This window comes from Furipterus horrens, unplaced genomic scaffold (assembly GCF_987537825.1).
Source record: "Furipterus horrens unplaced genomic scaffold, mFurHor1.1.pri manual_scaffold_7, whole genome shotgun sequence".
Classification (NCBI taxonomy): domain Eukaryota; kingdom Metazoa; phylum Chordata; class Mammalia; order Chiroptera; family Furipteridae; genus Furipterus; species Furipterus horrens.
This window is the reverse complement of record NW_028327177.1, coordinates 2,049,949-2,288,460: the sequence shown is the minus strand read 5'-3', so window position 1 is coordinate 2,288,460 and position 238,512 is coordinate 2,049,949. Positions and strand designations below refer to the sequence as shown.

The window sequence follows — 238,512 nt, the reverse complement described above, 5'->3', positions numbered from 1 at the left end:
TGGCTGCGCATGACGAAGGCGTATTTCTCACTCCCATGAGTTGACAAGTAGCCCTGCCGACCGAGGCCCCTCGCAGGCTGGGGCTGCCGGATGCTCCCTACCGCCGGCTTCCGTGACCCCTGATGTGGCCCCGAGAGTCTCTGCCCAGAAAGGTCCTACATCTCTCCTGAATACACTTTGTTGATCAAAAGCCGGCTACATAGCCACGCCTGGGGAGTCCAGTCCAACTGCGTGCAGCAGAGACCTTCCCCCAGGAATCCCGCCCCCGGCCAGTGGTCACCGACTGTGAGGCAAAAGGGAGGCGTTGGAGAGTACACTTCCTGAGTCCTTGTCTGTCCCCTGCACCCCTCGTCTGAGGGAACAACTCCAGAGAAGGCTCAAACCCGAGACTGAATGGGATAGAACAGAGCCCACGAAACGAAGACCGGGGAAAGGGGAAAGATGGCGGGCGAGCAGGGGACTTTGACATGTGGGTAAAATTAAGTCAAAATGAATAAGGACAGACCTGCCTTCGACCGCAACCTAAACGCTAAGCAAGATTCCAGAAATAGAAGGTTTGTACTGGAGGGAAAAGTTCTAATGACAGTCTGTTTATAAAAGTCATGGCTCAGCAACCTCCACGGTCCTGAGCAGGGAGAATGGCAAACTTTCTGAGGATCTCATCCTTGAGAAGGAAGAACAAAGAATTCTAGAAATGTCACACTGGACTGAGGAGGAAGAACAAGGGCGAAGATGAAGCACCTTGTGCGAAATGGTGGGTACCCTGCTTCCAACCCGGAGCAGAGAAACCTGTGTCTGGCTGTGGAAACGGGACAGGGGCTGCCGTCACATGATGGAGGGTGTCTGCATGTCCGCTCGGGCACCGAACAAGATTCTACAGGCTGCGGCACTTCCACAAGCCCAGCACTTGCTTCTCACGGCTCTGGAGGCTGTAAGTCCAAGATCAAGGTCTCATTCTGAAGTCACGTCTCCTGGTTGCAGATGTCCGTCACATTGCTGTGGGCTCACATGACCTCTTCTTCTCTGCTGGGGGTGGGGGGAGCTCTAGTGTCTGTTCTTATAAGGACACTAACCCCATCAGATCAGGGCCCCACCATTATGACCTTGTTTAACCTTGATCACTTCCTTAGAGGCCCCTTCTCCAAGTACAGCTGCACTGAGGGCCCAGGCTTCAGCATATGCATTTTGGGGGAGACACAAACAATCAGTCCATACAGAAGAGCATATATAGGGACTTCCAAATTAACAAAGGAAAAGACAGATGGAACTGTCATTTGATTAAACCATCCAAAATGAGGAAGAAACAAGGACGCAAAGCAAATCATCTACAGTAGACTACTGTAGGAACTACATTAAATATATGAGTGAATGTCTTAAATGGATACAACTCTCCTATTGAAAGACAGACACTCTCATATTGCATTCAAAGAAACAAAGTCAATTATAAGCTGTTTATTAGAAATAACCTTGAAACAAAATATTTTAGGTATTTAAAGTAAATGGCTAGGAAAGTATCTGCAAGGATAAAGCAGATATCAATCTCAAAAAAGATCAAGACTACTAATCTGTGACAAATCAGAACATTACACAACGAAGTGATATACTATCATAAGCCTGTATTTTAAAATAAGAAGAGCTACATGGATACACACAAGCAGAGCAACGCCTGTGCGGAAAGAGAGCCTCTGGCAGAACTGAAAGGCCCGCGCGAGGCCGCCGCCCGTCTCTGTCAGAAGCGACGACGCGCTGGACGTCAGGAAGCACATGGAAACTAGGAAGCAGTCCCGTGTGTGGCACAACCATTGATCAGATCCTGGGGCGGACAAATCAGATTGTTTGCAGGGATGTTGGGGACAATTAGGGGGTGTGCACACGGATGGGGTTTCAGGAGACCCCAGAAGAGCAGTGTAATTTCTCGTGGCAGCGATGGTGGCGTGGCTACGGCGGGAAGCACCCTCCTTATCAAAGAGGGAAACTGAGGAGTCTAGGGGTGAGACGCCCTGAGGCTGAAGACTTAATCTTAAACACCTCAGTAAAAACAAACGACAAAAACGAGCGTGGAAAAAGGCCCAGTTACCGAGTCTTGTCAGTGTATATACTGGGTACACTACACCCACCTCTCTGCTTTTCTGTACCTCTGAAATTTTACAATGAAGTAATGATGCCAGAATTACATAAAGCGGCCCATAAATGTGCACGTATGTGATACAGAATTTTATATGTTCTCAGACAGTGACCATTATATATGTCCAAAGGCAGCTGATGAAGATCAGCATACAGTAGGCTGGCAGGAAAATGTCACCCAAGTCAGCACCACAGGAAGGAGGCTTTTCCCAGGCCCTCACGCTCTGGTCACATCCCATACAAGTAGAAATAAAGAACAAAAAGGGAGTCAAACCCCTTTACTTACAAATTTGAAATATTCCTACATAACTCTCGGATCACAGAGAAAAATCAAGGAGACATTGCAGACTGGCTGGAAGATGCAGAGAAATAAGATGCCTCACGTTAGAACATACGGAGCCGAGTTGGCACGCGCAGAAGCACAGCCCGAACTGCCTTCGTTAGAGACAGGGAGACGGCAGACCGCATCGGCTCTCGTCCTTGTCTCAGGAAGTTCGGGAAAGAAGCAACAAAAGAAATCATCTGAATTCTTTAATTCATAAAGAAGTGAAATTGATGAAATATAAAAAATTTTAAAACAGTGGAAAGAATGGAAACGCAAAAGCTTGTTCCTTGAAATGGCTAATAAAATAGGAAAAAAAAAACCCGTGAGTCCAATTACAGAGAATGGAGAGAGGGTAAAATTAGACAACATTAGGATGAAGGAGGTAGACATACCAATATAACTACAGATACAGAGGAGATAAAAATAATTATGAGAGAATATTATATGCAGCTCTATGAAAACCTCAGGGAAACAGACAATTTCCTAGTTACAGTAAATTACCAAAATCAGTCCAAGAAAAAAATGGAAAATCTTAATAGACCAATTATCATAAAAGAGATTAGAAGGTGATTGGAGATCTGTCAGTGAACAGGCGCCAGAATCAGGCTCACAGCTGAGTTTTATCTAATTTCTAAAGAACTAATCATTTCAGTGCTATTTACACTATTTTGGGTCATAGAATAAGATAGAAGAGAAACTCCCTTAGTTATTCTGTGTATTTCAAATAACTCAAATAACAATAATATGAGGGGAACTACAGACCAATGGCATTTACGAATATAAGTAGAGACACCTAAATAAAATACTAGCCAATAGAATCCAGCAACCAGTTTTATAAAATACATTACCCTTCAGACTTATGGCGGGACTGCGAGGTGCGGATGAGGATCCTTGGCCCTAGGGGCGTTCTGTAGGCATGTTGTCCCCCCTCTTCTCTGAGCACCTTCGGGTGTCAGAGTCAGGACAGGTTAGGCAACAATCGGGGGTCTCAAATGAGCAGGACTGGACAGACGGGAGACAGCCGAGGGCGCCTGCCTGTTAGCAAATGCCGAGTCTACATGGAAACCGTACGGGGGTTACGGACAAAGGAGGCTCTAAAGGTAATATTGTTTCAACCTCTTATAACCGTTCCACGGAGCCCACTGCCTTGTGATCGGAAGGGCACGGAGGGAAAGGCTGAGCGTCGGCTTGTCCCCGCTGTGCACCAGGGCCTCCGACGTGGCGCTGAGGGCGGGACAGGGACCATCACCGACCTGCTGCAGCCACTCTGCAGGAGCTGACGTGCGGCCTGGAGAGGTGCGGGGGCTCCCGAGAGCGGCCAAGGGCGCTCCGAGGGCCAGGGCGGGGCGGGGACCTGAGCCCCGCGGAGCCTGGCCACAGAGCCCCAGGGGGCAGGCGCGGAGGCCGGTCTCCCAGGGCCGCGGCGGGCACTGTCCGAGGTGCTGACGGCGCTCTGCCCCAGGGCTCCCGCCCGTCTCCGGGGGAGCTGGCCTGGGAGGCTGCCAGGAACATTCTGTGATTAATCAGCAGGTTTGAAATGGCAAACTAAATTCTAAAGGTGGAAGAGCGGAGGAATTCTTTATTGGTTTGCTGAGTCGGTGCCAAAGCATTTTTTCCTTTTTTTACCAAAAGCCGTGTCTTTGATAATTCGCATCACCGGGGCCTGGACCAAACATCTCGATGTTCGGAAGGAGGCACAGAGCTAAGTCCCCACTGCCCAGCAGATTATGTGGAACGTTACCTAATTCCCCGCCCCGCTCCCTCCTCTCAAGACCCACCCGCCTCCCGCACCCAGGAGTCAGTGCTGAGTTTTGAGTCAACTGCTGACTGCGTTGCCTCGGCTGTATTTTTTTTAACCAACTTGTGCATGTGTCCTTAATAAACACACGGACTTGCTTCTGGGCTCCGTGTCATTAAAGGCATGTTGCAGGTACTCTCTGTCGCCTGCTCTGTTCCATCGACGTTCCGTTTTGATGGGTATCCATGCTGCTGCACACCACTGCATTCTGCTAAACAAATCAGCGGAGTTACCTGGTCCATTCTTTTTTTTAAAGATTTTATTTATTTACTTATTTTTAGAGAGTGGGGAAAAGAGGGAGAAAGAGAGGGAGAGAAACATCAGCATGTGGTTGCCTCTCGCGCGCCCCCAACTGGGGACCTGGCCTGCAACCCAGGCCTGTGCCCTGACTGGGAACTGAAATGGCGACGCTTTGGTTCACAGGCCGGCGCTCAGTCCACTGAGCCACACCAGCCAGGGCTTACGTTCCATTCTTCATACTGCACCCAGACTACGTCCTTCTTTCCTAGTATGCACAATTCTGCCATGAACATCCCGGCATGTGGCTCCACTGCACCCACCGCTGCGTACTCACTGAGATACGGACCGGCAGTGGCGTCGCCGGCTGCGGCGCAGGGCCAGCCCAGCCTTCCTTGGAGGGGCAGGGACTGCGGGTGCTCGGTGTATGCCGTCCCCCCTCCGCCCCAGAGGAACGGGCCCCACTGCGGTCAGGCGGGGCGCGTCGGTCGCTCTTCTCTGTGGATTGTGAGCAACGAACGGTGACTTCGCTCAGTTCCAGGCTGAATAACCTCGTTAGAGGGGCCACGCCCCTCGTTTTTCTCCCAGTTCACGACTTGTCTTTCCACCTTCTGTATGGTATCTTTTGATGAAGAGACGTCCTTAATTTTGGTAAAATTTATCATTTTTATGGCATGTGTTTTCTTTGTGTGCGTCTCGCTTAGGAAATCCGTGTCGGGCCCAAGATCATACAGATATCTGTGATGTCTTCTCAGTTTTACAGCGTGCCTTTCACACTTGGGTCTTAACCTAGACTTTTGTACACGGTGTGTAAGGGGTCCCGTGTCTTTCTTGCCCTGTGGCTCCTCGCCTGTGTTCCCAGCTCTGCCCTCTGGCACGTGGCAACAGCACCTCATACCTCACGCATCCACCTCTGCCTGGGGCCCTTCTGGGTTCTCCATTGGTCCTTTTCCTATTCCAGTGTCTGTTTGCTATCATTGCAATACACCTCGACTTACTCTTCAAGACTATATCCATTACTGTTGGGTCTTTGAATTTCTACATAAAATTTAGAATCACCTTGCCAAGTTTCAGCAGAAGAAATTAAGGTTTTTATTACTGTTGGCCTGAATCTATAAGTCAAGTTAGGGAAAATGTACATCTTTGGGGAAGTCTCCCAACCATTTACTTAGATCTTCTTTAATGTCCTCCAATAAATTTTTATGCCTTGCTCCATACTGGTCTTGCACATGAAAAACTTACTCTGGGGTTATGTATTAGCTTCGTACTGCCACTGTAACAAGGGACTACAAACTTAGCTGCTTTTACAACACAAATGTACTACCTAACAGTTCTGGAAGCCAGACGTCACACACGAGTCTCTCTGGGCAAGAGTCACGGTGTCAGCAGAGCTTTGCTCTCTCTGGGGATCGTAGCATCTGTCTTCTTGCCCTTTCCAGCTTCCGGAGGTGCAGGCATCCCTTGGCTCATGGTAGCCTCCTTCATCCTCAAAGCCAGCAGCATCGGGCTCAGTTCTCACGCTGCCAGCCCTTTGGGTCCCACCAGGGTCATCTGGGACAGTCTCCCTCTTTCTAAAGTCAGGTGGCAGGCCACTTTAATTTTATCTGTACCTGTAATTCCTCGGGCATATTAACAGTCACAGGTTCTGAGAATTAGGATGTGGGCATCTTTGGGATGCCATTATTCTGCCCACCACAGATTCTTTATATCTATTTTTTGTAGTTCTAGAAATGGTAACTTTGATCATTTTATTTTGTAGCCATTTGCGGCTGTGGTATAAAAACGCTGTGGCTTTTTTGGTATTGATTTTGTACCCGACAACTTTTCTAAGCACTGATTAATTCTAAGAAATCTGAAGATTCCTTAGGACTTTCATGTAAGATGACATAATATACAAATAATTAGGTGTGGTTTTCTTTTTCCTCCCTCTCTAGCCTGTGTGCCTTTTTGTCTATCCTCCCTTTGCATTTCTGTGCTGGCATGGACCACTTACACAACGTGGAATAAAACTTCCTGATCTTAGAGCGCTGACAGCATTTTAACCTTAACAAGGAGGTCTGACACGTGTATTTTTAATAATAGGTATCCTTTTATCAGGTTAGGAAAGCTCTTCTTACACCTGGATTTCCAGTTGTGTTTTGGGCAGGGAGGATGTCGACTTTTATCACAGACTCTTCCACATCTGTAAGGATGATCACGATTGTTCCTCTTCAGCTCGGTAACGGGGTGGGTTCGTTACTATCCTTCCCAGTGGGAAAGCAGTCTCGCGTTCCCTTTCACAGCGTGGCCGTGATATGCTCTCTTTTTCACAGATAGTTGAATCTGTTTGCTAACATTTAGATTCTAATTTTTGCAACTACATTTAATGCATGAGTTAGCCTGAAATCTTCTTTTCTTATGCTGTCTTTATAATTTTTGGTATCAAGGTCACATTGGCCTCATAAAAAAACAACTAAATGTTTTCCCTTCTTTCCTACCTTTAGAAATATTCTGTGTCTGATTGGAATTTCTTTCGTTTCTTGAATTATAACTTACTGGTAAAAACCATCTGGGACTAGAATTTTCTTTTCGAAAAGATTTTTAACTACTGACTTGATTTCTTTAATGGCATCAGCATTATTCTGTTTTTCTATTATTACCACCAATTTTAGAGTTTGTGTTATCTAGAAAATTGTATTTTGTTTCCAAGTTTATTGTTATAAAATTCTTCATAATTTCCTCTTATAATACCCTCTCATTATTGTCTGTGGTATCTGATGCCCCTCTTTATTGGTCATGTGGATATCTGTGTCTTTTCTGTGTTATTAATCTAGTCCGAGGTTTCTCAATTTCATCAGCCTTTTCAAAAAACAACCTTTAGCTTTTTGCTGTTGTGGGTTTTTCTTATTTTATTAATCCATGATCTTATCTCCATTATGTCCTTTTATTTTCAGTGACTCTCTTGCCATCTTTTTCAGCCCCTGGGGATGACGCTCAGTTCATTAAATTTCATACTTTCCCCTTTTGAATACAAGCATTTAAGTTTATAAAATATCCCCCTAAACACTGATTCATCTGCATCTCACGAGCTTTGATATATACTTCTGTTATCGCTCACTTTCAATACTTCCTACTTTCCTTTCAAGCTTTCCTCTTCCAGCTCCCGGTTACCCGCAAGTACCCCCTCATTGCCAAACACAGGGGACTGCTATCACTGCCTTGTCGTGACCAACTTCCAGGTCAGGCACACCGGGTTCAGAGAACGTGTCTGTATGGGAACGGTCCTTCAGCTACGCCCGGGGCCACAACGCAAACCTCAGCCTATGCGCTCGATAAAACCTTCAGCAGCCGCTGGGTACCCCACGCAAGTCCACTGGATTACGTTTATTGATTCTCATCTTCTCTATCTTTAATGCTTTTCGCCCTCGGGCTCTTTCAGACTCTGAGAGAAGCCTGTCTGCCATTTCTCCTCGGGCTGCGGTCGGGTTTTGCTTTATGTGTTTGCGGCCATGTTCCTGGTTGCTACACATCTGGAGTCGTGGCAGCGTCCTGGGGAGTCACTGCTCTCGTCATCATGATGCTCCTGTCGTGATTCCTAGAAGTAATTCGCTTTTGGCATGAGACGTTCTTTTCATTAGGGTTTTTTCTGATGCACCTTTTCCTACCATTTTACTTCCACCTTCAACATCCTTACGTTTTAGTGTCTCTTGTAAACACCGTAAGTCTGACTTCGTGGTTGGTGTGTAGTCTTTTCTCTGGACATTTAGTCTTTTAATTTACAGTGAGTACTGGGGTACTTTATTTCTACAACTTACTTAACATCTTTAGGCTGTTGGTTCACTACCCTGTGCCTCATTTTTCTCAACTACAATAAAAGGATATTATTGGGGAGTGGTTTTATTTGTTCTGCCATTTCCACTTATTTCTTTGGTCCATTTTTCTTTCCTTTTCTGGTCTTCATTTGGACGAAATAACTATTTTTCCTTATTTAATTTTTCGGAGCATCTAGTTTAGAAGTTGTGTGTGCAATTTCTCATTTTCTTAATGGTTACCCCCAAAATGGAAATTTCCATAATACAGCAGGAAAGCTTACGTCTCAGTTAATCAATATCTTTATCCTCCTCCCGAGCCTTTCAAATTAAAATTAAAGCCCCTCGGAGCTCACTGACGCCCCTCGTCACCCTAACATCTCCGTGCTGTTCTGCTGTACAACTGAGTCCGCAATGCTTCCCTCTGTAATCCATGACGATGGTTACTCACACCGTGAGCGTCCGTTCAGATTTACCCATGTTACTTGTTGCTCCTCCTTCCCTGCGCCTCCGACTGGCTGGGATCGATTTCCTTCTGCCTGGAGTTGATTCTCTAGAATTCCCTTTACTGACACTTTGGTGGTGGAAGCCCTGTTTTTGTTCCCATAGAAATGTTGCTATTTCACCTACTAAAAAGCATCCGTGTCACTCAGTGCATCCTCAGACATGACCCCCTGACTTCTGGGCTGTGGGATGGCAGAGGAAAAGCCACCTGTCAATCAAACCGCCACTTCTTCGCAGGTAATTTGTCTTGTTCGTCTGGCTCCTTTTAAATCGTCCCTTCCCATCTGGTGTCGAGACTATTCTGCTGGGCCTGTCGTGGGTTTCAAACGTGATGCTACTGGGAGTTGGCGGGGCCTCTGAAATGCGTGGTTTGTGCCTTGATCGTTTCTGAGAAGTGTTCAGTCCCTCTCTCTTTAAATCCTGCCTCCTCTCCGTTCTCCTCGTCTCTCCGCCAGGAACTTGGGTTAGATGTGCAGCTTCTCACCCTGTCCCCGTGGGGCTTTTTTTTGTTTGTTTTTGTTTTTTATGTCTCTTTCGTATTTCCTGGTCTTTCTGGGCTACATTTTTTATAACAGTGTCAGCTCCATCTTCCAGGCCCTCTTTCTCGCTCCGCTGGGCTTAGTCTGCTCCCCAACCTACTCATGAGGTGCTTAATTTCAATTCTGCCCTACAGTTATAGAAGTTCCATTTGATTAGTTTGTGATGTTCTAGATCCTTCTCCATTTTAATCTTCTTTTCATCTTTTGTGACATATTACACACACTTATTTTACAGTCTGTCTGCCAAAGCCCAAGGTGGCGTCTTCTGTTTGCTCTGGCCCTCACACGTGGTGCATTGTTCCCTGGGTGTTTGATGACTTTCTTTTAAAACTCTGAATTATTCATTCTCCTTGTAGAAACCCTCGGGGACTGGGGATGGAAGTGGCTTCCTGCAGAAAGGGCGTGCTTACTTCTGTAAGACGTCTGGTATGCGGTGGTGGGGCGGGGCTTCATGTCTAGGAGCACGTTCACCTGGAGGCCTGACTCCAGGGCTGGGAGGCATTGGCGAGTGTGACAGGGGCTGCAGGCTCACGGGAGGGCCAGCCTGGGTCGGAACCAAAGCGCTGAAACAAGACAGTTTCATTTCCACTCTGAGTAGGGGAGGGGGTCATTCCAGGTCACCCTTTACTCAAGGTATAATCCTTTGGGCTCTCAAATTAATGGGGTGCAGTCCCCTCTAAGCTCCCCCACAAGGTGGGCCCTGGGGTTGGCCCCCACCTCTCTCCAGTCCTGTAAGAACGGGAGCCATGCCCCCGCTTCAGCAAGTGCGAGCTGGCCGCGGGGTGCCTGTCGCCTCTGGATTTTGCCCCCAAGGGCCGGGCGGAGTGTTTCTGACTCCCGTGCACGCACAACATGTTTTTAATATAATTACCATCGTCTTTAGTGCGTTTCAGTAGGAGGCTTAGTCTGCGCCGTCCTTCATGTTGACACTTCCTCTGGATCTCTGGTGTTCCTCTCAATCTCTAAGGGTTCAGAGGCCCAGGAGCCTGGCGACCCCAAGCACGTCACCTCTTCTCTGCCTGCGGGGACCCAGCTGGCCTGGAGACGTCGCAAGGACAGTGGCTTCTGGGCTGGTGGGCGCAGGGGCTCCGTCTGACGCCCGTGTCTTTTGAAACCACCTCCAAGCCCGGCCTTGCTTGAACACAAAGCTCAGAACGACCTCGGAGCTCACTCGCTCCTTAGGCAGTCCCCGCCATCAGGGCCGCCGTGCAGAAGGGCCTGCCTCACGCCATTCCACGGCCCCCGGTGCATTAACCCACGCAGGTCTACGGCAAACAGCGATGCGCGTGGTAAGCTTCCCAGGGAGGGCAGAGTGCCAGGCACGCGGCCGGGAGGACGGCGAGGCCCGAGGAGGGGAGGGGAGGAGCCAGGTACCCACGGACCTGCTGTCATGTGTGGGATCACTGAGGAGATCGAACCAAACTGCTGACGTAAAAGCGCCCTTGAGATAAGCATTTTTATCTCCATCTCCTCTGACGGACAGAACGAGGCTCCGACACGTGACTGGTCTGGGGTCACAGAGCTGGCAGGCGGCTGGGCTGGGGCTCCGCTCTGCAGACACCTTTCCGGATCCTTGCTCTGCTGCGTGGGTTTCAGATGACAGAGCGTGACGGCTGGGTGACTGCGGGGCCACTGCAGGACTGTCCTGCCCAAAGGGAATGACTGTTAGGGGGGCCAAGCCGCCCGGCCCAGCTGGGGAAGTGACAAGGACACCGTCTATTTCTGGCTTCGCCTCCACTGGCCCCTGGCGGGGGTGGGGGGCAGGACGCACCAGCGGGAGGACTGCGGAGCCCAGGGCTGGCAGCACGGGATCCTGGACGCAGCCGGCCGTGAGGAGCAGGTGTTGGAAGTGACCCTGGCCCCGAACGAGGCGCCGGAGGTGTGCAGGGGGGCGCCCACAGGCACCAGGGGACCAGCAACCCAGGGTGCTGCCCGCTGCATCCGTGCCAGGCATGGAGCCCGGCTGGGGGGCAGCGGCCGAGGCAGAGGGCCCAGGAGCAGGTATCTCAGCAAAGGCACCAGCTACCACACACAGCACCATGGGGCCGGAAGGCCCTTGGAGAAGGCCCGCCTCTCCTGCCCCTGCGGTGGAGGACTTGGAGGCTGACATGGGGTAGATCCTGCTTTACAGAGCAGGACGCTGAGGCCCGGGAAGGCACAGTGATGTTGCCAAGGTCCCATGTCTCCTAGGTAGCAGTCCAGGACCGCCTCAGGGCCAGGGCGTGGCCACATCTGTCCTTGCACTTGACAGACGTGTGCTGGGCACCCAGACATGCCAGCAACAAGCCCTCCCGGCAGGCCCTTTTCTCTCCACTTACGGATGAGAATCGAGGCTCAGAGAGGTCAAGTGACCACCCGTGGTCACACAGCATGGCGGAGCTCAAAGACTCGCGTTCCACGCAGTCCGCAAGGCCCGCTCCCCGGGAACCCCCAGGCTGAGGACAGCCCTCAGCCAGTCCCACCCAGCGCCCTCCTGCCAGCCACCTTCCCAGGGGCTCGCACTGCAACTGAGGACACACCACGCACGAACACGCACAGATCATCCCGGACTGGGCTGCCTGCCCGGGAGGGCTGTGCGGCAAAGGGCCCACGGGTAGCGACGTGGAGGTGACACTGAATCCAAGAAGCCACGTGAGGTCTGCGGGCGGAGACAGCAGTGGACGCCCCGAGGTGGCACCGGCTTGGTGATAAGAGAAGAACATGTCACTGCAGGCTGGGTGCCAGGATGCCAGGTGGCAGGTGGGCAGCAGCCACACCCCTGCCCAGGATCCCCCTTCTTTCCATCTGCAGGTGTCTGCTTCCAAGTTGTACCTCCTGGCCCATCCGCACCTCAGCGACCTGGGCTCCTTCTGGGGAGCACTCCCCCTGCCCCAGGGCCCCACGCCAACCTCCTGTGCAGCCTCTTCCCTCTGGGCCGGGACCACGCACTTCCTGTCACAGTAAGTATCCACAACTATCCCCCCTTTACAGTGCCCCATGCCCCCAGGCCTTTGCACATGCTGGACACCCTTCCTCCAGCTTGTCCCCTGGTGAATTCTAGGAAGGCCCAGTCCCATCATGCCCTCTGGGAAACTTTCTGTGACCCCAAACAGAGCCAGAGCCCCTCCTCTGTGCCCTCTCAAGATCATCACCTCCTTAGTGGTCCCACCCCAGCAGAACACAGGCCCTGGGGGGGCCACTGGTGTCCCCTCAGGCTCACAAGCCCACTGTCCTGTCTCCAGATCTTTGCTCAGCCCTCCCACACGTGGGAGATCCCTTCCTCCTCCTCTCACCACTGAGCCACCTCTTCCAGGAAGACCTCTCTAATCCTCCTGCCCACCTGCTTCCATTGTTCCTGGCTGGCGGGGCAGGCACCAGGCCACCTGCTTGCACCATGGCATTCAGTCTGGCCTAGTTGAACCTGACAGGCTCCTCCCTCCGGCCAGGCTGGAGGATAAGCAGGCCCCTCCAGTGTTCTCCACCACTCACTCTTGGCCTGCCCTGGGCAGGGGCCCCCAGAACTCAGCCACAATGGCTGGGGGACTGTTCAGTTCCCTTCTGAAGGTGTCTCTGGACATGAACCAGCGGTGAGCAGGCTTTCATGGGCCCCAACCCATCAGGGAGACTCACCTATAACAGGTGTGCAGAATGGGCAAGTGAGACCTCCCCGCACAGGTCCTGGGCTGGCGGGGGACACGCAGGTGCCTTTCCTAGGTCCCCACCCCACCACCTCCTGGTGCTGCTTTCCCTGCAGAGCCTCCAGCCACGGGCAGCTGACAACGTGCTCTGGCCACGGCGAGGCAGCCGGGCCCCCACACAGGGCACACAGCACCCAGCCCCTCCCGACACCGGCTGGGTGTCCTGCCGCTCAGCTCAGTTCTCACACAACTTCCCTGGTGGGCACAGACCCTGCAGACCAAGGGCTCAGTCCCACCAGACGAATGCCCGTCCCCAGTCTGGGCCGCCCGCCCCTCTGACCAGCCAGCTGTATGTCGGGGCCCCCAGGACCGCCTCCCCGATTTAACAACTTGCTACAGCCGCTCAGAGAACTCAGGACTCAGAAACGCTTACTCACATGTCCCCGTGGGCTACAGGGCTGTGACGAAGGGCGCAGGAGGCCAACGGTGGACACAGGGCGAGGCCTGGAAGGGTCCTGGGTGCGGCGGCTCCTGTCCCCGAGCAGCTGGGGTGCTCACTGCCCGCGTGTGTGCACTCAGCAGCCTGGGAGCTCCGGGCGGCCCACAGCCGGGGCGTTCGCAGAAGGGCCCCCGTGTGGACCGACCCTTAACTCCGTGCTTGGAGAACGGGACGGAGCTGGCAGTTCCCAGCCTCTAGTCACACTGGGTCTGTCTCTGGAGACCAGTCCCCACCCTGACGCCCCCCAGGAGCCCACCCAGAGTCACCTCATGGCCACAGGAGGTGTTCCTGATAGCAGGAAACCCCAAGGAGGTAGCAGCGCTGCCCAGGAACCAGGGCAGGGACAGACACTGTCTTACTTGTCACACGCGGCCCGCCTCAGCAAATGCCCCCAGGAGTCCTCCGAACGTCAGTGTCCCGGGGCCCCCCAGGCTGGGCTCTGGTCACCTGACGTGCAGGAATGAGCTCTGGACTGCAGGACTCACAGGCCAGCTCACTCGCCCCTGGGCTCCCCCTGGGCGGGGGAGTCTCCCTCTTGCCTAAGTTCCCCCGAGGATTTCGGGCCGGGGTCCCTGTGGCAGCTGCCCATCGCGGCTCCCTCACTGCCCCAGGGCCCCCACTTCCCAGGCTGGCTGCTTGGCTGCAAGGTGTCTGTAGGACCCTCAAACCGAGACCCTCCCTGGGCCAGGCTCTGGCAGGGAGCCAGGTGTGGCCGAGGACGAGGGGGGTGGCCTGCTAGGAAGGGCCGCGGGGAGGTGCAGCCCACCAAGGCGGGGGCTGAGGGAGCAGAGGGAGTGAGGGGTGGCCACCAGGGCCCGACTGGCAGCTCTGGGCTGTTCCAATAAGGCCCCCCACTGGGTGCCTCTGGGGAGCAGGCACCCGCCCAGCCGCCGTGAGCGCCGCCACCGAGGCCCGGGCCCCACAGGGGTCGGGCCGCTGTCGTGAGGGTGAAGGGAAAGCCAGAGGCAGAGGCGGTCAGAGCCGCCGTGGCTGAGGACTGAGGCGGGGCGGGGGGCCAGGCCTAAGGAGCGCACGCACGGGAGGGCGGCCAGGGGTCCCCGGACAGACCGACACAGGCCCAGCCCTGCTGGCCACCAGCCGTGTGTGCCGTGGGGATCTCTGTCCAGAGCCCTGTGGGCCGGAACCCTCCCCTGAGTGGGGCGGTCTCTGACCCCCCGGCGAGCAGGTGAACGGAGGCAGGCGGACCAGGCAGGGAGCCAGGCAGGCCCTTTATTGGAGACTCATCACAGACACACAGACGGCCCGGGGTCTGGGACGGGGCCCCTGTGGTGCCCAGCGTGGCGCTGTTTCTCCTGCCTGGGCAGCCTCAGGGGACCCGCAGGCCCACCCGGGCGGGCCGTCACAGGAGCAGGGGCAGGGACCCTGCGCTGGGTGGGAGCCACCCGCTGGGGTCTGGTCAGCATCTGCCTCAGGGTCAGGCCCCAGAGGAGGGGCCCCAGTGGGCAGTGTGGGCCAGGGTGCGGCTGCCACATCTGGGCACTCCGCAGAGCCCAGAAAGGATGCTGCAGGAGAAGCGTGGAGAGGCGGGGCGCTGGGGGCGGGGCAGCAGCTACAGCGAAGCTCCGCCCCCGCTGGGTGGGGCCAGGCCAGGCCCCTCCCCGCAGGCACAGGGCCCGGTCCGAGGGACGCTCAGGCCTGCCCCTCCAGGGCTCGCACGTGCACGCTGGGCAGGCAGACCCAGGAGGGCGGCAGCTCCTTGCTCGTGCCGTCCTCGTGGAAGCGGATGTGGAGGAAGAAGTCACCCGTGTAGAGGAAGAGGAGGGCCCCGAGGCAGGCAGACTGGCCCGAAGGCTGCACCTGCGGGGCAGGAGGAAGAGGTGTGAGCTCAGCGCAGCGTGGCCCCAAAGCCACCAGCAGACCCTGAACCTGCCTGGACTCGGGGCCACAGAGCAGGGGCGGGCGCTCAGGCTTCGCCAGCGGTGCTGTCCCAGGCAGGTGGCCGCACCTCTCTGAGCCTCAGCTGCTGTCTTTGGAAGAAGCTCTGTGACTCATCAGTCCCTCTGGGCCCTGCAGGGGCCGCTAAGCGGGGGATGGGGAGGTGAGGGCGCAGGGCCGGGCAGCAGCGAGGGCGGGACCTCAGCCATCCTGGGCCCCTGCGCCCGCCACGTCCCCTGAACACCCTTCAGGGCCGGCCCCACCCTCCTTTCACTCCCAGGACTCCGGATGCAGAGAAGAGAGCAGCCGGGGGTCAGCACAGAGGGCGGGGGATGGGGGGCGCGCCCACGGCCACAGGGGCCTCCCAGCCCGCCACGCACCGCGTCCAGGTAGAAGGTGCTGGAGCCCACGAAGGAGACTGCGCGGTGCAGGTCCTGGCTGCGCACCCCGTTCTGCTGGTCCTGGTAGGGCACCACGGTCAGGGCGAAGGGCCCCACGCTGCGCGGGCTGCGGTTGGTCAGCCGCACCTCCAGGCGGATGGGGTCGCCCACCCGGCAGGCGGCCGCCGCGCAGTCACACGGCTGTCCGTCCACCAGCACGTCTGCAAAGCACACAGGACACGTGCCGGTCAGGCGCTCTGCCCCGCGGCCTCCCCCGCCGTCCGTCTGCTCCTTCATCCACTGACCATTCATTCGTTTGTTTGCTCCCTCACCCCTGCATCCACCGAGGCCACCGCCCCAGTGTGCCAGGCTGGGTGCTGCGGCCCAGATGGGTGGTGCAGTCCCAGGCTGGCAGGGACAGGCGCCTCGGCGGAGGGGCTGAGAGGGCCCCAGGGGTGCTTGGGGGTCCTGGAGGGCCTCCATGCTCCCGCCTGCAAGGGCTGAGCTCAGGCCCGTCCCCTAAGACGATGAGTGGCAGACACCTGGCTGGGCCTCTGCCACACATACTCCTGGTGACGGTGACAGTGACAGTGGGGTGTTTATCTGCAGGTTAACGAACCCCCAACCAAATTCCCCTCCAAGCCCACTTTTCTGGGAAAGCCTTTAAGATCAAGCCTCTCCCCATATCTTTAAAGTCCTAAGCTTTCATAGCACACTAAAAACACTTTGAGGGGTTTGCACAAGTAACACTTGTTTTTTAAAATCCCTCCTAACCCCCGCCCTGCCCCCACAGCCACCCCCAGCGACTCTCCCTGTGTCTCTCCGGCCTTAGCTGTCCCCACAGCCGTGGTGGCTGAGCTGCGGTTCTGAGCTCTGCCCCGTGACCGTGAACCTGTGCCTGTCCCACGCGCTGACATCCTTGTGAGAATGTTTGCAGAGGCTGCATGAGCCCCCACTGAAGACACAGACCCTGACCTGCCCGCCCCGACCACTCGGGGCCGCGTCCACATCCGCAGGGCTGCCGGTCTGCAGGGCAGCAGCCCCCTGACGCCCACGTTTCTAGGGAGGCCTTGTCTGAATCCTGGGCTTACGTGCCTAGGGTACAGCCTCTGGGACGAACTACTGGGACAAAGTAAAAGCACGTCTGGCATGGCTGACCCCAAGGCAGACAGCCCTCCAGGGAGGCTCCAGGGCCCGACCTGGCAGCACCCCACCTCCTCCAGGAGCGAGGCCCACCCTGTGCTCCACCTCCCGGCACGCAGCTCACAGAACCTGCTCCCACCCCCATCCTGGGTGGCGTGGGGGCTGGGGGAGGCTGCCAAGGCCCGTGGGCAGCGCTTGTTCAGTCGGCGTTCGCTGCCACGCCCCCTCACCCCTGCGGCCCTCATGGCCAAGGTGAAGAGGAGCTCAGAAGTGCACGAGTCCCCGCGCTGGGAAACTCCACAAGCCAGCAAGAGGAATGGAGGAAGGCCCAGAGTCCAGTCAGGCAAAACCGCAAGGACAGCGCAAGGCGTGTGTGTGCTGGGGCGCTCCCCTGCGTGCCATCAGGGCGGGCTTCCCGGGCAGGAGACCTTGCTCTTTATCAACATATGTTTTTGAAGCTACGATGTGCCCTCAAAGCCCTGTTTTTGCTGCATCCTGCACTCTGGGATGTGCAGGGACACCAGAGCTGAGCCTGGGCAGATTGAGGTGAACTTGGGGTACTGGCAGGGGTCGGTCCACAGTGCACATAGAGCATGCTCTTTCTAATCTTTATTGTAGTTTTCCCATGACCACTTAGTCCCCTTATACGCACCCCCCAGCAGTCATCACCCTGGTGTCTGTGTCCATGAGCCCTTTTTCCTGCTCAGTCCCTCCACCCCTCACCCCCCCCACTAGCTGTCATCTGCTCTCCATCTGTGAGTCTGTCCCCATTGTCCTCATTCGTTCGGTTAGTTCATTAGAGTCCTCACATGAGTGAAATCATGCGGCACCTGTCTTTCTCCGGCTGGCTTATCTCACTTAGCGTCATGTTCCCCCGGTCCCCTTAAGATCAGGAACAAGACAGGGACGCACACTTTCCCCTTACTCAGCACGGCACCCAGGAGTCCTGGCCACAGCGACTAGACACAGGAAGACGTCAAAGGTACCCAAAATGGAAAGGAAGCAGTGAGCCTGTCCTTATTTGCAGATGACGTGATTCTGTACATAGAGAGCTCCAAAGATTCCACCAAGAAACCACCAGAACCGATCGGCGAATTCAGCAAAATAGCAGGATACAACTAATATCCAGAAGCCCGCTGCATTTTTATATGCCATACCGAACTAACGGAGAGGGAAACTAAGAAAACAATCCCAGTCACAACTGCTTCAGAAAGAATAAAACACCTAGGAATGAACGAAGCAAAGGCGTAGAAGACCTGTAATCGAAAACTCGTAGGCCACTGAAGAAACGGAAGAAGATACCAGTAAGTGGAAGCACACGCCATGTCCATGGATGGGAAGAATTAGCATCATCAAATGTGCATGCTACCCAGAGCGATCTATAGATTCACTGCAATTCCTATCAAGATTCCAGCGACGCCTTTCACAGGACGCTGGCTCGTGAGCTGCAGAAGCCCCTTCCCGGACGGGCTCCTGGAGGCGTGGGCAGGGGCCGCTTCCACGGCCGTCTGGGCCCACAGCACAGGCTGCCCTCCTCAGTGTCTGCTGTCCGACCACGCATGATCCACTCGGAGGTCTCCGTGACGCGGGCGAGCAGAGCCAGGGGAAGGTGGAGAGCCAGCGCAGGGGAAGGGGCCGTCCTGACTCGTCCCTGCGCCCCCAGCACGCTCAGGCACACCCCACTGCCCCCACTCCCACTGCACCAGGCCGGCACTGCCGCCCCCACCCACAGGTGAGCAAGCGGAGGTGCCGGGAAGGAGGGAAGCCAGGGCGCGACCTCCCGGCTCCCGAGGTGGTGGAAGCAGGCCCCAAGGTCACATGTAAATCGCTTTTCCATGACGAAGGGGAATGAGCCCTGGGTTTCCTGCTCGGCTGACTTACCTGACAATCTGTTCATTTGTTCCTTAGCACAGGTGCCCAAGGTCCGGCGGGAAGGTTTCTTGCCCCCCAAGCTCCAGCCCCCAGTGAGGACACCCTCCCTGCCTCGCTCTACCGACTCCCTTTCCCGGCCTTTGGTGATGGGAAGGCTAAGCAGATTTAGGTGCAAATGTCTAATTTTGGCTAAAACGTTGTTAAGCCTTAAGAACAACGCAGGAAGGAATTGTGAGGGGAGGCCCAGGAACAGCCGAGGTGAGTGCGGCCTCGGCTGGAGCACATTTACGTTTTACGTTTCTGAAGGCATTTTCCCAGTCCACACAAATCTGGGGTGAGCCTAAACTTTACAGTCAAATGTGATTCCGGCAAGGCTTGGCCTGGGAATTAATCACGGAGCTCTGTCACGCCGTAGATGAAGCCAAAGACGTTCAAGTGCAACGAACACGGCCAGGACTGCGGATGCGAGAGGACAGCGAAGGCCGGGGGACCCCGCCCCCCGACAGCAGCCGGCCAGCGGGCCTCTGGGAGAAGGCACAGGCAGATGTAGAGGGAAACCCTGTGACTTCCCACACCCAGTAAGCAGGGGTGAACTTTCTCTAACGCCGAGGCAGCCAGCTACCAGGTATCCAACCGAGGCGGCAGCTTTTCCCTCCTTACCAGTGGGCGTCACGTAACTGGCCTCTTCCTCCTGGCTGTTAGGAAGCTCAGAGCCAAGAGGACAGCGATCTAGAATCCTCGGCAGCCATATTTAGTCCCCCACCCCCAATGTTAACACACACAACACACACGGCGGCTCCTGCACCCCCGTCCCACAGGTCCTGATCAATTACACTGGTGTGGCGCCCCTGAGTTCAGGGGTTTTACATTTTATTGGCTACTTGATTGTCTATTGAGAGAGCGTGTGACCAGGAGGCGGGGTGACGGTGTTCTGAGCAAGGGTCTTAAGGCAGAGGCAGTGCAGGAGCACAGCCTGGGCGGGGGCCTCTCTGCCAGGGGAGCCGGCTCAGGCAGAGGGGTGTCTGGAGATGGAGAGGGACAGGCAGGGAGAAGGCTGGTCCTGCCGCCCAGAACCAGGGTGCTGCCTGCAGGGCTCAGCGCCGCCCCGCCCCCCGGCTCCCCGGGGCACAGGGCCAGCCCGTTCGGCAGCTGTCGGGGGTGCCCCCTGCCGGGCCCCACGCAGGAGCCTGCAGCAGTGATGAGGTGGCTAACTGGTCCCTGAACCAGAAGGCCTCGTCCTCAGCCTCTGGGGAGGGAGGCTGCCCCAGAGCCACATGTGTAATCACCCTCCAGTCAGAGGCAGAGCCTGAGGGGCTCTCTTGGGTGAATAATTTACTTTTACGACTTTTCATTAAAGATTAAAGGGAATTAAATTAAAATTACGGTGAGGGGGAAAGGAGCTCCGTTACGGAGAGTCTCTGGCTTACCCAGTGTGGCCCCTGCGGCTGGCCCTGGCACAGGGCCCGCAGGGGGGTGCCCGGGCGAGCTCGTGGGGCGGAGGGCGGCCCCAGCACGGGAGCCTCCGGGCTGTGCCTCGGCCTGGCCTGTGGCTGCGTGGGAACCGCGGCGAGCCACTGCCTTCAGCAGGGGAAGAGTGCACGGCGCGCCCACCACACACCTGCCCACGGCCGCGCTCCGCCTTCTCCAGGCCAGGGCGCTCAGGCCGCAGAGGTGAGCCCGGGACGGGCAGGGGAGCCCCTTCAGGAGCCAGGGCTGCTGCTCCCCTGTTTGCCAACGGGACGGCGCGTGGAGGGAAGGCGACGTGCCTGCGCGAGGGCTGAGGTCCGAGCCCGGGCCGAGGAGACGGCCGCACACGCCGGCCACAGACGGCGGCCAGGGGCACCCTGACGGGGCCGCTGCAGCGTGGAGGCCACATGCGGGGCAGAGCCAGCACTGAAGCCCCCGAGGGTGCTGTCTGCTGCCACTTGCACCCGCTGCGCCCTCCGTGCTGGGCTCCCGCTGTCTCCTCTCTGGCGCCCGCCCCCAGCTCAGTGGCTCTGTTTCTCAAAGCCCTGCTCACACTTGAACTTGAGAAGGTTCTGGCAACCGAGGCTGGCTGGGTGCTCACCAAACCATTCCCTTTTCTCCCGGGCTGCACACAGCCAGCCTGCAGCCTCCCCAGCACTGAGGTGTGACATGAACTGAGCCCCGGCCGGTCATAAGCGGGGGGGGGTCAATGATACCCCAAAGCTGGGCCACAGATGCATCCCCCCATGTCCTGGCTGACAGAGCTGAGGGAACTGAGGAGCAGAGGAGGGAGGAGCCACAAGGTGGGTGGGGCCACAATGGGCGGGGCCAGGAGGCGGGTGGGGTCATGCGATGGGCAGGGCATCCTAATTCCAGGGGCTCTTTGTCGCAGCAATTAGCGGAGACACTGATGGGTCTCCGCACTCACCTAACCCAGCTCTCGCCTCTCTGAGGCAGCCGGGCTGGCGCGCCCGGGGCCACGCTGTGCACTACAGCTGGTGTGGGAACCGCTCTCCTTTCCTTCCCAACGGGGACACCGTTGTCTGCACAGGGAACACCTTGCTCGCTGGAGACAATGCCTCTATTAAGTCCTCAGCCTTCCACATTCTCTTTCTGGACAAGCACTTCAGACAACTGATGATAAACCAGGAAAAAAGCAGGAGGGAAAAATGGAAAATATGCCTGCTGGCTGGTGGCATTATGCAAAGACAGCCTTCTGAGAACAGCAGAGAATTTAAAATGACACGTCTGTCCCCAAGCAACGTCTCCACCTTTTCAAGCTCTCATTTTTCATCTTCTCTCAAGCCTTTCTAAATAAAGCGAAGAGTCCTGATGCCCAGGCAGGACTCTCCACTGTCCCCGTGGCTCTGTGCTAGCCTTGTCCTTGCTACACAGTGTCATCAGCCTCAGACCTCCTCACCTGCAGGCTCGGCTCACATGTGTGGGAGGAGCACAGGGAGGGTCCAGCAGGTGTGGGAGGAGGCTGTGTGGTTGTTTCATACCACTGGGCCTTTGCACAAGCTGTGCAGTGCCTCTGCCTGGGAGCCCGCCAGCCTGCCTCCCTGGGAAGCCTTCCCTCCCCAATGCCTTGGTCTCTGAACTCAGCAGTCTGTATTTTCCTGAAGTGGGGGGACGTTCTGCCTCCATCAGCAGAATCCTGAGGACCAGTACTTGGGCATTCCTTCCTCCATTCCCTGGTACCTAGCAGGGCTGGTGCACAAAGGCTCTGCCAGGACTTGCATACTTTCCACCACCCACCCACCCACCACCCACCCACCCACCACCCACCCACCCACCACCTATGCATAGCAAGGACTCAATTCAGAACAAAGCCTGGCCGAATGCTCCAGACCACAAGCCCAGCCTGGTGACCCAGTGGAGCACACAGGCCGGGGCAGAGGGCGGGGGTGAGCACAGTGAGGGGGACGTGCAGGGCTGTGCAGCTCTGGCAGAGGGCGGGCGCTGAGCACACTGGTCCTCTAGGAAGCACAGAGGCGGTGACCGTCAGCTCAGTGATCGCTCGGGAAGGAAAACATCTGAGGACCCTGACTGCTTGGGGTGATGGGAAACGGACGGGGTGGGCGTCCTGCCCCCAGGACCCCCCAGTTTGGCCATTCAACCTCTTTCTATCAAAGCAGCAGCAGCGCCGCTTCTAGGAGCGAAAACGGGACATTCAGAAGCAGCCTGGAAGTGACTGTCTGCCGCGCTGTCTGCTTCACAGCAGGAGAGCACTTCCGGCCTCAGAGCAGCGCCCTGGGCAGGGGCCGAGGCTCCAGACACAGGGTGGGCGGCTGTGGCCTCCGCTGTGGCGGCGACATGGGCCAGCTGGGCGCCCTCACCACTCACGGGGCTCAGGGCAAGGGCACAGGCGGAGACCGCCTACCTCGCGTCTGCACATCAGAGCTGGGAGCCAGGCTAACGAGCGTGACCCACGCACGTGTGCCTCCTGGCCTGACACATGCAGCCTCACCGTGGCCAGGAAGGCCACACGAAACTGGAAATGCTCGGGCCCCTCAGGTGTTCTGGGCTGGAACGTGGCGGCGGCGCGGGCGCACGGGTCCCTGCTGGCTCTCCCCACGCAGCTGCCAGAGATTTCACTCCCTCCCGTGGGGCCCACCACCTCCGGGAGGAGACCCCATCTGGACCCCAGCCCCAAGAGTCCATGCCTCCAAGCTCCTGCGGCGGGTGACAGGCGAGTGCAGAGAGCCCTCTCAACGCAGAGAACCGGCCCCCCGCCCCTGCTCCCCAGGCCGGGTCACCCCATGGCCCCACACAGACGGCCCTGACCCCAGAGCCTCCGGGCACGGCCACTCTCCGGAGCCTGGTGCCGTCACCCCGGTTTCCAGCTGCAAAGCCTGGAGCTGTTCGTCCCACCTGGGCCCACAGGGCACGGCCCCTCCTTTGCGAACGCTCAGGCACGGGCTTCAGCGAGACCCCGAGGGGAGAGAGAGGGTTCTGAAGGGGGAGCAGGCAAAGCTGTGCCCCCCGCCCACACGGACACCCCCTCCTGGCGGGGTCTGCGAGCCAAGGAAGAGCTCTGCGTGCCCCTGCGCGAAGGAGCAGCCCACAGAGGGGTCTGCTGGCAGCAGCGCCCTAGAGACGGGAGGAAAGGTCCGTGATGACCACACCCAGAGCCGGTGTGCAGATCAGGGTGCCTGCGAACAGTCTGTTCTCCTACATCACCCGACCCTCTCCGCAGCACCCTCTCTGAGCGGCACGTGCTTTCTCAGCACCCGGGGCCCGGCTGCCCTCTTAGCTGTGGGACTTGGCTTCTCCCCAAAGCCCTGCGGCCCCTGGGGTGCTGGGGACACGGGACAGCCAGAAGCCCTGCACCCCCGCAGCCTGCCTGGAGGGCGGGGCAGCTGGAGCTGGGAGGGAACCGGCAGCCCCCGACAGGCACACTCCCTGAGAGCAGGGACGGGCTCCGGGACTGCATGGGCCGGTCCTGCTGATCCAACAGGAGAGGAAAGAATACGCGCGGAGGGCCTTGGTTCAACAGGAAGGAGGGACTAGAGACAGCGACAGGCATGTCTCAGCAGCTCAGTTCTGTGTGAGTGGGTCAAAGCTCTCCCCCATCCTCACAAGACTCTGGGCCCCATGGGATGACTAGCCGGCCTCTTAAAGGAGGTTTGGTCCACACGCAGCAGGAGAGGCGAGGGCAAGAGAAGGTGGCTTTAGGAGGAGAAGGAGAGGAAAATGGAGGGCTTGAGACTCTCAGGTCAGAGGGTGAGACCGGGCAACAAGAGCGAGCAGAAGGAACTCGCAGGTCCGAGGGCTGTGAGCAGGGCGAGGAAGGAGCTGGGGCCGTGGGGGACCCTGGAGGCCGGAAGCAAGGAACCGTCTTGAAACGCAAAGCCCACATCGGGGCTTCTGAACTACTCCCGAGACAGCTCTTCCCCACACGTGAACTTGCCCACCGCCTGGGTCACGTGTGTCCCTGTGCCGCTCCCATCGGGGCCTTGGCAGGCCAGAGGGCACTGCAGGCTCACGAGGCTTCCCCAGCCTCTGACAGCACGCAGAGCCCAGCCCCGCCCCGCAAGGATGGAACCCGGGCTGAGGGCTTCACCCCAGGCGGCAGGCGCGCATGTAATCACGAGCAATCGCCATGGACACAACATCTAAGGCAAAGCCGTTCAACGGCAGGATGTCTGGGGCATTTTTCTTCTTCATGAGTCCCCGGGGAGCCTGTCAAATCCCTTTGGCCCCAAACAATGAGGAACAGAGATGCGAGGAGGAGGAGTTTCAGAGACCAGGCTTGTCCCGCCCACCCTCTCAGGAAGGACGCATGTCCTGGGGCGGGTCACCCACTTGGGGTCTGCGCCCCCCCCCCCGGTCCCCTGCTGCGGCCCAGCGGCCCTGCCCGGAGTGCCCTTCCACAGAGGGAGCTGAGGGCTGCCTTCTCCGCTCCGGGGACCCCACGGGGTCACCGCTGACTGTGCAAACAGCGCCTGGTGCTCCATATGGCTCCTTCTTCCACCAAACTCACACTGACTTCGGACCCAGGTCTCTGGAGTCGGAGCAACACTCAGATCAGGGCTCGGATGCTCGCCCGACGGGACCCTGGAGAGCTCACACCTTATTGGTGACGTGTGCCCCCAGAACCGTGTGGAGGCTCCACACAGGGCCCCCGAGAGGAGCCCAGTTCTCCTGCCGACGCCAGCAGAGGGGCTGGTCCGGCGGCGCCTCGTCCTCAGCAGGGCTGGAGGCGGCAGGACGCAAATGGCCTCGAAGGTGGTCAGAGGGTCCCAGGAGGGAACGCGGGCAGGTACGGTCGGGGAAGTGGGGAGGGTTCCAGGGGGCGGAGGCTGGAGGAGGTGTGTGCTGGCCGGCCCAGACCCCACACCGAGACGAGGGCACAGCGGACATGACGGGCACCTGGTCCAAGAAGAAACGCAGCGGCCACTACACACGCAGCCAAGAGCCCCACTCGCCGGTGAGCAGAGCGCCGCCGGGTAGACAAACACAGGCTTTTAGGGAGAAGAGAAGCTGCTGGTGGTGTGCGTTGGGGACCCAGCTGACCAGCGCCCGGAAGCTGTAACACTCACGGGGGCAGCCCTGCACTGCGCAGCCTGCAGCCCCGAACAGCCCAACCCCGCAGCCAGCAGCCTCACGGCAGAGCCTCATCGGCGTGGGAGAGCCTGGACTGGAGCGGGAGCGACCGGCCACGGACTCTAGGCCGACAGGAGGCGGGCGCTTCGCGGACTGGGGTGCAGGACAGCTACACAGCCCTTGAAAATCGTGCCTCAGATGCACGCACTTGGTACGAAGAGGCAGCGGTTACGCACACGGAGAAAGCACAGCTGCACCCCTGGCCCTGCAGTCACGTCTCACTGGTTGGAGCCGCACGGGCCACGCGTGCACGTATTTCTGCGCTTCGTGAGCAGGCGATGTGAACTTAGTGTCCACAGTCCCGGGCTGTAAGCGCTCGCTTCAGGGGAGGCTAACTGCTGATCTGCAGGCCCCAGCGGCGCGGGAAGGCCGTGTGTGAGGCACATGACAGGAAGGCGGGCAGCAGGCGACTCGCGGCTGAGCCACGGGGGAGAGGCTGTTGTGTTTGCGCTTTCCACAGATGCGGGTGTCTGACTGTGCAGAGGCGGTGCCCAGGCTCTGGTGTTCAAGGGTCAACTACACACACACGCTAATCCAGACAAGTGCAAACCCACCTGTTAATGGTTAACGTCTCTGATGATGGGCTTACTGCTAATATTTAACTACTTTATATTTACCTATAATTATTTTTTAAACGAGCATGAATTTTTAGGACTTTGCCGAGGTTCATCTGAACAGAGAGCCTGAGGCCCGCTTTAGCGGTTGTCCTTGTCACCATCTGTGTGCCAAGTACACCGCCGCGTGTCAAGTCCAATGTTTCCCCGAACTCACACACGGGAGCTCTGACACCCGTCCCTCAGATGATGGCTCTGCCTAACTGAAGGGGGGTCCTTTGAAGAGGTGATGAAGCTAAAATGGGGTGGCTGGGAGGGGCCGGGTCCAGCACGACCGGTGGACGTACATGTGCCAGCGTAGCAGACAGCTGAAGCCGGGGGCCAAGTGCACCCAGGCACCTCAGGGCCCCCCCCCACCCGAGCAGCAGCTGAACAACCAGGTGCGGTGCAGGCAGGTGAGCTCTCCTTACACACCCACTCTTGCAAATCGGAGTCTGTGGCTTCTGCTTTCAAGGAAAAGCGCAGGAGGGAGGAAGAGCACGGTCTGCACAGGCCACTGAGGCTGGCGGGCAGAGCTGCAGCCTCGCACTGGCCATGTGGGCGCCAGACCCCACCCGAGTGGCAGATGAGGAGGCTCAGGTCCCAGGCCAGCTGGAGGACCACACGACACTGGTGACGGGAACAGACATGGTCTGCAACCCATGACCCACACACACACACATCACGCAGCCGCCACCCGCGTCAGTTGTGTGCAGGAGCACGGCCCCGGGCCTGCCGGGGGCTGGAGCCGGAGGTCTGGTCAGGCCTGGGTCCTGCCGGCTTCCTAGGCTGGCGGGGCAGGAAGGTAACAGAGCCACCAGTGACAGCCCCCTCCAGGGCCACCGTGATGATGCTGCAGCCTGGCTCAGGGGGATGGCAGGGGAACTGGCCTCCACGTGTGTGGACATGTGTGAGCAGGTGCAGGAGCACAGGTGAGCCATCCAGGCACACATCTGCACAAGCAGGTGAGGGGAGACCCCGAGGGGGCATCCTCGTGGCACCAGCCTCCCCTACCCCTCACAGGCACCAGCAAGGTAAGGGGGTTACTTCCCCCCATTTTGTAGGTGAGGAATGGAGCCTCAGGGTCCCAGCCGGCTGGGAGTCCCGGGACTCAGAGGGGACAGCCCCTGTCTGGGAGGTGGCAGAGCCCCGCTGCTCCTGGTTCTAGAAGAGAGCCCAGAGGCCCACAGTGGCCTTGGTGTCTTCCTGGTGGGGTCGGGCACCCAGAGAGGGCTCAGGAACTCAAGAGCCTGGGGGAGCCCTTGCTCCCAGGAGCTTCCAAGTGGGAGGCTGACTGTCGGAAAAGACGCTGAGGCAGCCCAGGCCGAGCCTCGTGAGGTACCCATGCGACAGTCCCCAAACCTCGTCCTGTGGCTGTCTCCACGGCTACCCCATCTCGGTGCCACAAGCTGCCCCGCAGCCCAGCCTCAGGGCTCGCCCCTCAGGCTGCAGCATGACCACCCCACCACCCTGCTCATCTCCATCTCCCGGTGACTCTCAGGGTTCCTAGCACCACTGCTGAGCCAGAGGGGTCTGCAGAGCATCTTCATGGAGGAGGGGCTGGGGCCGAGGCCCAGGTGGCCCTGCCTCCTCCAGCCTAAGGCCTGCTTGCCCAACGCAGCGCCTTCCAGAAGCCCGCGCTGGGCTCACAACCAGGCCACCTCCCGTGGCCATGGGCCAGGGCCTCAGTCCCGATGGGAGCGTCCCCAGCACCCTCGGCTGAGCCCACCTGGCGAGTGGCGCTGGGTGAGGCTGGCTGCGCCAGGCCAGAGCCCACATACCTCGGTCTCTGTGTCTGTCTCTCCACAGCCTGGCAGCTCAAATGGGCCTTCACTGAAATCCAAAGTAAATGCTACACAGTGCGATACTTGGTGCTGACTGGGACCATCACAATGAAAGCAGATGAAGATTAGTCTCCCCACGTGTGACGGCTGCGGAGGACCTGAGGTCTCCCGGGGAGTCTGCCCTGTGGCCCCGCTGGGAGAGCAGCAGACAGCGGTTCACAGGAATCAGGGCCCTGAAGGGCAGGCAGGGCTGAGGCAGGGGTGGCAAGGGACCCGGGGGTCCCCTCCAGGTCACAGGGCAGCAGCTGCCGGCCTGCACTCCCTGCCCTCCCACGGCTGCTGGGCTCCACCTTCCGTCACTGCAGGGCCGTCCGCCCGCACCGTGCGGTGTCACCACCACTCAGCTCAAGCGAGCAGACCCTCTGTGGGCGTCTGGGCTGGGTGGCCCCGCTGCCTGAAACAATCGATACCTCCCGCAGCCAGGCACTCCGTGATCCTGGGCCCGGCCCCTCCTGTGAGCCGGGCGCTGTCCTGGAGGGAACAGAAGTGCTCCCAGAAAGAAATCAGCTGGAAGGCCAGCGCAGCGCCTGCTCTCAGGAGGCTCACAGCCCAGGGCGGAGGCAGCAAAGACCAGGGCAGGGCCTCATCCTGAGAAGGAGGGCTGGCAGCTGCAGGCAGGCCGGAGGGACGGCGCGGGAAGGCCTGCCTGGGCGGCACAGGGCAGGGAGCGAGGCCTCTGAGGCCAGGGCCGGGGGCGGAGGGAGCCCGCGGCGGGCCTGAGACGGGAGGTCCCTGGGGTGTAAGCAGAAGAGTGGCCGGCAGCCTGGTCCACGCATTCAGAGGGCCCCTCGGGCTGCCAGGTGGAGAGACCGCGGCAGTGAGGCGGAGAGAGCAGCGGGGGGAAGGCCTTCGCGGCGTCCAGCAGCGAGCCAGGAACATGGGGTGGGGGCTGGCCAGCCTTGGGCCATGTGTGCCCCAACGCGTGTGCACGCCCTCTTGCCTGCATGCGGCCTCAGCCTGACTTCCAATGTCCGTCCACTTAAACGTGTCACCGTCCAGCCAGGCCACCTCCTCTGGGGGCCGTCGGCGAGGGCGGTGCTCCCGGACTCGGCCCCCAGAACCGGCTCGTGCTCCCCCGCCCCGGCCTCCCCAGGCGCGCTGTGCTTCCTGACAGTTACCCGAGGGCGGTGCGTGTCTTCCTGTCAGCCCGAGAGCGACGCGTACCGCTAATGACGGAGACGGTTATTTCCCGACAGGGACAGGGAGGCTCCATACGGGGAGGGCACTCGCCAGACTGACAAGTGAGAGACGGAGCTGGGACAGACCTCAGCTGCCTGGGCCCCAAACCCAACCCCGTCAGGGCACACGCTCTGGGAGCCCTGGGAGCAACTGAGACATGGCCGTCGACACCAACGCCTGCCGGTCAGGAGGGATGGCCCGATGGCGTCGTGTGACCCCAGGGTAACGCCCGACAGCGAAGCAGAGTGAACGCTGCGATTCAAAGGCCGACAGGGGCTTTGGTCTCCCAAGCCCCCACGGGGCCAGGATGGGCTCCCAGGAGGGCAAGCGTCTCCCTGCACCCGCCCCGCAGTGGCCCAGGGGTCCCTGGCAGGAGGCCCATTCCCCGTCCCCTGGAAAGCTCTTTCTTTGGCTCACTTTCCCAATAAAAGCAAGAGACCAAAATATTGGTCTCTGGGGACCAAGAGCCCAGCTGCAATTATCATTCACTTTGCGCCTTCTTTGCTTGTAAACACCTCCCCTTCGCACGAGCTGATAAATGTGCTTTTCCCAGAAACGGAGAAGAGGGCCTCCGGCGCCGGCGGAGCACACGGCGGGCCGCTTGGGGCTAGAAGTCGGCTGCGCCCGGGGCCTGGGAAGGCGAGGGCTGCGGCGCGTCCGGAGGAAGGGGTCACGGCCGGTGTGGGCACAATGCTTGGGCTGGGAGTTCGACGGGCCACATGCCCCGCCCTCTACGGGCTACGAAGTGTTCTCTCTGTCCCCACAGCCCCGCAGAGGGAGCCCCAAACTCAGGGGTCGGCGAAGGCCCGCCCGGCCCAGCCAGGACCAGGTGCTCGGTCCTGCCTTCCAGCCCCAGTGCCGGGCCTCGGTGTGGCGGAACACACGTGGAACGGCCTCCTCTCTGCTTCTGTCCCTCTCAGAGGTGCCGAGGGTTAGTCAGCTGCCATGCAGACCAGGACGGTGCTGGGCACACGCAGCCAGGACCACAGCTCCCACGGGAGCCCTCTCTCCCCACAAGGCTACCCGCCCGCTCACGAAGGCCAGGCCGGCCCGCCGCCTGGGTGTGCAGAGGGGCTCAGCAGGCGGACGGGGCAGGACGGGGCGTGACGTCACCCCACTTTCCGCAACACAGCGTTGACCAGTCTGTCCTCTGTGGCCCAGAGAGCGGCCAGCCTAACTGGAAGGAGCAGCCGGAGGCTGCCTGTCTGCTCACAGAAGGGGGCGCGGAACAGCCCCCTTAGGAAACGGGATCTTAGTGACGGGGCCGATCGCCCGCCTGGGGCAGCACAGTCGCCCCTGGCAGCACCCCGAGCCGGCCTCCAGGTGGCTTCCGTCGGGGGTATGTGCACACGCGTGTACACATAGAAAGCACACATCTGTGTCATGGCGAGGCACCTATGTGTGCTGGCTTCAAGGGCTCTGTGCAGAACAGACTCCCAAGCCCACAACAGTAACCATAACTTTTACTTGAGAACGACCATAAAGCTCCTTCGGAGAAACCGAGAATGACATTCAGGACATAGAAGCAGAAGTCCATCACGGCCCTGGAGTCATAGACAATTAGCACCTGATCACTGTTGTCGTGACCACGCCCTGTGCAGCCCTCGGCTCAGACTCGGCTGACACCCAGGCTCCCACGGCCGAGACCTCCTCCTCTCCTTCCCTGCCCCCGTGCCGATCAGCTGTCCAAGTCCAGGGCCAGGCCCCCACCCTGGCCAGTGTGCTCTCGGCCTCGGGTCGGCCCGCGCCCGCCGCCTTGCCTGAGGGGCCGTCGCAGCGTCCTGGACATCTGCCTGCTCAGACTGGGCGCTCCGAGGGGCACTGCCCAGCAGCGCTGGCAGACAGGCCCGTGCTCAAGAAACGTCTGCTCAGCGGATGATGGAAGGCTTCACGTCCCTCGGGATTTCCCTGGAGAGTTGTTCGAATTCCCTGGGCCTGATTCCGGAGCAGCCCCAGAGGGAACGGAGTGTGCCTGCCGGGTCACTGTGTTCCCTCCGGGCCTGGCAGGTGGGCATCTCCAGAACAAGCCAACGAGCGCGTGCACCTCTCCCCTGGGCACGGACGAGGGCGTCCCCGTCCCGGCCGTGATACCCAGCAGCACGCACTTTGTGGGGACAAAAACCGTGTCAAATCAGCCACAGGGGAAAGGACTCAGAGGGGAACAGGGGCCGCTTTACCTTCTCCCAGTACAGAAACCAAACCAGAACCACAACAGACAAAATACACAGCACAGTGGCTTTCACGACGCTGGTCACAGGCAGTAAAGACCCTGAGCAAAGAGGCACCAATGAGGGGAGCACCGTGAGTACCTCCCTTGACTCCCTGCCGTGAGGGAGTGTGGGGTCTGGCCCCAAGGGAACGGCGACCGTGGGGGACCCCGAGGGCTCTGTGAGCTGAGGAGGGGAAGCTGGGAGGCCGGGGGGAGGAAGGCAGCTGGAGTTTGGAGGACAGAACGCCGGAAGGAAGAGCCCAAGACCGTGGAGGCCATCCCACAGCCGCCGCAGCCCCAGAACGCACAGCGCCCAGAGCGAGCCCTGATGCCCGCAGCAGACTCCGCTGGCTGGGACTGATGAGCTGCCGTGGTCACTGATTACAGCAGGTGCACTGCCTGGGTGGGGAGGCTGTCCCTGGGGGGATATTGGGTCTGCAGAGCTCTGTGCTTTCCACTCAGTGTTGCTGTGAACCTAAACCTGTTGTGTAAAATAGTCTGTTTAAAAATGGAATCATAAAAATCCCCACTGGGCTGGAGAGAAGGCGGTGAAAGAGGAGAACAGAAGGAAGACCAGTGGGCACAGACGGAAAACAAACAGCAGGTCACAGACTTAGACCTGAACACGTTAACGATCGCAGGGGATGTTGCTAATCTAAATGCAAACGGGCCCAAATGAAAACAAAGCAAAGCAACAGTCAGCTCTGCGCCGCTTACAAGAAAGGTACCTTAAATATAAAGAAACAAGCAGGTTAAAATTAAAAGTATACAGTAAGGCATATCATGCCAATGCCAGTGTCGGGAAGCTGGGGCAGCCGTATCAATAGCAGGGAAATTGCTATTAGGCAGTTATGAAGGTCATTTCATAACTGCAAAGGCGGCAACTTACCCAACGGACGTAAGAGTCCTAAACGTCTATGGACCTAATAGGAGAACTTCGAAATCTGTCAAGTACAATCTCATGGCGCTGCCAGTACAAACAGAGAAGCCCCCAACTGCAGTTGGGTAAGTCGAGTGGTACAATATCTGCCTCTCAATAGCAGACACAAGCAACGGAAAGTCAGCCAGGGCGTAAAAGACTCGGAAGACAGCGTCCAACAGCCTGACCCCTCACCCTCTGTGGGCCTGCTCCCCGACATCAGGAGGGGCACCGTTTTCCAGGGCACGTACAATGTTCATCAGGACAGACCACATCCTCGGCGGTGGGTTGAGGAGGACTCACGTCACATGAAGCATAATCTCTGACCACAGTGACATGTTAGCAATCAGTGACAGAGGTCTGCAAAACCCCCCAACAGGAAGTGAACAACACGTTCTCGAATCAGCCTCAAGTCACAGAAGAGATGAAGTGGGGACTAAACATTATTGCGAACCCAATGAAAATGAAATCACAAGATACCAAAATTGTCAAGATGCCAATAGCAGTGGCTGTTGGAAATTTTATAGCACTAAACACATCTCAGGGAAGCAAAGAAAGAAAAATCGCAAATTTAAGATTTTAGCTTCTGCTTTAAGAAATTACAAAGAGACGATCAAATTAAATCCAAAGTAAGAAAAAGAGAGGAAATAATAAACAGCCAAGTGGAAATCAATGAAATAGAAAACAGGAACATCAATAGAGAAAAATCAATGAAACGAAAAGCCGGTTCTGCGAGATGCTCCGCAGAGTTAGCAAGCCGCCGGCCACACTGGTCAGGAGAAGAGAGAAGACGCCGGGGACCGGGGTCAGGACGAGACGGGGGATGTCACTGCAGGGCCCAGAGAGTATTAAAAGGAAAATGGGAACGTTGCAAAGAAATTAATTCCAATAAATTTAACAAATTAGGTGAAATGCATAAGTTCTTTGAAAGATACACCAGTTTAGTCTCACTGAAGAAGAGATACTCAGAATATTTTTATCTGTTAAAGAAACTGAGCTGCAGCCAACCTGCTTCTCACAGAGACTCCAGGCCCAGACTACCTCCCTAGGAAATTCTACCCAACACGTAAGAAAGAAGGAACATCAGTTCTACAGAAAGCCTTCCCGAAAGACCGCCCGGAGCGCCGGGGAGCAAGGCAGCGCCACGCAGGCGTTCCTTGCCAACACAGGGGAAACGGCTCTAACAGGATTTTTTAGAAAACTGAATCCAACACGTGCCGAAAGGATAACGTGCCATTACCGACGGAAGTTTACCCCAGGGACACAACGCAGGATCACCACAACAGATGCACAGGAAAGCACGTGACCCCAGATGACACTCACTGCTGACGACACCCGGCCGCCCGGCAGGCGTCCTCGGCAGGCAGGCGGGCGGCACCGGCCCCGCTCTCCTGCCCCCGGGGCACGGGGGTCATCGCCTCCCCACTCCTGTTCCCTGGGCACCGCGGTGAGTGAACAGAAGGCATCCAGGTTGGAGAAGAGGTAAAGCCGTCTCCATTCTCGAGCGCAGGACCCAGCACACGCAGCGGACCCGCAGACGCAGCGACGGCGCGAGGAACCAGTGGACGCGCCCGAGCCGGCTGCGTTTCTACACGGCGGCAACAGACAGGTGGACGTCAAACCTGGAAACACCACTGCCCACGGCCCAGGACTACGGCGCACTCAGGGGCAAGTCCCACAGAACACGTGTGAGGCCAGCTCACGGGAAACTGGAACTTCCTCTCACGTCAACACAGACAGGTGGGAATCGGGGACGTGCTAAATCTCAGATCCGTCTGTACAGTCGGCATAAGCCCAGCCGAAGTCCCAAAGGGCTGTGTGTGCGCGCGCATGTGTGTGTGTGCGTGTGCATGTGTGCATGCCGACGCACACACGTGTGCAGCGTGACAGGCTGACTCTAAGATTCCCATGGAGATTCACTACCAGAGACCTGGCACGGGCAAAACACCATCAGACTGCAACCCCTCCCCGACAACAGCAGTCCACTCGGGGGTCACGGCTTCAAAACCTGCCCCTTCCCACATGGGCTGGCCTCTGCCCAGGGCCGCGCCCCAGCGGGACCTGGGACACCCCGTGCTTTCGTGGCTGGGCCTCCAGGTGCGCCCAGCAACACGGGGCGAACACCCCGATGCTGCCTCTCGCCCAGGGCTTTCGGCAGCACGCAGTAAGCTGGGGTGCGGAAGGCCTTCGGGGGGCGTAGTGGTGAGAGGGCGCTGTGGGTGCTCGGCCCTCCTTTGCTGCCACCCCCTTCCCAGCTCCCACGGCCGGGCCACAACCCCCACCCCGGAACCTCGTTTCTGCCGAGCACTAGGGCGGTGAGGGTGACGTGGGCTGCACACAGGCCTGGGCCCCAGAGCATGGCCGCACGTGCCCTCCCGCTGACACCTGCCCGCCCCCGGCCCCACGCTCACCTCACCCCGCGTGGCCACCTGTGCTGGCGTGTGCAGGAGGAGGACGGGCGGGGGGTTCATTTAAAATTTAACTTGCTTTCCTTTTCCACAGGGAAAAGGAGTGGGAACACATTTCTAAAAATAGCCTAGCCTGTCAAAACTGTTGACTGTCAGGCAGGGTGAGGACCGGCTGCTTGGGAAGCAGAAGCAGGCAGGAGCCCCAGCTCGGGACCTTCCAGCCACCAACACCCACTGGGCTCAGCCCCCAGCAGGCAGCCCACGGTCAGGGCACCTGTCGGGCAATGCCATCAGCACCCAGTTAGCACTTCCATGACCGCCTGGTCCTGGGCACGTGCCTTACACACTGAGGCTCACAGAGGGTGGGTGGCCAGCTGGACTGAGACTGAGAGCCAAAACCCCAGGCCATCTGTGAGGACAGGAGCCGCTGGTGCTGACCCGCCCCACGCACCTTCACCCCCAACCACCACCACACACGGGTCCTGGGGCGGCCACCCACACAGAGTGGCAGGGGCTGCGGACGCTGCATCCGGGCCCGGGCGCGGCCTGGGCTCCACCCCTTACAGGTCTTCCTTTCCAGGGAAAGAACGGATGAGCACCAGTGGGTGGGACGAGAGGCAGAGGCCCAGGACAGTCCCACACCCCCGACCCCGAGGGTGCAGAGCCCGCAGCCCACGGCTCATGCTCACCCGGGCCAGACGCAAGGTCCGCCCACCACATGTCTCGCAGCGTGACCCACTGTGTGCCTGCCTTCGGGGGGCCTCCAGCTGCGTCTGGTCCCCGGGCTCCCCCAATGCGCTGCTGGTCAGACCAGAGGGCTTTGGAAGAAATCCAAACACAGAGTGCCCAGCTTTAAAAAGGTCAAACACACCCCACCTGGTCCTCTCTAAGGTGAGACACACGGAAGTCACGGGAGGTACAAACACTGGTGGCTGAGGTCAGCACACGCTCTTGAACATCCCAAACTGAGAAGCACGTGCCAGCCATGTCGGGTCTGCAGCGCATCTGGGGTGCAGGGCTCTCCTAGGACTGGCTCCCCATGCACTCGCTCCAGGGTGTCCGTGCCTTTGGGGAGCCATGCGGCCACGGGCCAGGTCACACGGCGGCCCTGCACACCCCCATGCGCCCTGGGAGCCCCGAGGAGGCAGCTGAGCTGTACACGCTGCCCAGTCCACATGCCACGCTCCTCACACGGCCTCGCCGGAGCCGCCTCCCCGGGCTTGTGCAGACTTGGCCCCGGGGCCCTAGGCCACTCACATCTTAGCCCCGCCGGGCCACACTCTAGGATGGGGAGGCCCCAGGTCTCCTTCAGGGCTTCCTAGAGGTCCTGTGCTTTATGGCCATTGTCTCATGGAACCTGGAAACACGCCTGCACACTCGTTTGCCATGGCCGGAGACGCAGGTGGGGGTGTGGTGTGCGTCAGGATGAAGCCACAGCTCACCCAGCCGGGGCGGGGGGCGAGGGCACCCAGACCTCCCTCTCCCGACCATCCACAGGCCTCCCAGCCCGGCGGTTTGCTCACCAGCCTCCAGAGCCGAGACGAAAGGGAAGCGCACCTCTGGCCCTACCAGCGGGAGGCCAGTGGCGGCAGGTGGGGAGGAAAGCCCAGCTGGAGGGCCCTAGTGGACAGAGGACAGCGGGTGGCTTCCCTCGTGAGGCCTGACGGGGGCCCAGCACATCCATGTTGTCAGTGGCCGGCCAGGCAATAGGAGGCCGGTGATGTACGTGAAGAAGGCCCTGCTGGACGCCTCCCTCGCCCTCCCCGGAGTCCCGCCCGGCTACAGGCACGACACCCGGCGGGGGGCTGGGGGGGGAACATCCTATCTGGGGCCTGGCCCACCGGGAACATGGCGGCGGCTGCTGTCACATGGGGACAGCAGGTGTTTACGGTGCATCTGCGGACAGTGCTCACAGTGCAATCTCTACATCGGGACACGCAGGCAAGGACATCGGGAAATTGAATCCTGTTACTCATTAATGGTTTTAATGCCTGTGATTAGGCCTCAAACACAGTCTATTTTCCCAAAGATAAGTTTAGCCCCATGTGAACCAGAACCCAAGGGCTCTGCTCGCCGGCGCCACAAGCTCATCCCTGCTAATCAAGTTCAGGGGCCTGGACCGACTGCCTCGGCTTCCCGAGTTGTGACCTGCGAGTCAGCACCACCAGGGGGCTGCTCTGATCTCCAGCGCAGGGTGCCACGTGGGGCGTGGGGTGCGTGACGGGCTTCCCAACGTCCTGTCTGTGCCCGGCTCTCTGTGCGTGAGCTCCCGGAGCTCAGAGACGAGGTGTGGAACCCCACCTGGCCCCTGGCACCGCCCACGACCACCCATGCTCGGGTGCCCTCAGCGCCTCCCGCTCTCCCTGGCCACCTGCCACGCAGCCGGCACAGCTGCCACGGGGCGTCCCTGCCCAGAGAGGCCCCAAACTACTGCAGGAGTCAGGCACGGTGACGCCAGGTGGCTGTCCACAGATGGGGTCCCAGGAAAGGAGGGGGGCACATGGTGACACTCTCATCTCGTAGGCGCCTCTGGTCTCCGTGCTGAGGGGCAGTGCACACCCAGGGGCTCAGGGGCCTGCAGCCTCGCGAGCACGGCTCGTCCCGCCAGGCCCGCCTCGGGGATGCCCAGGTGCCCCCAGGAGCAGGGCGATGACCTGGCCACCCTCCCCAGCCTGCTCCTGTGCAGGGCCTGCCACCGGGCGCCCCGTGCCCCGCAGACCGTGCCTTCCCCTCGGGACCCCGTTGGGTCCGGGCCAGCACAGACAGGCGGCGCCGCGGGGGACGCTGCCCCTCCTGGGAGCACCGGGTGGCTCAGCCCCAGAGGGTCTGGGGGTCTCTACTGAGTTGGCCTCTTTACACCCAGGGAGGGAAGTGGCCTGGTCGAGGTCCTCACAGGCCCTGGTGGGACAAGGATGGGGGCCGGAAGGTCCTGGCTCCAACACAGGTCCTGCCATGCGCCCGTGCACACACCGCAGCAGGAGGAAGGCCACCGCCCTGCCTGCAGTGGCCGCTCTGGGGCCCTTCAGCAAGACACCATGCTTCTCCTGCACACAGAGTTCTCAAAACACTGCCTCTCAGATGGGGGAGTTGGCCAGATAATACCCGGGGAGCCCCCTGGGACCGCCCACCCCCCAGTCAGGACTCAAACACAGCTCTCCCGGGGGCCTCACCAGGCTTCATTTCCAGGCAGCACAGCTGCCAGGATCCTGATGAAAGCTGGTAGGGGGGATGGCGGCGGGGGAGGGGGGGTTCAGTCCTTGGTCAGTGGACTCTCGGATGAGCACTTACAGCCACCATTAGCATTTGAAAGCACCCTTTTCAATGATCTCAGAAACAGCCCAGCGCTAACCTGACACCCAGAGCACACAATTAAAGTGCTGGGAAGTGAGCGGAGATCCTGAAGCTCACCAGCGCCCGGGCGAGAGGAGGGAGGCAGACCTTTCGAACTGAAAACCAGCCAAGCACGAGCCAATTACCACCCTGAGATCGATCCTCCAAATGGCACGGGGAGGGAACAGGGCCCAGAGCACAAGCGCTCAGGGTCACTGGCCCGTGGGGAAGTCACTGAGCAGACCCAGCAGGGGAGAAGGTGGCTGGGCTCAGGGCCTGGCCTCCTCAGGACAAGCACAGGGATGCCACCTGGGGGTGGCGTGCTCAGTCTCCTGGGTGTCAGCAGGGAGGAAGGCCCGTGCTCCTTCTCTGAAGGGGGGGGCCACCAAGTCGTGCCTTGCAGAGGCCACGTCCTGCGCTCCCTACAAGGCTGTGGCTTCCCAGAGAAGGGCCGGCGGCCTCGGGAACGCGTGGGCCCCGTGTAGGGAGCCGGGCTCTCTGCGCAGGGTCTCGGGAGTCAGGAAGCACATCCAACATGCAGAGAAGCCATTGCTGCTGAGGCCACAGCAGTGCCGGGGAGCTGAAAGGGTCAGAGACCCCACCCCTCAGTCGAGCCCCGACCCTCCCCAAGCCGGCGCTGACAGCCCTTCCCCACCAGCACAGATGTGTCTTTCACAAGTAAGAGTGCGGAGGGGCAGGTGCTCGCTTTCCTGAGTCCCTTCTTACAAAGCAGTCACCGCGCCTGCCAGGTGCTTCACACACGTGTCCTTACTTAACATCAGTAAAAACCTGCGAGGACACCTGGTGCGCAGCACACAACCTGACCCACACCTGGTGACAGGTGCTGCAGGTGGAGCGCTAGGGGAGCGGATGTGCAGAGACCCCGGCGGCGCCACGAAGGCTGGGTGAGGAGTACGTCAGGCCCCGTCCCACAGGTCCCGTGTGACGTCCAGAACGGCTCTGTCTAATCCCAAGCGCAGCCGGTACCAGCCACAGAGGAGACGGATGTGGGAGACAAGAGGCACCTGCCCTGCGGTGGCTGCCAGGTCGCCGGAGTCAGCGACCTGCGCCCTCCTCCCGTTTGTGGAAGCACAGGGTTGGGCCTGGCCTTCCGGGGTCCCCGCTCAGCGGGTTGGAAGACGGAACCACACACAGCCTCGGTGCCAGCGGGTGCCGGAGCCGTTGGCGGGGTGGCGGAGCAGGACCGTCGCGGAAGGGTGCAGCGGTCAGCGCCTCTGGGAGAAGCCACGCCTGCGCTCGTGAGCAAGGAACGTGGGTTGCTGGCCTCCAGAAGCACCGGCAGCGCCGGCGTGAGGGGACACGGGGAGATGGGTGTGCTGTCACTCAGGGCCATGGTGCAGAGGCCTCCCAGGAGGTGCTGGCTGCATGCCTGCGGCCACCAGGCAGAGCCGCAGACCCAAGAATCTATGTCCTCCCTCCCTGTGGGATCAATTAACATTCCCAATAACAATGGAAATTTGATTTCCACAATCGCTCCTCAGGAAAAGGTCACTTGCACCCCCAGGAAATTGAGTTTCTTGGCTGGTTGGTTTTCATCCAGATGTTCTGAGGGACAGGGCTGGTGGCAGGTCCTTGTCTCTCCAGGTCCGCCCCCTCCCCCATGGGGGCCACCCTGACGTCTTCCCTTCAGGCTGTCACGGGCATCCCCTGCCAGTGCCCCGTCAGGAGTCGGCTGAGGGCAAGGCGCCTCCAGGGGCCCGTCCTGGGGCCCCTTGGCTCCGTCAGGGAACCGCCCTCCTACCCGGCAGGCAAGGAGGGCTCCTGGGCAGGCTTCCTGCGGCTCTCCCGGCTCAGGCCTCCTCCCCAGAGAGCAGAGACCCCCGACAGGCATCGTGCCTGTCCTGGCGGACCATGGCTACGGAGGCAGGCGTTTCAGACCACTCCGCAGCCGCAAACTCATCCTGGGTAAGCCCCGCGCCGTTTTAGGGACAACCAGGCTTCAGCTCCTGCCGCCTGGACAGTCACAGGTGCGGTCACTACACGCTGCACCTACAGAGAAGAGCAGCTGCTTCATGCAGACGCGGGGCAGGGGCCGCAGCGCACATGGGGAACCACTCGCCAATGAGACGGAGAGGATGCCTGTCTGGTCAGCGCCAGGGAAGCTGTCCCCCGCGGCACGGAGCCCTGGGACCACCTGGGGCCATAGGCACTCACCACCCAGCCTCTGGGCGGCAGTGGAAGCGCAGAAACATGCTTGTCCGGCACCAGGCCGTCGGCGGGCCCGCTTCCTCAGTCTGTGTGGCACAGGCTGAGCCGGGTCCCCCTGAGAGGGACAGGCTTGGCCCTCAGTGCCCTGTTCAAGGGGCAGCACTGCAGCTCAGACGACTAAGTCAGAGCCACAGCAGGGGTGCGGCCCGGGGGCCAGCTGCCAGGGTCAGGCCCAATGACGGCCCACCGCCCCCAGCAGCCGTCAAACCGGGACATTTCATCCACGTGCTGTGGGTTCGTTTCTGACGCATTTGCACAGGGTGACTGACCGAGGCAAAGATCCCCAACATGCAGGTGCCCGGGAAAGCGCGTGGGGCTGGTGGGGAGGAGTCTTTGGCGTCCTGGTCTGTAGTACCGGGCAGTTCTGCAGGTGGGTTGGTGGCCGTGGCTGTGAGCGGTCACCTCCCGCCCCTGAGCCGTAGCCTAGAGCGCTGGCGTTGACCTGGGGGGCATCTTCGCCAGCCTGACCAGCCCCTCTGGCCTGCGCACCCCTACAATGAAGCGGAGCTGCTTTCTACCTGGTGGTGGGTTGCGAACACACTGCATTTGAGTAATAAATTCTGAAATCCGCTGGGCTGAAGACTCCTGAAGGTCCTTCCTGGCTCTGCCACTCCATGGCTTTGTGACAAGTGTCTTATCATCATCTGTCTCCTGCAGGCCCGATGGCATTAATGTTCATGCTTCCTCTCTCTCTCCCCCCACACCTCCCCCCCATTCATTTATCTCCTCTATGTCTACGGAACACCCTAACTAATAACCCTGGGGCTCGGCAAGGACAGCAGGGAAGACCAGCCCTTCGCGGCTGGACTCTGACGGCGCCCAGCAGGCAGCAGACCTGAGAGGCGCTGCCGCCAAGGCCACTTCCTTTAATTAAGGGGAGACTGATGAGCGCTGTCAGAGAGCAATGAAGAGGCTCCGAGCCTCCCAGGTTCGGGAAAGACGTGAGAGGGGAAACTGACGACTGAAAAGAAAAGTTTCCCTAAGAGCCCACAGAAGTGATGACAGAAAGGACAGCGGGCAACAGAAAAAGCCTAGTGACACTGAAGAACTGGCCCCACCCCGAGTCTCTGGCAGGGGCTGCGGCCCAGCCTTGCCAGTTGCTTGGACAGACTGTGTCTTCTGTTCGGGTGAACAGGACTTTCCACCAAGGACAGCGCTCCCAGAGAAAGAGTCCCGCCCCCTGCGCCAGTGTCGGAGGGGCCGGTTCTGGTTCGCACGCGTCCTGAAACCCTCCCCGGACCGGAGGCCACGGGTCCCCTTCCACAGGTGGCCTTGTCGGAGCCGGGCCCCAGGCCACCTGGGCCCCGAGCTGCTCTGTTCGCCTGCTCATCAGGACGCTGCAGCCACAGACCCACGGCTCAGCTGAGGACTGACACGGGAGCTTCTCTGGGTGTGGGGGAGGAGCGCGCTTGGCTCCCGGAAGTCACCGGGGGCGCTCTGCTGAAGTCCCCTGGGCAAGGACCAGGCTCTGAGGGGAAACAGGGGCTCTTTCAGGAGGACACTTCCAATCAGAGATGCTTTACTGGGTCAACTCAAGAACAGGCGCTTTTAAAACACTGCACGTTTGCTATTGTTGCTGGAAACAGAGGTTGGGACTGGCCCCACTGCCCCCAGGGAGCTGGAAGGGTTGATATGAACGGCAGCTTCTGCCCTTTTTTTTTTTCCTTAACAAGAAAGACAAGTCCGAGGCTTGGGGCCCAAGACCTGGGTGCGAGACTGCGCACAGCAGTGAGATGGGAACGAGGAGCAAAGGCTCGCGCGGCCGCTTCCCTGCAGGGCCTGCGAGTCTGCCTGGCGTGGGTCGGGACACAGACCAGTGAGGAAGTGGACAGAACACTGTGTAAACCCGCGAGCCTGAGGTGACACATCTGTAGGGACTGGAGCGCTGTTCAAGGTCACCGGCCCCATCACGGTCCTCATCCCCACCACCACGACGCACGTGTGAGAATCCGCTGGCAGTGACCCTGCCGGCGGGCAGGGCTGTCTCTCACTCTGCCCTCAGGGAGCCCCCAGGCAGGCAAGGGGAGGAACGAGGTGCTTTCACCATTTAAAGGTGGGGTCACTGCGGCCAGCGCACTGGACGGGGTGCCGCTTCTGGGCGTGAACTACCCGACAGCAGCCTTCACTCCCAACCGGGACCCCACGGGGCCAGGGAATCCCCGCAGCCCCCAGGCCCTCGCGTCTGCCTTTGCGTCTGCCTGCTCTCCCGTGTCCTATACTTGGCTGAGTGTCGGCGACTCCCCAGGGCCATGTCTGACACTTCCTGCGGGAGCCCCGAAGCACTCACTCAGCAAACGCCAATGAATGAAGAGTAACACACAAGTGAGGACACCGTGGACATACGGGGCACATGGGATGGCGCTGGGCCCCGGCACGGGGCCTGAACCGTGGAAGGGTCCTCTGGGCTGAGCCAGTCTGTCTGCTGCCCGGAGCCACTGGAGGAAGAGCCCTGCACACCCTCCCACTGCCTCAGAAGACAGCCTGCTTCCTTTGGGGGGCCAGGGCTCCCCGGACCAGGGTGCTGGCTGTGATGGTCACCTAGGCAGGGACAGCTATCTCCGCCTGGTGGCTGCTGCCCACTGGAGCCCGGGGCACATCCTCAACCCCATCCAAGGCATCTTTATGGCTGCCTGGGACAGAGGGTCCCTTTAAGTAAGACTGCTGCGCAGGGTTGCCTGGGCACACGAGCAGGCCCTGCCATGGGGGGGTCGGGGCCTCTCTGCAGCGGGGGGCAGGGGCGGGCAGTGGCGGCCCCAGGTCAGGCTGCGCCCCACCCAGCTGATGAGAACACACTCAGCCGCCTGTGGGCAGCCCCCCTCCGCCCCCCCATCCACACAGGAGGCCTGTTCGGTAGGAATACGGACCCAGTAACACCACATGCATCGCAAGGCAGGTGAGCCGGCGGCTGCCCACCGGCCTCGGTGGCTGCTGCTGCTGCTGCGCACGAGTACGCGCCGCGGGCCAGGCCTGGGCCCCACCTGCGTGCAGTCCACACACGGGCGCCGCCACGTGCGTGACACTGTGCTCAGTGCTAGGGACGTCACCAGGGGCCTGAGCATACCCGTCCTGCCCACACGGATCCCCGCCGGGCCGTGAGTGCAGCAAGGGCAGGGCTGTGTCGCGGGCACTCAGGGGACTGCGGACAGCTTTCAAGATGTCACATCCCTTCCGAGAGAGGGAACAAGACAGGCCATCTGCAGGCTCAGAGGGGCTGGAAGCCGGGGGACAGTGAGATCAATACAGGGACTGAGGCCTGCGTCGAAGGACCCGGGCTCTGTCCATTTCAAAGCGACTCTGGAGGGGAGTGGGGACTGCCTGTGGCAGTTGTCATGCTCCCCAGTTGCCATCGGGCTGTACACAGGCTTTGTGTGCCCGGGGATTCTTTCCACACCTCGTCCCCTTCCTGCAGGCCTCCCAGAACGCCACTTGGCCCAGGGAGCCTCCAGTGCTGTGGTGTCTCCTCCTCCGTTCGGTAACAGATAAAGAGGGAAGGGGGACGGTCCCAGGACAGCAAATGCCGTGCGTCACGCAGTGGACACGGTCCATCCCGGACAGGGAGAGCGCCAACCCCACACCAGGCCTTGGGGCACAAGACTCTCCCCTCCAGGACCCAGAGTCTTCATGGCAGAGTTCTACACTGTCCCTGGGGGATATTAACAGTCCCTTCGCCTTGGCAGTGACCACCACAAAGAACATAAAAACAAGGTGGACGCAGCTTGCCACTGGTTGGGGCCCCTGAGCCCAGAGGGAGACCCACCCAAGGCGCCACCCTCAGCTGGAGGGCCTCAGGCCGGGCGCCAGGGGCAGACCACACCGCTGTCCCCAGGCTCAGCAAACAGCCCCAGGTCAGCATCTGTGGGGTGACTAACGGGACCCCAGCAGAGGTGGTCGTCATGCACCGGGAGAGCCTGGGAGCAGACTCTCGGCAGTGCTGTCACTGCGCCCCGGGGCCGAGGGGCCTGGTCCTGCCCGCGCAGGGGCCGCAGGGGCCACGAGGGCTGCAGGGGCCACGGTCCGCTGGCCGACTGCGGATGCCCAGGGCTGCAGGCTCCTGACGTCAACACAGAGCCCGAAGGAAACCACAGCGACCCTCACTGGCCGGTGGCCCCAGGCCAGCAGTCCCCTTGGGGCAGGAGTTCTCAGCCACCTGGGCTCCTGGATGGCCTGCGCCAGGTGGGGGTCCTCAAGACCCTCCTGACCTGCTTCCTGCAGAAGACCCCCACCATCTCCTGCCTCGGACGGCCCTGCCCACCAGCACAGCACCCCACGGAGACCACACGCGCTCAGAGAAGCCACTCTGTGCTCACGAGCACGTGCCTCCGGCCAGCGGGGACTGCGCCCCCGGGGCGGCTGTGGCCCGCCCTCTGGGAGCTGAGGTGCCTTTGACAGAGGTGGCCACTGCTTGATTTCTGGAAACTGTCCAGGACCTGGGGGGACACAAGCTTACGAAGCACTGACAAGACAGGGGACCTTGGGAGCGGTCTGTAAAATGGGGGGGTGAGGAGGGGCAGCCAAGCCCGTGGAGCCCCCAGCCTCGCCCTCAGGGCTGTCCTCTGATGCCCGTGGGGCGCCAGGCCCTTGCTCCCAAGGCCTCTGCCCCAAGCGCGTGGCTGAAGCACCAGGACCCTCACCCAGGGCGGGCGCCTGGGCCTCGGGCAGCAGGGGCCAGGGAGAGGCACACACACTCCGCCCGGGGCACAGCAGGCCGTGCCCTGGTATCTTCTGACTGTCCCCTGACCACTCATAACCGACCGTGCACGGCCCTCACCCCGAGCCATGAGGATGACGCAATCAGCGGTCCACTCCTCAGACACCACAGGCGGTGCAGGGGCTGCTGGGACCCGCGGCCTTCCCAGGGGACACAGCTGACAAGTAGCCCAGCCTGGACGCAACCAGAGCCGCCTGAGCACTCCTGGCTCTGACACGCGTGATGCGGGAGCTGAAGGCGTCTGTGGAGGGGCTTGTGACGTGCAGAAGCACGACCGTTGGGGGAGGGGCAAGACTGGCTGGGAGTGCCTTCCAGGGCGTCCCCCTCATTTACGTCCACCCAGAACCTCAAAACGTGACTCTTTTGGGAACAGGGTCTTGGCAGGTATAATGCAGGATCTCTGGGCTCAGGGTGGCCCGAAATCCAGTGAGTGGTGTCCTTCTAAGACGAGGAGACGGAGGAAGACAGACACTGAGAAAAAGGCCACGTGAAGGCAGATGGCACAACACAGTCACAAGCCGGGGACCTGCAGGGGTTGCTGGGAGCCGGTGGGGGCTGGCGCGGCAGAAAGGACCGGCCCCTGGAGCCTGGGAGGGAGCAGGGCCCTGCGCCGCCCCACTCTGGACCTCCAGCCGCCAGCGCTGTGGGAACACTGTTCCGTTTCTCCGAGCCCCGCGGCCGTCTGTGGTGGTGGTGACGCAGTCACCCCCGGCCGGGCACAAGCGGCACCCAGCAGATGGGACGTGCAACGTGGGGCTTGTGGCCGCCGCATCCTCAGAGTTCGTTCATGGCGACGAAACAGTGCTCCTGGCTGGCTTGGGGCATCCTGACCGAGCAACTTGCGTTCAAGCCTCTGCTGCCCTCCCCACTCGTCCGGGAGGAGCCCCCCAGCCAGGCCTCCACGCACTGCTCCGAGGGGCGGGCAGGACTTTGAGGACAACGACCTGCTTCCATCTCTGCCAGAGCGGAGAGAGCTCGATTACAAACACCCCACCCACCGCGCCTCCCAGCGGCCCGGCAAACACGCGCGCAGCAGGGGCCCCGGCACATCTGTAAACTGAACCACCGTCTTGTCTTCGGGGCCATGATCACAGCTCGCCCCACACAGGAGGCCAGCAGCAGGCCTCTCAGGATGCAGGGATGGGGGAGGGGGGTGGCAAGGGGGAGATCTGCGTAGCTGCCCTGACCACCCCTTGATTTTAGCCCAGGGAGACCCCTCCGCCTCTTCTGAGCTCCACAAGGCGAGAGGAGTCTGTGCTGCTTTAAGCCGCCCGCTTACGGTCGTTTGTCACAGCAGCTCCAGGGCGCAGACACAGCCGGCAAGCCGGGGCTCAGCCGGGGGCCTGCTCGCTCCTTAACCTCAGCCACCACGGCCACTCTGTCCTGCGCTCCGCACGGGGCACTGCCTGGGGGTTCTCTAGGCTTCAACAGCACCCCCTTCCCGGGGGTCTTCCAACCTGGGTGTTTCCCGAAAGACCAGCCCCACTGCCAAGGCCACGGAGCGGCCTGCCCCCCAGGACACCCCGTCACCAGGAGGAGGGGCTCCAGGGCACCTGTGGAGTCACAGACTCCCGCAGCCTCACTGTCCCGGCCTGGATAACAGTGCCCCCAGCGTCACACCTGGCTTTGGTAAAGACTGCAAGACCCCTGCTTCTGTCACGGAGGGGGCTGCCCGTCTGCCCCTCTCCTCCTCACGTGGGGTAACCGGGCTCCGAACGCGCCCACGGCTGAGACAGAGCAGGCGGCGCTCCCGCCTGGCCAGGACTTGCCTCAGCATTCTCGCCGTGAGAAACGGAGGCCGTGCGTTTTCCAGAAAAGCCTCCGTCCTCCATGGCCACGTCACAGAGACAGACTCCCGTCCACATCGGGGCCTCCCCAGCTGGACAACTCCCTGTTGGCACACAACCCCAGACCCCACAATCCCCACAGTAATTGAAGAAAGGGGAGAGGGAGAGACAAAGGCAGCAGGAGGAGGGGGGCCCACCCCCCAGACCATCCTCGTCTGAGTGTGAGCTGGGATGACCATTCCCTCAGGCTCGAGGTTCCCCGGGCTGCCAGGGGCTCTGGTCTGCAGGTGGGTTTCTGACTGATGAAATGAAAAACGAGTTCATCCTCCTCCGCTGAGCAGAGGGGGACGCAACCTTCCCAGATACAGGTGGCCTTCGGAGACCGAGCCGGCGCAAAGGGCTCCTCGGAGGTGGGCGGAGCGGAGCGGACCGCCGTGCTCAGGCCCCTCCCCCGGCACCTGAGCACCGGGCACCGGCTGCCGGGCCGTGCGCTCTTCCTAGTGCAGACGGTGCGCTCCATCCGCGTGCCAGGAATGGTTCTGAGTCCAGGCTTCTCGTGAAATGCCAAGTGACATGGGGGCCGGCGGCGAACGGCTCCTGTCCCGTCAGCACGGGAGGAACCCCCGTAATCGAGGAAAGGCCCTGCCCGTACGCCTGCCCATCACAGCCCGTGCCAGCCAGCGCTCCCCAAGCCGGGCCCCCGCCAACACCATCACGACGGCAGGGAGGGTGTGCAGGACAAGCCACCAGTTTCCCACTCGCAGCCTGGTCCCCGTGGGGTAAGTAGCAGAGGAAGGCGGAGGGAGCAGAGCGCGGTCACTTGGAGGCCCCTTCCTGACCTCTCCTCCGCTTTGGAAAGGGCCAGAGAACGCACCCGAGCCATGGGGTCCCATGATCTTACCGAGTGAGTCCGAGCCTGCCTGCCCAGCAGCCGTGGCAAATGCAGGACAGGCCCAGGCCCAGCTCACCCGCGGCCCCTGCGCTCCCTGGATGCCTGCTGAGTGCGGGAGCCCAGACGGGTGGCAGGGAGCAGGGGAGCAGGCCTCCAGCCACCGACCGCGGAGGGGTGGTGCAGTTCTGTGCTGCGGGAGGCGGCAGGCGGGTCACCCGTGGGGCTGTGACTGCCCCTTCTGGGTCAGCAACGGTCTAGACCCAGGACAAGGTGGGTCCAGCCCAGGGGTCAGGGGCAGAAGGCAGGACACAGCGTGAGGGGTCACTCTGGTTCCCAGGGCAGAAACCCCTCAGGGATGGCAGAGCCGCGGGCCAGTGCAGAGGAACTTGAAAGACGGGACCAAGGGCTCTTGTTTTGGTTTTGTCACTTTTCTTTGTAAGTGAATATGCAAATATTGAAGATTTTTATATGACACGTAGCACATGCAATTATTGTAATCATAGATAATTACATATACACATATGCATGTGACAAATGCATAATTACCTAGTAAGTATGCAAATGTAAGTATTATTTGGGTTTCTGTCCTTTATTTAATTTAGTTTTGTCTTAATCCTCAGGGCAAATGGTCTCACTACAAGAGTCGTCTGAATAGAACGACAAAAAGCAGGACGAGGGACACAGCCGCTCCCGCTCTATCCTCGCGCGTGCTGGCGCGGAAGGTCCCTCCTCTTCTGCCAGCTTGTTAGGCCTTGCGGGGTTTCTGAGGGCTCACTGTGCTCAGAACTCTGCAGGCTGAGTTATTCTAACACATGAAAACTGTCTCCACTCCCCCCATGACTCTGGAACATCAAGAACCGAAATCACTGTATCCTCTTTGAGCCAAAAGCGACAGGGCCGGCTTTGTTCCCTGGAGCCTCCGGTCACAGATGTCGCGTTAGCGATGCTTTTAGTTCTGGGAAGGAGTTCAGAGGTCCGCGTGCAGTCAGGTCTCGGTCGGGGTCCTTCCTGCTTCCCCTAGGCAGGGACCCAGCCCTCAGGGGCCTTATCTGCCCTGAGGGTTGGGTGCTCACATGGCCTTTGCCCTCCGTGGGGATGAGGAGGATGTGTGGGTGCAGCCTAGACAAGCACCCAGACTCGAATGTGCCCCTCTACTTCACGGCTGTGCGGCTCTGGAGAGGGAAACAAACCGCTCTGAGCTCTGGAGGGACGATGGGCCCCCGCGATCAGAGCAGCTGCCTCTGAGGGCACACCCAGCACCCAGCTGGGTTCACGGGGCCATGCTGGCGAGCGCTGCTCCAATGGGCTCCTCTCTCCTGGTCAAGGCGCTCAGGAGACTCGGCAAAGGCAGAGTGCCAGCTGGAGCACCTGGGATCCGCCCTAGGGAGCACACTGGCCTCCACCTGCCCCTCAGACCACAGCGGCCTGGGGACAGCCCGGCTTCTGGAAGAGGCTCCGGCTCCTTCCGGCGTGCAATCAGTCCCCTTCACACTCCCTGGCACGGTGCTCCTGGGGCAGACATGTCAATTATTAAACCATTATTTGTTCAGGTCTCCGAGAGGCGGGTGTTCTGCCTCCTCCACAAACAAACCTGGTTACCCTGTAACCAGGAGCTGGGCCCCAGACTCAAAGACAAAACCAACAGATAAAACAGGCCCAAGGATTCCGGACGTGGGAACGAAGGCGGCAGGTGGGGACAGCAGCTCAGTGTGTGCTCTCCCCAGAGTTCAGAAATAGGCTCCTGCTCGGACTTCCCAGCTGCAACCCAGCGGCGGCGAGTGCAGGGCCTGAAGCCTGGTGTCGCTTCGCTTCTCTGGGCCTCAGTCGGACCCCTCGCGATGACGATGGCATCACCGGCGCTGCAGGTCCATGTGGGGATCCAACGCGCTCACCAAACACAGAGTTCTGCACTCCTTCCTGACCTTCTGAGTGAGGACCCTGGGCAGCCAGGGCAGGTCCGCGCTCACCCTCCTCAGGTCATTCTCACACGGCCACCCCAGCACCGACCCCAAGCGTCTCGCTCATGGGCAACCCCACCTTCTCCAAGATCTGCCGTGCACTTTGCAATTGGTTCATGTTTTCTCTGCCCACTGCTGTCAGGCGTTTATAGACGTGGCACCTCCACGGGCGGGGATGAGCGCTAGTGTATGACACCCCACTTTCACGGGGTCAGCGCCTGTAGGTGCGCTGCACACGTGAGAAGCCCAGACCAGAGCCGGCCTGCGAAGGCCAGGCGGGCACACCGTGGGCACCAGCACCGCTTCCGCACTCAGCCCGCGCACACACCGCACGCAGGCCCGACTCTGGGCCTGGCTCACACGCCCCCGCCACCGAGAGCCTTGCCCTCTGTCTACACAGCAAAGCTCTGGCCTTGCTCTCGGCCTCTCACGCACGCTGTTTCGTCCCCGAGTCCTCCCGGTCAGCCCCAGGCACGACACTCGGGCATTCCCCACCGCCACCACCATCTGAGAGACGGGCCTGGAGCTTCTCTGCAGCCAGAGCCCGGGATCCCTCGGGCCCCCACCCCTCCCCCGATGCCTGGCCCAGAACCCAGCTGCCGGGGCCTGCAGCCCAGATGCCCCCACGTGCCCGGGTAACCCAAAGGCTTCCTCGAGGCCCTCACGTTGCTCCTTTCCCCATCACCAGCCCGACCTGTTTCCATTTTTAGAAGCAGCAATCAGCACCGTTCACTGTCCTAATGACCCACAGAGACATTCAGTTAAAGCCGGCTTTCTACTGCTTACTAAGCAAAGCAAGTTTCTGCATAATAAAGTTCATGCTTCCAGAAATAGAAAAGGCGTGTGGGTGATAACATGCCACAGCTTCAGAATCAGGGAAGTGAATGCTTCCTGCTAACGACAGCCGGCAGGTTCTGCATCCAAGGGAGGCAGTGACCGCGGGCGCCGCTGCTCCCAGGCAGGGACAGTCCTGCCTGCAGTCTTCTCCCTGTACACACATAGCGGGCGCGGGCGTCAGCGCTGTCCTACGCAGCCAGCCAGCTGCCGGGGACAGAGAACAGCCCGGCCAGGGCCTAGACCCCACAGAACATGGGGCGACCCACACGTGGGAAGAGCCACAAGCAGAGATCTGGGAGCGTGGTGGTGGACACAGAGGTCAGTGACCAAGCAGGGGTGACAGCTGAGCTGTGCCTTGAAGGATGAATGAAGTGTTTGCCCAGATGGAGCAAAGGGGAGGAGGAGAGGCCTGGGGGTGCCTCCAGGAGGGTGAGCCGCACACAAACCCTCTGAAGACCTGATGGACACGACGGCCCCCATCCCCAGGAAAATGAGCCCCACACAGGTGCACACACTTGCACGCTGACGGAGGGATCTCATCCCGGCGGCTGTGGAGTGAGTTGGGGGTCTCCATCTCCAGCCCTCGGCCGGGCCCGGCACACACAGCACGCAGAGCCGACGCCGGCTGAGCGAGCAGACAGCCGAGTGCACGGGCCTCCCGACCACCATGCTGCGAGCGAGCAGTGACCGGGCTCACACGGGCTTCTAGAGAACAAGCCACGTCCTCCTCGAGTTTAGGACAAGCTCAGGAAAGCCAGCTGGGTACTGACAGCGCAGACCCTGGTCCTCGTGTGACGGTCGCAGGGCTCCTGGGGGCAGAGGGAGGCAACGTGCCCTGGGAGCCGATGGCCGCTCCCGTGGCTCTGTGGCTTTCCCCTCAGGCCTCTGGGCTGAATGCAGCACCTCCACACAAACACCCGCGTGAGGCATATGCTGGCCACCAGGCGTTTGTCTCAGCAGATGCCAAGGGAACTTGATGCCATTCAACTTCCCCAGTCACTTAAATTGGAACCGTGGTCCATGTGCAGATGCAGAGACTGAGCTCTTGCTCAGCAAGCGCTGTGCCCACCCGCTCAGCCTGCACTCTCCTCATCTGCTGTGGCATCAGAAGGGGGGACATCCAGCATGTGCCACCCCACCCGGACTATCCGCTTTCCACCATCAGGGGAGGCCTGGTGACCTTGCTTCCAGCTGAGCCGCCTGTCCTTGGCTGAGGCTGACGTGTCTAAGCGGGATGGTGCCACGGCTGGTTTTTTCCAGCTGCCGGACGAGGCTGAGCATCCAGTGACGAGGCACCAGCAAAGGGCCTTGGGGAAAAGGATGCTGTTGGCAGCTGCCTGAAAAGGTCAGGCGGTGGAGTCTTTGAAGCGGCCCTGTCCAGCTCAAGGTCTGGCTTCAAAGTGGCAGCGGCTGGGCCTAGTCAAGGGTCGCTTCCTTTGCCGGCTCCTCACATGGGCAGGAGCTCTCCCTCCGCCCCCCAAGTGCTGGGGCCCCGGCTGACCCGCGTGCTTCCACCCCACTCTCCCTCCCTCGGCCACGGAGCAGCTCGGCTTCAAACGCTTTCCCTTCACATCGGCTCTGTGCTTACACAGCACGTGACCAGCAAAGTGGGTAAGACACCAAAGGGAGCGTGAGGCTCCACGGGGCCAACAGCCTCTCCGGGATGAAGGGTGAGTCCCAACACACAACCTGCGTGTGACAAGGGGACCTCAGCGGTCCCGTCACACCCACATGCCCACGACCTCTTGGCCTTGAGTGTGTCTCACGGTCACGCCCCCTGCACATGCCACCTTGCTGCACGCTTGGCCCAGCTGTGGAAGGACGGTCACTGGAGGAGAAGCGAGGAGCACTCGGAGGGAGAATGACTTCCCCAAAGTCACCCAGACCCGCGGCTGGGAGCCAGAGCTTCCGCGTCCAGACCTGTGAGCTTTTTACCGCCCCCGGCTCCCGGCTGGGGTGTGGACGGCTCGGACTCAGGGGCCCGTGAGCGACGGCAGCTGGAAGGGGACCACCAGGCCTGTCCGGTGCCAGCCTGCTCAGCTGCACAGCGGGGCCGGGGCCGGCACTGGGGGGAACCCTGCCTGGAACCAGGGGCCCCGAGGCCTGGCCTCGCCCCCCTCTCAGCAGATGCCTCCCAAGACACCGACAGAGGGTCCCGGGCTCGTGTGCTCTGTGGGAAGAGGGCTGAACTGACGCTAAGTGGAGGAGCCACTGAGGAGGTGGGCTGGCTGTGGACGTGGTCAGCGGGCTCATCCCGCCCCGGGAGGGGGGTCCCCTGCCAGAGGCCCTAAGTGCCCGGCTTGTCCAAGGCTCCACTTGCTCAGCTGGCGTCCGAGAATGTCCTCTGTGCGGCCCTCGGACGAGGCGCACAGGGAGACAAGCACTGTCATCGCTGCACAGACGTCCCCGCTGACCCACGTCCAGACCCCTCATGCCAGCGACCGCACGTGCTGGCCCCTCCAGCCCTGCCACGGGGCGCCTCGGAGAGGCTGCCGAGCCCGAGAGAGGATCCCCGCGGGGAGGGAGCGCTGGGGCTGAGCCTTTGCATCTTGTGAAGACGCAGCGGGAGGAACCCCATCGCTTATTCTTTAACACCCCGTATACCTTGAAACTCACTTTCTTATGTGAAGGACAGAAAACACGTAGGACAACATGGCATAAGCCAGACAGACGCTGACTCCAACGCGGACCCCGTGACTTCCAGCTGGGTGAGCCGGAGCCCCGGTGCCGCCTCCGTGGGTGGCAGCGCCCCAGCTGCCCCGGGACCTGCGGGCCGCGGGCGCTGGGACTGCAGGCGCTCACAGACGGCGCGCCGGAGACCCGCAGAGCTGCGCGCGCCTGCCGCTCCCCGGCCAAAGCAGCCCTTGCAGTCTCTGACCGGCACGGTTGCCCACGGGGCCGGCCCATCTGCCAGGGACACGGGCATGGCTGCCGGCAGCTACTCCCCTGCACCGATGCAAGCCGGGGAAAGCACGCGGGCCCAGCGGGGCGGCAGAAGCTCTCCAGGCAACGGCACGTGCGCTCGGCCTGGAAACGCGCACCGGAGCCCACAGGGATCCGGGCTGGACTCACACCTCCTACAGCAGCACCCAGTCGCCCCCCCCCCAACCCCCGCAGTCTGAAGGCTCCTGCCTGTGCTGTGATGAGAGAAGCCCACCCGAGGCCTGCATGGAGGGAGCAGCGCGCACACTGACAGCCGCCCTGGGCCGGACGGAGGAGGCTGAGGAGCTGCCCCCACCTGCCCAGGTCGGGGAGTCGTCTGGCCGCAGCTGTTTCTGTGTGCTGGGGTCACAGCCATCCCCCCCCAGCAGGCCTGCAAACTCCTTGAGGAGACAGACCATTCCCCATTCACGTGTGCCATTCCATTCACAAAACGAACACTGGCGGAATATTTACGACTGAATAAACAAACTGCTTGAATGCTCACTAGGACCCATCACTCCACAAGCGTCTGCCTCGTGCCCGCTCTGCGCCAGGCCAGGAATAGGCCCCGGGACAGGGAGGCAAGCCACCTGGCACCCGACCCCCTCGAGCTCAGAGCGGGCGGCAGGCGTGCACCCCCACGGGAGCCGGGGACGCGTGAACAGGCGCCTCGCTCTGCGGCTGCAGCCCTGCGTCCCGGCCGCTCATTGTGAGCGTCCCTCACACGTGGAGAACTCTGTGGACCGAAGAACCTCCGTGGAGCCTTAGGCGACGTAAACCCCTACATCTGTTTCCTACCTTGTAAAAAAGGGAGCAGCAACGATGACCTCACAGACACCTGCGGGCCGGACAACCACATGGGGATGTGTGCTGTGTGCTCCCCAGGGGGCCTGCTCTCCTGACTGGCGTGATACCTTAATAGAAGTTGTTCATTTTGTTTCATGGGGCCTGCTCCCTGGGGCCCGTCCCAGCCCCGGGGCCGGGGGCTCTGGGGGGTCTGACCCTCCGGGGCTGCCCACGTCTCGGGGAGTGGCCGGCTGTGCTCAGGTGCCCCTGAGCTCCGACAGCCCCACGAGCCCTGCCAGCACCTCAGGGACAGCCTCTGCAGAAGCAGGAGTGCCCTCCCCCTCCTTGCACTGGGGCCGGTGGCAGGCAGGGAAGGGGTTCAGGGAGGAGCCGCCTGCTGAGAAGGGGCCCGCTCACAGCGCGAGGGAGCGAGCGGGGGCGCGGAGAGGGCCCCGAGGGAAGCTCTGGGAGGGCCTGCTTTCCCCTCCGAGCCCCGGGGACAGCCGTCACACGTCTGTGTGGGGCAGCCAGCTCACCCCGGCACCAGAGGCAAGGCCGGACGCTAGCCCACAATGACTCTGGAGGGAAGAAAACAGAGATATATGTGCGCTGACAACTGACTGTTCCTGCCTGTCCCCAAATAGATCACACGATGAGATAAAGCCTCTCGCTTCAACAGAAACACTACATTTAGCCTGTTTCTCAGTGAAACATTTCTGACCACCACTAGGGAGGCGTGCTGGGAAGGCCGCGGCCAGCACCCCGTGCTGAGTGCGGAGCCACGGGGCTGTCGTGGGTGGAGCGCCGCACGGCCAGGCCGCCACGGGGAACGCTGTCAGAGCTCAGCCCTGAGTGGAATAAGAGGACAGAGGGGACCATACCCTTGTTCCCATTCCCACCCCAATCACTTCAAGTCCAGAAACACCTACAGAAGACACGCCCACCAGGGCATGGCCGAGTGCCACTGAGGAGGATGGCAGCCTGCAGCACCGGGGACCGAGGGCGCTGGCGCCCCCCCCCCCACCTGTGTTTGGAGGCCCCGGACCCTCCACAGGTGCACGCGGAGGTGCGGCGCACACGGGAGGCGCAGGCGCCGCTGTGGGGTGGTGAGCTCTGCCCCCGCAAGGTGCCCACGGCGACCTCCACACGCAGGGCGCAGGCGGGTGGGCACACGGGGAGACGGGGCCGTACTCACCCCACTGCAGAGGCGCCAGCTGCAGCTGCTCCAGGACGAGCTGGTTCAGGAGCCCCTCCACGCTCGCCTCGCCCGTGCGCTTCAGGGAGGGGTGAGCCTCAGTCAAGGAAAACGCAGCTGGAGCAGGAGGCCCAGAAGGTTCTAGACAGACTCCCGGAAGGAAGCCACCCACAGCAAAGAGGAGCCCCCTCTGCTCAGTGAAACATCACCCAAGGGGAAACGGTGCCCTCTCCCCCCGCCCCAGGTCTGCTCAGTGAGCCCACTGTTACGTATGGAAGCCCCTTATTAAACACGTCACGCCAGGCCTCTGAGGCGGGCCGCCCCGCGGTGCGTGCAGAGCAGGAACGGTGGCCGACGCACGCCAGCACGAGGAGCTTTCCGGAGCGTTCCGACGGGGAGTTAGAGCGCAAGTCAGTGCGCGAGCCACGGCCACGGTGCCGTTGGGCTTTGGGAGCCGTTCCAGCAGCATATTCCCGTATTAATGTGCTCTCGGGCGTGAGCTGTAGTTGTACAACCGAGCTAATAAAGCTCATTCCCTGCACCTGCAGCGCACGCCTGCCCCGGCGCGGCCCCAGAAGCCGCCAAAGCTGGGGTGCCTGCACCCGAGCACGCAGAGGCACAGCCAGCCGGGCGGGCGGCGAGGCGGCTGCTTACCCAGCCGCCGTCACGGCCAGCAGTGCAGCCCCACAGCGACGGTGGCCGGGGCGGCCGCCGCCAGCTTCCTGCCCACACAGACCCTGGCACTGGGGCAAGAGGTCGACAACTAATGGTGGTGGGGGCAATAATTCCTGTCCATCTTCCCTCTGGGAAGAGCGTTTCCGCAGGGCTTCCCGTGAGAGAGCCCCTGTGGTACCTGTTTAACATGTGTCAACACAGTACTCACAGTTTTCATGTTAGACGTGAGCACATGGAGGGGGTAAGGCGGGGACGCTCGTTTCCATTTCCCAGGGGTGCTGCAGCTCGGGCCGTGCAGAGACTGAGAAAGCTGACGCAGCCAGGAAGTCGCAGGTTCAAGGCCGTGTCAGACCATGGAGCCCGCCTTCAGACCCAGCACCCCTGGAGGCCAGGACAAAGGCGGGCCCCCTGCACCTGCACCCAGCAGGAGGTGGCAGCCTCCTTCCGCTGGCCGGGAGCTCTCCGTGGTGCTGAAGAGCCTGCCTCCCCTGAAGCCCTGTCTGGTCGCCTGGGATGAGCAATCACGTTTCCAACTGAGTCACAGGTTCCCGCCCCGCAGTTCTGCCCGTCCTCTAGGAGGGCAGGGACAGAGACCCTGCAGCAGCAGGAGGGCTGTGCTCCCCGGTGACGCCAACCCAGGCTTTGCACACCCCTGGGGCACGCCCACGATTGTGATCACCGAGCCCTGTGTACCTGACCGGAAGCAGGCTCCCAGCCCAGGCTGGGCCACCTCACGCTCTGCCCCTGGAGCCCACAGGCCACTTCTGGGGCACCAGGAGCCCCACACTCACTTCGCAGTGCCCTCCACCCCTGCCACGCCCAGCCCCAAGGACACCGCTGCGTGACCTGCAGTCACTACAGTTCGCTCGCACCTCCTGCCTGTCACCAACCCCAGGAGGCGGTGAGCCGTGCCCCCAGCGTCCGGGTCCAGTCCGCGCTCAGCTTCCATTTCCTCCAGCATCCCCGGCTCACATCAGCCAGGCCAAGGGGCGGGCAGCCCCACCTTCCCAGCTGCTATGTCTGCAGGCCACCAAGGACGGGGCTCAGAGGGCTGCGTGTGCTGCAAGCCCTGGGAGGGGATGGAGCAGCGTTCCTGGCCCTGCCACTGTGCCTGGCACCCGGGAGGTGCCCCACACACGCCTGCTGCCCTTCACAGAGCACACAGGTGCTAGTTACCTGCAGCCCACATCAGAGTCCCCACAGCAGTTTCAGGTGGACAAGACCCCTCGGGGGTGTGGAGGGACTTCCCAGCACCACACAGCTGGAAGGGCTGGCGTGAGGGCGCAGTGCGGCACTCCGTCCCTGTCCTGACCGCCTCCCCGTGCGCCACGCCTCTCCCGTGAGATGGGTCCCGAGTCCCATGTGTAGCCCGTGGATCCAGATCTCACCTCCCAGGCCCCTCTGAGGGCTCAGACCCTTGGGACGCCACAGGCCTTCGGATGGCGCCTTGCGGAGGGCAAGCGTCCCTTGGACCCTACCTCTGTGGCTCACTTTCCCTCCGGGAGGCGACCTGCGTGGTTCCAGGGTCAGAGCTGCGGGCGCTGGAGGCACAGATCTCTGCGGCACGCTGGCCTGAGCCCGTGAAGGGCCTGGGCCTGTCCCTGCAGGTGAGATGGCAGTGTTCGTGTCCAGGGCTGCGGAGCCCGTGTAAGTGGGGCACCCTCCTGGACAGGCCAAAGCGACCTCCGGCGACCCAGGGCGTGTCACCTCTGTGAGGACAGTAGGGAGGGGCTGGCTGGGGGCAGACTGGGAGAGGGAGACGCAGGGCGGCAGCGTTCAGCTCAGCTGTCCCACTCCCGGTCGACCAAGCTGAGGACACGGGGCTATGAAGACGCCTGGGAAGCCCAGATAAAAACCAACAAGGGTCGCAGCCACTTTGAGCTTCTTGGGTTTAGGTGCCCCTCAGCAGTGCACAGCCAAGACACAGCTGTGCCCAAGCAGCCCCCGGAGAGGCAGTTCCCCTGGGACGCAGGGCCCTGCGCTCGAAGAGAACACCGCGCTGCTCCACATCGCCCTGCCCCATCATCCACGTGCCTTGACCTCTGCATCCCGCAAAGATGCTCCATCTGCCACGCCAGTCCTTGGGCAGCGAAGGCCTGGTTCGGCGCTAGGCTCCTCTGGCTCTCTCTGCCTTGCTCGCAAAGCAGCCAGATGGTTACAAACGGTCTCCAGACAGCACAGGAGCAGTGTGCCGGTCAGGCCACCTGGCAGAGACTGCTCAGAGGCCCGGCCCGTGGCCGCGCAGGGGTCAGCTGAGCTGTGCACCAGCTCTTGTCAGGAAGCCCACAGGGGGCTGGACTCCGGCACGTCAGCAAGTATCTCACCAACCCCTGAAATGCTCATTGGAGGGAGGTTTGCAATGAAAACAAGGAAAGGAGAGGGGGGCTGGCAGCAAGCTTGCTCCAAGCTCCCTGCTGCTTGCACCGCGGATGGGGACAGGGCTGCCCTCGGGACAAGGCGCAGGGGTCCCTTCCATGCACACACTTGTCACAGCGCTCAGCAAACAGCAACGGAGCCGGTAACCATCGTCTGCCGCACCTGTGGAAGGAGCGTCCATTCACCAGACGGTCTCATCCCAGTGTCCCGGCGGGTCCCAGCACTAGAGCTAGGGCCCCACCTGATTTTGCTCATCACACCCCCCAGCACGTAGCAGGTCACCAATAAACCACTGCCGAGTGACCTCAAGAGCAGCAGCGTGGCGAGGGAGACCGTGCCCGGGGAAAGCAGGCCACCGCCCCTCCTTTGTAAGTGCTCCAGCAGGAGGCTGGCACCCAGGGCCGCGGGGCCAAGGTGACAGAGGGCTCCTAGGAAGAGTGGGTGTGTCAAGTGAACCATACAGGACGAGTGACACTTGGTGAAACCTCCAAACCAGCTCCTCGGGGGATGTGAGGATCACCATTCTGACCCTTTAGGGTCCCATTGGAGGTGGGGAGGTGGACAGCCGGGCAAGGCCTGGCCCGCCGTCCTCTGGACAGAGGCGGCCAGCTGCCCCAGGCAGCACAGCGCTGATGCCTGCAGCGTCGGGAGCTGGGACCTCGCTGCTGGTCAGCAGGAAAGGAACCCTATTTTGGCATCCTGGCTCTCCTGTCAGCTAGGCAATCCCACGTGAACTGCTTAATGTCCAACATTTACTTTAAAAAAAAGGAGCAGGTACTACCTGTTTTGCAGATTTGAGGTAAAAAAATGCTGATGTCCTGCTTGGCACCTGGTAGGTGACATGGGAGTGACCAGGGTGTCTGCGGGGACCTGCGGAGCTGGGCTCCCGCCGACGGGCATTCCTTCCTCAGCCTCTCTGGGGCAGTGTGACCCGCTCAGTAACCATAATTGTGTATCACACAGAAGCCGCGTGAGAACCGGCCTTCACGGTGGTATAATAACAGAACCGACAAAGAGGGTTGAGAGAGAGAGAGGGGTTTCTTAAATTTAGAGGAAAAAAAGGAGTAGCTGAAACGTGAGCTCCCTTGGTTGGCCCAGCGCCAGGGTGTCACCTCCCTCCCAGAACTAGAGAACCTGAGGGTGCTCGCCCACCACCCCGATGGCCCGCAGCCCTCTACTGCCTCCCGCAAAGGAGATCACCCTGTCCCCACGGGGCCTGCCGCCGGCCTGGGGCTGCACTGGCTCTCGGCCACTCAGCAGGGATGTGACCTAACTGCCTCCACCGTCCCCCTCTGGTGCTGGCTCCTGTAACAGAGCCCGCCCGCCTGTCACAGAGCAGGGCGAGGCCGTACGGAGAAGGGGCCAGCCTCAAACCCATGTTAGGGGCACAAAGGAACTGGCCTCGGCTCCTGGAACCTGTGCCACCTGCACACTGCAGATCTCCCCAGAGTCCAGGAGAGTCTGGAATGAGCTGAGGTGATGCAACAGAGCGGTGTGTGAATAAGGTAAGTAACGGACACCCACGTCAGTCGCCTCTTCCTGGAGACATGCTCTGGGCAGCCATCCTCTCACCCCTCACGAGCTGCAGGCATCTCCCACCCTTGTGTCCTTATTCAACTCCTATTCACCCATCAAAAGCCCATTCTAATGTCACCCCCTCTGGGAAGGCTTCCCTGATTGCCCCACACCCAGCAGCTTCTCCTCTGAGCCTCACAGCACCGGCACAGCACTCTGCCCCTGCACCCTGCAGAGCCCTGAACTCTCAGACGACAGTCAGACCCCCCTCGATGGTGCAGGTACACGGAGGCCACATCTCTGCACCCCAGCCTCTCACAACACCCGACCCAGGAGTGGTGCTCTGTAAAGACTGCTGAGCATGCACAGAGAAACAAGCGGGCCTGGGCTTTCCCCAGAGGGCTCACTCACCAGAGGCAGGAGTGGCTCTGCAGTCCGGGGCAAAGCTGGTTATTTCGCAAACACGCCTACACCAGTCCTTCTGAAAACCCTCTCAGTCCCTAAAGACAGCATCTTCCCGCTGCTGAGATGTACAATATGCAATTTCAGTTTCCCAGACAACTGCGTCCCGTGCGCAGCCGTCTGCAGAACTCGTCCAGTCTAGCACTGAGAGGCGGCCATCAACCCTGTCACTACTGCGGGCAGCAACACTGGGAAGAGAGCCGTGACCCGAGGCTGGCGCCCAGCGGCCTGCGGCCTTTCCTAGGCAGGAAGCAGTGCGCCGCTACTAGGCCGCGCAGGTGGCGAGAGGCTCAGCAGAAGGCCAGCTCTCCAGCCTGAGTCTCCGAGCTGTGGCACCTCTGAGCTATTTGTGGCTAAAAGGCAACAGCTCACACCCCTCTTGGGCCCCCTCCATGGTCAGAAAGCCCAAGCGGCGTGCACAGGCTCGCAGGGCGCCCATGAGAAGGATATGCTTCGCCAACGGATGCCCAGCTTGCTGTTGATCTCCAGGCCTCGCGCTTCCTGCCGCTCTTCTTCCAGCTGCTTTGAATTTGCAAATTGCCCCTTCTCCCGGGGGGACTCCGGGGAACTCTCAAAGTTGAACTTGTCCACTTGAATAGCCATTCTAAGAGAAGGGGGAAACACAGGAAAGAATTAATCAGCAGGGCAAGTTCTTCGGCTGGTGGTGGGAGAATCGGCACATGCCAGCGTGAGACAGGATAATGAATCATTATCGTCATTCATAGCGGATTCATTCCAAGGAAATGAAATAACACACTCCCAAGGTAGCTCCCGCTGCAGAGCTGGCTCAACACACAGGGCACAACGCAGACTCAGTCACGGGCTCTGGCCGCGGAGAGGGCGCAGGGGCCCCGGGGAAATTCTGGAACAGGGCAGGGCAGACAGGACCCAACACGGGAAACCTCAGACAGATTAGCACTTACTTAACCCCGGGGACCACAAAAGCCGCCTTGGAACTTCAGCCTCATCCTCAGAGCACTGCCTGTCTCCTCACTCCTCATCCTCAGCCAAACAGACTGGCTCACACACACCGCGACCCCCGGCCCCCCCCGCTCCCGCCGGCCGACCCCCGGCCCCCCGCTCCCAAGGCCCACTTGTCCAGCTCTCTGCTCAAGTACCATGTCCCCTACGAAGACTCCCACGTGGCTGGCGGCACCCAGCCCTCCCGAGCTCCGGCGTGCCTAGAGCTCACCGGCCCGTGCGCTCCCTGCCCCCGCACCGGGAGCCTCATCCACACACCCACGCCCTGTCCCATCTCCTGCCTTTCTCTCCATGGCAGGGTTTGACTTGGCTCTGTCACGGCACCTACCACGAGCTGTAAATACTTATTTTTGGACTTAACTGTCTATCAGTTCCACTGGGCATAGCTCTCGGGGGGCACCGGTCCCCCAGGCCCGGGGTACTGCCCGTACGCTGCAGTCACGCACAAACCATTCACTGACACGTGAAGGGGTGAATCCAGAGCCAGGGTTCACTGGTTCCCCTCACCGCTGCCCAGCCTCTGTGCCGGCACCTGCGTCCAGCTGCGTCCCCGGGTCCTACAGGCCCTGGTCTGTAGGTGACACGCAACACACGTGTCTGGCACCCCAATTAGTTGCTTCCAGCCTGCCCCCACTCCCACAGCAGGGGCCGTGTCTACTGACGCTCACAACTGCCCCAGCTAGCACACAGCAGCGTTCACGAAGGGGGGGTTGCACGGATGGGTGACGGGAGCGAGGAGGGAGGGTCTCCATGCCGGGCCCCAAGCTCTGGTTCTGGGTGAAAGCTGACTGAGAGCCAGCGGGTCAAGGGTGAAAGCGGGGCGAGACCACCGCACAGACCGCACGAGGCCAAGCCGTGCAGCCAGACCCAGCGGCCAGCACTGGCCTCTGCCGCTCTGCCCTTTAACCACCTGGACAGAGCCTGGGGTTTGGGGCGTGGACACACAGTAGGGCCTCAGAGCCATCCTGAGAGCGCGGACAGGGGTGTGGAGCGCGCTAACGCTGCGGCGCCGGGCCGGGCAGGGCTCGGTCCCCGGGAGGGAGGAGGCTCCCGTGTGAGCGCAGGAGGCAAGCGCTCTGTGGCAGGGGCTCCGCTCTGAAACGGCACTGACTGCTCTGCTCTGGTTATGGAAACAGATACTGGAAAACCTGGGAGAGAGAGAGAAAGGCAGAAAGGAAACAAAGCACGCAGAGCCTCCCACTCCAATTTCAATATCCTAGTTTGATAGTTTCTCCTTCTGCTGTATTGTAGTGTTGTTAAACAATTACATATGCAAATGTATAAGTCATTATCTAATTATTATTTATACATGTACGCATACAATTTAAAGACTTGTTTTGTTCCCTTAACATACTATGAACACTTTCACATCATTAAAAATTAGTCCGGCCCTGGCTGGTGTGGCTCATGGGCTGAGCGCCAGCCAGCAAACCGAAGGGTCACCGATTCAGTTCCCAGTCGGGGCACATGCACAGGGTGCCGGCCAGGTCCCCAGCTGGGGGCGCATGAGAGGCAACCGATCAATGTATCTCTCTCCTTCTCTTCCTCCCTTCCCTCCTCGCTTTAAAAATAAATAAAATGTTTTTTTAATTAGTCTGCAAAATATTCTATCGACACCCTGTAACACAATTTACGTACCTCCCGTACTTTCGGCCCCTCAGTTCCCATTTTTAAAAGCACTACTGGGAACACTCCCGCCCACCGCAGTGCCCGGGCGTCTCGTCTGCAGCCGTGCGTGAGGCCAGCCCCGTGCCTGGGACGCCCTGTACCTATCTCCCCCACCAGCGAGCAGTTCTCCGTAAGGACGACGGAGCCAGCCGACCTCCGCACTGAGCGAAGCGGCAGGCTCCGCGCTGCCCGGCGCAGCCTCTAAGGGAGGTGGCCGTGTGCCTGGCGACGGTAACGTCATAGCGGGCCCTGCCCTCCCATGTACTCACACTCACAAGCCCTTCACCGGGGGTCAGAGGACAGTCCTAAGGACGTAAGTGCAGTTCCTCACCAGAAAGCATCCAAAAAGTAATTCAGAAATGCGACGGGGCCTCCGGCAAACCACAGCAACACTGGCAAACATTTTCCTCGGCAATAACACGGACGGGAAGGAGAGCAAGGCGTAGGGCCCAGGGCGCCGGCACCTGCCCTCTGCGGGCGGCAGCGCTGGAGGCAGCGGCCGTCCCTCCCGGCGGCTGCGGGGGACCGGAGCGCGCCTCTGCCCAGCGCACGGGCGGCGCTCCTGTGAAAGGCCACGCGCCGGCACGCTCCGCCGTCCTTGTTTGCTTGTACTTAGCTCTTCGTCAGGGAAGGGCGCCGTGCCGAGCATGAGCCCCTACGACCTACTCAAGGTGGCTGGCCCAGGGCAAGAACGGGTCTCCGGGACCCTTGTCCAGGCCTCAGAAACGGGAGGATGTCTGTGAGGAAGGTCAGGGTGAGGCCAGCTCCCCCGAGGACGGGCAGAAGCTGCCAGAGCCACGGCTGACGGGGCGGCAGTGCCCAGGGCGAGGCTGGGGGCGCCCCGAGCAAGGGCCTCCTGAGTCGCCTGCGTCTTCCACACGCTCCTTAACGTCTCGACAGCCTGGCCTCGTCTGTACCCGGGTCACCGGTCACTCGTATACAAGGGGCAGTGTGTGCAAGCACACTTGGCATGTGAGAGGGTCGTCCAGGTGAGCTGAAGGAACCAGTCCTGAACCCCAGACGGAGGAAAGGCCCAGGCTCCCCACACGCCTCCTGGGACAGGACTTCCTCGATCTTACAAACACGCCATCGATGACAGCTCCCCCAGGAGCTGCAGCCGCCCCTCCCACCCCCCAACCGCCCGGCATGTCCCCTCTGGGACGGGGGCGTCGCTGCATGGAGGGAAAGGCCCTCACAGGGCGCGAAGCTCGGCGGCCCAGTTTCCCCACCTACAATTAAGGCTGAAAAAGGCCATTTTGTAAGATTTTGTGCAGATTACAGAAGACGGCAGACACCAGCGGCGGGACAGCGCCCCGCACATGGAGAACACGCTCTGAATGGCGGCTGCCGCCGTGACTGTCTGCGCCGTCACGGGTGGACAGGCCAGAGCTGTGCGGGGAAGGAAGCGCTACAGGCTTCTCAGGCACCTCCGAGCTCACGTGCAGCCCCGGGGTCCCCGCCCCGCCCGACGGCCCCAGCACTAGCGGTCCTGCCCATCTTTGATGAGTCAGAGTTGAATAAAAATTAACGCCACTACTGAATGCCAATTTTCATGTTTAATTTTATGGCCAAATGTGACAATAATAGCCAAGAGCTGGCACTAAAAAAGGTACTGTGTTTTTTGAAGAGTCTATTTAAAAAAGCGCTGGTTTTTAAAATACCATATCAGATGATTCAGTCTTTGCACAGCTGATGACCTCGCCAGGGAAGCCGTAATGATGGCATTTAAATACAAATCGAGGAGCCGGATTTGGAAGGACTATCCGCGTATAATTAAATTGAACTTTCATTGGGAGGTAATTGATAGTTACAAGACGGGGATTCTGCCTGTGTGTGGCGCACCCCCCGGGAGTCTGCACGAGTAGGCAGAACACCAGCCCAGTCTCTGTTTCGCAACGACGCACAAGCCCCACGAGAGGGAAGCGGTCCCACGCCCGAGCCACCGCCCGGCCAAGACGGCCTTTCAGCAGCCAGGGAAATGGCAGAAACACGACATCTGGATCACGCCCCAGAAGAAGATGATTTTCTCCTTAAGCCTCATAGATCAATTACGGTTTAAAAAGTCCTTCCTTATTATTATTTTTAATTGAAGGGAAGAAAACAGAGCGCATTCTACAAACCCGGACCCTGCGCGACCCCCTCGCAGCGCCACCAGCCGGAACGCCACCAGCGCGAGAGCAGCAGCGCCCCACAGGACCCCGCGCGGGCACGCGGGGCAGCCGTCGCCTGCACCCTCACAGCCGCTGACGGGAGCCTCACGTCCACGAGCAACAGAAAGGGAAGCCGCCTGCCAAGGCCACGAGGTGGCCGACGGCAGATGCAGACCCCCTGGCCGGGCCTGGAGAGCGGACGCATGCGGCCGTCTCCCTGCCCACGTGACTGCACACGGCCGAGCGCCCCCAGCTCCCCGCAGAGGGTCGTGCTCCGCACAGAAGACGCCACTGCAGCACCCGCCTGGGGAAGGACTCAGAGGAGGGGCAGCAGACACGTCAAGGCTCCCAGATTTCCTTCAGCGAGAGCCCAGTACAGGAACAAGGTCGCAGGCTCTCTCCAGCCCCTTCTGACCCTTCCAGAGCAACCTGCAGGGTCCGGGGGGACCTACAGCAACAACGTCACGCTCACGGCGCCTGCTCCACTGCCACCGTCCTTGCAGCGGACGCGGCCCACTGCCGGGCCTGCCTCTCACACGGGGGCCCCGCAGCAGGGTCCCCAGCCCAGCGGCAGCTCCGTGACACTGACGGAGGCGGCACCTTGCACAAGACTGGCAGGGAGAGCTTCTGGAGGTTCTGCAAGCTCTCACCGCCCGGCAACCCGCCGGCCAAGGCCTGCAGGCAGAGTGCAGCGCGGTGCTGCCCCAGGCCAGACTGAGGGGCGCGGACCGGAACCAGCCCGCTGCAGGCCCTCGGCTCGGCACACAGGGCTCCGCGCTGGGAGCTTCCGCATCCCGGGGTGAGACAGAGCCCGGCGAGGCGGACCGTGGGCTGTGTGGAAGGGGCCACGGCCCGGGGAGGCTCAGGACGCTGTGCAAGCGCCGAACAGGGACGACCAGGGCTGCCGGGGCATCCGGGCACGCTCAGGGCAGCGGGCAAGCCGTGCTGGCTGAGCCGAGCTGAGCCGGGCAGGACGGGCGGGGGCCATCCTGGGACGGGCGCGTCACTGCCGAGAGCTGAGCGTGGTGGGGCGGGACGGCGACCGCAGATCCTGGATGTCGCTCAGACCTGACAGGACACTGGGAAGGGACAGAGCTGGGGCCTCACTGCGCACGTGCACCTCTCCCTCCTCATTGCTGCCCGTCGATGGTCACAGGCTGGGCAGTGGGGCCCAGGCTGGAAGGACTGTCAGAGCCAGTCTTTAGAAGAGCAACCAAAAGGCAGCCCAGAAAAGGAGGAAATGAAGACAGCGGAGGAGAAGGACTTCGCTGGGCCTGGGCGGGGTGGCTCAGTGGGCTGGAGCGCTGTCCCGACATGCCCTGGCTGCGGGCTGGGTCCTCAGTCAGGGTGCGAATGACAATCAGCACCCGACGCGTCAGTGAGGACAACGCGTTGAAGTTTCTCTCCCCCGCCCCCCCACTTCCACTCTCTCTAAAATCAATAAATTAAAAAAAAAATTTTAAGGAAATTAAGTAGAGGGGACAACATGTACTGAGTACTTGCAACCGTCACACCGGTGACCCCTGAAGTCAGTCTGACTGTCCCCACGAAGCAGGTGAGGAAACCGAGGTGCAGGCAATGACATGAGCACCCAGGCTCAGGACGACGCGGATGCGACATCCCTCCGAGAGCCTGCAGGGGCCGGGGGACAGAGCCAGGACGCTCCGGCCAGGCTGACTGCAGGCCCGGGGAGAGGAAAACAACTGGAGCATCTCTGGCAGTTTTTCCCAGTTGCTGGCTACAGAAAGAACGCAGGAGAAACAGAGGAAGTTCTGACGTCTGGATCTGAGACAGAGCACAGCAGCTTCCCTCGGCAAGCGCATCAGAAGCAGCAGCGACAGTGGCGCTGAGACAGCCGGGAACAGCTGCAGACGGGCACGGCAGGCGGGCGGCGGGCGGCGTGCGGGGCCCAGGGCATAGCCAGTTCCCGGGGCAGGTGAAAGCACGCGGGTTACGTGGAAGATAGATGTCAGGCTGCCAGGATCCGCCACGGAGGAAGTGCTCTTGTCTGGAAATGTGTCCTCAAGTGTGGCTGGACGCGGTCCCCCCACCCCCGAGCACTTCCGCGCAGGCCAGGCTCTCTCCATCTCACTCCATCCTCGCCACCACCGGGCCATAAACAGCATCCCTGCTGACACCTGAATCCTACAAAGGAGGAAATGGGGCTCAAGCCAGAGTGGCGAGTGGCCCTCCAGGGCAGAGGCGCAGGGGCGCGCTCGGGAGGCAGATGTGGCCCTGTGTCCAGCGGCACGACGCCCCTCACATCACACTGATGTGCAGCAAGGGCCACAGCGGGCCTGGGCCCAGCTGCCAGGCTCTGTGACCGCCGACGGGGCAGCAGTGAGGGGCAAGGCACAGCAGGTGCCTGCGTCACCACAGCCGGGCCCCGCTCTCTGACCAGAAGACCTAGTCATACTTGTAGCTCTCACGCTGTGACCCCGGGAGCGTGCTGAACACTATGACCCCCCAGATTGTCACCTGTGAAGTGAGCATCTACCCACCTGAGATGAGGTGACCTGTAATTCATTAGGAGAGTGTATTCTTAATAAGAAGAAAACTTCCAGGAAAACTTTTAGGAATTCTAGTTCTTTTATTACTATCACTATTATAGCTCTACTATGACAGCCCATGGGCACCTCAAAAACCAGATCCCCCAATGCGGACGCATGCTGCCTCCAGCGTGCCTCTCCCATCCCTGACCCCGGGCCCATCACCCTGCACGGCCTGTGAGTTCTTCTTCCCTCTGCCCTGCAGGTCCAGGCAACTGCGGGACGAGGGGACCTGCCCGTCCCATCCCCGTGCCCCAGGCCAGGCCTCCTGCCCCCTCTGACAGGAGTGGCCGGGACAACAATGTCATTCTGGCTGGATCAGCCCCAGCCTCCGCCCTGCCTGCCCCTTCCCCTTGCGCCCAGGAACCCATCACGCCACATGAACTGCCTGGTTCCTAAGGGTGCTGCTTGCCTAGAGAACAGAGCCAGGTGGGGTGACGTTGCGGGCTAAGCGGTTTTCTGCGGGAGCTCCAACTGCTTACTGTGGTCAGAGGGCCCACGGAGGGTTAGGGGAAGGCAGGCAGCAGCGTCCCTGCACTTGAGGAGGAGGAGGCAGCAGGGGGACGGGCGCAGAGGGAGAGGCTGGTGGCAGGGCCGGTTTTCAGGCTGCTGCAGTGGCCCCAAGCCAAGCCAAAGTCGCCAGCAGGAAGGCAAAATCCCCAAGGTATGACTTCTCCAAGGGATTTACAATCAGAAATTGCCTGATTATCCTCTGTGTGCACATTTACAACCATAAAACCTTCAACAAATAGCGCTGTCAAGAAAAAGAGGATCTGTTATAGAACAGCTTGAGAATTAAAGGAGATTCCTTTAGAAAGTAAAAATTAGAATGCATATCCGGAAAGCCAAAATTCTTCCAAAGAGGCCTAAGCACCAGGAGGAATTACAGTGCTTCAGTGGAAACCCCTAACACCATGCAGCCTTCCTCCGGGCCAGTGCCCGGCTAAGCGCCTTCCCCGCCAACACCCACGCAGGGGTCCACTGTGCTAAGCACCATGGGAGCTTGTCCTCGCTTTGTCCCCGGGGAACCCCCGAGCGGGGGCATGGTGACCGCTGGTCTCACAGATGGGCGCTCCTGGGCTACTGAGGGTAGCCAAGACCCCCCCAGGAGGAGTCAGCGGGGTGCGGGGCACGCGGGGAGGATGCCGGGAGGAAGGGTGGCCTGGGCCCGGCTGAACGGGGCCAGAGCTGACCGCGTGCTTGGCCCGCTCCCCATCCTGGGCACAGGAGCTACACATCAGCAGGCTATGAGCAGGAGGGGCGGGGAGGGGGCAGGGACAAGGACACGGTGGGGCGGGACAGTCTGAGCAGGGGAGTGGGTGGCACCTCGGAGTCCAGAGCTCAGGCTGGGAGGGCTGCGCTGGCCAAGGTGCTGAATTAATGGAGCCGGCCGGGGCCAGCGAGGAGCACGCAGCAGCGACCCCGACCCCGGAGAGATCCTGGAGATCTGAACTCGACGTGACCACACTGCCGTTAAGACAGCAGCAATATACCAACCCCCACGCACAGCCTGACACCAGTGACGTGGGTCAGAGCGGGCTTCTCTTCGCCCTGTCTGAGCACCGCTGACCTGCACATGCCTCTGTGACCCAGACTCTGCCTCCTGCCACCGGCACCGCTAAGGCGTTGCAGTGGGTCAGCCACACCTGCTCATCCTGGACACGGACACTCAGCACCCCGCCCGTCCCATCCCACGGCCCACCCGCCGTCAGCTGGCCACGCGCCCCTCCTGACCGCCCGCTTCTCACCAGCCTATGCCAAGGTCAGCCCCAAAGGCGTGCTGCTGCCCCACAGACCGCGTGTGCCGGCGGCCAGCACGGGACCATCTGCTTCCCCTCCCCAACACCCGGCACGCTGTCTGGCACACAGTAGGTGCGACAGAAAAAACACTGCTTGAACCGAGAGGCCCCCGAAAGCCGTTCATGTGGCTGAAGCATTACCCTCCCAGGCGGAGCTACTCAGCACAGAGCCGACTGGTTCTAAGGCAGTGAAATGCCCCGTTTTGTTAACAAAACGCCTCAATCATACTAAACCAGTTGCCATTAGTAAAAAAGCGCTATTACCTCTAATTACACATTTCATCGATTCTGAATTAAACCTCGTATTCCCTAAATTAAATGAGAAAAGCAAATGAGCACGGGGAACCGCTGATTCCCCTTGCAAACAACTGACAGGCGCGTGCCAACTGGGGAGGGGGCACCGTGTGTCCTCTCGGCCCACCCCCAGCCCGGAGGCTCAGGGCTGTGAAGACGTGAAAGCCCGGCTGTGCTTCCATGCCCGTGTCGTCCGGGTCATCGACTGAGCCCCTGGAGCTTTTCCTGCCGTGGAAATAAGGACGACCTCAGAGTGTGGTCGTGAGGCTGAAGGGGCCACGGGCCTCAGGCTGAGCGCTGAGTGCTGTGCCGACAGCGGGGGCAGCTGGCCTCACTGCCCACCCACTACGGCACACACCCTGGCACTTGACCCAGCCACAGGGGGCAGAGGGCACGCAGAAGACACGGGAAATACAAACTCCCTAGGAACGTGCCCAAAGCCCCCCACTGCCTGGGCCCCATCACCTCCGGGCCCCATCTGTGGGGCTCACCCACATGCCCGGCACCCCAAGTCAACCTGCACAGCACAGACTGGGAGAGCTGGCCAGAGGCTCAGACCCCACGCACAAGCCCCTTGGCCAGGCCTGAGTGGCACACGGTGGGGCAGACCGAGGGTGTGCGGGGACCAGCCCGCACCAGCTCCCCAGAGCCCACTGCAGGCGTCTCCTCTCCATGCTGCGCTCCGCGCTGCCGTGCTGGGAGCTGAGACTAGCTACAGAGGAAGCACTGCACCATGGGAACCGGCAATGCTGCCGCCCAGGGTCAAGGGTTAACGGTTTACCAAGTCACTACCGGACACACCGAAGCCAGGGCAGCGGAGGCTGGGAACCTGAGCTAGAGGAACCCAGACCTTGACTTCCGCGCAAGGAAGGAGGCAGAATTTATGATCAGGGCCGAACCGGACAGGCTGCCTGCCAAGACAAACCATCGGCGATCTCTAGGGGCTCGTAAAAATGACACTCGGAGTCAGCGTCTACAGAAAGTAACATTGCCGCTGTCCCCACACGACGTAAAACACCACTCGTGTAAAAAAAAAAAAGAAATGGGGGGGTGGACTGAGAACAAGTCTCAGAAACCAGTACTGCCAGCCCCAACGGGGTCCAAATGCCGGGGCTACTGGGCAAAGGCTTTAAGGTAGCTGTTGTAACCAGGCTCCTACGAGTCAAAAAAAAAAAAAGTGAAAAGAACAAAAAAATAAGAATATGCAACGGAAAGTATTTTAAAAGGCCAAAGGAAAATCTGTAACTTAAAAATACAATGGACTTCGGAGCAGAACCCCGCCCTGGATGAGGGCTGCAGCAGAACGGCGATGACCGAGACACCTGAATGAACGTGAAGATGGGCAAAAAATGAAGAAATACTGACACACTGGACTCCATCAAAATCACAAGCCTGCGATGTTCAGGAGCAGATCACAGAGGAAGCCTTCACGATGCACATGCCAGACACAGGACTTGCATCCAGAAAGAGTGAGGGCGTCACGACCCAGCACCCTCACGGGAGAAGACGCACAACTGGGCAGCGAGGGCAGGACGCGATGGCCAGCATCAGCGGTCACCTAGGAAACTCAAGCCCCCATGAGCAACGCGCCCAGCAGGACGCCTACAGTGACAACACGCCTGACCGTTCCGAGTGCCACCGGTGAGGGAGGACCTGGAACTTCCTCGCGGTGCTGCCGGGAACAGGGGGTGGCACGGCCACCGGAAGACGGCCTGGTGGCCTCTCGGGCAGGCACACACAGACCTTTCCCACGCGCCAGCAACGCCATTGCTGGGTGCTCGCCACCAGAAGGGGAAACACGTGTCCACACACAGACTCGCGCGTGAATGGCCAGAGCAGCTTCATTGTGTCAGTCGGAAAGCAAGAACCGCCCGGAAGTCCCTCAGAGGCAAACGCATGGACAGACCGCACTCCGACCTTACAGTGAGCACCAGCCCGTGACAAAAAGGCAGAAGCGGCTGCCACGTGTCCGCAACGCGGGTGGACCTCGAAGCCGCTGGGTGGGAAGGAGCGGCAGAGGCAGGTGCCCACAGTGTCGGAGGGGGTGGCTGCTGGCCCAGAGGCCCGGGTCTGAGTCCCCATCCGGCCGGTGCCTGAGCTCCCGGACCCGCCTCCCTCCTGCGACAGAGGGAAAAGCCCCGCCCCCACGGTCCACGCCTCAGGGCGCGCGGTGCGCCCTCCAGTCCAGGCCCAGCTGCCCCTCACACCTTCTGAGGCTCGTCCACGTTCCCCGCGGATCCCCCTCCGCCATCTGCACGGACGCAGCAGACCCCGCTCCACGCACGAACGCCAGTGCTTCCCGTCCCTGCGCGACGCACCGAGCCTCCCTCGGAGCCCGGCCTGCTCGTGGGGCCCCTGTGGTTGTGCCTCATGCCCGGTGGGCACGCTGACACCCCCGGGACACCAGACGCTCCCTGCGGGGAGGACCGCGCCACATCCGGCGCACCTCTTCCACGGCTCCTAAGGCGACACCCGCGAAGTGTAAGCACCGGAGGAGCCTGCGGGGCGGGACTGTGCCCCACGCTCTGACGGCGGCTCTGCTATTCTGTGTGAGTCTGTGACTGGCAAGTTCTTCATGAAATCGACAGTTACCATTAGCTCTATTTGTTTAAAGCAAAGTGTCTTAAAAAGATAAGGATTAATAAACAACACTGTAAAGGTACAACGTGCTCTTTTGTGGCTTTCCCTAACAAAGTGGCACCGGCAGGGGCAGTGCCTGCCACATTCTGGACAGTGATGTCTCTAAAGCTGCGCACAGCACAGGACAGAGGAGAAGACCAGTAAATGAACGTGTGTAAAACTCAGGGTCGCCACAGTACGACGCAATCTGGTAAGCTTTGGTTGAGACAGATGCCTTTAAAGAACTTCAAAACACAGCCATTCTCGAACCCAGTGCTGGCCTTGGGTTCGCGCGCACGCACACACATGCACATACATGCATGCACACACACACACACACACACACACACACACGAGCCCAGAACAAGCCCGACGGCTCCCGGCTGCCTGCCTCTCCCCTGACCTGCAGGTTCCCACAGCCCCCAGGCCAAGGCGGGGCCTCTTCGGAAAGCGTGGCTGCGGGTACCCTGCCCCTCTGGCCTGACGTAGGGTGGGAGGGACGGGGTCCGAGGAGCCTGGCCTGGAACCGCGGCCCCGGGGACGCTGCACGGGGTCAGAGCTGTTGTCCAAAAGCTGAGGAGGGGATGCCGGGACCCCCTGTCGCTGTCCTTCCAGCCCCGCCTTCTCTGCTTCACAAACTCCAGTGCCCACAAGGGTCCGAGACACAGCAGGCCCCCCTGTGAGGTGGGGTGCGGCCGGGGGGTCTGCAGCCCTGAGAGCTGTGGGAAAACAGACGAACGCTCTGCGTGGATCCCGCTGCTTCTCTAAACCTCTGCTCTGCACAGGTGATGTACAGAAAACACTTTGCGTTGCAGGTGGCGCAGAGTAAGTGCTGGACAAGCATGACGGCGCATCCCCTATTTCTGGGGTCACCTGGACATCGCAGATGGGATGGGCAGGGGGCAGAGGGCCACGCCGCATGGGGCCTTGGGCCCCATCTCCACGTGCGTTTACCTCCCTCTGACCCCTGCGCGGGACCGGCTGCAGGGCCAGGGCAGGAGCCGCCGCGGCTTGCGGCTTGCGGCTGGCGTGCAGCGCCGACAACTGTGAGGACAGCTGCGCGCGCCCTGAGCGGCTCCTGGGGCCGGCCTCCTCCACTGCAGGCTGGGCGGCTGCCTGGCTCGGATCATGCTGGAGAACAAGGGAGTTAATGACTAGATCAAAGCTTTGGAAACGAGCTTCTGGTTTGCATTCACAAACCCTCCGCAGGCCTTCAAGGAAGCAGATGGATGCTATTCATGCCCTCCTTTTTCCAGCCAAGACATCAAAGGACAGGAAGGTAATAGTGATAAATATTCCAAGACAAACTCGATCCTCCAGACCTGTCAGATACACTGAGCCATCCCACGACCGGCCCACGGAGGAGGGGACTTACACAGATCTCACGCCAGCCAATCCCAGTGACCACAGGCCCCTGAGACAAAGACAGTCCCAGGAGAGGGGGGCATCTCAAGGATGAAGTGACCACAGTGACGTCATGAGTGCAACATGTGTTGACTTGGGCCCCTTTCACAGATGCGGAAACAGAGGATCTGGCGGCTAAGTCACTGCTGGGATCGGCCCTTGGGCACCGGGCCTGCTGGCTTCCCAGCTCTGCTGTCGGCCCAAGAAGCTGGCCAGGCCGGATCTCAGTCTCCCACCACCCCAGCTGTCCCAAGGGGTCCAGGCAGGAGCCTACAGACGACTCCAGCCCCGCCTCTACAATTACGAGCACCGTGGGGCCAGGCACCCACCCCCAGCATGAAGATGTAAATGGTAGAGGCGGCCACAGCCTGAACGCCACCGCACAAGGACCACAGGACACCAGTCCCCACCACCACCTTAGGAGCGGCCGTGACACCTACTTCACGGAGGACGAGACTGAGGATGGTGGGGGGTCGTGCTAAGGCCACGCAGAGGATGGCCGCCTTTACAGGCAAGGGGTTACTCGTCACAAGCAGACCGCACACGGGCCGCGACCAGAAGAGGAGCGCTCGAGCAGCGGCCCCCTGAAACCCAGCCCCTGGCGTCGGAACTTTCCAGGAGGAAGGGGACGAGTGTGCCACTCTCTGCACAGACTAAGCCACGCCAAGGCCCCAAGGAGCCCCCGCCTGCTCTGCGCTGCCCCCAGCCCTGCCTGTGTGCCCGGGGCCATGGCCGCCTTGCACGGACTGGACGCAGGCAGAGGCGGCCCTCATGAAGATCTCCGCTCTGGTCAGCCCATCAGGGTGAGACGCGCCCGGGCCACCACATCTCACCAGGAGTCAGCAGGGCTCACGTCCGGGTGCCGGAAGAAGGAGGCAACACACGGGCAGCGAGTGGGAAATGAAGCTGTGTCCCCTGAAAACGCGGCTGTGATTTATTGCTCCACAGCCGTGACGATGGCCTGCCAGAGAAACGAGGCTGAAAATAAAGAATAAAAATCTCCCGGGTTGTTTTGCCACAATCCAAATTAAAAAATGCTAGTCTGGGGAGATTTATGCTTCGGCTCTTTCCTCACTCACAAAGAGCCCGCCACGCACAGGAGCGCCACGCGCGGCGCCGGGCCTGAAAGCAAAGCAGGGAGGCCGCACCACTGAGGCCAGGCAGGTGCCGTTGGCACGGAATTCGGAAGCACCGGCCTGGCAGGCAAGGGCACAGAAACCTGGGCAGGCCCCAGATGCAACCCCAGAGCCTGCCCTCGAGGGACAGCCCATGGCTCCCTGCAGCGCCATCACCATGGGACACACGCCTCACCCCGCAGAGCAGCAGGCCTGGCCACGTGCTGGCTTCAGCCCCTGGTGGGACCTGTGCAGGAGGGACGCACCCACGCTGGACAGGAGCTGTGAGGACCACGGCACAGTTCAGACCCCTCTCTTTCCCTGCCACAGTGCGAGGGAAGGCTGGCCCACCTGAGCCCAGGACAGGGGCTCCGAGCTGACTCAGTCCCTTTTCTCCAGCACCCGGGTTTGTGGCCCAGCCTTCCTCCTCCTGCGACAGCTTCCCTGAAGACACGGCCCCGGGGAGAGTGCGAAACACCGACCCGGTCTGGAACAGGGACTTCCATAAACGGCACCTCTTCCAACACTGAAGGAACGTGACTCCTGAGTGAACCGACAGATGCTGGGCTTGGCCTTGGCTTCTGTTCTACCTGCGGTTAAGTTCGGAAAACCCATTCACAAATAACTGGTATCTTACCAAAACCCACGATCAGATTTTTATTTGCACCTGTTTCAACACTAATTAGGCAGCCGGTCGGAGAGACCACAGGCAGGAATTCCAGGTCTGCCCGGTTGGCCGGTGAGCACGCGTAGATCCGTAACCTACCTGAGCCCGGACTGCCTCACCGGCAAAGAGCTACAAGGACGCCTGGTAGGAGTATGATGAGCAGACGGCCTGCTGCAGAGCGTGGCCACGGGCAGGCAGCACCTGCTGCTGTAGGAACCCACCCGACCACAGCAGCATCCTGTCCACGTCTCCATCCCTAGCTGATCCTAAATTACAGAACCTACGTGCCAAATCACACTTCGCAGGCTCACTTCTGAGGACAAATTCAATTGTTAAAAGATTGAGCCAGGTCACATGCTGTGTGTGAGGACACCGTGCGGGCCCCGTGTCAGATGAATACGGTTGCATCCCTGACTTTGAGGGCCTCCCAGTAACACCTGAGGGACGTAAACCAGCACAGTGACCGCGAGCTCGGTGTGAGGTCACACGGGCTGCCTGGGGAGGACTGGGGGGTGGGGGGGACGTGTCTCCTGTCCCCATGGCCACAGAGACAGCAAGAGAGGGGCCACAGCTGCAGAGACACCGGGAGTGTGGGCTCCTCCGTCAGCCCTCCCAGCCCCCCCGGCCAGCGCAGGCACTCCCAGTACAGACGGAGCCTGAAGTTAAACTCAGCCCCTGCCTGAGGCATCACTTCTGAAATGCTAAGCACTGTCCTTTCATCTCTTCTGCCAACAGGACACGGACTCTTGTCCTGCTGGGGAGCCTCCGGCTGCACAGGTGCCTGAAACCCTGGTCCGTGACCACCAGACAGGCTCGCCGCCTTGATGCTGCAGACAGACACACACGGAGCCAGGCTCGGGGTCCCCGTGGTCAGTGTGCGGCAGACAGGGCCGCAGCTGCACACAGGACGCAGCCACGCACACCGGGGCACAGCAGCCCGGCTCCGCCAGGCGCCCCAGTGGCCTTGGCAGGCAGCTCGCTTTCCACAGCTACCAAATGGGGATATGATGCCCAACTGACCAGCTGTCATGAGATCGACATGAGACCATGTCCACAGTCTTGGGCACACGCAAGCGGAAGACCAGCCTCGGCCTCCCTAGGCAGCTTCCCACTCTGCTAAGTCGCTTCAGCACCAGACTCCAGGTCCCATACGGCAGTCGCCTCCCGCCGGGTACCGGTTACACGCTGTGGCGTTCTGGCATGAAAGAGCGGGCCCCACCGCCCCCACCCCATGCCCTCAGCTACAACCAGAACCTCGGGAGAGACGCTGAGGAAACACGTGCGCGGGGACAGAAGCTCACTCTGTCTCTTCAGCTTACAAGACACACAGGGCACAGCTCTGATGGGGGGACCCCAAACGTAAAGCACCCAGGAGGTGGTTCTGCACGGAACGAACCCCACCCTTGTTGTCACATGGGTTTCCCACAGGCAGGCGTGACAAGGAAGACAATGAAAAGACTCATCTGAGGAGCACAGAGCCAAGGCTACTGGGAGCCCGGGGGATGCCTGCCTGTAGGTTAGAAACCGGTGCCCCTCTGGTGGGGACACGGCGAAAGGCCACTCCCCGTGGGCAGGCCCACCTGCAGGCGGCCTCTGCTCCGAGCTAACACGGACCCCCACGGGCTCCCAAGAAGAATGTGGGCGGGGCTTCAGACCCCAAGGCCATGTACATCTCAAAACTGTGCCGTCACGGGCCAGGGCCCTGGCTGTGACTCTACACGAAGCCTCGCTGTCCCTAAAGCCCCGGTCAGCATGCTCGCGCCACACCTCAGCGTCTCAGGCTGCGTCCCTGGGGCACCAGAGTGAAAACCTCAGACCCCAAAGAACCGCTCTGAAACAAAGTGGAGTAGAGAAAGAAACAGAACTGTGTTTTCTGTAACCAACGCTCCTACAGATGACGAAGCCGGGGGTGGAGGGGGGACCGAAGTTCAAAGGCCCCCCTGCTGCAAGTCAGGTGGCGTCAGCACTGATGCACAGCCGCTCTGCACCGGCTAACCACTGGAGGCTGCCCACCAGAGGAGACGCCTATTTCCACACCTGCCCACAGCCTCCCTGGGCTGAAGGAAGAGGAAAAATGGCTCCCACCACAGGGCAGTCAGAATGGAAACGCCACCTGCCCTGGCAGGTGTGGCTCAGGGAACTGAGCGCCAGCCTGTGAACCAGAGGGTCACTGGTTCGATTCCCAGTCAGGGCACAGGCCTGGGCTGTGGGCCACGTCCCCAGCTTGGGGGCACACAAGAGGCAACCACACATTGATGTTTCTCTCTCTCTCCTTCTCCCTCCCTTCTACTCTCTAAAAATAAATAACACCTTTTAAAAGCTGCAGTAAGAGCACTGAAGGCCCTCTAAGAGCCACCCCTGCCTAGTTACTCCCGCCCCCCTGCACAGCAGCCGGAGCCCCCAGCAAACGCCGCCCGCCCCTAAGACAGCGCTCCGCCGGAACCCCACGCAGCGGTCCGCCGGGCGGGGGCGGTAAGCCTGGCTCGAGCACGCTGCGCACACTCGGAAGCTGCAGCCAGAGGACGCAGCCCGACGTGTGGCCAGTGCCACAGATGCTGCTGCTGCTCACGGACCCCCCGGCCCCGGCCCAAGCACAGGCCGCAGGGCAGACCAGCAGGTCCGCCAGGGTAGGCGGCTCCGAGGCCTCCGAGGGCCCTGCCCGGGGCCAGCGCTGCCCCTTCTCTCCCTGGGCAGCTGCCGAGTCTGAGCCTTAGTTACGCGACGGCTGAGGGCTCAGTGCAGCAACGGCCCCCCGTCCTTGCTGGGCACTTCCCGGGCCTCAGAGAGACAGCGCTTTCGGTCTGTGGCTGGGGCTTGTGGAGAAGAGTTGGGCGATTTCTTAATTTTACTGACGTGTTGGCATCTGGGGCGTGGGTTCCGGTGAGAGGAAATCACGCACTGATATGCCTCCATCACAGAGAGGCAGCCACTCGGTGCCTCCTGATGTGGGGGGGCCATGTGGGGACGCGGGGACACTCACCGCTGGCACTCGCCCGCGTGCAGGGTCAGCTCCTCGTTGCTGCGGGCGCTGACTGTCAGCTCGTGCTCCGTGGGGTTGAAGACGTCCAGGAGCAGGTGACACTTCCGCGTGCTGGAGGGAAAGACGACAGAGAGCCGAGGACCTCCGTCAGCCCGAGAGGAGAGAGACCTGCCTTCTCCTCGTCCCCAAAAACCTTCCACGCCCTTGGAATGTCAGAAGGGCAATTTGTCAAAAGTGTCACGTGCCCCTGGTCTCAAAATGGCCAGGACTCACTCCAAACTGGGTCACATGCTCACCTCCCTGCAGTGCCCAGTACAAACCAAGTGACCTGGGGAGGTCCCTCAGTTCTCCGAGGCTGGCAGGCGAGTGGGACAGCCAGCAGGCGGGCACCCGGCCACGGTGCCACTCAGTAAGCGCCACGTCCCGTCGCCATCAGCCAGCGTTCACTGGGTTCCGCAGGCCCAGGCCAGGCGCGGGGCCCTGGTCGCAGGAGAAGGGGCCGCAGCTGTAGGTGGTCGCGTCCACGTGAGAGCTCGCACCCTCCCCTCCTCGGGGCTGTGGGGGCACTGGGGGCATGCTCCCTTACCCCATTTGGGACCGCCTCTCTGTCTCTGCTACTGCAGATGACAAAGAGCCACGCACTCTGCCACAAGGGGCGGCAGGAAGGACAGACATCGGGAGACTTCCCACCCCAAACAAGACGGCAAGGCCCCAAGAGAAGGCGGCGTTCACCCTTTGGCCCCCCCTCCCTGGAGACGAACGGGGATGTGAGTGTCACCGGCCATCCAGAGGCCACGAGGACAAATGCCGCCCCTGGGGCTGGGGCTGGGCAGTGAAGTAGCTGAGAGCTGAGCAGGCCCTCCCTCCAGGCTCACTGGCTACACACACAAAGAACAACGAGCAAGTCCGCAGGCTTCAGTGGGTTAGCCGCCCCGCACTCGGTTTCTGTCACAGCTGCGTGCTGCCCGAAACCAGCACGGTCCCCAGCGTGCCAAGCACTGCCGCTGGCGCACAACAGGCCTACACGGGACAGCGCGCCCTCGCAGGCGCGGATGCCGGAGGCAGCAGCACAGGCAGCGGCCAGTGTCCTTCTCGGAGCAGGACAGACTTCGCAGGAGGAGAAGGCTCAGGAAAGGGTGTGTGCTGTGGTCCACCCCCAGCCTAGAGCGACTCCCAAACAGGGCCCCGCCGCGGGCAGCCGAGTTCTGGAACGCACTTCCTGGCGCGCGGCTGGCTGTGAAAGGAAGGGGAGGCTCACACCCGCGCGCAGTCCTTTCGTCCCAGCAACCCCGGGGGCTGCCCACCCCGGCCCTGTGTGTGGGGAAGGAGAGTGGGCTCAGAGGTAATGGAAACGCTCAGGCGATGTCTGGGACTTGAGACTCAGCACCCAAGGTCCTCCGTCCCTTCAGGAGACAGAAGAGATTCCAAACCCAAGCCTCGTCCTCTGTTCTTCCCAGAGAAGAGACCCACGGCGGACGGGACTGCAGGACCGTCTGTGGGTGTGTATGCACACGCACACACACACGCACGCACACACACGCGCACACACATGCACACACAGACGTCATCAAAAGGACACAGGTATCTGTGAAATACCAGTTTTTCACGACGTGTGCATGCAGCCTGGTCTCCGGGGAGGAAGGTAAAGCCCCGGCTTTACCGCTTTTGTCTGCACACGCTGTTAGGTGCTGTCCCACACACGTCTTCGGAAGAGCAGGCTCACACCGGCTGCTTCTGGGTCCTTCGGGCAGGGCGTCTCCCCCAGAGACGCAGCGCTTGGGAAATGTTCATTAGCTCTGGCAGCTGCCTACTAGAGGCCTCTTCACTCAGCTCATGGAAAAACGAGCTTTCAAGAATGATCTATTCTGCCTCTGTCATAACTTCATGAAATCTTTAATCATAGCAAAATCTTTCATCAGAAGAGGGAATCATAAAACGTTTACCGGAGGAGGAAAACGGAAGTGGTTTTTCAGAGCAGGGAAGGGAAGGTTCAAATGTCTGTCGTTTTCGCTCCCAGCTGCACAGGAGACGTGGGCACCAGGTCCCTTTGCGTCCTGCCTTTCTGACGCGCCGACGTGGGGCATCGGGACCCAGGGCTCCCACACGGGACGTGCCAGTGGGTCCCTGCCCATTATTCGTAGCTGGACTTCCTTCCCCGGCTGCAGCGGCGCCCACCACAGCGTCCTCACTGCCTCTCCCCACGTCACGCGGTGATGTTCTCCCGTCTCACGCCCTCCTGAGCAGCTCGTGGTGTTGATTCCCGCTGCTCTCTGTCCAGGCTCTTCTGAAGTGGAGGGAAGCCCAGGAAAGTTTCCTGCAGGATCCAGATCAGAGCAGGTCCCTGAAGGGCAGATCCACGTGCCGGGCTCAGGGGAGCGGAGGGACCGAGGCCTGGCGGCAGGGATGGACCTGGAGACCAGCCGGGGCGCAGATGAGGCTGCCACAGAAGGAGACACACCCCCAGCAAGGACAGCCGGGCCTGCAGAGCCCCCTCGAGACGCTGGCAGCACCACTTCCTCTGCCGAGAACCGGTAACTGTACTAACGCGTCCACCTCACACGCGTGAGTATCTGCAGAGCACCTGCAGTGGGCGCCTGGGACGGGCAGGCACCCGAGGAAACCAGGACCTCCGCCTTCACGGGAGCCGCGCTCTCATGAGGGGACAGGGGTGAGAAAGATGAAGGGAGTGAAACAATTTAATTCAGTCACATTGTGTAAAACGAGGAAAAACAGGTTCAAAAGGTGGCTGGACAGGCGGTTAAGACCCACACACAGAACCAGTAACCTTCCCGCAGAGCAACTAAATCACAGGTTTTGAAGAAAACGTACTCAGAGTAGCAACATACCTAGAAATACATCTGACAAAACATATGCAGGGTATTTATGAAGAAAATCCTGAGGTCCCACGGAATACCAAGGAAGGTGAATAAACTCGTACGTGTCTTTTTTTCAAAGGCGGGAGAACTCAGTTATTTTTAAATAAGTCACCTCTTTTCAATTTTATATAAATTCAGTGTAACTCAGGGTTTGGTTTTGGTCCAACTTAGACCCGCCGATTCTAAATTTATATATAAACGCAAAGGACCAAGAACGTGCGAAACGACGGGCGGGATCTGGCCATGAAGACGCCCCGACTGTGCAAAGCGGGAGCGGCGGCGGTGGGCGGCTTCCTCAGTGACAGCAAATGCAGCCCTGACGCGGCCCAGGGCGCGCGTGACCGCGGTGGCAGCGCTCACCGGTTAGGTGACCGGATGAATACCGCCGGCACCGACGGCTATGTGGGCAAACAGGAAGCGAGGCCCCCACCTCACACCATGAACAAAACACACTCCAAACAGACTGAGTATCTAACTCAGGGTACAAAGAAAGAAGGAGCAATGACGGAAACGCTGGAGAGGAAATAAAGCTGAACGGCACGTGACCTTGAAAGAGAGGAAGAGCTGGACAGCGAGTGACGAGGGGAGGCGCCGCAGCCAGGGGCCGGAGCGGGGCGCACGGGGAGGTTAGGGCGCACCACCACAGTGTGTCACCTGCGTGTCCCTGAGCTGTTCCCCTGTGGGCCGCTGGGGCTCCGTCCCTGATGAAGACAAGAACACCCGTGCCATGGGATTAGGAGGCTCCGACGGGGAAAAGGGGGAGCACTATATAAAACCACAAGCAGGCTGATGTGACATCGATACAAGGGTGGTGACCACGTCAGCTCGGCTGCTGTCAGCAGAGCAGGAAATGACAAAGTGTGTCACCTGCCAACAAAGCCGTCCCTCTAGACACCCATCCTGACCCAGCTGAAGTGAGTCCGAGGGACTCCCACGCCGAGGACTGAGTCTGTCCGAACTCCGTGGTGCCACGACCAGAGAGCACGCGGGGCTCTTCCTCCAGCGGAGGTCAGCCGGCGCCCGCGGGCCTCCCGGGGTGGGAACGTCAGCATTCGGTCGTGCCTGGGGGTGCGGAAGGGAGTGAACATGAGGCCAAAACGGGGAGTCCCAGCCACAGGCGCCTGTGGTCGCATCCGTGTGGCCTTTTAAAATCCTACAAACTGTCTAGTTTCTCGTTGCCTTCATTCCAGAGGAAACACAGTGGCCCGTGTCAGGGTGGAGAGCTTCCCTGAGTGTCTGAAGAAAGCCAGGGAGCTTAATCCTGCCTATGGTGAAGGAAAACCAGAAGGACCCAAATGCACTTCTGGTGACATAAACTTATTGTCACCACTGCCACACTGAGTGGGGCAGCTTTTGAATGTCCTTGAAGACTGCAATGCCTTCCCGCCCCCTAAACCACAGCTCCTCAAGGAGAGAGGCGAGGAGCGCTGGCTGCACCCCCGTGGGCTCCCGAGGAGACACCGCAGAGCCTCTGCCGGAGCGTGCTGGAGCGTGTGCTGCCCGTGAGGCCACAGAAGGCGGGACGAGGCCAGCGAGGCCCTTGAGGGGTCCTAGGGGGAGTGACACCCTACGGGAGGCACAGGGGCAGTGGCCCGGAGCGGCCCATGGCGAGAGGACGAACCACCCTGTCCCTAGCGCTGGCCCCGCTACTGCGGACGTGTGCGCGCCAACAGCGTGACAGCCTGCGGTCCTCAGTTTCCACCGTGTGCCAGGCCCTGTGTGAGACGCTCTACATAGAGCTTTGCCCGCCTTTCCACGACCCTGCACGGCCAGTGTCACCTCCACCTCAAGAGGGAGGAAAGGTGACGCTCAGAGAGACATGAACGACAGAGCAAACCAGCAGCAGAACCGAAATCTGAGATCGAGTGGGGCTAATGTTTGACTGTGAACCCTGGTGCTGGTACAAATCCTGAATTCCTGTTGAATTTAAAGCTGCCCAAACCCAGGAATATAACAACCTGAAGAGCGTGGACCATGGTGAGACCCCGTGCTGCAGCGGTCAAGCTCTGTGCCGTGAGCTGAGCTGCCCCAGCCCGGGGAGTGGCCGGGACAAGGCGGGGACGCGCCCAGTGGTGGGACTCCTGTTAATAATGGGAATCGCGAGTACGCCCGGCGCCCTGCTTGGAGGAGGGTGCCTTCCACAGAGCCCAGGGCAGCGAGGTCTAAGGCTGGATCACTCGTTGTCGAAGCTGGAACAGCACTGCTCCTCGGGGGAGGGAGGCCCGCACTCAGACAGGGCGGCATGGCCCAATCCATTTCAGCCTGTCCCTAACGACATTACCAGGCGGCTTTGTGTAAAAAGTGAATCTCAGAGGTAATTGATCTCCTAAATAAAAGTCAGCTGAGACATGTGTAGGGCCCTGAGGGAGAAGGGTGAAAAACCAACGGGAGCGCACCTGCCATCTGTCTCGTGCTCGGGCGTGAAGAAAACAACTCCCCCCTCGTGTCTGATCTGATTCTCTTCTCTCCATGAGCCTCCGCGGCCCTGCAGGGAGGACGGGGCGGCCGAAACTGGGAGAAAAAGCCGTCCCCAAACACACAGCGGGGCGAGGGGCCCGATGAGCACTAAGCCCAGGTGTTAGGGCCCCCAGCTCAGAGGACCTGGGCAGACAGTGTGGATTTGGGTGCCAGGAAGGCACCTCTCCCCTCATGAACGTGCCCCAGGGGGTGGGTTAGTGACCAGGTACGGATAGCAATGCCGACGCCAGTGTGACCTCCAGAGCTTCACTGGGACGCTGAACGTGAGGGACCTATGACATGCCCTGGACCAGGGGAGTCCTGCATAAAGGGGCAGCCCTGCAGCCTCTCATCACAGAGAACCGACTGTGACCAAGACATCCAACAAGGGGTTAATGTACAAAACGTACAAGGAACACACAAAACTCAGCACCAAAAATACAGACAACTCAGTAAAAACACGGGCGAAGACCCTGAACAGAGACTTCCCCAAAGAGGACACACAGAAGGCCCACAGACACATGAGAAGATGCTCAGCGTCACTTATCATCAGAGAGATGCAAATTAAAACCATACTGGAATACCACCTCACACCCGTCAGCATGGCCATCACCAACGGATGAGCAGAAAGGGGTGCCCTTCTGCACTGACGGCTGGAATGCAGACTGGTGCAGCCTCTGTAGAAAACAGTTTAGATACCTCAAACAATTAGGAATGGATCTGCCTTTTGACCCAGCGACCCCACTCCTGGGGACAGAGCTGAAGGAACCCAAAACACAAATTCAAAAGCACACACGCACCCCCGTGTTCATTGCAGTGGTATGTACAATCCCCAGATTTAGAAGCAGCCCACGTGCCCATCAGTAGGTGAGCGGATAAAACAACTCTGGGGCATTCACACACTGGAACTCTGCTCGGCTGCAAAAAAGGAGAAAAATGTACCCGTTGCGACAGCAGGGACGGACCTGGAGGACGTGACGCTGAGTGAGATAAGCCAGTCAGAGAAAGACCAACACCATGTGATTGCGCTCAATGTGGACTCTAATGCACTAACCAAACTAACGAGGACAATGGGGACAGGCTCACAGATGGAGAGCAGGTGACAGCTAGTGGGGGTGGGGGGTGGGGGGGGACACCAGGGCAGTGATTGCGGAAGGAGGGGCATATAAGGGGGTTCAATGGTAATGGACAAAATGCAATTAAAACATTTTTTTAGTAAATGACCAATGAGAAAACTGCAGGAATTATGAACACTAAGGAGAGGAGGGATAAGCACCCTCTCCCAGGACCCAGGGACCCGCATCCATCGGGCGCGTTCGGGCGTCGGGAGCCGTCCGCACACCTTCCTCTGTGAAGCATCCGCTCAAGCCTTCCGCCCGCTTCTATGTCTGTCTCCTTCGCGTCTGCTTTTAGGGGTTCAGTATACATACTGGGTGCAAGGCCTTCGCTGCATAAGCGTGCAGCGACTATTTCCTCCCGGGGCGTAGCTTGCCTTCTGATGAGTTGTCGTTTTTAATTTTGACAAAATCCATCTCATCAACTTTTCATTTTATGGTTATCAGTTTCTGTCCCCACCTGAGAAACGTCTGCCCCGAAGTCACGAAGGTACTCTTTTCTCTTTAACTTTAGCACTGGAGGTATTTTTATTTGGGTCTAGAAGCCATCTCAAGTTAATTTTGGTATCTGATGTGATGTATGGGTCAAAGTTTCGTTCTCTCCGCAAATATATCCAGTTCTTTCAGCTTCATTTGTTCAAAAGACTTTTCATTCCACACGAAATTGTTTCCATACCTTTTAGAAAATCAATTGATCATATATGAGTGTGTCTATTTCTGGACTATTATGGTCCACTGAGCTCTCCATCTTTACAACAATATCTTCTCTTGATTGCTGTGACTTTATTTTGTCTGAAAGTCACATGGCCTACATCCTCCAACTTTGTTCTTTCCTGTCAAGTTATTTGCCTATTTCATTGGGAAGAGCTGTTTGGTTTTGAAATTTTTTTTAAAAAACACAACTTGTCAATTTCCATCCACCCCAAAAAAGCCCTTCTGGGATTTTGATGGGGATAGACTTTCCATATTTTTAACCAATTTTCTGCTTCTTCTATCAAACACCGAGACAAACATGGAACTATCTGACCACAGCTTCCCTCTTCCTTCCGTTTTCCTTTCCCCGCAGAGGTCAGTTTCATCTGAAGCTATGCTTTTAGGCACATTTGTATTTAGGACTGTTAGGTATGCTTGGTGACTTGACCCACCTATCGTTGCAAACGATCCTTTTTCTCCTGAAAGTCAGCCTGTGTGATCCTGATACACCCGTGCCAGCTTTCTGATGCGTCATGTGTGTGTGGTATGTGGTTTTTCCCTACCACTTTTAAACTGTGCGTATTTCATGTTTCTTGCAGGAAATGTACAGTTGGATGCTCCTCTCTTATACAGCCGGGCCATTTTCACTTTTAAGTGTGCGTATGGCCCACTGACAGGTAAGGGACTTCCCGGAGTGGCAGGTTAAGGCCCCCAGGCTGCTACATGCCTCCTACTTGACTCCATGGTCTGGGTTCTTCCATCTTCCTCTTCTGCCAACAGCCCTCCCCCACCCCACCCCAGCTTCCTGAATTAAGTATCTTTTTAGTATCCATTTTATTTCTTCTGGCTTATCACCCACACCTTAAGTGATGCTGCTCCGGAGTTCACAATGTGCATCCTTAACGCATCACATTCTAACCACAAATAATACAACACTTTGCATTAAAACTTCCATTTTCCCCTCCTTTTCTCTTCCACTTCTTCCTGCTACATTTTTTGTTCTATATTTTACTTCTGCATATGAAATACACTTACAAAACTAAATGTATCATTTCTTCTTTAAGCAGTCAACAGTCTATTAAAGAAATTGAGAAGTGAGGGGAAGGAGCCTCTGATATTTATTCACTGATTTATGATTTCTGGCACTCATCATTCCTTAACATGGATCCCAATTGCCATTTGGTGTTATTTCGGCTTGGCGAGCTCCGATCAGGCTGCTGAAACGTGGAGACTGGGCTCCAGCAGCTCTTGGCCCTGTGAGTGCCTCACGGAGCCCCCGAAACTCTGGCAGTGTTGTTTTTCCAGGTTTACAGTTGGCAAGCACTCTATGACAGGTACAAGGAATTACAGGGGAGCCCACAGAAGGAGCACCCCTCTCCGCCTCATCATGGTTATTTTACAGAAATGGCAACACAGATCACCAGTGGTAAACAGACATTCCCCAAAGGGTTAGGTGAAGGGGAGACAGTTTAAGGAGAAGAACAGGCTTCGCTGTGTGCAAAGGCCCCCTGGGGTGAACCGTGCCCACACGGTGCAGATGCGGAGAAGCAGCGTCTCACGCGCGGGGGCACTGGAGGGCGTGGGGCGCGCGGGGCTGGAGCGGAGGGCCAGGACAGACGCGGGGCTTTGTCTCCTGAGCCTGAGACAGGCTCTGCACCAGGCAGGACAACGCAGGAGCAAGGTGGGGGAGGCGGCAAGCAAGAACTGTCTCTGGGCCGCGGTGGGTGCACGGGGCCGCCGGGAGGCAGGTCAGAACCCACGAGGCTCCGTGGGACTGGGAAGGGCGGGCTGGAAGGAATCTAGCCCCAACCCCAGAGCGGGGGGGAGCAAGCAGAGCGAGGGAGCAGGTCAGGTGGGCGGGAGCCAGGCAGCCGGCCGGCGGGCCACTGCTCCTCCGAGTGCACGCCCACACCCTGCACAGGGGGGCACGTTGCCCATCTGGACGTGTCATTTAGAGCTGCAGGGCCATGGCGTGGAAGCCAAATATCAAGGGGGGAAACCCCACTCTGTGACAACCTGCGCTGCCTCCGAGAATGGTTTCTACAAGCGGCAGGGGCAGGAAGGAAGCACAGCCGAGGTTTGGGACGGAGCGGACCCAGCGCCCAGGCCAAGCCGGAACCGCTCTGAGAGCCTGTGGCAGCAGCCCCGGCCGAGCCTCCCCAGGGGCCAGTGCTGCATACAAAGTCAGCACAGAGGCCAGCCTTGGCCAGAAGGGCTATCGCCTGGGAAGCGAGGAGCGGCAGGTGAGGAAACGCGATGCTAAAGCGAGCAAGCGAAGCCATTAATTCTCGCGCAAGCGTTCCCCCATCTGGGGGAAGACAGACAGTCTTTCCTATAAACCAAAGCTACACTAACGATTTGGGGCCGCATCACTTTCAAAGGAGTCTTATAGTAGCACGAACACGGCACCAACACCCCTCGGGGAGCAGCGCGCTGAAGGGGGCATCCGTGCCATCTCCCAGGCGCAAGGCGAGCGGGTGGTGGTGTCGGCGCGGCGGCCGCACCTCTGCTGACGAGGGGCAGCAGCCCCGCCCCGTCCCCCCCAGTACAAAGGCACCGGACGCGGAAGCAGGCGGTGCTCAGGGCGCTCAGGGCCTGCTTTCCCGGGGCTGTGGGCGCCCGGGTGGGGGACAAGCGGCAGAGGCCCCCACTGGCTGGGGCCCCACCCAGCACTCGGCCCCAGGTCACCGCGGGTGAAGGTTCTGGATGAGAAACTGATGTTCCCGGACCTCTGGCCACTTCTGGGTCTGAAGGAGATGGTGCTGCCTGACCCCCTCCTCCCTGAGGGGGGACCAGGTCTGGGAAGCAAACAGGAGAGAAGGCCCCGGGCAGGAGGGGCTCCTGGGCAGAAACGGCCGGTGCCCCAGACGGCGGGGAGCCCCGCGACGGGGGGTCAGGCTGAGACGCTGATCAGCCGGGCCCCGCACACAGGTTCCTGGGGCGCCGAGCAGGACGGGGAAGAGATGCTGGGCTCCGGGCGGCCCCAGCACAGGCCGGCAGCACAGGCACGTGTGCGGGAAGGGGGGACGCCCGTTCGTGCCCCACCACCTTCTGTCTGATGAGGACCCAAGACCCAGGGAGTGTAAGCAGCTTTGCAGACAGGGGCAGACCTGATGGACAGCGGGACCAAGGGGAACCCAGGGTCCGAATCCAAACGCCCTCGGCCCCCAGCTGGCGGCGACCGCAGGGACAGACCGCTCACCTGGTGGCCGGCAGAGTGCTGACCCGGGTGAAGAACACGGACGGCTCAACCTCCACGTGCAGCCCCAGGGACAGGCTCCTGTAATAGCCTTCGACGTGGCCCGGGCCTCCGGAGTATGTGAAATTCAGGACAGCTTCCAGGGTCTGCGAAGATGTAAACAAGGACATTAGAGCTGCACACACCGGCCAGCGTTCCTGCAGGAGGCAAGCTTCACGCAGGTAACGGCCACAGCAGGTAAAGCTATCACTGCCGCCCCCGGACACCTGCCCCGTCGCCAGGCGTTCTCAGGCTGGATACACAAACGAAAGGGCTCTGGTGTTATTCGGTGCTCGGCTTCAGCATTGTAGAGGAAACGCATTCCAACCAACATCACCAAACACACGCCAGGCAGTGTGGCCCCCAGGCCCACAGTGAGGAGAGCCTCGAACCCATGGAGAAGCAGGGTCACAGGGCCACCATGAGCCAGATGGCCAAGGAGAGACAAGGCCCTCCAGGAGCGGAAGGGCGGGGACACCATCTCTCCAGAGGCAGGGCAGGGGCAGCCGCCGCTCAAGCTGGCCGAAGGGAGCAGCTCCAAGGTCAGTGCGCTGCTCTAGGCTGAGTAGAGGCTTTCTGATGATCGAGGCACAGGGAAGGGGATGGCTGCCACCACCAGAAAGGTAAGAAGCCACCCATGGCTTCCCCCCTCCCCCCATACCATCCCCATCCAGACCGTCTCTCCTATGAAGCAAAACCCTAAGCCTCGGCGGGAGGGGCGGCAAATGCCAAGGGCACAAGGGTTAGGGGCAAATACCCAAGTGTAGTCGGGGAGGGCAGACGCTGCGGGGGCGCCGGCGCTCAGCCAGGACCCCCCGCCAGTGCCCCAGAGGTCCCCCCCACCAGCACAGCACCTCCCCGGCCTCAGCCCCGGTTTCCCCACTGTGGAATGGAGGAGACAGTCGTGGAGACGCATCTGACGAGACTGGCAGGGGCGCGGGGAGAGGACGGCCGAGCGGAGCGCAGCGGCCACGCCTACAGAACCCCCGTCTCCTCGGCCGCCTCGCCCTCCGATCCCGCGGCAACACGGCTGAACACGGATGGAAACGGGACGGAGCCAGGGCCGCCTCGTTCCACTGTCAGTTTTCTCATGGGAAAACACCCATAAGATAAAATGGACTCCTTTGGCCACTTCAGAACGCACAGCTCCGTTGCGTTACGCACAGTCACACATGCGCCGTCTCCACCACCATCTCTGGAACATCTTCACCTTCCCACACTCTGTGCTCTCTGACACCGACTCCCTGCTTTCCCCTCTGCACCCCATGTTCCTTCGGTCCAGAGTCTGGTGACTGGACACCTCACACAGATGGAATCAGGCAGGTCTGTCTTTTCGTGTCCTGCTTAGGTCACCTGGCACAGTGTCCTCAAGGTTCAGCCACGCAGCAGGATGTCGTCAGAACGCACTTCCCTCTTAAGGCTGAAAAATATTCCGTTATCTGTAGAGACCGCCTTGCATTTGTCCCTCCGTCTGCCCACGGACGGCTGAGCTGCTTCCGCCTTTTGGCTGCTGCGAATCACACCGCCATGAACAGGAAGGTACAAACGCCTATTCTGAGACCTGCTTTCGATTCTTCGGGGCGTGCATTTACTTACAGAGATTTAATTTTATTGGGAATCCAGCCGTTTTCCACCATGGCTGAACCAGTTTATACTCCCGCCAGCAATGCGCAAGGGTTCAAGCACCTCCACACCCTTGTCGGGGGCTGTCACCCCTTTGTTTAGTAACAGCCCTCACCCTGGCCACGAAGGAGTGGCTCACTGAGATTCCGACGTGCACTTCCCTGACGGTGAGTGAAACTGCGCGTCTTCTCACGTGCTCACTGGCCACGGATCGCTGCCCGGGGAGAGCTGTCCGCCCGGGCCCTTCGGCCCTCTGTGGCCGCTCACTCCCAGCAGTCCGGGGGTGGCTGCAGGCTCCCGGCGCCCCTCCTACCCCCAGGACACATCACTGACCCTCGCTCTGCCCAAGTGGTCCTCCTGCCCCGCAGGCCCAGGTAAACCCTGCCTTCTCCAGGAAGGCTCTGCTCCTCCTCACTGAAAAATGGCTGCAAGAAATACAGGTTTTGGTTTTTTTTCTTTAATATACAAGGATCATCTTTTGGACTTGCCAAAATCCCAAATCCTTTTCCTGAAGCACTGGCTTATTACCTCAAAAGGATGGCGGGTCTCCTGTGAACGCATCTGACGCTTTTTGAAAACCGCCCCTGTCATCAGCAGAAGGCGAGGAGACCCCCACATACACACTCCCCAACCGCCTTTCGGAACCCAAGCAGCTCTGCTCTGTTTGATCTGGTCTCTCATTAGGCGCACAGTTCCTGAGGGCCAGGCCCCGCGCCGGGAACAAGAGGAATGAGGTGCGGCCCTTGTCCCAGGAAGCACCGTGTCCGGACAGGTGACAAGTGCGCGCGTGAGGCCAGGCCCTGCTCTGACACACACCGGGCAGCCCCTCCCACCGCAGACAGACGCCCGGGACGGCCCTGGGGAGCCAGAACCTGTTCAGTCACAAAACACGCTGCACCGGCTTTTGTTTGTTTTCCAGGATAATCTTAAAAGTCATCCCCAGGGAGTGATGCAGCAGAAGTCTCTGGGGAACTGAACGAAAAATACAGAGGTGGATCCCTGTGAAGGCCTATGTAACAAAGAAGAAACAGTCTGTTTCTCTTTTCTTGGAACTGGATGTTTCTTTGCTCTGTAGAGAATCAAAGAAAAGATATAATTACAGAGGAAATATGTCTAATTTGTGAAAATCAAGCACAGAAAAGGTTTTTGTGAAATTATTGAGTATTACTCCCTTTCTTCCTTGATTAAAAAAGCCGTCTCAGCGGCATAAATTAGGATATTTTAATAAAACCACCGAGTGGGTGGGTGAGGCAGACAGGCTGTTGGAGTGTTTCGGTCACAATGGAACGGGAAGCCATGCATGGCTCTGCCAAGCACCGTCCCTCCCCGGGATGTGCTGCGGTCCCTACTTTGAGAAGAGACTTTTACAACGTCATTAACAGGCAAGGAAATAAAGAAAACATATTTATTTTCTAGGCCTACAACTGATTGTTCGAGCTAAAATGGTCTTTCCATGGCTGCCTTTTACTGAGCAGCTACTACGTGCCAAATGCTCTGCTAAGTGAGCTGTGCATGCTGCCACTAACGGGCGCAGGAGCCCTACAAGACAAGTGCTGTTTTCACAAACAAGGCTCAGAGCCCCGGCCACCAGCCCAGGAAGCAGCACACCCAGGATCTAGCACAGAGCTGTACGGCTGCGCAGCCTGCTCAGCTGCCATTTATGTGAATCATTCAGAACAGCAGCCAGCCAGCCGCCATCGGCTCCCCAACCCCAGAGGGGCGGCTACGCCATGGGAGGAACTCCGGCAGAAGACCAGTACCAGCCTGGAGGGGCTCAAGTCGACTCAAAGCCACAGCCCAGAAACAGCTGCGATGAGCTGTGACCCCCACCGAGGAGTGTCGCGGGCTGCGTGGGGAGAAAGGACAGCGTGCGCTGCTGGGCAGGGGCTGGCCAGGGTCACAGGGTCAGGGACACATAGTAGAGAAATGTCAGTTCAGCTAAAGCCTAATTCTCCAGACTAGCAACACAGTGACACAGAGGCCAAGAGCTGGCGCGGCCGCCCCGGCCCCGCACACAGCGGCTGCCCACCCAGGCGCGCCAGGCACGGAGATGGAGAGGGGCTGCTGACGGGCCGGCGGTGGGGCGCCCTCCTCCGCTCTCAGAGCGGCTCCCCCGTCTCCCAGGCCCCCAGGACGTCTACCCCGGCCAGCAGGTGGAGAGGGTGTGAGGGGGAGCTGCCTCTGAGCGACCACCTGCTGCCCCACATGAGTCCAGTTTTGCTTCTCCATCGTAACAAGGGTTAGGCCTCAAGACGTGCGCGCCCTCAGAGACGAGTTCATTGGCCCCGTGTCACAGACGAGGAAGGGAGCTGAGGGCTGAGTGGCCACCCAGGCACATGTGCCCACGGGAGCCCTCGCACTCCGCCGCGCCCCGGTCCTCACAGAACACAGTGCTGACAGCTCCCTGGGGTACACTCGCCAGCATGATGGTGGCCGGTGAGGTGCGGCCCTGGCCACTCCAGGGCCAGAGAGACTGTCCCGTTGTCCTCCAGCAAGCAGCCCCGGTGCAGCACGTGCAGTGGCCCAGCGCGGGCACAGGGTCACCCGTGAGGGGTTTAACCAGAGGTCACGGGGCCCCACACCAGTGGTTCTGATGGGTATGTCGGTGGTGCCTGAGACTTCGCGTTGCTAAGGAGATCCCAGGATGCCGCAGCTGCCAGTTCAGAGATCACACGTAAAGAACCGTGACCTGGGGGTTGGGAGAGGCAGGGAACCTCTCCCCCTTCTGCAGCCAGAGTCCTGGAGCCAGGCCGTGACCGCATGGACACACGGACTCTGTGGTGCGGCCACAGTGAGGTCACAGAGAGGCCGGCTCTCCATCTCGCTTCCCCAGGAGCCAAGCATTGTTCTCACCTTAGCTCGTGCAAGGAAGGTGTTAGCTGCACCCTCTCGAACCCTGCCACCCACCCGAAACAGCCCAGGGCTCACGGGCAGATGTCCACCCCTCGTCCCCAACTATCCTCGGCGGCCCAGTGGAAAGCCACACGCCCCGGGTACGCAACGCACAGTCACGGGATCCACCCGCACCAGACCGCTCCAGGGAGGCTAGGAAGCAGGGAAACCAGGGCGATCGTTCTGGGTGCAATGGCTGATCCCGGCTGCAGGAAGGCAGGTGCGGGGAGGGCAGAGGGGTGAGCGGCCCAGAGGAGGCAAACAGGGAACCCAGGCCAGCCAGCTACGGGGCTCTGGCCCGGTCCACCTGCAGGGCCTGGCACTGAGCGCTGGTCACAAGCAACTGAACCACAGTGCGAAAAAATAAAAGTCACCGCAGACCAGGACCTGCATTCTCCTGAGGCACTGACTCCAAGACGTCACCTCGTCCGCTGGCCGCTGAGCCCCTCGTTTGCAGGTTAGAGAAGCTATGGGTTGGATCTGTAATCTGCCCAACGGATCCCAGAGCCTGTTAGTGACAAGTCAATCCCCTTCCCGCCCCCTCTGACGTTCCTGCTAAACGACAGCCACGGCACTGCGGTACCAACAGGCCGTGGGACCATGTCAATGTCAGGCCCCTGCCCAGACGGTCCCTCAGCCGTCAGTGCCCAGCGCCCGCGCACAGCCTGGCCCACCGCCTGGCCAGGGAAATCGACCGGCACTCCCTGACTTCGTGAATGGCAGACAGACACACCTCCAGCACCGACAGGAAGGGTTTTCTGAGGATTATGGCTTCCCAGCACCTGGGAGAATAAATCTCCATTATAAATGGGAACCTCCAGTTCCCGCCGATGCCGCACGGCTGTGTAACAGCGTTACCCCTCGTCTGCTAAAGATGCATTTTTGTTGCGTGCAGCTAAGACGTCTTCCCTCCAAAGACGAGAATAGCTAAGTATCCCAACGACCGGGGAGTAACAGTCTACGCCGGCTGGAAGCATGAAGCCAGAGGTGCGGCAGCGTTAGGGAACTGACCGGCACCACAGACAAGAGCAGTGCATAATGAGGACACAGGGCCTCACCCCACGACAGGAGCCGAGGGGCCACCAGGGGACTGACGCCCAGCCTCTGGCCGCCCAGCAGCGGCACAGGCGGGGAGGGAGGAAAGGCAGCGGCCCGGAGTCCGAGGGGCCGGCCGGGCAGCAGCTCTGCGCTGCCCAGGCCGCCTCTAAGCCCAGCGCTGCGAGCAAGCAGAGCACTGCAGGCCGGGCGCTGGGAGCACTGAATGCGTGGGCAGGGCCGGCGCGGCCTTCCGGGGAAACGGGACCCAGGGGCCCCGGGGGAGGCCGCCACCGCACCCAGCCACGTCAGGGGGTCCAGGTCGCTTACGTCCCTCCACTCACTCCTTTACCCAGCGTTTGCTCAGAGTCAATATTATTCTATTTAACCAAGAAGAATGGAAAGCAGTGATCGCCAAGACTACAATTTGAACTTGGTTCATTTCCTGGCAGTATCGGCTTTCCATAGATCTGTGTCCTTCTCGCAAGAATGATGGCAATTTCACCAGAAGGGAAGAAACTGGGGGGCTGTTTTCACATAAAACTTGGGGCTCACGTGACATGGCAGGCCCACCTCTCGCCTAAGGAACACCTGGGTAAGTCCCAGGTGGAAGGCGGGAGTGGGCTGCTGAGGGGGCCTGTCCCTGACTTTCCTCACAGGCAGACAGAGACGTCCCCCAGCCCCTGCCTTCCTCCCAGGATGTCAGGGGCTCCCGTGGCCCCAGCGGAAGGCAGGCAGCCCCAGCAGGAGCTCACGCTGCCCCCAGCCTTGAAGACCTTCCCGACGCTATGCTTCCCCCGCAGAGGCGTCCCGACGTGGCACGGCCGCAGCTGCCACGGGCACAGAGCCTGCAAGGGGCGCAGGGGGTGGTTCTCGACGGCCTCGCAGCATCTAAATCACGAAGGCACAGGGTTAACGTTACAATGCCCCCCCGCCCTTTACTAAATTAGATCTGTTCTAAAAGCAATTATAAGCTAGTCATGTTTTCATGTGGCTCCTCCTACTAAGACGTGAACTAGAACCTCGCTGGATGGGCTCCAAGGCCACGGCTCCATGCCCCCGACCATCCGTGCGCCCGATGGAGGGCAGGCTCGTCCTCAGTCTCCCTGAGGGACACGCGCAGACCCCGGCGGTAACAACGTGCTGTAACCGTGCTGTCTGGGGGCCGCACGGCGGCCAGGCACCGACAGGGGCACCTGGGACTTGGGCCCCATACAGCACACTCCCCCGTCACTGCAGCCCGCGCCGCTCTCCCCGCTCTGCTCCGCACTGGGTCACTATCGGGGAGAGGCCAGGAACCCAGGTCCCCGGGGAGGTAACCGCCCAGGTGGCCAGGAGAGGAAGAGAGCGGAGAAAGGGGTCCCAAACTCAGTTGCCGGGAGGGCAGGGGGTCCCACCAGGAAGCAAAGGACCCTCGAGGGCCAGAGGCACATGCTGGCCACCCTCACAAAGGGTCCAGCACAAGTGAATCCCCAGAAAACCCTCCCGGAAACACCGTCTTTGGAGACAGACACGGTGAGGTCACCCAGCTCTGCAGCGACAGCTGTGCGCTCCAGGAAGGCCAACGTCACAGGAAGCGGGCAAGAAGCGCACGGTGACTCTCGGGGGACCCAGCTCACAGCGCCAAGCTGGGCCTTGTCGGGGGCTCGCGTCCAACACTCAAGGCAGCTCTGGGAGGAAGGGGGCTCTCCGCGTCACCCTGGCCCGGGACCGAGTGGCCGTCTCCTCCCTCAGTTCCCCCGCAACGAGGCCCCCAACACCAGCCAGCCACGGGGCCGGCACCGGAGGGTCCAAGGACGTAGGCGACCTCAGCAGCGGGCTGCCACCGTGCTGAGATGCGAAACCAAGGGCACGAGTACCAAGCAGGGTCGACAGAGCCCGACGGCTGAGGCGGGCGGGCACCTGGGGGTCTGCGTCTGCGGCCAGCGGCCCTGGGTCTTCACACCGGGCGGCCATGTGCCGGGTCTGCTCGGCCCGCCTCCCTGCATGTGTCGTGAGTCATAGACCGACGAGGACCCCTTCCCAAATGTTCGCCTGACGCGCTCGCTCGCAGGTCAGCGGCGGGGGTCTGGCGGGCACCACGTGCGTCAGGGACCGCACGCGCACAGCAGGGAGGAAGGGGCTCTCCTCTGCGGGACACCTGGCCGCGCCAAGCGGTGACCGCCATCCTCTCACGGAGCCTGCAGCACAACCCCCGTTTCACACGCGAGGGCACTGCCCACGGCCGCTCCCAGGATTCGAGTGTCCGAACGAAAAGCGCAGCTCCTCGCCCTCTGAGCTCCGAACGGCCTGCCCAGCCCACTCTCACCCCCGGCCCCAGTGACCAGGTGTGCCGGGAGCTTCTGGGCTGGCCCTGGGCCCGCAGGACACCAGGAGTCAGCCGGCGGAGCTGGGCGGGTCGGCAGGGCCACGCCGAAGCGGTGCACGGACGCGCAGGGCCAGCGGTCCCGACCCGGCTCCAGGAAGAGTCCACAGGCTGCAGGCGGCGGGTGTGGAGGGGCGGGCGAGAGGGCCACCCCCCAGAGCGGCCACCTCCACGACGCAGCGGGTGGCACTGCATGTCAGCTTTAATTTGTCCCAGCACATCGCACACAGGAAGCTCTCGGCCAACGGGACAGCTCACAGGCCACGTCTGCCCCCGGCCTCGGGGATACCACCCCTGCCTGGCTTCAGAAGCTTCCCAGGTCAGCCCTCAAATGAGCTGAGACTGAAATCAGGCCGTGAGGAGAGAAAACTCATTTCCTTCCCCCAGTCACTTCTCGGAGTCCTTAATATATAAGGATGAGCACGGCACTGCGGTGTCACCTGGACAACTAGTTCCCAAAGGCCCTCCCGCTAAACACTCCCAGGGCGCTGTGGCAACTCCACAAACTCTGAAGGAGGTGTGAGCCCGCCGACACGGCCTCCCCGCGTGCCCGGCCCCGTCTCTCTGCGTCAGAGCGCTGCCCTCACCTCTCTGGAAGCCATTCCTCTGGCTTCACTTGGGAAAGCTCCCTGGACGTCACTCACTCACTCGTCCATTGACTCCTTCGCTTGTCCACTCAGTCTCCTGGGCTCACTAGGCACCGCGGGCCCAGGCCAGGGACGGGAACGCAGGGCCCAGAGCCACAGGTCCTCCCCACGGGGCAGGCGGGGAGGCCTCCCCCAGACAAAGCAGGCGGCAAGGGCCCTGGCGGGAGTGTGCCGACAGCGCGGGTCACCGCCGAGCCTGGCGGGAGGAGGGCGACGGCGGGAAAAGGCTTTTTTGGGCAAATGGAACAGCATTTGGGCAAGAAAACGAGCGCAGCACAGGAGGCCTTGTTCCGGGAGCTGCATGTCGTTCCACGTGGGCTCCTGACCAGCCCCTGACGAGTGGCGGCTGGCAGGGGCCAGGGCGCAGCGGCCCGGCGAGGAGGGGCCTCTGAGGCGGCCGTTCACAAAGCCCGCTGTACGCTGGAAACTGCCAGCGGCTGTTTTCCTAATTTCTCAGTCATGGCGGTGAAGCATCGTTTCCGGGTCACAGATCGTGCCGATGTAAGTGTCCAGGTCAGTGAGTTCTGACCAGCGTACATTTGTACAATGGACACACGGCGGAGAAGATGAGCCTCCATCACCAAAAGCTCGTTCCTGCCCCGTGCAGTGAATGCACAGCCCCCACCCCCGGGGAAAACAGAGGTCTGCCCTCTGTCATTACAGATGCGCCTGCGCCTCCTCGACCCCCCAGGGGCGCAGTCACACCGCACGCCTGCCGGGTTTGGCTCTGCCTGCTCAGCCTCCCAGTCCGAGTGAGCCGTAGCCTGGTCCTCAGCGTCACCAGGAGCATCCCACCACCTGCAACTACTGATCTCGCTGTTGCTGGACACGCTTCGTCCCAGTTTGGGCCTGAGCACTTAGGTGTAAGCTCGGGCGGACGGGGTTGTCACGGCTCCTGGGTAAGTCCCAGTGAGCGGCTGGCCTTGCAGGCTGGGAGCCGTGGGATCAACGCGACAGAAGCTGCCGGCTGGGCTCCCACGCGGCTGGCCCGTGTCACGTGTGTCCCGGCTATGCCACTCCTCACACCTCACCGCGGAGCAGCAGATGTGCAATACCGTCCACTGTGATCCTGACTCTAGTCTCCCGGAACTTACGGCGTTGGCGCCCTGTCACGCGTGCTGGCCATCCGAGTACCCTCTTCTGTTTGGTCCACGCTGTGCGCAGCTTCCATTGGGTGGTCTCACTACTGAGTTAGAGCATTTCTTCGTATAGCCCAGAAACGACCCCGATTTTCGTTCCAGCAATGAAGGTTCCCTTTGTTCTTTCCCTCCCAAGTCTTTCCTCATTACTTTCATAGCTTCTGATACCTCTTTGAGCACAATTCTAATAACTGCGGCAGGGTCGTTTCTGTGTTAGCTTCCACTACCTGGCTCTTCTTCACGTCACACTCCTGTCTCTCTGCTGCTTTTACAGTACTTGGCAAGCCTCACATTGTCCAACGTCTAAATGTCTTTCACCTTCCTCTACAGACCGTGGGAGTTGGTCCCGGTGGGCAGGAAGGGGCCCGAGGACCAGCCTGCCGCTGGGAGCCTTGTGCCTCTGCTCTCTGGGGCGAGTCCGGAGCAGCCTTGACCCTGGGCCTAGGCTGGACCTACGACCGTGTGGTCTCCACCCTGGAGGCCTCAGGGGCTGGCCCGGCGGGTCTTCCCCCGTCCTGCAGGGTTTGGACCTCCATGTGTCTGGCTCAGGACTCAGCAGCGAGCTCAAGGTGACCCCTGGGACGCTCTCTGCCGGCTCCTTCTCTGGTAGGAGTTCAGCCACCACAGCCCCGCCCCCCCCGCCCCCCCTGTCCGCAACGCCACCGTGCTCTGTGTGCGCTCCTGCCCCCTGCAGCCCTCGGCAGCGAGCCAGGGCCCTCGCAGGCCTCACCTCATTTGTCTCCCTTCTCCGAGCAATCACGGCTCTGGGCTAGGCTTTTATTTTTTCCCTATCATCTGACAACTATTATTTAAATCATTTTTTTCCAATCTTCTGGTGGCTTACAGCAGGAGGACAAGGGTGTCGCCAATCATTTTGTCGTGGCAGAAGCGGCCTCTTCCCTGACAAGCACTTAGAAACTGTGATGCCCACGCCCCGTCCGGAGCGTCGGGTCAGGACCTGGGGCCACTCCCCGGGGAGCAGTGTCTTCAGCCTCCAGCTGAGTCCACTGCTTGCTCACCCATCTGGGGTGGGGGCGGGGGGGCCATGCTACTGGCCAGTGTTTCTCAGTCCCGAGACCGCCGGGGGGGACCACACAGACAGCCCCCACCTCCCACCGCCTCCGACTCTGGCTCAGTCAGCCTGGCAGGACCAGGCATTTAATGCCCACAAATGAATCAAATCGAACACGAAACCAGACGAGATCTAGGGGCACCCAGGAGCCAGGAAGGATTTCAGAAACAGTGGCTGCCCCTCGGTTCCATGGTGCAGGCGGTGTAATTCCCTGGCTCACGGGAACAGGACAAGCTGCCCAGGGAAGCCTGCCACTCCCAAGGCCACGCAGCAGCCCGTGCCATCCTCTCCCGCGGTGTCCAGCCTCCCGTCTCAGCTCCAGGCTGCCATCTCCCCCTCGTGCCGACACAGACCTTGTGACACGGACGGGCTGCTGACGTCAGCAGCACACTGCCAGCCGCTGTGATGAGAGCAGAAGTGTGTATGTGTGGCCCGCACACCTTGGGGTGGCAGCTGTGCCACCGGGATGGGCATTCCCACTTCACCAGTAGTTCCTTTTCAAGTCGAGAAATCTGTGTACGACCAAAGCCATCGCCCAGGGGTCCTCTGAGACAGACGGCCGCCCAGAGACAGCGTCGACTGGGTGTCCGGGGAAGGGGCTGGGCGGGGAGGTGCTCTGCCTGGCCCAGCCCAGCCTCCTGGTCTCGAAGATGGCGGCAGCAGAGCCCATGAGAACCACGGAAGCTTGCAGCGCGCACCCCACCCCCACCCCGCCCCGGTGCCTGGCCCTCTCCCACCTCCTCCTGGAAGCTCAGCGGGAGCACCTCATCCATCCTCTGACCCACCCCGCTATCGTGGAGTGCGGCACGCAGCGTGCGCACCGGGGACAGGCCTTCCTGCAGCAGTCGGGACTCGTCCTTGCCCTCAGGACACGCTCCGGCTTCAGGTGCAGCCACCAAGGCTGGCCCTCGTTGAAGAAATGCTGACCAGCAGGCAGAGCCGGGCAACAGGAGGAGCAGGGAGGCCACAGGACCACTGCGGAGGCCACGAGAGGCGGGGCCCGGTCCTTGGCCGCGGGGGGCCCTACGGGGGTGATGGTGCTGTGTAGGTGACACCGCGTGCTGGGCCCCGTGTGTCTGAACTGGTGTGGCCTGGGCAAGACCCCGGAGCTCCCGAAGCAGATAAGATGGAGTTGCTCCTTGAGAAAATCACCACCAGAAACAGTGGCTTCACAGGGGACGGAGAGAGAAAGGGTGGCTTTGTGGGCAAGAGAAACACCACGTGCCGCTTCCTGCTGGCTGTGGGCAGTCCTGCAGTCACAGGCACCGACTTCACCAGGAGGAGACCACTCAAACCCCCGGCGGGGCTGCGAGGGACACTGTGGTCACCTCACGTCACGGCCAAGGATCGTGAGCAGGTGCCCAAGGGAGAGGAACTTTTATATTTGGAGGAGACTTTCACTGGGGATTTTATGTCATTAGGAATTAAATAATTTTCACTGTCAAAGATATATCCGTCACTACTATTCCTCATCCATAAGAACAATTCAAACACAGCCGACTTCTAATGAAATCAGGCCAACGGATAAAACGAGAATGGGTGCTCACCTGTATTATGAAATTCTTAAATCAAAATAGCTTAATTAGTCCATTTGTATTTTACAGGCAACAATCAGGCCTAATTGGTTTACCACACACAGCACTGTTCTGGACACGTGTTCGCCCCTCATTCACAACGACGCCTCGTTTGGCACAGCAACACAGCTCGGCCTGATAAATTAAATCAGTGCGTATTAGCCACCTGCATTATGCATGGCCTTTCCACTGTCAATGTGAATGTCATTATTTAATCTGCGGTGCTATATTAAGTAATTCACCCTTGAATTTCCCTTGCCTGCACAATATCTCGTGGATAAAACACATGGGGGGGAAAACAAGATTTTAAAATAATGTTGAAAAAATTACTTCTGAAAGGCACCGCCTGCCGGCCACGCAGCGTCCAGACCCAGCACAAACAGAACGGGCTTCCTACCCGGCGCTCTGAACACAGCAAGGCCCATGAGGGAAGAGCGGCCACTTCCCCTGATGAAGTCGGGGCGCCCCAGGACTTGTAAAGAACGTCAGCATTACAGCAGAACGACCAAAGCACGGAGAACAGAATTCAGGTCCAGTGTGCTCTCTACCACCACCACTCAGCATGACGCCGGCAGAGAGAGCTCAGGAGTCAAAGCTGGACCTCAGTGCCCGGGTTCACTGCCCACAGAACCTGGGCACACGAACAGTTTGCGGCCTCAGTCAGTTCCTCTCAAGAGTCGAGGTAACGCCAGCCACCTGAAACAGCCAGGCAGGGCAGCTTGACGGACATGCGCAGGCTCCGGGCTCTGCACACAGGCCGGAAACGGCCCCATCGTGGCTCTGGGCCGCGTCCACACAAGCACAAGTTATAAGGGGACAGAACCTCGGTGGGCTCCGGGAACTTCCACGCATACACCTTCTAACAGCTGCGTCCCGTATCATTACCTAAATGAGCCACAAGCCACCCCGCATGCCCTGGTGATGGGAATTTGAGTTGCTCTCATGTTTATTGTACAAATAAAGCCCGGAAGGACATCGTGTATACCTTCTTCTCCTATTCTGGATTAAGAGAGAGGCAAAAGACAGAAATGCCACCATTGCCCAGATTATGTGTATGACACGCAGCCTGCTTGAGAGATGGCGCCAGCTTAGACTGGCAACAGAAACACCTCACATACCTTTGCTAGTGCTAGACTTAATGTAAAAACAAGACACGCATATACACATACATAATACATATATATATACACATGCAGGCATGCATAATGGTGGCTCAAAGATATGTACATTTTTCTTTGAGTAATTAATACTTAGTAATTGCAGGGAGGAAAAAAGTCATGACATACACCAGACTGGTTATCCTTGCTCCATAATTAGACAGGGAGCCCCTGGAGAGGAGGAGCGTGGGGCCTTCTTCTGAAATCGGCCATGGCCTCGGAGCGGCACCACAGTCCCTCTGAGCACGCTGACAGCTGGCGCGGGAAAATCGGCCCACACGCCAATATTCACGCCAGCACGGCGGTCCACAGGCAGCACTGGCACAGACCCTCGGCCGAGTCGCACATGGTCAAAGACATCTGCAGGGCAAGCTCACGTGTCCAGAGGGGCTGGCCACGTGCCCACAGGTGTCTCCAAGCTGTCATGTGTCTGGCCTCTCGCTGTCTCTCACCTGAAGTGCCAGGCTCTACAGTGAAGCAGAGGGGACAGGAGGGCCCGGGCCTTGGCGGCAGACGGTCTGTGGCCCAGAGCAGCCCGTGAGCCGGGCCAGCGTGCCCCACGTGCCCAGGCTTCCCGGGGCCGCCTCCACCCCAGCACCTGGCCCGCAGCAGCTCACTGGGCCCCCACACTCGTCCCAGAAGGTGAGCCGGGTTTTTCCTCTGGTGGACAGATGAAGGAACTAGGGCTCACATGGGCGATGCAGCTGTTCCGGGCTGACGCAGCTGCTAAGGGATAGACCCAGATTCAAAATCATGACTTTTTTAGAAAGGCAGCAAAGCGAAAAAGGTAATTCAGGATGGATCCTAGCTGTAAATGTAATGGCAAAACTATGGAGTTTTTGGAAGAAACCACTGGAAAATATTTTTGCAACCTGGGGGTAGGAGAGTGTCTCATAGGAACAAGAAAGAACTACGAATGAAGAGAAAATATTGATAAAATAGGTTCACCAAAGTGAAAACTTCCCATAAAAAAGACCATTATAAAATGAAGAACTCTATCCCCTGCCAACAATATAAAAAGCAGGAAAGACATCACTCCCACTCTAAAACACACATAACCTACAAACATGTCTTTTCTCATCAGACAGCTGAGGCTGCAGGGCAGCAGACCACCCACTTCCCACTCCATTTATGATCCTAGGATGACCCTTCTAGGAAAACCAGAAAGGACGCTACGAGAAACGAAAACAAGAGACCAATGTTACTCGTGTACTTAGGTGCAAATCCTCAACAAAATATTATCAAATTGAATCTAACGACACATTTATGAGCACTTACCAAGAGATGACAGAGAGATAAATATTGACAGAGAAAGATACACGAATAAAACATGTGACCAGGTGGGGCTTGTCCTGGGAATGTAAGACTAGTTCAAAACCTTTAATTAATCAAAACAATTCACGGTATGACCCGGAAATGAAGAAACACTGTATGACCATGTCAGGATAGCAAGGAGCCCAGGTCAGTCCCCGAGCTCCAGGTGACCAGGATGAAGATACAGTGAAGTAACTAGAAGCCACAGCACCGAGCAGAGGGACCCTCGGGGTCCTGGGGGAGCACCTGGGGCCATGTCACCGACAGTGCAGAGTGGAGGCAGACGGCCGAGTGGGGGGACGTGCAAGTCAGGGAGCACGCCTGCAAGTGGCAGCTCAGCTGACACCTGAGAGAGGTGGTGACCAAGGCCGAGGGAGGGAGGGAGGGAGGGGAAAGGAACGGCGGCCCAGGTGGCGGACCAGTGGATGCCGACGCTCACAGGCCAGAGAAATAGGAGTCGCTTCATGCCGGCCAGGCCTCATGCAGCCTGAGCAGAGGCTGGGGCAGTGGGGACCTGACTCTGCGCCACGGGAGGAGGCGGGGGTGCATGAGGGCATGGCGCTGGAGCCCGGACCCGTGGGGCGCACACAGCCGGCGCACGCAGGGCAGACCTGAGGGCTGCCCCGGCCCACAGTCCAGGCCGGGCAGGGCAGGGCAGGTGTGAGGCCCTCCGTCTCCAAAGCTCAAGGGAAGGAAATGCATTTCTGCATACGTGTCTGCCCGTGGGCCCTGTATATGCAAATAAGACCTCCTCTGGGTGAAATCCGAGCTTAATCACCACTCAGGAGCCTGTGCAGATGAACGGGGAACAGGAAGGGCCCCGAGTCTATCCAGCCCAGCCGTGTTTCCAACTAGGAGAACTGAGAAGGTAAATAGCCGACTTCACAGTTATCAAGTGAGCTGCTGGGTTATTTGCAAAACAGGAGGAGGGAGTCCCATGTGACCTCGGGGCGCTGAGCAGAGGGCAGGACAGGAAACCCCGGGGCCAGCACGGAGCCGTGGAGGCAGCAGACACACAGCAGGCAGCCCCGGCCCCGCAGGCGCCTCGTCTTAGGGAGAGGGGGACACACAGCACCGCCCGCCCGGCAGTGTGCGTTGTGTCAGGTGAGGCTGACGCGCGCTGTCGTCCCGCGCAGGACGGAGGGGACACTCCAGCAGGAAGCGAGAGGCTCGCAGGCACACCTTGGAGGAGGACCGGGGCTGTAGCAGTCGGGCTTGGAGGCGGACTCCTGCGCAAAGGGCCACATGGGGAAGGCAGAGCTCAGCCTCCGAGAACTGCCCACGGTCCCACTCAGCTGGGGCCCACAGGGGGGCTACCCCGGCGAGCCACAAGGTGCTCACGCTGACACACATGTTCACTGCCATTCACAGGGTCGGATGACCTATCTCACCGTGGCAGAAACGTTGGGCAGTTACTTCTCAGTTGAGGATGGGACAGAGACGGCCCTTTCCGGGGCCTCGGGTCTGCACGGGAGGCAGCTCCGTGCAAGGACGACGGGTCACGCACTGGGCCCTCGGTGGCTCCCAGGCGTTCTGAGCAGTGGGGGGCAGACCCTCCGCTGCCTCCTCTGGGAGGGGCCTAGAGGGAGGAAGTGTGCATTTTGTTTTCTGTGCTGTGGGCCACGGAGAGGCAGGTCCTGGCAGGAAGCCTTGAGGTGTTGGGGTAAGTACGCCCCGGAGTCTTCACAGGTCCACGTGGCCACAGCCTCGGCGGCCGACTTGCTCGGGAACGTGGGTGTTGTTTTCAGCTTCTAACTGGTTTCTAAGTTTGAACGGCTTAAACTCAAACGGCCCTCCGTACACCCCGCGCCAGAGCCCCGCCATAAGCCGAGGCAGTCCGAGGGCACACCCTGCCCATCAGAACGGACGCTCCCTCGGAGCCCGGTCGCCTGCAGCACCCTCAGCAGCACCCAGCAGCCCCGTGGCGAGCCCGGCTCTCGCTGCTCTGGCCCCACAGGGCGCCTTCTCCTCTGCACGGGGGCTGGGTCTAGTTCCTGCTCCCGGATCTAGCGCCCGGCCCAGCCCTTCTGTGGAAGGACACGGTCCTCCAAAGTGGATGTAACGCACGTCTGGGATGCACCCAGCGTTAAGCAGATACTCCCACAGCAACAGCTGACGCTGCAAAAGGCACGCGGCACCTTCGAGTCCTGCAGCCCCAGGTAGGAATCTATCAGCAGGACGGCGTTAATGTGACTCCTCTCACCGACGGGAATCTGAGTTAAGCTTGATGAACAGGACGACGTTAATGGGGTCATCCCTGGCACGCCGCGGTGCGACCTTTGATTCCAGCACAGGGCGCCCGCATAATGGGGCCGCCGTCACTGCTAAAATCATTCCGTGACAGCTTGTAGGCACTGGGTCGTTACCTTCAAGACCAGAGACAGAGGAGCAGGACGGAGGTGAGGTGTGGTGATCAGGAGAAAAGCCAGGGGCACGCGGCAGGAGAGCCGGGGCGGGGGCGCTGCGGCCCCCACAGTCCCCACAGACTCAGCGGGTGTAGACAAGCTGCTGGACCAGGAGGAAAGTGACACACGTCGAGGGGGAGAGGAGGGAGGGGAGCTGGTGATGAAGAAACCAGGCCGTGCCCCAGACTGTGACCAATAAGGACTCAATGAAACAGGGGCACTGCCCAGAGCTCATGGGTCCCGTCTCCACCAGGCTCAGGACCCGCTCCCGAGACTGGCTCTGCTGGGCCGGGGAGGAGGGAAAAGGCGCGTGGTGGGCGCAGGCAGCCGGCCTCCCTGGGGAGCACCGACCGGAGGGGTCCCGACGACGCGTGTGCTGACGGCAGCACTGCAGAGCGCGCGGCTGCGCAGAGAAGGGGCACGTTCGTCACCGGGGAGCAGCAGCCTGGAGACCAGACAGCATAAACCTCGGAACCACGCCGGCTGGAGCTCAAGGGCTGGCGGCACCTTCCTGGGCCGTGGGACACGGGCACGTGCTGCCCAGGCCTTCAGAGACCCCCTGGGAGGAGCCGGGCGGCTGGACGAGACCGCAGCTGGACACACCTGCTCCACCACCTGCCGCAGCCTGGGTGTGCACAGAACTCGAGACCCTGTGATCAGTACTGGGGGAGGGGAGACAGGCCTGCGGGGGAACTTGAAGTCGCCCTCGGGCACACCAGGAGGGGGACGCTGTTCCAAGCAGACGGGCAGCAAGCACCAGCAAAGAGGTGTGAGTTTGGGGACTCCCAAGTGGCTCTGGGCAGAGGAAAAGGGCGGGGCGCGGTGGCGGGGCGGAGCGGGGGACTCCCCCTCCGAAGGCCGGGGAGTGCTGAAAGCGTGCAAGGCGGGGAGCGGGGCGCGCAGGGGGCAGTGGCGCAGGAGGGGCGGGAAGAGCCCTGGCCACGCCCTCAGGGGCGGGAGCTTCACGCCTACAGGGCGGCGGCGGGTCCCTGGAGCCAGCCTGTTTCTCCACGACATGCTCTCTCCTTGTGGAAATCTCGGAGCACTCCAGTTAAGCACTCAGTAAACATCCTCTTTCCCTCTGAGAGCAGGAAAGGATCCAGCGAACCTGAGGGAGGCGATGAGTCACTTGTTTGACATTGTCATTATTTTACTGATGCTGATGCCTGTAATTTACGAATTTTAGGGGCCATTACACTGAGTCACGTACCTCTCAAGCTCTGAAACGGATTCGTAACGGAACTGTTTCTTAAAGACAATAACTACCTGCTGTGGCTGTGTCTGAGTTACCCCAGGCTGCGCTCAGACCCGGGGTGCACCCCACGGCAGCAGCTGACGAGCAGGACGGCGGGCGGGGAGGACCGGCCGGAGCGGACCCAGCTCTCTGGTGTACAGGTGCGCGGGGGAGGGGGGCCAGAGCCACGGCTTCCCGGGGTAGCCTGGAGGCGGGGCCACGGGGGCGCAGCGGACGAGGCTCGGGCTCCCCACGTCACCCGCGTGCTGCCAGAGCAACGGTCCCATGCAGGGCCCAGTAAGCAGGAGGGAGATGCCGCCTTGCCTGGAGCGGCCCTGTGCCCTGTTCTCACGGAGGCAGCGTGGGGTCCCGGCAGAAAGGGGTCTCGGTGCAGCAGTCCCGGCGCCCTGCCAAGACCCCGCCCCTCCTCTGGAGGGTGGAGCTGACCTCTGCTGGCAGGTGGGCGTGAGGATAAGGAGCAGACGGGGCTCCACTCGGCGTGGCACGTGGCAGCACTTTTACTTAGTGCCACGCGGTGAACAGTTAATCTGCCGGAAGTGAAACGGCTCCCGGCGTGTGCGCAGCCAAGGCAGGCTGCGTGTCTGTCCCCTTCAAAGGAACTCGGAAGGCGAGCTCTGGCTCAGCGCTATGCTTGTGGCAAGAGAGTCAACACCACATCACGCATCTGGATGGTAAAGCACGGATTCCTCCCGCCTAAGACCCGCGAAGCCCAGCAGTGTGCGGTGACTGAGCTACAGCGTTCCTTACGCACAACCGCTCCCTGGGAATCACGCCTACAGCTAATTTCAGAGCTTACAGAGTCCGTAAGGGCACATTTTCTCACAAAAATTCCATGAGTGGTCACTACTGATCTCGCTTTACGAACGAGGAACCAAGACACGCTGCCCTCCCCGAAGAGCCAGGGCGCAGAGGAGCGCGACAGCCGGGGGCACTCCCTGGACCATAAGGCCACTCACCGGGGTCCAGCCGCAGCTAAGCTTTAGTGCAGGTCAAGCCAGTTTCCACCAGGCTCCAGGAGTGACCGGAGCCGCGCCCCCCCTCAGAATCTAGCCAGTGACCCCCACTGAAGACCAACGGGTGCTGGGTGAACGGATGTCCCTTATGACAGGGGAACCAGGATTCCAGGCTGTCAGCAAAGGGCTCAGTCACCTCCAGTACCACCAGCGACGCGGTTCTGCAGTCTCTGCCCAGCCCACTGTGGCCCCTCCATGGGACCTTCTTTTTGTGCACAGGCAAGGCCACCAGAAGCACGTCTGTTACCACGCACTCGGTCCCCACTGGCCCCAGGTGGCAGGACCCGCAGAGGACCCAGGACAGAGGCTGGGTCAGGAGGAGGCCTCTCCCTGGAAGCATGGAGGGCTGCCGGTTCTGCCTGTAGTGGGGAGAGCCAGTTCACGAGAAAGCAGAGGGGGCAGGAAGCCCCAGAGAGAGACGGGGCGCACAGGAGCCCCCAGGCAGGCCGGGTGAGCTCTCCAGCCGAGCCCCTGCAGCCTGCTCCGCGGCGCGGCTGTGCGTCCCACCCCGTCCCCAGGCATCCCCCAGCCCACCCTCTCTGTGCTAAAGACAGTGTGAACGCAGTCCTGCCAAGTGCAGGCAGGAGTCTTCATTCAGACAGGCCTCTCCCAGGAGTCATGCCACACCCGTCAGAAGGGTGAGGGGGTGCAGGGGACCCAGGGGCACAGCTGGGCTGTAACATTCGAGCAAGGAGAGAGAGGAGCTGGTGGGGAGCGGGGTACTAAAGCTGGCCAGCCAGACGAGCCCGGCCGCGTCAGCCCTCAGCCAGCAAGCACATGGCAGGGGCGCTGTCATCTGGAATGAGTTCAGGAAACCTGGCTAATTTTATCTACAGCCTAAGAAAACTGATCAGGATGATGAATTGGCTGAACACAAACACAATCCATTATACAGCAAAGCCAAGGTCCTTTCAGGATCACCCCTAGAATAGCTCCTTCTCAATCGCCTTTCTACCCGGGGTCCCCACGATGCAGACAACATGGTGGCTGGACCCTGCCCCTGCCCCGTCCTGTCCCCGCGGCCCACTGGCGGTACTATCCCTGCTTCTTCACGCACGATGCCCACCCCTCCTCCGAGGCCCTGCCCTGCCCCAATCTGCCCCCTGCACCCAGCTGGCTGTACCTATCCCTGTTTCTTCATGCACAGCACCCACCCATCCTCCGAGATCCAGCTTCAACAAAACACTTTAAATGCATTGAATCTCTTTCTTACGGCACTTTTACGCTGTTACGTCATTAGATCATCTAGGGAGATGGTAATATTCCCATCTGAGCCATTGAAAACCAGAGATAAGAAGAGATCAGGTAACTTCTCCAGGTCGCTTGACTGAGAAATAAAGCAGGGAATTCAGCCAGGCCTTTGACTCCAATCCTTCCACCTCATGTCATGAGGTCTCCCAACGTCACTGCCTCCATGACAACCTTCTAAGCTGCTCTCAGTCAGAAAGGACACCCCTTCCTCTGCACTGGGCCCCACAGGACTGGGTAACACTTTCGGAAGGCTGGGCCCTCATGCACCATCTTCCACATCCCTCCTCACAGCCCCACAAGGCCGAGCCCCTAGGCTCTGCGTCTTATGCAGACCCCAGAGGCCCCATTTCTCCTGCAAGCACCAGGAAGTGTTCGGAAAGTGCGTGAAGAGGAACGTGACAGAAGCGTACTTCAGGGCCAGGCTTCCAGGGCACGTGCGCTCAGCCCGGTCTCGGCCAATGGCAGACGCCGAAACCGGGGACAGCGGGGCCCCACCGTGAACTGGACCCTAACTGCGCGCACCACAAAACAGGAATTAAGGCGGATCTGGGCTCCAGAAGAAACTCCCTTCAACTCCAAATGGGATGGGATTTCTTTTCCTTTTTTACCAGGAAACTCAGCACAGCCGGCCCGAAGCGGAAAATGATGAATGAAGCCGGGCCTCTGCCAGCTCCTCTCTTCAGTAGCTGGGAAGAGATCGTTAGCGTTTCCCTGATCTGCGAGCTTCTGAGTTAATTAATACAACAGAGCGTGCTTCTCCCGGAGAGAAGTTCTAAATAGATTTCGCTTCTAAGGTTCTCAGTCCCACCCAGCTTCACTGAGATCCTTTTATTCACTCACTCACTCGCCCTCTTCATCCCTTCTAACTTCATGGAGCTTATGCCATCAACAAATGCAGGGCAGGATCCTGAGAATCCAAAGGCACGTGTCTTCAAAATGTCAAGGAACAAAATGAGACCAGCAGACAACATGTGGAGTTCTGTGAAGGGGGCTGCAAGGCACTGGCTGACGGAGCGAAGGGACTGAGCTGCTCTGAGGATGTCCGGGAGGCCTCCATGGAGGAGGCAGCTCTGCAGCACGTCTGGAAGCAGGAGTTCACGCAGCCACAGACGGACAGGGGAGAGGGGAGCGAGGCCAGCCTGGAAGGGCACATTAGGGCAAGAACACATGGCGCAGAGGCAGGAGTCAGGACAGAGCCAGAGGTCGTCACCGGGCTCTGGGTCTGTGGGACCTGGGGACGCAAGAGGGATGGTGTCAGGAGACAGGCTGCAGGAGTAAAACGGGGAAGATCACGGAAGATCTGGGCCTCAAGGGAGCTCAGGTTTCCTCCCAGACGCCCTGGCAGAGAGGCAGGGAGGTCCTCCATGAAGGACACTCGGCAGGAAGGGGCGCATGGCCAGCCTGACGGGGGCCGGGAGGCCTGGGTGGAGAGTGTCGCGGGGTCCAGGGAGCACTGGCAGGGCTGGGACAGGAGCAGCACCAGCAGCACCAGGGATGACAGAACGAGCGAGAGATGACCCACCGTCCTCCCGCGTGACAGGTAATCACAGTGCCCCATGAAGTCACTGCCGGAGGCAGCGCCGCCTGGCTGGCTGCAGGCGCACTGCAGTTCTCTTGACGGGAAATCGATGGCTTGAATCTCGCATCATTCGCGGAAGGTCCTGCTCTAGAGCCCTGGGACATCCCGGAGGGGCAAAAGTGACAAGCAGGGCAATCCTGCAACTGTCCAATATGCCAGCTCTCCAGGCGGCTCCCAGTGCCCCCACCTTCAGAGGGGGTGGGACCTGTTACTCGCTCCTAACCAACAACATGGTAGAGGTGGCAGGGTACGTGTGACACACGCACATGAGGGCGTTCCATGAGACTTCAGCTCCTGCCCTGCTGGAGTTCCTCCCTCTCCTCAGCCATCCCGCTGGGCACCCCCAGCGGCAAGGCTGCGTCCAGCCCCCACCAGCGGGCACTTGGAGCTCTCAGTCCTACAACCTCAAGGAACTGCGTTCTGCCGACACCTGCGGGAGCTTGGACACAGAGCCGCCGCAGGCGGGGCCCCAGACGAGACTGCAGCTCTGACCGTCGCCTGGACCTCAGCCCCGTGAGACCAGCCTCGGCTGCGTCCAGACTCCTGGCCCGCAGAAACTGTGTGACAATAAACATACAATTTGAAGGTACTCAGTTTGCGGGGCGCGGTTACAAAGCCATCGATGACTGACACGTGTAAGTGTGACTAAGCGACAATTTCAGACCAGAGAGGCCCGATTCAGTGCCCAGATCTGCTGGCTGTCAGCTGTGGGCCTGGGGACCAGATGCAGAGTTCTGTAACGTGGTTTCAGCCATGCGGCCCCCAGGCTGGGCTCCAGTGAGCAGGACATGTTTCAGGAAGTGCACAGCTGCATGTGACACAGGGAGGAGCCCAGGGAGCTGCCGTCCGCGCCTCTCCTGCCCAGGGACAGCCTGGTGATGAGCAGGGAGTGGGGGCAAGAACAGGCCGAGCAGGCCCCGAGTGTCTGGGGAGGGCACTGTGGCTGCAAAGCCCTTCGCCCCCTCCACTGCCACGGTCACACGTCCGTCAGGACACCCCACAGTCCCTGAACTCATGATGGCCCTTCCCACGGCCACGGCTGCATCCTCACTGCGCTCCCGACCTGCACCCCGAGTGGCACTGAAACGAAGCTGCAAATTCTCCGTCCCTGCCTGGCGACCTCCGCCTCCGCGTCACACCTGGAGCCCGGGGCCGGGGGGCCCAGCGGAACCGACGCCTTCCCATGTGCTCACCTGGAGTCCCCCAGCACGGCCACGCCCCTCCCGGCCCCGCACGCCTGACAAGCGGCGGAGCCCGGGAGCTCCCGAGGAAGAGTCCACGCTGCTCGGCCCTGGAGAACACGCAGCTCTCTGTTTCGCAGAAGCTGGAGAAAATAACCTTCCACGTCCTCAGGCGGAGCTCCCGCCATTTTTAGAGCAAAAGCCCCTGTAGTGTGACGCACGCTCGCAGAGGAACCCTGGACGCTGCTCTCCTCTCTGACACAGAGCTGGCAGCTCCCCTCGCCACTGCCAAAGGGACTGTGAGGGAAAGCGGGGCAGAGGCGGCCGGCGGAGCGGCAGACGTCAGACCACCGAGAGGCCCAGGGCAGGAGCACCTCTGTCCCCGAGGCTGCAAAGGCACTGCCCAGAGGGCCCTGAGTTGGGACACGGGCTGGGTGTCTCTAAGGGCACTGTGGACACTGGGGGCGTGCACAGAGGGGGTGCAGGGAGTCACAAAGCCACTCAGGGGACAGACGCGACAGCCTGGGAAGCGACAGCCAGGACCTGCACTCCAGCGCGGGCACAGGCCCGAGGACTACGGGGTCGACAAGGACTTAAGAGAGATCACCGTCCGTTCACCGGGACGCGGGAGGAGGCAAGTCTAACCTGTAACTGCAGGAAAGGTGGCAGCTGCCTGGGACGAGGACGCGTGTCAGGGAAGGCATTCGAGGGAAGCCGTGGGGCGACAGGGACATTCCATGGCTCGACTGTGGGGTGGTTTCATGGGGACGTATATGTGCCAGAGCTCACCCCCTGTGCAGCTAAAATGGCAGCACGCCACTGTTGTAAATTGTACCACAGGGGCGCAGACTGAAAAGATGCTCAGGAGGACTCGGGGCCCACCAGATGAGGGGGGTACCGGGACCTGCAGGCGGCCCCCGGCCCCCCGTCAGGTGAAGCCCACTGTGGGGTGCAGGGAGGAAAAGGACAGTCAGGCTCACAAGACAGCGCAAGTGGGGGTCCCATCTGGAGCTTTCGATGATGAGCCACAGTCTGTGCCCCCCAGACAGACGAGCACTCACAGGGCCATTCTGGACCCGGATTCCTGGGCACCAGCTTCCAAACGCACCAGTCGAGGAGGCAGCCCCGCCCTGTCGAGGGCTCTCTCCAAGAGCAGCAGCAGAAGGGAGTTCAAACACCCCATCCAGCCAAGACACTCCGCCACTTGTAAAAATGTGATGTTCTGTAAGAATACAAGCTCCAGGACAGGGTCCAATTCAGCCCGCAGCTGAATACAAGAAGTACAAAGATCCTAAAATGAAGCGACAGCATCTGTCAAAACAGCAGCCTTCTCCTCTGAACTACAGCGCCGTGGAGTCTGAAATGAAAACCAACACTTAATGAGGAGCGCAAGTGTGTGAGCGAGCCGTGGCCCTGCCTGGCCCTCCCCACGCCCGGCACCTCGGGGTGTGGAGGAAGGAAGCCTCGCAATCCTGCAGACGCTCAGGGGCCTGGGTCACAGGCCACTGACACAAGTCCTGACCTGATGGCCCCGTCCCCAACAGGGCTGGGCCTCATGAAGGCTCACAGGCTGGGGAAGAGCCGCCGGCCGTCCCCCGTGGTTGTGGGTGCGCCACCAGCCCGCTGTCCATAAGCCACAGAGACAGGCACCTCCAACGGTGGCGAAGGCAAAGTGTGGTCCCGTGCAGAGGCGTCTGTACGGCGCTTTGCTCAAAGCAGATCCTGACAGTGTTGCTTTAAAACAGGCAGGTTTGGAACAAATAAGGATCTACTCAGGAGCTCCCTGAAGACACAGACCAGTCGACCACACAGCTCCCTGGAGGGCAGTGGTCAGTCGTGTCCCCAGCAGTCAGGCCAGGATCCGGAACTCAGCAGGTCCCCGATAAACCCCCAGCGAGCTAAGTAAACTGAAGACTCTCTTGCCCTCCTTGACTCCGAGGGTCACGCTCAAGGTGCGGCCTTTTTCAAACCCCAGGTGTCGCTGCTGATAAAAGAACGGATATTCCAGACAGCATCCCACTGCACCAGCGAACGCTTAAAGGAGCTGTGTTCTCGGCAGCGAAGGCGACGCCATCGCGGGGGTATCTACCACAAGGCCAGTGTTGTCCCCGTACCGGGACCGGGAGAGGCCGAAACTACGAGAGGGAAGGAAGTCGGTCTTTGTGGGACTTGCAATCAGCAGAAGGCGAAGTCCCTCTTTGTGAGCCTCAGGTCCCCTCTAACCCTCATTCCCTTCTCTCCTTAAATCTGTTCCTTTGGCGGCGACCGCGGACTGCATTCCACCTCCTTTTCAACGACTCAGTCCCGAGGTTACTGAGGAGGGGCAGCAGGCAGGCACCCACGAGGAGGGCAGGGTGGGTGGGGGGTGTCAGCCCACGCAAGGAGAGGTGGGTGGTCCCAGGGAGGGGCACCAGGGGTGAGCCATCAAAGCCCGAAGGAGAGGAGGAGGACGCCCAGGAGGGCAGGCAAGGTGGGCCCAAGGGCGCGGAGAAAGCGGGGGTCTCCCCGGGGGGGTGGGGGGGGCGTACGCAGCCCGACGCGAAGGACCACGTTGGAGGAGGAGGGAGCCATAGAGGCGGGCGAACGATGGGCCCTACTGCCCCGGGCGCGAACCAGCACGGGGACGAAGCTCGAGAGGGCGCTGCCGGCGGGGGGGCCGTGCGCAGGAGCGGGCGTGACGGAAACGAGGGCCCCCGGCCGAGAAGGCAGGTGGACGAGAGCGAGAGCCAGGCCCCTCCCCGAGAGGAAAGGAAGGGCGGGTTTTCCTGGGCGCCTGCCGCACGGCCCCCTGCCCACGCGCCGCCCTGTTCTGCTCAGCAGGCTGCCCCGCCGGCCCCCGCGCCCGCCCCGCTCAGACCTGCAGGGCCCGCTCCTTTCCATTCAGCCCCGGCGTCCTGGGCCCCACGCGCCCACCAGGCGCGGGCCCCGGAAGGGTGGCCGGGCAGGGCCCAGCGGGCGCCTGTGCCCCGTCCACTCGGCCGGGCGCCTGCTGCCACCGTGTGGCCCCTTCGGATTCTGTGACACTTTCCTTAGACCCTCCTTGGGAGGGTAGGGGCTCCCCTTCTTTGTACCCACTTCCCCTTTCCACAGCATGGTTATAATAAATTTCTCCTCAATACAGCCACAGAGCTAAGAGCCCGGCACCCCCACTCTGAGACGGACCCCTCAGCAGAAACACGCAAGCACGTGCCTAGGAGAACACCCGCCCGGCCTCCTGACGTGACCCCCGAGGCCGCTCGGCAGCAGTGACCTGAGCGCACACGACAGAGTTACTGCCCCGGGGAAGGTGGGCACACACGCAGCACCGCAGGCGCAGCCCCCGGAACGGCGCTGTGGGGGGAAGGCAGGTGCAGAACAGGGCACACTGCACCGAGTCGCTTGTGTCAGGTACACTGACCGGCACACCAGCCTCCGGCGTCAGGCTTCGGGATGGCGGTGGTCTGGGGCAGGGGTGGGCTCCTTCCGGTCTGAGACGCGGTCGCGGGAAGGGACCCCAAGTCCCGGTTACACAAGGGCAGTTCATCGAGCTGTATCAGGACGTGGGCATTTTTCTGACTTTAAGTCTTAACTCACTAGAAGCTCCATTTTAGAAAAGCTACCATTTCCTGAGCAAACAGGGCAGAGCCGGCTGGACAGAGCGCACGGGCGGGTGAGCCCACCGGCCCCGCCGCCAGCCCTGCTCTCCAGATGGGGCAGCAGAGGCTCGGAGCCAGTGCGACCGCGGCCTCCGTCCCTCGGTCACCAGGGCTTAAACCTCGGGCCTTTCCCACAGCACAGCCTGTACAGTACTGCCACCAGACTGCGGGCATCGGTGACATCACTGCCCAGCCCGTGAGCTCCTTGAAAGCGGACCCTGCCCTGCCTCCCACACGGCTCCTCACCCCCAGTGCGGCGTGGCCACGTAACTGCAGCCGAGGGGGACGGAGCCCTCCACTCGGGGCGGGCAGTGTGCCGGAGGCCTGGCGCGAGCACCTCGGGCCATCCCCACGGTGACTCCACAAGCCGACACTGTTACCGGCTCCGCTTTACTGGCGAGGGACCGGAACAAGTGAGGACGTGTACCTCTGCATGTGTGGATGCAGAATGAACTCTGAGGGCTCCTGCACCCTTGAGGACCCCGGGCAAGAAGCCACAGCCCTGAGAATCCAGGACATCTTCTAAGAGCGGCCCCCACCCCCAGACCTGCCCTTAGCGCGCATGTACTGAGACTAACTTAAAAACTGATCCCACCTTCTCCCCATCAGAGAACGCCTGTTGTCCGCAAGGCTTCCTCCCACAGACTCACCACTTCTACACCCCAAGAGCCAGTTGGCCCCAGGACCGCCCTGCAAGGCAGACACACACGACCTTGTTCCAAATCTACCTTGAAATGAGTAACCCAGCTGATACGAAAAGGTTCAGTATTCCGACTGCGGGTTGATGGTGGAGTCTCTTCACCAACTCCATGGCACTTAAAACTGGCATCTGTATTCAAAAATACACTTCTGATGTAAATACTATCAGAAGGCTCTACGTTGTTCCTGAAATTTCCGCCTGGTATCATTTGCTCGCCAATTTGGTTACTTTCTTCCTAGGCAACTGACAGTAAACCATTTAGGCGAGCCTTTAAAAGAGAACAAAAATTCATCTTGTGACACATTTTTAAAAAGTAAAACCTCGTTGAGAAAACAACGTTGCATTTTTCTGTTTTCTAGAAGATTCACCAGACGCCTGTAGCGCGCAGTTGGTCTGCAGTCTGCAGCAATCGGCTGGCGTCCTCGACAACAATAAGAGACGTATGGACAGTAGGCTCATTTTTTTCTTGTGGTTTAAAAGTGAAAAAGGAACTGCGAAGTCTGACCCGTGCGATTTACTTACGGATACACACAAATAAGCAGAGCGCGCAGCACTAAGTTCCAAAGCTGGTGCCCAAGGAAAGCCTAGAACTTCCTCATTCCTCGGGGATTCGCGACGTTCCAGACGTTCGCGGGTGTGGCCGCCGACCATCCCCGCATGGCCACGTCCTGGGCTTCAGTGCCCTCCTCCACAGAACGAGGACAGCGCCTGCCGTGGTTCCCTCTCAAACACGGATGACAGATGAAACGGGGACGGTGACTGGGAGCATGCCTCGTGCACCACGGAGTCAGGACACAGGAGGGCAGCCTCGTTCGGAGTCCCCCGAATGGGGCCCCTCTCTCCTGGCTCCGACGTCGCACTCGGCGGTGACCCACCCCTGGCCCAGCCTGTCCGGCACGCTGTGGTCCAAGACCCGGCTCTCGGCCTCTCCCTCACGCTTCCTCTCCAGCGAGGGCCTGACGTAGCCACGGAAGCGGCCCTGCGTTCCCAGCCGTCCACGCACCTCACCTCGTACAGAAGGTTAAGATACGGAAATCCGCGCTAGACACCGAGCGAGCACTGCCGTTCAGCAGCGGTGCAGACAAATGCACGGAACGGTGAACACCCACTGGGGGGCCGTGGCTCCCGGCCGGCGGGGGAAGGCGCCGGCGGGTGCCGGTCCACAGGGCCTCCAAGGAACTCACCCTGAGGCTGCAGCACAGATGCACGATTGATGATTATATTCTTCTTTATACCCTTTTGGTATGTCTCAAATAATTCCTAATACACTTTTTAAAACCCACTCCACCAGAAGTCATTAATTATTTCACGTCATAGTTTTATTTTCATGTGTGTATTATTCAGCACTCGGTGGTACCTATTATAAGCCGAGTTCCATCGTAGGAGTGGGAATGCACTAATACCTGGGAGCAGTTCCAGCCCTTGAGGAAATCACAGTCTGACTTCAGGGCTGGGGGAGGGGACAACGGGAGGGGGCGGAGGGGGGACAGAACAAAATGACAAAGGCCGCACCTGAGAAGGCACCACCACAAGGCAGCGCTCCCACGCAGGGACAGCTGGGCAGCTTGTGCCGGGCAGGTGGGGGGCGGGAGGGCAGGTGGAAAGACCCCAGAGGACTCCCTAGAAGTAAGCCCTCCTCCGACAGGCTGCCTCTCCCCCCTCTTCCTCTCATGTGAAGAAGTCAAAGCCAAAGAGCGGGACTCAGAGCTCAGACCTCCCAGGGCCAGCGCGCCCTCACCGGTCCTCAGACCACTCACTGGTAACACGCGGCCCCTCAGCTTGTTCAGAGACGGCCCGCTGCCCAGGCGCTTGTCTCCCACGAAGTCACAAGTTCTAAGCACGAGAACCAATCGTTTCCCTATGGGTGTGTGTGTGTGTGTGCGTGGTGTGTGTGCTGTGTGTGTGCGGTATGGTGTGTGTAGTGTTTGTGTGTGTGTGCTATGTGTTATGTGTGTGTGCTGTGTGTGTGCTGTGTGTGGTATGTGTGTGTGTGGTGTGGTGTGTGTAGTGTTTGTATGTGTGTGTGTGGTGTGGTGTGTGTAGTGTTTGTATGCATGTGGTGTGTGTGGTGTGCGTGGTGTGTGTGTGGTGGGTGTATGTATGTGTGCCCATACACTTAAAGCCTCGCTGCTAGCATTTAACAAGAGCATTAAAATGTTTCTGTATACATCTCAATCAATAAATGAAAGATAATTCAGCTGAGGAGTGCTCTTGCGTACTAGTTAAGAAAAAGGCAACGCGTTTCAGAACTCTGCTCGGCAGGGCCTCACACCGCACTACCTTTGTGCCTCCGCTATCTGGCCACATGGCCACACGGCTACTAATGTCTCCCCAGAACGTGAGTCGAGCGGGGTCAACTGTTCCCCACAAAAACCCTGGGTGGCTCTGCAGTCAGCCTGGCTCTCGCGCCGTCCTCGGTCAGGCCGCCCGGGGCCTGTCCAGCCCCGACTCCCACGAGACCCCGCAAGCCTTCAGGGGTGCCACAGGTGCTCGTGGGGCTCCCTCAGCCCGTACCTCCCCTACGACCTCTGCCTGTGCTGGTCATGGTCCACCCCGAGGCTCAGCCCACGCGGCAGCTCGTCTGTGTCCCGACAGACGTTTGTGCTGCCTTTCTGTGACACTGATTCTCTTCTCCGGGGCAGAATGGGTGCCTGTTGAATTCCTCGTCCAAGTGTAGGCTACCTGTGGTTCGGAGAACTGCGCCCACGGCTCACACAGCACGCCTGGGGGGCGGGGCTGCGGCTTGACGTGTCTGGAGCCCACTGACTGCGGAGCCCCTCTAGATAGATCAGGAATGAACTCATGCCCTACGGTCTCCAGCGTTAGAGCCTGCTTAGAGGTGTTCTAGTCAGTAAGTGAGTAGTAAGAGATCCTGCATTTTTTAAGCCGGTGAGTTGCAAAGTGATAGCGGTCGTAGGGAGTAACACGGGAACAACGCATCAAGGAGCTGAGTCTTCCTTCTCTGCACGTGTGAGCCCACATTCGAATTAATGTGAGTCTATATTCAAATTAAAAGAAGGTTTTAGCGCCGCAGCGCTACAAAGCTAACGTTATTGTTCTGTTCCTTTAAGGGCAAGGGCAGAACCTCTACTAACATTAATTACTTGTGCTGCTCCTTCATTTATTGAGTTTATTCGCTGTTTAAGCATAAAATGCACTCGATTTTTATCTCCATTTCGCAGGGCACGCATGCATTCGAATGCTGCTGCACCCTGGGAGAACAAAGCACACCGACTGATAGACTCCTCCGAGGCAAAGGGTTAATGGTAACCATGGAAACGCCTCCCAGAATAGCATCATCTGCAGAAGCATTCATGCTGGGGCAGCCGGCAGAATGGTTATAAATATACCTATTAGCAGCCTGAGCTGAATCTTTAAACAGCACTGTTGGGAGAAAGGAGGCCTAAAAATAGCTCCGCGCGACTGCACTTGAAGACGTGTCCTCAGAATCACGGCGTCCCGTGCACACACATGCACACACGCACAGACAGGTTCTTCATTTTCTTTCTCCTGGTGCCAAGAAGTGAATGCTGGCAGCACACAACAGACTATGTGACATTCTATGACCTTCCTGCACTATGATACTCCAACAAGAATCCCCAAAAACAGTCTGTGAGTCCAGCTTGGACCACCAGCTCCAGCAGCCACACGCAGGCTGCACTGTCACGCTCACTGGGAAGGCTGTCCCTGCGATGACCCCACGTGGAGGAGGCCGAGCCAGGGTGAACAGCAGCTCCCAGCAAGTGTCCCACTCCCGCCCTTGCTTCACGGCCAGGGGCACAGGCCACTTCCTCCACGCAGCCTTCTTTGATTTCCACTGTGCTGTAGGACCATCTGATCCACGTTCCTCCTAAAACAGAGGCTGTTTCCTACACAGAGCCAGGGGGTCGCAGCTCAGCCACACCTTAGTTTACCTGCATAAACGAATCACTCTCTCCCAACTTTTGACCTGCATTGGTACCGGGATGACGAAACGCCTGAACTCAAGGGTGTTATAAGGAGGAAGGGGGAGAGTCCAAGAAAGATGCCCAGCACCCACCTGCTCAGGTTTCTGCCTCCCTCCTTCACTCTCTCACCTGCTCCAATGAGTTACAACCGTTCGGAAGGCTGGGACCGCATGACTCACGCTACGTACCCATGCAGCTTGGGGCCTGTATAAAAGCAGCTGTCAGAGTAGCGGATGAGGGAGGGACTGGCCCCAGGACACAGCTGGGGACTGGAACCACCGCACTGCTTCCTCTGCTCCCAGCCCGCACTCACTCCCCAGTCATCCACCAGTAGCAGGAAGGGATGAAACGCTTTACATCCACAGCCCGCAGGGACGTGTGCAACGAACGTCCATGGCAAGAGAAAGTCTGCTGACACAGGGGAGTGCCGATCTCAGCACGGTCCCCAGAGAGCAGCCCGGGGACTGGCCGCAGTCTCTCAGCCCGGCAGACGCTCACGCACCTCATGCTTAGCCTCTGCTTCCTCTCTCACAATGGAGACACTTAAATCCACCTCCCAGAGGTCCTGTGGAGAATATACAGGATGAAGCACAGACAGTGCCAACCCATCTGGCCCACTGGTGGCCTGGGTGACAGGTGGCCCCGGGGCTATCTCACCCAGGCCCTTCTCTCTGGCTGGAATGACAGGAGGCGGGAAGGCACCTGGGGCACCTGTCTCCCACCCCCACCGCCACAGCACAAGGGCCATGTCCCGGGCCCGAGTCCCGTCCACCACGCTCCCACGGCTCCTGCACTCCTCGGCTCTGGTAATACCGTCAGCACCCCCCCTCACCCCTCAGGCCTGGCGGGGTGGCAGGGCTGGTGTCTTCCACCATTTTGCGGCTGAGTACCCTGCTGTCTCCCTTAACCTCTGCCTTCAGACGCCACCGATGCCTGCCGGCCTCCCCCTGCCAGGACCCCGACCTCCACAGGCGGGGACCGGACGGTGCCAAGTGGCTATAGAGGTTTATACTCAGGCCAACCCTAGGCTAGAGGTCCTATTTTGCTACATCCTTGCCATTTCTCATATAACGGAGTATTTTTTTAATTTTCCCAGCCTGATGGGCACAGCCTTTGCCGATGTGACACTGACCTGTCTCCACCCAGTCACTCCCTCTGCAGATACATAAACGGCTGCGTGCCAAGCAACGCACTAAACGCCCTGCAGACACAACAGACAGAACCACTGCCCTGCGGGAGGAGCAGGCAACTGACAAAGTAGAAAGACGACGGAGAACGGACTGTCAGGAGGACGGGAAGGGGCGCGCGGAGAACAAAGCAGGGACGGGGCGGAATGGCAACAACGGAGCCGCTGACTCACGGGGCGCCGGCGCATCTCCCCGGTCAGTGCTCACAAGCGTTTCAGTGAGAACGTTTAATCACGGGTGCGGGGTGCAGGGGGGCGTGGGCACTGCAGGCACGGGGCAGGGGCTGGGCAGGGGCACCCCATGACCGACCGAGCCGGGGCACCAGCAGCAGGGCCCCCGGAGGCTCAGGCTTGGCTGCGGGGAGGTCTGCCAGGAGCCACACGCGCCCCTGGACGCCGTCCCCTCCCTGAGCGCGCCGCAGCGAGCGTCGTTCAGACCGGCTGGCCCTGCGCTGCTGCTGTGCTGGTCCCGTCTCCCTTGGGGGGTCCCACCTCCCTCTGGCTTCTTCACTGTTTCTTTGTTTGGGATGTAACATAAATCTCATCTATACTGAAAGATGCGAAGCGTGATGGACATGTGACTTAGCTTTAAATTCTGTTCAGTCTCCTTTGCAGTATTTTGTGAAAGGTTATTGTCACCAAACCTGCCGGGCTCTTCCTTTACCGTTTGCCTCTGGACGCCAAGCCTAGGAGACCCTCCCTACCCGGAGGTCATCGAGACAGCTTCCTGTGTTAACTTCTAAAACTGCAAACATGTCGCTTACCAGTAACTGATCTTGCTTAGGTCTTCCAGTTTCCTGCTTTTCCCACATGTATAATTAAATGGTCCAGCTTCATTTCTGAGAAGGTTCTTAACCTCCTCCCACTAAATTATAATGCTGCCTTATCGTTCCATATTCCATCAATTCTAAAATCCTTCTCAGAAGGTTTTATAAAACTATGTTAGGTCTGCCATCTGGCTGACAATTATAAAACATCAGACCGTACGAGGAATTTGTCTCAGAGTTAACGCAAGGTGCTCCTTGGGCATGAAACAGGGCCTGTCCAACTTCCCTCTACCTACGGATGCGACTGGGGGCCTTCTAGTCTCTGCCATCTGTCTGTCTGTCCCTGAACATTAATAAGACTGTTTCCATGACTCTTGCTCTGTAAACCTGACTAGCTCGCAGGGCAGGGCTTTTCAGCTTGTCGCATTCTTCAGTTTATCTTGGCTATTCGTGGCTCCTGTCATGTGAATTCTAAGATTAGCCTGCCAAGCTGATTTACAAACCCCTACGGGAAAACTGCTAGGAATTACATGTAATTAATACATGAACAAACCCAGTACAGCGCAAGCACTTCCGGGGGCAAGAACACTTTCTGCATCAGCACCCCTCACTGTGCCAACCCTAACGCCACCTACCGCCTAGTCGGCGCATACTCAGGGGGGCTCCTCTCTTTCCCAGGCAGGGGCTGCACACGTGCACAAGTCCGCACCCCCAAAGCCTCAGTTCTCGGCGGGAGACAACAAGGCGTAATCATAATTAGCGGAGACGTCCAGGTGCGTCGGCTGACACTAAACAGGAAACTGGCTGTGGCAGATGAAACGCCCCTTTTCGATTCCCTTGCTGTACAAGCCACAATACCCATTTATAGCTTGGTAACCCCATGGCAGGGAGGTGGAGAATCAAAGAGTGAGTCAGAACTTACTCAGTTACCAGTTATTTTCATCTAAAGTGTGAACAGCACTGTGGCCCAAGTGAGCGGAATTAGTGATTGGTGCTCAGTCACCACTTTCCGGGTTCAAAAGTGTTGGATGGGCTTCCGGAGCCAGAGCGTCACACCAGGGTGGGCTCTGAGGGGCTGCGGCGCCGTGGACCCGAGCTGGAGCTTCTGCGCGGAGCCGTGGCCTCTGGCAGGCGCCCTGGACAGCGGGACGGCGCAGCTGCAGCGGGCATGGGACAGGGGACAGCCACGCCCCCCGTCGCAGGAAGCATCTATTCCCCCCAACAAAGCGTGGGGCCAGCGCCAGCACTCAGTCCTGCTCTTTGTGGACTTGCAAGGTGAGGCAATGAGAACTCTACCTGGCCTTCACTGAAGGCCCATGTCCTCGTTCTGGATAAAGCAAGCCGGGAGAGTCAAGGAAGCGCTGCTCTCAAAAAGGCAACGGAAGTACTGATCAAAAAAACTCGGCAGATATCAGGGAAATAAGTGTTTTTCCAGAGGTATGGATATAATCAATGCGCCAAGAAAACTTCAGAGGATGAGCAAGAAGTCGCTGCCTCGAAACCAGAGTCCATTAGGGACTGAAACCTCCCGAGGCCTGACGTGAAGAACACCATGCCTACTCCTGTCGCTCCGAGCAGCTGTTTCTGAGAAGCTTCCATGCGGTCCCCACTGCCAGACCCTGGGCTGAGCGGCACACCCAGCATCTCAGGTTCCACCGAACCCTCCGCAGGCAGTGATCCACCAAAAGGAAGCGCCCAGGCTGTTAACTCCCCCCACTATACAAGCACTGGCTAAAGAACAAAAACTCCAGAATGTGCACTAAACACGGACGACTCTGTGTGTGTGGCCCCTAAATTAGAGCACTTTGTCCCTCTGACTGCTGTGTGTTGGGATGAAGATTACACGATGGGACGTGACCACGTGCAGGGTACCGGCAAGGAGGCCACAGACGCAGAGCGAGCACCCGGTGGCAGTGCTGCCCCGGCCTAAGGACCATGCCGTTGGGAGACAGTGATGCCGAATACACCGTCTCCCTTGGCCCCTACAGTCTGTACTCCTGGTCTGAAAATTCCTTCCACAGAGAGCAGTACAGCTTTGGGATCCACAGATTAGTGATTACCAAAAACAAAGAGTTCATCGAAAGATTTGGAAATGAAAGACTGTCCATCATTCACTTTAAATCCAGACAGGTGCTTTGAGACTGCACAGCCCCCTCTGCCCCTGTGACTTCTTCTCAGGAGAATCTGCTCGGAACACCCACACCTCCAAAAGTAACTGCAATTCTGAAGACGTTCTCCAGGTTTTACCAAAATACGACCCACGCCCAGCTACCACTCCAGCAGCAGTCAGGGCCGTGGCCCCACAAAGCACCCCTTACTAATGCGAAGAACGGACAGCTGAGATGCTGGCAACAGAAACCAATGAAAAAACTCTAACGGGTCTGTCCACCCACTAGAGACGCAACAGGACAGGAGGAAAGCGAAGCTGGACTTATCTTTTCACATCCCCGTCTCCCTGTCTAAAACCCAACCCACATCAGAGATGAGCGGGGACGCTGACGTCATAAGATGCTCTGCATTAGCTTTTGATTTAGTTTCGCCCAGTCCTGTTGACATGCAGCTCAGTAATTCAGCCTTTAAATAATATTATTTCACTGACTTCAGATTTACCATACCTAATCCAACAACAGATTAAGTAATAATACTCAGAAGCAGGATCAATAATTTGCAAACTGTAACTGCTATTGTTTGCCAGGCCAGTACAGTCTCCCCCACGCTCCTCCGAGCCAACGGCGCTGCGGCCCGCCAGGCGAGGCTGCTCCCTTCCCCGAGCCCGCCCTCCCCTGCCCCCGCCGGGGCCGTCCCGAGTCTCCTGGGCCTTTCATTTCAACCGCGCTGTTTCTGAAGACACAGTGGTTTACAAAGGGCAGCAGGACTCAGGAGGGGACGTCACAGGCCGGGACACCTGCCCCGCAGCAGGCCTCAGACACGGGTCGGGGCCTCACCTGCTGGCGGGATGTGTGTGTTTCCTCTTCTTTACTCCCAGCTTCTTACTTGGTATCAGTTTCATCCCCTCAACTCAGCGCTTTCCACACATGGCTGCCGGCCTCTCCAGTTCCCCTCCAGTGGCCACCCAGACCCTGAGCCTCACCCTCTCTGGAGGATTCTGGGGCCTCTTCCTGAGCCAGGGGCCCTTCTCCAGCCCGTCAGCTGTGGCCACAGGAGCCAGGAGACTGAGCGTGTCCAGAGCCATCGAATAGCTTCACACTGCCCTGCCCTTCAAGCCTAAGATCCTTCCAACTCAAGTAAAACTGAACAGCGATTTTAACTCATTAATTCATGAAAGGACTTCGGCAAACGTTCCCGACTGTGGCCAGCGGGAACGCAGGGACCTAGCGTACTGTGAAGACCATTCAGGAACCTGAGAAGCAGCAGCGGGCCCGTCTCCCGACAGGCGCTGCCCAGCCTGGCAACGGGGAGTGTGGTGCAGCCATGGGCCCGCTTCTGAGACGCCGCCTTGCAAGTCAAACGGAAAGACGGTGTGCTCTCTTCGCTTTGTCGGAAGACCGTCATTAAACAAAACTTAACTTGTTCTGTGGGGAGAAAGGGTTTTGTGTCTATTATTTCACTGAGTCTCAAAATAAGCCCCGGAAAGTCCAAAGAAAACCAAAGCTGACACACGCAACGTGCAAACCAGCACCCAGGCAGAGCCTAGGGGTCAGCACCTAGGCCGCCAGGCCGGACACTCACACCACGCCAGGCGCTGGGAGGCTGGGGCCGCAGGCGGAAAGCACACGCGGCCCCTCACCCGGAACCTTCCATGGAGAGGGAGAGCCGCCATGCGCTGACTCGGGAAGCAGTCACTGAGGCCCCACTGCGTGCCAGGCGCTGGCTCGGGCCCCCAAACCGGCAGGGGGAGTGTGTGCGTGCCGGCGGGTCGGGCCCACCCGCCGCTCAGTACTGACCCAGCTGGGCGGTGTTAATAATAAAAACGATCCCCTGAGTCACGATTCCCTCTTTGCAGAGTCGATTTCCATTCACCCTCCACAGGAAGGCACCCCGTTTCCACCCGACTCCCACGCCCGGATGCTGGACTCAGCTTTATGGCACCGAACTCTCCCCTGTGGCGAGTTTTCTGTCCTAAGGAGAAGCACCAGCGCCCTGACCGGACTGGCCACCTGAGCAGACACTGGAGGACAGCGCTCTCACCGCCCCCTTCTCACCACCCGGAGCCGTCCTGCTGGGCCACAGGGCCACCGGGGGCCACACAGCTCAGCACAGGGGCCCCCGGAGGTCTCCTGGAACCGGTACATCCGGGGCTCTGAGGACAAGACGAGGCATACAATGAACAACGTGAATAGCGTTGTCCTCATTTCGTGCTCGGCTTTCCTATTTATTGGTGCAATCTGTGCGCACTTCACTGGGATGACAAACTGTGAATTCAGACACTATTCACAGCCATGTTCCACTGACCACGCTTCCTGAAGGCGCCAGCCCGTGTGGGAGTGGCTTTCGTGGTAAGGTCACTGGATCAAAGACAGCAAAGCCCCAACTGAGTCTCACATTCTCAGCCTGCGCTGCGCTGCCCCGGCTGACCGCCTGCCGGGGGGCTGAGCTGCTCCTAGGCCCGGAGCACAGACCCCAGGGGCGTGGCACGGCTCTGCCCTGGGTGCTGCCCCTTCGGCACCGCTTCCTACAGGTTTGTCTTTGTTTTTGTTTTTTTACGTCAGTGACTTAAATAAAGAGAAAATAAGCAAGTTTATTTCGATTCTGCGGACACCACAGATCTCCAGGGAAAGCTAACCTGAAAGACAGCAGAGCTGAAATTGAAAGCGACTTCTGGCTGATATGCGAATCAAAACCAGTGAGATGACATTTAACAAGGACTCATTCGACTCCCACACTCGGGTAGCAATAAATCAACTGCGCAGGGACAGAGAAGGAGAGGCTAAGACTGACAGCAGATGACGAGATAAAGATGGAGGGAGGGGTCCCTGACACCCGCCCCCCTCCTGCTCAGGAGGGCCAGGGGCATGACTCAGCAGGGGACATAACCTCAGGTCACATTAGCAACAAAGCAGCCCTGTGCAGAGGTCCCTGTGATCTAGGTACACGGGCAGGTCTGGTTTCCATCCTCAGCGGGTCTGACGCTGTTGAGCCCCTCCTATTGAACATCAGTCCTTCCTCTGCAGACGTGGGCCGGGGCTGCCACAATAAAGCTGCAGCCCCGGGGCAGGAATCCACTGCCTCACAGTTCTGTGTCGGAGGGTGCGTCCCGCCTGCGGGCACACCTGCCCCGAGTCTGCACTGCGGAAAAGCACCCGAGTGGCGCTGGTCAGGGCACACCCTGACCACCTCGCTGTCCCTGGGTCATCTCAGTGAAAACTGTCTCCTAATCAGGCCCGCTGCCGAGGGCCCGGGGTTAGGACTTCAGCACAGACATCTAGGAGGGCGGCCACTGAGCTTCAGTCTCTCAGTCCCTGTGGCCCAGATGTCACCGTCACCGCTGCTCCTCCCGCCCCACATGCCCCTCCCCGCCCCAGCAGCGACAGCTGCCTCTGGGCGAGCGCGCCCGGTTTTCACCACAAGCCTCCCTCCCTCCTCAAGCTTCAGGTGTGGAGCCAATGCCCACCAGGCACCACCGCCTCCATGACTGGAAACTTCTGGCTCAAGATGTTCCTTGTTGCTCTGCACTCGGTCTCGTCAGGGAAAGAAACGACGTCCAGTGGGTACCAACCGTGCACTTGGGGCCGGGACGGCCGGACTGCAACCCTGGCTCCGCGGCTCCCGCCCGGGAGGCCTCGGCCTCGTTCCTTCCCACTTCCTCCCCCAGTAACGGGGACTGACGTGCTTCTGGGACTCCTGCTGAACAGGGTCCCCGGCTCGGAACAGGCCTGGGGCGGCATCGCGCCTCGCACAGGTCACGGCTTACTGAGTCAGCTGCGTCTGCGCAGTCATTCTCCCGGAGCTCACGCAAAAAACCCGTAAGTTTTAGGTTCAGCTTATCGGCTTTTTGCAAGGAAGCCAGCCAGAACTCTGACAGGGACTGCAGCGCCTCTGCAGATCACTTCAGGGGACACTGCCGCCTCAGGGACATCAAGTCTGCCGGTCCATGAACTCGGGGTGTCTTCCCAGTCTTCGGGTCTTCCGTAACTTCTTCCAGTGGTGTTCTGTAGTGTTCAGCAGACAAGCCTTGCACTTCTTTTTGTTAAGTTTACCCCTATTCTATTATGTTTAATACTATTATGAAAAGAATTCTTAATTTAATTTCCTGGTTTTTCATTGTAAATGTTTGTAAGTGCAATTGACTTTTGCAGGTACATCTTACATCCTGCAACCTTTTTGAACTTAGTAGTTCTAACAGTGTTTTTGTAAATCACTTAATACCGTGTCATCTGCAAATAAAAGGTAGTCTTACTTGCTCCTTTCTAACGAGATGCTCTATTCCATTTCCTGGCCCAATTACCAGCTAGAGTTTCTCGCACAGTGGTGACAGGAACGGCAAGAGTGGGCGTCCCTGTCTTGGACCTGATCTTAGGGGGAAGAAGTTCAGGGTCTCATCATTAAGTGAGGAGGTTCACTTCTATTCCTAATTAGGTTGGAGTTTTGAAGGGGGAGGTAATCGTGAAGGGGCCCCTCGCAGTCTCTGCCTGCAAATCTAACCACCACAGCTAGCTGCCAGGGCGGTCCTTCTAAACGCAGGGCCCTTTCCTCAAACTCGGACGAGGGGGAGCCCAGACCCTCTCCCCGCCGGCCCCCTCTCACCACTTTGCTTTGCCCCTGCCCTCTGCAATGGCTAAGGGAGCTCTCCGAGCCCCTCCGCAACTGCTTCCCCAGGGGTCTTCTTCTTCCGCCCTTTACTGGGGACACACTTTCTGGGCCACCCATTTCCCTTAAATTCTTTCAAAACTCTGTCTTTCATCTTAGAAACTATCCTGCAACCTAGGTGAGCCTCCCTGATCCCAAGCCGCCCATTCTCCGTGCGCATGTGTGCCCTTACAATTACCATACTGTATTATAATTGTATGTTTATGGGTCCCTCTCCCGCAACAGACAATCAGCTCGTTACGGCACTGCCTCTGCCCTGACCTCGGCCTCCCCAGCGGTTGGCACAGTGCTGGGCAGGGCACGCAGCGCAGCCCCGGTGAATGAGCGAGCCCGTGACTCATCAAACCCGCCCTGCACTTCGCTGCCACAGTGATTTTTCTGAAGTGTAAATTTGATTATAATACTCAGTTGCTAAAAATCCTTCAGTAGCAGCTAACACCCTCCAGGATAAAGTCTAAATTTCTCACGCAGGACCCACCCCTCTCGCCCCGCTACCACCCATCCTCTAAGCCCCGCAAACCGCTTCCCAGCCCCAACGCCAGAGCTCTCTCGAGTGTCCCCGCCCTCGTCCTGTCAGGCCCTCCACGCTGGGCTGCCGCGAAGGTCCTCCCCACTGTTTACCTGGAAGCCACCCAATCAGTTTCCCAAGCGTCAGCCCAAACATCACCTTTGAGCTCCAGATCTGTTTACACAGCTGTCCACTTTGCTGGGATGTTTCAAAGGCACCTTAAAATCCCCAAACCTATGACTGAACTCATGACAATCTGTGCTGCCACTGCCCAGAAAAAGAGGACATCTTCCCTTTCCCATGATTCCTAGCTCAATAATGACTCCACTGTCATCCAAACACGCTCGAGAGAAACGCTGTCTCCTCTCAGGCCCCTCGTCACCACGCGCCACCTCTTCCTTCCCAGATGCCCCGGAAGCCCGCCCAGCCTGCTCTGCCACCCTTGTGCTCTCCTAGGTCAGCCGGTTCCACGCTGGCCTCCCCTGGGACTCCACTCCACACTGGAGCGAGGGTGCAGGTCGTATCACCTCCCTCCTCCTGCCCCTCCCCCACCTGCAATCCTGCAAAGGAGCCCCGTCACCCTGACGATGAACACCAAACCTCGGGTGGTCACAGGCTGCGTGTGCACACCCCCTGACCGCCCCTCCGCCCTCCTAGCCCCGACCACTGTCCTGAACACTCTGCCTGGCTCACTCTTGCTCGCTTCGGATCTCAGCACGTCCTCTGCAACTCCGGTCCGAGGCCCTTGTCTGGGCCAGAGTATGGCCTCCTAGAACCCCATTCCTTCCTCACAGCTGGTATCTGCTTGAAACGAGGCCCTCACTTGAATCAGTGCATTACGTCTCCAGACTATGAACCCAGGAGAGAGGGCAGCATGTCACTGCGCAGAGACAGACTCGGCAGGGATTCGTTAAGGGACCAAACGCGCCACACGTGCGGCCGTGCCCCCTGCACCTCTCACAGAGAAACGACGGCGCTCCCCTTCCGGGCACCACGGCTCCCCGCCAGAGCTCAGCGCGGCACCGGGCCATCGCACTAGCGCACGGCAGTGCCTGAGCGCCCCCTGCGGGGCTGTGTGCTCCGTGCAGATGGGGAGCTTTTCCATGGCAACCCCTGGCCCTGCACGGGTGCTCAGTAACTGCTCCACGGCTGGAGGGCCGGCTCCTCGGACGGGGGGATTCTGCCCGCTGCACTTCAAGAGGGCAAGGTTGTCCTTGGTCAGCAGAGCTGGGAGATCCAGATGAGATTCCAAGCTAGGACTGACGGAACAGCTCAAGGACAGAAAGGCTTCAAAGAGGCCCCCTCTCTCCTCGGTGTCAGGGACCCTGACGTAGACTCAGAGGCAGTGACCAGCACCAGGGAGTGGAAGCCGTGGGTGCAAACCCAGGCAGAGGCCCCACAACCACAGCTCACGTGCTATGGGGAGAATCTGCATTTGGAGGGAATTAGGCTAAATTCCTTTTTAATTCAATAAACATTTGTTGAGCACCCATTACTGGAATGCTGGGCACAAGGGAAGCGGATGGAGAGGGCCCACAGCACCCTTGGGGGCTGGTGACCAAGCAGACTGCTCCCCCCCACAGGCCCTGAGGGCCACTTACAGAGAGAGGGCAGTCCCACTTGTTCTAGTAAGTAATCCTTTGGGCAAATTATAATTTCTTGTTGTCTACTGACATATGACCCTCCCCCCAACTATCATTCAATGCCCCCAAAAGCAAGCTAGCTAAACCATCTGAGTGTATAATTTGGTTCCTGCAACAGTTGCCAAATTGATTCGCTATGCCTCCGTGGGAAAGGGCTGTGTTCTAATAAGCACAACCCAAAAAAGACTGCATCTCACTTTTTTAGAGACACTTGCAAACCTTTAAAATAACTTATCTAAGAGCCAACACTTTGCAAGTGACGTGAAAGGGCAGGCCTTGCTTACCCCAGCGGGCAGGGCCCCCCCCAGAAGAGCCCCGGAATCTGGGGTCAGGGGGCCCGGGGCCCCACGGGCTGTCAGGCCGGACACGCCCCTTCCCACTCACTCCTTACTAAATGGCAGGGATAAAACTCCACGCACACAGGGCTGCTGTGGGAACCCCCAGGAGCACCCCGACAACGGGGCCAGGCACACAGGAGGCACGGGGCACTGCCCACCACCCGTCTCCTGCAGCGTTGGAGCTCTTTGACCCAAATGACACACACACCCACCGGGCAGCGCCGACCGGGGAGCAAGAGGACCTGGCCCTCCGTCCACCTTGGGCGCCCCGAGCTCTGCAAGTCCAAGGCCACCACTTCACCTCTGAAAGCTTCGTTCCTGCCCAGAAAATGAAAACAGCGGCTGTTTTCACCCAGGGCTGCAGTGAGGCTCCACGTAAGATGGATACAAGGTGTTGGGTTAGCCTCCTGTTCCCATCGTTACAAGCAAAAGTGCTGTGCCATTGCTTTTTAATTACAAATTTATCTTCTTTTTTTCAGCATGCAAGAAACATACACGTGACTCCTGAAAGCGGTCTGGAAACAATCTGTGTGCACCAGCAGCCCGGCAACATTTTGCAAAATAGCAGACCTGCGAGGCCCCGGCACGGCCTGCTCCTCTGCCCTGCAGCCGCCCAGTGCAGCCTCGGCCTCTGAGGCCCAGGAAAGGCAGGGTTCCTTACGCTGCAGGCACAAAGACAGGGCGGCCGCCGGTAAGACGTGGGGCCTCTCCCAGGGCCGCCACCATGAAGATGTGGCTGAGAAAACACGTAAGAACAAAATCAGGAGAAAAGCAGAGAATAACAAAAATTTTAATATAAGAAGGAGAGAGCCTCAAAAAAGCAGGTCCAAATACAAGGTCCGTAACCATTATGCTGCAGCAAATCATTAGAAAAGCACTCCGTTTTCCACTCCAAAGCCCTCCCTGTACTGGGGGTGAGGGAGGGGAGGCCAGGGGCTGACCCACCCACCATCAAGGACGACAAGTGAGGGCTTAGCTCTGGGAACCAGTCCAGCAGAAGAAGATTCCATGTGACAAACCAGGGGGCCGTCATCCCACTTGGGGGTAAGGATTCAGTTCAAAGAGGAATCCAGTTCTCTTCAACAAGCGGAACTTACAGGTGCCAATTCTGTATTGGATCATAAATTTCCTTCTCCACAAATTCAGTCATTTTTCTTTAAAAAAAAGAGGCAGGATCTTATTCTATAGGACTGCTGTATTTTCGCTGTCAAATGTGGGCAAAATGTCTGCAGAAGAATGGAATTAGCTACCACGTTACTATGTGCCAGGCACGAGGAGGGGCCGATCCCATCACTCCCCCCATCCCCAACGTGCAGGCAAGGGCTGATTTTATGTGACTTTACAGCTTAACACACCACCGGCCATCAAGACGGCCAAGGGACCTCCCCTAAATTCACGTGTTTGTGTAAGTATCCGCAAACACTGAAAGAACACCTGCTACCACCCAGGCTGAAGTTCCGGGTGCTGTGGACGGGGCAGTGAACAAGACAGTCCCTGCCCGAGGCCGGCCCTCCTCCCAGCGGGGGACAGAGCTCTGGCACGGGGGAGCCAGGCTGGGAGCGCGCCGCCCGCTTCAGTCACACAGACCTGCCGGCCCCTCCCCGCTCTCCTCTGCCTTCTTCCCCACTCCCTCTCCCCTCAGACTCCACTTTGGGCCCTGGACACTCGCAGGGCCCACCTCGGCTCTGCGCCACATTCACTGCCGCCTCTGCTGGCACACGGCCTCCCTCTGCCGCCGAGCGGTGCCGCGCACACGGCAGACCCCGATAACTCCTAGGTGACTTCCTGCCCCAAACCCCTCAGCCTTTATCCCACTGTTCCAACGCCACGGACGTCGGCGGTGTCTCCCTGCAGAGGGGGGCCTGCTCCCTGCCTGCAGGAAAAGAATATTAGGGAAGGAAAAAGGGAAATCTGCGTCTTAGATAATGCCAGAATTTCTGCTGAACCTCACCCAAACCATTCAGCTAAAGGAAGGGAGGAAGGAAATCAGGTCTCTCACTCTGCAAATCCAAAGAAAATCATGGGTCACATGTAACAGAGGAGCCCCCCCCCCCAAAAAAAAAAAAAAAAAAAAAAAAGAGAAACCGAATGCTCGGCACTGTTTCCAGCTCGCGTCTCCCTGAGAAAGGGCAGCCCCGTGTGGTGAGACCGCGGAGCTGCACCGAGCGCCGCTCCCGCCGCGGAAGGAGGCTGAGCTCTCCGGCCTCCGTGCCAGGGCTGGTGCCCCCTTTAAGTCAGCGACAAGGAGCAGACCCAGCGAAGCGGGCCGCCCTGAGCTCAGAAGCAGGGGAAAGCAGCACTGTCCCTGCCAACGCACGTCGTGGGCGCCCCCGGGGCCCGCAGCACGGCCAGCGTGCAGGTGGCGGAGCCGGTCTGCGCAGCACGCCCTCCCCCAGCCCTCCCCCAGCCGCGCAGACGAGGGAGCTGCGGCTGCCGGGCCCCGGATTCCCCCGACCCGGCGCACCCCGTCTGCGGCGCGGGCTCACCCCCGTCACGGCACAGACGGCCCACCAGCAGGCACCTGCCCATGTGGCGTCCACGCCGCACAGCCCGGTGACTGCCTCGCCTTCAGAGAGAGAGCCCCGGGCTCGGGCGAGGAGCAGCCCGCCCACAGACACAGCCAGCACGCAGGCACGGCTCCCTCCCGGCTCCCTCCGCCACGTCACCTGGGCACGACGGACACACTGCGAGGTCTGAGCCCGGCCAGGCTAGGCCGGAGGGCATGGGGGGAGGGGCTTGCAGGCCCCCAGAGAGTCCAGGGCAGCCACACCCGCAGAGCCACCCACCAAGCAGAGCCGAACCCTGGCAGCCGGCGCGGAGCTCAGAGGTGCAGTTCCTGGAAGATGCTGCCCCAGGCCACGCTCCACCTTCCTTCTCCGGACAGCGGTGCCCGCCCAGCCCTTACCGGACTCCCCTGCGACACCAGCCCACTGTGGGCGCCGTCTGTGCCTCGAGCTTCTGGCCTGCAGCTCCGTGAGTGCGAACGTAAGGCCCTGGGGGCCCAGAACCCAAGGGGGACTGAGAAGGATGGAACCATCCTGTGGGCTGCAGCAGGGACACACCCAGGTGGGCACAGGAGCGCCACCGCCCGCTTCCGTGCGCCGCGCACCACCTCTGGGCCCTGCACCGTCCCCCGAGCCGCCCTGCCACGGCAGCCCTCGTGCCTTCGCAATGCAGCTCCCTCTCTGTGCGAGGCTGTTCCACGCACTCCCACCCGGGCCAGGACTGGCCTTTGATCACTGTGCTCCCCAGGAGAGTCTGCGTTCCACGGACAGTGCCCGTCTTATCTGATCTGCATTCCCAGTACCAACTCCAGCGCCGGATATGCAGCAGGCGTGCAGTAAAAGAGGAACGGATGGGTGAAGACATCAATAAAGCCACACGGCCTGGCCCCCACGGCCACATGCAGAACCTGTGGGGAGGAGGGAGAAACAAAAGCGCCCAGTTCTGGGGACCGAAGGAGGGGCAGCTGCACCCGCCGTGAGTGCACTTAATGCCACCGGACTGCACTGGGAAGGGGTTAAAAGAGCACGCTTTCTGTTATGTGCATCGGACCGGACTGTAACCGCCCCGGGTCTGCGCTCCCGCAGCTCAGCAGGACGCAGGCCCCGGCAGGCGAGGGCGGCAGGTGGGCGGGCGGGCAGCCAGGCCAGGCGGGGCTGTGGACTCCGCCATGTCTAGGACCCTCGGCAGGGAGTATCCCCCTCACACCAGGTGCACGATGACTTTCACGGGTTCTAACTTAGGCTGCGCTCCTTAAAGAGATGGACTGGCTCTCCCAACGCCCAGACCCCAGCCCAGAGTCCCAGACCCGGTACCTCTCGATAAAAAAGGACAGTGGCCACGAGACACCGCACAGAGAGCAGGTCAGGTTTTCTGTACTTTACAGCCACTTATCAGGAAGGACAATCAAACCCAAGTCTGCCTCCTTCATGGCGCTGAACGAAGGAGTAAAGCGGAGAAGGAACGGCCTCAGCAGGACCTGGAGGGGTGGGGGCAGCAGCGCCGGGGCTCAGCGAGCCATGCCGCGCGTCTTCCCTGCAGACCGATGCCCTGGGCACCATGGGAGCCCAAAAATCACAGCCGTCTAACTGGGCTTTCGTAAGACAGCAGGAGCTTCCATTCAACACCATAGCCTTCGTTTCAATAAATTGCATCTTAAAGGGAAAAATCAAGAGGAAGAGGAGGAGAGACAGGGAGAGGAGGAGGGGGGCAGAAGGCGGATGGAGAGGGGAAGGGAGGGGGAAGGACAAACTCAGAACATAATTACCAGTTCAGACCTCAAGGAATGGATGGGTCAACGCAAAAGCCTTATGAGTTCCAGGCCCAAGAGAGAGTTATAAAAAGAGAACTGACTTGGAAATTATATTTAAAAATATTTTGGGGGTTAATTAACAAATGGAAAGAGAAATTTTTGAGAAACTGAAACAATTGCAGCTAATAAAGTTCTCTCAAATGATAAGAGAGCTTCTAGCCGAGAACTTTAATGGAAACAAGACGTGAAGAACTGACAAGGAGGAGAATCAGTGTCCTGTCGGTTCGGCGGCGGACCCCTGGGGAGGCGGCAGCGCTGCTGGGCGGCCCCCATGGGCCAGGGGCTCCAAGCAGTGGGGACACGGTGCACACTCGCTTCTGGCTTTTCCTCGTAGCTGCTACAGCCAGCCTCCTGCAGCCCAGCGGCCCCGCGCCCCGCGCCCCACTGAAACCTCCCCGAATAACGCGAGAGGTCGCCGACAACCTCCCCACTGCCGGAATCCGGAGCATTCTCCCCATTTTCCCTACTGGTCCCCGAGCTACTCATTGCTTCATCGGCTGTGACAGTCCCTTGGTCCCAATGACCCTCCTCCCCACCCCCCGATTTCCCTGCCTGGGCCACGCCCCCTCCAGCCCTACAGGCACCGAGTGACCCCGGCGTTGTGCTCGGGCCAGGTCTCCACCTCGGGTCGGACTTGTCCCCGGAGCCTCGGACTTGGACAACCAGCCCCTACTGTGCTTTACTCAGGGCCCACTTTCAGGGGAAAACTAGTCTCCTCCAGCCCAGACCTTCTAGGGCAGCAGTTCCAACCCAGATCGGAAAGTCCTTCCTTCCGTTCTCCCCCGAGCCTGGGACCCCTCAAGGGCCAGTCCCAGTGCGGGGCCTCGCAAAGAAAGCACGTGGCAGACGTGAGCAGCGCACGCTCCTTGGCTTCAGGGGCTCAGAACCCACGGACGGCAGCGAGGACTCCACCCAGGACAGGTGGGTGGCGAGGCTATGACAGGGCGTGACAAGAGGGGCATGCGTCCAGTCTCCAGGGCGGCACTTGCCCCGGACCACGCGGTGGCAGGTGCAGCGAGCCGGGAGGCAGGCTAGCCCCGGGGAGGTGGCACTGGCTCTAGACGCCAGCACCTGGCACTCAGCCAGCAAGAGCACACTCCCGTTGGCCCTCTCCTCTCCGCATGTGTCCGCAGCCCCCTCCACGAAAGGACGGCCCCTTCCCTCTACAAAGCCCCAGACTGGGCCGGACGTGCCGGAGGGGCTGTCCCACGCGGCCTCCTCGGCCGGGAGCAGGCGTCTCCGCCCTGCAGTCCACCTGCAGCCGGTCACTGCCGCCCAGGGCGGCCCGGGGCTGGAAGCCCACTCCCCACGTCGCACACACACCACGGCGCCAGGTCACCCCACACACAGTCCAAGTGACAGCTCCTCGTCTTCTAATAAATCAAAGCTTATCATCAGGCCCAGGGGGCGTGAATGCCAAATTAGCATCAAAAAAAGTGTCACAGTGAGTGCAAGTGTAAAGCAAATGGAAGTCTCTGGGGACACACGTGTGCCGATGGTAACTGGCTGGAGAATAAATGTCACACCAATGATATTGCAAAGAGGAGTTCCGGAGCAGAGGTGAAGTGGTTGCGTGGCTGTAAGGGAAGAGGAAGACACCCACACTTCCGTGCCACACACCAGTCCTTGGAAAGGGAGACTCTGACGGCGTCTTCAGAGGACCCTGGGGACATGGGCGCCCAGCGCCCCTCACTCCTCCTGCGACAATACCCCCACACTCCTCAGCAGAGTAGCCCAGCCCCTGGCGCTTGAGCTCCGGGTGGGAGCAGCCCGCCCAGCCGCAGACGTGCCGCAGACGCAGTCCTGGCCGCGGACAGGGGAGCGAGCGCGAGCCCAGGAGAGAAGCGCACGCTCTGCCGCTCACCATCACCGAGGGGAGGCAGGCCTGGCGTGGTCAGCCACGCTCCTGCCGCGTGGAAGCTCAGACACACAAGAGGGCCACGAGCTGAAGGCTGACTCCAGAAGCAGGTCCGCTCCTCCACCTGTCCATCCGATGAACCGAAACACTAGCTCTTTCTGAGCCCACCACTTGGAACTGGGCTTCTGCCATCAATAACGAAAAGAACCCTCTGTAGAAAGTGGGGCTCAGCAGGCAGACGGGGCTATCAGGGAAGCCCACCGCACACGGCGGGACCGGTGGGAGCCAACAGGCACTCTGCGATCCTCAAGGGGCCTGGGGTCCCCGGCAGACACCCACATATGTGGTGGTGTGGACGGGCAGCAAAGGGCTGGGGGGTCACAGCACCGTTTACCTTCTTGGCCCCTCCCCCACTGGGCTCGGGGGCACCCGCTGAGGCGCGGACCACCCGGAGCGGACGGAGACTGACTGCTGGGGCCCCCGGGCGCTAGACGCTCTCATGTGCATGTTCTCCCCTCTCACAAGAGCCTCTGGGGCCCACAGCGTCCCCGTCTCACAGACAAGGAAGCTGGGGCTCACAGCAGCCCAGGAAATCGCCCCTGAAGGGGACAGGCAGTGGCGGAGCCGTAGTGTGAGCCCAGGCCCAGCAGGAAACAAGCGTTCCTTCCTCGGGCCGCCTGCCCACAAGACGGCAGCCGTTCCTGAGCCACAGGACAGCGGGCAGAGCACAAGGGGACATCGACACCTGAGTGGGGATCTCCTGTCCTGCACGTCCCACCTGCATGACACCTGCATGACACCTAGGCCTCGGTCTCCCTGCAGGGAGGCGAGTGTCCCCCACTCAGGACTGTCACAGGGATGGACTGAGATCATGGATGTGGCCTGGCACTTACCCCTGCTCCCCTTTAAAAACATTAACTCCTGGGGCCTGAACCAGCTGGGTGCCTGTCCAGGGCCAGCCTTGGACACGGGCTCCCTGAATGGGCGTAACTGGCAAACCCAGACCCACGCGGGGAAGGCCGAGCAGGCCGGGCACGTTGCCACTCCTCGGAAGGGGTTCCAGAAAGTCACAGCAGCTCCACGTGGAACTCGGCTTCCCACCCCCAGAATCTACTCCAGCTGGTTCACACTGAGTACCCAAAACAGCGTGCGGCGTGTTCGGTGGGCTGCCTGTCACACGGGCAGCTGTTACTAACCGTTTTCCTCATCACCACGACTAGTGGCCTTGATCTATTAGGTATTTTCCCCAAACTTCCAAAGCATGGCCGTTTAAATCCAAAGCAAAGGCAAGACGAGGATTCTGCTGGGGAGAGACAGGTCTCAAACACCTGCACACGCACCTCCATTGCCGAGTTGCTTGGAGGAAGGTTTCTAAATAAACAATATTTTAAATCCCTGGCTCAGCCATCTAAAATGAGCGAACGTGTTCCACGGTGACTTTCTAGTGGAGAGCATGGTTGTGCACCTACAGGAATAAATTTCAATTACACACCCAGAGCTAAGGCATAGATTCTTGCAGACCTCAGCTTAAAAATCACAACGAACAGAAAAATCAACCCAAATGGGGTGACCTACCTTCAGAATTGGGAACAGCTTCATGTTGGAGAATTGCAAAGTCTACCTGAGTCAGATGAATATAAATCTTGGATCCAAATCTGCAAAGTTGAGCTTAAAACATCTAGGACAGAACTGTTTGCTTTTCAGATCATGGGCCAGTTTGAGAAGTTCAGGTCTGAACCAGAAGGAAAGAGAAGATGCCACTTTCCCCCAAAGCCCCAACAGCAGAAAGAATCTCCATCCTTTCAGAAAAAAACGCTTGCTTGACAGTTGTGACTACCCCTTGCCTGGCCAAGGGAAAGATCTGAGGCTGGGCCGGGGAGGCAGAGGGTGCGCTTGCAGGTCAGGGGGCCCAGCCCCTTCTCACCGGTGCCGCTGTGGACGAGTCACCTCTGTGAAGGAGGATCCTGACACTCGCCTGGCAGGGTGCTCTGAGAATTACTGAGACCGAACGCAGAGCCCCAAGCCCAGTGCCCAGACTAAGCTGGTTCCCAAATGTGGAAGGTACCACGTCTCCTCATTTTGCAGAAGGGAGCCTGGGTCCAGTCCTGCTGCCAGGGCTCCCCTAGAGCCACGAACTCTAACCCACGGCCCCCAGAGAGGCCTGGGAAGGAGGCGGAGCAGCGCTGCCCCCACACCTCACAGGTGGGAGACCGGGGCCCACAGAGGCCAGCACTCTGCACGGTCACAGGGACCAGGGAAGGGAGCCTGGCTTCCAGCCCAGGGCCGGCTTCCTCCGCGACTCTGTGCAGACCCGCTATCAGGCTCGTCCGCCTGGCATCAAGGACTCTCCAGATGAAACGCAGTGATGTGGGGTTTAATTTCCTCTTTCCTTGCCAGATATGTAATGACATTTCGGCCACAATCCAACCCTTAGGGATATTTCATTTAATGAATTTCATGGTTCTTTTTAAACTAGCTATACATCTCCAGGAGCATAGAACGTAAGACAAAAGAACAGAGAACAAAGGGGCGAAAGTCAGGACCTGTCCCAGGGGAGGCAGCGCGGGTTAAAGACGAGCAGAGCGGGAGGTCTGGGGCTCCAGACGCGTCCCCCCCGAAGACCCAGGGCACCTGGGATGAGCTGCTCTGCACCTGCTGTGCGTCCCCGGTGAGTGCTCAAGAAGCACGAGAACAGCAGGTTTCTGCGGGACGGCTGTGCGGTGAGGCGCGGTGGAGGCCGGGTCTGAGGCCGGCTCGCCAATGCCCTCCTCCCTCCGTCCTCGGGGAACTCACGGCACCCAGCGTCTAACCCTGCGGCACCGCCAAAAGTTACACCGAGAGGGGATGCCGCTCGCCTGATGTGGCGCAGGCAGCAGGTGACGAAGCGGGAACTGGAGCCCAGAGCTCTCGAATCCCCAGGACCCTGCCGCTTCCACTGAGTGTCTGTTCAACCCGATGAATGAGCAAAGCGAGCTGCACAAGTAAAATTCTGCCAGAGTCAAGGCAAACACTTTTGCCTTCTATCTGTACCACGAATCTTAACTTTACGACACACCCCTGTGGGTTTAAAAATCTTTTTGGAATGCAGCCCCAGTGTGCACACTTAAATTATACACATGTACACTTTCAAACGCGTGCAAAAATCAATCAACGTGCAGAGGCTGCGACAGTAACCATGGGAGACGGTGCTCCGACGGGAAACTGGAGGGGCTGCCCAGCAACCCTGGCCTCTGGTGGCACGTGTTCCCCACGGGACCCTGGCTCCGCCCTAACCCTGCCCTGCCTGTGTACTGGGGTGGCGCAGAGCAGGGGACGGGTGGGGAAGAAGTGAACAAGAGAGGAGCATCAGAGCCAACCCAGCGGGCCTGGGCCAAGGTGGGCGTCCCTGTGAGCTCCTGCTCACCATAAATCCACGACGCCACGCGCAGGTGCATAAATACCTAAGTGCGGGTGTGCGGGTAGGGGCGTCAGCCCACATCTTTCCCCGCTCTGCCATAAGGGGCCTGGAAGCGATGTTGTGCCCGGGCAACTTCTCCTAAAGAAGAACCCCAAGTAATTCCTACACAAACCGCACCCCCCGCCAGAGGGCAGCGGGTAAACTAGGGAAATCTGAGCAGCAAGCAGAGCTGTTATGCGCGATGCCCCGGCCCAGGTCCCCTCCTGCAGCGAGCACACCAGACGGGTGGGAACGACGGGACTCGGTGAGGGCTCCATGGGCACTCTCTGCTACTTTTGCTGCTTTTCTGTAAATTTACAACTATTCCAAAGTAAAAAAGGTACTTCTTAAGGGCATGAAAATGAATATTCTCCTTACACCCAAGGGCCTCGTGCTGCCAGGATGCCACTCGCCAGAGCGCTCTCCCCTTCGGGCCTGGGCCGCGGAGTGCGTGGCCCGGGAGCGCTCGCCCCCAGAAGCATCCGCACACTGAAGACGCTGAAAGCCCCGGCCCACTGAGTGTGTCTGCTTCCCCGGAACCGACGCGTGGACATTGGAGACCATGACAGAATGTTTACAAGGGAAATACTGTACACTTACTTACACAGCCTCAGCATATTTATTTTTGGAATTGTTTCCATTAACATTAGGGCCCTGTGTGTCCTCCGGATTAAGTTTCTGGGGAGAAGACTCCTGCCCCCTACTTCCCAGCTAAACACTGCTTCATGTAGAACCAAACCACTCCTGGCGCCTCCAAGGAGGCCTTGGTTGGCCGCTTCTCCTTAACACTCAATTGGCCCGCGATGAATATGACTGTACGCTCTTCCCGGAAACCTCTCGCGGCGTTCCTGTCCACTCACCTGCTCAGTGCCTGCGGTGTGCGCTGCTCGAGTACCTCTGATCCCCAGAACAGGTCTAATCTCAGACAGTGTACCTCGTTGTCATGTACACTGTCTGTCAGATGACAGGTCTTGATATTTAATGTGAAAATACAGTCATTCTTTAACTGAGTCATTTCGATGCTGGTGACATTTTTGCACATCACATTCGACTCCCACTCAAGAGTTTCCCAAAGGGAAGGAGGAGGAAAAGGACAGCAGCCAGGGGGCAGCCGAGGCGCAGGGAGGCGTGTCACCCCGAGGACACCAGGCAGCGGGTCCGGACCCAGCACGTCTACAGCTGTCTGCGCGCGTGGGAGGGCAGAGTGTGCGCCGTGAGCAGGGCGGGCTGTGAGGGGGCCCTGGGAGGTCCCGGCACGGGGGGAGGGCTGCAGACCCCCACAGGCCTGGGTCTGGGCTGTAACGGTGCCATCTATTAGCTGCATGCGCCGTTACAAAGTATCTGCTGTAACCCTGGATCCCCACTCCAACCGGAGGCACCGCTAGATTACAAACTGTTGGAAAGACATGAAGAGCGCATTTCAGCCCTGGCTGGTGGGGCTCAGTGACCTGAGCGCCGGACGGCGAACCAAAGGGCCGCTGATGTGATCCCCAGGCAGGGCACAGGCCTGGGTTGCGGGCCAGGTCCCCAGTCGGGGGCGTGTGCGAGGCAGCCACACACGGATGTTTCTCTTCCGTCCTTCCCTTCTAAAAATAAATAGATAAAATCTTTAAAAAATAAAAGGGTGCATTTCACGTGAGGCATCGCGCGCAGTGCCGGGCTGGGTTCGTGTTCAGCTGCACAAGTTCCCGCGGCCTCAGCAGCGAAGGGTTCCGCCGGGGAGGCCAGCACCCGAGCTCCCGAGAGGGGCCGCCTCTCCCCACTGCCCTCGGAGGTGTCTGGAGGCATCAGAGCTGGTTTGAAATGGCTCTCGGGGCCCGACAGAGCGCTGACGTGCCTCGGTGCTTGTGCTGCTACTGCTCCCGGCACGCACCCCGGGAGCACGCGAACGTCCAGCGAGGTGAGTCTGGTGTGGGCCCTGCGGCCGGGGGGCCTGTCTCGGGCCCTGGGCAGCGTCGAGCCACGCGGGTGCCGGATTAGCCCACCTCAGTGACTCACGCACAGAGCAGCTGCGGTGAGGGGTCCCGGCTAGACGCTGGTTTGGGCTCATTAGTTACAACAGAGTTTGGGGGTCAAACAGCAGAGATTTCAATCGTCGTCGTCGTCGGCAGCCGTCCGTCTCGAGAGACGATGGTGTAGCTTCTTAAGAGTCTATCTGCACCGCCGAGAATGGCTGTGCAGTCCGACTCGGGAGTGACACGGTATCTGTCTCCTCCCGTGTTGAATCGACATCTTGCGATGACGCTGAAGCTACAGAGCCTGGGCAGGGTGATATGGAGGGTCTGCTGTTGCCCATGCAGCAGACCCCCCCTCTCTTCGCAGCTGAAGGGTCCAAGGGAAAGATGGAGTCAATACAGCTTGGCTTCAGGTGCGCCGCAGGAGTTGCCGGTGTTGACTACAACGTCAAACCGCCTTAGGGACTCCGGCTCCGGATTTTCTGTCGGGGTTTACTCCCTTAGCCTTTCCCCTGAAGAGGTATGCCGCAAGGCAGCGGAGGTTTTTTGGAGTCAGAGTTTTCCTTCTCTGATGTGCCCTGACTGGAAGATCGAACCAGCGATACTTAGCTCGCAGGCCGACGCTCAATCCACTGAGCTAAACCAGCCAGAGATTTCAATAGTGCCTGCATATTAGAAGCAATAAAAATGTACTGAAACATAAAACTGAAGAGCACTAATCGAACAAAGCAAGTTGCAAAACAACTGCAAGAAAATGGACTCCAAACTACAGCTGTTAGATTGATCAAAAACGTTCCTCACTAAAAGCATCATCTAGGAAGGGAGTGTTACAGAAACCCGTGAGTATTGTTTAAATGCTGTGACCCAGAGGCAACCGTAAGATTAAGAACTTGAACTTAGGCAGAAATCTGAGGAGACTGCCGCTTTATGGCCCTCCTGGAAGTCAGAGAGCTTAAACCACAAACGCACCACGTGAACTACCTTAAAAAGCCACCGGGAACCAGCAGCGAGCACACTGATGAGAACGCGGATGAGCAAGAGGAGGCCCGGCCCCGGGCGCTGCGCTGCTGGTTAAGTCTATCCTGCCGGGCCTTCCTGGGAGGTCTGGACCGCACCGCGAGCTCTGGGCCCCTTCACAGCCCCTGGGGTTCCTCCCGTCCTCTAGCCCAGCAGTGGCCGACTGCACACAGCACGCGCTCGGGGCCCTGAGCGCGCCACGGGGGGCACAGCGCTGCCAGCCTGTGTGCGGCTGGGCGTCCAGGGCAAGCCAACAGCCAACGGCCCCACGGAAGGGGCCAGCCGCAGAGGGCACGGGAGGCCGGGCCGCCTCCTGTCCTGGTCTGTGCACCCTGCCTCACTCAGAGAGCCTTCCGGGATGACCTGTCTCCACCACGCATGGAACGAGGGAGCCCACCCCTGTGGCCACGCCCTCCGAAGCTGGGGTTCATCCCCCACCTGTTGAGCCTGTTTCAACAGTGGAAGTGATTCCCAGGCTGGGGGGCAGATAGAATTCCTTTTTTCAGTCCTGGCTTCAGTACAGCAGACTCCCCTGGAATCTCTGCTGACGGCTCCACCCGAACCGCAGCTGGTCCCTCCTGCTCCTCCTCCTTCGCCAGCAGCACCTCTCACCATCTGAAGTCATGTTACACTTTGTCTCTCCGGCCAGAGGCAAGCTCTGGGCACCGCCCCCCCTCCCCCCGTGACACCCCCATCACCGAGAGCTGGGCATGGAACAGCTACTTACTAGGTGCTGAGCTGGCCAAAAAGTTTGGTTTTTTTCCCTACAATGGCTCTAGGTAGTGCTTAGTTGTCTTGAACTTCATTCAAAACAATATTGTTAGATCATAATAGTTGTCATATCAGTGTGCATTTTTTTTAGAAAACATCAATATTGGTGAATTTTTGGGCAGCCATTTTAATATTGAAGATGGAAGAAAATATGCAACATTTTCAGCATATTATGCTTTATATTTCAAGAAAGGTAAAAATGCAACTGAAATGCAAAAAAAAAAAAAAAGGTTTTGTGTCGTGGACGGAGAAGGTGCTGTGACTGACTGAACATGTCAGAAGTGGTTTGCGAAGGTTCTTGATACTACTGACATTCTAGCCAAATAATTCTTTGCTGTGGAGCTGTCCTATAGTGGGAGATGGCTGACATACTCAAATATCCAAATCCATGATTATTGGTAAAAATAAAAAATGTGTCTTTATATTTTAAGGAAAAAACTAAACGGACTTTTTGGCCAGCTCAGTATTTGCGGAACGGACGGCGTGAACGCAGTGTTACAGGGAGGGGTTCAGAAGAACAATGGATGTCACACAAGGCTCCATGCTGGAAGTGGCACAGAAACGCAGGGACACCACTCTGACCTCTCCCCGTGACATCTGCTCTAGACGCCCTCGTGCAGCGGACTCCACTTCTTACTGCCAAAGTTATTAACTTCTGAAACTGCTGAACAGATTAAAGGAGTCTGCTGAAGGTTTTATGCTTAAACTTTGTAGAAAAGAACTTCCCTGTCTCTGTAACTATTACTGGGACAGATTATAAATAATTTGGGCCTGAAGTGGATTTGCCGTTTTGTAAGCTCTTCTTATCTACCAGGGCAGCCCCGGGGCCAGTCCTATTATCTGCACTTCACAGATTGAAATCCGAGGGTCAGGTAGGCAAGAAAGCGTACAGCTGCTGCTCTAGAAATGCGGCTTAAGTCAATACAGAGTGGTTTGTATCCCATAATAAGTCTGGAAACTTTAAACAGCACCAGCTCTGGGTTCAGACATACCTGGGTTTGAATTTTAACTTCCACTTGGGACTGCCTGACCTTGGGCGTTTTATTCCACCTTTCTGAGCTGCTCCGTAATTTCTACTCGGGTAACGAGAGGAGTCATCTGGACCTGCTGCTTGCGCGCTAAATCTCCCTGGTGTGGACCCCACGCCTCCCCGGCCGCGCACGCGCGATGGCTCGGCGTCCTGTGTGGACAATCAGTGAGCATGTCACCTAACACACTTGCTCCTCCCAGCTGACGGGACCCTTACTTCGGCTGCCCAGACCCCAAAAGGCCTATGGAAACACTTCTCATTTGTCACACAGGGTAAGAAAATACGCCATTTGTTGCACAAAGGGGTTTTTTAACTTGACTATATTTGCCCTCGAGTTTTCTTAGCACACTCTCCCGGTCGGTCCACTCACAAGCACGCCTGTTTCCACGCAAACGCGTCCAAGAACCGGAGGACCCGCAGGTCCTCAGTGCAGAGGCTGCAGCGGCCGGCGTCAGGCATATAAGGTGACGGAAGGCAGCAGCAGCGCGACGGTGAGCTCGGCTTCTCTCTGAATGCGCGCAAGGGCACTGACCTTGCTGTCCCGCTTTGCTCGCTGGCGAGCGTCTGTCAGTCGGAGAGCCCCGTGGACAGGGACGACTCCCCCAACCGCTGGGACTGTCTGGGCCTTTGCTGCAGGCTGAGCGGGTCCAGCCGTGGCCGTGAGGGAGTCACGGGGAACTCGGGGACACAGGCAGGGAATGGTAGCAGCGGTGGGCATGGAGGGCGGGTGGGGACGCAGGAGGGAGGGCCTGACGCGAAGGCTGGGCAGACGAGGCCGCAGAGGACGTGGCCCGGCCTGAGGACTGCGGGACGGGCCAGGGGCCAAAGGAACGGAGGAAGGGCTTCCCATCACAGGACACCGGCACAGGCGCCGAGCCAGGGGACGGGCCTGCCTGGGGCCAGGGGACGGCCTGGCGTGGCTGCCCCGCAGGGACAGCTGGCAGCTCTGCACCTTTAAGGACAGTGGGAACTGGAGGAGACTGTGGTTCAGGGAGGGGCCTTCTCCCCCTGATCTGCCGAGAGCTCTCATGGGGACATGCTGCACCCTGTGGACTGCCTTTCCTGCATCGGTTACTGAGGGGCTCATGGCTGTCCCTTCCAGGGTGCTGATACGGAGAGCTCCACCTGCCGTGTTTCTCCTGCAGCAGCCAGCCTCGCATTCACCCCACAGCTAAGCCCGCGGGCCCAGCACTCTGCTGCGGCGGGACGGGGACGTGAACACGCTGCTGGGGTGTCTAGCCCACGCTCAGGCGTCCTCACTGGCGCTGCTGCTGCCGTGACCCCCGCCTCTGGGCCCAGGGCAATGCTGACCGCGTACAATGATTCCAAGCGGTCACTCTTCCCAGTTTCCAAAAAGAAGAGTTTACATAACATTCACATTAGCCTTCCCTTAAATGCTTCCTAAAAGGCGTGAGTGAAAACACCCGGGCTGGGGATTTTCTCTGCGGGAAGGTTTTAACAAAAACTCTATTTCCTGAATGGATACGGGCATAGTCAGATTGTCTCCTTCTTTCTATGACGAAGCCCAACAGCCCTGCGAAGAGAGCCTCCTCGCTCCCCTGGACAGATGGGGAAACGGAGGGTCGGAGAGGCCGCCCTGCAGAGCCTGGCTCACAGGGAGGCCGTCTCTGACTCGTCACAGTTCCTGTGCCCCCCCCCCACTAGGGGAGCGCCCGCGTGCAGTGCGGGAAGGCCCCCCTCTGACCACAGGCAGACGGCCGGCCAGCTGCACAGCGAAGAAGCCTTCCCAGGACCCGAAGAAACTCACGCTCTCTGCTCCCCCTTCTCGAGGCCCCCCCAGAAGCTGCTCCCACTGAATCACTTGTTTCCATGACTACGCCCTTCCCGGTTGAGCACATTTCCAATTAAACCACACCGTGCCTGTTCTGGGGAGAAGAGCTAGGCAGCCAGCCGGACGGTGCCAGGGTCCCAGGGATCAGCCCCCCGTGGCAGCCCAGGAGCCCCTGGCTCACGCAGCCCCCCACCGCTCCTCGGGAACCCCCGGAACCACATCGGACGTGTCCTGACACCTGGGAGAGGCGGCGGCATCCAGCTCTGCGCTCCCCACCGCTTCGCCAGCAACAAACCCGAGACAGAGCTGCCCCTGCACACCCTCCCCGCTGCCTCTGGGGGCGCGGCGTCTGCACCAGGAACGTCCCGCTAGGGCCCTGGATATGGGATCCAACGCAGTCTGAGGTCAGAAGGAACGTGGGTGCTCCCCTAAGTCTCACTGCCCGCCCTTCCCTGACGAGACGTTTGCAAACACTGGGAAAACCCAGGGCCATACAGCACTGAGCCCAGTGCCCAGGTTTCCTGATAAGAAGCTCATCAGGAGGGCCCGGCATTGAGGGGCACGGAAGGAGTGTCAGTGTGGCTGACGGGCACAGCGCGACTCTGAGGCAGAGGGGACCTAAAACCTGCTGGGGTCAGTGGGGCCTAACCAAGGCCTTGAGTGCAGGATCCAGAGGTCAAGAGGCTTTGGGACTCTGTTCACAAGTAAAATTCAGGAGGGCGGTGGAGGGAGAGGTGCCACCATGCAAGGGACGGGAACTGCGGGACTCAGGCCGTGTCCCTCCCCCCCACCGGAGCCTGGCTGCCCTCACTGGGGGAGAGGACCGCCTACTGGGGAAGCCGCCACGGGAATCTGCATCAGCGATTTACGTACAAGGGCCTGACACCCAGCGCGCACCCAGCAAACGGCAACCATATTTCAATGCATTTATGAACACTCACTGTCATCAATACGCATCTACAACGTATTTTTTTAAGTTCAGCCTTGCGACTCCCAATTGAAGGAAAAACTCATGCCAGAGCCACCATGACCCGACTAAGCAGGACAGAGACGCCCTGGACTTTGACCTGACCCTCAAGTCCAGGGGTTTGCCTGGCGCGGCAGGCGGCGGGAGGAGCCGAGGCGCAGAGGCAACCACGGCGGTGCTGGGGGCCTGCAGCCCGAGGGAGCATAGTAACAGCTGCTGTCGGTTCTCGGGGGCCGTAGGCAAGTGGGGCCTGGGGCACCGCGAGGACGTCGCTCCCCTAGTCTGTCTGCCATCGCTCGCTGCCCCAGATCATCCACCTGCAGCATCGAGTACCACGCAGGGCCGTGCCTGCACCCTTGGTCACGCCTCTGCACTCGCCCCCACTGGTGGGAAGGGTCTCCCATGTCCCCGTCTCCCTTGGGGGACCCTCCACAGTGACCAAGCCAGAGGGTGAACATTCCTGGGGTGGAGGCGCCCAGCTGTACCACCCACCTCTTCACCGCAGGGCCCCAGACAGACAAGACTCGCCCCTAAATCCCAGCTCCTTGTAACTTCAGCGAGACCTCTATGCACCGACACTGGCGCACTCCCTCCCGCCATGACCACACCGCAGACAGCGTCCCTGTCCCTCCTCCACACACTGTTGTCATCAGAGCAGCCCACTCCTCCAGATCCGCCACCGCTGACTCAGGACCTGCTGGCCCAGCTCCGCAGGTCGGCCTTGTCAACCGCCCTCCCCAAGGCTGGCCTCGAGGGCGTGGGCAGCGCCCTACACGTCAGGGCCTGCAAGCCGAGCTGGTGGCCTCCTGCTTGCCCCCTGCTGCTAGCTGCTAAGACCTCCAGTCCCCTCACACTGCACCGTGTCAGACGGGCGTGGCCTTCCCGGTGCTGATGCCCAAAACCCAGAGCTCTGAGTTCTAGTCCAGACGCCCCAAGCTCTGTGGAGGCACCGGCCTCTGCTCCCCCAGAAGTCCCAAGGCACCTCCACTTCGCACTGATACCCACTTGCTATCTGTACATTCTTCTGGCTTCCTGAGGGTTCATAAGCCACTGAGTGGAAGGAGGTGCCGAAGGAGAAAGAAACATTTACGGGATAAACATCTGAACTAAGGATAACAATGCAATAAACCTGTTTTTCAAATGAAGAAAGAGGCAGGAAATATTTATTCAATCAGAGCATGCCTCAACGGAACCCATGCATCCTGAGGCCTCACGGGAAAAGGGGCGGCGACCCCAGCAAACGGCCACTCGGGCCTCCGACCACGGTGCAGAGCAGAGCACGCCAAGATGCCGGCTCCCCACGGACATGCTCGGCTGTCGCACGCATACTCCCCTCCCCTTCGGACAAATGCCCACCACTGCCTCGACAAACACTGGCCAGGAACCAAGAGCGCCAAGCCGCGTGGCCGGCTGCATGCAAGGACAGACTCACCTTCACGTGGCTCGGGTCCCCGGGCTTGCTGCCCTCGGACGGATTCGCGGGCTTGCTCTCCATGCGAGGCCGGACAACCTGTCGGAAGGGACTGCACAGTGGAAAGCCACTCACGCTGATCCCATCTGGAAGCAGAGAAGAGAGCGCCTAAGTCAGAGGGTGGCTGGGTTTTCTCAATGCAGGAGACGTGCTCGCAAGTCAAGAGTGACTGGGAAGGCCCTGCGGTCTCTTCCCTGTTCCGTCTGATGAGTGCGTGGATGGGAGTCACACCTGCTGCAGAGAGAACACTGAGCCAAGACAAGACACAGCCTGGCACTCAGTTCTCCCAGAGGTGCCCGCAGATTCCAGAAGTTGACCAAGAGGCTGAGAATGTGAGCTGGGCCTCTGACATGTTCACAGAACAGGTGGGAAGCACCAGCACTGAGTGTGCCCCAGGGAAACAGGATGCCAAGGGCTGGAAGCTCTGGGTGGGCCCCAGAGGATGCCACAGTAAGTGAAGGGCGGGTGGGAAACAGACCAGGGCCCAGCTCTGGATCACGCAGGTCCTGCACCGGGTTCAGGCAGTTCTGCCCAGCGCCTCCGCCTCAGGTCAAATTCGCCCTCTTCCGTAACGCCTCGCTACACCTGTCCGTCCTGAGACCTGCAATCTCTGCGTGCGGCCTGTACCCAGGACAGCAGGTCGTGTGTCGGGGCCACGGGCGGGGACCAGACTGGCCAGGGGCCTGACTCCCAGCTTCTCCACCACCCGGCCGAACGGCCTTAGCCAAGTGACTTAACTGCTTTGAGCTTTAAGTTCCTCATCCCTACCATGGAAACTACAACACACAAACTGTAGAATGATCTAGAAGAATAATGGGTTAGTGCATACAAAGTGCATACTGCAATACCTGGCCCCTGGCAAGCATTCAACAAGAGTCACTATTATCATTATGACAGCAACTTACGCGGCTCAGATTCCTGGCTTGACTGTAAGCGCCATGAAGACAAAACTCTCGCCCCTTTAACGCCTGGAGGCCCGGCAGCAGCTGGCACGGGCTGCAGCAGACCATGAACCCTCAGTTACCAGCGAGTAAATGAGTAATAAACCACAGGGTCAAAGCTGATACTGAGTTTGTACGCCGTGACCAGCCACTCCCCCGGCCCAACGCCACGTCGAACAGCTGACTCCTGGTTCAGTGGCGCTGCCGTGTGCGTCTCTGTGAAAACCCGTTTGCGAAGACCGGGCCCTGGGCCGCAGGTCTGAGTGAGCTCCTCTGCCGGCCCCAGGGGCACGGCCTGGAAGACCGCTCCCCGGCCCCCGGCCCTGCCGTGAAGGAACCAGCCCCATTTCCAGCCCCTCACCCTCGAACCAGGTCACGTGCAGCCCGCGGCGGCTCTCAGCCCCAGGTCCTCCTCTGCAGGTCAAGACCAGGCGCCTGGGGGTTAATGTCAGCTCCCCTGCAGCCTGGGCCGCAGCGACGGTGCCCTCGCCTGGGGTACGCTCCCATCATCGGCACTCGGCGCCAACGCCACTGGCTCCCTGACAGCAGCGCTAAGGGCTTCGTTCCTGCGGGGGCCTCGCGGCACTGCAGCCGTGGGGCGGCGTGGCAAATGGCCGCAGCTATCTGCCCAGAACGCCTCTTCCACGTACAGAGCCGCTCCTTCCCCACCAACGTAGTCCTGGTGGGTGAGGGGTGGCCCTTCGCCAGCCATGGCCCAGGTGGAAACGTCCCACCAACAGTGGCCGGTCCAGAGGACGGGGAGAAGACACAGGAAGCCTTTCCAGGAGGCTCCGCATGAGCCTGGGGGGTGGCAGGAGTCCTCCTGAGTCACGGCCTCCCTGTAGCCGTCCTCCCACCACACCGAGACGCTAGGCAAGGCACACAGCCCCGCGGTCTCAAGTTTTCTTGGCTCTAAAATGGGAACTGACGCCAGGGTGCGCATGGAAAACAGAAACCCACAGGGCAAAAAAGGCTAAAACTGTCCCTGAAATTTGCCTTTTTGAACACAGACCTCAAACCCCAGAGGCCACAAAACCTGTCATCTTCAAACTGAGAAACACACTTTGAAAGAGCGGTGCTGCAGCTGCTTCACAGCCCGAAGCGGCGACTCTCAGCCCCTTCACCTCACGGCACGCCGACTGCTGCAGCCCTGCGGCCCGCCAAAGCACAGGCTCTGCTTTCTGCCGAGCTGACAAAAAGCAATAGTATAATTTTGATTCGTTCACACCAGATGGCCATTGTGCTGGCTGTTGTTATTTTTTGTGTGTGTCAGTTTAAGGAGAGGTCAGTGCCCCTCACTAAATAGTGAGGTACTGCACGTTTTTTAAAATTCTTGCAGCACACCAGTTAAAACTCGCTAGCCTAAGGAATTCTGCTGCCCCATCCGCCTGGAGGTGGAAAAGACAGGTAGCGTTTGGATCATAACTGGGGGCAGACCAGCCTCCGGGAGCTGGACGGTGAGCCCCGGCCCATGCGAGGCCAGGCCGGCGAGGAGAACGGGCAGCTGCGGAGGCGGAGCGCGAGCAGGCAAAGGAGCAAAGGAACGCGTCGCCGGGATGCCTGCGGAGAGCTCTCCAGCTGGGCAGGGCGGGCGGGGGGATTCAATCATTCAGCCAACTTTTCTGCCAACACAGCCTATCACAAATAGAACAGAGAACAGATTGGAGCGACAATGAACAGGAAAACAAGCCCCAAAACATTACAGAGGAAGGCAGCCCCGCAGGAGGACCAGCGAGCCGCGAGGGTGTGGGAGGACAGGGTATCTGAGACGGGAAGGAGCCTGGGAGATCATCGTGAACTAAACTGAGCGCTCAGGGAGAATTCCACAGTTACTGTTTATAGTGCTCTGTTTTCTATTAAGAGGCTCCTCGTGGGCAACTCGGAAACCCAGCTCTGTGCGTTGGAATCATGCTGCAGCGCCGCCGTGGGGACGAGGGGGGAAAGGACAGCCGGAAGGGGGCTTGTGCGCCGGCAGGAAGCAGCGCAGTCAGAGGACAGCTCTGCCGGGAGGGTGGACAGCTGAGTGCCTACTATGCGCCTGGCACAGCCCCGGGCACTCGGCAATGGCCGTCTGACGGGTCCTCACGCCCCGCGGGGCGGGCCCTGCTTTACGCGCCGTATGGGCGAGGCCGCCGGGGAGCGGGAGGGAAAGCAGACCGCACAGCTCGGCAGGAGGAGAGCCAGCCCGAGAGCGCGGACTGTCGGAGCTGCCTGCACAGGAGGCCTGGGACCAAGCGCACGTCCTGGTCCTCACGGGGCCTGCACAGAGCTCGCCGGCCAGGCTGCCCTGCAGCGCACCAGGCTCCGCGCTAACCCACCGCAAGGACCCTCCAGCGGCGCAGCACCCTCTGGTGACAGCTCTACTCGAGGCACGCGTCCGTTTCTGTGCAAAGGAGGAGTGACTGGGAGCTCCTCAAGACGGGCGAGGAGAGCCAAGATACCCTGCATCAACGGTCCCCGAACTTGGCTGCACTTAGGGACACTTTTCAACCCTGATGCCCAGGTCACATCCCATGCTTGCTGAGTCACAGTGTCTAGAGTTGGGAGTCAGGCAGAGTGGTCAGCGAGCCCAGGTGGTTCCCGGCGGCAGAGAAGTCTGAGACGCACCCGTCCACACTCACACGCAGACAACAGGGAGGGCACGGCAGGTCAGAAAAATACGAGTAATTCCGTAAACTCAGCCGTCGCTGGGGCTCACCTTGGCCTGGTGCTCACGGACAGCCTGTATTCACCAGTTTAATGATGGAGTGAAAGAGCCTGAAGTCGGTGCGTGATGGGGGAGAGGGGCCAGCAACGCGCCACGGCGCGCACTGTACACCAGGAGACACTCGGGGTGAACGGAAGAGCGAGCAGAGGCCCCTCCCTGTGGGGGGTGGACGGGAAGGCTGATGCGTGCGGGTGACAGGACACCGAAGCCGTGCTGAGACTGTGCCACGCTTACGGCATTAATGCCTGACATGGGCCTGGGCTCATCTGGGGGTTCATCAGCTGGGAGGGGGAGGGGGAGAAATGGGGAAAAGGTGCAGGGACTAAGAAGCATTACTGGTTGGTACAAAATAGACAGGGGGGTGTTATGAATGATATAGGAAAGGGTGAAGCCAAAGAATTTACATGCACGACCCGTGGACATGACCTAAGGTGGGTGGGGTTGCTGGAGGGAAGGGGGGTATTGGGCAGAGGGGAGCAAAGGGGGAAAAACTGGGACAACTGTTATAACATAATCAATAAAATGTACTTAAAAAATACTTGACAGATGAATGTATTTAGTCAAAGTTACTTTGGTTTAAAGGTCTCAACAATGTCTCTTTTAATGTTCCGTAATTTGTGCTATCGATGGGGGGCCATTCTTAGACTGCGGGGCTTATTGGTAAATGTGAATTTCCTTTATAGAATCATCAAACGTGATATACCACTTTTAAGTATTATTTAGGTAATTCTAATGACTGTATACCCGACCACCTATTGCAACGTTTTGCATTGGGAAAAGGAGAAAACACAGGTAACTCAGAGGTTATGGAACACGAAGGACGAACGGGAGGAGGGTGGGCGGTAGGGCTGAGCCGGCAGACAGAGTCAGGCCGCACTGGCCATGAGGAGACTTCACCCAGGGGTGGTGCGGTCGTGCAGGAGCAGAGGACACACCAGATTCTGCTTTAGAAAGCGGACGGAGGGAGCAAGGGGGCAAGAGGAGCATCTGGGAGACGGCACCGAAGGTGGCCAAACTGGTACAACTGAGCGTGATCAGTGATGGGGGCGGAGAGAGGGGCTGGAAACACGCATCAAACCCAAGGGACACGGCCTGGTGCCATCGACAGCATGAGCTCACAGCAAGCCGGCCCGCAGCGACCCACAGAAGTCACCCCTCCCCCGCTGAGCACCTGCCCGAGTCGCCTCCCAGGGAACCGGCCACCTGGCTGGGCGGCAGGGACAAGAGCGGGGAGCTCCGCGGTGCAGACCCACACCACCGTCCCCTGTTGCTGATGAGTGGCGACACCTGGGTTTTCATTCTCTGCTGGTGACTTAGGAAGTTACTTTCCCACCTGATTTAAATCAGGGGACTGAGTCAAGCTCCCCACCGGCAGGCCAGTGGTGGCCCAGGGACAAGCACCTCCAGTTACCTCACAGCCACCTGGGCAAGAATTCAGCTTGGGGTGTGTGGCGAGCAGGCGGTGTCCTCCAGCCAAGCCTGCAGCCTGCCCCTCTCCTGCCCGGGACCCCCGCGGCCCCCTGGCCCCCACGCCTCCCACTCGAGCTACGACACCTCTCACCCAGGTGAGTCTCACTCAGGCCAGCCCTGCCCTCTGCCCACGCCCCGTCCAGCACGCTGTCGGGGGCTCCCCAGTGCCTTCCACTAGAGACCAGACGCCCCTCTGGAGGGCGGGCCCCCCCCCCCCCCGCGCCTGCCTGAACCTGCCTTCCTCCCAGACCCGCTCCTTCTCCCAGTTCCTGCCCTGCCCTCCCCACCCCTGGGCCGAGCTCACCCTTCAGTCGGTGCAGAAGCCGGTGCCCGACCCTCCTGCCCAAGGTCAGGACCACTCAGTTCGGCTTCACAGCACGTGCTCCAACCCCTCACTGGGTACACGCTCCCTGGGGTCTTCCCCGAGCTGGGGACAGGTACGCCTGGGAGATATGGTGGGTTCGGCCTCAGACCGCAGCACCCCAGGGGGACGGGCTGTAACCCGCTTGCTGGCAGAGGGTCTTGCCTACGGGTTATTAAAACCACAACTGCTTGGAAACACAGCACAGTGAGAGAAGGAGCAAGAAACCACGTGGGAGAAGCTCGGGTAGCGTTCAGCGTGCCGAGGACGGAGAGGCCGTCCGGGTGGGGAGGGGCCGGAACAGGCACCGCGGCCTTCGCCGGGGACACAGCTCAGAGCAGCGCTACCGAGCGGCCGGAGGGCGAGTGTCAGGGCAGACAAGGGGGCGGCGGTGGGACCGCGTTCCAGAGGAAGGACCTCACGCCAAAGTGCGTCTGCGGAAAAACCGAAAGCACACCCGAGGAGGGGCGCAGGGCCAGTGACCGGGGGTGGAGCCCCCAGGCTCTCGTGACGGTTCAGTGCAAGGTGTTCGGGGAGAAAGGACAGCATCTGTGGTGACCTGGTGGCACCTGAGCAGAGGGAGACAAGGAACAGCCCAGAACGACCCCCAGTCTCTCTCCCACACCCCGGGTAATGGTCACGGCCCGAAAAACAAATTCGGGATTAGCCCACCCTTATCTGGGGGAGGAGCTCCAACAGCCAGTTGGCGCCCAAAACCTGAGATCAGATGCACGGGGGAGGGTAAGAGGAGCAGGCGGCCGTGCAGGGCAGGGGCCTCCCTCGCTGGCTTCCTCCGTGCGGGGACAGTGCTGAAGGACCCGCTTCTCTCTTGCCCCATGCACAACGCCGAGGCCCCAAGCTTCTGTTTAATCCAGGCTCCCCGTCAGGGCTGCGGGGAGCATGTGGTCACGTGGCTTCGCCGTCTCCTTTGCTCTGGAACAGCCCTCCCACCTGTCTTTACAAAATGGGGATCATTTTGTAACATCATCTACTTTACAGAGTTGTTGGGAAGATCAAACAGAAGCAATGCAAATATTAGGTGACAACGCTGTCAGTGCTCACCGTCTCCCGTCTGTCTGCAGCCTACACGGGAGCCTCCTGGAGTGCATGACAGCCGTATGCAGCGCTGTGCTGCAAGTGTAAAACGTGGCATCCGGTTTCGGGAACCACAGTTAATGCGAGCCTATGCCTGAATAACACGGGGCGCCTCCAGGGGCCCACGGTGGACGGTTTCTGAAACTGTCAGAGAGCACGCACGGGTTCCCTCCCAGGCCACGGGGCCCCCGAAGAGCCCCTGCCACTGCGTGCACAGCTGTCTCCAAACAGGGGCTCACCTCCCGGTTCTTCAGGCCGCACCGCACACGACAACGCGTCGGCCACGGGCCAGACTCCGCAGGGCCCTGCGGGCCTCGGGCCCACCAGCTGCCTCCTGCAGCTTGCGCTGCCTGCGGACGGAAGCCTCTAGTCCCGAATTCTGCGGCCTGCCATGTAAACCAGCGCCAGCATGTGTTAACCACAGTCAGTAAAGAGACGCCCAGCTGTTAACAGCCGTGTCCTTCTGCACACATGGGCTACGTCTGACCGGAAGTGAGGCCAGCCTCCCGCTCACGAACCACGTGGCAGTCGTCACTCAAGCTCTCTGTGACTCGGTTTTATCTTAAAAGAGAGATGAAGGGGTTCCCAGACTACAAATCCCAAAATGCAATTTTGCTTTCAGCTTAGAAGGGCGGAGAGAATGCTCAGGGCTCTGTAGGAAAAGGCCAAAATACAAGAACAAAAACACCCAGAAAAGCCGAAACAAAGGTGAGGGTTCTTCCTTGCAGCCTGCCCTTCCGGTCCTCAGGAACAACGTGCCACAGACGGCCGACAGCAGGCGGCCAGTGCCCTTCCCCTCCCTTCTCACAGCCCCTCACAGCCCGATGGGCAGCTGGATGGCCACCCCCGGACATGCCCCCAGGGTAACAGGCACCACACTCCTCCAAACTCCCTCCTGGGAAGAAGACCAGCCAGAGCTCCTGTGACCCTGTCTCCCCAGAGCACCATGTGGGCCAGTGGGAGACAGCAGTTTACAAACACGAAGAAAGCCCACTTCATCTGATAGCTTTTGAAGTATAATGTGAAATCCGCCTGACGGGGTCAGTTTCTAAGGTGTCCGACAGTGAACTCGTCTTCCTGCCTTTAGTGTGTTTAAGGTAAAAACGTTTAAGTATCAGATTATTCCGGGAACCGTGTGGGGTTACTCAGAAGCACCAGAGAGCTGAATGTAAGACGTGCGTCACAGCTGGGACCCTGACGTGGCCGCTACAGGAGGCGGGGCCTGGGGGGTAACGATGTGTCCACGAGGCCACAAGGAGCCCCCACTGAGAGGAAAAGAAGGGACAAGACGCCCGCCCACCCATCCACTCCACAAGCGCTCTTCTCCACCGTGGTCTGGACAGTGTGACTACAGGATGGAGTGGGACAGATGGGGTCCTTGCCCCCCAAAACTGACCATCTACGGGACGGGGGCAGACGGACAAATGCCCAACAAGACATTCCAGGGAACAAGTGCCATGGAGGGGGTATTGCCGGTGGCCCAACGAGGACAACAGCGGAGGGGCGGCCGCTCACTACAGAGACGCGAGGACGCAGACCCGAACGATCAGGTGTGAGGCCTGCGGCACTGTCGGGACAGCAGTCCAAGGACGAGGAGCGCGCAGGCAAAGGCGCTGGGGCAGGCTGGGCCGGGCGTGCTCCGGGACAGGGCGGCCAGGAGGCCTCTCAGGGGGAAGAGTCGAGACCATAATTCCCATCGTAAGAAACAAAACCCATAACTCACCTAGTCTCTCCAGTTCCACTCGACAGCATCACTCCCTAAGCACACAGGCTAGGCTGGCAGAGACCGGCTGGCACAGAGTTCAGTGCCCAGGAGAGACATCTCCCCTCCAAAGGGTAAACCCGTTTCATTACTGACGGTCAGGCCTCTGTACCTGCTGCTCCCCTGCACGGCCTGTGAAGCCCACAATTGTTCTTCAACTAGGAAACTTCCCGGCTCAGGCCCGAGTCACACACCGACTTTGGGCATCCCCACAGGGCCCTACCGGACAGAGCAAGCTGCACCTCACCACGTCCTGAATCTCACGTGCTCCAACCACACACGTACTTCTCTGGCCGACAACAGTGAGCCCCAGAACGATCGCGAGGACAGGCCCTAGAGTCAGGCTGCCTGGGTCCACAGCCCAGCTCTGCCATATCCTAGCTGTGTGACCTTGGGAAAATTATTCACCCGCCCTAGCCAGCATGGCTCAGTGGCTTGGGCGCCATCCCACAAAGCAAAAGGTCACTGTTTTGATTCCCCATCAGGGCACAGGCCTGGGCTGCAGGCCAGGTCCCCAGTTGGGGGCATGTGAGAGGCAACTGATCAATGATTCTCTCCCTCTCCTTCTCCCTCCCCTCCCCTCTCTCTAAAAATAAATAAAATATTTTTTAAAAATAAAGAAAGAAAAATTACTCAGCCTCTCTGTACCTAACGTTCTCACTTGTAAGACGGAAATATTAACGCCTATACGAAGGGACGTAACCAATGCTTGCCGCCTTTACCACACTCCAGGGGAAGTGCAGGTCCTCACAACCCTAGAGATGGACAGTATTATCATGAATTGGGGACTGCGGCACAGAGATGTCAAAGTCGCTCACCAGAGCTCCACAGGAAGTTCTAGCAACAGAATCGGTAGCGTCTCCGATGACATCTTTCGACTTAATGTGCCCCCAGACGCATGCTGGAGCCCCAACCCCATGAGACGCTATTTGGGGATGAAACCTGCACGGAGGTGAGAAAGGTTAAATGGGGTCATAAGGATGGGGGCCCTCACCCCACGTGGCCGGGGTCCTTACCAGAGACACCAGAGCGCTCCCTCTGCCACGTGAGGACGCGGTGAGCTCAGGCGGCCACCTGCACCAGGAGAAGGGCCCCCACCAGCACCGACTCCTGCCCCTGCCCCCGGCCGCCGGCCTCCAGAACTACGGGGAGGGAACTGCTGCCACGGAGCCACGCTGCCTGTGGTCTTCTGCCACGGAGGCCGGGGCTAACTGACACACCCCAATGCCTGCGAATGAGCGCGTGAATGTCCACTTCCTAGTCTGACGCAATTAATTCATGAAATCTTATCCGTAATCAGCTGTTCTGAAGTATAACTTCCCATTTTCTCCAGACTCCGGTGCCTTACAGAAGTGACCAGACCTGGAAGGAGAACTCTGTCATCACGGCTAAGGAGATCACAGCAGCATACGGAAAAAATGTCGTCATTCCCTCATCCCACCAATTCAGGACGACCTCCTGGCAAATGAGCACCAAAGAATAAAGGGTGTGAAGTCAGTCCTCGTTTACCTGAGAAGCACTTTCTTACTCTAGGCTCACACAGCAACTCACCCGGGCAGCCGAGGGCCCAGGAGAGGTCTCAGCAGCCTGCGTTAGTGAACGACAAGCGAAGAGGGGGCAGCTGGCAGCAGACATGGTAAAGGCTGCAGTGTGTCCGGGGCCGCACGAGCCAGTCACCATGGGAGGCGCTTACCGTCACTGAGGTCTTGGAGGAGGTTCTCCTGGCAGGAGAAATCCAGCTTCGCTCTGATGGTGACGGTGAAGCAGGCCCTCTCTCCAGGCTGCAGCGGAAACCGGGCAAGGGTTTCTTCCAGTCTCCAGCTCAGGAAGTCACCATACAACTTCTCTGCAATGACAGCAGCAGTGGTGATGAGGACGCTGTGGCTGAGGCCACGTGAGGCTTGCCAACCCCTAGAAAACTCTGACATTCTCAAAATGCCGAGAAAAAGGCAAACACTTCCAAATGTAATAGTTCAAAGTACCAAGAAAACTCCAGGACGCTGGGGGCCAGGGGCAGTGCACTGGGCCTGTGACTGCGGCACGGAGACAAGGCGGGCACCAGGCTCGGAGCCAAGGCACCCGGTGACCACTGGGCAGCCTCCTCTCTCTGCAAAGTCAGCACCCCCTTCGCTCCTACAAACTCAGCCAGAGTTCAGCTGAATTTCTCCACAACCAATGTTTCCCATATTGCGGCACATTTTAAACCTGCTCCGCGTTCAGAAGAGCATGCGCATCCTGCCTGCCGGAAGGGAAGGCCACGCAGCCCTGGCAACGCTGACACGCCAGCACCTGCCCCAGCAGCCCCGGCCGGCCTCCTGTGAGAGCTCCGCACTGGCGCAGACACGGCGCCCGCAAAGTGCCACCAGGCCACTGCCCAAACACAGGCACCAGGGACCAGCCACCCACGCAGACCCTTTCCAACGGGTGGCAGGAGCCAGGGGAGGGGTCACGGGCGTGTCCAGCTGAACCAACACGCATGGACCCTGACACATGGAAGATGCCCGGGGAAGGGCAGCCCGGTCCCTCGCCCGCCACTCCTCCCGTGGCCCTTCCTTTGCCCCAGTGCCCCAGTGACCCATCAACACACACTGGAGGGCACCTGGCCCACCTCCTCGCAGTGAATTCTGACTCAGCCCGAGCCCAGGGCCCCTTTCCGGGGATGCCCCACCACCACCGCGCTCCTGCGGGCCCCGACACACGCACCTCCATCAGAGCGCAGCCTCCTGTGCCAAGCACCTCACAAACCCCCCAGAAGCAGTGAACAGAGGGGCGCAGGGGCTGGAGCCTGCCTCGGAGCTCACCGCCACCGTGAGAGGCGGCGCACCATGCTGGCTCAGCACCAGCCCGAGAACCAAACTGCTGGGTTCGAATCCTGGCTCAGCTGGGTATCCTCGGCCAAGTTACCAAACGTCCACGTGCCTCCACTTACTCTTCCATGAAATGGGCGTCATGGCGAATACACGAGTGAATAAAAGCACTTAGAAAAGGCACTCACCAGGACCCCGGTCTCCTCATCCTGGCAGGGCAGCATGAGGAGCAAACGGTCCCTGTAGGGGGTCTGGCCCTGCACCGGCACTCGGGGGCCACGGCCGAGGCGGCTACCGTCCACACCCCTCCCCCCTCACCAACCCACGGCCCAGGCGTGCGGAGAGCACGCAGCAAGCACACAAGGACGAACAGACCGATTAGTCCAAGAACTCACTTTGGACTTAGATTTAGAGCAGATGGGAAAAAAGTTACGTGCAAAAAGCAGAACGCCACATAGAATGTACAATAGTTTCAACTGCATGAGAACACTCACGCAGAACTCAAGAAGAGATCATGCCTACATGCGGGTATCAGTTGTCTTTGAGCAGCGGGGCAGCGGCGATCTCAAGTGGCTTTGTGTCTCCTGCACTTTCTATGGGTGGGCCGGAAAGTTGATGGCCGCAGTGGCGCTTGGTTGTCTTGAACTCCATTTGGGACAATTCTGTCAGACTGTATGTGACAGGTGTCATATCAGTGTGCTTTTTCTTTTACATCAAAATTAGTGGATTTTTGTATAGCCATTTTAATACTGAATATGGGAGAAAATACACAACATTTTTGGCATATTATGCTTTATTTTAAGAGAGGCAAAAACACACCTCAAACACAAGATTAGTGCAGGGTACGGAGAAGGTGCTGTGACGGATCGCATGTGCCAAAAGTGGTTTGCGACGATTCTTGGTACTGTTGACATTCTGGCCAAATAAGATGCTAACAGCAGCCCTGGCCTCTACGCACTAGAAGCCAATAGCAAGAGAGCCGACACACTCAAAATACCCAGATCAATACAGTTATCGGGGAAAGTGAAACGTCATGGACGTTTTGGCCGCCCCAATAAAATGAGTCCACAGAGCACATCCTCACACACACACACACACACACACACACACGAACACACGCTGACAGCTCTCACTGGGTCCATCTTCACCCCCTCCCATGCAGGGGGACAGACGCCCGTGAACCGGGCCTGGGGGGCCGAGTCTGACGAGGACAGCCGCCCACCCCAGAGCGCGGCCGAGTTCTGAGCCGACGCCGATGCTGTCCGCGGGGCGCCATACGTGCCGGGCCGGGCAATAACATCCATGTGAACTGACGACAAGGACAGTAACCGCCTGGGACACCTCTGCTGCTGTCGCGTTCCACACTCAACTCTGCCGCGGGATCAATGGCCCCAACGCGGGGCCTGACTGCCGCAGCCACGCACGGCGGGGGTGAGGGGGGTGGGGCGCGGAGAGAAGGCGCCCAGGCGGACGAAAGCGCATCCAGACAACCCGGCTAAGGGCTGCCTCTCCTTCCCCTGTGCTGACCGGGCGAGGCGGGGCAGCCCCAGGGAGGGCTCGGGGGACCTTCCTCTCCTCGAGTCCCTTCTGAACATCATGACTTGCCATAAATCTATGATGTGCCACTTGTAACTAAATTACCCCCGTGTTTTAAAGAGGCCCTCAAAGCCCAGGGTTTAAACGACTTGCCAGAAGCAAACAGCTAGTGAGGACGGAAGCAAGTCCCCGGGACCAGCAGACGCCACTCTCACCACTACGCATCCCGCCTCTCAGCGCTCACCGCCAACCCTGCCCACCTGGCACACAGCCAGCAAGCCGTGTGCTCGCGAGGACCCCATCGCTACGGGGACAAGACAGTGCGCCTTGAAAAGGGACGGGAGGACTGAGACACGATCGTCGAGGACAAGAGCTTCGGGGCCACGCAACTGCAGTGGGGGTCCCCGGCTGCAAGGCCCCCCTTCCTGCTTACTGCCCATCCACGCTCCCAGGGTGGAGCACCCCAAGTCTCGCAGAGCTGGCTGAAAGGCGTCTGCTGGTCTCAGGAGGAGCCTGTTCTGTCCACGTCTCCAGCTGGACCCCAGAACTGTGTGAGTGCTGAACTGTCCGTGACAGCCGCAACCATGCGCACAAGGCATTGAGCTGGGCAGACTCCCGTCATCCATAAGTTTCAGTGCCTTCCAAGGAGGCGCTCCAGTGAGTCCGTTTGCCGCGGCAACGCAAAGGAAGCACAAATGCTGTCACTCGGGCTGTGCAGCCAGAATTCCGGTCAATCCCGTGACCGTGTCCGACTCCCACACGGACTGTGAGCTCTATCAGGGCAGGGTCCTGCATTATTCATGTGTCTGCTATGCAAGTGTAATGGAAATGTCTGATAGTTGCCTAACACAAGCCAAGCGAAGTAAGTCCCTGTAATGAGCATAAGCAGGGCCACGCACAACTGCAGAGGTGTCACTAATTCTACTTGAAGGGTGGCAGGTAGACGGATCTATGACTGACAGAGACTCTGTCTGAGGTGCACGTGGGACACCTGCGGGTGAGCAGAGTTCTGGATCCACGACAGTGAGTCCAAACACGGCCCGTGGACAAGCTCCGCGGAGGACAGGGACTCGGTGCTGGCGCCCTTGCCGTCCCCCCTGCCCGGCACCGTGGCCAGCGCACCGCCGGCGCTCAGTAAAGGCTTGCTGAAGCGCCGAGCAGGTGGGTGAAGAGCGGGTGGGCGGGGGGACAGACAGCCGAGCACACAGAGGACTCGCTGGGGGAAAGGAAGACTGAGGGGGGCACGTGCTCACCAGCAGCACCCCCACACCGCGAGCCGGGGGTGCAGGGGCCCCCGCTGTCCTGCCCACCGAAGCGCGGGGCCTGACGCAGGCAGAGGCCAGGGCAGCGCGCGCAAAGGAAGGAAAGGAGGCGACGGGTGGCAAGGCTGCTGATGGATCCCTCCGACGCTGGGCTCAGAAACTGGGCGTAAGGAAGCCACACGCAAATGTTCAGGAAAGGTGACCGGTGAAGGGACGTTCCCGTGACACCAGGGGCGGCAGCAGCGACAAGGTCAACAGCGGGCAGCTGGCGCTACTGCTTGCTGCCCCCGGGCAGTGCCGGGCCCCACGCTCTGTGCCGAACGTGTGTCCCCCCAACAGAATTCCATGGCGCCCCCCACGCCGAGAACACTGACTGTCCCCACGGCATGTGACGGGCTCCAGGGCATCCAGGCAGTGAGTGGCAAAGCCAGGGTTCCACCCACGTGTCTGCTCCCGAAGACCGTAATCTGAGCCGCAACAACTAGGTTTTAAATGGAAGACGGCCCTGGCTGCTGTGGCTCAGTGGATTGAGCGTCCGCCTGCGAGCCAAGTGTCGCTGGTTCGATTCCCAGTCAGGGCACACGACTAGGTTGCACATCAGGTCCCCAGTTGGGGGCGCGAGTGAGAGGCAACCACACAGTGATGTTTCTCTCTCTCTCTCTCCCTCCCTTCCCTTCTCTCTAAAAATAAATAAATAAAATCTTTAAAAATAAAAAAATAAAAAAATAAAATGGAGGACGGCTGGATGCTGGGGCTGCTCCCTGCCGCCTGCCCCACTCACCCGAGGCCCGTCCCGCAGCCTACTCTCGGCCCCCTTCTGCCCCCGCCAGCAGGGAAAGGGACAGGCCACCCCCACCCCAGAAAACCTTAGGGGCATTGCAATTATTTCATGCGAAACATGACCTGACGTGCCAGTGATCTGGAGCCAATGAACGGTATTGTTACTGCGGACATACAAAGTAACGCCAACAGCACTACAAAGAGAACCACGCGGAACCCAGAGAAGGGAGCGTTTAGCTCCCGGTGGAAAAGTCCCACGCAGCGGACCTTCAGGGGTCAGACATGAACGCGGTGGGCTCAGAGAACGACAGCGCTCCCATGGGACGGACCCTCCCACGGTCTCACTGCGCCCCCCCACGCAGACGCACAGCCCCTGCTCGTGGCCTCGCTGAGGCTTTTCCCCATCTCCTCATATACGTGTGTGTCAGGTCACTTAGTAGCGCTGACAGCTCTGGGGCGCGGCACAATCTAAGTGACAGGAATTGTTCCTGGTCTATTTTGGAAGCAGACGGTTTATTTCCATTAACTTAATTCCACATGTAAATGTACTACAGCTTCAGATGAGAATTGAAAAAGAACGTCACCTCCCATTTTTCACTTATGAACATGTTGTTTTCAAAACGCCACGCCACGCTGTACGCAGTGAACTTGAGGTCTCCGCTGCAGGCACGGTTAGGGGTGGCCGCACCAAAGCTGAGAGTCCGGGCCTCTACGTGCTCTATTTTCCCCAAAATCAGCAAGAGAAATGTGCAAATACGAGACACCGGAAACGCTCCCCAGAGGGACAAGCGCAGACTAAGCCTCTGTTGACAATCCAAACACCGTGTTTCATGACATAATTTTTGCACAACAAATTCTCCCCAGTCATCCCTGGACCTTCCCTCCAGGCGGAACCAACCAGACAGCCTGTGGCTCCGCCACCCTGGATTCCCCTTACGGTGTCAACAGCACGAGGAGGCAGCCCTGCCATGCAGGAACCCATGGGACCCCCTTTCCTGGAACCTTAACTGCACCCGGCAAGCTCCCCCTGGCTGCCTGGCTCATGTCACTCACCACCAAGGCATGAAAACACCCCTCAGGCCCTGCTGGCTTGCTCGCCCTCGTTCGTCTTCCTCTGTCGGGTCTCACTGGTCAGTATAATTTCTCTAACTTCATTAAAGGACCTGGTTTTATTTCTCTTTACCACCCCCCATACCTGCCCCTCCTTTACAACCTCGCCCGCTGCCCCCGGCACCGCGCCACGTGCTCCCTCCCTGAAGTCCCAGAACCGCTTTACGTGGTAAGCACGACCTCCCCTATCTCCCCGGGGAAAACTGAGGCACAAGAAGGACGAACAGCTAGTGACTGAGGAGACCAATGTCAACACGGTCCCCTGCCCGCAAGCTACCTGTGCCTCTGACTAGGACACAGAGCGCAGGCTTATAAGAGGGGAGCACATGCCCCCATGCTGAACCCGCCTAGAAAACACTGGCTGCCGGACTAGGGGGTGCACCCGCGGCGGCAGCACCCCTGAGCCTGCCAGCGTCCTCTCCACGCCCTCACTCAGGGCCGACCCGTGCGCGCTCTGCTCCGTTCTCCGCCGGTGCGCGTCCTTCATGCAGGGCTAGAGTGCCGGGTCCACGTGGCGTCAAATGAAGAAGAAAAGTGCTGCGGAGGCCCGACCGCTTCAGATACCTGCCTTTGGTGGTGAGGAGCTTTGAGGTGACTTCCAGTTTCTCCAGCGGCTCCATCCCAATGTTTTCCAGCGTAATGACCAGCTGCTGAGTCTCTCCGTTGTACAGCTGGACGGACACGTTCGTAGAAACTTCGTCACCAGAGGAAGGCTGCAGTGCGTGTGCAGATCTGATAAAACAGTGATGTTAATAATAATATATTTTTTTAGAAAAAGAAGAAAACCAATGGCATTTTAGACTTATTCCCATCACCACACCCACAAATTTCGGAAGTACGGACTAGGGAACCTTGGCCTTGGAGATGGAATGCAACACCCAGCTGTCGGGAGAAGAGGGGGTCGCCACAGTGCACCGTTTGTAGGCCCCACGGAGAGCCCCGCACCCCCACACGACCCGGTCCAAAGGACAGGAGAGAATGTCCCCGGCAGCGCTGGGCTCGTGGCTCTGCCGTGCCGGGGGATGGCCAGCGTCTAAACCTCGCTTACGGAGCTGGTCCTGCCCAGCCCCAGGGCCTCTGGTTCCAGACTCGGACGGAGGATCTGCTTTTCCTGTCAATCAGAGAACTCCTCTGCCCAACCCAAGATCCCGAAACTCTTCTTCGAAAGGCTTTATACTTCCAGCTCGTACACTTAGCTCTGCGATCCCTTCTGAGTTCACTCCGTCTGCGTTTCGCTGTGCTCCCCAGTCACAGGACGCTCCCTCCCCTTGTGAGAAAACGCTCCCGCCAACCCACCTGACACGGCCAATCCCTGCCCCCGCTCCCGACCTCTCGCCCCGTGCCGAGGTCCCCTCCCGGAGCACCCTCCCAGCCCCGGCGGAGTCCTGCCGGCAGGGCGGTGCGCCTGCTGCCTGCCTCCCTGTCCACCCCCGCGGGGCACTGCAGATGTTCCAGAAAATACCAAGATGCATTTTATAAAAACAGCAAAATAATAAACACGAGAGAATTCTCCCTAAGAGCAAATACTGAGACAATCTCAAATTCCAAGAGCAAGGAAATGAACAGCCACATGAGTTTGAGATACTTCTTACAGTGAGCTTTATGGAGCCACTGAAATAAAGTTCTTTAGCTTATGTTACATGGTTATGCAAAAAGTAACCCACGCCACTACATATAATATGGTCTCAACCGTTCTAACACATACAGGGCTTGGCCAAAGGAGGCTTACAGTTCTGAGTGCACAAAACACATTATCATCTATTGATTATTGCACTACTTACTTGTGTTAGCTGTCATCTTCCTATGACTACTGTCAGTATTTCGTATCCTTATTTACGGTTTATCTTTTAGGTAATGATGCTGGTACATTACCCTCCTTTGCCCACCCCGTGTTTTTTCTGTTTTTAAGGAAAACTATGCATGGGAAGGGAAGGGAATTCCCGCAAGCATTAAGAGTAACTGCCTCTGGGACGACTCAGATTTATTCCATTTTTTATGCTTCCCTATAATGCTATTTCCTAGAAGATAAAAGTTTTTCTTAACCCTCACCGTATTTTTATAAAATGTATGACTGGAAAGGCTAATTTCACACTATGTTCTGCTCTTGGTAAGAAACACTTCAGTTCAGATCCAATTCGCTGTAAGCAAAGCATATTGCTCCTTGTTATCCTGAAGAAAGCCTTCCACCAGATTCTCCGGTCACAAAGTCACAGATTAACTCAGACTTTTGGTGCCACTAAAAAATATATACTAAAGAACCTTCTGAAGGGCCACTGTTGTCAGAAAGTGGACACCTGCCCTCCGCGCGGGTCTCACCTGGGCAGGGACGTGCTGATCTGGAGTCTGGGCAGAGCAGGAATGACTTCGACCGTGGAGCCGCTGGTCTTGATTCCCGGGAGGTCGTCCAGCAAACAGTCGCTGAAGACGCCGAAGACGGTGGTGTGGTAACCTGGGAAGAGAGAGGAAAAGCTTCGGGATGGCATCGAGCCTCAGGCCCACGCCTGAGGGCGGCCCCCAGAGGTGGGAAGAGTGTGGGGTCCCTCTCCAAGGACCCGAGCGGAGAAGCAGGCCCACTGCCCACCAGTCTGACCCACCGGCCCCGGCATAGCCCTGAAGACCCCATTTTCCTGCGATGGGGAGCGGAGCTGACCATGGCGCCTGCGTTCCTACTGCGTAGGCTTCCCGTGTCCAGATGGAAGCGTGCAGGGGCAAGCCAATAAATTGGAAATCTCTGCACGACTTCATAATTCTCTCTCATCCCTCCACTAACACACTTTCCAAGTTCATTTATCACTAAAGGAAAATGAGAGCCAGGATTCATTTCCAGGACACAACGTGACTTAAGTATTTAAAAAGTGACTCAAAAGCTTCTGATGAAATGAAGTCCGAGAACCAATGACTGTAACTAGCACTGCTACATGATACGGCAAATCTGCTGGGTGCGGACAAGAACTACAATTTAAGATTAGCCCATTTTCATGCCAAAAATACCCCTGGGTTAGAGAAGCACTTGACATTGCTCAAGCAAAGCTTTAAAATGACATGTGAAATTTTGAGAGAAGTGTTACAAACAACATCGACTGTGTAACAAAACACGACATCCCCAGGGGCCAGGACTAGCATGCCAGGTGACCTGACGGACCTTGTTCAGCAGCAGGACAACTGTCCTGCCCAGCCTGAATCAGAAAACAGTCCCCCTTACCGTTCACAGTAATCGTTCCCGTCGTCTGGGGGACCCCGACGAGCGTCACCGGGTAAAGACCAGACTCAGCCGGAAGGGACAGTGCCGCAGGAAGAGACTCGAACTCCACTCCACTCGTGAGGAGCCCCTGGAACAAGCAACGGGCCACGTGGCTAAGCACAGCCCAGACCCACAACCTCGCCGTCAGTCCCCGGTGAGCCACAGCCCGGCCACGCACGGGCACGGCCCCGCACTGCCCGAGCGAAGCGACTTCTGTGAAATCCAGAGAGCTGTGGAGACGGGCTAAACGTGGGATTCACACAAAATCGCCCTGAAATGAGACCCGCCCTGGGTGCTTGAACAAGTCCGTCTTGACAATAACCCTGACTGCTATTTTTTAAATGTCTGTTTTGTTTTGTTTTGTTTACCAGAATGGGCACGTAAACAGAAAAGAACAGGAAGTATGGTATTATATCATCCCTCCCTGCATCTATGACTCATCGATTCATCTCAGTAAGTACCAGGCACTATGCTGCCAGTGAATGAGACAGATTCCTGGCCTCAAGCAGCTGCCTTAGGACTGGAAACAACGCAGGAGGTCAGCTCAGGGCTTCTCAACATTGCAACAGATGTACTGCCCAGTGCCCTAAGGCAGGAAAAAGAAAGGAAAAGGTACAGACACTATTCACAAGGAAACAAAACTGACCACAGAAAACCCTGTGCAGCCCTGGCTGGTACGGCTCCTTGGTTGGAGCACTGTCCCATGCACCAAAAGGTCACAGGTTCGATTCCTGGTCAAGGCACATACGCAGGTTGCAGCTTCAGACCCCAGGGGGGCGCATATGAAAAGGCCACTGATTAATATTTCTGTCTGCCCCTCCCCTCCTTTCCTCTCTCTCTAAAAGCAACGGAAAAAGAAAAAAGTTCTCAAGTGAGGACTGAAAAAATTAAAAGAAACCTCTATGGACTCCACAGTGAAATTTAAACTGACAAGTGCACTTAGAGAAGTGGCAGGGTCAGCACTAAAAACAAGCAAAAGGTATTTCTGTGATGACCTGGCAAGGCTCCCCCCGGGAGAGCACGCAGACATGGTGCGGGGAAGGCAAGAACGAACTGTGCAGATGGGTCAGAACTGGAGGCGCCGCTTCTAACTGTGGCCGTGCCATGTAAGCAGGCGTGGTCTGTACACACATATGCAGATGCACATGCATGTCTGTGTGAACACACATGCATGATGTTCCTAACTGTACAGAAAGCACCTGAAGGAGACGCTCCAGTGGCAATGAGCACACCCGTGCCCAGGTTCTGAGCAGGGCGTGAAATGACCTCACTGTGTGCAGAACAGGAGTCACGGCAGAGGTGGGAACAGAAACCAGTGAGATGGCTATTGTCTCTAGGCTAAACAGTCCGGCATTTCCTTTCTTTTTAAAGCAGCTAATGCAAATATGGCCAGCTGTTAACACTTCCTAAATGTGGGTGTGGACGTGTAAGTGTTCATTATATGTTTGGGCTATTTCCTAACTTAATTTTTAAATCCTGACCATGATTCCTGGGGTTCTCTCAGTGGTAATGTTTATTTTATGCTTTGTTCTTCCTAATTTTTGACAAAGGGCACCCATTACTTTTAGTTTTTTATACCAGATACAAATGAGAAGGAGCAGAGGCGTCTGAAACGCTAACCACGCTGGGAGGCCGTCTCCGCACCTGACACGTATGAACCATGCTGGGAGGCCGTCTCTGCACCTGACACGTATGAACCATGCTGGGAGGCCGTCTCTGCACCTGACATGCTAACCACACTGGGAAGCCATCTCTGCACCTGACATGTATGAACCATGCTGGGAGGCCAGGCCATCTCTGCATCTGACACGCTAACCACGCTGGGAGGCCGTCTCTGCATCTGACATGCTAACCACACTGGGAGGCCGTCTCCGCACCTGACACGTATGAACCACGCTGGGAAGCCGTCTCTGCATCTGACATGTTAACCACACTGGGAAGCCATCTCCGCACCTGACACGTATGAACCACGCTGGGAAGCCGTCTCTGCATCTGACATGCTAACCACGCTGGGAGGCCGTCTCCGCACCTGACACGTATGAACCACGCTGGGAGGCCGTCTCTGCATATGACACATATGAACCACACAGGGAGGCCATCTCTGCATCTGACACGTGAACCACGCTGGGAGGCCGTCTCTGCACCTGACACGTATGAACCATGCTGGGAGGCCGTCTCTGCATCTGACATGCTAACCACGCTGGGAGGCCGTCTCTGCACCTGACACGTATGAACCATGATGGGAGGCCATCTCTGCACCTGACGCGTATGAACCACGCTGGGAGGCCATCTCTGCATCTGACGCCCATGAACCACGCTGGGAGGCCGTCTCTGCCTCTGACACGTATGAACCATGATGGGAGGCCGTCTCTGCATCTGACACGTATGAACCACGCTGGGAGGCCATCTCTGCACCTGACGCGTATGAACCACGCTGGGAGGCTGTCTCTGAACAACCCTCATTCCCTGTTTAGGCCAAGAGACAAAAGTCTCTGGAAAGGCCTGGTCAAGAGCCAGACCTGAGGCCAGCGTGTCCCTGTGCCACAGCAGGAGGCCACCGCCCCTCACAGGCCCACCCTCTGAACCACCTGGGACTATCAGCTGGATTCGCAGTGGCTTTCTAAACCCTCAGGTGCTAGGACACTATGCCACGTGCCGCAGGCCTAGACACCACCCAGCAGAATCCCAGTCTGCGTGGGGAGCCCTGGCTCGCCGTGGACACCCAGCTGAGCCTCCGTCATCTCTCCGACTCGGCACGTGGGCCTGCAGCACCTCGTGCACCCCCACGCCACAGCACTGACCACCCTCACAGCAGGGACCAGGCCCCTGGTGCTTGGCCCAGGGCCTGACGCATGGTGTGGGCCCTCAGTAAGACGCCTGCATGAAGCCCACCTCCGCCCCCGAACTGAGCTGTGAAACTCCCACTGTCTCAACAGCACCCCCTGAAGGTCCCTGACAGTCACAGAGCAGGGCTGTCTGTTAAAGTGGAGCCCAGAGGGTGGCAGTGGCTTTGCCCTGGGATTATCAGAACTAACTCGGAGAGCCAGGACAGACCTCCTCCCCAAGGGACTCGGTGAGTGCCCCCAGCAGACACCACGACAAGGCGACCCTTTAGCACCGGCACAGCACAAGGTCAGAACATCAGGACACCGATCTCAATGCCGAGAGAAAGCTCACGACAGTAACGAGAGCCGGCCCCTTACCCCAGCCCCCCTCCGCCTCAGCCCTTGTCCCCCTAGCATCTCGCAACAATAAAGTGACCCGTGACACCATCGTGTAAACGTCAGTGCGATGACTTCAAGGCTCACATCCAGTCAGCTACGCTCAGAGGGGCTTTTTTGCCCATTGATTCAAACCCTCACTGAGTACCAGGCCCTAAGACACAGGAGCGGTAAGATGCGGTCTTTCCCCGTGAAAGCCTTATAATGCTTGGCAGAACAAACACAAAAACAGACACATGACAGGGTGTGGGCCTCAAGTGTTAAGTATAAAATGCACTTTAGTGGCCAGCTGGTCCTTAGCCCCAAAGGGCCAAGTGACTGGTGACACGTACCATGTTCTCAACGCGCAGCTCGAACGGCATGGGGTTGTGCACCATCAGCTGCACCTCGCACACGTCCCCTTGTACCCACTGGAAGTCTGGAAACACACACACAAGGGCGCAGGCGTCAGCTGGGGTCTGCACGTTCCACACGGTCCAGGCTGCCCCTCTGGCCGCGTGCTTTTCCCGGGAAGCAGTGGGCGCTGCACCATCATGAGATGGGCTGCTCACCGCGGGGTTCCCACCGGCCCCCTCAGACACCGAGCGAGCCGCCACTGCCGCGTGGCTGCTATGCGACGGGGTTTCTGGGCGTCACCAGCAGCTGACGGACGCCATCGAGGCAAATGCAGCTTCACAGAGCCAACATCATCCCGACAGCACCAGCCTGGTGTGGAGCCAGAGGTCACGCAGAACGCCACAGGCCCTGAGGCTCGTGCGGTCAGTTTTAAGTGGCATATAGCTTGAGTCCCCTCCCCTCCCTCAGACAGTGGCTTCTCCTCCCTGACCCTCCCAGGTCGGCAGCAGTTCAACACCCGCGGGAGGCAGAATTCTGAGACGGCCCCAAGGCCCCTGGCCTGGTGCGGATGGCCTGTGTGACCCTCTCCCCCTGAGTGGGAATATGAGGGGTCTGCACATGCGATTAAGGTCTCCAATCAGTCAACTCCAAGTTAATCAAGAGGGAGACCATCCTGGGTGGGCCTGGTCTGATCAGGTGAGGCCTTAAAGGGCCCATACCATACCCTTCCTGAGAGAAAAGACTCAAAGCAGGAGAGGGCCGGTGGGCAAGGCCACGTGGCAAAGACCCCAGCGCAGCCCCAGGAGCTGAGGGCGTCCTGACTGACAGCCAGCAAGAGGGCAGGGGTTGCCAGTTATGCGACCACAGGGAATCAACGACGAACAACCCGAGGGAGCCTGGAAACAAGTCCTCCCGGCCCAGCCCCCAGACAGGAGCACAGCCCCAGCTGAGACCTGGATTTTAGCCTGTGAGAGCCCTGGGCAAACGGAGGACCAGCCACCGTGGGCTGGACTCCTGGCCACAGAACCTGCGAGAATTCAGTGGTCTGGCACCGGCAGAGGCCAGACCTGGGCTCTTCCCACACGGCCCCACCCCTGGCTCCACAGCTCAGGTCTCCCCCCTCCTCACCCACCTCTCCTCCCCCGGACTCCCGCCCAGCTGTGACGCAGAGCGGCCCTCCAGAGCACGCTGTCCCCGAGCCCGTCCCTGATGGCAGTGGTCTGACTTGTCCCTGTTCGCTGTCACCCGCTCCACGTGCTGCTGGGCCTGACAGCTGAGGAGCTGCCCGTCCCCTCCGTCCTGGTGCTGAGGGGACGCACCCGCACTCACGCAGCCCCAGCCCACCGCAGGTGAGCCACTGGGCAGCCAGCGCTGCCTGAGGGAGGGCGCGGCTCGCCTGCTCCCCAGCCCGCGCTGTGCCGGAGCCCACAGGGAGTCTCTGCCTCCACCTTCTGTCCCGGAAACCAGGAGGAAGAGCAGCCGACGGCCTCCCACTGTGCCGTGCATGCGGTCCTCCTGGGCTCTCAGCGTCCCCCGGTTGCTCCTGGGGGCAAGTTAGTCAGTCTAAGTCTGCCGCCCTCACCTTCCCTCTGCAACCGGGGAGCAGAGAGCCTACAGGACTCTGCATCATGAGGTTAAGCCCCCGGAAACACACAGTGGATGACTTTCATAAAAAGAAGCCTCAGCGCTTCCTTGAGGCTGGAGAGGAAAAGCAGAAAGGCAGGGCTGGCTTCCCGGGTGCTGACCCTGCAGCCACACAGCCCCGGGCGCCGGTCCAGACCCCAGGGCCGCCGCGTCTTCTCTGACAGCTTAGAGGCCACGCCAGGCCGTGGGAAATCACCCTGCTCTCGACCTGCCACCCTCTGTAGTCTGCGTAAGGCTCAGCTAACAGAGGTCTTCTGGTTCTACACTTTAACAAAGGCATCACCTTTTAGGAACTAGGTTTTTAAAACTCAGATCTATGACAACTGCCCAACAGGGGCAGCAAACTGGGTAAGCTGAGCGGAGAGCCTGCACGGCGCATAGCGTGTGCGCACGCGTGGAGGCACGGCGCGTGGGTGGGCCCGATGCCGCTGGAAAGCCAGGGGCACGGTCCTACCGATCTTCTTGCTCCGCTCCTCCCCGCGGCTGTGGGCGATGATCGGCGAGTAGATGAACGGGCTCTTGGTGGCCACGTTCTGACCCAGCAAGCTCTTCCTTTTCTGGGGCCGGAGGCTGGCAGGGAGGTTCAGCAGTTTCACACGCCTGTGGTTTCAAAAGGAACAAAAGTACGTCAACCGCCGTGTTAGCTTGGTTTCAGCAGAAATATCCCAACACAGCCTGTGCTGGGAAAGCAGGACATCAAACAGCAGATGAGCCGAAGGAAACAAAAGCCCTCCAACGCTTCGGACACAGTGGAACGCTGCCCGCAGCAGCTCGGGGTTTCCGGGCCAGGGCCCAGCTGAAGCCTGAGCTGCGCTCCTCACAGCTGGATGCCCTGGGCAGGTGACCGGCAGCCCCTAAGTGCAGGCCCCACCCAGGGCGATCAGATGCAGCAAGGCCTCAAGACAGCTGTGAGGACCCCCTCAAAGGCCCTCTGGGCAGGCCGGCTGCACCACTCAGGCCCCTGCCCGCTGCCCCTCCCCCGCCTGCCGGGGTGCACACAGCGAACAGACGGGTCCCTGAGACCCCAGTGCCAGGGGGAAGGTTAGCCGCGCTGTCTGCTTCAGCCGAGCCTGCGTCTCCCGCTGCTTTCCCAGCTGTGATGGCCGCGCATCCACACGCACACTCCGATCGATCAGCCTGCGTTTACTGGAGACTGACTAACCCATGGAGCCTGAGCACACCAGGCCCCGACTAACCACTCGTGTGTATTATCTCAATTAAGCCCCACCGCAGCTGCCGGCTTGGGTACCGTTACTACTGTCCCCGTGTTCTCAATGAGCAAGTGACACATAGAGACGGAGCGCACTGCCCACGCCCACAGCTAGGAACCGGTGACGACAGGAGATGCCACGCTCCCACACCACAGCACCCACGACCTCCGCGCGAGCAGCCAGAGAGCCGGCAGGGAGGTGGGGGAGAGGCGCTTCCTGCTCAGGCTGCCCCTGTCCCTGCCCCCGGGGGCAGGAAGGTGAGGCCAAGCGCTGGCTGCCAGGGGAAGCAGCGCGCCAGCCCCAGGGCTCTCCCCGCTCCGTCAGGCAACCCTGGAGACCGGGCGGGGGGAAGGCAGGACAGAAGACGGACGGGGCCTCGGGGGCCCAGGGGCCTCTGGTAAGCTGCCGTGTGAGACGCCCAACGCGCATCCAACGCGTGCGTGAGACAGAACCCTCGCTGCTGTGAGGTCCGTTTCCCCTCACAGGCTCAGGCTAACCTGATCGAGACCCCCTTAAAGAACACCCCAGATCCCCGCCTCTCTCAGCTGGAGGGCATCCCAGACTCCTGGCGCAGCCCTATCCCGGCACGGGCCTCCCTCCACCCTCAGCACACACGCCGGGCCCCGGAGAGTCGGGGTCACATGCATGGTTCTCGGCACACACGCCGGGCCCTGGAGAGTCGGGGTCGCACGCATGGTTCTCGGGACACACGCCGGGCCCTGGAGAGTTGGGGTCACATGCATGGTTCTCAGCACACACGCCGGGCCCTGGAGAGTCGGGGTCGCACGCATGGTACGCATCCGGCTCTACCATGACCCAGAGCCGTGGATGGTGCTGGCAAACCACAGCCCTGCAAACCAGAGGGGCACCTGCTCACACGGACCCCTTCAGGATGCTCTCGTCGTATGGGAGCAGAACCCTCATTTCCTATCTGCTTCCACTCCCTGGGAGCTCCCCGAGGACAGGGCACCCAGGGTCTTATCTGTCTCTAGCCTAGCGCCAAGCGCAACTCTTTAATGCAGGGCTCTCAGCAAACACTGAAAGAATAAACTCCCAAGAGCTGAATTTCAAAGTCAGCTTCCAAATCTTTCAAAACTAGATACACAAAGCTAAGCCCAGCCCTTTGTGAACGCTGAAAATGGCCTGCCTGGGACCACGGGGAGCAAACCTTCACGCTGGCTGAGATGCCAGACCCCACGTACATCCATGTCCACACGCATCCAACCACAGGGACGCCCTGCGCTTGGCTCTCAGTCTGCTGCGCGAAGCCTCTGAGCAGACCCGACTGCGGCACAGACAGACCCACCGCTGCATCGCGACCTTTCCCCCTGTGAGACAGGAAAGCTGAAAGGGGCCTGAGAGCGCTGCGCAGGAAGAGGACCTAGTTCCATTTTCCATGGGGAGGGATGTCCTTGCAGTGACAGCGACCACCTCACTCGGCCCCACCCCCAGCCCTCCTAAAGGCGGTGCTAAGAAGAACCAGGGTGTGCTGGGCAGGGCCCTTCGCTTGAGGCCCGCCTGCTGTCCTGCCCTCTGCACGGACGGGAAGGGGCCTGGTCACCCCGCTTAGCCAGAGGCTGGGGAACATCACCCAGCCAGACCTGCGCCACTGTTCTCTGTCCCTTCCACCTGCCCAAGACAGGTGTTTCCCGCTCCTGGTTCCAAACGCAGGCAGACAAGGGGGAGTGGTCCACCATGGGATCTTCAAACCTTACCAGGTTACTCTGAGGAGCAAGGGAGGCAATATATGTAAGGCCCCTGTGTACACCAGACACAAAGCGGGGGCACGAAGGCCTTTCTCAGCCCCACCTTAAAACAGCACTTGCTTCCAAGCCTCGAGAGCCAAGTCCCCAGAGCACCAGTGAGGACTCCATTTTGGTCCCAACCCTGCCTCAGGCTGCTGCTTCCGGGAGCCTTGGGGTGTTTCCATTTATAAGACAATTCCAACAAGGGGAGGTGTGGGCTTGGCAGTCGCACCAAGTGTGACGGGAGATTCCGGACAACAGTGGGACCCTGGTGGGACCGTGGAGCCGCAGCCCAGCTGGTGTCCGGGGGGCTGGCCGTGCTCTGCTTCATTCACCGGGGAAAACTGCCCTGGGTGTCGTGGCCACCCAGCCCCTTTTGAATAAACGCCTGTAATCCTTCCTCAAACAGTATCATTAACTTTAGAGTTTATGTTTTAAAAGCAACGAAACCACTCAAAGCAACCCAAAGCTCACTCTGACTGGATGGTCTGATCCTTATCAGTAAAATAGCCTCAGTAACTCTGAAGCTCTTTGATGAGCTAAAAGAGGTCAATGTTGGTTCATAAAAAACACAACTAAGTAAATGAGTCAGCCAGTCCCTGCGCCGACCCCACACCAAGGCAAGGCCAACTGGTTTTCTGTCAATGGGCCAAACTCCCTCTGGTTTCCTCGTTAGGAATTCTCGATTGGCAGCGTGTGAATAACCCACACAATGATCTGGGGTGTGACAGTCCAGGGCTGGCTTTGTGTCCACGGTCACTGTGTGAACTCCGCAGGCGGTAAATAAGATCCCGTCGAGTTTCCGCGGACCGCCTTCGGCTCTAAGTCCGGGTGTGCGGGCGGCGGCCCCGGGCATGTGGGCTCGCTGGGCGTCACTGGAGCCCTAGCACCTCCCGCTGGACAAGCACGCCTCGGGCACTCAGTAAGTACTGACCCACCGGACGGTGGGGTTAACACAGGGACGGGACGGCCCTGGCCGGGTGCCTCGGAGAACTGTGGATTGAGTCCCGGTCAGGGCACATGCCTAGGTTACAGGTGCGCTCCCCGGTCGGTGTTTCTCTCTCACACTGAAGATGCTCATTCTCTCGCCAACCCACCTCGAAAATCAATAACCGTATCCTCAAACGAGGATCAAAAAAATAACAGGAACGTCCTCAGCAGACAAAAATGGCTCCAAGCATGTATTCTAAAACCAAACTCCTAACTAGGAAAACACCACCGACGCTGAATTAGCTGAAACCTAATGACTCTGCACAGCAGGCCTGACCACTGACCCACAGGCGTGGACGCTTCCAGCCAGCTGACCCTGTACCCCACGTCAGGAGCGGCAGTCCCCCGATGTGCGGCTTCTGGGCACCTCCTAGGGCCACGGGGGTGGCTGGCGACGTCTGACTGACGAAGGCCCTGTCTCCGGGCACAGACCCCTGAAACGTGTGGTGAATGCAGCGAAACGGATTTGTTCTCTAGGAAGCAACCGCGGCCCAGTCCTGGGACCGCCCAGCCCTCCGCGGGCGGTGGGACACAGTGTGTACAGGGTGACACCACCCCCTGCCATGTGAGCGCCCTGCCGTGCACACAGACCCCGGGGCGCCCTGCGCTGCAGCCGCTGGCAGGACATGGCTGAGCGGCCAGCAGCCTCGGTCGGCCTCACCACACCCCAGCACCCCCTTTCTGCCTCCAAGGAAAACTGAGTCCCCGCTGCCCACCTCTCACCAAAAGCTCACCTATGAGAAGCCACGGCCGTGACAAAACGCTCGGGGCAGAAGCATTCTCCGCACACGGCTGGGACCGCCCAGGCCGGCAGGGTGCCTGTCCCAGTCAGCTCAGGCCGCTGCGACAGGGCACCCCCTCCTGCGGCTGACACGGGACACACTCACCTCTGTGGGGGCCCAAGAGGAAGGGGCGGCACGGCTGGGTCCTCGGGAGGGCTATCCTCCTGGTTCCTGGACGGCCACCCTCCCCGGGGCCCCGCAGGAGGAGAGAGAGCCCCGCCCCTTCATGTCCCCGGAACCACACTGCTCCTGTCATGGGCCACCCTCACGGACTCCAAGCCTACTAACCCCGCTACCGTCCCCCTGGGGCTGGGGTCCAACACAGGATCTGGGGGCCAGCACCCACCGCTCCACCCTCTGGGAGGGCTGATTCGCTCCACCCGCCCCGACAGCAAGGCTCACACACGCTGCCCTCCATACCGGGAAGACCCTCCCTCACCGGTACACCAGGTAACTGCAGGAGCCCCCAGCGGCCTGGGGCCAGCACTGGACCAGCAGCCCTTCGCGTGTGCCCCGACACCCACCCGGAGCCTCCGGATCACAGAGGCCAAGCCAAATGCACAGCGGTTTGGTCTCATCAGAAAACCCGCCCTGCGTCTACAGCCGGGGGTAAGCTCACCGCGGAGGGCGCCTGCGCACGCCCGAGCCCGCCGGCCCTGGGACTGGCTCAGTTCTCTGAGAGGGGAGGCCACGACCTGCTGGTACAGGAGCAGAAGCCATGTCTGAGCCCAGCACTTACCACCCTCCGCTGCTCCAGCTCCAAGACCCCCTGGCTTTGGATGAGTGCCTTTAAAAGTACATGAAGTTCCATCTGAGCACTTTCAGGACCGTGATGGAACTTCATGCAGTTGATTCCATTCAACACTGAAAACCAGACTCACAGCCGACAGGGAAGAGCCCCGTGCGCTTCTGTGAGGTCTGCACCTGCAGGGCCGCCTCTGCCACGGAGCCCTGTCCCACGCCTCCCTCCCGAGCACCACATGTAGCCGTGCGTCCCCAAGCCCAGAGGCGTGCAACAGCTCAACCACCGTCACACCACTAACCGCAGGAAGAGGATCTGAATGCAAGACTATTGGACAAAATCCCTGGTTGTTCCCATTTTACATGAAGGGCATTCCCTGGCACTTAGCATAAACCAGGCACGACCATAAAATTCAGCTCCTGCCCTCCTTTCTGACACCTAAAGGGAGGTTCCGCACCAGTGTCCCTCACACATAATCGTGGCAGAGAGAGGAGGGAAGAGCACACAGTACATTCCGGAAGTATGGCCCATGGTATAACTTTGGACAAAAAAGACCTTGCTTTGACAAGGAAAAAGGAAGGTGACAGAGGCTGAAGAATTGGAGCAAGGACATATTTATCTTAATTCTTTATACTTTCAAACAGCAAAAACTTGGGAGAACAGCATAAAAGTCAAGCTATCTGAGCACGAACACGGTCTGGAGTAAAAGCAGAGCCACTATCAGTGAGACAGGCACACACGGGCAGGCCCGAGTCAGGGGGTGGCACGAGCCCCAGCTCGGAGGCGGACCGCGAGGCCCACGACGAGTCTGTCGAGAACGCTGCTGCTTCCCCGGGAAATGAAACACACGCGCTGCTGGCAGCGGCCCTTCTGTCCCTTCCTGCCTCGGATGCAGCTGTGTGGTCTGGGGCGGCAGCAGCCGCCTGGGAACCACGAGGGAAAGACAGCGCTGCGGGAGGCAACGTGTTCCGGCTTCTCAATAAGAAAACTAACCTCTCTGCAGCTGAGATGAGTTGCCATTCACACAGAAGGTGTTCTCTGCTGTCCGGTGACTGCAGGAAAAGGTTTCATGGAAGACAGAATCCTTCTAGCAACCTGACCTAAGTACAGTCAGGCTGAGTAAGGGAGGGAAAGGCACTCTGGGCAGGAGACGGGGCCTGAACAGAGGGGCAAACCCCTCGCCCACCCTGCCCCCTCTAAGCGCTCCTGCAGGCTGCGGAGCCGCTGAGGCCAGGGGAAGCCACGGAGCCCAAGCACAGCGGGAGCAGAGGGAGCACGGCAGGCTGTGAGACACTCCGACCCCCAAACCTGCCAAAGCAACGTCCGTCTGTTTTGCCAGTGGTGTGACGGTCCGAAAGAACCAGCCACAGGGCTTCCCACGGTAATCTCGCGCAAGATCTCCTCCTGGTTTTTAATGAGATCAGGTATGAGGAACACAATGAATGAGTCACCAGGACAGACGGGGCTTATTTCTCTAGATGAAAGTCTCTGAAACCATTAAATTATATCTACATACTGTAGGTAACACACAAAATCAGATTTTTGAAAATAGCCACATCCACACTTCAGCGGGAGCTCTCCACTGTGGGCCACGAAGACCCTGACAGGGAAAGAGATACAGTAACAAAAAAAAAGCGTTCTTAGCAGATTTAACAGTGTTTGCCTAATATTAGACTACTGTGCCTTTACCCAATCTGTTCTATCTGATGATTTTAAACAGTTTTAAAGGGTTAAAATACAGTATTTCTTCAATCGATGCACTGGTTGGAAGTGTAGGTATAAAAATGTCTCCAAGACCAACTGCCCTGCCCCCGTGGAAGTGCTGTAGCTCATGCTGTCACACGCTGTCACACGCTGTCACATGCTGCATCGCTGAATTCTCCCAGTAACCTCAGGTCATGAGTCTTACCTCTTAATTCTTTTTGATAAGCAAACTGATGCCCCAGGTAGTTAAGTGACTTGACATGATGCCCAGCCTGTGCAGGGACCCAGCCTTTCCCACCACCTCACAGTGCCTGGTGGAACCTGGGGACAGTGGCCAAGCTGGAGCACCTCAAAGACATTCAGCATTTCATCGGGTGGCGCCCTAAGGTTATACCACTTCAGGGACAGCAACATGCCAAGGAGCCACTGTTTCCTGTTAGTCTTCACACTGACCTTTCAGAAATTCAGAAACCACTTCGCGAGATTCACTCATAAACTATTTTTCCAGCATGCACTCTGCACGTGCCCAACCGCCCCGGTCCCTGAAGCCTCACAGTCTGCAGAGAGACAGTCACGTGAGAAGGTAACCCCAGGGCTGTGCGCAGCGGCAAAGGCGGGGAGAGGCGTCAGTGGGTGCTGCGGAAATGCAGAGGACCCGTCTAGCCAAGGGGTGGGCAGAAGCATCGGGAAAGTCTCCCTAAAAAGCGGAGGATGAGCCAAATCACGTCAGGAGGAGGAGAGATGAATTCCGGGGGATATGGGGGGGGCAGAGCATGAGCAAAGGCGTCAAAATGCACATATGTCCAAGGGGTCGCTCCTGTTCCTGTGAAGCAGGGCTACACAGTCTAAGAGCACAGGAAACTTCTGGAAGTTTGTGAGCAGAGGAGACAAGGCCAGGGTCGTTAGATGACAACGGTGCAGTCCTAGTGCAGGCAGACGTGGTTGGCACCAGGCGCTGTCACGGGACAGCCAGGGGACCGCGGCAGTGATGTGACGGCGCAGCCCGATCTGCCGTCTGTGGAACACCCACTCCCACCTGCTGCGGCGCGGAGGAGACGGGGGGCAATAGCGGCAGACCCATAGCCAACAACGAATGAAAACTTCCGAAGATCTGGGTTCGGGGTCAAACCAGAGGACCATGCTCCGGCGTGACGGGCCCCTGAGGCACCCGGGCGCGGCCTGTCTCACCTGACGATGGGCAGTTTGGTGAGGGGCACCGGCGGCAGGGTGAGGCCGTCCGGGAGGGTGATGAGTTCCATTGTCCCAGGGCACTTGGATGTAGAGCTCTCCAGGCTTTGAGTCACGTCTTTCTTTTCTGAAGAGAAAATAAAGGTTAATTAAACAAAAGATTAGGAAGCTTCTATTTTTTTTTTTTTTTTTAATAAAATTCTTAAGCCAATCCCCAACACTTTGGTGAGTCCAAGCTTCTGACAGCAATAAAGGGGCAGGGACCACAAGAGACCAGAAGAAAATAGACGCTTTATTCAATTTATTTGAATAATCACCAGCAGCCACTCCATTTAAATGCCTCCATTTAAGGGCCGGTGGATAGAAAGGAAATTAAGTTACTCTCTTCTAGGAGATTTCATCTTCCAAGAGAATAAATCCGTCCTAAATTCCAAGGAGGTCAGTAGGCAGGCAGGACGCACAACACTTGGCATTCCTGAACACGCACTTTTCCATCGATTACAAGGCGCAACGCAAACGCCCGGGCTCACCCGAGGAGGCTGCGGCCTCACTGCAGAGACGTTTAATAAGAGAAGAGTTACAAGCGCACACGTCCTGTGCCTGCTTTCTCTGGGGGAGGGGAGGGGACACAGGTGACAGCGGCGGTGCTGGCTCAGGGCTTTCACGCGCCCCAGACGCCTGCTCACAGGCTACAACCCCCGCACTCAGAAGCGAGCTCCCCTGCTCCAAAACTCCCGTAAGCCAGGGGCAGGCGTCGCTGGGCCCACGCGGCAAATGAAAACGCTGAGACCAAGCGCAGCTGCACAGCCTGCTGCAGGTCGCGTGCTTGGCCCTGGCCTGCGCCCGTCGCTACGCCACTTAGAAGAGCCAAGGAAGCAAGGAACTGGGGGTGGGTTGGGGGGATCCCTCCTCTGCGTACTCTGTCACTGCAGACAGGAAGAGGCAGGGGACCAGCGTGAGGAGTCGCAGGGACAGGGACGGGGGGAGGCCCGCAGCTGCGTCTCTCCCCATCTGTCACGTGACCGCCTTGGGGGACACCGTCCCCCTCTCAGAGCCTCATCTCAAGACCACAGAGGATGAGACAGACAGCACCTCGGAGGCCCTGGCTGGCAGCGGCGAGCTCTGCGTACAGGGAAGCGGTGGGGACCGTCACCGTCTCGCAGGCCTCCTGAAGGAGACGCAGGCAAGTCCACAGAGCAGGGGTCGACGGCTGCCAGGGGCCGAGTGCGCCCTGAGACCGGTGACCGTCGCTCACAAGCACCCCGGCAAGGACCCACAGGTCTCAGGCACGCGCGTTAATGGGTAACTGCTGCCCGGGAGCTGTCTGGGTCTAAGCCTCGCTCTTTAGGGAGCAGGAGGGCAGAAAAGCAACCAGAATTATTCCGAATACAACACAGTGACGTTACCATGAAGGGAACTCTTTAAATAGCCAGATCGTCCTCGGTCTACGGCTGAGAAACCAGCGTGTCCCGGTGGCGCCGCTGATCAACCCCTGCGCCTCCTGAGGGACAACCTCAGACAACGAGGTGCGCACTGAGTCCATCGCGACGTCAGGAACAGGCAGAGGAAGGAGGACATCTTTTCTTCCGAAAAGGAAATGAAACAACGGGAGAAAGGGGAGGCAGAGGACAAAGCGCAGGTGGCCTGATGCATCACCAGTCAAACTTGGGTCAGTTCTGGCGTTCACTTCCACGGTCAGTCTCTGAATTGTTTCCTTAATACGACTACTGATCGTCCAACATTACAACGCTGAGGTCTCAGGGGTGCCCAACGAGCAGCCCCTCCTGTCCACCGGGGTTCTAAATAAGCTGAAATCAAAACGAAGAGAAGGTGGAGGCTGATACACTGTCTCCGTCCTGATACAGGCCAGGCTGAAGGACACGACGTGGCTTCTTAGCAACTGCAAGTCCTCGCTGAGCTGGGCAGGGACCCCTTCCCCAGACCGGGGCTGTGTTGAACTGGGCAGCGCCCCGCGCCCACCCCCAGGGCCACGGCCAATCAGCACGGAGCCCAGACGCATGCTCAGGCTCTCCAAGGCCACAGAGGTGACAGAGAAGACCACAGGCCCCAAGGAGAGCACTCTGGGACACACAGAGGTCAAGGGCGGCGAGGAGGAGAGAGCTGGTAAATGAGTCTGAGATCCTAGCTCACCGACACGCACGAAGCCAAGAACGGCTTTTCCTCGAAAGAGGAAAAGTGAGGGTGCAGGTGACAGGAAGGTCAGTTGGGGTGCAGACCAAAACCCACCGCCACACTTGCCATCTCTGAACGAAGCCAGTGGACGCAGCAGCCCACCAGCGAGAAACGCAGAGCTGGCTGGAACGGAGACGGCGGCGGCCAGTCCCCAGCGGGAGACGTTCGCAGCGCGCACTGCAGCGGCACACACTCCGGGCACCCGGTGGGGCGTGGGCTACACTGCCCCCCTGAACGTGAACAGGGACCTGGGGTGTGAGGCACGGCCACCAGCCCTGCTGTGGGGGGCAGAACACTGAGGCCTGGGCAGGTCTCTCCTCTGAGCCCACGCTGCCGTCAGCAAGGCTGGGCTGTCCGCCCGGGCTTCTCCGGGCCCGCACTCCTCCCGCCATACGGAGCAGCTGGCGTCCTGGGGTGCGAACGTGCCGTTTACAGACAGGGAACTGGAGGCTCGTAGATGTCACGTGGGCCTTCCTGGGGTCATTCGGGTCATAAGTGGCTCAACGACATTCACACTGAAACCCACAAGCTCCCACGTCACACCCACGGGGCCCCAACACGTGGAAATACAGACGAGAACAGAGACAGCTGGCAACGTGAGACTCAGCCGTTCAACATCTCACATAACACGCGAAACGGACTCAGCTTTTCCTCACTCTGCAAACACATCCAGGCCACACGAGGCTCCAACCACAAGGCGCCGCCACCACGGAGATCAAGGACCCGCCGCACCAGCAGGTGGGGACTGCGCCCTGCCTCGGACCTTGAATGCCAGCCTCGCCTCGGGACGCTGGCAGCGAGCCAGGCTTGCAGCCTCTCTCCGAGTCGCTGTATCTGTGTCTCCTGTGATTCCCACAGTGATGCCTCAGAGGCTGGATAAGCAATCACTCAGGTGCACCAGGAGATTAAATACTCTTCCTTGTTCTCTTCAAGTACCTAAGCATGCCCCACCTAAAGCAAGGCAATTATTTCAAGGCATCAGCTTATTGTATACAAAGCTCTGCCTAGAAAATATTTAAATACCTCTAGATATCTGAATATAACACCCCGAAGGGGAAGTTATCTGAAGAAGGAAGTCTTAATACATAATTAGAAAGAATCTGCACATCCGATTATGAAATAACGATTGGCTTAGATGTGGCACAGTAACATAATGCAAATTCATGCAATCACGGAAGACGGCATTTATAAAGGGTCTGCGATAATATGGAAAATGCCTGTTCCGTGGAGAATCGGGATGCAAAATCATATTTGTGAAATACATTCCATTTTTAAACAATCCAATCTCTGAAAGAACGGAGAACAATAGGAAGAAACACAGCACAATGCCAGCAGTGTGCCCACACGGATGATGCGTGCTTTTTCCTCTGTTTACGTTTTCCAAGGGTTCTAAAAGGAGCATATGTTTCTTACATAACAAAAATTATTTCAAAGGCACTTAAAATAGAACCTGCAGAACAGCTCCATGCGGGACAATCAGGGTGCACAGGGGCTCTGCAGGCGCACTGACGCCGCCTCCTGACGAGCCAGCAGCGGCGGGATGCGGGTGCTGTGGCCGGCGAGGGGCCGCTCAACGCAGGGGCGGCTGTGGCCCCCACACAGCTCTGCATGGCAGGGCTTCGAGCACCAGCTGGGGCAGCAGCTGGCGTTTATCAAGAACCTGCTGCATGCAGGCACGGAGCCAGGCCCTGGACGTGCGATGTCGCATGAAACAGTCCCCAAGACCTCCTGTGAGGTGCCGCTGCTGTCCCCACTTCACGGTGAGCAAAAGGAGGCTAGCAAGCTCCTCCCGCCAGTTCACTGCATGTCTCGCTTGCTATGCTCAGCCACCGCCCTCTTTCTAGAACAATTTCATGCAAAGTTCCTGACACACAGAGGCAGAGTCCCTGCCCTGGGACCCTCCACTGGGCACCCGCTCTACAAGGACGACATGCTCTCCCCAGGCCCCAGCCTCCTTCTGCGTCTGCCTGCTGGGTCTCAATCACCCACACTGAGACGCCATCGGGAAAGGCAATGACAAGTGAATTCACCTCCATCTAGACTGGCTACCTCTCAGGTAAAAGCACTGTCCAAAACGATAAAAGACAGAAGGTAAGACACAGTCCCGTCCCCAAGGAAGTCGTCATCGAGCTAGGAACCCAGGGAGGGAAGTGACTCTCAGGACACAAAGAAATGCTGCTGAACTGAGAGCTCAGCGGGGTGATGAGGCGGCAAAGAGGAAGGAGCTCGCACAGTGTTAGTGACACGGGAAATGGCACAGGGACAGAGCACGCTGCCCTTGGCGCAGCGCGGACGCCCCGACCTGCCCCGAGACCCACCAGAAGTCCAGTATGCAGGAAGCAGAGCGTGGAGACGGAGAGCGTGTGCAGGTAAGCTGACAAGGCAGCCGGGTCCCATCCTGAATGTCCCGAGATGGAGGGGGACTGTCCCAGAGGATGGGACTTTGCCTGCATTTCAAGGAGGCAGCTCTGGCTTTGGCGTGAAGAATGGACCGGAAGGCACACAGCCAGGGGACAGGACCGACCTTCAGCGTCTCCTGCACCCGCCTGAGAAGGAGGTGCTGAGGGCCGTGGCATGGGAAAGCGCCAAGGGGCCCGGGTGAGGGACCCTCAGGTCAGAATGGGGGTAGGCTGCATCCGAGCAGCGGACAGGCACACGGAATACGGAGGGCAACTCGGGGGGCCTCCGAGAGTCTTAGGAATAAGAAAATGATGACGCCCTCCAGGGAAGGGCAGCTCCTCCAGCTGAGGATACGGTGACCTCAGGATCCTCTGACGCTCAGGGAACATGCCCAGCCTTCACTTGGAAGCTGAAGGAAATATAACTGTGGAAGATTATGAGCAAATGTTTATTAAAGAATGTGTATTTAGAATATACTAAGAGCTTAACTCTTAAATCCCTACCGTAAATGTTCACGGAGCTTTTTAAAGGCGTGCCTCATTGACACACCTTGTAATTTCTGTTGTTTAATATCCTTGTTTTCCTTTGCTCAAATAATTGCTTTTATGTAATACTGATTTCATAATTTTTTGGAAACCAAAAGTTCCTCTTCCAGCTGCTCAGGTTTCTTCCCTGAGGGGATGTTGCTTAGCATTTAAAGGAAACAACCTTCCTTAAATTTTCTTTTCCTCGCCCAGGGACATTTCCTATTGCTTCTAGAGAGAGAGGAAGGGGTGGGAGAGAGAGGGAGAGAAACACTGATCGGTCGCTTCCACTGCACACCCCAACCAGGGAGCAAACCCGACCAGGGGCTGAACCAGCAGCCTTTCGGTTTATGGGACGAGCCCGACGCTCCAACCAGCCCAGCCACGCCGGCCCCGGCCAGAGTATAAAACCTTTTTGATTTTATAACCTAATGACCACAAGTTACAATGTAACAAAGACTTTGTTAGACAGACACCTCCAATATTTCCAGGCACGGCGAGGGCCCCCTCCTGACCCTGACCGCCCCCGGCTACCCCAGTGTCTCTCTGCAGCTATGGCAGCTGATGTGGAGCTGGGGACAGAGAAAGGCTGGTCAGACGAGGACCCGAGGACACACTCATACGCTCCCTCAATGCCCGCCCACCCTCAGCCCCAAGGCCCCGTGAAATGAGAGGCTGGGGGCCGCGGGAGAGCCCCTCCCTGGCCAAGTGCCTGTCCACTCCGACAGTGTCAAACGGGACCTTCTCACACTCCTGCCCTGGCCTGAGCAGCCAACTAGTGAGCCGCGATGAAATGCAGACGCTGAACACGTTAGATCTCACATTTTCTGTCTCAGCCCATCCGTGTCTCTCAAACAAAAGGCAACTGCATTTCAGCTGAGAGAGAGTCTCTGATCCAGAGACAAACCCGGGGCACGGTGTCTGCTGCCGGCCGACACCCCCGCGGGGGGCTCCGTGCCTTGTCAGGGCAGGGCCCTGAGACTCCACAGTCCATGGACTCAAGGGGGGCGCTCAGACAGCCGGGGCAGGCTCGAATCCCACTCCCCCACACATACAGGCGGCCTGAGGCAGGGGAGCCCATCTCCCTACGCCCCAGTATCCTCACCAGAAAACTAGCCTCATCGGAGCTCCCTCACGGGGCGCCTGTGAGGGGGTAAGGGGTTCACATGCTTAGGGGCACACGCTCTGTTTGGGAACAGCAGGCCACACCGGGGCCTAAGCCACGGGGAGGGAGCGGGCCAGGCTGCACACACCGCGCAGCGCGCTAAGGGGCCTGCGCTCGGTTCCTGTCGGCAATGCGGGCTTGGGTGCGGGCTGCGCAGAGCACTGCTATGGCTAACACCGCTTTAGCACGGTCACGGCAGAGTCTGGGTGGGAGACGGGGCAGGGCGGGCGCTTGGGAGCCAGGGAGGAGCCTTAGGATGTGTCCCGTGGTCCCGAACAGAGGCGGCAGAGCCCGGCCCCAGCAACGGAGGGCCGGCACTTCGTTCGACAGACGGCAGGCAAGTCCAGAGGCAAGCAGGACCCTGCTCCACGCTGGCGGGCACACACCACGCAGACCCCCAGTGACCGCGGAGATGGGCCCCTCCGGAGGCTACAGAACGGCCTCTCTCATGCCCCCGGGACGGTGTGCTGCGGTTCACGGAGAACCTGGCAAGTCTGTACTCTCCCAGACGCCGTAAATCCACTCGTGCGTTGGGGATTTTGACACTGATTGTTGTTTCTCCCGCTCCGTCAGCTTACAGGTGTGGCTGCTCCACCAAGAATGCATTTGTATCAGGTGCTCATTAGTCTGTGCTGCACAGTATTTATTGCCTCCTGCAGAACACAGGGAGTCGGAAGCGTCCTTCCTATTTCTGAACAAACGAGGGACTGCGCAAACTGCAACGGAAACAAATTACAGCCCTTTGCTGAAGGGCTCCCGCCAGGGCTCTAACGGTCCCGGGCTTCTCCTCCCTGCGCCCCCGCCCAGGTACAGAGTGAGATGTGTTCAATCAAAACTCCCGAAGAAACCACGTACGCTCTCTGGGGGAAAAACACAGGGGAAAGAGCGCGGCAGCAGCAGCGACCGGGAAGCACAGTGACACACTCGCCTTCAGACCGAAGGACCGCAGCCTTCGCCCCCGGCAGCCCGCACACCGCGGCTCTGCGCCACGGGAGGCCCCAGGACCACAGGCGGCCCTGGGACAAGACGCACAGCTAAAGCCTGTGGGCGTTAGGGATGCAAGGAAAACCCAAACCCTGGCTATTCACTCCCTCAGTCCCCATCACAGGAAACTATTACTCACGCTGTTTTACCCACAGCCTCTGACACCAAGACCTAGTAAATGCAGTCTCATTTTCAACACCATTTCAGAATTTGCTTAAGTTTTTAAAATATAAAGAACATATATTAAAATGCCCAGGATTTTTTTTTTTTAAGTGCATTGTGATCACAGCAGGTGTCTGCCTGCAGGGAGTGAGGGGCGCCCCTGAGGTCCGAGTCCCTGGCCTGCCTTCGCAAGGACCCTGTTAGGACAGCTCTGCTCTCCCGCGTCCCCTGCCCCTGACATCGGCTCTCGGGGACTTTCTGTCCACGCCTCCCTCCTCCTTCTCTTGGCTCTGACTTGGTCCCTGGTGCGTTTGGAGTTCAGCACAATCCCCCCCCAGCACCGGCCCTGCATCCAGCCCTCCTCACACGTTAACGAGCGTGGAAGGGCTGCCCCTGCAGCAGCGTGGGTGTGAACACGGTGTACGTGTGCGTTTCGAACCCTGGCTGACGCAGCACTTTTTACGGCTTCGTCATCCTTTTCAAGGTGGCGCTTCTCCCTTCTGGACACACAAGCCCTTTGCGATGGGCGGGGGCCCAAGCTCAATGCGCGGCTTCTCTTTGCCTTCAAAGAAACGACACAGGCCGGCAGCCTTCCTGGAGGGCAATCTCTTCCCCGCCTGCGTGTCGTGAAAACTAAACCCTCCATGACGGAGGGGCAGCCAAGGATTCGTCATGTTGTGATTACTCTGTCGACCCATTTTTGTCAACGTGAACAAGGGACACAGTCATCTCGGCAAAATGCCATTTAAATGCACCTCCCACGTGGACGCTGGGCGGAAGTCAGGCCTCTGGGATGTAAAACACGCTGAGGGTTCCAGCAATAGTTTCAGATTTCAAGTCAGGCTAAGGAGACCCATCTTAAGATGCTCAAAAGAGGTTTCCGATACCTCCCGCTGTGTTCCAGACACAAGTGAAGCGCTTTGGGGAGGTGCCTCCCCGCCCCCCGCCTCGTAACCTGCTGCCTACCCCGCCCAGGCCCGGGCTGGCACGGAGCGCAGTTCATACCCCGCTGTGTGCGCGTCCCTTGGACGGGGACTGAAGGTGGGGTTCTGGGCTGGGCTTTGCCCTGAGTAGCTATGGGCGCTTCAGGCAAACTACTTAGTCAGCAGCATGAAGCACCACAGACCTCTCAGCACAGTGGCGGGGACATCGCCCGCCTTCCGAACCCAGACAAATGAGGCAAGAGACAGGAAAGCAATCAGAAGGCCGGAAAGAGTTTCCTGTAAAAGAGATACAACTGGTAAACGAACACAGAGGGAAAGCTATCCAGCCCCACAAGTTACCAACCAAATGCAGATTAAAACAGCACAGCAGCCTTGTACACACATCGTACCAGCAGCGCCGGCCCGCGGGGTGATCAGAACACCCCTCCAGAAGGTGGTCTGGGAATAAAGACGTTCCCAGCGCTGCCCAGCCCACCCCTGATAAAAACTCTCTCCTGCTCAGAGGGCTGAAGACCTGAAGACGTTCACCACAGTACCAGCCAAAACAAAGCAAAAAGAGAAGGAAAGCAGTTTTTCTTAAAGCAGTTAGGCCATCACATAACCAAAAGATCGCAGGTTTGACTCCTGGTCACGCATGCCCTTAGGCTGCGGTTCGACCTCTGATCTGGGCACATACGACCCTGGTCTGGACACACACTCTGTCTCGCACCAGCGTCTCTCTCTCCCTTCCTCTCTCTCTGAAAGCAATGAACAGGTGTTCTCGGGTGAGGATAAGAAATAAAAGCGAAAAATAAGCACTTGTCATTAAGGCATTGAGCAGGACGCGCACCAGCGAGGGCCACTAGGCGGTCTCAGGGGCCGGGCTTCTTTCCGAGGCGACCAAGGGCTTTTACAATTGACTGTGGTGAGAAGTGTGCCCACCTGTGAGCGTCCTAAAAACTGGTGTGCGTTTTAAAGGGCGAATTGTGTCATGTGGGAACAAAATCTCAATCAAGTTCTTTTCTGAAGAGGAAAAACATTCATTATTCATGCCCTCAACAGTATGAGTGCCACGACACGCCCTGGTGACAGGGCAAGTCAAAAACATGCCTTCAGAGAGCCTGCAGCCTCCGTGGTGAGTTTGCTGATTGAATGAGTGATCAAAATATAGCGGGTGAAAGGTGCTCCAAAAGGCAAGTTCCCTGCTCTGGCGGGAGCATTTCGGAAGAACAGAAGCTAGTCTGGAGGACATTCTGGCAAAGAGCCATTTGTTCTTCAAGGCCAAGATCACCTTCTTTGTGGAGCCCCGAGCCACCCGTCCGTCCCTGAAAAGGCTGTCCATGTGCCCACGGTGCTCCCACACCCATTCATTCGCACTGGCTCCTTCCCCAGCCGTCAGCAGGGTGTCCTCCCCACGCCCTGTCCAGGGCTCATCACCTACACGACCTCCGCACGGAAGGTCCCCCACACATCAGGCGCTCCACAAGGTGCTGCGCTCCGTGGCCCTGGGAGACAGCTCTGATCTTGACTGTTCAGACAAGAAAACCAGCGCTGACAGAGGTTACATTATCTGTCTAAGGTCGGAGATGGTGGTACTCAAAGCCAGGACTGTGGCAACGCAGAATCTGACGCACAAGACTGCTGGTAGCACAGAGAATGTTAAGGAACGAAGGGAGGGAGGGGAGAAAAAGAAGGAGAGGCTCCCCCAGTGACGGGCGGCCAGCTCTGCCGCTTACAGAAAGCGTGGCCACTCTGAGCCTTCCGCAGTCAGGGCACCCTCCTTTCCCCGAGACAGGCGCTGCTCCCCAGTAGCCCGGCCGGCTTTGCAGTCACACCCCACGGAGCCCAGCATGTACTGCCCCGATGCCCCGCCAAAACTGAGCCCACACCAGTCGTCACGGGAAGTAACGGGTCATGCTGCCAGAAGTCCCTAAATCCTCAGGTTAGTCTTCTATCGTAAAGACGAGACAAGTCCCGGATGGAGAGCCCTTCCCTGGGAACACCTGCCTCCATCACCACCCAGGTTCTCTCGTATCCACACGTGTCGGAGGGTGCCAGAGGGAAGGGACCGGCAGGACACCCAGGTTCTATCACCGTGGCCCGCAGAACTAGGACAGGCTTACGTATGACAAGGAGGCGAGCGACCCCTCCTCAGGCCCACGCTCACTTCTTCTCTCCTGGCCACTCCCCTAAAGCGTCAGATTCCCTGCGGCAGCAACAGAGAAAGGTTCAGTATCACCCTGTGAGTGGGACCGTGAGCTCTGCAGAAGAAAGGCCACCCGGCAAATTAAAATATCATTAAAGTAATAACAAGCCACCACAATGTGTAACATCCCAGTGGTTCAAATGAGAAAACGGGGGCTTGGGAAGAACCGAACCACCGATCTGAGGGGACGACGCCCAGAGGTCGGGGTGAACACAGAGCCCTTCAGACCTCCTGACTTTTGTCCTCTTCTCGGAAGATTCAGATTAACCAAACAGAGCCACACACAGGCCTTTAAGGGACAGCAGTCAGACCACCAGCGTCAAACGCCCCAAGTTCCTCTCCTTCAAACGCAGTGTCTTCAGGTCACTACTGACTGACCGAAGGCAACCAGCAAGTGCGCCCGCGTGCGCCCGGCGAAGGGCAGGCAGGAACTCGCCGTGCGTTCTTCCAGGCGAGGGCGGGAAGCAAGGAAGGGGGGCGCTCACCGAGAGGCCGGTCTCCCTGGAGGCTGCGCACACCCAGGGGGTCACCCGGGAGTGGGGAGCAGGTGTGTACTGAAGAAAGAGTCCAAAACAGGCGGGGGCGGCAGGTAAGCAGCGCAGGGAGCGGCTGTGGGCAGTGTCACACGACCGCACGCTCGCACGAGAGGCATGTGGGGAAAGCGGCACCAAGAGCGGATCCGTGACAAGAGGGGAAAGGCACAAGTGCCAGGGACCAGGGCAGCACCCACCACTCGAAGGCCCCATCGCCGTGCAGACCTGCGCCTCTGCAGAGGCTGGTCCTGAGGAGCCCGTCACGCTCACACGCCAGACTCAACGCCGTGACAGTGGGCACAGACACATATCACCACGGAGCGGCCACCGCCCAACACCAGATACTGGGGGTTCCCGGATGCCTTGTCGGGCCCTGTGTCCCTTCGAAGAGGCCCACGCGTGAATCACCCCCTCCCAGCTGCTCAGGGGCCGACCTCTGTGGAGCATGACGGCAAACACAGCCCCACAGCCGCGCCGAGGCCACCGCGGGGCCACAGGCAGGCAGCCCGTCACTCGGTCACCAGTACCCTACCCAGAAAGCGATGGCTTCCCCCCCCACGACATGCACAAGCACAGGACACTGTGAGTGCCATGAGGACCTCAGTCACCCCAAGTCCAGGACGGAAGGCTCGTCACCAACCTTCCAGCAAGGGAAGCTGGCGCGGCGACAGGGGCTGCCGGGAGGAGGCGGGCGGGGTGCAGGGACAGCCAGACAAGGCACACGTGACATTCGGGGAACGAAATCCAAGGACACACAGTGACATGGAAGAGGAAGAGACACAAGATCGCAGTCAGACTCTGACGCCTGGAACGTCACCCAGAGGCAGGATTCTCAACTCCCTTCCTGCCCAACCCGCGCTGTTCGGACGTCCCGGCGAGGACCGGCGCTGTGCCGCGGGCCCCTGCCCCGTGCGGCCAGGACGCTCAGACGGCGGCTGCAGTGTGTTCTGAAGCCAGCCACGCCCAGTGCTCCCAGTGCTCCGCATCAGTCCTTACAAACACTTCACAGGGGCTGGCCACCCCAGGAGAGACACGCCCCTGGGGCGCCCTGGGGCCAGGAGGTCCGCCACCCTCCACAGGGAGACCACGGGGAAAGGCAGGAGGGAGAGCAAGAGAGGGAGAGCGAGGAACGCATCTGGACTTTAAAAGGGCAAGTCGGAGAGCTGGGACCGAGGGCCCCGGGCGTGGGGTGCGGGGCAGAGGCTGCGTGGCCCCGCCTCCAACGTGCCACTTTTCAGCTGCCGACGGAGGATGTCCTGCCGGCAGCAAACTACGCAGCTCTGGGACCCAGAGGGTGCAAACCAGTTTTGAGTGAAAGCCCTGAAGCAGGAGACCCCCAGAGCAGTGGAAAGAGGGACAATGAGGGAGGAGAGAGCCCGGGGGAAAGCAGCTGTGACGTGGACACAGATCCACCCACACAGTCCCTTTGCGAGTCCAGACAGCAGATGCCCTGAGGGCAGGAGGGACTGAAGGGGGGCACTGAGGGGCTCCAGGGCTCTGGGCGTGATGGCCACCTGGGTGCCGGGGACGGGGGCTGGCCCCTTCGTGGAAATTCACTGAGCTGTGTTCTGTGACGGGTACACTTCACGACATAAACACGACGTGCCGACAGCTGCAGCTTGTATAGTGCGGGCGGACCAGGGCCCCGGGGAAGGGGGCTGGCGGGGGCAGGGGTCAGCAGCACAGTGAGGTGAGAGGGCCCGGGGGGCAAAGCCCACGAAGCCCATGGTGGACGTGGTATCTTCCTGCCAGCAAACAACTGGGGACATCGCCCACCTACCCCTGAGCCCGGCGGGCGCGGGGCCGGCGGCAAGAGCGCTCTCATTGGCAGTTGCTCGGAAAACTGAGGTTGCGGTCACTCACCTTGGTCCGACAGGAAGTCCAGCATGGTCTGCAGGAGGAAGGACAGGTGCCGGACGGACAGGGCAGGGTTCCCCATCCTTCGGGAGGCGTAGACCAGTTCATGAAGCAAGCGCATCTGCACGGCAGCCCAGCCTCGGTGCGTACCTGCCGCCAAAGTCACAGAGCGTCAGGACAGAGCTGCGAGCTGCGGGAGGGCGCTGGCCGCGGGACAGGACGGGTTCAAGCACCGCGTGAAACTCGGGGATTCAAAGGCAAACGCCCCCACCATCCAACTCACAGGGCAACACAAACATTTTGTGCATTTATCCCGGAGAAGACCTCTGAGTGGCATGCTTTCTCATGTATTACACCTTCTCCCTTCTGCACACACAAGCTTTAGCCCATTCTGAAATAATTATACCAAGGCTGGAAAGAGATTATGTATCCAATGGCATGTAGTTGAGTTTCAGATATACTTTTTTTCAACAGAATACTGTTATTTGATGGGCTTTTGTTACTCACAAGCAAGGACATTAAATCAAAAAGCACAATATTTCTCTAAAGTATAACAAAAGCAGATAAATTAGAAAAAAGGTTATCAGCAAACTTTTGAGTCGCTCCTCCAAAATGATTTAGCAGATCTGAAAACAAAGGTGGGAAATCATTTGCACGGCCATTGAAAAGCATCGAAGATTACAGACCTTCCCAATTATTTATTCCACTCCCCTCTGGGCACCAGTGACCAGTCTTAAACACTTCCTACCGCCACACCCTCGGTGAAGGAGACGGTGGTGACAGCAATCCAAAGCAGACAGGGCAGCAGTGCGGCGTGCCCAGGGCCCAGGGGCTTGGGGCCGAAGCTGGGGACCAGGTCTATGGCTCTGATCACAGGGTTCCCCCTCGTCGCCCTTGCTGGACTCCCCCGCCCTGCCCTGCCCGACTGGCCCGTCCTCTGGGTGTGCCCCCTGCACCAGGCACACGCCTGCCCCGCGGGAGCTGCCCGCAGGCCCCGTGAGGCACCTGTAAGCTCATGCGCGCGTTTCCCCGCCAACCCTTCACTCCCCGTGAGCCGGGACAGCCTTCCTCACCCAGGCACTGTAACATCCACAGGGAGCCTGACACCTGGCCGGCCCGCAGCCCACGGGTGGGCAGAGTGGAGGCCCTGAAGAGACACAGTGCCCCTTCCCAGACACGCACACTTTAGCCTGCAGGGAAGATGGCGTGACTTCTGGGACTGACTGTGAAATACTTCAACAAAGAATTAAAAAAAAAAAATAGGCATGAACAAAGCGAACGTGGCAAAGAGAGAGAAAGACAAGCCCCTGAATCGTTTTTACATTGTCAAAAGGAGCCAAAACCAAATGCCAAAACAAAATAAGCAATTTTATAAAGGATTAAGATGCTGAAATCAATGTCGTGACCAAACCAGCTGTGAGTTTAAAATGATCCAATTTGATTAATCTCAACACTGCCACATCAAGAAGGCCTTCTCACTCTAGAATTGGGCAAATATCGCTTTGCCAATTTTCTTTTAGCTAATGATCCACTTCCTACCACAGGCAATTATGAGTAAGACTGAGTATAAATTTTCTTAACACTAAATAGTGTGTAAGTCATAATTTCCATGTGATTCAAATTGCTGTGCCTATAAAACCTAAATCATTTCATTTTTAAGGCAGATTTGCAACACAGACCCAGTGATAAAATTTTTAACACCACGGTATTTAAAAAGTTCACCAATTTGAGTGTATTACTTCGACTATTGCCTTTTAGCAAATCCACCTGCCCTGCCTGTCTCCTTCATTAGAGTTTCTGGGGAAAATGTAACCCATTGCTCAGGAGAAGTCTGAGCAAAAAGAATGGTCAAAAATCTTCATATACAACAACACAAGTAAGATTAAAATGATAATAAGCTGCCCCAAAAGCTGGCAAACACACAAGGACACATTTGTGTTCCAATGTCAACTTTTTGTAACCAGTTAGTGGAAACGTTCACTTCAAGAAACAGGTAGAAATACAGCTCAGGTCCTGAGAATACGTCACCTTTCACTCACAGGTGCAGGGCTTTGGTGGGTTTCCATTCGTTCTCTGAGAAGTGGCCCCAGTAACCGTGGAGGTGGGTACAAATGACTTTTGTTTCTTATTATAAACACATCCAGCTGACCCACCATTCTCCCTTCATGCCCCCCACCGCCCCCCCACCCCGGTTAGCGTCGCGCCCCGGCCTCTCTCACCACGCGATGGCGTGTCCCCGCCCGAGGCAGAGACCGAGTGAAAAGCACCTGACCACTCGGAGGGGCGCTCATGGGCGTTATTTTTCCAAAGAAACATGTTTCACTCATCTGACTCAAAAATTAGATCAAGAAACAAACTCTACTCAATAAACATCAGCACACGTATGTCACTGCAGCTGCTCAGGTGTGCTCCCACGTTACACACGTGCACCGGACACCCAGACCCAGCAGCTCCTCAGCCACGCATCACCCCGGCTCACCCACCCTCTGCGTCCCAAATTGTCCTCTGCCTGCGGGGTCAGCCTGGGCCCAGGGCCGTCCGCTCAGGCTCCGCTTCCTGGTGCCCCTTCCAGGAAGTGCCCAGGGAACAGCACCGGGCAGAGCCCATCTGCTCCGCTGGCGCCCACCTCCCCACCTGTAGAGAGAGGGTAGGAGTGGAATCCATCTTCTCACGTGAGACCTTCCCCGGCACACGTGCCGCGGCCTCGCTCCACACCGCCTGGCCCACTGCTGATGACGAGCCGGGCCTCACCCCAGTGCGCAAGTCAGCCACCAGGCACCTGAAGGTGACGGGCTCAGAGGCCAGGGCAGAGGGCCCGGTGGGGACGGCTCACGCAGAGGCCCACTAAGGGACATCATCAGCAGTGACAGTCCCTCTGGAAGGCAACCGTTTCTCCACTGTGAGTGCCCGCTGTCCTCATACTACAAGACAATGTTTGGTTCAATGTCACATGGTCCTGGCGCTTAGGAAGGGAAGGGCACTCCTGTGACCACAGCTGGGGCAAGCCTTCCAGAGAGTGAAGGCCCGGACTGAGACGCCACTGAAGACCCGCGTGAGGCGCCGGGGGGGCGCGGCCGGCCCTGCAGAGGCGGCCGTGTACCGCCCTGGCCCCGCGTCTGCGGGAGGAGCCCCGGCTGCCAGCCTCACGCTCTCGGTGCCAGAGTGCACGGGACGCAGAGCCCACCTGAAGCACAGGCAGCTGACTGGGGCCCAGCAGCCCGAGACCCCATCCCTCTCGGGAGGACACAGAGGGAAAAGAAGTTAGAGAATGGGAGAGCAGGTGGCGTGGCCGGTGGAAAGCAGCTGTCAGGATCTCTGTTTGGGTGAGAAAGAGGACCTGGAGAGAGCGCCCCTGTTCCCGTGATCACGAGTTTATCCCCGTCACATGGCGTGGCGTCCAGCACGAAGCAAGAACCAAGACATGCCTGCTGGATAGCAAGGCCTTCTAAAAAGGGTCCCTGGTTTGACCCGGGACCTCCATATTTAGTACCATCACCAGTGGCTGAGACAAAGCCAGGGACAGAATTCAGGGTCAAATTACTCGGCCAACATGATGAGCCTCAATCATGAATGCTTTCCAACCACGACAAATGTCAGGCCCCCGTTCAATGCTTACTTTTTAAAAACCAACAGCATGGGCACAGCATGGAGGGGACCCAGCAGTCACGTGACGGCATGTCACTCCGTGAACCGAATGTGAAAGGGCACACACTCGGGCCCCATGAACACGACAGCACCGGCACCGGGCCTGCCTGATCCGGCCCCCGGGGCTGCACAGGCGCGACTTCTCGGCCCCAGTGACGGAGGCCAGGCCCGCCTCCCTCGACGGACCCCTCCCGACACACGCACCCCCACAGCGAGCCCCAGCTCTTCCTCTCCTGTGGGCCCGAGTGCCACAGGCCAGACACAAAGGCCCTGGCCAGTCCCTCGACACGTGACCCGTCTCCATGTCCCGTCACTCCTCAGAGGCCCCCTGAGAAGACCCTCTGCCTGCTCTGCCATTCGCTGTGTCTCCCTGTGCTCTTCTGAGCCTCAAGACCCTCCTTTTAAAGGGCTTTGGAAAAATGTTCAGTAATGTGGGCCCCCCCCAAAATGACTTTAGACATCACTGTGCTCTCAGCCAGGACGTGGGAAACTGGAGTCCCCACAGCAGTGCCACCCGCCACCCACTGCTGTGAATACGGTTCCGTCGGCTTCCGCTGCCTGTGGCGGCTTCCGCAACCCTGCGGCGGAGCTGGAGAGCGGCCACAGCGACCACGTGGCCCTGAAGCCCAAAGTATTGACCATCTGGCCTAGACACCAAGCTTGCCACCGCTGAGCTAAGCTAGTCAGCATCCCTCCTGAGACTGATTTCACAGAGATGAAGTCTATTGAATTAACGTGTGGCCTCGGGAAGATGCTCAGGGTGGCGGGAGTCAGGAGAGGAGCCTGTGACGAAGACAGGTTACAGGAAGGCTCTGGAAGGACGTGAGCGGTCAGCAAACATCGAGAGGGTCGTTCGTCACAGGTAGAAATGTCTTTATTTAGAGGGCAGGAACTGTCCCCTCACATGGCTTCTCTCACCACAGCATGTGGCACCAGACTGGAGGGCAACGAATCACTTGCTGAATAATGTTTTTAAAAGTCCAGTAGACGCACTGTGAGGCATCCCAGTCGTGAGAGGGAGGCGGCCTTTATTCCATACGGCGGGGGGGGGGGGGGGGGGGGGGGGCTGATAATCAGAGCTGTGCACGGGAGGCGGCCTGTATTCAATCCTCAGGTCGGCACTGGTCTTTCGGTTGACTTACGTGGCCATGTGTGGCCCTGTGGGACAAGAATCCAGCTGTCACCTGAGTCCTGTTCCTCTCTAATGACTCCAGACATGAACTGAGGAGAGTGCTGGCACTTCCCACCTAACACTGTGACAAAAAAGAAACATTTGTCTCCTGCTAATCACACTGTCTGACGCTGGGCACCACACCTGTGTCACCCTGTCACCAGATCTGCAGCTTTGTCTGTAACGGGTACCACCTCGCATTGACATTGCAGACTGAGGGTTAACACCAAACACGCACCTGCACGTGTACACGTACCCTCACGTGTGTTTATTCTGGGCTGACTGATTTCTGCTAACTCAGCTAAACTTCACACAAGTGAAACTCATTGGGTATCCAGGGTGTTCTGTGGATGACACCCCGCGTCGGGGAGCCCAGGAGGCGCCCGACTCACTGGAATAGGAGTGGAAGAGTGCCCGCCCCCAGGCCGAGCCCCGCAGCCTCCTGTCACCATTGTGGTGTGTGACGCACCCAAGGGCAGGACCCCAGGCCCGACGGGCAGAGCAGTGCGAGCCGAGGCTAGGGGAGCGCAACAGCCCGTCTCCGCCCCAGCGCTGGAGGGCCGGTACCTCTGTTGAAGTCCTTCGGGTCCAGCGACAGGCTGTAGCCTGGCAGCGTCTCCAGGAGGAGTTTGTAGCAGGCCCTCCAGCCAGGCTCCGTGATGCTGGGGGCCACGCACTGCATGGCGGCCACCCGCTTGAAGAAGGCGGACTTGCGCCGGAAGCCGATCAGCTCGTAGAGCTCCGAGAGGATGCTGTAGCGCTGAATCTTCTCCTCCTCAGAAAGCTGGGCACGGGAAGAAAGAAAGGCTTTTGAAAGACACATGAAAGTGAAGATACTGAAAGCTTGTTTATCAAACACAGACAGGATGGAACGCGAGGCCACGGGAAAGCCGGTAACCGCACGGTGGCAGGACCAGCTCAGGAGGCAGCTGCACGGGCAGCCCCACAGCGTCTGTGAGGCCCTTCCAAGCCCATCCCGCCCCGCTGCTAACAGGGCCCTCGCCCTCCAGAGCGCAGACGTCTGCTACGCAGTACAGAGCAGGCTGCCCTTAACCTCCTCCATAAAGAAAAGTCACACAGACGTCTGCTACGCAGTACAGAGCAGGCTGCCCTTAACCTCCTCCATAAAGAAAAGTCACAGGAGTTCCTCTAGATACTAAGACCTGAGTAGGAACTCTCGCCAGATACAAAACTTCTCAAAATGGAAAGTCAGAGCCATGTGACTCAGCAGTGAGCCGCCAGTAAGAACCACCTGGCCCAGACGGAGGCTCTCACGGGTACCTAACCCCCAACCCGACCAAACGCTCCCCAAAACCCTGCGGTACAGCGGCACCTTCTGCTTCTTAGCTCACACTGCATGCCAGCAGACTGAGCACACCTTATTTAATCATCACAGCAATCCCATGCACTATCAGAGGAAACCCGAAGCTCCGGGAGGAATTAAGTCCCTGAGCAAGATCACAGCCCGGAAGCGCCCGAGACAAGGCCTAGGCTGGGGTCCCCAGAAAGCCAGCCAGAGCCCACAGGCCCGCTCCATGCCCCATGGCTAAGGACCTGTTTAGACCTGTTTGGTCCACCAGAAAGGAAGTGGCAACAGTGACAGGAAACTCCACACGTGACAAGGTCCCCTGGCTATCGGAAAGGGCAGGTCAAGGAGAGAACACAGAATCACAGACCCAGGTGCAAACCAGAATCTGCACGTTACCAGCTTTGACACTTTCCTCCTTAATGGGTTTTTTTAAATCTGCTGATTGTTTGGGAAGAGTAAAAGAAACAATCTGTAGAGTTAGCACCGGCCTACAACTCCCAATGAGTGCTCCAGCAGCGGGGCTGTCACTGCCGGCTCCGGCCCTGTACGTCACGGCTGCTAACCCCAGACTGGCCAGTCCGATGCGCCAGGAGACGCCGCCACCGCTGCAGCATCCGCAGGGCCATCAGTGCATCTCCGGTCACCTGGTAACAGACACCTGGCCTCTCTGTCCTCTTCATGTGCTAACAGAACGTACTCTACGGGGACCGATGCCACCAGAGCAGCCGACCTAGAAAGCCCCAGCCCTGCCACAGGTCGCTTCCCTCACAGGACTGACCGCGGCCCGTACCGTTCACTCCTCCGTGTACTGATTGAGCGCCTGCTTCCCCTCCAGACGTGAAGCTCCAGCAGAGCAGGACCAGGTCGGTTTTGTCCCCGCGCAGGCTCTAGGGCCCACAGACGCCGCCACAGTGCGGGGACTCCGACAGGGAACGCAGCGTGCGGCCTCTGCGAGCCAGCCTGCTTCCAGGGCCCCTCCGCCTCTGACACCTGGTCTGACTCCGGACAAATTACATAACCCCTCTTTAAACGGGTCCCTCCTCGGTAAACAGGAGCTACCACACTTCACACTCGCAGGGTGATAAGGACTCCAGGACACACCCAAATCCACAGCCCCGTGAGCTGCCGAGCGCTGACACGCTCCCAGGCAGCAGACACCGGGACGGAACGCCTGCGACGTGCCCCGCCGTGGGTGCGTGTTACACTTGTTAGAACGTGTAACAACGCCATGAAAAAGTGACGTCATCATTCCCAAGTGACGATGCGCCACAAGCTAAGGGGGATTGCATTCTGGTCCCATGTCACCAGTGAGGAAACAGCGACTTAAACCTAAATCCGGGGGCCAGGGTCTGTGCTCCTCTCTCACCTCTACCTCACCCTCCACCTGGGAAACCCACACGTCAACACCCAAGTTTCCAGACGGCCAGTTAACATGAACGGTGAGCCGCCACTGGTAATGCCAGACAGTTACCGTAAACTACTCGTGTAAACACGAAACAAAAGAGCGGTCGACCCACCTTCCCGCACACCGGGAAGGGGAATTCTGCCTTGAATTCTTTAACATGCAGAAACCCTTCCCAGTATCATTGATAAATACATTATTTACCAATTCTTACATCTGCACAGGGCTTCTTAAAGCAGAAGCTACCTGCAATAATCACGTCGCAGTTCCTTTCAGAATTTCCACAGTAGCCGAAATCATTCCGCAAAGGAACACCTTCGGTCAGGAACAAAAGGCTTCGTCTATTTTGGAATAAGCACAGACCCCTTTTTAACATTACAAAATCCCACCAGAACTCATTATTTTGCTGTCTGCTCATCTGGCAAGCAAACATCCAGCCGAGTGAACTAAAGCTGGCGGGGGAGGCGGGGAGGCGGGGAGGCGGGGGCCACATCCACCCAGCGCCCCGCAGCAGAGCTCGGTACACCCCTCCGGCGTGCCGCTGCTGCCCCCTGGTGCTCCGCGTGAACGCCGAGCGCGCAGAGCAGGAGAGCTGTTCCCAGGGCAAGCCGATTCCCACAGAGTTGATGTAGAACCAACTTATTTCATAAATACGTGTATTCATATTCCCACCTGTGAAAACAGCTTCGCAGCAAGCCCAAATTTTCTACATTAATTTGCAAAATAACTCCAGTCCTTAAGAGCAATCAAGTCTTAAGACACAAGTCTCCAAAATCCTCCCGACACCTGCCCCCAGCTGGTCTGCCTGCGGGCCGCAGGGTCAGGTCTTCTCCATGTCCCTTTAAAAGCATGAAGCCCGCCCCCTTGGCCAGTTCCCATGTACCTGACTGAGGCTTCCACTGTGAAGCGGGGGGCTTTTGCTTTTCCTGCCCCCCTGGGGCGGAGGCGTCCAGGTAGAACAGGAGACCTTTCGTAACCCTTTCCTGAGGACACGTCAGCACCCACGACGCTGACACCTTCAGTTAGGCCAACAGGTACGACCCCTTAGTCCCCTCGGCTCCCTCCCTCCCAGAGTCGCACCCAGGGGACCCTCTGCAGTGCGGGCCCGGGGCCAGTGAACACCTCCCGGAAGAGGGACGGAGACACTGGGAGGCTGGATCCCTTGCCCAAGAGGGGAGCCCGACTCGGACCCAGCCATCTGTTTCCAGAGTGCACGTGCTTAACCACGATGCGGAAATAATTCTCTTTTTATAGGTTATGAGTATAAACATACTAAATATCAAAATATGGGTAAGAAAGAGACACATCAACTCTAAGAGGCCAATCAACTGTTTCTACTTGTTACTTTATTTCTATTTTAAAAATCAAGAATCTCTGCAGTCAGTGTGGCAGAACGTTAATGTGTTAAATCTGAAGGGCAGAGGCGTGAGTCTCCTGTCCATTCGTTTTTGTATGTTCAGGACAAAGGGAGCTTTGAAGTCTCTCTCCCCCACCCCCCGCCCGCGCCTAAGCCCCCAGGCCCCCACACCCAAGCCTCTTCAGTGTGTCCCCCCTCCCTCAGACACTCCCTCTGCTCCTTCCCTCCTCACAGCACAGCATGCGTCGCCCCCGGACGGACCAGACCGACCCCTGCGAGCTGCCCCGTCCACCCTGCCGCACCGTCGCAAACCCGCCTTTTCACAGGCAGCACGTCCTGTCAACCTGTTCGCGTTCCGCCGCCAGCAGCACCGCCGGGTGGGAACCGACATGTTGTCGCCTGGACCCCACGGTCTCCTCTGACCTCCCACGTCGCTCTCACGCCCCTCGAGACGAGTGGGGCCATATTGCGCCGTGACCTCAGGGCCTTTCTTTTAAAACCCGTGTTTGTAGAAAACACTCCGAGCCATGCCCGGGCTGAGGGGGCGCGCCACCCTGACCCATGCCCCACCTGTGCCGCTCAGCCCTGCGCCCTGCTCCTAGCGCAGCGCCGGGCGTGGTGACGGCCTGTGTGGCCCACCCACCTGGACTCTGGCCTCAGTCCCGCGCCCTTAAGCAAACCGCTCATGTCCCCATCGGGGTCGGCCTAGCCACCAAAACCCAAGTTAGCTAAATGCCGAAAACCCTCCTGGACTGCCAACTGCGAGGTTTTGCATTAGCACGCTGCGACAGAACGTTCTAATGAGTGTGTGCGATTAAAAGCCCGGCCAGATGTGATGTGAGTAGGGTCTGTGCAGTGCTACAGAGGACTTGCGCAAACTTCACGTTTACAAATGGTAACAACCCGGACGGGGTTACAGATGACAACTGCCTCTCAAGTGGTAAGAATAAGGGAAGAGGCATGAAGATGGTTCAGGGTCGCAGAGCTGGTAAGAGGCGAAGTAGTTTCTCAGGGCAAAACTTAAACACCTGGTGGACGGCAGGGTGACCAGGTAACGGGGTGACGCAGAAACCCACCTGCCGGAGGTTAATGTAAACCGCGTTCTGGAGAAACTCGGAAGCGTCCATGCTCCGCTTCTGAATGGCCAGGACGCGCACGGCTTTGACACACGCCTCCAGCTCGACCACGCCCGCGTTCTTGTACTGCAGGGAGAGAGGGGCCGCCGTCAGAGGCGCGGGGAGAAGACGGTCCGTCTCCCCACGGGGACCGGAGGGCCCTGCAGCAGCACCGGGCCCACATCCCACCCCAGGGGGCAGAACCGGGGTTTCAGAAAGTCTACCCCTTAGGGGACAAGAGGCTAGTGGGGTGGAGGGGGCCTGTGAACGCCCACATAAGCACGCTGGCGCTCCTTCAGCTACCACGGCCACAGGGGCTGGGTGTGCGGCGCGTGTGCCACAGGCCGCTTCGCTCCTCATTTCCACGTCTCATCTCTAAAACGCCTTCAGACTCTCACGCCTGCAGCGTCAAGGCAGCTGTAATTAAGTCACGTTGCTCTGATGCAGAAATTCTAGCTCCCTGTATCACTGTATTATCCTCTATGTCAACGCTTCCCGTCTTTCTGACTGGCCCTCTCCTGGCTACTGGATCCTGCTTCTCGGATCCTGGGGTGGAGGACGGTGAGGACGGATGAAACAGAAAAGGCACTGTGAACATCATTTCTCTCCCCGATAAGAACCATTCACGAAGCCAGGCAGGAGTCCGCTTAGGAGACTCCACTATCACGCTCAGTGGAGGTAGCCTGGTGTGTCTGTGTGTGTGCACAAAGCAAGTATCAAATCTCAGGAGTGTACAAACAGTTTTTATATCACTGTCCCTTCACGGTGACAGGCTAACCTTCAAAGCAATTCTAGCCAGTGTTCTGCGTAGCGTGGGAAAGTCTCAGACTCTCTCAGTGGAGCGGTGAATAGGAAAGAAAAGGAGAAAAGAAGCAAGTGAATCAAAAGAATAAAAATACAGCTAGAAAAGGGCAGGACACTAATTTTCTCCTCCTACTGTGTCACATACAAGAGTGTCTGTGCAGGAACACTCAGGCCCTCTTCCCAGAGAGGAGGGTGAGGCGACCTCAGTGCCCGTCAGCAGGATGAACGTCACAGACACCCCGGCCCTACACCCGTCCCAGGGCCGTGGGCCCGAGTCGAGCTCACAATGGCCTCTCACAAAAGGCGTTGATGAGCGGAGGGCGACGCCTGCAGTTAGACTTCCCCACACTACCTGAAAGACTCAAGCAGGGCTGAAGCGGGACATCTATGCCATGTTGCTGAATGATTACAGCAAGCTGCTGAATAACATATATAGTGTGGTCACATTTTTGTAAATAGAACATAGCTCTACATAGATTCATGCATGTATATTTCATATGTGTGTATTTCACGTATATAACTTCATATATCTATTTCACAGGCATAAAGGTCATGAAAAGTATATAGCAAATTGTTAGTGGTTGTGTTACTCTCAAGAAATAAAGGGAGGTAAGGTAGGGGCTGCCATTTTTACTTGCTAGCACTCTTCTGTATAACCTGGGCTCTTGTTTTCAGCATTTCATTAAGTACATTTGGAATATGATTTTTCTAAGCCCAAAGCAAAAAGAACGGTGCGGCAACAAGAGGGGATGCTCTACACAGGCCTTTAACATCATGTCACGGGTTTACCGTCTTGATCACTTATCTCATGAGCTCTAACACTGTATGTTGCTGAAATGTCCTCTTTCAGAGAAAGGAAGGGAAAGACAACGGAGCTCAGAATGGGGGGTGCTGCATTCCTCACGGGGAACGTCCTCTCACCAAACAGCCCGTGACGGAGGCTGCTCACCCACCAGGCGGGAGGAGAGAGGCGTGACACCTCTCTGGCTGTGCCTTTCACACGGCACAGGCAACACACAATATGTCAAAGGAGACGTGTGCGTCTCCGCACAGCAAATATATACAGAATGCTCACCGCCTCTTACCACATAGATTACATACATTGACCAAAAAAGACCAGAAAACAGGTATTAAAGCGGTAGTGGGGCTATGAAGTCTTTTTCCCCTTTCCCACCCATTAAACTACACATACATTATTTTGAGTCAGAAAAAAGCATCTAGGTGAGCAGTCTGACGCACTGGGAGTAACACCGGACCGCTCACAGGAAGACAGACTGAGCGCTGCCGCGGCGCTGTGCACGGTAGAACAGGACCTCGGGTAAAGGGGCCCCACCCCGCGAGGGGGGCGCCGGGCAGCAGTCACCTTGCTGTAGTAGGAGATGGCCTCCTTGTACTTGTCGATGACGTCCTCCGGGCTGAGGCAGTTCTTGGCGCGCCCGATTTCGGTGCTGGTGTCGGGGTTGATGCCGTTGGTGGCGAGGGCACCTGCAAACCCGAGAGGAAGAGGAGGAGTGAGCCTGTGCCTTCTCAGCCTCGCTTCCTTGTCAGCTTACAGAGGGGCACAAACAAGAGGGAACTCCCTGCTCCCGACTGAAATGGACTGAAATGTCAGTAACGGAACCGTCTGCAAAGGCCTCGTGGCTCACGCACTCCCTGTAGCAGCCTCCCCGTCAAAGCTCTGCGCCAACGCTCATTAACTCACGGTGAGTGTTCCTCCCCGTCCAAGTGTTCGCTCCAGAACAGGAACTGCGCTCTGTGAACACCACATGCCCCCGCCACGCAGCGTGGCCGCCTTGAGGACAACGCGGCCGCAGGCACCAGCTCCCGGCTCATGCTGCAGTGCCCGCAGGAGGCCAACGTGTCCGCACATGGTGACCAGCAGTGGGGACGCGTTGCCCCAGCTGTACAGAACGTCCTAGGTCCGGCCACCCCGTCGGCAAGCAGGACCGCCTTACTGCCCGGCTCTCAAACGCACATCAAGAAGAGGCTGGGAGCGGTTTGCGTTTACAGATCGCGACCCAACACACAGAACTCTGACGGGAACACTGGGCCGGGCTCCTCCTCCACCACCTGCCGGCCTCGCAGACAAGCACCCCCCACAACCCCCGCCGCCCTCATGCCCTCCCGCCGGCCGCCACGTCTCGGCCCGTCTTCTCGGCCGCCTGTTGGTATTCTGCAAGCTGCCTCGGACGCGCCTTGGAACAAGGCAGAAGGGGTGGACAGAGATGGAGAGATGGACAGGGGACGTGGGCAGGCGGACAGAGGCCTGCGAGAGGGGAACAAAGGAAGTTCCTCTGCCACAGCCTCTCCCAGTTAGGGAAGGAAGAGCCGCCCGGAGAGCCGTGAAGGGCAGGCGGCTGAGGGCTTCATTTCCTGCAGACTTTGTGAGAATCACAGCAAGAGATGAGAGTGCAGAACTATAAATAAAAGAAAAGGGCATGCTCGGAAAGGATATCGAAAATATGCACTTTTTAAAGAACAGATTCAAGCCAGCAAGGCCCCACGCACGCCTGGGTGCTGGCAGAACCGAGGGCTCCCCTCCAGGGCCCCGGGGTCCACGCGCGGCGGTGCCGCTGCCACAGCGTCCGCGGGAACCAGAGCCTGTGCTAAGGACGCCCACGCGAGTTCTCACTACAGCCCACAGCACCTCCGTGAGGGGGGCGCTCCTGCTGTGCCCCTCCCCGCCGGTGAGGCCTCGGGGCCGAGGCAGGGGAAGTCTTCCCGCTGGCCCCCGAGGTCACGGAGCCGGCTATTCCTGAGAAGGTTCGAAGGCGGGGGGGCGGGATTCTGTCTGTAACCCTGGGCCACCGTGCTCTGTGGGTTCTCCTGTGTCTAGTACATTCGTTACTGCCATGAAATAGTGAATGAACAACAGGTCGCCCTGATTTATCTCACTGGCTGCAACAATTCATCCTGTTGAAATTCACTCTTTTCCTTTGGAGAAAGGAAGGGAAAAGTAACGGGGTTCAGAATGGGGTGCTTCATTCTCCACGGGGTACCTCTCTCTCATCCTAACAGCACACAATCAAGATCGGTCACCTACAGGGGAGGCGGGAATGAGGTGGGACAGATGAGGGAGGAGCAACATGCTTCTCTGCGAATGCCTGTTGTGTAGTTTTGACTTTTGGGTCCATGTTCACGTTCTATGCAGTAAAAACGATCCATCAATAAAGACGGGGGGGGCCCTATAATGGCATATAAACATGAGCCATTAACTATATTTCAAATAAACAACAAAACTACACCCACAGGCAGGATCAAAGACCAAGCCCAAGGACCTTCTGATCACAGGACCTTGTATATTGATCCGCAGTGTAAAGACAAAAAGAACCTCAAACCATCCCTGAACTCTAACTTAGGAGCCAGACTTCTCGCTGTCGAAGACGGGAGATGTATCTATGAAACAGGAAGACGAGGAGAAACCCTGCAATTTGGGGTTGGAATTGGAGATATCGGTATGGATCCTAAATAACCGTATGAACCTCGCAGAAAGCCTAGAAGCAATAAGCATTTCAGTGCCCGGATTCTGGTTTCGAAAGATCCTCCTCCAACAAAAGGAACAAGAACACCTGAGGCAAATGTCTGATTTCAGAGCTGGGCCAGGGAAGTCCAAAATGAAACTAAGCGGCTTGACGCAGACCCAGCAGGCAGCTGCAGCGACAGCGGTGTACGCGCCCCTCAGGCAGACAGGGGACGTTCTCCACAACGGACCGCATCCTGGGCATAAAACATCCCTCAACGAATGCGAGTGAACTACAAAAATCCTCACCAAATCCTAGCAATCTAAATCTACACCATAGAAGAGGACTGTACAACATGGCCCAGGAGTATTTAGCTCTGGAACGTGAGGTTGGGTTAAGATGCCAAAACCAATTAAGACAATACACACATCAGGAAACTGAAGGACAAAAACCACACGATCGTCTCAACAGACACAGAAAAAGCATTCGACAAAACCCCACACCCTTTCCTGATGAAACACGGTCAGCAAACTAGGAACAGAAGAGAATGTCCTCGCTGTAACAAAGGCCATCCACACAAAGTCTGCAGCTAGCACCACACTTAATGGAAAAGGACTGCACTGCCTTCCCTCCAAGGTCAGGACCGAGACCAGGAAGTCCCTCTCAGCACTGCTGTTCAGCAAGGGAGTGGACTTGTAGCCATGACAATTGAGCAAAAAGATTTTTTAAAAAGGCATCCAGATGGTGAAGGAAAAGGAAAACTCTCTCTTTTTCAGGTGACATGATCTTACATACAGACAACCCCAAGGAACCCACTAAAAAGCCATCACCACACGAGTTCAGCGAGGCTGCGTAAGGTCAGCACATAACTGCCCTTCCTACACACTTGCAATGGACAGTCTGAAAATGAAATTAAGAAAACCATTCCACTCACAACAGCACCAAAAAGAATAAAATACTTAAAAATAAACTTAACCAAAAAAGTATAAAATCATCGGCAGCCGTCCGTCTCGAGAGACGATGGTGTAGCTTCTTAAGAGTCTATCTGCACCGCCGAGAATGCCTGTGCAGTCCGACTCGGGAGTGACACGTATCTGTCTCCTCCCGTGTTGAATCGACATCTTGCGATGACGCTGGAGTGTCCTCTCCAGTGAAGCTGAAGCTACAGAGCCTGGGCAGGGTGATATGGAGGGTCTGCTGTTGCCCATGCAGCAGACCCCCCCTCTCTTCGCAGCTGAAGGGTCCAAGGGAAAGACGGAGTCAGTACAGCTTGGGTTCAGGTGCGCCGCAGGAGTTGCCGGTGTTGACTACAACGTCGAACCGCCTTAGGGACTCCGGCTCCGGATTTTCTGTCGGGGTTTACTCCCTTAGCCTTTCCCCTGAAGAGGTATGCCGCAAGGCAGCGGAGGTTTTTTGGAGTCAGAGTTTTCCTTCTCTGATGTGCCCTGACTGGAAGATCGAACCAGCGACACTTAGCTCGCAGGCCGACGCTCAATCCACTGAGCCAAACCAGCCAGGGCAAAAAAGTATAAAATAATACTCTGAAAAGTCAAAACATCTTGGGGAAAAACTAAAGACATAAACAGAAAAGTCATCATGTTCATGAATCAGAAGACGTCATATCCTTAAATGGCAGGACTCCCCCAACTGATCCATAGATTCACCATATCCTCCATCAAAATCCCAGCTGAATTCACTGCAGAAATTAACTACCGGTAGTTGATCCTAAAATTTACAGGGAAACTTGAGGGACTCAGAGCAACCAAAATAATCTTGAAAAGAGAAAATACAGTTGGAGTACTTACACCTCCCAATTTCAGAACTTACTATAATATCTCTACGTGAGGAGATAAGAGGTAATTTTTAAATTTATTTTGTTTTTATTTTCTAAATTCTCTCCAATGAACTTGACTTTTACAATGAAAAAATAAGGTATCTTTTAAAACACTGATAACACCTACCCACTTGTTGAAAAAAAATTTTTTAATTATAAAGAGGTAAACAAATACCCAGTGAAAAATAACAGAAATGCATTTAAGTTTTTCATAAATTGAAAATTTTGAAGTACAAACACATCAAGTTTCTAGGGAAATGTATACAACATACTAAAATTCATTTTCAAGAGTTCTAACTGAAATAACGAAAACCCAAGAAATGAAGGGAAAATCCTACGAGAGCCAACTTCAAATACACGGAGAGGACGGGCCTTGCGGTCACAGCTCCGACTCTCTCCCGCCAACTCAGCACAAGAGGGAATTCTGTGCGCAAGAAACTCCGGGCGCGCTGCACTGGACACAGTGATGCCTCTGTGGCTGAATTCCAAAGTGAGAGCGTCGTTGAAACCTACAAAAATGCTCTGAAAACCAGAGAGACAGACAGACACGGAGACATAAATAGGAAGTCTGCCCCCAAGTTTCATAAATACAAACTTATTTTTGTTTACTCGCAGGTACCAATTACTTTAACCAAGGCAGAATATCTTAATTAACAGGAATAATATTATGCTTCTCTCGCCAAATTCAGCCAATGAATTTACTCCGCGATGCAACCCTCATATGTCTGAGATCTAAAATTAGCAGGAATATCATTGTATGGTGTGTGGAGCGCTTCTCAAAACTCCAGTCTTTTTAAACAGATCTGAGAGCTAGTCCTGTACTATCTTTTCCCTGAGGAAACAAACAGCAGATACTGCGGTCAGACTCTCCCACTGACAGACGACGACGCATGAACACCGTGTCCCAGCTACCCTGCTGGCCCACGGCAGCACCCAGACGCTCTGGGCAAGCCAAGGGAAGTATGAGGCAGGCCGCGACCCCCGTCCGGAAGGCCCACAATCTGCGTCACCGCCGGGGCTTTTTATCTCACGGGCGGCAAAGCGAAGGGAATCAAATGCTCTCCTTGAGCGTTCCCTCTGCAGTCACGGTTCTCCTCGTGCTGCGAGGACCAGAAGAGGACTGAGCACGGCCCTGCTGGGTCAGCCAGCAGCCATCATCACAGGAGGGAAATGCAGAATTAACCGACGGCAATGCTTCCCCTACATCCGACCTAAGTAACCCTACGCTGAGCTCCGGAAGGGAAATGAAGAGACGAGGCCCCAATGAGGAAATACCTAGTAAGGATTTTCTAATAATAACTCCTGTAAAAGTAACTAGAGTACGGTGGTTAAGAGGACAAGGCTGAAGCCACGCCCGCGGGTTTGAGTCCCCACACCGCCATCCTCACCGTGACCTTGAACCAGTCAGTAAGCTCTCCTCCCTCTCAGCCGCTCATACACAGGCCAGGGGCGCGTCCTCCTACAGAGACGAGGAATAACAAGGGCTTTACATGTAAAGTTGATATAAAACACCTGAGCTCAGGTGTGACACCCCACCCCCAAAAAAAGCACCAGCAACAGAGAGAACACAGGCTGGACTTCCTCCAAACGTAACACTGCTGTGCCTCAAAGGACACCATCACGAAAGAGACAAGACAGCTCAGGGCGGAGAGCGTGTATCTGATAGGAACTTGCACCCAGAATATGAAAAGGGCTCTTAAACTCAGTAACAAAAGACAAATAACTCGAAAGTGGCTAAAGGATCTGAAGGGACCTTTTTCTAAAGAAAGCGAACCGACGGTCGGTGCGCACAACGACGAGATACTATCACCGGCCACCGGGAAGCGCAAGGCGAAGCTACAGGGAGACAGCCCTGCACACGCCCGATGCACGACGCACGAGGAAGCTGTGAGCAAAGCGATGAGAGCACGCGCTGGGGGGACGGGGGGCACCGTGCCTTCCACCGCGGGGTGGGCGCGGGCGTGACTGCCAATGCGTAAGACGACGGCGGTGGATGCGCAACTCGGAACAGAGGGAAAACCACTGGGCTGGACGCTTGACACGTGTGAGCTGGACTTAAGCCGCTCAGAAGGTAAAGAGGGCCCCCCCGGAGCAGCGCCCTCACACAGCAAAGGCGCTGGCCGCTTCTCACCCAGGCGGAAGGCGCGCCCCCGGCGTGGAGACCAGCAGGCAGGCGGGAGCGAGGCGGACTGGAACTGGCCGCAGGCGTCTCCCTCCGGCCGCCGCTGGACGCACACGGGCGTCCACAACGGCCAGGCCGCCGCGGTCAGACGCAGGCCCAGGAGCCGGCACCCGGGTCCTTCTGACCGTCCGCACGGCTGCGGGGAAAGCAGGCAGCAACACGCGGAGACAGCCTGCTTCAAAGGAGGTATCTACCGGCCTTTTCCATGGGAGGGACTCCGTTCCGTGCAGCCGCACGTGCCTGGGCGTCTCTGCAGCTGCACGTGTTCCCGCCGCAGGAGGCGTGCGCTGCTCAGGTTTGGAGCCTACAGAGAATCGGCCCCACTGCTCCTGGGACTTGGGAAGTGATCCCCCACCAACACAGCTGCCAGGGGGAGGGCACGGGGATGAAGAGAGTGACACTGGAAATCCCGTGAGATGGCTGGAAGTGTGCCAGCCAGTCCTGACACCAAGGCCCCTCCAAGCAGAGGTCTAAGCCACAGGGGAGCAGAGATGTGGGCACCGCAGAATCCCAGCTCGCTTTGCTTGCCCTCCCTCAGCTCAGCAGAGATCAAGTCCATATGCTTCTCACTTGGGACCAAGGCAGACGAGACCCTCAGACCAATCGCTGGTTTCCCTGGTCTCCCCTGACCCCTTCGGCTGCTACGCCAGCCTCTTGACACTCCTCCAGGTCACAAAGCAGAGCACCCTCCCTTCCTCACCCAGCGCTCTGAACTCAACTTCATCTCTGTACACCCTTACTTTGCAAAGTTTCAGAAATAAAAATATATGTCCTTTCTTAATCTCAACAGAGGACTGGTTTTCCGGACAGCCCTAAGCTACGTCGACCTGTACCAGCATCTGTGGAATGCTCCTGCACGCCAAGTCGTCGGCACACGGACATGCAGCCCTTCCTGCCGGGCGTGACCAGGCAGACCAGGCTCCACAGCCTCGACCGGTCAGACACCAGTACACCCAGCACCGACGGCATCGTTCATCAGTCTCCTTCCCGGGGGTGAGGCGGTCTCTCACCCTCGGCCCACCCTCCAGTTGTCTGTCCCCAGCAGCTCAGGTCCCCTGAAAGAAAGCATTCGTTTTCCTCCCCCTACACGTTCCACAAACCCTGTCGAGAAAGGACCACGGGACAGCAGCCTAGGGAAAGGGTTCCCCACGGTGTAAGAGCAGAACACGCTGCAAACCTGAAGCCGTGTCATTCCAGAATCAAGACACACAATGGGATGGGATCAGCGCACTCAAAGGACGGCAGGGTTCCGTTTTCTATCATTTATCCTTTGCCATTGCTTCTGATTAAGCCAGAAAATAACAGAGCTCATTATAAAACAATTAGGCACTGCAGTAAAGGGGATTAATCACAGAAGGTGTTAAGTGGGGAAAAGCAAGCCCACCGCTGTAAAAAATGCAAAATTTCTTTCCGTGCTAAGAGTACATATAGGAAATGCAGTCAAAATTCAAATTAATCTTGAGAGGAGCATAAACGATAGGATCAGAGCAAAGTCATTACTGCGAACAAAGTCAGAATTAACTGGACGAGCATGCACCATGCATTCCAAGAACGTCAGAGGCACGTTCTGCAGAGCATTCACTTAGCCATGCCGGAGGAGAGTAGTCTCAGCAGAAGACACACAGCAATCGGTGCCCCGTCAAACAAGGGCCGAGCAATCACCGGCTGGTTACCAGTTCTGATTTAACATGACTTAACACACTGCGTACGGGGGGCAAGAATTCTCATCATTTCTAAAAGGCATTTAAATTCCCCGGTACGCAGCGTGTTAAATCAGAACGTCCCGAAGATCACAGCCCAGACACTTCGCCATTCACTCACACCGCCATGAAACAAGCACTTAAAAAAAAAAAAAAACCAAAAGAAACTAAGCACATAGATGGTGTACCTGGGTCAATGAGAACTTCTTGTGCCCCTGGAAGAAAGAACAGAGGATGGTCTTTTATTTGGAAAACAAAACAGCTTTTAAAGGTAATGACTAAATCATCTTTCATAATTCACATAGCCTTAAAAAATCTGAGACACTTCTATCTGATCAGAAAAGCAATTCTGAATAACAGTACAAGTTCGATGCCTTTTTGCTTTAGAAGGAAAAAAGGCTACCATTTCCTCTGTGCAAGTTGTGAGTGCCTCCCCACTTTCTAAGCTCATGCACCCCGATTCTTCTTGAACAAGTATGAGAATCTGTCACTTCAACAAACAAGCCAGAGGACACAGTAGGAATCGCAGCTCCTTTGTGTACATATGCCCACAGCTCAGCACGGTTACGGCGGTGGGGGGGGGGGGGGGGTACCAGGAGGCTGCACAGAACTTACGACATGCTTCCTAAAGTCTCTCTCTCTCTCACACACACACACACACACAATGAATTACTGCACACTTCACAAATTAAGGATTTCCAACTTTTAAAAAGTAACTTTGTAGTAGTTTAAAACGCAAACCGGTTCATTTCATTATCGCAAGAGGCTTGGGAAGCCCTGGGCACCTGGTCACTGATCCAATGTCACTGAGCTCCGATCAGCCTTCTCTGTAGAGGCAGTTCCCATGATGGGAAAACACACCCAGTGTCCTGGTTCCAAGACATGCTTATCACCAGCTATGACCACTTGTAAACACGTGAATAATATTCCAAGAGCTATGTCCCAGTAGATGCTCCTACTGAAAGCATGTCTATTCAAGCGCCTACAGACAGAGCCCAGGGCCACAGTCCTACTGAGAGCTACCTGGTGTGCTGCAGGCTCTATTTCTTTCTGTTTTTACTGCTGACACTATGACAGATGTCCCCGTCTCCCACCTCCCCCACCCTTTTGGCATGTCTATTCCTAAACGCACACTAAAATGCCTCGTCACCTAGGAGCCACAGTTATAATAAGAACAGGTGCTGTTTACAGAACACGGCTGTGCGCCCAGCACAATGCCAGGCCACTAGCACGAGTGGACGGGGTGACGGACCCTGATCTGCAGATGAGGGGACCGAAGCTCAGAGGAGTCAGGACGCCGCAGTCATGCTCCCCAGATGTGCATGAGGACACGCCTCCAGATAACCCTAAAAGCTTCCTGTTGAGAGAAAAACCTCGTCAAATATACTGTTCTGTGCCCTACCCTTCAAATGTAAAATGGGGCTGAACCTTTTGATCCCGGAGCCATTATCACACTGCTCAGCTATGTGACCACTCAGCCCGTCAGTGATGACTGGGGCGGGGGGACGGGGACATTTATGAGATGGCGGAACACTCAGGGGTATTTCACTCCCTTGTGAAAGTCTTTCCCGGGCCCGACACGGGCCGAGGGTGCAGCCTGAAACCACCTGGCCTATTCTGCATTCCCTTCATCAGATCCAGGTGGATCTGTAAGCCACAGTGGCCAGACGAGTGTCTCAAAACACGAAGAGAAAGCTCCACCATAAAAGAGGCAGCTTTTCACCAAATGGACTTCACCATCTAACTGGACTTCTGGGAGCCCTTTTTTTCCTTTTCTTTTTAGTTAAACTCTCTGCCAGGCACTCACTTCTCTAACCAGGGAGAGTAAGGTGTGGGCTCTGCTGCCCCTCGGCCGGCTCAGGCGGCTTCCTGTCTTGCTGGCAGAGGAGGGGGGTCGGGGACGGGTAACAACCACGTGGGAAGCAGTCACTCTCGGAGGAAGGGCGTCCCCGGGACAGCCTCCGGGCGCAGGGCACTTCGGTGCGCTCAGAAACGCAGTTCCCGGCACCGTCGGGCTCCGGGGGAACAGACTTGACTGACCCCCTCACGACTGCAGGCCTAGCACGTGCACGGCAAAGGAGGCAGGAAAGGACCCACAGGACGGAGACTCGGGGCTGAGCCACCGCACGCCCCCGTCTGGGGCCCAGCAGACTGCCAGGGTTTCCACCGCAGCGCCGCCACGGGCCAGCTCTGGGTCCTCGGTCACGTGACTTGCCCTCTCTGCACCTTGACATCTGTGCAGCTGGGATAATAATCTAATTACTGGGATAATAATAGCTCGCTGGGCTGTTGTGAGAATTAAAGGGTTAAGTTACTTTACGTAAAATGATTAGAAAAGTGGGTAGCACTTTAAACGTTAACTATGAAGGTGATTTACGAACCTCTGCTCTCACTACCTTCTGTATTCCCTCGCCGGTCTGAGTCCCAAAGGACATCCTTGCTTCCCCGCTCCCAAGTTCCTAGGGAGCACGCCCTGTTCACTGGGGGCAGGGGACACGTCCTCCTGCTCATCCGTGGTCTGGGAGGAAGGCTCTCCCTCCATACTCCCGAGCCAGGCCCACCGCCAGCCCCACTGACACACGGGGGGAGTGACACGTCCAGGGAGGGTGGGAGACCAGCTGGGCACGGGAACCCCTCCCCCTGGGGCCTGGCACCCTCGGGACACGCCCAGGAGCCCGGCTCCTTCACACCCTCAGTGTGACGGGTAGGCCCTCTCACGGAAGGCCCGCTGCCTGGCCCCGGGGGTCTGCCCCGTCCCGGATACAGTATCACGGCACCCATTCCTGCTCCTTAAGTTCATGGATGAGGTGGCTTTGTCAGTGAGAACAGTCACGGGGATCTCCCCCTGCCCGGTCTGGTCTCTCTTCTCTCCGGTGGCTGGCGGAGGACACAGGAATGTCACTGTCAGGTCCCCTTAGCCCCCAACAGGCTCTAATTCACAGATAACCCTGAGCTTCGAGCAGGTTCGGGATGACTGGATCACGGCCGCGTCTGTGACGCTGCCGCTGAATTGCGAGGGCAGGAACCAACGATCTTCCTCAAGTATCTCAGTCACTTAACTGGATCTTTCTTCATAAGCTATTTACTATTTTAATTCCTTAGTCACTGGCAAAGACCATAAAATGCTGGCTCCATACAAAACACTAGCTCAAGTTCATGAGGCCTTCCACGAGACGGCTGAACACGTCACGCGACGGACATCTCTCTAAAGCCCCCAGTGCAGTCCTACCAGGCAGGCATCAGCATCCCCAGTTCACCGACAAGGGAAGAACGGACTCCCTGAGTGGCTACAGGGGCCGCGGGGCTCAAACCCAAGCCAGCCCCCTCCTGGTACCTGACGTGGACAGGGCTCCGCCACCCAGGGACTGGGACAGGGTTTTCCTGCTCAGGCGCCCACAGACGCCGCCTGTCTTTTTACGAAATCATGGCTGGCTGGTCTCTGATGCCGGAAGGCAGGCCCGGTTCTGCCACTGTTCACACAGCCTGTCTGCAATGCTTTGGCCAAGGTGACAGAATCAAAATAAGCTATAACCAAAATAATTCTTCCCGGTATCCAGACACAGAAGTCACACAGAAGGACTGTGGTTAAGTCTCGCAAGCCCGGGAGCTGGCTCCCGGGAGGGCAGCAGCGCCCCGCGGCCAGCAGAGGCTCTCCGGCTGCGGGAGAGGATGGGGCCGCCGGCACGCAGGGTCTCCCGGGCCGGGACGGCCAGCGCCCCTCGCCAGCGGCGAGCGAGCCCCTGCAGCACTCGGCTTCGGGCAGGCGGCCTGCGGTACTTACTGTCAATCTTTCCCGCTGCAGAGTACAGACAAAAGACGCAGGCTCACAGGAACGACGCTAGAGCAGAAAGGAGCTGCTCCTTCCGAGCTCCGGGAGACAGGCCCGGGAAAGGCCCTCCCAGCGCCCCCTGCTCAGCCCCGCGCCACCAGCTCTGCACTGGCCCTCGACGTGAGCACTGGCATTCCTCCAACGCCCAAGTGTCTTGCAAACTACTTCCCACTGGGCTGGGGACTATAAATCATACAATCCTGTTGAAATACAAAAATGCTGGTTCACATTAGAACAGCACGAGGCTCCCCGTTCATTCCCTCGGTAACGGGAAAGTGGCAGGTGACTTTTCGGCCACGGCGCATGCTTACTAAGCACCTCTGAGGAGCTTTACAGACATGGTAGCCAATTGTCACAGTCATCCATGGAAGTGGCATCGCCCTAACGTCACAAATGAGGAAATACACTTGGGTCATAAAAACACAGCGGAGAAAGTCCCAAGTTCCATAAAACATATACTCATCATCAGGAAAAAAAAAGTATAGATTCTTACTTTCTCTCAGCACTCACTGACTTAATCTTTTCTTCCTTTCCTAAGACCAGATACAACCAATTCAGTTCTTAAAATGTTTCCTCTCAACCAGCATCACTGAGAAAAAAAAGGGTTAAGTCATTAGCAATGGTTGGATTTTCAAAATCCACTTCTCTTTTGCATAATAATTCTTTTAATGTTTTGTTTTTAGTGCTCACCAAGTTGAAGTTCAGCACATGGATATTTTAGGTTATTTGCTGAGATTAAAACATTTTGTGAAAATAAACCCATGAACGTGACCCCTGCCACTGTCCTGCATTCTCCCGGCCACGCCCCCTTCGAAGGCCTCTGCAGCCTCTCTCTGGTGGGCGCACAGGAGTCCCAACAGCCGGTCAGCGGGAGACGGACAGTCAAGCAAAGCCAACCGTGCCACCAACCAACCTGCGGTCAAAGCTGGGTCTGCCCCCGGCAGCTGCAAGGCTGGGGTCAAGCCAGCTCAGCCTTCAAACCTCGATCCCCCGGCTGCCAAGCGGAGGGGCTGGCGCCTGCCCTCCAACGCCCGCGGGGAGGGACACCGCGCAGGAAGGCACCTGGCACAGCGCCGGCCTACAGAAGGGGCCAGGGAAGCCCCAGCTGTTTAACAGTGATGACGATGGTGGTTACTGTTCATAAATTAAGACAAAGCAGTAGAAATAACCATAAAGGAGAAACTATTACTAGTCAACAGGCATTTCCTTTCTGATTGATTGCAGAATGTCCTGTCGATTTTTTTAATAAACCAAACTATGTCCATTAATTACAGACTTCCAGACTCATATACAAGTCTCCAGAAAAACAAAAAATAATTAATGGCCTCAAACCTCTGATTATTAGGAAAGTAAAAGCTTTTTAAAAATTAAAACAGAAGAATGAAAAATTAAAAGAGGAAAAGAATACAGAATTCTTTTGAAACTAAGGTAACACAACTTTAAGTGGAAAAACATTCCCTTTTCTCCAAGGAAACCTACATGAAAACCACGTCATCTGGATGAGACCGAGTCTTTCAACACCCTTCATGCACTCATCTCACCAGTGTCAACAGTACTGACAGCTGCTCACGTTTGCCTAATGCCGGGCGTGTATACGTGCCTCTCACTCCACCGTCACAAGCACCCTCTGGGGTACGGACCACCAGCACTCTCCCACCGGGCGGACGGGGAATCGAAGCGCGGAGAGGCGAACAACGCCCTCCATCTGTACCTCGGCTGTTTTCCCTCCGGAAAAGGACCCCCAGATACAATTTCAAGGGAGGAGGTTAAATAATCGGTTTGCCGGGTCCTCACCTCAAGACAGCAGAGGCCACAAATTCCTGATGGAAGAGGCTGCCACTACCCACTGGTCACCTTGACATGAACGTGCGAGGTCAAGCCCGCACGCGTCCTGCCTGCGGCCAGGCCTGGCAATGGCTGTGGAGTCTATCTGGCTTGACCAGCAGGGAGGTGGTTCCCCCCCTGAGGTGAGCATGGCGCCCCCAGCTCTCCCCTGGGCCTCACAGGGCATTCCCCCAGAGACTGCCTTCAATGGGAAAAAGTTCCCAAGTTCTTCTGCAAAGCTAAAAAAAGACATTTCTCTTCTGCAGACAAGGCAGCTTTTCCAGCCAGAGAGAAGCTTTTTTTGCCTACGTTTGGCAAGGGGAAAGCGCAGCGTTGCTCTAAAAGGTCTCCAGCGCCTCAGCGGGCAGGCTCCATGCGCAGCCCTCAGGCCACAGGGAGACGCGTGACCCACTGCAGGCTTCTCTCTGCAGGGAAACACGTCTACAAATCTCACAGAAGAGCCCAGCAGTTCTGAGTCTAGCCTTGACCTCTGCATTCTTCGTTATTACCTTTGTGACCTACACCATGTGACAACTACATCTTGAAGCATTACAGGCAAGTCCATTCAACAAGCATGTGTGAGTCTCCTCCTCCAAGGCTGTTTCATGCTTCATCAGTGCTAACTGATTTAACTCATTAGGAGAAATTTCATCCCCCGGGAGAGGAAGATGCATGAGCTGTTAAAACTAACCTCTGGTGCGTACAAGACGCAACCGACTGCTGTGCCTCTGTTGCAGCCATGTTTCTCTCCCTCTCTTTCTCCCACCCTTCCTCTCTCTCTAAAAAATAAAACTTTAAAATCAAATAAAAAAGTAAAACTAACCTCTGGGATTAGCTTCACTGAATACACAGAAATTATGAAGAAAACAGACACATAGAACTTCAAAGTCAGTCTAATGAAATTTATCCAAGTGACCAGAAGTCAACCAATCATTGCAACCCATTAATATTATTCATAAGATGCAGTAAGATTGGGAAGTGCTCAATTAAACCAGAGGGAGACGCCTCATGTGCAGGATCTCTGCCTCCGCAGATGCTACACGTGCTTTAAACGTCAGCCAGGCTGCGCTCAGAGCAGACGTCGTCCTGACTGGGGCTTGCGTGAGGACCGTGACCACGTCCAGGCCAGGGGCCTGGCAGCGCTCACCTGGCCGATGTCTGTTGGCTGCCTCCGCGGGAAGGGAGCCCCCCTGGAACCTCCGAGATCCAGTCTTGCCACCGGTCCCACCAGGATAGTGACAGATGACAGAGGCTGAACATAACCCTTCAAGGGCAGCTGGGAACGGAAAACAGAGAAGAGCAATTAATAAAGTCAGCGGCCCCTCATCAGCTCAATAACTATGTCTAGACGTCTCCTTCAAGAAAGCTACGTAAAACTCACGTTTTCCTTCTCACCCTGCTTAACCCTTTATCTGTTCCTCTTTTCTTTCCCACTTTTATCTCCTGTTCTCCCTTAGAAGCCAAGTCATGACACTGAACGCCACACTAAGTATTTCTGATCCTCACTATGTTCTACAGCACAGTTAAACTTGTGATGAAGTGCTTTCTGCATTCCTTCATTCTGGCTGGCAGGTATGCTAAGTGGCTGACAGATACGCCACCTTCTCCCAGGACGGAGCCCATGTTAGTCCCTGCTCACACAGTTACTTAACAAGCACTTTTAGAACATACAGACAGAGTTTGGTACGAGATGCTGCAGGCACCTACTACCTAGTGGGGTCAGGAAAGGCTACCCTTTGAAGTACACTTTTTTTTTTCCGTTTTTTAGTTTTGTTAACAGAGCTATAACTCACATACCATAAAACTCATCCACACAGAAGTGCACGACTCCGTGGCTGTGAGTATCTGCACAGCTGTGCAACTATCACCACTATCTAACCCCAGAGAGCCTCCATCACCCCAAAGAGAAACCCCGTCCCGAGCAGTCCGCCCCCATCGCCCCTCCGCCCAGCTCCCGGCAAGCAGTCACCGCCTCGCCACCTCGCTGGGTCCACCTGTCTAGACATTTGGGTCACTGGAATCCCACAACATGCGCCTTTCATGCCTGGCTCCTTCGACCTAACATGACATTATCAAGGTTCGTCCGTGTGGGAGCGGTATCAGTACTTCATTGCTTTTTACGTCTATTCCACCCTCTGGACACACACACACCTTGCTTATCTGTGAAGAATGGGTGTAAGAGGTGGGTGCCGGGGAACGGCATTCTAAGCAGAGGACCAAGGAGCCAGTGTGCTCCCGCGGGTCTAGGCGCGGGCCTGGGTGGGGGGTGCAGGAGGCAAGGCCAAGAAGCTGCCCAGCAACTGCCCACAGCACCCAGCAGGCCGCCTGCTGCTTCTCCCTTGTCCTTTGTTTCAGAGCCATTGTTTGTTTTCTTTTCTTTCAAACCACAGTTGTATAACCACATATCTGATCACCTTCACCCGACAATCTTACCTCCGAGCCACAGGAAGTCGTTCACGGAGCGGAGCAGCTCCACGGACATGTGGTAGTGCACCAGGGAGTCCTGCAGCATGCCCGCCTGCAGGCACAGGTCCCCCACGTGCTTCCGCATGCGCCCTTGGCACCGCTTCTTGTAATGTCTGAAAGGCAAGTGCATGCAGACGCGTCACCGCTGGCGACCAACTTCTGCCCCCGCAGCACACTGGCCAAGTGTGCAGCCCTCTCACTGCAAGAACTGCTACAAAGGCAACCCAAGGCTCTCTCACTGAAAGCCAGCAACCAGCACAGCCAGATGTCAGCTGGGAAACTGGCAACCGGCAAGGCCAGGTGTGAGCTGGGGAACCGGCAACCGGCAAGGCCAGGTGTGAGCTGGGAAACTGGCAACCGGCACGGCCAGATGTGAGCTGGGGAACCGACAACCAGCACGGCCAGATGTCAGCTGGGAAACTGGCAACCGGCACGGCCAGGTGTGAGCTGGGGAGCCAGCAACCGGCACGGCCAGATGTGAGCTGGGGAACCGGCAACCAGCACGGCCAGGTGTGAGCTGGGGAACCGGCAACCAGCACGGCCAGGTGTGAGCTAGGAAACTGGGAACTGGCACGGCCAGATGTGAGCTGGGGAGCCAGCAACCGGCACGGCCAGATGTGAGCTGGGGAACCGGCAACCGGCACGGCCAGGTGTGAGCTGGGGAACCGACAATCAGCACGGCCAGATGTGAGCTGCAGGGGCCCTGCCTTCACACCAGGCTGCCACGTTATTGTTCCAATGCAATAGGCAGCCACGACTTTCGTCATGGATTCCACACAGACAATATTAGAACAGGATTTTTCTTTTCAAATATGCCAATCACAACACTGGCATAGGAAAGTCTGCTTCAGCTTTTTAAAAATTCAATTATCTTCCACTTTCTTAACTTCAAGCCTATTATTATTTTATAAAGAGAGCTATGCTGCCTATCGTAAGCCAAGCATTTGGCTTTTGCAAACAAGAGTTTTATATTTCAGGGCAAGCTTTGATAACGCATTCAGAGGGGCAGGCCTGGGCACGGGCAGCTCTTTAAAACTGGCGAGGACGTGCTATTAAATAATGCAAAGGCTTCTAACCCCATGTCAACTCGGAAACCAAAGAAACAACACCAAAATCCTCTGTTATTATTTTTAAATAATCCTACTCTTTTGATTATTAAATATATTAGGAGATACAACATTTTAAGAAAAGTCACAGCTGTATTAAGTTTTCTCTATGAAAGCACACTACGTAAGTTTTCTAGCTAAGTTAATGTTATTCAGACATATCTCCATACAAAGTTATAGCCCATCAGATCTAACACTAATGAGCTCAACAAACTCTTTGGCTGCCCTGGAATCTAGCTTCTCTGTTCCAAACAGTGGATGAACTGAGGTCCCCACATAAGGCAGAGGGGGGAGAAGAGGACACCCCAGCTTCTGTTTGTGTTCCTCTGGCCACAGGCAGTCTGACAACGGCCCCATGAAGAAGCCCTCCCCCTAAGAAAGTACCACCTCTGCCATCCCCAACCGGACACAGTCATCTGTCTCCCCCACCGGTCACCTCAACAGCCTTCTAACACGCTGTCCTCAGTCCCTGCCACACACACGCACATGCGCGCGCACACACACGCCGCACGCACACACACCCCCACGCACGCGCACACACATACTCACACAGTCACGCACGTACGCGCGCGCGCGCGCGCACACACACACACACACACACACACGGCCCACATAGCCCTCCCACAACTCTCCACACTCAAGCGCCTCGCTGCTGTGTCAGGGTCCCCTGCGACCTCAGGCGCTACCTGGCCCTCTGCCTCACTGCTCCCCTCTCCCCTCCGGGCTCAGTGTGACTGCCAGCTTCTCAGGAAAGCCTCCCCTGCCTCTAGCCGCTGCACAGTGGGATAGGAGCTCCTGCTGTGCTCCTAGAACATTCTGTGCTGAATCACCTTCTGACACTCGGAAGCTCCCACAGGCAAGGACCTTTTGCTTGGCATTGTGTACCCTCCCCTCCTGCCCGGACACTACAGTTCGAACGAATGGATGGGTCGTCGGGTACGCAGAGCTGCTCCTGCGCGTCCCGGCCCCCAACCCCAGAACTCCGCCTTCACTGTCCCCTGTGCACACTTTCCCACAAAGACGAGCCCCTCCGAAGCCCTTCACGACTAGGCCCTCTCCAGCGCCCCGCTCCCCCGGGGAGCACCCTCCCACCCTGAACTCTAGGACAGGGACCCCTTCGAGCTTTTCAGCACCGGGCAGCCCCCCAAGCCCCTACCCTGCAAGCCTCCAGGCCTCTGCCCAGGCTGCCCCTGCCGGAGGCCCCCCCGTGGCCCCGCGCCTGCCTACTCTCACTCCTCCTTCACTGCTAATGCAGAGCGCTCCTCCACCAGGAAGCCTGCCCTGACACTGTGCCCCAGCTCTTGGCCGGCTGCCCTCCAACAGGCTGGCCTAGTTACTATCTGGGTGTCCGTCAACCCGTCCATCAAGTCCACGACCTCTCTGAGGGCATGTGGGAAGAGGAGAAAGAGCGTGAAGAGGGAAGGCAGGAGCAAGGAGCAAAACCACAGCCAGAGTCCCCAGTGTAAGGGTTCTCACGTATGTGTCACGTGTCACATGACCTGCTAGGGAAAAGGCTTACTTAACTGTCCCAGTTCCTGAGGTCAACGTGACACGCTGTGTGGGGGCCCTCCCCTTCACCTGATGTAAAATAACGGAGAAGACTAACACCCTCACACACACAGCACACAGCTCCGGAGCAGCTCCCTGCATGGGGAGAAGCCAGACGCCTTCGCCGGACACAGGGAGGCCGGTCCGACGCTTGCTGCCCTCACACGGGCGGGGCTGGGCTCCCGGGTCCGCTGTGCCCTCCTGTGCCGACCAGATGAATCTGTATCCGACACCACATCTTCCTCCCCCCGCTAATAACACAATTCTCACCTTCCAATACGCAGCGAGGCTTACAAGCATCACCAATACATTAGCCCCGTAGATTCTGAATTAGACTTGGCTTTTTTCATGGATTTCACTCCCTACCTGTTAGACTAAAATTCGCTTTAAAGCATCCTGCCTGAACCCTTCAAGGAAAGTAAATTACTCCCTCTTTGCAGGAACGTCACAGAGGTGCGCACTGCTGTAGCCAGATGTGGCCCAGGCATGTTCGAACATAAAAAGTACAATCAGCATGACCAGCAATAACGTGTTTTGAAAACCCAGAATTTTTACAAAAAGGAGCCATCTCAATACGCTCATAGGCTTTCATATTAAGGTCATATGCTTCAACAGAACAATATAAAATATTTTAAGTGATATAAAATAGAATGGATCCAAATACTTTGGAGGGACACGCGAGGCTCACACACACCACCAAAATCCCATAAAAACATAATCCTTTCATAGATGCACCTAAACTAAAGGACTTAACTCTCAGGATGCTGTTCACGTTCGGACCAAAGCAGTGAACCCCAAGGCCTCCTGACATGGTGGTGGCACAGCCTGTCCCCGTGAGGTGGGATGGGCCCGAGGTCACCAGGACTGTCCCTTCAGGGCTGACCGTGGGTGCTGCAGCTTCATCACTGCACACCACGACCTTCCTTCCCCTAAGGGTTGGACGTCAGCCCAACAAATACAAGCACAGCCACCCCTTGCCAGCACAGGGCTCAGAGCCAAGGCTGTGGCGGGTGACACGCGTGGGGCCCTCTGGACGCCTCCTGGCTGCAGGAGCATGGGCACCGCGGCCGATAAGAGGTCCTCGTGTCCACGGGACCCAAAGGGACCGGCTCTGTACGGGGAGACCTATGTTCCCGACACCTCAGGAAGCTGCCCTCGCGAAGGGGGCAGAGGCCAGTGTCCGTTTTAGAGAAGTGTACGCCCCTTCACGAAGGGGAGTCGCGAAGGGGGCCCGTGGCATGCTCCAGGCGAAGGCAAGAGAAAGCCCAGCGGCCGCCCCCTCCAGCAGCATCCTCGGCTGGGGGCCGCAGCCGAGAAGCACCGCCATGCACACCGCCCAGCGGCAGCCAAGAGCCACACGCGGGGCGCGCCCAGGCCACAGCCAGCAGCAAGCCGGGTGCTGCGGTCTCCGCCCGCCCCAGCCCCACAGCGCATGGGACAGCCTCCGCAGCCGCCGCAACCATGCAGCGCCTCACCTCCTCCAACAAAGCAAAAATTAGTAAGGGCTCATCGGGCCAGACACTACGGAAAACCAAACACGGTCCCCAAGCAAGTGCTTCCACAGAGCTCACACCCCAGTGGGTTACGTGCTGAAAAGCTACAATCCAAAGGGAATTAGGAAAGAAAAGGGTGACCGGGACAGCGCGGGGCCGAGGCAGCAGCAGGCTGTGTGTCAGCAGCGGGGCGACGGGGGGCGGCAAGGGGGGGGAGCCCAGCCGCGGTCCACGCCACGCGCTCACGGCCTACCTTTTCAGACCCAACACCACACTCACAGGGCAGTACGAGAGAAGAAGGAAAGAAAAGAAAAGAAAGAGGAACAAGCAAAATTAGAAACACACAAGAACAAAAAAACTTCGACGGCTACAACCCTCCACGTATGGGACGCACCACGGCTCAGACGGGGCTGGGGCCGCGGCGTGTGGGAAGGTCCCCGCCCCGTGCGGCTTCTGCCAGCGAGCCTGGGCGGGGTCAGGGCGCCCCACCGCAATGGAACCTGCTTCTAGGCCGCTCCCTTTGCGCTGTAAAACCCACCCGTGTTCCCGGCGGGACGCCGCGTCACTCCTACCCAGGGCTGCAGGTGAGCCAGGGAGCATGGTCAGAGGGGAGCCCGCGGAGCAGGGAGGGCCACGGCGGGTTAACCGTGACCGCAGGAGCACGCCTGGCTCGGCGTCTCTGGCCTCCCCCTGGCGTCCAAGTGCAGGCTGCGCGTCTGGACCACGATGAGGGCAGAGCGGGCCGCCAGGAGCGGTCCCATGTGCCGCTGGGCTCCCGAGGCCTCAGGCCACGCCGGCGCAGGGAGGCTCTCCGCAAACACGTGCCTGCGTTACCAGCCAGCGCACGCCAGGCAGGAGGCCCGCAACGGTCCCTACGCCCACCGAGTTGCGAGCAGGGATTCTCTGTGGGTCTGCAGCCTCAAGGCCAGGGAGGCGATGGGCACAGGCGGTCGGTCACCACTGCCGCCTGCAGCCGGGGAGGAGGCACCGGCCCAGGGACGACGGGAGGTGCCTGCCCAGGCTGCTCCGGGCCTTCAGGCACTCTCCCAGGGCCTGCGCCCGCCAGCCGGCAGGCTGTGGTGACATGGGGCGACCGGGCAGGACGAGCCGCCCTGCCGTCGGCAGCTGCCCAGGCCCCTCACCTGCCACCTCAGCTCCGCGGCGCAGGGGGCAGCACCGGCATGTGGTCACGGGCCACCCCGATAATTAATGCGACTGTGACATGCCTTGTCCTGCACTCAGCACTCACACACGTCCGGGTGAAGGAATAAAAATTACTCCAGACCCTGCCAGGGACTGTACTCAGGTCTGACTTGGGCTACTCTGTGCTTGTCACTACAGGGCTGGACTGGGACAATTCTTTCTTAATTCTGTGACATTTTGTCCAGCAACTCACCAACAATCAGGAAGGTAGTGTTTGCCCTTAGGTCAACTCAGGAGACACACTGAGCGCCGATGCGCAGCAGGCCCTCACGTCACTGCCTCCTCACCTGTGAGGCCATCACGCGAGGTCTACAGAGGACGGAGGGGACAGGGCGCCCGAGGCACAAAGCCAAAGGGGCACGGCTACCCCGCACTCTCCCTAGCAGGGGGACCCCTGTTGGCGAACCGCTGCGTCCGGGCTTGCATCTCGTCCTCTGCTGCTGACAGGTGCCACAGCAGCAATGGGGGACACAGAGCAGAGGCGGGGTGGAAGGGCCCAGAAGAACTCATCTGCAGTTCTGGCGCAGAGCGAAGCTGTCAGCTCAACCGTAAGAAAAACGTGAGCACTGACCTCCTCCTGCTCTGCCCAGCGCACCCCGCGCTGCAGACTGCGGCTCTCCGGGAGGCCCCTGCTGGTGCTCCTGGCGTCCTGGACCTGACCCCGGGGCTACCGGGAGGGCAGATGGGGCCTGACCCGTGCTCAGGGCCCGGCCTGGGAGGCAGGGGCCATGGGTGCGCCTCCAGCTGAGCTGGCACCCAGTTCTGCTGCCTCTCCAAAGGCAGCCCCTCCTCTATAAATCCAAGGGGTGACGCTGAACGAGCCCCGAACTGTGTTCTGGGCAGCACTGTCCAATAAGAACAAACTGCGAGCCACATAAGTACAGTTAAGTTTCCCAGGTGCCACATTTTAAACAGTAAACAATAAGCCCTCACCAGCGTGGCTCAGTTGGCTGGGTGTGGTCCCTGCAAAGCAAAAGGTCACCGCTGCCACTCCTGGTCAGGGCACATGCCGAGGTTGCGGGTTTGGTCCCCTGTCGGGGCACATGCAAGAGGCAGCCAACTGATGTTTCTCCCTCATATCAATGTTTCTCTCTTTCTCCCTCCCTTCCCCGCTCTAAAAAGTAAATAAGTAAAATAGGAAAAAAATAAATACTTGAAACTGATTTTAATAATTTAATCTATGTAAAATATTGTCGTTCTGACATTAATCAATATGAAACTATTAATAACACGTTTCACATTAGTTCTTCTGTCCTAAGTCTCCAAACCTGACGTGCGTCTTACTTACAGCACATCTCAGCTCCAACCAGCCCCTCTCTCTGGTGCTCGAGAGCCACAGGGGCCGTGGCAGCCGTACTGGAGAGCAGTTCCCGGGGTCCCACTGGGGGTCCCAGCTGAAAGGGGGGGTAAGTGAATACAGTAACCCTGAAAGGATTTCCCTTAAGCAAAGGCTATCTTCTTTTTTTTTAATTTATTGATTTGCTTTTTTTTTAAGAGGAAGAAAGAGAGAGAAACACTGATTTTTGTTGCTCCACTTGCTTACCCTTCACTGGCCAGTTCTTTAAGTGCCCTGACCAGGGCCTGAACGCACAGCCTGGCATGTCAGGACGACACTCTTTGTTTTTTAAATAATTTATTTTTTTGTTTATGTAATTTTTTTTTTCGAGAGAGAGAGGGGAAAGGAGAAAGAGAGGGAGAGAAACATCACTGTGTGGTTGCCTCTCACTCGCACGCCCGACAGGGGATCTGACGTGCAACCTAGTCACGTGCCCTGACTGGGGATTGAACCAGAGACACTTGGCTCGCAGGCCGACGCTCAATCCACTGAGCCACGGCAGCCAGGGCTTCCAGACAACACTCTTAACAACTGAGCTACTTGGCCGGGAGTGGCTTTCCAGTCTGAACACAAATGAGCCGCCCCGTCCACCCGCTGCTGCAACAGAGTCCCCCCCGAGCCCCTGCCCGATGTCAGGAAGCAGCCCAAGGACGGAGCAAGGGCGCCAGGCCTCTGGGAAACTCACCTGCTGTCTGTGTCCAGCCCGACGAAGTCCTTCTTCTCAAAGGGGACGCAGAGCAGAGGGGTCTTATCCCCGGACTTGTCTGGGGTCCTGTCCAGACGCTTGGACTCGAGCACGATGAAGAGCGACTCGATGAAGTCCTCGACCCTCTTCTCCACGGTCGGGCAGTCCTCGTAGCTGGGGTAGAAGGCCACGTCCGTGCGCGGCTGCTCGGCGACCTCCCCCTGCAGCCCGAAGACGAAGAGCCTGGAGTCGTAGAGCGTGGAGCCGTAGATCTCCTTCTGCATGTGGAACTTCTCAAAGGTCTGCGGCCAGTCCTTGGCCGAGCAGCAGTCCGTGATGGTGACGAGGCCCACGACTTTGCGGTGGGTCTGGAAGTCGCCCCACTCGTTGTTCTCGGGGGGATAGTGGTGCCGGTAGCGGATGTACAGCACGCGCTGGGAGTCCCGCACGCTGATCTGGCTCACGGAGGAAATCCTCTTGTAGATCCGGAAGAAGTTCTCCTCTGAGACGACCCCCACGGGCTGGACCACCACGAGGAGTGTCTGGTGGTCCTCGGCACACTGCATGTAATCGGGGACGCTCATGGTGAAGTCCCTGCCCAGAGAGACAAAAGAAGACTTTGAGGCGCACGCGGGCATGAAGGCTGCTTTGGGATGGGGGACCCTGACATTGACCACCCGGAAGGCAGGGCAAGCCCCGCACAAAGCATGGAACACAGTCTGCCCCGAGTTCTGCAGATGGCTGCCACAGCTCTCACCACGACACCACCCCTCCTGGACTGGGCTCTGAGCACCTGCAGACAAGGGCCTGTCCCTTATTCTCCGCTTCCAACACTTAGCCAGGTACTGGCATGGAGTCGGTGCTCAGAAACGGCTGCTGAATGAATGGAGGAACAAATGAGTGAACTGCCTCCCCACCCCTCAGCGGAATCAGAAGATCTGGACTTGAACTCAGTCTGCCCAAGCTCGTAAACTGCAAAATACTGGAGGTAAGAAAACCTGCCCTGTAACAACCTATCGGATTAAAGTTGCAAATGTGAAATACCAAGCCTGCTGCCTGACATAAGAAGAGGGGTCAGCACTGGCTGGTGTGGCTCAGTGGACTCAGCGCCAGCCTGTGACCCAAAGGGTCACCAGTTCGATTCCCAGTCAGGGCGCATGACTGGGTTGCAGTCCCCAGCTGGGGTCGTGTGAGGCAACCACACATTGACGTTTCTCTCTTTCTCCTTCCCTTCCCCTCTCTCTAAAAATAAATAAATAAAACCTTTAAAAAATACAACCGGGGTCATACACATTCACTCTCCCTGCTTTGTAAACGGCGGGGCCCTGGGAGAGCGCCCGCAGCCTCTCTGAGCCCATGTTGCTGCAGAGGGAAAGAAAGCAAGAGCGCCTGGTGATCGGTGCTGCTGGAGAACTAACTCAGGTGGCCCATGTGACAGTGTCGAGCCCACAGGAGGCACCGGGCACTGTTTGCTGAATGACCGAACAACCAAATGAACTGAATACCGCCCACTCCCACAGAGGACCACAAACGGAGGCGGTAATGCCAGCTAATCTGAACACCAAGGTCAACTCCTGATGCCACACTAACCATACGGGTGACCTGGGGCAGGGCTGCGCCCACTCGGAGCCCCAGTTCCATCACGGGTGAAAACGAGGATAACCACACAAAGGGGCAATGGGTCAATGCCTGGCTTCGACACTGCACCGCAGTGTAGCGCGCTGACCCCAGCGGGGGGGCTGGGCACAAGGCCCGTAGGCTCGCTCAGTGCTACTCCTTACAAACGCATAGAAATCGATATCATATCTCCAAATAAAAAGTCAGATTTTTTAAAAACGTATTGAGATTAAGTGAGTCCACTATATCAAATAAGAAAGATACCGCACAAATAGGGAAACACCTCGCGTAAGACAGACTCTGTAAACACTTCCGCTGAACCCATCAGTACGCTCCTGCTTCGGAGCGTGGGGACACGGTACTGATGGCCAGAGGCAGCTGTGCCATGTAGCCATAGGCCACAGGGCCCCACTTCCAAGAGCCCCACCATGGCCCCGTATCTAACTTATACGTGCAGTTTTGCTTTCTTTTTCTTAAATAGGAACTTCACATTGCATAGCCTTCAGGTCACCAACACCTGCTGCAGAGACCAGGGGAAACAAGATTAAAAGGCCATTTCCACAACACCTGGTTATGATTCTAGCAGCAGGAATACCATCCTGGATAAGAGGAAGAGGATGTTGGGGGCAGTAATTAGGGGCCACCTACCCCATAATGGACTTTATATTTCAACCCTTACCCTCCACCAACTTCAAAATACATATGAATAGAGGAATGTGAATAAGATCTTTATGTTTAAAAAGAAAAAAGAATCCCAGGCCCACTAACATACCTTGTTTCTCCCCAGGACATAAGCGGATCATATGCGTATTACTTCATTTAAACCTTTCAATATCACCTCAACTTGACAGACGAAGAACTTGGACAAGATCGCAGAGAGGCCTGGTCAGAGGCAGCACCTAAGCCCACGCGCCCACTCACTGCTTGCACTGGAAAGGGTGGCACGCTCCCTGCCTCCTGCCTGCTCCCTGCAGTCACTCTCTAAAGGCTCTTTTCTGCAAAGAATCAAAATCAAGTCAACTCTCAACAAAGAGGGGTACCACCCTTGGGGGACGTCTCAAAATCGTAAGGGTTGGGGTCAGGGAAGACTGGAGAGTTCTGTGCTTCTCAAAGGAGGCGTGACTCTAAAAGGAAATGAAAAGCGCTCATCTGGTCTAAGCCTCCCGTGCAGAGGAGGGAAGGAGGCCCAGAGGCCATGAGCCGAGGAGGGCCTGATGACCGAGCACCGCCTCACTGCAGCACTGAGCAGGCCCCGGCCGCTGCTGCGCGGATGAAGGATCGGAAGGCCCAGGAGGACGAGGGCTACAGAAAAGAAAGAGAAACTGCACAAGGCCCTCTCTCTGCAATACTGTACCATACGTTTCAAGTTAGCCAGTCCGCCGGCACTCAGAATGAAGGTGGGCTGCATCCATGTGCAGAAGGTCATGGAAACGGAGAATCCTGAATGCTGCTGGAATCGCAGCCTTTACTACGCTTTCTCCCGACGCGAGTGTATGCTCAGTGGGCCCTGGGCCAGGCTCGAGCTCACAGGTGCGCCAACCCCACGCAGGCCCACCAGGGAAAAGGCGGCTGCAGAGGAGGCTGAATTGATGAAATTTAAAGCGGCCCCCCCTGCACACATTACTAGCCAAAGGGACGCCGCTACGTCACGAGCAGCGGGTGGCAGAGAACACGCGTGGCAAGCCCCCGTGCGTGGAATCGGCTCTAGCGCTGTCACTGCTCATGGCCTTACGTGAGTCACGTAGGTTCACAGAGGTTGAGTTTCCTCTTCCGTGAAAGGATGCTGTTGAAACCACTGATGTGTGAAGCCTCCCCACTCACATCCTCCACGTTCAGTGGGCACGTCCTAGGTATCCGGTTCTGTCTCGACCAAAGATTAGGGTCCCGGGAATATTCGTGGGCAGAAACGTTAACATCACAGAGATGCTGAGTCTCCCGGATCTGAGATACAGATTCCCAGCACGTTGTTCACGGGCTGCAACAAGCTCACCTGTGGCCAGGAACAGCCCAGAAAGGGCTGAAGAGCTACCTCGGGGGAGGGCCATCTGTCCAGCAGATGTAACTCCTAACGGGGTACAGGCTTTATTTTCGGGGTGATAAATGCCCTAAAATGGATGGTGGTGATGGCCGCTCAGCTCTGCGGACGCAATGAAAGCCCCTGAATTGTATACCGATATGGTTTCTCCAAGAGAGAAGAAGAAGTAAGCCCGGCCGCCGAGCCCACCCTGGTGTCCGTGACTCACCAAACACAAATACCAAAACGTGAAAAGTGTGTCTCTCCCTTGTCGCTCAAAAAGTCCGACACGGCGTAGACACAGCAGTTCTACCCCCAGGTGCCTACCAGGGAGACCTGGAAACCACGTGACTCAACCCCGGGCCTGGAATCGAACCCGCGGGAAAACAGGGCACGTCCCCAGGGCCGGGCAGGGGCCCGGACAGCGCCGCGGAGGACGCCACCGGCTCTAGATCCCGTCTGTGCGGCGCCCCAAACCCCCGGGTGCAGAGCAGAGGGGGCCCGGCCCCCGGAGCGCCCGGGCGTCCTGCAGTGCAAGGGCCGGGGCTGCGCCGCGGCGGGCGCGCTGGGAGCGTCGGGCGGACGCTGTCGTTAAGCCGCCGTCTTCCGGGACAGCCGCTGTCCCGTCCTCGCCGCCGGTCTGCCCCGCGGTTAAGGAACCCACGCAAACCCTGCCAGCCGCGCCGGGGGCGGCCTCCGGGGAACTGGAGCTCTCGGCCGGCCCGCGCCCCGTGCCGACCGCTGGGAGGGGACCGTCGGGCGCCACGGGCCAGCGCAGGGGGACACTTTCCGCTCACTTCGCCGAGTGTGCCGCGCGGGGGTCCGCGCAGGGACTTCCCTCCAGAGGAGACCGAAGAGGAGCCGCGACGGGCCGCCCGGGGTCCAGGCACCGGGGGGCGGGGCTGCGGCGCCGCTGGGAGACCAGCCCGGGCGCTGACCGCGGGGCACTGGGGGCAGGGGCGGCCCGGAGAGGGCAGGCGCGCCGGGTCCGGGCAGGTGCGGGCGGGGCCTGGCACGGGTGCGGGCGGAGGCCGGCGGGGCAGCGGCCGGGCAGGTGCGGGCGGAGGCGCGGCCCCAGCGGGGAGGCGGACTGGCGCCCCTGCCCGCCGCCACACACAGACGGCCCCCACTGCCCCCCGCCCCCGCGGCCCGGCTGACCCCCTGCCGGGGAGCCCCCGCCTTGCACTTACGCAGCCGGGGCCCTGGGCCCGGAGCAGGCTCGGACGGCTGAGCGGCCGGGCGGCGGGCGGTCTGGCTCGGAGCTGCGGCTTCCGAGCGGCGAAGGGGAGGGGGCGGTGCCGAGCCCTGCGCATGCGCGCCGGGGTGGGGGGGGGGCGCGGCGATCCGCTCCGGGTTTTGCGAGAGACGCGGGGGGAGGGGCGGGGGAGGGGCGGGGGAGGGACAGGGAAGAAGGAGAAAGGAGGGAGAAGGGGGCGTGCGTAACCGAACACGAGGGGTTCCCGGCGTGGAGGGCCTGAGCCAAAGGAGCAGAAGTCATGTTGGGAGAAAACGGTTTTATTTTCACTTGTGACCAGTAAAGGAGCCTGGGGAGTCCCTTCCAAAGCCGTTGCTTATATACACTATTTAGTTAATTGTTGATTTATTTTTTGCAATCGACTCTGGATTTGGTTAATTACACATTGACTTTTTTTTTCTGGCAGTTGGCTAAACATCCCGTTGTGGTTCACGCCAAGCGCCTCTGCACAATGCTGCGCTGCATTTTAGTATTTGTCAGAAACAGCAATTGCAGGCTGTCACTGCTGAATGAGCTGTGAAATCGGTTGAAAAGTCACAACCAGCACTAGAATACAAAATATTCTTTTTGAATAAAAACAACAGAAAGAAAGAAACAACCTTGTGTAAGAACCACCCAGACCGTGAGACCCTTGTCCTGTCTTAACAGACGGAGGGGCCAGGAGGGTCAGGGCGGGGGGCGCTCCAACTGTGGGGACCCCAGCAGTCCATCCACATCAGGAGTTCCGAGCGTGGGACCGCTGACCTCAGGTCCAGGGCCACGGAGCCCAGCTAGCAATGTAGAGGCAGGAGCCATTTAAGGATTTAAACCCCTTGCCCTGGCTGGCGTGGCTCAGAGGACTGAGCACCAACCTGCAAACCAAAGGGTCCCCAGCTCGACTCCCAGTAAGGGCACAGGCCTGGGGTGCAGGCCAGGTCCCCTGTTGTGGGCAAGTGAGAGGCAACCGATGGATGATGTTTCTCTCCTTTCTCCCTCCCTTCCCCTCTCTCTAACAATAAATAAAATATTAAAAAATTAAAATAATAAGCCCCTCTATGTTAAAAAGCAATAAAACTAAAAGCTTACATACGTACATTGGGATGTGCGTCGCATATTTGGAAGCAGACGCAGGAAATGTGAAAAGTGGTGTCTCCAGGTGGGCTGAGAGAACTGAGGACCAGGAGAGGCTTTCCCTTGTGTCTTCTCGTGTTCTGTCTGAAGTTTTCTTTTTTACCATATGCATGTGTTTCTTTTTCATCTAAAAAAAACCACGGAGGACGGGAGTGGTTCTCTCAGCAAATACAGCAGCCGTGGAAAAACCCTCAGAGCTGTCACTTTGCTTTAAGCCAGCAAGCACTTAGTGACCCTCTGCTACATGCCCAGTGCTGTTTTATGACTTGTTTTGTTATTCATATTTTTATAAAATAATAACAGGCTTTCCCTCATCCCTGCGCAGAGCCAGTGGAAAACCAATTGAGTTTTTATTGAATTGTTTTCCAAGGAGTAGGAATAAGTTATAAACAGAACGCATCTTCGGGGCAAAACAAATGGAGTGTTTTTCCGGTGTGCCAACCAGCCAGCCAGCAAGGGTTTCCAACAGAGGCGCCCAGGAGCTGAGGGAGGACGCTCTGGAGCGCCGCAGACAGCTGCCTGCGGTGGCCGCTGTGTGGCGGCGAGCGTGCGTGGGGACAGCTATCACGCAGAGAACAGACGTGAAAGGCGGCCAGCCTTTTCTGGAGGCCGGGTGGCTGCAAATGGAGCTCTGGGCTTAGCTCGCTTGTCTTCATTAAGACCCATGCAAGGTAGCTATTCTTAGCGCAGAGGTCCTGAAAGGACACCGCTTGGCTGGACTCACACAGCGGCTGCTGCTATTTAGGGATTCCAGTCTGGGGCTCCACTGTCTGACTCCACAGCCTGTGCTCTTCCCATAGCCCCTTTTTGTTCTTTTCCTGTCTACAAACGGGATAAGATAAGCAATTTGGAAACAAGATGGAAAGCTGGCAACGAAAACATTGCTGCTCTTTGTACAAGGTGTCTCTGTTCACAACGTGCTCACTTATTTAACTTATTTTATTGTCTCAGCAAGTCTGTGGGGGAGGGAGGGAGGAGACTAATCTGCATTTTTACCAGTGAGGACACTGAAGCTCAGAAAATGACAGGGCTTGCCAGGGCCCCACAGCCATCAAACAAAGGGGTCCGGGCCAGTCGCAGGACTGTCTTGCCCCGGGGGTCATGTCCCTATTGCAGCTTCAGCATTTCCTG

The 238,512-nt window shown here is 58.5% G+C and overlaps 1 protein-coding gene across 1 annotated transcript; it reads right to left on the bottom strand.

Moving 5' to 3' along the window:
* Window positions 1-14,647: 14,647 nt before the first annotated feature.
* On the bottom strand, window positions 14,648-231,973 carry TRAPPC9 (trafficking protein particle complex subunit 9). Its single transcript, XM_090283329.1, has 22 exons — window positions 231,386-231,973; window positions 223,982-224,127; window positions 222,696-222,824; window positions 216,084-216,110; window positions 208,082-208,203; window positions 205,876-206,001; window positions 201,299-201,515; window positions 195,922-196,065; window positions 182,969-183,095; window positions 175,061-175,206; window positions 172,959-173,044; window positions 169,367-169,493; window positions 168,481-168,613; window positions 166,733-166,896; window positions 160,363-160,515; window positions 150,295-150,419; window positions 88,692-88,834; window positions 78,349-78,459; window positions 60,574-60,726; window positions 55,095-55,186; window positions 15,708-15,928; window positions 14,648-15,249 (listed from the first exon to the last, which is right to left on the bottom strand). Exons 1-22 carry the CDS (start codon window positions 231,967-231,969, stop codon window positions 15,082-15,084), a joined length of 3,444 nt encoding a protein of 1,147 aa, XP_090139455.1. The 5' UTR covers window positions 231,970-231,973; the 3' UTR covers window positions 14,648-15,081.
* Between the last annotated feature and the right edge of the window lie 6,539 nt (window positions 231,974-238,512).

Bases quoted from the DNA above. Each gene is read 5' to 3' on its own strand.
- TRAPPC9 (XM_090283329.1), bottom strand. From the start codon at position 231,969: ATGAGCGTCCCCGATTACATGCAGTGTGCCGAGGACCACCAGACACTC. The intron at 201,516-205,875 runs GTGGGTTTCTGC...TCCCGTGCCCAG, and splicing joins TTTACATTAACCTCCGGCAG to CTTTCTGAGGAGGAGAAGAT. The intron at 88,835-150,294 runs GTGAGTCTGTCC...ACATCTTCGCAG, and splicing joins GGGACCCGAGCCACGTGAAG to ACCCTGGAAGCTGTCCTGAA.